General features: G+C 44.1%; 4 protein-coding genes across 8 annotated transcripts; 1 reads left to right on the top strand and 3 right to left on the bottom strand.

Annotated features, from left to right (window-relative positions):
- Positions 1-3046: 3046 nt before the first annotated feature.
- On the bottom strand, positions 3047-5535 carry LOC134216839 (pancreatic triacylglycerol lipase-like). The gene is made up of 4 exons (XM_062695634.1): positions 5157-5535; positions 4452-4723; positions 3572-4391; positions 3047-3507 (listed from the first exon to the last, which is right to left on the bottom strand). Exons 1-4 carry the CDS (start codon positions 5278-5280, stop codon positions 3086-3088), a joined length of 1638 nt encoding a protein of 545 aa, XP_062551618.1. The 5' UTR covers positions 5281-5535; the 3' UTR covers positions 3047-3085.
- A 32679-nt stretch (positions 5536-38214) lies between these two features.
- Positions 38215-53473, bottom strand: LOC134207834 (pancreatic lipase-related protein 2-like). The gene is made up of 4 exons (XM_062683784.1): positions 52868-53473; positions 39597-40024; positions 38753-39531; positions 38215-38685 (listed from the first exon to the last, which is right to left on the bottom strand). The coding sequence occupies exons 1-4, from the start codon at positions 52980-52982 to the stop codon at positions 38388-38390; spliced, it is 1620 nt and encodes a 539-aa protein (XP_062539768.1). The 5' UTR covers positions 52983-53473; the 3' UTR covers positions 38215-38387.
- A 24387-nt stretch (positions 53474-77860) lies between these two features.
- LOC134207832 (glutamate receptor-interacting protein 2) lies at positions 77861-246964 on the bottom strand. 5 transcript variants are annotated; one of them, XM_062683779.1, is made up of 10 exons: positions 246726-246964; positions 219822-220662; positions 128682-128807; positions 127775-127972; positions 115125-115315; positions 114765-115063; positions 114536-114702; positions 81196-82012; positions 78443-79430; positions 77861-78384 (listed from the first exon to the last, which is right to left on the bottom strand). In XM_062683779.1, the coding sequence occupies exons 2-10, from the start codon at positions 220129-220131 to the stop codon at positions 78274-78276; spliced, it is 3207 nt and encodes a 1068-aa protein (XP_062539763.1). In that variant the 5' UTR covers positions 220132-220662; positions 246726-246964; the 3' UTR covers positions 77861-78273. The 5 variants fall into 5 exon arrangements, with proteins under 5 accessions (XP_062539763.1, XP_062539766.1, XP_062539764.1 ...); XM_062683782.1 differs by having other exon boundaries at positions 219822-220278; XM_062683780.1 differs by having other exon boundaries at positions 246767-246964.
- Positions 142880-161652, top strand: LOC134219274 (uncharacterized protein K02A2.6-like). The gene is given in 4 exon segments (XM_062697998.1): positions 142880-143072; positions 159849-160823; positions 160885-161093; positions 161095-161652. Coding segments are annotated over 4 exon segments (1935 nt in total).
- Positions 246965-288358: the final 41394 nt, after the last annotated feature.

Genomic DNA, 288358 nt, shown 5'->3' with positions numbered 1-288358 from the left:
GAAATTTTGAAATGATTTCTGGTTCAAATTCAAAAAACATGAACCATGAGAATTCTAAAGATTTATTCTTTGAAAATCCAAAGAATTTTTTGAAGATAACCCATAGAGTCTCCCGTGGAAATTCTAAATAATGCCTCGAATAAAAAAATACTTGGAAAATTAAAAAAAAAAATTAATAGAATTCACAAACAGCGTTAAAAGTATTCCGAAAAATTTTCATTTCCAAATTCCAAAATTGAAAAAAAAATTCAACGTAAATATCGAAGTGTTTCATGTGGCATTGGTTCCATATTCCAACTGGAAGTTGATCTGCTTTTCAACTTAGTATATTCTATTAGCATTTCCTCAGTTATAAATTGAAAGATTTTATATGCCAGTCATTGCACGATTATATATTTTGTGTAGCAAGTACGATGGATACACTATACCTAGGGTGTCGAGAATGTTTCCACCGAAAACATCCTAGACAGGAATGAGAATCGAACTCGTCATCTCCGGATTGGCAATCCTCGCAAGGCTGACTGGAGACTGAACATGTGCACTCCTTAAATTGTTCGAAAAACTTGTTTTGTAAATGAAGAAGAGTTTCTGGTGAAGATTCGGAAGATCTTGTCGAAGAAATTCATTAGAATGTTTGTCCACCGAAAATTATATGTATTTCCCACGGGACTGTTTTTAATTTTTAGACAGAATTCACATGGATTTTTTTTCGGAGTTTTAAGGAATTTTTTTTCGGAATTTACACTAGAGATGTTTTGTTTTTTTTTCATTATCAATTTGTAGCAAAATTTCCAAGCAAAATTTTTCAGAGAGAATTGTTCAAAAAAAAAATTCTGAATGCCAGCACTTTATCAGGATTGTATGAAGTAATGTCAAAGTTTTTACAGGAAGTTTCTTTACTTGATTTTTCCTGAATATCCACAAGAAATTCTTTTGAATTTTTCTTCTTGAGATTTTTTCTTGGATTATTGTAAAAACATGAACATTTTTCAAAATCGGAGCTGCAATCCGCTGATGCAAAAGTGTCGGCGGCGTGATGCCAAAAACCATCTGCGGCGGAATTTTTTAAAAATATTTTTCCATTTTTCCTTTCCAATTTTTTTTTGTGGAAATTGAAACTGAATGGCAACTTGCTTTTTTGTTTATTTTTGTATGGATATAGGATCTTAGGCTGAGATGGTCAAATAATGCAGATATGCATCGGCGTTGCGACCGACGCTGCGTTATCGATATTTCTCGATGCACACCTACGTCTTTTTAACGCTGAGTTGAAAAGACGCTACGTGGGCATCGGCCCTTAGATGCGCTTTGCGTTTAATAATCATTGAATTTTAATGATTTGTATTTTTTACACCGCTATTGTTATTCACCAAAAGTTTTTCGTGTAAAAAAAACCACGTGGTTCGAGAGCAACACACCCCTCCCCATGTGGCTTACCGTGGTCATTTTCCAAACCCCCCCCCCTCCCCCCATATATGACCACGTGGTTTCTGGACGGCCCCTAAACACTTCCACAGTTATTAACTACGAGGTTTCTAAGCCATGTTACCATTTTTGCATTCGTATATCATGAGGCTGGGGGGTCTCCAGTAGCCTTGCGAGCAAAGGCGTAGGATCGCCAATCCGGAGATGGCGAGTTCGATTGTCGGTCCGGTCTAGGATGTTTTCGGATTGGAAACTTTCTCGACACCCTGGGCATAGTGTATCCATTGTACTTGTCACACAAGATACATATTCATGCAATGGCTGGCATAGAAAAGCTTTCAATTAATAACTGAGGAAATGCATACACATGCAGAATACTAAGTTGAAAAGCAGGCCAAGTTCCAGTTGGAATGTAGAACCACAGAAGAATAAGAAGAAGAAGAAAAAGACGTGGCTAACACGTTGATACTTTTATGCCTAGGGAAGTCGAGACAATTTCCAATCCGATTTCCAATCATGATAGGAATTTTACAGCATCGTTTATTGTTTCCGGTTTCAGCTAAAAAAAATGTATGTTTATAGTTATTATATAGGTAGCTAACGTTCCTTTTCGATTAAAAAGACACTTAAATATAGTTTAAAAAAATCCTTTTCGTTCCTTTTAACATCCTCATCACGGCCCGTAGTTAATGGAAAATGTTGGGAATGCATCAAATGTGAGCATTTTCAACAGCGTTGTTGCGCAACAGCGATAGATGAGTGCAACATTTTAATAATCTACGAAGGCAGTGCCACCTAGTGACGAATAGCGCAACACAATGTAATGCTTGAAACAAAGAATAACGCACAGTCGAGTCCTTGTGACAATTTTCCCAGCTTGCAACACGCACGATGTTGCATGCTATGGGTCCAACCGACAAAATTAGGTTACATAAAATATACATACACCATTGAAGTGCCAGGATCTGGATATATATAAGGGGTGCAATATTCTTATCTTTCAAAGCTTTTGCCTAAATAATAAATTAGGATTTCGACACAGCGAAATATTTTCCAACAATAGAACTAATCATGCGACGGCTACGTTTTGATTCGATCTTTTGAAAATAAAAATGCTTCTGATATCGTTTTCTTACAATGATCACGAAAATCTCTAGTACTGTCTCTGATTGGCAAGTAGGGTGTTTATTCAATGGTAATAAAGTAATAATATTGATTTTTATACATACTATAAAACCACTAATTAAGTGCAGGAAATAGTCTATTTACATTATACTTGATTTCTCATCATTACTTTAATCTCCAACTACTTGTTTTTTCATACATTTACTGCCTGTGATCGCATAGCTGTCCCATATGAATAGGAAACCCAGCACCGATGGGACAGCTATGCAGCTTCAGGCAGTTAAGTTGATTCCACGAACTCGAGCTAAAAGATTTAACAAAATAGTGACACGTGATTATAAAACAAAGCCACAAATCGAAATTCTTGAAAACCAAACGCTTTTCAGTTTCAGAATACTATTGAAGATTTTATATTAGTTTTTTTAGGGAACGAAATTGATTGGCTTCTTCGTACCCCAAAAGACCCAGGCCCTGGAGATGATAGTAAAACATGCGATCAGATGTCATCTTTTTATTCTAAAATACTTGACTATTTCTAATTTGCAGATGATTTACTGCAATATTCCTCTCGGAATTCATTTTCCTGATCTGCTTTCACCGGCAGCTCATTCAGCGGGCAAAACTTCTGCCGCGACCTGTGTTCCAGCGTTTGAACTACGATGTACGCCACGTAGACACGAGGCGTATTCATCACTCGCCAGGTAAAGGGATTCATCGGATTGGTCTTGTATTCCCAGCTGAGGAAAGCCTTCTTCGGCAACCCGACATCCTTTCCGGCTGCCACAGCAGAGAAGTTCTTGCCCGGTTCAAAGTAAACCGGATCCTGGGACAGGTCCATTCGGCCAGAACGTTCCCTTTTATTCCCCACAATCTCCACTGCCATCTTTCCGATTTCACCTCCGTGGACAAGACTCTCCTCGCTATCCGACACCAACATTGTTACCTTGTAGTGCGTTCCTGTAAGGATAATGAAAAAACAATTTTAAACTCGTTCGAATTGAAAACAAATTATAAGACTTACGACAGTATGGAGAGTTATCCCCCGTGATCATGTAAGCCCGGATAGTGCTTGGTTCGACCATCACACCATTTTCAATCAACCTCTGGTAGGTTTTCCACGCATTAGGTCCGAAATCGATACAGTAATGTCCGTCTTCATCACACTCGAAACAGTCGCCGGCCATAAATTTCTCGAACGACTCACATCCGATGGCCATGAATGGGCACCGTTGCGGAATGGAATCGGTATATAACTGGTGGCACCGCAGATGGTTGCAACCGAAAAACTCCTGAAAGCCCCAGAAGAACGAATCGTTCTGTTTGTTGATGAACTTCTGTATCGAGTCATCACAACCGGCCTGATTGTTACCCCCGTTCGGATAGAAATCGACGTGACCTATCGCTTGGTACAACCCGAGTCCACCCGGGCGTGGCCATCGTTGAATCCACGGAGTGGCGTCCGTGTGGATGATGTCCACGAACTTGGCATCTGAGGCGTCGAGCCGTACTATCGGATCAGTATCGGAAAACATTGGTTCGGCCGGATCCATTCCGGTGATGCGTCCCAGTTTCAGACCAAAGTCCCTCTGAAGGTAGTAGCCCACGTAGCCGCACACGTGGGCTCCCAAAGAGTGACCTAGGATGTGAACCTTATCGAGGTTTCGCATTCCCAGCTCCTGGTAGATCATATGGATCACGTGGGCGGTTATGGCGCCGACTAGACGAATGTCCGCCACGCACTGCGTGTACGGAGGAATCGAAGCTTTGCGCCAATCGATGACCATCACGGAGGCCGTTCCATCGGGGTCATTATTCAAAAAGGTTTGCATAAAATCCTGAATCTACTGGGTGAGAGAACGTTGTTATTGGAATCCTATCTGAATCGAAGCGGGGTAACTTACCCAAGGTCGATCGCCCGATTCGATGTAGCCGTGGGTGACGACATACAGCCATCCCTTGGGATTGATGCCCAGGTGCCGGACATCATCCGGATCGTTGATGTCTATGAACTTGGGATGCTCGCGAATCGGTTTGTTGAAGATCGGAAATCGAACGTCCACCTGAGCGGGCGGTCTCGGATGGTAGGCGATGGGACGCTTCTCATCGACCCATGGATATTCCAACGGGAAGCACCCGTAAACGCCGTAACAACGGGTAAGATTGTCGTTGTAGGCTAAAATGAAGAATAGAAGAATAACAGTTACAGTAATGGGTCAATCGAGCAAACATATCTTGAGACCATAGATATCAGACATCAAACTCGAATATGAGCACACACCGTCGACTATACAAATACACAATGAAAATGTTTCTACATTCACCGCTAAGTATCACAACATTTGATTTCATCGTACATTGATGCATTCAAAAGTGAATTTGTGCAAGCTTGGGTGTTTGTTATCTTCGAGTCTCTGTAGATACACAACACATATAGATCATAGTAACTTGCCAAAGCCGTCCAATGTGGCAATATATTTTTATTGTAAGATTGGTTCTACTGTTTTGTACACTTTCATCTTTCTGCTCTTACAAAACAAACTTCTTATTGCTTATAGTTCATGGCCATTCATTACTAACCGCACCGCACAAACAACCGACTTACTTACGCAATGTGTTATTGCTCGCGGACGACACGTTATGGATCGTATTGTACAGGCTGTTGTTCCACTGATGATTCGACATATACAGCATGGTCTGCAGCAGAAATCCTGTGTGGTTTGTAACTTCCATGACGTCGCTTCTTTGTTGAACCCCGGTCGAGCTTATCAGTTCAGTAACGTCATCAGATGGCGATTCTCACGTTTCAATCGCTCTCACTCACTTTAATTCACCAATTGACAACCCGGAATTCGACGCTTGACCTCTCTAGAGTAGTTCCGTCTTAATTACTTAATCCAATCCGGCACAGGGTATACCGCACTCGTGGAATCTCATCGAAAGACTGCGAAACCGCGACTGATCGAGCCGCTCGCAGTCTTCGACAAACTCTTCATTATCAATTAAAAATGCCTTGTGGGGCAAAAACTGGGATTGAATCAAAACATAGCAATTATGATTCGTTTTGCTGTAACCGAAGAGTTCCATTTGGCATCTCGTCATTGGTGTTGTAGCGATAGAGAATTTTTGCTGTGCAAAGTCTAATGATAGTGTTCGAATCGAATTCTTCTTCTTCAATAACTCTACATTCCAACTGGAACTTGGCCTGCCTTTCAAATGAGTATTCTATTGGCATTCCTCAGATATTAATTGAAAGCTTTTCTATGCCCGTCTTTGCATGACTATGTATCTTGTGTGGCAAGTACAATGGATACACTATGCCCAGGGGAACGAGAATGTTTCCTACCCGAAAACATCCTAGACCGAACCGAGAATCGAACTCGCCATCTTCGGATTGGCAATCCTACGCCTTTGCTCGCAAGGTTACTGGAGACCTCGAATCGAATTATTGAAGCGAATTCCTGTTCCAAAATTATTTATGGGGAACTGACAACATCCTTTCAGCCGATGGATAAGGAAATACCCAGCTGGTAAAATCCGGTACCAGTAGGATTTCAGTTGCAATCATTGAAAATATATTGGAACACATTGAAACACTGGCATCTTTCCTGTTGTGAAGAAAGTCATGCTAGTGTGATGCGTACCTTACTTTACATAGAGTTGCATCATCTCTTCTTTTCATTATCATGTTAGTATTTATTCTGTATCGGACTAAATAAAAATACGTCCAAGTTGACTGACGGAAAATACAGAATGATTCTTTATTTCTAATCAACAATTAATGTAACTATGAAGTTGCTATACAACAATAGTTCTTGACCTACTACGGTAACCACGGTTGTGGAACACGCGACATCACATCTTCCCCGCAAGCTATTGCCGGTTTGGAATGCGCACCATTCTATTGCTTCTAGTGACATATGTTCCATCCTCACGATAGTGGCCTCGTTGTGGTAGAGCTGGAACTGAATCTTCGAAATTATCATTCTCTGCCGACACATATTCATCATCAGGAACAACTACTTGATCTTGATCTCTATCGACAATTTCGCGTCTATCAAAATCATCGGCTTCATAATCGTCATAGCTATATTGCAGCAGCTGATGAGTCCTCCGTATGAACGTACCCAGTTCTATTGCATAGCATTCATATCTATTCACACCTTTTCTTCGAACAATCTTCGCTTTAATCCAACGTTGTATGTAGGGCCGGATTTATGGAGGAGGGCGGAGGGGCCGTAGCCCCGGGCACCCACAAATCTTATGTACCAAAACCAACCTTTTTTTGTACATTTTGGGGCCCCCACATACCGTCGGCAGCAGGGCAGCAGGGACCATGCCCAAGGGCTTGACGACCCCTCCCCAGCTGTCTGCGAGTCAGGGAGAACTGCCTAGGGCGTGGTGGGATTTAGCAGTGGGCTCTGCTAAAATCCCTCCCAAAAAACCACAAGTGCCCGTAAGCAGACTCTATCAAAGCGACTGTGTGCCGCTTCAAAAGCACAAGCCCAGGGAGTGCTACTGGCACATCAGGGTTGATACCAGTAAGACCCTGATTATGGCATACTGGTTGCGTGTTATTGGACTTTGTATTTGGATATTGAAATATTGTGAACGCGAGGGCTGGTAGTCTGGTTATTCTATTCTCTTAGTAAGGCCGGGTGACACCGACCTGAAACGGCGAATGGGCTAATGGCCAGGCTGTCTTCCGTCCCCTAAAACCGTGGCGGGCCTTGTAGCACGCGGTACAATCCTGTGGCTCAGCTGGTAGCTGAGTGGGAGTAGGCTCAGATGCTCCTTCCTGACTAGCGCTGATCTGGCTCTGAACACGAAAGTGTCAACCCTCGCATGGCCTCCCTGCATGCCGCATGCCATGGGATCGCGAAGGCGACTACACCAGCAGGATTCGACAGTAGCCGCAAGGGGACCCAACAGCAATGATCGTATCAAAATCAAAAATCTTGAAGGAGGGAGGTGAGGCGAATGGCGACAAGGAGAACCCTTTCGCCAGGCGCAGTGGCCTTGATCGGTCACCCCAAAGGTCGCCGGGGGGAGGCGATGGTGGAGCCCGTGGTGGGTCAGACGAGGTGCTGGTCGACGTCAAGATGGACGGCCCCACTCTGACCAAAGTCATCAACTCGGTGATGACCAACCATGGGGATGATGGAGTCCAGACCATGGAAGTGATTACGGACGTATCGGACGTAATCATGTCCTTCCTGGACAATCGGGTGAATTACGGTAAGGACTTGAAGCAGGCCGTACTGACCCTCTGCGCTCTAGTCGTGGAGGCAAAGTCGGAATGGAAGTCCTTGCTGGAAGCCAGTAAGGAGGCGGAGCACAAGATACGCCATTTTACTGAAGAGAAGGAGTTGGCGGTTAGCCAAGCAGTGAAGGCCTCGAAGGAGGCTGAATATAAGATTCGGCTCCTTACAGAGGGGAGGCAGCTGGCGGAGAGCCAGACTGCAGAGCTTCAACGGCGTATGGCAATTAGCGGAGCAACTCCTAAGCTAAGTAAGGTCACGCAGGAGGCGGACCCGAAAGTAGCTAATAAAGCCTCGGCACGGACCGTCGAGAAGGTCCGAGTGGATAAGACCGAGAGGAAAATGGTACCTCCACCAAGGAAGATACCAGAGGATCGCCGGGAGGAAGACCTGCCATGGACGGAGGTCGTGAATCCAAGAAAGGCGAAACGAAGTCGTCAGCAGGTCGCAACGAGTGCGACCAAAGGTGCGGAGCAGGTCACTGCTCAGAAAGGTAGAGCCATTGGCGTAAATAAAGGGGGGCTAGGGGGGGCTTAGCCCTCCCTAGAAAAAAATTAGCCCCCCTAGGATTTCAAAAGTTTGTTAGGAGTGATATCAATTTATAGTAAATCATTACTGAAAAAGTTTAAAAAGTTTGAAGACAAATGAGTTATCTCCCATATTCATCCTATCGTAATGAAATGAGTGGAAGACAAATTAACTTATTTCTCATATCTGAGAAAGATTCATGTGTGTGGCAGGGAAATTGCACTTGGTGTTAATTATGAAAAGGCAATATATAATTGATTTGAAAATTTCAAAGTAAGCTTGATATGAACAACAACGGAGAGCTACCAAAACATCAATCAAAGCAATCGTGGTACTCAGCAGTCAGCAGTCAAAGACATGTGGTCAACCATCACGGACTGGAGTGACAGTTATCCAACAGATTTCCGCTTGCCTAGCAGCATGATAATCTCCACAATTCCCATCAGCATCCGAGAAGGATTCTCATCCGAATCCGTGAGAAATTCCCATCAGAATCCGAGAAGAATTCTAATTGGAATCTCTAAAGAATTCCTTTCAGAATTATCGAAGTATTCATTTTGGAATCCAGAAGAATTCACTTTGGATTCCTTTTTTTTAGGGATACCCTTGGGAATCTGTGGAGGATATACCCTTTATAACTCTTGAAGGATTTGCTTCAGAATCTTTGTTAATTTGCTTCGGAATTCCTCCGGAGTCATTCGAATATTAGTTTAGGAGTCGTTTGAAGATTCGGAATCGTTCGGAGATTTGCTTTGAATTTGTTGACGATTTGTTTCAGAATACTTCGACAATAAGCTTCAGAATCTCTAGAATATTTAATTCGGAGTCTCTCGACGTTTTGCCTCGGAATCCCTCAATGATTTGCTTCAGAATCCCTTGACGATCGGAAATCCATCTGACGATTTGCTTCGAAATCCCTCGACGGAATCATTCGTCGACTCGCTTACGAATTCCTCGAAGATTTAGTTAGATTTACTTTGGAATCATTTGACGAATTGCTTCGATAATTTGCTTTAACAACGAGTTGCTTCAACATTGCTGGAGGATTCCCTCCGGAATCGCTGGAGGATTCTTTACGGAATCCCTGGAGAATTAATACGAAGTCTTTCGACGATTTGCTTCGGGATCCATCGAGAGATTGCTTTGGAATGCTTCGACGATTTGCTTCTACATCCCTGGAACATTCACGTCTGAGTTCTTGGAATATTCCCGTCGGAGTTCCTGGAGGATGCTATTCGGATTCTTTAGAAGATTTTCATTGGAATCTCTGGAACATTCCCGTTGGAATCCCTGGAGGATTCCCGTAGACATCCCGGGAAGATTTGATGCCTAGAACATTCTCTTCGGACTCCCCGGTAGATTGCCTTCAGAATTCCTGGAGGAGGTTTCCGTCGAAATATCTGGGGATTCCCGTCGGAATCCCTGGAACATTTCCTTTGGAATCACCAAAGGATTCTCATCGAAATCCTTGGAGGATTCCCATCGGAATCCATACAGGAATGTTGCATTTTTTATTTGAGATTTTATGAAATTTATGAAATACTAGTCGACCCGGCAGACGTTGTCCTGCATAGTAGGCGAAAATACGCGTTGTGGACTGCCCATGCGAAATTTCCACACGGTCCTTAATTTTAGTTTTTAACGATTTACTCAACCTCATTCGTGATTTTGGCATAAAGAAATATTATATAAACCCGTCGGAAACGATTACGAACATATTTACTGAAGAAATGAAGAAAATCCATCCAGCCGTTTTCGAGTTATGCGGATACGAACACAGACCATTTCATTTTTATTATATAGATAGATGTATGCAAAAAATTCCCTGCCTACCGGTGGAAACCTGACGGCGATCACATATTGTCCTTCCAATGTGCGAGACAAACCCGAACGCTACTACACTTAGACGCAATAGCCATGCACTATCAATTTGAGTCGTTGTTTGTAGCAATCATCGGATGGTAAACAAACACACTGCGATACAACAGAAAGCACGTGATGATGGTAAAATAATCGAGAAATGTTGAAAAAAAGCTCAAAATAAAGAAAATAGATGAAGGGGCTATAGCCCCCTCTAAGAATTGGGGCTAGTTACGCCAATGGGTAGAGCCCGTGTGAAAAAGGGTGCGCCTTCCAATGGCAGCGACAAGCGGAAGGACAGAGGCGAAGCGATTATTGTCAAGACTGACGATAAAAGCTATGCCGAAGTCCTAAAGACTATGAGAGGCACCGAGAAGCTCTCTAGTCTAGGAGGGGATGTCAACTGCATTCGAAAAACGCACGAAGGTGAGATGATTCTCGTCTTGAAGCGGGATGCTACTCGGAAAAGTTCCGAGTATAAAAAAGTTGACGGAGGAGGTCCTGGGTGACGGGGTTCAGGTTAGAGCCCTGTGCCCAGTCCTGAACATCCAGTGCAAGGGCATGGATGAAATAACTGAAGCCGGAGACCTGGTTGACGCACTGAAGGAGCAGTGCAATGTCGAGATCCAGGAATGGTTACGCAAAGGCTTTGCGGGAATGCAGGTTGCCTCATTCCAAGTACATATGGCCGAGGCCAAGAAGGTACTGGATAAGGTAAAACTGAAGGTGGGGTGGTCGGTGTGCTCGTTGAGCACAAGCCAACCCAGTCAGGCCTGTTACAGGTGCCTTGGACACGGTCATAAGTCTGACCGTAGTAAGCTGTGCCGTAGGTGCGGAGCCGAAAACCACCAGGCTCGCACCTGCCAGGCTGCACCGAGATGTCTGATCTGTCCTCCAGACAACAGGCATCTCACCGGTGCTCAGGCCTGTCCGGCCTCTAGAAGGGTCCAGACATGCAGGTAACACAGCTAAACTTGAACCACTGCGAGGCGGCCCAACTGCTGCTACAACATCGGTTATCGAGTGTAAAGCTGATGTTGCCTTGCTGTCCGACCCACACCACATCCTTGCTGGAAACGGCAGTTGGATTGCGGACAAGTCCGGTATGGTGGGAATTTGGACTTATTGATTGATTTTCATTGATTTTCAGCGGTATTGAACGTAGTTCTGCTGAACGAAGGTCAAGTGGACGTTTAGAGGACCGAGCGGTTATTCATGTATCGACCCCACCTTCTGCAGCGCAGGATGGATTGAAGAACCAGGATGGATGGTCCACGAGGGTCATACTTCTAGCGACCATCAGGAGGTACGTTTTATGGTCGAGTATACCCGGAAAACTACGACGAGAAGGGGTGGTGCAACTGATCCCGGATGGCGCACCTTACAGTTCAATCAAGAACTGTTGGAGGAGACGCTGCGCTGGGAAAGTAGGACTACAGGACTGAGCGGTAACGAACTGACAGAGGTACTAACACGTGCCTGTGATATAGCGATGCCAAGGAAGACCCAGCCCCCAGGAAATCGACAACCAGTGTACTGGTGGTCTGACACGATTGCAGATCTTCGTAGAACCTGTCTTAGAGCTAAAAGAAGGTTGCGACGTGCTAGAACGGACGCTGAGCGATTCGATAGACGTGGGGTATTCCAGACAGCGAGCAGAGCTCTGAACCACGAGATTAAATGTAGCAAGCGAGCCTGCTTTGAACAGCTGTGCAGGATGGCGAATGACACCCCATGGGGAAATGCATACAGGATAGTGATGGCTAGGACCAATAGCACACCTCCTGAAAGATCCCCAGAGAAGTTAGCCGGAATAGTAGAAGTATTGTTTGAACATGAACCATCAGACTGGCCCGCTACCCCGTACGAGTCAGTTGACGTGGTATCGCTAGTGACTAACGAAGAACTTATCGTAGCCGCAAGAAAACTTAAGCTCAATAAGGCGCCAGGCCCGGATGGTATTCCAAGCCTGGCCCTTAAACACGCCATTCTTGCCAATCCAGATATGTTCAGGAGCTGCCTCCAGAGATGCATGGACAAAGGAAACTTCCCAGATCAACGGAAACGGCAGAAATTGGTGCTATTACCGAAGCCTGGCAAACAGCCAGGGATTCTTCGGCATACAGACCAATTTGGCTACTCGACACAGCTGGGAAGCTGCTAGAGAGGGTCATTCTAAATAGATTGTCGGCTTATACAGAGTGTGCTGGTGGCTTATCCAACAATCAGTATGGCTTCCGTAAGGGCCGTTCTACCATCGAAGCAATTCGAGCGGTAACGGATACGGCCAAGATAGCGAGAGGTCTAAACAGAAGAGGTATTAGGTAATGCTAGAGGTAACAGGAGACACTCTCGACGAAGTCAGACTGAAGGCTTCATACGCGATTGGCAGAGTGGAGGAATGGCTCAACTCGAGACGGTTGTCCCTTGCACACCACAAGACGGAAGTCGTGGTGGTGCATAACCGCCACGGGTTGCAGCAAGCGAGGATAAGAGTAGGGACCTGCACAGTTAACTCCGTGAGGTCTCTCAAGCATCTGGGCGTGATGATCGACGATAAGCTCAATTTTACGAGCCACGTCGATTATGCATGTCAGCGGGCTTCATTGGCGATAAAATCTTTATCACGAATGATGTCCAACAGATCGGCGGTGCATAGTCAAGTGCGTAGGCTGATAGCTGGCGTAGCATTGTCTATCATCCGTTATGGCGTGCCGTCATGGCGTGCCGTCATGGGCCGTAGCACTAAAAGCCGAGTACAATGTAAAGAAATTGATCAGAGTACACCGGCTGATGTGCCTACGTGTCGCGAGCGCATATCGCACCACATCATATGAGGCGGTGTGCGTTATAGCTGGGATGATGCCGATTGACATACTCCTAGAGCAAGATATGGAGTGCTACAACGAAAGGGACTCTGTGCAAGTGCGACGTGTCAAAAGAGCAGCTTCGTTGCTTAAATGGCAAAGAGCATGGGACACCGCAGTCAAAGGTCGTTGGACCCACAGACTAATTCCGGATGTGTCCAACTGGGTTGATAGGAAGCATGGTCAAGTCAACTTCCACCTAACACAGGTGTTGTCTGAACATGGCTGCTTTAGAAAATTCCTACACAGGTTTGGCTTCGCAGATTCTGCGGAGTGTCCTGAATGTGTAGGTGAGGTAGAATCGGCAGAGCATGTGATGTTCGCATGCCCGCGATTCGAGGTAGAACGCAATGTCATGCTGCTTATTAGTGGTATGGATACAACCCCGGACAACCTCGTCGAGAGGATGTGCCGGGAGGAAGCTATATGGAATGCGGTGAACACAGCATCTCAACAGATTATGTCGAAACTGCAGCGGTGGTGGCGTCTTGAACAAAACCAACGAGTGCAGTAAGGGCACCTGTGATGCAGTGAACACTTTGCTCACCCCGACAACCAACATGTCGCGGGTGGGCTGCGGGGACCTCCGTATGTAGATATAGAGGTCATTGCGGTTCATGCGCGGTGGTTGTTGTCGGGGTGCTCGTCTCCAACGTGAGTTTATGATACGGACCGCTAGGTTACTATCATAGCTTGCGATCGACGGGTGGTGAGGTAGCCACCCTTGAAGTCGATGTTGTGTGTATTAACGTCAAGTGCGTTAGCATAGGCGTGAGCGTTCTCAATAGTCCCCCCCTGATGTATTGCTTAATTGCGGGCCGGGGATACGGACTGGCGAAAGGGTTTTGGTTTTAGTGGGTCGGGTAAGAGTTACATGACATACCCATCCCCACACTACCTGAGTACCTCCTCAGGTGTCTGGTTGCAGATTTCCGTTTACCCTTGCCCCAGAAAAAAAATATACCGTCGGCTCCACACAACCGCACCACCATCAATAGGCTCTCATGAAGGACCACGGCACTTCCTGTGCCGACACACACAATTGCTGCAAATGCCACACCAGACGAAATGTGGAATGAATTCGTCAGGAGCAATTCCGAAAGCCAAAATGGCTTCAGAAAATTATATTAATTCTTTTTTTGGCATCCGCTACAGCGATCCACCGCCAACACCGTACACAAATGCCGGTGCCGACCGCACACGTCACAACTCGCCCCACTCCGACAATGCTCACTTCTTCTTCTTCTTCATGTTTTTATAGAGGTATTAACTACTATGGTTGCAGTCATTCACCTCTGTTTCTCGTCTTCAATCACTGTTTCCATTTGTATATTTTTAGCACTGTTCCCATCCCGTCATTTATTATCACTTTCCCTTTTTCTTAACACTGTTCCCATCCTTTTTTTTTTCACTTCTCCCATCCCTCATTCCTTTTGATAACACACAACTTGGCAGGTGTCCATCTGTAACTGTCTCCTGATGTTTTCGTATATGTTTAGCACTGTTCCCATCCCATCATTTATTATCACTTTCCCTTTTTATAACACTGTTCCCATTTTTTTATTTTTTATTTTTTTTTTCGCTGTTCCCCTCCCTTCATATTATTTTATTCAGATTCGGTTCCATAGGTTTGTCAATTTCAAAAATTTTAGCACTTTTTCTTCTCTTTCCTTCTCGTAGCACAGAACTTGGCAGGTGTTACCCTCCATCTGTACCTGTCTCCTGATGTTCTCGTATTCCTGACATTCAATGAGCATATGCTCCACAGATAATGCTGTTCCACAAAATTGACATTTGGGACTCTCTCCTTTCTCTAGTATCCACTCATGGGTGGCCTTAGTGTGGCCTATTCGCAAACGTGTTAAGAGCACTTGCTCTAGTCTGGATTTCCGGTCTGGCCATGCAGCTGTCGAGGGTTTAACCCTCCTCAGACGTACATCACGCTCTTTGTACCAGCTATTCTCCCAAACGTCCTCCAAAACTTTCCTGCTCCATGAGATGCGATCTACTGCAGGAAGTTCAATCTCCGTCGTTTCAACCATTCTTCCCATATTAGCCAATGTGTCCGCCTTTTCATTGCCAGGTATACCCGAGTGTCCCGGAATCCAACAGATCCCGACTTGCTTTTTCTCAATTTCCATTTGTGTTGCTCTAATCCATGGGTGTTTAGTGAGTTTAGATTCTATGGCTGATATGCAACTGGCGGAGTCCGAGAAGATTACCGCTTTTTCTCCAGTGTTGATGGCTTGAAGTGCGATATACAATGCTTTAGCTTCGGCAGAAAAAATGGTGCAACCCTTTGGCAAATTATAGCTTTTCCCGCAATTTCCGTCCCAGATACCATATCCGACTTGCTCCTTTACATCCATTGAGCCATCCGTAAATAAATATTTGAAACCCGCATATTTCCTTTGCTCCAGTTCTCTGTACAGCGCTTTGGCTTTGCTACTTCCTTCTCCAACTTTGAAGTTATTTTTAACCGTCCAATCAATTGGGAGCTCTTTTGATGCCCAACCGCTCCTCAGCGGAAGGGGGAATTCTGCTACCGGTGGAAGTTTCTCCCCGGTATTCTCCTCAAACCTTCTCTTCGATCGTTCGGTAATCGGCCATTCACCTCCATAATTTGACAATACTTTCTTCTCCTCTAGTTTGGAAGCCTTTGCCACCAGTTTTTGACATGCCAAATGTCCGAATGGTAGCTCTCCAGATTCAGCGTATAAAGCCACTACGGGACTGGTTTTGAATGCTCCGGAACAAATTCGGATCATGTCGTTATATATTGGTTCAAGTATTTTTTCAACCCGGTTTTTTCCTCTACTGACCAGGCCCCATCCATGGAATATCTTGGGTATCACGGTAGCTTTTGCTATGTGCATAATCGTCTTTCTAGATCCGCCCACCATTCGACGACCGATGATGCGAAGTAAATTGATTCGATTTGTACAGGCCTTCTTGACATTTCTGGCATGTTGTTTGAAGTCGAAGTTATGGTCGATTGTAACACCTAAAACTACGAGGCTGTTTACCGTTGGGATGAAGTCTCCATTTAGAATCAATTCTGGTAAGGTTGGGTGTTTGCGTTTCTTACATATATGCAGAAGCTTGGATTTCTCGGCGGCTATAGATAATCCTCTGTCTCTCGCCCAGTTTGAAATCATCGTGATGGCTTCTTGTAGCATTTTCCTTATTTTTTGGTTCCGTCCAGATACCAGCAGAACGATATTATCGGCGTATATAAAGATTTTTACTATGCGAGGTTCAGACCTTTCTGGTAACCGGCTAAACACTGAGTTCATACCAATTAGGAACAGAGTTACGGCCAGTACCGAACCCTGCGGTACACCGTTTGTTTGTTCCTTTCTTGTAGAAAAGGTTCCTCCAATTGCTACCCGAAATGATCTCTGTCAGTGTGATCTTTTTTTCCCATCGCCTCGTCAATGAATGCTTCGAGGTCAGCCAAGTACATGTCTAATCCTCTGCCTTGTCTGAAAGCGTATTGTCTTGAATCCAAAAATTCATTCGATTTGATGGCCTCGACCAGCCTCCTTTTGACAATCCTTTCCATAGTCTTGCTTGCACAACTCGTAAGAGCGATTGGACGATAATTACCTAGCGCTTTAGTATATTTTCCTGGTTTAAGGATATGGATAACGGTATCTTCCTTCCAACTCTCCGGAATTTTACCAGACTTCCAGATCTCGTTGATCAGTTTTAGGAAAACTGCTTTTGTCTTGAACGGAAAATGCTGTTGCATAGGGTAACCCAAGGAATCCGGTCCAGCGGATTGACCCTTTCCGTGACTGATAGCCCACATTAGCTGGTCCTTAGTGATATCTTGGTTGATCTGACCATCTATCTTAATTTCTTCAGCGGAAGGTTCGGTCATTGGCAAGTCTGAAGGTTCGTAGACATTTTCAAAATGACCCGCTATTGCTTCAGCGATCTCTTTGGGATCCTCCACTATTTTCCCTTGAAGTCGAAGGGTAGGTGTTACGGCTTTCTTTTTTCCGCTTAAACTATGTACATTCTGCCAGATTAGGGTCATCGGTGTGTCCGGATTGAAGGATTGAACGAACTCTTCCCAACTTTCTTTCTTCGATTTCCTAATAACTCTTCTACAGTTGTTTCTTGCTAGCTGAAATTGCTTCACTGCCTCTTTCTTGTTAGGGTGGTCTTCGGATAATTTCTTAACTCTTCGTAACATTTTCCTCCTGTATTTCACATTCGCCTTCACTTCCTCGGACCACCAACGAACCGAATTTTTTCCAACCTTCGCACTTGTTCGCGGTATGAACTTCTGAGCACTTGTTTTAACTATTTTTGTGAATTCTGCTACACTAGTGATGTTATCACTACTCCGATCGATGAAGTCCTCGAAGCCCTTCCAATCTGCTCTTTTGTAACACCATTGTCTTCGTTTCGTTTGTTCCGGAGCTCCCATCCCAATTAAGGATATTATGGTTGGGAAATGATCACTACCCCTATTATCCTCATCTACCGCCCAGCTCAAATTATACGCAAGTTCCGATGAAACTATCGTTAGATCAATTGCCCCTAAGGACCCATTGAAGGGATCGATTCGCGTTGCTTCCCCAGAGTTGATCACTATCAGCCCATTGTCTACTACAACTTCAAGCACCGTCTTTCCTCTCCCATCATTTTTCCTGGAGCCCCACGCTTCGTGGTGGGCATTCAAATCTCCCATTATCACCAAAGGGTATTTGCTGGCTAATACAATCGCTTTTAATATTTCTTCCACCGTTTGGTTGGGGATATAAGTTGGGCTGATATACAGCGAGACCAGAGAGGCTTCAAAAGGGTCACAAATTGTAGCTGCTACAGCAGGCAAGTTTGGGTCTAAGACTATTGGTTGTGGGTCAAAATCACTGCGGATGGCAAGAGCTACTCCGCGCATACTACTATTTTCAGGATCAACACGATTAAACCATGTATATTTTTCCCGAAAGAAGTTTCCCAGGAAAGAATTATCACTATTTCTAGTTTCTTGCAAAGCAATTGCTATTGGAAAATTTTCTTTGAATAAGACTAAAAGTTCGTCTAGTCGTCTTCTCAAACTGTTAATGTTCCATTGTATTGCAAATGTTTTATTGGGTTGGTTATTGCTTATCGTGTTTGGGGGGCTGAGACAATAATGTGTTCTATTTGGTTTGTTTCTAACTATTGTTTGGTTTTGGGTGTGATTATCCATTTACTTTTTCTTAGGGGGAATGAACTTTTTAAACTCACCGCTGGCGGCTCCCGTTGACTCGTAATTGCTGCTAGACATCATCTCCGCGTCGTTTCCGTTCACACTTTTCTTGTAAGGGGGTGAAATGTCTCCAGATCCGCCTTGTTGTTTCCGTTTTGCATTCTTGTCATTTTCATCGCCGTCCATATCCGAATCGGTTTCCTTGGGGATCGCCATTTGCCGTTCTTTCTTGCTTCGCTTGTGTTGTTTCTTAGAAGATAGCTCTTCGACCATCTTTCTCAGCTTTGCCAGTTCATTGTCAACACCCTTCATTCGTTCCAGTTCAGCTCTCAAAAGTTGGATTTCCCGGTCCTTCTCATCTTGCTTTAAGCGGTTTTGTGCACCAGAAACTCCTGCGTATGATTTCTCACCATGAGCTCGTTCATATTCCTTCTTTGCCTCCGCAAACGACATGCCGGAGTTGACTTTGATGCGAATGATGTCCTCCTCCTTCTTGAAAACCTTGCAAGCTTTGCTCGTTGATGGATGTGACTCGTTGCAGTGAATGCACTTGGGGGGCTCCAAACATCTTACCTCTGGGTCGATCTTGTGGATTCCAGAGCAATTTCGGCACCGTTCCTGCTGTTGGCATCGATTCTTCGTGTGTCCGTACGAAAAACACCTGTAGCACATCATAGGGGTCGGGTAGTACATTCGTGTTGTCACTCGTAGCGAACCAAACCATATGTGCTTCGGAATAACTGTTCCCTTGATGGTCAGGATCAATGTTGGCGTGTTAATCCGTGACCGACCTTCCAGTCGTGTTATCCGATAAGCTTCTGTCACACCCTGGCTTTCGAGTTCCGATTCCAGTAGTTCCTTGTCCATATTGATCGCTTCCGGGCAGCTCACAACGCATTTCACGAAATTCATCGTTGGGTGCAATTGTACTTCCACTAGCGTTCCGTCCATCAGCTTTGTCAGTGCCAATAACTTTTGAGCTTTTTCTTCACTACGCACCTTCAACACGTACCTTGTCCCTTTGTTTTCGGTGTACGACTCGTCCAGCTTCCCACCCACGGCTTGTTCAAGCGATCGTCCCACGATGAACGGATTATCTGGGAACTTTCCTCCTTGCATCGGTATCATTGACAACACCACTAATGCTCCGTGATTTCCTTTTGGATCCATCCATTCCGGTAGGGTTCTTCCATTACCGTCCTTCCCCCAAGGGGGTGCGGCGTGACCTGCCGCTGCCATGGCCCACCGGCCGAAGGTTTGTTTTTCTTCACACCACTAAAATTTGTTCGCTCTACACGCGCCCGGAATATGGATTCCGATTTTATCACTTTCACTACTAACGCCGCGATACACACGATAATTACTCCGATAATTTAATTCTTCTCCGAAAATTGATTGCCTTCACTTGATAGCGATGTAGCGATAGCTTGAAGCCTCTGATAGCATAGCTGATAACCACAATGCTCACTCCGCTCCGCGATGTTCGAGACTACTCGCGGCGGTTTGCAACGGCTTCCGACATATGCGTGCCAAGACCACGCCCCTTCAGGTTTTGCTGCTGAATGTTGGTGTTCATATATCGTCCGAGAAAGCGTTCATCGCGTACAAAGACAAGAAGTCACTTCTCAAGTGTTTTGCATGTGGTCAAGCGTGGAGGACTGGGCCAGTTAAACCTTGTAATTGGAAGCGCTCAAATGAAGCTTCGATGACTATTAGTTTATAAATTAAAGCTAAGACTAAAATTTGAAGTTTTTCTTCAAATAGGATGATCGTATTGTTCCATCTTTTTTTTAATACTTTATTTTCGTGATTTTTTTATATTAGAATTATAAGTTCATCACGTATTATCGTTCCATCGTTCACACCGCGAAAATCGGAAGACTGTGGTGGACCGAGCACGTAGCCAGAATGTTGGACAGGAATCCGGTGAAAATGGTTCTCGACAACGATCCGACAAGAAGGCAAGGTGCACAGCGAGCAAGGATACGATTACAGGGCTGGTCTAGGTCGGTTATGTAATGTTAATGATTCAAAATGCATTTCGTTGAGAAACAAGGAAAAGTTGATTTAAGACGAACTTTCTTCATAGAATAAAGCATAATCGTTTGGTTTCGGTAGCAAAAGCATGGCGACAGTGTCGGTCCGAGCATCAGCTGTCGGCGGGTGTTTGATGCAGAAGTTTGTTCACTAATGTGGCATCTGCAGCGATTCGGATGTCGTCGGCGCAAAGGGAATTTTTTTTAGCGGGACTCTAACTTTGGTTTTGTTTCTGTTGATGATTGAAAAAGAAATCGGTCCCGAGATGAACTTTTTTCAAGGTGCAGAACATAATCGCTTGGCAACGGCAAAAAGTTATCGAAGGTAGTAGAATCCCAAGCACGTGTCGGAAGGAGATATGCAATAAATTTATTCGCATTTTAACTGAAGAAAATGGGGAAACCCATTCGGCCGAATGCCACTAGGCCGAACAAACCATTAGGCCGAAAACCATCTGGCCAAAACTCATTTGGCCGAAAGGGTAATTTAGCCGAAAGGGTATTTTGGCCGAACAGGTCATTTGGTCGAAAGGGTCATTCGGCCGAAAGGATCATTAGGCTGAAAGGGTCATTTGGTCGAAAGGGTCATTTGGCCGAAAAAGTCATTCGGCCGAAAGGCTCGTTTAGCCGAAAGGGTCTTTTGGCCGAATAGGTCATTTGAAAATTGAGAAATTTAGAATGAGAAGAGAGATGTCTCACTTGCCTTCATTTTTCTCTTCTCATTGTAAAAAGTGAGAAGCGCGAAATGAGTAGTGAGACATGAGACAGCGAAATGTCATATTCGGAAAAATTAAACTTTGATAAATGACCCTTTGCCAAATGACCCTTTCGGCCAAATTTCCAATACGACCCTTTCGGCCAAATGACATCTTCGGCCAAATTACCTTTTCGGCCAAATGACCCTTTCGGCCAAATGACCTTTTCGGCCACATGGCCCTTTCGGCCAAACAACTTTCGGCCTAGTGGCATTCGGTCAAATAGATTTCGGCCGAATGGGTTTCGACCAAACGACCCTTCCCCTCTTTAGGTCAAGCAGGGTTGAAACATTAGTTGGACGGCTAACAAAATTGTAAGAAAATTTTAATTTTCGATAACAAAAGTTAAATCGATGAAGACGCCAATAAATGTCTGCATGAACCGCAGGCGACGGCCTCCGCCATTACTTAGAACCTTAGAACTTGGTGGAAAAATTTCACTTCCCATGAATTTGCTACAGTCACAGTATGTACAGCCTTTTACTTTCTTCCGAATATAACAGCGGTCCTGACAAGAACCAATTTATTATCAAAAATATCTCCAGTCACTATCAGTGATCACTCAATAGTTTGAATCCAGCGAGATTAATCTGAATCTGATTTGAGAGCTGTATTCCGACCCTCTTAGTTCTGCACCGATGCAAACAGTTTCACGAGTGTTGCTACCGGCCCGACCACCAATGATCCGTCACTGATTCCGCTACCCACGCCATCGTCACGCCGAGTTTTCTATAGCAATCGACGACCACCGTCCAATAAATTTCACACTGCCGCTGCCATCGCCACATCGATGGAACCGCTCTCCGCGAAATCTTGTACAAAATGACGCGAGCGTAGTTGTAGTAAAATTCTTCTTTATTTAAACATTTTTTGTTCCACAATATTTTTTTTTTACTTGTACACTACTATGTAGGCTTGGCCTTCCAATTTCGATTTTGAATTTTTTTTTAATGTTTGGGAGGCACTAGTTTTAAAATTTGATAACCTTACTAATAAAATAATTTGATAACCTAGATTGAAACTAGCGCCCTAATCGCTTCCTGGTCCGAGTGCAGGCAACGGACCCTAAACCTATCTTTACACTCACCAAAGCGCTCGTGCAGTGTTTTTATCCCGGCCAGACGATGGACCTCAGATGTTCTTGTCCTGGGTGGGGTGTTCATGATCATCCGCAGGAATTTATTTTGCACCCGTTGCAGTTTGAGATGGTGGGTTTTGGCGCAACTCTCCCAGACCGGCATGGCGGAGGATGATTTGCTTGTAGACAGCAAGCTTATTTTTCAGGGACAATGACGATCGGTTGATCAAAGGGTACAGTAGTTTCAACAAAACGTTACACTTCGTCACCGTCTTGTCAACCTATACGGAAAATAAGCTTGCACCGTCTTGCCAATTTCCAGAACGGCTTAACACAGTTTGGGAGATCTTGGTCCTTATTGGATAAATCACTATTCCTGAGGTCCACCATTCTGGCCTGGATAATTTTTGTTGGGCGATTGCAACGTGTCTTAAGGACAGGCAGACGTGTTTGTAACTTACTGGGGCCAGGGCCGTGTTACTCCCAGCACTGGTGAGACCCCCTTTAACAAGCCTCAGGGTCGGCTCTACGCTCGTGACACTCCGCTATAGGAAAACACTCGAAGTCGTCTCGTGCCAAACTTCCACTTTTATTTTCGATTCATTTCATTTATTTAGTCTACATCTAAACAGATAACAACTAAACAACTAAACAGATCAACAATTTGACGCCACAATACACGGTTCGAGGCGGCATCTCTTCATCCTCGGATACGCCCCACGCTCGCCAAGTCGTTCTGCACCCATCTCGCTCGCTGCCCATCTCGCTCGCTGCGTTCCACGTCGTCTCGTACCTGCCGGATCGGAAGCGAACACCATCTTTGCAGGGTTGCTGTCCGGCATTCTTGCAACATGTCCTGCCCATCGTACCCGTCCGGCTTTAGCTACCTTCTGGATACTGGGTTCGCCGTAGAGTTGGGCGAGCTCACGGTTCATTCTTCGCCGCCACACACCGTCTTCTTGCACACCGCCAAAGATGGTCCTAAGCACCCGTCTCTCGAATACTCCGAGTGCTTGCAAGTCCTCCTCGAGCATTGTCCATGTTTCATGTCCGTAGAGGACAACCGGTCTTACAAGCGTCTTGTACATGACACATTTGGCGCGGTAGCGAATCTTTTTCGACCGCAGTTTCTTCTGGAGCCCGTAGTAGGCCCGACTTCCACAGATGATGCGCCTTCGTATTTCACGACTAACGTTGTTGTCAGCCGTTACCAAGGATCCGAGGTAGAAGAATTCCTCGACCACCTCGAAGGTATCCCCGTCTATCGTAACACTGCTTCCCAGGCGGGCCCTGTCGCGCTCTGTTCCGCCCACAAGCATGTACTTTGTCTTTGACGCATTCACCACCAGTCCAACTTTTGTTGCTTCACGTTTCAGGCGGGTGTACAGTTCTGCCACCTTTGCAAATGTTCGGCCGACAATGTCCATGTCATCCGCGAAGCAAATAAATTAACTGGATCTGTTGAAAATCGTACCCCGGCTGTTACACCCGGCTCTCCGCATGACACCTTCTAGCGCAATGTTGAACAACAGGCACGAAAGTCCATCACCTTGTCTTAGTCCCCGGCGCGATTCGAACGAACTGGAGTGTTCGCCCGAAATCTTCACACAGTTTTGCACACCATCCACCGTTGCTTTGATCAGTCTGGTAAGCTTCCCAGGGAAGCTGTTCTCGTCCATAATTTTCCATAGCTCTACGCGATCTATACTGTCGTATGCCGCCTTGAAATCAACGAACAGATGGTGCGTTGGGACCTGGTATTCACGGCATTTTTGAAGGATTTGCCTTACAGTAAAGATCTGGTCCATTGTCGAGCGGCCGTCAACGAAGCCGGCTTGATAACTTCCCACGAACTCATTCACTAATAGTGACAGACGACGGAAGATGATCTGGGATATCACTTTGTAGGCGGCATTAATGATGGTGATCGCTCGAAAGTTCGCACACTCCAGTTTGTCGCCTTTCTTGTAGATAGGGCATATAACCCCTTCCTTCCACTCCTCCGGTAGCTGTTCGGTTTCCCAGATTCTGACAATCAGTTTGTGCAGGCAAGTGGCCAGCTTTTCCGGGTCCATCTTGATAAGCTCAGCTCCAATGTTATCTTTATCAGCTGCTTTATTGGTCTATAGCTGTTGAATGGCATCCTTAACTTCCCTCAAGGTGGGGGCTGGTTGGCTTCCATCGTCCGCTGAACTGACGTAGTCATCTCCTCCGCTGCCTTGACTTTCACTGCCTGTACTCTCAGCGCCATTCAGATGTTCCTCGTAGTGCTGCTTCCACCTTTCGATCACCACACGTTCGTCCGTCAAGATGCTCCCATCCATATCCCGGCACATTTCGGCTCGCGGCACAAAGCCTTTGCGGGATGCGTTGAGCTTCTGGTAGAACTTGCGTGTTTCTTGAAAACGACACAGCCGTTCCATATCCTTGCACTCCGCGTCACTCCAGGCGGTGCTCTGCTGCTTCTCCTGAAAAGGCGGGTTTGCTGTCTCCGCTTCCGTCTGTAACGTTCCACGTTCTGCCGGGTACCTTGCTGCAGCGCGACCGCCCGCGCTGCGTCCTTCTCCTCCAGAATCTGTCTGTACTCTTCGTCGAACCAATCGTTCCGTCGACTTCGACCCATATACCCGACGTTGTTCTCCGCTGCGTCGTTAACGGCTGCTTTGACTGTATTCCAGCAGTCCTTAAGAGGGGCCCCATCGAGCTCACCCTCTTCCGGCAACACTGCCTCGAGATGCTGCGCGTATGCAGTGGCGACATCAGGTTGCTTCAGTCGCTCTAGGTCGTACCGCGGCGGTCGTCGGTACCGAACATTGTTGATGACGGATAGTTTTGGGCGCAGTTTAACCATCACCAGATAGTGGTCAGAGTCGATGTTAGCGCCACGATATGTCCTGACGTCGATAATGTCGGAGAAGTGCCATCCATCAATCAGAACGATTTGTGGTCGATGGTCGATTTGTGATTCTGTCTGCAGTGGTGATCTCCAGGTGTACCGATACGGGAGGCTGTGTTGGAAGTAGGTGCTGCGAATGGCCATATTCTTGGAGGCGGCGAAATCAATTAGTCGTAGGCCGTTTTCGTTCGTCAGCCGGTGAGCGCTGAACTTTCCAACAGTCGGCCTAAACTCCTCCTCTTGGCCAACCTGAGCGTTCAAATCTCCTATGATGATTTTGACGTCGTGGCTTGGGCAGCTGTCGTACTCACGTTCCAGCTGCGCGTAGAATGCGTCCTTATCATCATCAGTGCTTCCGGAGTGTGGGCTATGGACGTTGATTATGCTGAAGTTGAAGAACCGGCCTTTGATCCTCAACCTGCACATTCTTTCATTGATCGGCCACCACCCGATCACGCGCCTTTGCATATCGCCCATCACTATGAAAGCTGTTCCCAGCTCGTGTGTGTTGCCGCAGCTCTGGTAGATGGTATGATTACCTCTAAACGTTCGCACCATTGATCCCTTCCAACAAACCTCCTGCAGCGCTACGATGCCGAATCCACGGTCCTTGAGCACATCGGCGAGTATGCGTGTGCTCCCGATGAAGTTGAGAGATTTGCAGTTCCACGAACCGAGTTTCCAATCGCTAGTCCCTTTTCGTCGCAATGGTCTTCGCCGATGGTTCCGGTCCGTACTCTCTTGTTGATTGTTCGTTGCGTGAGTTTTTTTTTGGCTGGCTTGCAGGGCCTGACACCAAACCCCCTAAATTTCCGGTGGACCATGGTGCACAGTTTCACTTAGAGTCCCTCGCTGGCACTCGGACGATGATCAGCCGCCCCTAACATGGAGAACAGACGCTGTTGTGAGCCGATCCTGACATGGAGAACAGACGCTCAATAAGATTTGCACCTCCGGAGAGGAGCAAACCCCCCCTTCCCTGTCAGCATACGACCATAGTTCCCACCGGGGTTGGTTACCCGATCTTCCCTAAGGTTGCTCGTATCCCGGCCAGCACCGCGGGGAGGTAGGGATAGGAGTTGCTGGGTAAGAGGCTAAGGACCGCGAGATGGGGTCTATTTTATTCCTTCAGGTACGCGAAGTGCCAATGGTACGCCTTACCCAGCATTTGCCGTGCCACCTAGCCCCACCTAGTCCCAACTAGGATCCAATTAGCCCTCTAGAATTTTTGCTACTTTGTATAAGTATTGCACATATCTAGCTGTCTGAGCTTAACTACGCAAATAATGAATTTTATTCATCTTCTTTCTTTTCACATCTGTTGAATCTGTTTATCAGGTTTTTGAATTTCGAATAATTCAGGACCACTTTGCGATTTGCAAATTCCCGCTAAAACCATTCTTTTTTGCGAAAACCACAGGGTTTGAATCCAAAGGAGAATGACGAAATCTTTCACTTATAATGTCTGTATACTCTCTAGATACCTAGGTAGCATACCATAAGAGACGTTTTCGGAATCTGTTACGATAATGAACTGATTCGGGGGCTATTACTCATGATAAAGGCCATGATATCAACATATGTTATTATGTTATACTAAATTTCTTCAACAAAATTTGTTAGAAATTTGATGCAGGATGTTGTTAAAAAATCTAAATTTATATAAAAAATAACACTACTTTAAACAAAAAGTTTTCAAATTATATTACAATTTAGTCTCAAAGATAACATATTCTGGAAGAAATTTATAACAGAATCAGATACATAATATATTGTTTACTGTGTAGTTGAAAATTTTCACAGGTCGTAATAGGTCGTAATAGAGCATGAAAATAAGCCTTTGCCAATTTGGCAACCTTTTCAAATTATATCAACGTATGATGATCTATTTGGCTTGGAGACTCCAGCATGCTCAGCTGACCGAAGAATTTCAAACAAATCCTGATTTTGTCAATAAAATTTCTCAGCAAATGAGCAATATTTTAAAATTTTCAAATTTTTTTTAAAGTTTTGTGGAAAACAATTATGATCTCATGTTTTCTAATATAGAACTATAAGGCGCAGGATCAAATATGTGATACAACGTTTCATATGCATGTTGGGCGTAGCCAGGATTTCGAGAAGGGGGGCGCCAACTTATTTATTCTTCTAAATCGTAGTTTTATAAAAACACATGAAACCAAATCGAAACAATAATGATTAAAACAATAATGGATTTAAAAATGCGTGATTTATTGCTCATCAGATATTTTTAAATAAAGTGAGAAAAATTTTAACGAACATAGTATTCAGATATAATAGATATATAACAATTATTATAAAAATCCTACATTCTTCCATAAGTTTAAGAAATCTAGAACCATACATCTGAATTTCGAAACAAATCCTCTCTGAAATAATATTTATTATAAAATAGGCAGAAAAATCAATATGCAAGCTTTCTCTAGGAATTCCTTCGACAATTTCTCCTGGCATTCTATGCGAAATTCTATCAGGGATTCTTTAGGAATGCTTTAGGAAAGTGTCTTCAGGAATTCCACCATTAATTTTGCCGGGAATTGATCCGAAAATTCCACCATTATTTACTCCAAGAAAATCTTCACGAACTTCTTTATAAGTTCTGCAGAATTCCCTGCAATAATTCAAATAATCTCGTGCTGTTTCCCATAATTTTTAAGAATAAGAATATTCCGTGGAAATTCCGCAGAATTGCCAGTAAACATTCCTGAGAATTTCACGAAAAATCTTCGAATTTCTTTTGTAAATTCCATAAAATTTTCCGTGAATTCTTCTTCTTCTTCTTCTTATTGGCATTACATCCCTACCCTGGGACAGAGCCGCCTCGCAGCTTAGTGTTCATTAAGCACTTCCACAGTTATTAACTGCGAGGTTTCTAAGCCAAGTTACCATTTTTGCATTCGTATATCATGAGGCTAACACGATGATACTTTTATGCCCAGGGAAGTCGAGACAATTTCCAATCCGAAAATTGCCTAGACCGGCACCGGGAATCGAGCCCAGCCACCCTCAGCATAGTCTTGCTTTGTAGCCGCGCGTCTTACCGCACGGCTAAGGAGGGCCCCGTGAATTGTTTCGAATAATTTCTTGAGAAAATTTAAAAGAATTTCTCCAGGAACTCCACCGAAAACTTATACAGAAATTATACCGAAAATGAAATCAACAATGGAATTTTCGGAGGAATTCCTAGATAAATTCGCAATGAAATCCTGAAAGAATTCCGGTGGAAACTTCAAGATTTCCACTGGGAGATCCTCCAAGAGTTTCTCAGAAAATTCTCCAGGAGTTCCACCGGCGTTTCCACCAAGAATTTCTCTAGGATTTCCTTCGAGAATTATTCCGGTAGTTCTATCGGCAGTTCATCTGAAAATTCTTCCGGGAATTTCGACAGAATTGGGATTTATTTAGGCTTATTCAGGAATTTATAAAGATTTTCCACAAAAAGCTCCTGCGAGAATTTCTCTGCGAGCTCCTCAGGGAATTCTCCGGGAGGTCCTCTGATGATGATGATGAACCAATCAATATGCGCGGAACGAAAACAGCTTCAGAGACAATGAAAACGGTTGCACCACAAGAGGAGCTACTATGGATTTATTTATCGGCTTTTCACCCCAGCACATCAGATGACGAGATCGCCAACTTTGTTCGTGAATGTTTGGTACTAGACTCGGAAGCGCTACCCAAGGTAGTGAGATTGGTTCCAAAAGACAGGGACCCGTCTACACTGTCGTTTGTCACCTTCAAAGTCGGTGTAAGTAGGACCAACAAAGAGAAAGCTTTGTCTACGGACACTTGGCCGGAAAATGTCTATTTTCGTGAATTTGAGAATTACTCAAAAAACAATCGACGTGTCGTCAGAATCACTGCCAGGAGAAGCCCGTTTGTGAACAGCGATCAATAATGTGGGGCTACCCATCACTTGACTCATCGTCTGTTGGAGATGTCATCCCAGAACGCACTGCCTGTAGCTCAATGGAAGCCCCTAGTCCTCCCGACCCAGTCGTGCTTGCAGCTCGTTGCCGTCATCAAAGTCGTTCTGGCCCTGCGGTCGAGGAAGGTGTCGGGATCTTCCACACTCCTAATACAGGCAAGTACTCTGCTTTCAATGAACTTCCGGTGCTGCATCATTTTTCGACTTCCAGTGCACTACATGCCGAGCACCCAATCGTTAGTTTCGGTCGAACCACTGACTATCATCTTTTAACTACGCAACCCGCTGACATCATCACAGAAGTTGCCGATATCGCCGTCTCTTCTTATGCAGAGAATTTTGAAAATCCAAGAACGAATTTGGATTCACCAGGACGCAATGTAAACAGTGTTTTGGAAGCCCTGGACCCACCCGACCCAGTCGTGCCTGATATTGCATCCTGCCTTCTGAGCCGTCCTGGTCCTGCGGTCGAGGATGGTGAAAGGTCTTCCAACCTGTGTTGTCAGGCAAGTACGCTTCAAGTCGTGATGTTTCTTCCCTTGATGCTTCCTCAAATTGCAGCTCGCCTGCGCCTCCTGCTGCTGCTGATCCCGCTGATTCGGATGCTTCTTCAACACCTACTGAAGCACTCCAGTATCCCAGTACACTGAATTCATGCATCGACTCCGCAACGAAAACGGTGGTTTGCGCATTTATTATCAAAATGTTCGCGGACTTCGTACCAAAATCGATGACTTCTTTTTGGCGGTAAGCGAAGGAGATTACGATGTCGTTGTATTAACCGAAACTTGGTTCGACGACGCTATACACTCAGCACAGCTTTTTGGGTGTCACTACACTGTGTTTAGAACCGATCGCAATCCCTTTAATAGCCGCAAAACCCGTGGTGGCGGTGTACTCATCGCAGTTTTGTCGAAGTTTAATTGTGTCCGTGAACCTGCTGTCGTCAGTGATACCCTCGAACAGTTGTGGGTTCGAGTCATTATGCCTGGATACATTATCAGCATTGGGGTCGTATACTTGCCACCTGATCGCATGAATAATCTTGATGATATTCAACGCCATCTAGAGTCAATCGAAACGGTTACTTCTACTCTTGGAGCTAACGACAAGGCCCTGCTGCTCGGTGACTATAACCAATCTGCGATTCGATGGTTTTTGGCCGATAACTCTTATCCGTCTGTTGACATGATCCGTTCTCGACTATCTGGTGCCAGTTGTGCATTTTGGATGGACTCAATTTCTACGGGTTGACTCGGATCAACTCTATTACTAACTCAAATGGTCGTGTACTTGATTTCGTACTGGTAAACGATGCAGTGCTGCCAAACTGCGCAATATACGATGCTGCTGAACCGCTGACACCTGTTGATGTCAACCACCCCCGTCTACCTTAGAGTTGTTGTATGTGCCCCCAATAACCTTTGAGTCTGGACATGATTCGAGCAGTTATGATTTTCGAAAAGCAGATTACTCCGCGCTGAATGAAATGCTACTTGCAGTTGATTGGGGTCGCATCAGTTCATGTAATTGCGTTGACGATGCCGTGAATGTTTTCACCGATACTATTCATCGTGCATTTGCTATTCATGTTCCGATTGTTGGACCAGTACGAAAGCCCGCATGGTCCAACAACAGATTACGAACACTTAAACGCTATCGTTCCTCTGCACTTCGTAGATACTGCAATTATCGTTCCACGTACAACAAGCAGCAGTTCAATATTGCTAGCAGTGCTTACAGAAGTTATAATCAGCTTTTGTATTCCCGATACATATGTCGCACACAACGAAATCTACGACGGAATCCCAAGCAATTCTGGTCGTTTGTTAGGTCCAAACGGAACGAAAATGGTCTTCCTACGTCGATGCAGTTGGATGGTATTTCAGCTAATACACCAGCTGACAAATGCAAATTATTTGCTACACAGTTCAAGACATCCTTCAACGACTTCACAGCTCCACTCCATCGTGCCATTGAAGCTTCTCGTGACACCCCTTGTGATGTTCTAGATTTAGACATTTTTCCCATCAGTGATGAGGATGTGTGCCGAGCGATTCTGAAACTAAAGTTTTCATTTTGTGCTGGACCGGACGGTATACCCGCTGCTTTGCTGCGCCGGTGTTCAACTGCTCTAATTGAACCGTTAGCAAAAATCTTCAATCTCTCTTTTCGAACCAGAACGTTTCCTCTATGCTGGAAATCGTCATACCTTTTCCCGGTACATAAGAAAGGGAACAAATGCGACGTGAACAACTATCGTGGAATAACCACTCTCTCTGCTTGTTCGAAAGTTTTCGAAATCATAGTGAATGAAAGGCTCTTTGCCTGCTGTAGGCAGTACATCTCTACGGACCAGCATGGATTCTTTCCCAAGAGATCGGTCGCAACAAACTTGGCTGAGTTCACATCGACTTGTATTGAAGCTCTTGACGCTGGGAGGCAAGTGGATGCTGTATACTTAGATCTCAAGGCTGCTTTCGACCGAGTGGATCATCGAATTCTACTTACTAAACTTGAGAAGCTGGGCGTTTCCACCGCATGCGTTGATTGGTTCAGATCATACCTGACGGATAGAACATTGCATGTGAAGGTCGGATCATCTCTTTCGGATCCTTTCGTTACTTCATCTGGAGTACCACAAGGCAGTAATCTTGGACCACTATTGTTCTCGATATTCGTCAACGACGTGACACAGGTGTTACCGCCTGGAGTAAGGCTTTTGTATGCTGATGATGCAAAGATCTACGTTGTTGTTAACAGCCTTGATGACTGCATTAAACTACAAATGCTTCTAACCCGTTTTGAGGAGTGGTGTATGCGAAACTGCCTGTCACTCAGTATCCACAAATGCCAAACAATAACGTTCAGCAGAAAACGAAAACCTATTATCTTCAATTACACGCTGTCTGGAATAGTTCTTGAGCGTGTGCAGCGTATCAGAGATTTGGGAGTTATACTTGATGACACACTTACTTTCCGGTTCCATTAAGATAACGTAATTTGTAAGGCAAACCGACAACTGGGCTTTATAATGAAAATTGCCAATGGATTTCGTGACCCACACTGCCTGCGATCACTGTACTGTGCCCTTGTACGGTCAATACTGGAGTTTGCTGTCATTGTCTGGTGCCCTTATCAGACCACTTGGATCTCGAGGATTGAATCTGTGCAGAAGAAGTTCGTGCGCTTTGCCTTGCGCAATCTTCCTTGGCGTGATGGTCAACATCTCACTCCTTATGAAAACCGCTGTCGGCTACTTGGGCTGGATACTTTAGATGTTAGACGTCGTGTGGCACAGGCTATGTTCGTAGCGAAAATCCTCAATGGTGCTGTCGACTCTCCAGTAATGCTCAACAAGATAAATGTTTATGCTCCTATGCGCCCGCTGAGGAGGAGAAATTTCATACAGCTCGGTGCTCGAAACAGTCGTTATGGTCAGCATGATCCGGTTCGATATATGTCGTCCAACTTCAACATAGTGTTCCATCTTTCTGGTTTTCATCTATCGCCAGCTGCGCTTCAACGAGCTTTCGCAGCGCACTTCCGTGATACCACTTGACATAAAAACCGTAGATTGTAAAATGCTATTTTACTGTTTTGTTGTATTTCTTGTACATTTTATCCATGTTTGCCTTATTCTTAGCGTCATTGAGACACCAGGTGTCAGATGACGAATACAATTAAATAAATAAATAAATAAATAAATAAATGATGGTCCAGCTACAAACCCCAACAAAGGTTTCAGCTAGACGAGATTTGTCTATAAGATGAATTCTCTTGTTTCCGAGAATGCTTCTGGTAGTTTCCCCGGGGTTCCTTTGAAAATTCTCCCGGGAGTTTCTTCAGAAATTCTTCCAGAAAATTCCTTCGAGAGTTCCTCCTGGAATTCCACCAGCAATTCATCCGCAAGTTTCTCCGGAAATTCCTCCGGGAGTTCCACCAGAAGCTATTCCAGGAAATTATTCAGGCTTTTTTCAGGAAATCAATTAGGCTTTCTTCAGAAATTAAGCTGGAAATTCCTCCCGAAGTTCTTCCGATAGTTTCTCTGAGAGCTCATCCGGGAGGTCCTCTAGGAATTCTTCTAGGAGTTCCTCCTAAAATTCCTCCGGGAGTTCATACGGAAGATCTTACGGGAGCTCCTCCGGCAGTTCTTTCCGGAATTCCTCCGGGAGATCCACCAGCAGTTTCTACGAGAATCCCTCCGGGAGTTTCACCGGCAGTTTCTCCGGGTGTTTCTCTGAAAAAGAACTCCCGGAGGAACTCCCAGAGTAATTTCCGGAGGAACTCCCGGGGGATTTTCTATAGGAATTACCGGAGAAATTATCAGAGGAATTCTCGAAGGAACTGCCGGTGGAACTTCTGGAGGAATTTATTGAAGAATTACAGGAAGAATTTCCGGAGGAAATCCTGGAGGAACTCTCGTAAGAATTCTAAGATGAACTCCCAAAGGAACTTCCGTAAGAATTCCAGGAGGAACTTTAACCTCCCGGAGGAATTCCCGTAAGAACTCCCAGAGAAATTCTCCGAGGAACTTCTGGAGGAATTTGTAAATAAATGCCTAAAGAAATGCTAAATGAATTCCTGGAAGAAAGCCTGATTGAATTCCCGAAGGAACTACTGGTGGAACTTCAGAGGAACACCCGGTGGAATACCCTAGAAGAAGTGAAAAAATATTTCTGAAGGAACTTCCGAGATCCCATTTCCCGTGAAATTCCTGCCAAATATCGTCCAGGAATTCCCTGTGAAGTTCCTGGAGGTATTACCGGAGAATTTCTTGGAAAAACTCCTGAAAGAATTCCCGGAGGAACTGCCACAAGCAATTTCGGAGGAATTCCCACATGGGAGTCCTGAAATAATTCTTAGAGAAGTTCCTAAAGGAATTCCCGAAAAAATACCAGGAGGAAATAATGCAGAAATTCTCAGATGAAATCCTGAAAGTATTCCCTGATGTTTTGCTGAAGAAAATCCCTGCAGATTGTTCCGAAGAAATTCATAATCATAAATTTTTGAAGAAACTTCTGGTAGAATTTTGGGAAGAAATTCCGTATGTATTCTTGACGGAACTCTCGAATGCATTCGCCCCCCTGCCCCCCTCTGGCTACGCCCTTAGCATGTACTGAATTCAGGCATTTCCGATTTGTCTGGTAAAATGTTTTGGGGATTTCGTAATGCTACTATTTTTTGAAAATTTTAAATTTTCAGTAAACAAACTAGGCTTCTTTATTTTCGACAAAGTTTTGGCAATTCCCTCAGATTTTAAAGAGAGGTAATTGAAATTTAAAAAGAAAAAGCTTGGAATACTGTTGTATGGATTATAAAAATCCACAGACTCAATTTGCTTTGCTAAAGCTCATGCCATTTCTATTTTTTATAGGCTTAGCGTCGTGGCCCATAATTTATAATGTTCAAGTCGTCAATGGATGTGTTGTATGTTAATATGTCAATGTTTGTTTGGTCGGCCAACTTGCGAACAATATATATTAGTTGTTTTGAGCATTGAGCGAAAACTAAGTTATCGTTGTTTTGAGTGAAAAAGTAGAAAAATTAAAAAAAAAGTTAGCCCCCCTAGAATTTTCCATTAGTTACGCCAATGAAGAGAACTGCACTTGCTGGCAGAAGTATCAGTCAATAGACCGCCATAGGGTAAAGAAAACTCTAGTATTGTGTTCTTTGTGAGGGAGTTCCCCTGCGTTCAATGCAAATAACTATTGTAAGCATACACACTATTAGTAAGGCAGAAGTAAAAAAAGATTGTTTGTCCCGGGTATCCCGGGATTTCAAAAATAATATTCCGTGAATCGGGAAATCCCGAATTTTCCTAAATCCCGGGGTGTCCCGGGATGGAAACTCTTCAGTGAAGCCTTCCAAATACCACGAAAAGTGGAGATAGAAGAAAAAGAGAACGTTATTTTTGGCAACCGACCCGGCAACGAAATAAGGAATATGATTGGAAAATCGGTACCTGGAATGTCAGGACCCTAAATGAACCTGGACGAGTGAGCCTTCTGGCTCGCGAACTGCAGAAGGTTGGAGTGAACGTGGCCGCTATTCAAGAAGTCCGATGGCCCAGATCCGGAGAACGTGAATTCCGAGCCGTGGACCCCACGACCAACACTGCATTCAAGTATAATATCTACCGTGCAAACTCAAACTTCGGACGCTTAAGCACTTTCTGATATACAATCATCCAGTTAACTTGCATTTTAAATCACACCGTTTAAATCACCATTGCAATCACTGAGTACAGTATTTATCTTTGAACTACGTATTTAATACGTGCAGAATATTGCAAAGAATGTTTGCAATTTATGAAAATGTCCGGCTTCTGTTTGATTCAAATCTCGGACACCGGCGGGGTTGGATTCATATTTCGGACACAAAGATTCAAACTTCGGACACCTGATTACACAGTACCGGGAAGAATAATTGAAAACAATTATTACTGCACAGCTCAGACTTTTTTTTAATCATTTCGTCGCATTGTTTTAACATGTCTTATTAAAATGTGACTATACTAAATCAAGCGAAAACTATTAGTCCTTCTGTTCCAGCTTGACGAAACATTTCGACGAAATATTTCAGAAAATTTCCCATACGAATTGAAGCGTCCGAAATTTGAATGTGTTCGAATTTTGATTATCACCGGTATCACAGCGGCGGCGGAAAAGCAGAGCATGGAGTTGGTTTCGTAGTGATGGGCAAGCAGATGAAGCGAGTGATGCGGGAGAAACCCATTAGCGAACGAATCTGTGTGTTGAGGATACGGGGCAAATTCTTCAATTACAGCCTAAAGAACTTGGACTTTTCGAAAGGAAAATGCTGCGTACCATCTATGGTGGGGTGCAGATGGCGGACGGTACGTGGAGGAGGCGAATGAACCACGAGTTGCATCAGCTGTTGGGAGCACGTAGCCAGAATGTCGGACAGTAACCCGGTGAAAATGGTTCTCGACAACGATCCGACGGGCACAAGAAGGTGAGGTGCGCAGCGGGCAAGGTGGATCGATCAGGTGGAAGATGACTTGCGGACCCTCCGTAGACTGCGTGGTTGGCGACGTGTAGCCATGAACCGAGCCGAATGGTGAAGACTCTTATATACCGCACAGGCCACTTCGGCCTTAGTCTGAATAAATAAATGAATGAATGTATACAGGGCTGGATATTATTAAGCTTATACAACACGGCAGACTACGGTGGGCTGGTCACGTTGTTCGTATGCCGGAAGAACGTCAAGCGAAGATAATACTTAGTAGAGAACCCGGAAGAGGCCGCAGGCTTCGTGGAAGGCCGCGTACACGATGGCTTTTGGCAGTTGAAGAAGACCTGAGGGCGCTCAATGTTCAGGGCGACTGGAAGCGATTGGCCCAGGATCGAGTCCAGTTGAGAAGGATACTCCATTCGGCGTAGGTTCATCGAAGAGCTGTAGCCCATCAAGTAAGTAAGTATGTTGGGAGAATAACCACCATTCAAAAATCGAGCAAGGACCTTCGTAGAGTGCGTGATGACGCACAGCGGCGGGCCCCCATACAAATGCCGAACAAAACCTAATATGCTTCTCGAATTCTTCAACAAAGAGTAATTTTGGAACGCTAAATTCATTTTAAGGTAAGAATTGCTATCTAACATATACTATGCAACTGAGTACTTCTGGAGGCGCAAGCCTTAAGGTCTTGAGCATTACGAGCGTCCTCATTCGAGTATTAAAACAGTCAATTTCTAGCTTTGGAGGAGCAAATCACCACACCACCGGAAAGTAGACAAAACTTGGTTTTAATATGATGCCAGAACGTTCCGAATCTTTTCCGAAAAAAATTTAGTCAAATTTACTTCTGCCTTACAAATTTATTCGGTAGATGCTCAACAGCAATGACTTCAACAAGCCACCAAAAATGTACAAGCTACAATCATCAAATTTCCTGAATCAGTTCGTTTAATATATGTGTGAAATTGAAAAAAATACGAGCTTCGCGAAACGAACGAAAAAAACCAGATTAATCCACCTAGCGTTGGTGGTGCCTTTCTCGCATTTAGTTAAGACACCAACCTTATATGGGGTTTAAATGGTCCGATGTACCATTTTCTTCATAACTTTTAAACGCAATGACCGATCGTTGTAAAATTCAATAGTGATCAACAAGGCTTTGTCCCCTGTCGAATGAAACTTGTTGCGAGAAAATCAGTAAAGGATTACTATACGAAAAGTTGTCTAATGTTTTTTATAGCTTTTGTGCACACACATACACACGGACAGACATACATGTGCTCAGCTCGTCGAGCTGAGTCGATTGGTATATAATACTATGGGTCTCAGAGGCTTCTATAAAAAGTTCGTATGTGGAGTGAAATGATAGCCTTTCGGTACAACTTAGTTATACGAGAAAGGCAAACATGTGAGGTTTTGTACAGGTTTCAGCCATTGTGTGACGTGCAGTGAAGAGCAGAGCATGACAACTTACCCTTTTATTAATCGAAGTGGCAGTACATGACAGTTATCGTTGGCCTTAGCCTGATTATAAAATAAAATAAAAATAAAATGTCCATAATCAGTAAACTCTGCCAAGGACATCTTGATTGGCCCCTCAAAAAAGACCACTCTGAGAGCTATGAACTTTTGTTCATAGGTACCTATGTACTTATGCATAAGGGTATCCGCGAACATAGTTCACTAAGGGCCAATTTCTTCACCTCCGCTTAATTCTTAAGCGGTGCTTACCCATACGTTTAAACTTGGTTTAAGCAGTAAGCGGAGTTGAAGAATTCGGCCCTAAAATTCGCAAAATTTAAATTTGAATTGAAATCAACAGTAGGAAAAACCTATCACTGTTAATAAATGATAGCAATGTTTGGGTTACTGTCCCAATTGGCAAATCCTTGAAGAAGGTCACTGCTGAAATGAGGAGGTACAAACCAGATTCATCTGCCCGGACCTGGAGGTGTGCGGTCACCGTGTCATTGCGATCCAAGTGGCTATACTTGGCCAGTCGCATGGACGCAAAAAAAAACAATAATTTACGTAGCTGACCCCAGATAAGGGAACGCTTATCAGTGTGCCTTCGTACTTTCTTCTATAACTCCAGACCAAGTCCGGTTTTGCAATCAGTACTGTCGAGAACTTTAAGAACAGCAATTACGAAAGGGACTTTGATACGGAGGTAAGAGCAATCTTATGTGCGATAGAGATAATGTCGAGGGTTTTCGTTCTTCCTATTTGCGTCGAAATTTTGAGTAGAGTTACATACAATTGTTACTTGTATAAAATTAATACATGGTTGCTTGTACAGTTATGGATTATCCTAAGGAGTATTCGATCTAATTAACGTAAATCTAAGATTACTGGTGAAGTTGCATTGATGCGGTGTGCAGATCATCTAATACCTGCAAAAGTTTAACGGGGCTCGTTCAACTGATCACTGTTTCCAATGGAACAGGGTAGTGGCGGCAGTTTTCCTGCGTAAACAAACTGTCCACGTTTTCCGTCACTGGTTTGTTGTAGTGTGGGCAGAGACGGATCTTACTTCTATATTCCAGGGACTGCAGAATGATGTACTCGATATAAACCCGTGGAGAGTTCAGAATTCGCCACGTCAAAGGGTTCAGAAAGCTTGTATTGTATTCCCAACTTAGAGTTATTTTTCGGGGCTTGCCAACACTGGTTCCAGCCAACACTCGAGTGTAGTTCCGACCGGGTTCGTACAACCTGTAAATATGAAAAAAAAAAAAAGCTTTAATAAAAAAGTTGACATTTTCAAAAGGATAGAACTTACTCTGCATCTTTAGTGAACGCCATCTTATCAGAGTGTTCGCCCTTGCTACCATAAATATTCAAATGGAATATACCAATCTCGCCACCATGAATAACACTTTCCTCCGTATCGGAAATCTTGATCAGCACTTTGTAATGCGTCCTACAATACGGCTCCCCAGGACCGGTTATAAAGAAAGCCTGAATCTCCCGATTTCCAATTAATTGATTTGCTTCCTTCAAGCTCCGGTAGGTGTTGTAGCTATTGAACCCAAACCGGAAGCACATATGTCCATCCCGATCACAGTCGAAACAATCTCCTGCCAAAAACTGCTCGTAGCTTTCGCACGTGATCGCAGTGAACGGGCATTTGTCGCGAATACTCTCGATGTAGAACTCTATCGAACGGCCATGGCTGCAGCTGAAGAACTGAAACATGTTCGAGATCCACAACCCATCTTTCCGTTTCCTCAGTGACTGATCGCAACCGGGTTGGTTGAATCCTCCATTTGGATAAAAGTCCAAATGACCAATAGGTTCGTACAAACCTAGTCCGATCTTCGGAACGAATGGGGTCGCATCGCTGTGAACGATGTCCACGAATTTGGCATCCGTCACATCCAACCGAACGATCGGATTCGTCTCGGTGAAGGCCAATTCGGCAGGATCCATTCCGGTGATGCGACCGAGTTTTAGATTGAAGTCCTTCTGCAGGTAGTACCCGGTGTAGCCGGAAAGATGTGCCCCCAGAGAGTGGCCGATCATGTGAACGTTGTCCAAGTTTTTGAAGCGGAATTCTTCCTGTAACAAAATTGTAACGTTAGACATAAGGATGCTTGGATTAGGGTTAATCAAACCAAACTTACAGCAATTAAGTGAATCATGTGGGCAGCGATCGCTCCAACCAGTCGGACGTTGGCGCTGGCCTGGTTGTACGGTGGGCTCGAACCGCCTCCCCAGTCGATGACAATGCAGGTCGCCGTACCATCGACGTCCTGATCCAGCAGCAGATTGACCATCCGTTCGATCCATTTAGCTTTGCCCGATTCCAAGAATCCGTGAGTAAGGATGTAGATCCGGCCGGATGGGTTGATTCCCACCTCGTGCAGATAGTCCGGATCGTCAAGGTTTATGAATTTTGGGTAAGCTCGGGTTCGCTGATTGAACACCGGGAAACGGACGTTTACTTTGGCCGGTGACTCTGGGTAGAGAGCTATGGGACGGCGTTCGTCCGTCCAGGGTGGAGTAATTGGGAAGCATCCGTAGACTCCGTAGCAGGCAGGGTTATTTGGGTCTGTGATGGAAAACAGAGGAACACACTGTTATCATAAGGTTTCTACAGAACCCAATCGAGCTTATTTTGTAACGGGACGGGAAGGGGGAAATGGAAAGAACGAAACAACCTTCACTTAAGCGCTAGGCAGGTGCGAACCTGCCGCGAAGAAGCGTGTATTTCTCAAATCCCGTACCCGGCTAAAGCACTGAAGTCTTTTACTTAATAAAACCTTCAATCCGAAACCGAACAGAAAAACTCGAAACCGACGACAACTAACTCACAAAATGTACTACAACTCTAAGGTGGATTGGTGTCTTTTGAAGGTTTTCCAGATCCAAAGCATATACTTTTTCGAACCCGATAGTTAGCCACAGTTAGACCTTTTCCAAAGAAAAAATGCTATAGAATACTAAGTTGAAAAACAGGTAAGGTTCTAGTTGGAATATAGGGAGTTATTAGAAGAAGAAAGAAAGTAAGTGATTTATTTCAATATCAAAAATTTTCATTACAAAAGTTCTTTGTTCCAGATCGACAGTTATTTGGTTCCCTCGTACCCTAGACCTCACGCGGTTAAGTATGTTAAATGAAATATCTCTATATATAAAAATGGGTTTGCTATTCCTTTGAGGCATTATAGCTCACGAACGGATGAACCGATTTCCAAAATTTCCCCTCTGATAGGTTCGTCTGAGGATCAGCTGTGTTTCTATAAGCTAAGAGTTGATCAATTTTACGGGGATAGTTGAAAAATTGTAAAAATGCAACGATTCCATGAGTTCTGAAGCAATCATCAAACACGAACTGAAATCGATCTGGAGTGCGACGCTGCAATTAACTAAATGATTGACAGATCGAAAATAAAACCCAAGCAAGATCGGGCAGCTTCGACTATTTTAATATGAATTTAAATGAAATCCTGAATGAAATACCTATTGTAGAAAAAAAATTAGAAGGGTTGGGTACAAGACACTACCGCAAGGTAGACGTCACACAAAGTATAAGGGTCTGTTTACAAATTACGTAACGCTTTTGGGGGGAGGGGGAGGTCAAACTTGCGTTATACTTTGTTACACTAAAAGGTGGGGGAGGGGGTGGGTACATAATGTTACGCATAACGCGAATAAAAGTTAATCTTGAAGGTTTTTTTTAATCACTGATTGAAGTAATTGCTATGTCTTAATCACGACGATGAATACGTACTAACCTTTCCTCTTCACTACTATACTACGCATAATTGTCCCATGCTAGTCTTTGTAGTTTTTTACTTGTGAAGGCTATTTTGATGTTTTTGGGGAATCTTAAAAGACAGCGAGTTTTGTTCGAATAATTGTTGCTAAATTTCGAGGCATTTTCATTCTAAGCAATTGCACTTCAGCTCAACCACATATTAAGTTAAATTTAAAAATGATTTGTCTATCGTTATCGTTTTAGTCATTACCGAAATCAAGCACATAGCGGGACCGTTATGCGTAAAAGAACAAAGCGAATATTGTATTTCTCGAAAGAACAGTCCCGCTAAACTAAAATTTGAATGGCCATGGTCGCTAATTCTATTTTAGTTTTTACTTTACTAGCATAGCCTTGGTTTTAATCATGTTCCGTTCCTGTTCTAACAGTTTTCAATAAATACCAAAACCCACATGCTTCAGAGAAAGAAAATTGATTTAAAATTTTCTCAGTTACGCGTTATATGGGGGAGGGAGGGGGTGCGAAAAATGTTACTTTTTGTTACAAGGGGGGGGGAGGGGGTCAAAAACTCGGATTTTTGCGTTACGTAATTTGTGAACAGACCCTGGGTCTGTTCAAATATTACGTAACGCAATAGGGGGTGGGGGGCTGTTTTATTTTTGTTACGATTTGTTACGCAAAATATAGGGGGTGGGGGTCCTTCGAGAAATTGTTACGCGTAACAATTGAGAAAAAATATTTAAATTTTTCAAAGAATATTTATTGTTTTCAAAATAGCATGAAATACACAAAAAATAATGATTTATTGTATCGTGGTTCAAATTCTACCAAAAACAAGATTTTTCCAAAAAAAAATGTATTTGTTACGCGTTACGCATAGGGGTGGGGGTAGTTCTTAATTTTGTTACAGATTGTTACGAGGGGGTGGGGGGTTCTTAAAAACAACGTTTTTCGCGTTACGTAATATTTGAACAGACCCTAATGGACGCAGTGGTTCATCCCGAACAAAAACAAAATTCAAGTGTGATCATCATAATACCTGATGATATTGATGCGGGAGAAATCTTTAAAGTACCTTTAAGAGGGTCCTTGATTTCCATCGCCGAAGCAATTCGGAACATTTTTGGTAACATGTATCCTTGTTCCTTTTCAGAAATGAAAAGATACATAAATCCCCCGATTTTTTTAAAAGCCCTATTCACCATTCATTTTATCGTGGAACACCAATATTCTCATTTATTGTCAAAATTCCATTATATTCAATGGTAAAAACTTTGTTTTAAATGGTGCTGGAACAATAATATTTTAATGATATTTTTTATCCGGGTGACTTGCGATTACAATCTTCATAAATTAGCAAAGTAACCGCAAGTCTGTCACATTGCCATGACGATTTCCATTCTGTTATCGACATCCATTTGACCTGAGTGACAGTATTTTGCATTTCGTTAAATCAATTACAAATTGTCGGTATTGGAATATCTTGCCCTGTATCAGAAGGAAGTTTTTTCAATGAAGAAATTTCTCTGGTTTCACCAGCTCAGAAGTTATTCTACTACGATCGAAAATAAGTTGTATTAGACTGCTCCACCACTTAAATAAATGCTTTGAAAAGGTAGTACCTTCAAACTATTAGATAGATTGTTTAATAAATATAATATGAATTAAAAATTTGGAGGTTTTTGTGAACTTTTTTCTAAATTTAATGTATTTCATCGACTGGGACTAACGTGCAACGATTATTATATATTATAATATTTTAATATTATTATTGTATAATATTTCATGATCACAATTTGACTTGGTCTTCTTCTTCTCCATGGCTCTACATTCCAACTAGAACTTGGCCTGCTTTTCAACTTAGTATTCTATTAGCACTTCCTCAGTTATTAATAAATTGAAAGCTTTTCTGTGCCCGCCATTGCATTGCATGAGTATGTATCTTGTATGGAAAGTACATTGGTACACTATGCCCAGGGAGTCGAGAATGTTTCTTACCCGAAAACACCCTAGACCGGACCGAGAATCGAACTCGCCATCTCCGGATTAGCAATCCTACGCCTTTCCTCACAAGGCTAACTGAAGACCCAATTTGACTTGTTTTTTTTGGTTCAATCAAAGGTAATTGCCTTATTTCCGGGGATTAAACCACCCGACTTGGACGTTAATTTACAATGTTATGAAAACTCATATGAGGAAGATATTGATTTGGAATGTATTGATTCTTTCGATATTTTCAGACTTGACGTTATTGTTCGAGATTCAATTCCACACATTTCGCCAATATTTACATGTACACGTCCACATTACTCACGCTCCTCTAATGTGGACGTGTACAATACACATGTGGAAGTATTGGCTTGAGAAATGGATTGCGAGTGATTTGACTATGCGTCCAATTTGGGAATCTCGAGCTCGTTCAGTAGCCGCTAGGTTGCGAAGGCCGACGGAGGTCCTTCGTAGCTTAGTTGGTTAAAGCACCAGTCTAGCGTACTGTAGGGTCATGGGTTCGAGTCCCATCGAAGGGAAAGTGGTTAACTCCAATACATTTTCCAAATCAATATCTTCCACATAACGTTGTTATTTTTATTTAATTCTAAAAAAATTGTTTCAGATCAATTCCTCATTTCCCCTATTTATTACATGTTTTTACCCCACCCATATTTCGGAACGTGGACGTTCCCGTAAATATAATCAGGGAGCGAGACCATTTGGGCAGCACAACGTTAATAACTCGACCGCGTTCCAACCAAATGGTTTGATTGTTTGTACGTCACTAGATACCGACAGAAACTAACCATGTACTAAAAAACAAGTAATTCGGTTGTAATGCGCTCGAGTAATGAACGTTGCTGACGGGAATAGGGGGTGCTGCAACTGAATTATAAAGCTCTCATGAGCGAGCAAACTAGTTCGCGATCTTAAAGGTAAGCATTGCCTTTTAATTTTCAATACAAAATCGCATTGCTCTACTGAAACTGCATATATGTTCCATTTGAAAGGACAAGCTTCCACGTGAATAACATTTGGAGAAATGCTGATCGCGGTTTATTCTAATCATCATTTAATTGGTAAATGGTAACAACTACATTGGCATAAATATGCCAAAGCCCTGTAGCAACTAAATTTGAAATCCAACTGTAATATCTGTATGGATAATAATAATCAGTGCATGCGCTTAACTGCTGCGGCCAAATAATTATCACAATTATCCTAAACCAAACCTAAGCATATTTAATAGATCATTTTGAATATGTTTTCGATATGCATTCTAAGCACTAGTATTGAACTAATGGAATAAATGGAAATTGCACAGAAACAACAATGTGTATGATATTTTGCGAAGGGAGTATAGTTTTACTCGATGTGACTGACTTGCGGTTACTTTTCCGTATGGGACAATTTGACTTGATATTTTTTTTCACTTTTCTAGAACAAACTACTCGTAAAGAATAGCATAACATATAGTACATGTGAAAATAAAGTGAAATATGGTAATAACTGAAAATTGCCAAAAAGTCAGATGTGCTCGACTTGCGGTTAGCGGCAGTATTGCTCTGTTAGTTGTCGCTAACCGCAAGTCAGTCCCATCTGTATATGGATTCCATATACAGATTGGTCCTTGGAAAGGATTGACTTGTAGTTAGCGGCAATACAGCTGCTGCAATACAGGGTCGCTTTTTACTCGGATGGAATTCACCTCAATTTCCATAACTTTTCAAGGTGTTTATACAACAAAGCCACAAATCGGCCATCTTAAAAACCGCACGTAATTTTTTCATTGATTTTTCAAGAACAAGAGGTGAGAGAACCTGAGAGAACCATAACACTCATATGAGTGTAACATTGGTAGATCGTTTGTTTACTTATGTTAAACAATCGACTTGAATTTCAGCACTGTATGAAAAAATGATGATAACGCCAGATTTGGATTGGGAGTGGGAAGATCCACTAATTACGTAACGCAAAAAAATGCCATTTTTAGACCCCCCTCCCCCCTATGTCACGCTTTTTGTATGAAGCACTTGAAATTTTTGTATGGATTGTCACACTTCGAGCAACCATGACCCGTAATGCTGGGTAGACACCTTAACGTGGTGTGTTACGGGGTAAGATCTACCACGGTTACATTGCCAGCTACAGGTAAATCCTGACCCAACGATTACCTTTCTTTTTATCCAACTCCGTGGTACTTATGAGGGTGTCGCTAAGTCGGTGGTATCTCGTTAAGTAAGTACTACATCAACACTTCCTTCCTCTCCCTAGTTACGGTGAAGATGGGCGTGACCAGGAGTAGTAATCCTCATGCTTTTGTTATTTTTGTTCAAGACTAGAATTAAGGACCCCTCCCCTTCTTGATTTCTGATCTGATCTAGATAAGGATCTCAAAAGTTAAACATGAGTATCACTAGTGTCCAATCTACGAATTACACCGTAACAATGCTAATGCTAATGCTATTGTCACACTTCGAGCAACCACCCCTTCACTCCTACAAGCGTTACGTAATTTATGGATGCTCCCGTACACCAAGGTTTTTTTTACGTCGCTCCGTGTACCGCGTGAAAAAACCGCGCTATTTAAAAAAAACGACGTTAAAAAACCGCCGTTTTTTTATAAAAACTACGTAAAAAAAACCTACTGGAGGCCTAAGAAAATTTTATATGTTCGTGTCTACTGGGGACTTACAAAATTCTAAATTGGACGGGGCTTCTACCTATTTGTTCGCTAGGGGCTGTTCGTAGCTCATAGTACGCTAGTATGGATCGTGATACGGTACATGATCTTTGTGATATGAAACCAGGAATGTGTTCCGATCCCATTTTCCCCAATTTCATGAAATAAGGCCTTGAGATCTATACTGCCGCTAACCGCAAGTCGAGCACATCTGTATATGGGCCTCCATATACAGATGTGCTCGACTTGCGGTTTGCGGCAGTATACTCCTAACAAAAAGATCTATCTACCTGTTTCAAATATGGTACATGCTCTGTGTGACTCATAGAAGATATTATAATCAAAGCATAAGTTCTTGGTCATCCAAGAGATCCCTGAAGTAAGGCCTTTAGATCTACTTGTGTAACCAAAGCTCTATCAGGCTGTTTCAAATATGGTACATACACAGAAAAGATTGAGTTCAGAGCATAAGTGCTTGCTCATCCAAGAAATTCCCGAAGTAAGACCTTTAGATCCACACGCGTAACAAAAGATCTATCTGACGGTTTCAAATATGATACAAAAATGTGGTAATATGAAATTCACCACAAGCTTGATTGAATAACCACTTTTAATATAGTCTGATTTTTTATTTTTTATTGTGGGGTTGACTAAATGTTTCATTGAATCCAATGTCTAGAAACAAGCAAACTCGAACCGCGTACAAAAGCAACCCCAGTGTAGTGTGATTGTCTACATATGAATCGAATGCAACAACAGTGTAGGTACTTCGAATTGTAGATGTGTCAAAACATTGTGGAACAGAAAATTGTAGTGAATTAGGTGGAAATTGATGTATTGATAAATGGTTCGTAAATAAATGAATGAGGTGGATGACTTACATCACTTAAATTTAAAACAAAATGTATTCTATTTTATTTTATAAATAATGAAATTTAAATAGTAATAGGGTAATAGATGGACGGGTTCGAATACGGTGAGCCAGAATACATTATAGATCAAATAGTCGAGAAATGTAGGTAAGAAAAGTTCAATAAGGAGGTGTATCAAAAGATATACCGTCGAGCGACCGCAGAATGGGTAGCAGAATCCTAGAACGATCAGTCAAAATAAGAAGACGACGCACTAGAAGTGGGACTTGAGAAATATACTTTTGATGTAGAATTCGACAACGACCGAAAGTACGAAGATCGTTTACGTAAAACGGAAAGTACGGAGGTCGCATACCAGGTTAGCCGGCATTGATCAACGATTGAAGCATTTTAGAAGAACTTAGGCCGTAATACCATTTTGAAGCATTTGATTTTTTTTTTTCGAAGAAGAAGTAGAGATCATTGGAATGTCCCGTGTAAGTAATTATTTTTAATGAAATAATAATTTCTTGTAGTTGAAAATATCAGTGCAGTTTTTCTAAGGGTTCATTCGACAGCAAGATTCTATAGCTGATTGAATATCAGAACGGTCCGTCCGTTTGATTCTCTGACGATATGGTCTATTAGCTATCAGAATCCACACGTTTGATTTTTTTTTGTTTTTAGTCGAGGCGATCTGTTCGCTTGACTGTCCTAGATGGGACTCCGGTCCATCTATAATCAGAACGATCCGTTCGTTTGGTTCAAAAAGATGGAGCTTGAAAGTTCATCGTTTTGCAGAGCGGAGGAGGCTTCCGAGCCTCTTGAAAGGAGGCTTCCGAGCCTCTTAAAAGGAGGCTTCCGAGCCTCTTGAAAGGAGGCTTCCGAACCACTTGAAAGGAGGCTTCCGAGCATCTTGAAAGGAGGCTTCCGAGCCTCTTGAAAGGAGGCTTCCGAGCCTCTTGAAAGGAGGCTTCCGAGCCTCTTGAAAGGAGGCTTCCGAGCCTCTGGAAAGGAGGCTTCCAAGCCTCTGGAAAGGAGGCTTCCGAGCCTCTTGAAAGGAGGCTTCTGAGCCTCTTAAAAGGAGGCTTACGAGCCTCTTGAAAGGAGGATTTCGAGTCTCTCGAAAGGAGGCTTCTGAGCCTCTTAAAAGAGGCTTCCGAGCCTCTTAAAAGAGGCTTTGAGGCCTCTTGAAAGGAGGCTTCTGAGCCTCTTGAAAGGAGGCTTGAGGCCTCTTGAAAGGAGGCTTGAGCCTCTTGAAAGGAGGCTTCTGAGCCTCTTGAAAGGAGGCTTCTGAGGCCTCTTGAAAGGAGGCTTCTGAGCCTCTTGAAAGGAGGCTTCTGAGCCTCTTGAAAGGAGGCTCCTGAGCCTCTTGAAAGGGAGGCTTCTGAGCCTCTTGAAAGGAGGCTTTGAGCCTCTTGAAAGGAGGCTCTGAGCCTCTTGAAAGGAGGCTTCTGAGCCTCTTGAAAGGAGGCCTGAGCCTCTTGAAAGGAGGCTTCTGAGCCTCTTGAAAGGAGGCTTGAGCCTCTTGAAAGGAGGCTTCTGAGCCTCTTGAAAGGAGGCTTCTGAGCCTCTTGAAAGGAGGCCTGAGCCTCTTGAAAGGAGGCCTGAGCCTCTTGAAAGGAGGCTTCTGAGCCTCTTGAAAGGAGGCTTCTGAGCCTCTTGAAAGGAGGCTTCTGAGCCTCTTGAAAGGAGGCCTGAGCCTCTTGAAAGGAGGCTTCTGAGCCTCTTGAAAGGAGGCTTCTGAGCCTCTTGAAAGGAGGCCTGAGCCTCTTGAAAGGAGGCTTCCTGAGCCTCTTGAAAGGAGGCTTCCAAGTCTCTTGAAAGGAGGCTGAGCCTCTTGAAAGGAGGCTTCTGAGCCTCTTGAAAGGAGGCTCTGAGCCTCTTGAAAGGAGGCTCTGAGCCTCTTGAAAGGAGGCCTGAGTCTCTTGAAAGGAGGCTTGAGCCTCTTGAAAGGAGGCTTCTGAGCCTCTTGAAAGGAGGCTCTGAGCCTCTTGAAAGGAGGCTTCTGAGCCTCTTGAAAGGAGGCTCTGAGCCTCTTGAAAGGAGGCTTCTGAGCCTCTTGAAAGGAGGCTTCTGAGCCTCTTGAAAGGAGGCTTCTGAGCCTCTTGAAAGGAGGCTTCTGAGCCTCTTGAAAGGAGGCCTGAGCCTCTTGAAAGGAGGCTTCTGAGCCTCTTGAAAGGAGGCCTGAGCCTCTTGAAAGGAGGCTTGAGCCTCTTGAAAGGAGGCCTGAGCCTCTTGAAAGGAGGCCTGAGCCTCTTGAAAGGAGGCTCTGAGCCTCTTGAAAGGAGGCTTCTGAGCCTCTTGAAAGGAGGCTTCTGAGCCTCTTGAAAGGAGGCCTGAGCCTCTTGAAAGGAGGCTCTGAGCCTCTTGAAAGGAGGCTTCTGAGCCTCTTGAAAGGAGGCTTCTGAGCCTCTTGAAAGGAGGCCTGAGCCTCTTGAAAGGAGGCTCTGAGCCTCTTGAAAGGAGGCTCTGAGCCTCTTGAAAGGAGGCCTGAGCCTCTTGAAAGGAGGCTCTGAGCCTCTTGAAAGGAGGCTTCTGAGCCTCTTAAAAGAGGCTCTGAGCCTCTTGAAAGGAGCCTGAGCCTCTTGAAAGGAGGCTTCTGAGCCTCTTGAAAGGAGGCTTCTGAGGCCTCTTGAAAGGAGGCTTCTGAGCCTCTTGAAAGGAGGCCTGAGCCTCTTGAAAGGAGGCTCTGAGCCTCTTGAAAGGAGGCTTCTGAGCCTCTTGAAAGGAGGCTCTGAGCCTCTTGAAAGGAGGCTCTGAGCCTCTTGAAAGGAGGCTTCTGAGCCTCTTGAAAGGAGGCTTCTGAGCCTCTTGAAAGGAGGCCTGAGCCTCTTGAAAGGAGGCTTCTGAGCCTCTTGAAAGGAGGCTTCTGAGCCTCTTGAAAGGAGGCTCTGAGCCTCTTGAAAGGAGGCTTCTGAGCCTCTTGAAAGGAGGCTTCTGAGCCTCTTGAAAGGAGGCTTCTGAGCCTCTTGAAAGGAGGCTTCTGAGCCTCTTGAAAGGAGGCCTGAGCCTCTTGAAAGGAGGCTCTGAGCCTCTTGAAAGGAGGCTTCTGAGCCTCTTGAAAGGAGGCTTCTGAGCCTCTTGAAAGGAGGCTTCTGAGCCTCTTGAAAGGAGGCTCTGAGCCTCTTGAAAGGAGGCTTCTGAGCCTCTTGAAAGGAGGCTTCTGAGCCTCTTGAAAGGAGGCTTCTGAGCCTCTTGAAAGGAGGCTTCTGAGCCTCTTGAAAGGAGGCTTGAGCCTCTTGAAAGGAGGCCTGAGCCTCTTGAAAGGAAGCCTGAGCCTCTTGAAAGGAGGCTTCTGAGCCTCTTGAAAGGAGGCTCTGAGCCTCTTGAAAGGAGGCTTCTGAGCCTCTTGAAAGGAGGCTCTGAGCTCTTGAAAGGAGGCTCTGAGCCTCTTGAAAGGAGGCCTGAGCCTCTTGAAAGGAGGCTTCTGAGCCTCTTGAAAGGAGGCTTCTGAGCCTCTTGAAAGGAGGCCTGAGCCTCTTGAAAGGAGGCTTCTGAGCCTCTTGAAAGGAGGCTTCCTGAGCCTCTTGAAAGGAGGCCTGAGCCTCTTGAAAGGAGGCTTCCGAGCCTCTTGAAAGCAGGCTTCCGAGCCTCTTGAAAGGAGGCTTCCGAGCCTCTTGAAAGGAGGCTTCCGAGCCTCTTGAAAGGAGGCTTCCGAGCCTCTTGAAAGGAGGCTTCCACGCTTCTTAGGAAAATTATTCCTAAGAATTCTTGAAACGAGGGTTCCGATCCCCTTGAAAGGAGGCTTCCGAAACTCTTGGCAGAAGGCTTCTGAAGCTCTTGAAAGGATGTTTATGAGCTGCTTCGGAAGAAGCCTCTTGAAAGGAGACCTCCAAGCTTCTTGCAACGAAGCTACTAAGCTTTTCGAAAAAAAAGGCCTTAATGTCTCTCAAATGAAGGCTTCCGAACCTTAAGATTCTAGATTTTAGTTTAGCTGCATATTATTTTGTCTCGATCAAGTAGATTATATTGACGATTCTTAAATTTGATCATCAATCTTTTTTTCTCTTCATACATTGCACTGCTTGGGATTGACTCGATCTAAAAGTGTATGATTTACTTATTGCCATGCATATTATGTACAATACAAAGTTTTAGAATAAAAAAAATATTGTAACCGTTTGGTTACAAATTGTGGTTCAATCAAAGGTAATTGCCTATTTCCGGGGATTAAACCACCCGACTTGGACGTTAATTTACAATGTTATGAAAACTCATATGTGAATATGTACGTTATGTGGAATATATTGATTTGGAAAATGTATTGGAGGTAACCACTTTCCCTTCGATGGGACTCGAACCAAATTGTGGATTTTTGTTTTGTCATTATGTTGTTGTTTCGGAACCTTCACGTTTCTTGTGCAATAACAGTAGATGCTACCACAGAAACGTTAGGGATTGTACCGCTGTAATTACATGAGGAAGCTACCAAAATCCAACATGGCATCATGATGTGCAAATGTCATGTTGGGTGAAACAGAAATGAAAATAGCGGGAAAATATGGAGGGAATTTCTTTTAAAAGAGGAGCCATTGCCCAAATTCGGCCTCTTTAATATCAGGCGTCCGTGTGCTGAAGAAGTGTTTTTTAAAAAGTACAGTTGATACAGTGTGTGAGAATCCCCCCCCCCTTCCTAGCAGGAGCTAGATTTTATTATTGGGAAAACCTGTTCAGGTAATTCGACACTGTGCACTGGAAAACCCGGTTTTAATCTCTTTTGTTTCTTCCTCTACCTTTTGTGGTAGATTCCGCTCAGCACACGGCTCGGCCCGCGAAGCCAATCGGCTTCCGCGCCTAACCGTAAAAGATCGTGGATCCTCAAAGGAGGACCTTTATCTCGGGCCGTAGGCCCTAACTGAAAAGGAGATTTCCCCTCTCAGCCGTCCAAGGTGGCGTCCCCTCTCAGCCGTCCACGGCCGGCCGATCGCGCCTACGAGGGAAGACGCCTGCCCACCATTGTCCAGCAACGCCCGCTGGTCCCGTCGGACGACGATCGTCCGCATAGCCGCTCGCCTCGCTATTCCGGCGAGATTTCTGGCCGCACAGCTGGACAGGAGTCGCTGTGCCGGCTATTTCGGCCCCGTCATCATCAGCAGCAGCGGTATGTACCGGTACGATCGATTAAATTAGGATACACTTAACAAATTAACACACAATTTGATTACACAGAACAACACACACACGCCACAATTAGGAACCAATAAATTATACAAGAAAAGTGAAAGTTCCTGTGTTGTTAGTTTTGTTTACCGCGAAAAACCCTTGATTACCCAGTAGTTAGCCGACCCTGGGATTGCCGGAGAGTCTCTTGTGTCCTGGTCTGGCCTGGCTATTGCTAGTTGTCGATTAGTAAAAGGGGGATTTTCAATATCAAAATTTTGTTTAAAAGTTTTTATTGGAATTGTAATACATTCGACATTACGCATTTTTGTTCCAGTTACCCCGATTAGTACATGTACCCCAGGTTGAGAACCGCTGACCTATGCCATCAGGTAACTGGCAAAAAAAATAGCAATGAATTTTACCGAAGTGACAAATGGTTTACATCTGCTAGTAGTCGTTGATAAAGGTATCCAGAAATATAAATAAGTCATTCACAACTGCTAGTAATACTTTTTTCAAACTAAGACACTAAGAACCACGTGGTTTTAAGAAGAAAAGTGACAAGACTAAAGCTAGTGTCAAAAAGTACAGTGACCGTTTTCAGAATACCCAACAGAAATTGTGTAGAATAATCATTGGAAAATCTTTGTAATTCCCATGATATATTCTTTGGAACTTCCACTCCCAAGTTCTTTGAAATTTTGTGAAGGAAATTCATTGGAATTTTCATGGGAAAGTCTTTGTAATTTTTATGAAAGTTCATTGGAAACTCCATTTTAAAGTTTTTCGGATTTCTTCCTTTCTGAGAAGAGGTTTCTAAACCAAGTAACCATTTTTGCATTCGTATATCGTGATGCTAACATGATGATACTCCTATGCCTAGATAAGTTGGGACCCGAAAACTTCCTAGATCGGATCGGGAATTGAACCCAGCCACCTTTAGCATGGCATATCCTACCGCACGGCTCCAAAAATATTTAAAATCTATTCGAGTTCAAATTGCAGTCTACTGTTATGATGAAAAGTAAAATAAAGACTTACCCGCACGGTACTCTTCGTTCATATCCGGATATCGAGTTACCAAACTCTCTTCCTTATAATTCGACAGCAACATAAACGTAGGTAGCAACAGTCCCGTTCCGTTCACCAAATGCATCTTGCCAGCTGTTCTTCTGCATCAATTATATCACTCTTTGAGGATTATTCTTCTTGAACTGTAATCTCTTCCACTTGCGTGCTCCAATATGTTCTAAACTGTCCCTGTATTCACTTAATAACTCAGTAGATCAAGTTCAGGCTGGCGCGGCGATTAGAACCTCAATGAGTCGGCCCCGTCAATCAGTGTCAGCAACTCGGAAAATCACCTCGCGAAAAACGCAGAATACTACTTCGGTACCGACGTCAAAATACAAACGATTAAATTTCGGTCAAGAGTTCACAGACGAGCGCGGTGCACGCAAAGTTTCTTCATCGGTACCGCAACGTGCTGATAAGGAGCGTCTGGTCTGGAGCGATACGGGAAGAAAGTTGATACTTTCCACACTTCCTCGTTCTGTATGATGTTCGATGCCTCTTGAAGGAGTTATGCACGACTTGGTATTTACTGACCAACGAGGCAGAGTATGTTAGCGCGTCCAGTTTTGTTCAATGACTGATTGCGACCGATGCAAAAGTGGCAGTATTTAACGACGACCGGGTCGGAATACTCTTCGGGAATCTCTGAGACGCGATCCATGAGAGCAAAACTCACGTGGCCATGACAACGGCGCAAGGCGTCCCATCGAACATATTTTGTAAGTGGCTCTAACTTACTCATATAAAACGAATATAAGTCGTGTTCAAGTGAAAAGTTTTGAGAACAAGAGAGCGAATTCATCGCGATCAGTATAGAGACAGAGAAAGGGAGAAATCAATTGATCTGCGATGAATCTATTTTGGAGTTTGTTTGGACACGTGTTCCAGTTGTAACCGAAAACGATTGACCGGTTACTTAACCTTCCCAAGGCATTAAAAAAAAGTTACACATTGTGCATTAGCGGGTCAAAAATGACCCCAAAATGAAATCGCTCCCAAAAAGTCATTTTCAAACCGATTCTCAATCTTTTGGAACCAAATTGAAGGTATGGATTCCACGGATGTCATTACGGACAGATTTTTGCACTTTGGCCATTCTGGTTCCCAGGAATCGATGTTGAAGGAGCATAGATTCTTAGGCCAATTTTTGGCGTGATTTCTTGCCTATCGAAGGGTGATTTTTGAAATGCTCATTAATTTGCGTAGCAATAATCCTAATAGAATGTAGCCATTGTCCATTTCCATGGATCAACACAATTCCTGATTATTTCACGGTCCAGTGTCCATCCGGAAGACCCGGAACATCCGTAGAAGTAATCAATTCATTGAACTCATCCTAGAAGAGTGCAGTTTTCACAAAGCTTTTGATTATCGTATTCTGAGTAACAAATGATTGTGGTGGCCCATTTTGATGGACCTGAGTGGCCACCGGAGGTCGTCCGGAAGATCCGGAACACCCGTAAAAATGGTCATTTCATAAAACTTATCATAGAAGAGCGCGGTTTTTTCCAAAGCATTTCCTTATAGTACTTTGAGAAACAAATGATTGTGGTGACCCATTTTGGTGGACCTGGGTGGCCACCGGAGGTCCTCAGGAAGATCCGGAACGTCCGTAAAAATGGTCAATTCATGAAACTTATCATAAAGGAGCGCGGTTTTTTTATAAAGCTTTTCATTATCGATCTTTGAGTAACAAATGATTGTGGTGACCTAATTTGATGGATCTAAGTGGCCACCGGAGGTCTTCCAGTAGATCCGGAACGTCCGTAAAAGTCAATTATCAAACACATCATAGAAGAACACGGTTTTTTCCAGAGCTTTTCTTTATAGTACTTTGAGTAACAAATGATTGTGGTGACCCATTTTGGAGGAACTGGGTGGCCACCGGAGGTCCTCCGGAAGATCCGGAACATCCGTAAAAATGGTCATTTCATAAAACTTATCATAGAAGAGCGCGGTTTTTTCCAAATCATTTCCTTATAGTACTTTGAGTAACAAATGATTGTGGTGACCCATTTTGGAGGAACTGGGTGGCCACCGGAGGTCCTCCGGAAGATCCGGAACATCCGTAAAAATGGTCATTTCATAAAACTTATCATAGAAGAGCGCGGTTTTTTCCAAAGCATTTCCTTATAGTACTTTGAGTAACAAATGATTGTGGTGACCTATTTTGGTGGACTTGGGTGGCCACCGGAGGTCCTCAGGAAGATCCGGAACGTCCGTAAAAATGGTCAATTCTTGAAACTTATCATAAAGGAGCGCGGTTTTTTTTCTAAAGCTTTTTATCATCGATCTTTGAGTAACAAAGGATTGTGGTGACCTAATTTAATGGATCTAAGTGGCCATCGGAGGTCTTCCAGTAGATCCGGAACGTCCGTAAAAGTCAATTATCAAACACATCATAGAAGAGCGCGGTTTTTTCCAAAGCTTTTCATTATCGAACTTTGAGTAACAAATGATTGTGGTGACCCATTCTGAACGACCTGTGTGGCCACCGAAGGTCCTTCAGAAGATCCGGAACGTCCGTAAAAGTGGTCAATTTATGAAACTTATCATAGAAGGGCGCGGATTTTGACCTATTTTGGTGGAACTGGGTGGCCACCGGAGGTGCTCCAGAAGATCCGGAACGTCCGTAGAAGTGGTTAATTCATGAAACTCATGCTAGAAAATTGCGTTTTTTTATTGTCGAACGCTGGTCATTTTGATAGACCTGAACGGCCACCGAAGTTCCTTCAGAAGATCCGGAGCGTCCGTAAAAATTGTCAATTACGAAACTTATCATATAAGAGCGCGGTTTTTTACAAAGCTTTTCATCATCGAAAGTTGAATAACAAATTATTGCGGTGACTCATTTTGATGGATCTGAGTGGCTACCGGAGCTCCCCCAGAAGATCAGGAACGTCTGTAAAAGTGGTCAATTCATCAAACTTATCATAGAAGAGTGCGTTTTTTTCGAATCTTTTCATTTTCAAACGCTGAGTAACAAATGATTGATTAATTGCATATTATTCGGCAACTCGGTCGTACGAAAACCATTTTTTTGTTAAATATCTTGGCTGTGCATATGCACATCACATGTTTCGAAATGGACAAATTGATATGAAATTTGCGTAAAAGAATCCACGTGTCTTGGAGGGACTCGAACCCTCATCCTCCTACTCTCTAGATAGGCGTGATAACCCCTACACAACAAGACCACTTAAAGGTCACGTTTGCGTAATATCCATCAGAATCTGAGTACCAACCTCCACCGTGGTTAGCTCTTTTTTTGCAAATTGAATATCTTTCGGATGCTTGATTTGTCCAATATCCACATGTGCTTTACTGTTGTATATCCACAGTCAAGCGAGTGCAAGTTGTTTATTAAACGAGAGGATCGCACTATAGCCCCCAACAACGGGCTGGGCGGATTGTATAGAGTGCGAATCAATCACACAAATGGTTATGGTGACCCCGTGTGATAGACCTGAGCGGCCACCGGAGGTCCTCCAGTATATCCGTAAAAGAGGTCCGTAAAAGAGGTCAATTCATGAAACTCATCATAAAAGAGCACAGTTCCTTCCTAGCTCTTCATTGTCGTACTCTGAATAATAAAATATCCCATAAAGTGGTCAATTTTTGAACAGTCAGCGGGGTCTTCCAGAAGATTCGGAGCATCCACAAAAGTTATCAATTTAAAGAAATTCATCCCAGAAAAGAATTTGTAAAAAATATTTCTGTTATCGAACTCTGAGCAAGACACGAAGGAATGTCGTGACCCGTTCTTATTTACCAAAGTGACTATCGGAGGTCTTACGGAAGATACGGAACATCGGTTAAAGTGGTTAATTGATGTAATACATACTAGAAGAGCCTAGACTCTGAACATGAAATTATTGCCGTAAACTTTTCTCACGGATGTGAGTAGCAACCAAAGGCCCTCCGGAAGATCCGTATCACACGTAAAAGTGATCAATTCATAAAACCCACCTTAGAAAAACACGCCATATAAGAGATGATGAAGCACACGATTCTTCTAAACCTTTTTATTTTCCTAATTTTAGAAACAAATGATCGTAACCAATTCGCATGGATTGCCCATTGTATGTCTTCAAGTACATTCAGATCACTTGTCATAGTTTTCCTATTTTCGTATCCTAAGTAATGAATGATCGTTGTAACCCATTCTCAGGAACGTTTGTAGTCACCAATGAAACTCCGCAAGACCAAAAAATCTGTAATTATAGTCAATTTATAAAAATTATGGTGAAACAAATTTTTTTTTTTGGAAGGACGATCACATTAACCCAGAAAATATTTTCAAGTATGGTTAAATTTGATTCCATGAATCGATATTTAGTCATAAATCATCGACTCATGAAAGTTTGACTTAAAATAAAAATTTACTTTGGTTGAATCTTTTGACTACTTTTGGTCAAAAATTTCTTGCAAGATGATGGATCATTAAAAACCTATCTTATAATTTTAAATTTTTATTAACAGGGAGTCTATAATGGCAGCAAAAAGGTTCAACTATGATAAAAAGAGCACCTGAAATTTTCATAAATTTTTAGGGTGACAATATCAGGTCAAAAATATGATAAAATCGTGCCGAAAACGAGAGAAAATCGAGGGTAGACAAAATCGCGAAGTGACAAAACTGGGTCGATACTGTATTATTAGACTAACATGTTGAAACTTTTGTGCCCAGGGAAGTCGAGAAAATTTCTAACTTAAAAATTTGCTAGACCGGACCAGGAATCGAACCCCGCCACCCTCAGCATGATCTTGCTTTGTAGTCACGAATCTTACCGCACGGGAAAGGGGCCCCCCGCAGAAAGCATCACAACAACCTTCATGAGATGATCAATAAGTAGAATAACAAACACTTTCAAAAAATCGTGTTCTAGTAGGATAAGTTTCAAGTGTTGACCAATCCGTAGGAACTTTAGGAGGACATCCAGTGATCACTTAAGTCATGTATATGGATCACGAGAGGGCCATCACTGACCATTCAAGTCCATAACTGAAGGTCACGACAAAAATGTCTTACTCAGATTGCGATAATAGATTTTTTGTAAAACCATGCTCCTATGATTCGAGATTCGTTAGTTTGCAGCTTTTAGGAATATTGTCGGCATTATTCATAAAGCAGTGACCGCTCAGGTCCATAAGAATGGGTAACGATAATTTTCTATAACTCAGAGAATGTTAATGAAAAGCTTTGGAAAAGCCTTCTATGGTGGGTTGCATAGAATGAACATTTCTACGGATGTTCCGGATCTTAGAAAGGACCTCTGGTGGCCACTCAAGTACATTTAAATGTGTCACCACGTTCTTTTGTTACTCAGAGTAGCTTTGTAAAAAATGCACTCTTCCATGATGAGTTACCCAGGGCCTTCAAAAAGGGTCATCATAATCATGTATTACTCAGCGTTCGGTGATTCAGCTATTCTATGGTGAGTTTTATGAATTGATCACTTTTACGGATGTTCCGGATCTACTGGAGGAACTCCGGTGGCCACTCAGGTCCATCACAATGGGTCACCATAATCATTTGTTACTCGTAGTTCGATAATAAAAAGCTTTGAAAAAAACCGCGCTCTTCTATGATAAGTTTCATAAATTGACCATTTTTACGGACGTTCCGGATCTTCTGGAGGACCTCCGGTGGCCACCCAGGTCCACCAAAATAGGTCCCCACAATCATTTGTTACTCAAGGTACTATAAGGAAAAGCTTTGGAAAAAACCGCACTCTTCTATGATGTGTTTCATAAATTGACCACTTTTACGGACGTTCCGGATCTTCTGGAGGACCTTCGGTGACCACACAGGTCCATCAAAATGGGTCACCACAATCATTTGTTATTCAAAGTACGATAATGAAAAGCTTTGTGAAAACCCACGCGCACTTCTAGGATAAGTTCCATGAAATGACCATTTTACGGATGTTCCGGATCTTCTGAGGAACTCCGGTGGCCACTCAGGTCCATCACAATGGGTCACCATAATCATTTTGTTACTCTTAGTTCGATAATAAAAAGCTTTGGAAAAAAACCGCGCTCTTCTATGATAAGTTTCATAAATTGATTATTTTTACGGATGTTCCGGATCTTCCGGAGGACCTCCGGTGGCCACCCAGGTCCACCAAAATGGGTGACTATAATCATTTGTTACTCAGCGTTCGATAATGAAAAGCTTTGGAGAAAACCGCGCTCTTCTAGGATGAGTTCAATGAATTTACCACTTCTACGGATGTTCCGGGTCTCCCGGAGGGACACTGGACCGTGAAATAATCAGGAACTGTATTGATCCATGGAAATGGACAATGGCTACATTCTATTGGGATTATTGCTACGCAAATTTATGAGCATTTCAAAAATCACCCTTCGAGAGGCAAGAGATCACGCCAAAAATTGGCCTAAGAATCTATATGTTCCTTTAAAATGAATTCCTGGGAACCAGAATGTCCAAATTGCGAAAATCTGTCCGTAATGACATCCGCGGATTCCATACCTTCAATTTGGTTCCAAAAGATTGAGAATCAGTTCGAAAATGAATTTTTGGGAGCGAATTTAATTTGGGGTCATTTTTGACCCGCTAATGCACAATGTGTCACTTTTTTTGTTGTGGCGTTCCTAGAGGTCGCTGAAAGCTGGTTATCACACCAAAATTTTCATTTCCAAAAGTTAGGAAAAGTCAGAAAATTTCAACGTCCTATCTCATTTGATTACAAAGCTACAACGTTTTTAAATCATCTCTGGGCCAAAATAGACCCCAATGCACTAGGAAGGTTAAAATAGAAACGATCCTTGTCCTTCCTTATCAAAGTCTTCCATCAAAACAACAGGATGTGAAAATAAGTTGTTAATTATAGTTGTAATATAAACATTTTAATGACGCTTCTTAACTTACATTTAGCAACTACTCCGTGGTACTAGCTGTTGTGAAAAATAAAAGAATGTCAACAGAAAACTATGTTGTTGTTGTTAATAATACAACATGGTTTTGAATCTTTGTTTACAAAAGCAGATAAGTCGTTTTGAAAATTGGATATTGATTAGTCCCATTGCATAGTTTCTACGCATTTATGCCTAGCAGTGAATAAATTCATCTTTATTTCAAATTCTGTTGTATTATATATAGAGCAACGCTTGTTGAAATAGATTTTTTTTGGTGAGTTGTGTCAAACTACCACTCCCAGTGTAGGGGCAAATCGAAGAGTTTTCATTCCAAGTTATTGGACTTTGGTCTAACCACTTGAATAATCATATAAGGTTACGGGTATATGGAGACTAGGTGGCTCAAAAACACTTTTTCAGTTTTTTTATGGGTCACCCTTTTATTCGATTCTATTTGATGCCCTGATGTTCTGGACAAAGTTTCAGCCAAATCGGTCAACGTTTGGGCGGTGCTAAACTCGTTAAAAGTTTATATGGAAAAATATATGCAGAAACATCCAAAAACAGTGGTTTGCAGTTGGACGGCACAATTTACGATGAAGAAGCATGATACTCATTCAGTTCTAGTAGAATTAAATACATATTGTTATGCTGAAAACCGCGAGAAGATTAGAGCTCATTAGGCAAAGATATTAGCATTTTACTTTACTTTTTACTTTACATTTTACTTTATTTCTTTTCAAAGGTAAAAGAAACGAAATTTGCTCAAACCCCGCTTCAGAGAAATGCTAATAACTGGACAAACTCTAAACTTCTCGCGTTTTTCTGCATAACATTCTGTATTAAATTCTTCAAGATCTGAATGAGTATCATAGTTCTTCATCGTAAATTGTGCCGTCCAACTGCAATTCACTGTTTTTGGATGTTTCTACATACATTTTTGCATATAAACTTCCAACGAGTTTAGCACCGCCCAAACGATGACCGATTTAGCTGAAATTTTGTCCAGAGCATCAAGGCATCAAATAGAACCGAATAAGAGGGCGGCCCATCAAAAAAATTGAAAAAAGTTTTTCCCATACTAATTTGAGCCTCCCTAATGGAGACGCATGGTACATTTGTGCAACGACTTCTTATTACTAAACTTGATGGTAAAATTCCAACAGATCTGTGAATCAAATAATTGTAGAAGTATGCTAGCTAACATTTGTATGACAACTTGTATTAAGCAACACGAATCTAATAACATATTGTTTTGAGACGGGTAGCCCAAGCTAGTAACCGATGGCAAATGCCCCAATAAGGCAATACCAATTGTAACTTTTCACTTTTCAACGCAATTTATGCAAACTTTGTGTTATTTGGTAGTCCAAAAAGTCACTAATGCATTGTCTGTGAATAGTTATGTAAAAAATATTAAAGAGAACACATAAAAAAGCTTTTTTGAAAAGTCGTTATTATAGGTATTGCCTTTACCAAAGACGTTTCATAGCCCTTCATTAGTTTTTATCTATCCCATAATAAAAAGCTTACAAACCCCTATGTACTGGACATTGTAAAACCAGCGTAAGTCGATTTAAGCAGGTTTGAATTACATTTCGATAGTTTCCATATCGTTTGGAAGGAACTGCTGGCTAGTGTCCAGTTGGTAAGGGCATATCATCATGGCTACACTGGATCGTTTTAACCAGTGAATCTTTTTTTAGAAAAACGTTACATTACATTTTTGAAGATGGAAACAATTTAGGGAGACTGCTCCTGGATTTCATCTCATGGCTCCGATATTCATCCCATCAAAAACAAAGCAATAAAAAGGTAATTTAGTGATTTTTTTTTTCAGCAGTCAGCACACATGGTGCCGTATTTCTGTGTTTCGCGATGAGATGAATATATGTTCAGTGAGATGGAGATCGGAGCAGTTCCCCTATATCATAAGTACTGAGCGGACCGGCCCGATCTCGTTTGTGGTTTTTTTTTAACTGCAAATCGTTTGTTTGATTGCAGCGTGGCACTCTAGATCGATTTCAATCCGAACCAGTAGGGGAACTAAATTTAAAATGCGCCAGTCAGCTAATACGAGCCATTGCAATTTTTTAAGTTACAAAACCGATGGCAGCAGACGCCTAAACATGTTTTTAGATCAACAAATTAAAAATAATAGTCAAGACATCTATAATAAAAAATTTTAAAATAAATTTGTTTTTTTTTCCGCATTTTGATAAAATATAAGCTCCGTTCCCTTAAGGATTTTCCACTAGATAAAAACATTTTTTCAATAATCTTTGCACATGTCTGGAAAAACAAATTAGTAAAGATTGTGCCATGTTACTAAAAAGTTAACTTCACTACATTTTTCATAGAAAAACACACCTCTGCGTGTAGGATAAAACGCGCCCATCTGATGTGCTTGACTATGGATGTCATAGTTTGAGAAGGGCGTGTGCCAAAAATAATTTATTTAAAAAAAAATATCGATGAAAAAGTAAAAAAGTAAGAATTGTGACAAAATAAAAGTGAAAAGGGATGAGTGAGAAGTTATGAGTGATGAAAAGTAAGGAGTGAGAAACAACAAGTGAGAAGAAGGAATTGAGAATTCCACTAAAAAGCCCTCAATAGTTTTATAATCCTTAGCCGGAAGCCCTCCTTAGCCGTGAGGTAAGACGCGCGGCTACAGAGCAAAACCATGCTGAGGGCGGCTGGGTTTGATTCCCGGTGCCGGTCTAGGCAATAATCGGATTGGAAATTGTCTCGACTTCCCTGGGCATGTTAGCCTCATGATATACGAATGCAAAAATGGTAACTTGGCTTAGAAACCTCGCAGTTAATAACTGTGGAAGTGCTTAATGAACACTAAGCTGCGAGACGGCTCTGTCCCAGTGTGGGGATGTAATGCCAAGAAGAAGAAGAAATTTTATAATCAATCGTGAATTGTAAGCTGAGATTTGGAATATGAGAACTGAGGAGTGAGATGGGAGAAGCGAGAAAATGTAAGAAGTGCGAAATAAGATGTGATCAGTGAAAAGCGAGAAGCAAGTAGTGAGGTGAGAAGTAATAAGCGAGATACTTTGTGTGAGAAATGAGCAGCAAAAAAGCATGAAGAGGAATATGACAATTGATAAATGGGATGTGAATAGTGAGAAACGAGACGTGAGAGGTGCAAGGTACAAGGAGTGAAATGGCAGAATAGAGAAAAAAAAAAGCGAGAAAAGAGGCGAAATGAAAGTAATAAATAGTATGGACACTATTCAGAATAGAGATTTTTTTAGCCAAGATTTTTGGGCATCCAAGAAATCCATGGAGTAAGGGCTAAAGGTCTACAAGCGTAGCTGAAGATCAATCGGACTGTTTCAGTTATGGCACATGTCCTTCTGGATGTGTAGAATAGAATGAGCCAACGTAAGAGATTCTGGGTCATTCAAGAAATCCCTAGAGTTGGGCCTTAAGATCTACACGCGTTACTAAAGATGTATCGGACTGTTTTAAATGTGGTAAATGCCCTTTTGTATGTGTAGAATAGAATAAGTCAGCGATAGAGGTTCTTGGTGATCCAAGAAATCCCTGGAGTTAGATCCTCAGATCTACACGCGAAACTAAAGATCAATCGTACTGTTTTAAATGTGGTGCATGCATTTTTGGATGTGAAGAATAGAATAAGTCAACGGCAGAGGTTTTCGGTAATCCAAGAAATCCCTGGAGTTAGGTCCTCAGATCTACACGCGTAATCAAAGATCAATCGGACTGTTTCAATTATGGCACATGTCCTTCTGGATGTGTAGAATAGAATAAGCCAACATAAGATATTCTGGGTCATTCAAGAAATCCTTGGAGTTGATCCTTCAGATCTACACGCGACACAAAAGATGTATCGGACTGTTTCAAATATGGTATCTGCCCTTTTGGATGTGTAGAATAGAATAAGTCAACGGCAGAGGTTCTCGGTCATCCAAGAAATCCCTGGAGTTAGGTCCTCAGATCTACACGCGTAACTAAAGTTCAGTGGGACTGTTTAAATTATGGCACATGTCCTTTTGGATGATTAGAATAGAATGAGCCATCGTAAGAGATTCTGGGTCATTCAAGAAATTCCTGGGCCTTAAGATCTACAAACGACACTAAAGATGTATCAGACTGTTTTAAATGTGGGACATGCTCTTTTGGATGTGAAGATTAGAATAAGTCAGTGGCAGAGGTTCTTGATCATCCAAGAAATCCCTTGAGATTAGCACACAGGTCTGCACGAGTAACCGAAGATAAATCGATCGATTTTAAATGTGGTATGGGCCCATTTTAAATTATAGAATATGATGCATCTACGGCATATGTTGTCGGTTATCAAAGACATACCTAGAGCAAGGCCTTAAGATCTACTACAAAACGAAAGATAATTGCCCTTTGTGGTGCATAGGCACAGGGCATGTATCATGTTTGAAATAATCCAATTGCTCTATGGTTACCTATGTAGATCTAAAAGCCTTATTCCAGGGATTTTTGTCCAACCAAGAATTCATACTTTGGACAAATTGTATTCTATGCATCACAAATGGCATGCTCCATATTTGAAACAATCCAAGTAACCTTTGGTTACGCATGTAGATTAAAGCCCATATTCCAGAGATTTCTTGGTCGACCAAAAACCTATTCTGGGAATGCGTTCTATTCTATGTATCATAGAGGGCATGTGCCAGTTTTGGAACAATCTATTTGATCTATAGTTACGCATGTAGATTTAAGAGCGACAAAGAATCTATGCTTGGAACGCGGTCTTTTCTATGCATCACAAAAGGCATGTAGCATATTTGAATCAATCCAATTGATCTATGGTTACACATGTAGATCAAAAGGCCTGATTCCGCGGATTTCTTGGATGGCCAAGAACGCATACTGTGAGCACATTATATTCTATGCATCACAAAGGGCAGGTGCCATATTCGAAACAATCCAAGTAACCTTTGGTTCCGCCTGTAGACCTACACGTTAAAAAATTTAATGTTGTTTATTATTAATATTTCTAATACTTTTTTGCCAAAGCAGGCGCTTAATGACATGTATAAGAAAAAAAACTCATACATCGCATTAGTCACATACATTCGGAAACTTATACTTTTCATTAACTTCTTCTTCTTCTTCTTCTTATTGGCATTACATCCCCACACTGGGACAGAGCCGCCTCGCAGCTTAGTGTTCATTAAGCGCTTCCACAGTTATTAACTGCGAGGTTTCTAAGCCAGGTTACCATTTTTTCATTCGTATATCATGAGGCGATGATACTTTTATGCCCAGGGAAGTCGAGACAATTTCCAATCCGAATATTGCCTAGACCGGCACCGGGAATTGAACCCAGCCACCCTCAGCATGGTCTTGCTTTGTAGCCGCGAATCTTACCGCACGGCTAAGGAGGGCCCCTTTTTTCATTAACTTATGAATGTTATTAACTTTTTGATATGGGATCATTCATTAGGTGGCAAAATGAAGAGTATAAGTATTTTCGAATGGTTTTTTGCCATAACATATAAGGTTATTTTTTTACGTGTAAAGGCCTATTCCAGGGATTTCTTGGATGACCAAGAACTCATACTGTGATCACATTATATTCTTTGCATCACAAAGGGCAAGACCCATATTTGAAACAATCTAAGAAATCTTTAGTTCCGCGTGTAGACCCAAAGGCCTATTTCATGGATTTCTTGGACAACCTAGAACATATGCTGGGTACGCATTCTATTCTTAAAAGACAGAATCACCGTCTTCGACCAGAGGTCACACAGACTGAACACTTAACATCTAGCATGAGACAACGGACAGGACATTCACATAACACCCAGTGGACCAGTGGAGAACTTTTCACTTTACGAAAAGTTTTCTCCTTACCGGCACTGGCGGAGCCAGCTATTTCTATATGGTGGGGCACCGCTTGGTGCAAGAACAATAGCCGTTGAGAACAATGGTGTGATTGAATCGTGTGGTGCCCCTCCTCTGTCTCCGCCAGTGCTTACCGGGGCGGGAATCGAACCCACACTCCACAGCACATGCGTCTAGACTATTGACGTCGCTAACCGCACGGCCACGAAGCCCACTAAATTCTATGTGTCATAAAGGGCATGTACCATATTTAAAACAGTCTGATCGATTTGTTGATGCTCCTATAGACCTTATGGCCTTGATCCAGAGATCAAGACACTATGATGTGAACACATTCTACTCCACGTATTACAAATATCACATTCGATGCAGTCCGATAGATCGTTGGTTACTCATTTAGACCTTGAGACCTAACTCCAGGAATTTCCTGGAAGCGTGATACAAGTACCGTGAACAGGAAATCGTGATTTGTCTCCGTAATGCACAAGGTTACATTATTATTATTATTTATTCAGACTAAGGCCGAAGTAGCCTGTGCGGTATATAAGAGTCTTCTCCATTCGGCTCGGTCCATGGCTACACGTCGCCAATCACGCAGTGTACGGAGGGTCCGCAAGTCATCTTCCACCTGATCGATCCACCTTGCCCGCTGCGCACCTCGCCTTCTTGTGCCCGTCGGATCGTTGTCGAGAACCATTTTCACCGGGTTACTGTCCGACATTCTGGCTACGTGCCCGGCCCACCGCAGTCGTCCGATTTTCGCAGTGTGAACGATGGATGGTTCTCCCAGCAGCTCATGCAACTCGTGGTTCATTCGCCTTCTCCACGTACCGTCCGTCATCTGCACCCCACCATAGATGGTACGCAGCACTTTCCTTTCGAAAACTCCAAGTGCGCGTTGGTCCTCCACGAGCATCGTCCAGGTCTCGTGTCCGTAGAGGACTACCGGTCTAATGAGCGTTTTGTAGATCGTTAGTTTGGTGTGGCGGCGAACTCTATTCGAATTTCTCTGCAGATATTTCGGCACAAGTACACAAATTCTTCTACCACCTCGATTTCGTCACCACCGATGCAAACTCAGGGTGGGTGGCTCACATCGTCTTCTCTTGAACCTCTTCCTATCATGTACTTCGTCTTCGACGTGTTGATGACTAGTCCGATCCGCTTAGCTTCCCTCTTCAGTCTGATATAGGTTTCCTCCATCTTCTCAAAGTTACGTGCCATAATATCTATGTCGTCGGCGAAGCCAAATAGCTGGACGCATTAATTGAAAATTGTACCACTCGTGTTAATCCCTGCTCTTCGTATACCCCTTCCAAAGCGATGTTGAATAGCAGACATGAAAGACCAACACCTTGCCGTAACCCTCTGCGGGTTTCGAACACCCCCCTGAAATGAGATGTAGTTCTTGAAGCCGTCTACCGATTGGGTGGCGCTAGTGTTGCCTTTCCTATTTTAAGCTCCGTTCATACCGCCGCGAGAGAATTGGCGATTGGCGCTTTCATGTTGCATGAAGAAGAAGAAGCAGAAAGATGATAATTAAAAATATTTGCACGGGAAAACATACGAAGAAATTTTTGAAACTCTTCTTTAAAATTCTAGAAGCAATTTAATTAAAAATGGTAAGCAGTACAGGGTTAAACTTGTTTTCTACTGCACAATAAACACAATATTTCAATTTCAATTTTTACTCTGTGATATCATACTTAATACACAGTATAAGAAAAGTCCAACCCCGTACTGTTTACCGTTTTTAATTAGATTGCCTCTAGAATTTCAGAGTATCTTCGTATGTTTTCCCGTGCGAATTTTTTTAAATATCATCTTTTTGTTTCTTCTTCTTCATGCAACATCAAAGCGCCAATTAATCACGTCGAGAATCACGCAACAATGCAATACATCTCGTTGAATATAATTTAACAATACAACACATGCCGCTTACGCATCCGACTTCGACATTCTGACTTCGTGTGTTTATTGCTTAACCGGCAATGTTTACATCCAGCACCATGTTGCAGCACCATGTTTTCGGCTTCAGGCGAGTTGTTCGTGAATGACAGCCGTTTCATGGGGGTGGTTTCGAAGGGACTCGAGATTGCCCCTGAAACTCTAACTACGCACATCACCCGATCCATCGTCGCATTGATCAACCGTGTCAGTTTATCCGGAAATCCGTGTTCGTGCATTAGCTGCCATAGCTGATCCCGATCGATTGTAACATATGCGGTTTTGTAGTCGATGAATAGATGATGTGTGGGCACGTTGTATTCGCGGCATTTCTGCAGTACTTGGCGACTGGCGAACACCTGGTCCGTGGTAGAGCGTTGACCCATAAATCCCACCTGTTACTGCCCCACAAACTCCCTTGCAATTGGTGCTAGTCGACGGCATAAAATTTGGGAGAGTACCTTGTAGGCGGCGTTCAGCAATGTGATTGCGCGGTATTTGCTACAATCCAGCTAATCGCCCTATTTGTAGATGGGACACACGACACCTTCCATCCACTCCTGCGGCAAAACTTCCTCCTCCCAAATCTTGGTAATGACCCAGTGCAGCGCTCTAGCCGGTGCCTCACCACCGTGTTTAAATAGCTCCCCTGGTAGTTGGTCAACCTACGGGGCTTTGTTGTTCTTCAGCTGGCCAATCTCCTCCTGGATTTCCTGGAGATCCGGAACCGGTAGAATTATGTCCTGCGCGCGTTCCCCCAGTTATATCACCATACCGCCATCTTCGTCTGCCACATCGCCATTCAGGTGTTCTTCGTAGTGCTGCTGCCACCTTTGGATCACCTCACGCTCGTTTGTAAGAAGGTTCCCGTTTATGTCCTTACACATATCAGGCTGTGGCCCTTACGTGTACGGTGCAACTTCTCATAGAACTTTCGTGCGTTATTAGCGCGGTACAGTTGCTCCATCTCTTCACGGTCTCGATCTTCCTGCTGGCGCTTTGTCCTCCGGAAAATCGAGTTTTTTTTCTGTTCCGCGCCCGTTTATATCGTGCCTCGTTCGCCCTCGTGCGGTGTTGCAGCAATCTCGCCCATGCTGCATTTTTCTCTTCCACTAACTGCTCGCCGTCATACAAGTCGTTTCTCTGATCCGGGGGCACCGTGCCAAGTGCAGCGATTGCGATGCTATCAATGACGGATCGAATATCTCTACAGCCATCTTCAAGAGCCGCTGCGCCTAGCTGCTCTTCCATTGGGAGTGCCACTTCCAGCTGCTGCGCGAATTCTTGGGCTAGTCTACCGTCTTGTAGCCGCCCAATGTAAAGCCGCGGCGTCCGACTTCGACGCGTGTTGTACACCGCATCGCAGGCATACTGCAACGAGGTAGTGGTCGGATTCAATATTCGCACTGCGGTAAGTGCAGACGTTCGTGATGTCGGAGAAGAATTTACCGTCGATTAGAACGTGGTCGATTCGGTTTTACGTTTCTTGGTTAGGTGATCTCCATGCGGCCATATGTGGGGAAAGAAGGTGCTTCGGACTATTCCTCGGGAGGCTACGAAGTTTATGCATCGTTGGCCGTTATCATTCGATACGGTGTGCAGACTATCCGGTCCGATGACCGGTCTATACATTTCCTCCTTTGCTACCTGCACGTTCATGTCGCCGATGACGATTTTGACGTCCCGCAGTGGGCAACGAAGTTGCGAGGGATAAGGGTGGAAGTATCTTGACGGACGAACATGTGGTGATCGAAAGGTTGATCCAGCACTACGAGGAACATTTGAATGGTGATGAGAGTACAGGTAGTGAAAGTCAAGGCAGCGGAAGAGATGACTACACATAAGATCCAACAGCTAAAGGCCTATAAAAGCAGCCAGTAAGGATGGTAAAGGAGCTGAGTTCATCAAGATGGGCCCGAAAAAGCAGGCCACCTGCCTGCACAAATTGATAGTCAGAATCTGGGAAACTGAAACGCTACCGGAGGAGTGGAAGGAAGGGGTTATATGCCCCATCTACAAGAAAGGCGACAATTTGGAGTGTGAGAACTAACGAGCGATCACCAGCCTTAATGCCGCTTACAAAGTGATATCCCAGAGCATCTTCCGACATCTGTCACCATTGGTGAATGAGTTCGTAGGAAGTTATCAAGCCGGCTTCGTTGACGGCCACTCGACAACGGACCACATCTTCACTGTACGGTAAATTCTTCAAAAATGCCATGAATACCAGATCCCGACGCACCATCTGTTCGTTGATTTCAAGGCGGCATACGACCGTATAGACCGCGTAGAGCTATGGAAAATTATGGACGAGAACTTCCCTGGGAAGCTTACCAGACTGATCAAAGCAACGGTGCGGTGGATGGTGTACAAAACTGTATGAAGATTTCGGGCGAATACTCCAGTTCGTTCGAATCGCGCCGGAGACTAAGGCAAGGTGATGGACTTTCGTTCCTGTTGTTCAGCATTGCGCTAGAAGGTGTCATGCGGAGAGCCGGGTGTAACAGCCGGGGTACGATTTCCAACAGTCAATTTATTTGTTTCGCGGATGACATGGACATTGTCGGCCGAACATTTGCAAAGGTGGCAGAATTGTACACCCACCTGAAACGTGAAGCAACAAAAGTTGGACTGGTGGTGAATGCGTCAAAAACAAAGTACATGCTTGTAGGCGGAGCCGAGCGCGACAGGGCCCGCCTGGGAAGCAGTGTTACGATAGACGGGGATACCTTCGAGGTGGTCGAGGAATTCTTCTACCTCGGATCCTTGCTAACGGCTGATAACAATGTTAGTTGTAAAATACGAAGGAGGATCATCTGTGGAAGTCGAACCTACTATGGGCTCCAGAAGAAACTGCGGTCAAAAAAGATTCACCACCGCACCAAATGTGTCATGTACAAGACGCTTATAAGACCGGTTGTCCTTTACGGACATGAAACATGGACAATGCTCGAGGAGGACTTGCAAGCACACAGACAGATGCTTATGACCATCTTTGGCTGTGTGCAAAAAGACGGTGTGAGGCGGCGAAGGATGAACCACGAGCTCGCCCAACTCTACGGCGAACCCAATATCCAGAAGGTAGATAAAGCCGGAAGGGTACGATGGGCAGGACATGTTGCAAGAATGCCGGACAGCAACCCTAGAATAATATGTGACAACTCAATTGAGACTGCCTTGTTGTTTTTTAGTCGGTTGCTCTGACGAGGTGGTCCCCAGTGCAACCAAAGAAATTTGGTACAAAATCTTACAAATATCATGTATCAAAACTTGATGTTTTTCTTCCCGTTCCATCCCTTATTTATTTATTTATTTATTTCCTTATTTATTTATTTATTTCATCTTTGGTCTAAAACCACACAGACTAGAGTATCTTAATCTTATTTTTGAAGACGAGTTTACTAACATTATAATCAAAAATATCACATACATCGTTAAACAATCTACAACATCTGTCAAAAGTTTTGTTGTAACCGTAAGCAGTGCGGTGTACCGGGGTCCAAAGCAATCGGGGATTGCGTAATCGGCGGCTAGGTGCGTGAAAGTTGATTTCCCGGAGCACGCTACTGCAGTCAATGTTGTCACGGATCATTTATGTAAGAGAAGCGAAAGACTAACAGAGAGAAGTTTTGGCTACTGAAAAAATTACTTTGAGATCGAAAATGACGGAAAGCTGAATGATAATGTTCATTGGCGTAACTACAGGGGGGCTTGCGGGGGCTTTCGCCCCCCCCCCAGAAAATTTGTAAGATCAGAAAATAAATTGTATTCAATATCCCTCTCTTCGAAACACTACAGCAAGATTTGCCACCAAAGTCTTTGCAACGTGTTTTAAAAAATCCTGAATAATTCAAATAAAAATGACATGGCAATTAACATGAGTTAAACATTTAGGATGAGTGCAAAATTGAGAAAATGTAAATCGTGCAAAAACAGAATCCAGTGTATTTTGCGATAAGAAAACTACACACGAAGGATATTGCATCAATGTCATAAAACATTTTTGAGATTTTGCTTCATCAGCAACGGCGCTTAATGAAGTAGGGTTGTGTGAGGAGCAAGTGTGTAGGAGCCGGACAATACTAAATACTCATCCTACTTGGTTGGCATGTGTACAAAAATACATATGAGAGAGTTAGTTCTAAAAATGTATTGCGAGAGATCGGCTGGTACCTGGTGCTGGGAATTTGGTTTCATCAGTACCCGCTAAGCTGCGGTGGACGACGGAGGTCCTTCGTAGCTTAGTAGGGAAAGTACCTGTCCAGCGAACTGGGGTCGTGGGATCAAAGCCCACCCTCCAATACCTTTTCCGAACTAAATCTATCACATGTTGTACATATGCATAATCAAGTTTCAGACATAGTAATTAATTTCCACTCCGGGTGGCTTAATACCCGGCATATAGGCAATTAACTTTGAATGTACTGATTTAATTGATGTTTATTGAAAGTATATTATAGAATGTTTGAAGATTACGTAACTTTGAAAGGGGGAGGGGTCCTAGAAATATGAACTTTCATACTAAAAAACTTTGTTTTTTATTATATACAAAAAAAAAAAAACTACAAAGGTTAAAATATACGAGGTTTCCCGTAGCTTGAAGAAAGGAATTTTCTTTAAAGAAAGATCACTAATTACGTAACGGAAAATAACCATTTCATCACCCCTCCCCGCTATCTTACACTTTTTGTATGAATCCTCTAATAATTCTATGAATCGTTATACATCTCGCAACCCTCCCAGCTCAGCGTTGCGTGATTTATGGATGTTTCTTCTGATTAAATGATTATCATTTAGATGAAATTGTGTTTTCGGACTATGTTGAGGTGTAAAACAATACCAAATACAATTTTATTATTTCGTATCAGTGCTTTGTTCGCTAAGTCCTTTCTGTCGTGTCCTTAGGAGACAGCTGCATCCGAATCAGCCGTCTCCAGCTGCTGCTCGATCCGCAGCAGCTCCGAAGCACAACTGCTTCCCGCGAAATACATCACAAAACTGAATGCTCACTTCGTTGAACTGTCACCTCTCGCATCTAGTGCTCATGACTATATGCCCTCTTATTTAGTCAATATATTTACTGATACCCCTCTCAATCCCTACATCTTCCTCCTACTCTACTCTTTTACAATTTTATTATTATTATTATTTTGATCTGCTTTATAATGCCCAAGAACATCAATCCTACACCAAATACAGAAGAAAAAAATCAACGATATTCAACTCAAGTCAACCGCTGATTTCGGCGATTTCAAAATGCAGTCATGGATAGAGTTTACCAGGCTCTAGAACATCAATCTTGCATCAAAATCAGAAATAAATCATCAACAATATTCTACGTAACTCATTGCTTACATGTTTCTCTCTTTGTTTACATTTTCTAACACTGAACTCAAGTCAACCACTGATCTTGGAATGCAGTCATGGATAGAACTTACCAGGCTCTAGAACATCAATCTTGCATCAAAATCAGAAACAAATCATTAACAATATTCTACGTCAGTCTTTGCTTACATGTTCTTACTCTTTGTTTACATTTTCTAACACTTAACTCAATCAACCACTGATCTCGGAATGCAGTGACGGATAGAATCTACTAGGATCTAGAACATCAATCTTGCATCTAAATCAAAAACAAATCATCAACAATATTCTACGCAACTATTTGCTTACATATTCATACATTGGTACCCTCTCGGGGGAATGATTGTTTACCCTCTCGGGGGAATTATTGTGTACCCTCTCAGGGGAATGATTGTTTACCCTATCAGGGATACCCTCTCGGGGGAATGATTGTTTACCCTATCAGGGATTACCTTTCGGAAAATTATTGTCTAGTTCACACTACTAATAATCCACACTTTGAAAACTATATATATTTAACCCACTTTGTTTATCAGCGCACACATAAATATTTTCCATGCGATATACAAATAATATATAATCAAAAAAAAATTCTGGTTGTTTCGAATGAGAAATTTAACTTTTTTAAGAAAAATATTTTTTATGGTGTCACACATTCTATTTTTGCAAACACATTTTTTTCCAGTGTCATAATTGTCACAAACGAAATTTCATTTTTATTGCGTTACCGTGTACTTTTTTTCCAAACAAAACAAGCACTCGCGATTCCGATTTTTTCTGCACTTGCGACCGAGCGTATAATTTCGGGAGCGCCACTGATCATAACGTACCGACTTGGCCATTGTCGTGTCCTTAGGAGACAGCTGCATCCGAATCAGCCGTCTCCAGCTGCTGCTCGATCCGCAGCAGCTCCGAAGCACAACTGCTTCCCGCGAAATACATCACAAAACTGAATGCTCACTTCGTTGAACTGTCACCTCTCGCATCTAGTGCTCATGACTATATGCCCTCTTAATTAATCAATATGTTTACTCATACCCCTCTCAATCCCTACACTTTCTAACACCAAATTACTTATCTTTAAAGGGAGAATTTGTGATAATTTTCGATTTCTGTCCTTTTTTTCTTTGTTGTTGACCTTTACGCTGAGGAACTAGTCTTATTTCTGCCTGCGATACGAGTTTGACAACAGTACTTAAAGGTTCACATGCGTACTCTTGCCCCACCCGTTACTGCGTACTTTTACCCCAAGCTCCAAAATTTATTCAGTGAATGTTTTTGATTTCTTGGAAAACCAACCGAATTAATGTTCTGCACCACAAAGTACTCTATACAATAGGTTATCGAAATGGTACAATGTTCACCTGATTGAATGTATAGATGGTATTGGAATACTAGTTGCGAAAACACAATTATTTTTAGCAAAATTACCAGAAAATTAACTATGTTCATATCTTCCTTGTTGTTTATTCAAATCGTTTACAATTAGATGTGACAATAGTTGGTCAGAATACCTATCAAACTGATGCAGTGCTGCTAGTTTATCTTTTTTTATAACTTTGAAAAATTGAAAACGTACCCTTACCCCACGCGCACTCTTTCCCCACTCTACTCTACTGAATTCGTTTTATTTATTTCATTCTTTGTACGAGTAATGATTTCGGCATCAACTACAGATTTTTAGCGCATAGTTGTCAGTAAAGGTATACAGGGTGTTCAATAAGTTCGAATACAAATGTTTGATCATTGTGTTTGTAAGCCCAATGTACATATTCTGTATTAGTATTGGTGTCAGTGTTAGCGGTATATATACGCTATAGGATGTGTGTGATGTTGACCTTCTGTCACTTGTTGTTTGTTTATTACGTGCGTTGAAAATGGATTGGGCATCATAAATAGCCATTTTTGAATTTCAAAATCATTGCGGCGTACTACAAAACTGAGGTTTTGGGGACGATTGATGCCCCCTGTGGCCCGGTGCTTAGACGGAGATGAGCCCTACGTGTTCCAATAGGACGATAACCCTTTATATACGGAAATTGATATTCTAGCCTAATATGGGGACAATTTCATCGACTTATTGGGCAAAACTTTGGTCCTTTATTATGTTAAAGCTGTACGAATACAAAGTCAGTAACTTGGGCCAGTTCAAGACGTAATTCTCAAAATCCGGAACGAAAATGCCCATGCAGACCGTGCGTGCCGCTTGCGATGGGTTTTAGAAACATTTTTTGAAAGTATATTCGAACTTATTGAACACCCTGTAGTTGATCCATAGTTTGTACCAATAATAGATCCCTTGTGGAACCAGTTCGTAACCTGAAATTAATGAATAGGATTTCTTATTATCTGTAGACTGTAAAACCGTGAATTGCATTTCTGTAGATTGTAAACTGAACTGAAGATCCCCTAATTCATGATCGGCCTCAGAACTGAAGACCATGAAACACTGAAAATGTAAGTTAGGATTAGTATTTCTGTTTTTCCACTGAACTGATTCCGGAATAGAAAATTTCAGCTTGTAGCTGCTAAGTATGCAACTTTTAAGATGGGTTTTTTTTCTGACTTTCGGGAACAATTGGGATATTGAATAGTATAATACCCCGCAGAAAAATCCTCAAATCATCGTTTATAGCTGATTCATATTACGCCATTTATAATAATAAATATCGTGTTAAAGTGGATTACCTCTGTTGCAGCGAGCAACTACTGTGTCCACTAATTGAAATTTTATGGTCAGCGTTCTATACTCCATAATCAAGCCTGTTCATAGTCGTTAAGCCTGTCAGAATCATAATTGGGACCTAATTGGTGTTAGACTTAAAGCACTTATTAACTACGGTAGGAACGGTAATTTATTTAACCGTTGGACAATCCCTTCCAATTAACGCAATAAAAACTGATGCATTACTTAAGAAAGATGTAAAAGAACATAAAATAGAATAAGTGTCCAAAGCGATAAGCAACTAGAATCAACTTGAAGTAACTTGCGCCAGTGTTGTGTTGGTAAGATAGAACCAATTCTATCAAGTTTAAGCTGCATCGTTTAACAACTCAGATGTTAATCAAAACTCAACAACTCAGTCCAATTAAAAACGACACCGAACTCGTCCTGAACATGCCTTGCCTGTGATAGTGAAGCATATCCCCATCGCCCATTTACCACATAGGAGTAGGGTGACCATATGGTATCCTAAAGGAGGACATGTCCTCCTTTTTCATTAAAAATCAGATGTCCTCCTTTTGCGCTAAAATGTCCTCCTTTTTGGATATTTAAAGAAAAAAATAACTTTCTTCTGTAGTAATTCTAGTTACTGCAACAGAGATCCATTATCAAATTAATCGTTGCACATATGGTGTTTTGCTTTCTAATATGAAATATTTTCCTTTAAGTTTTTGAATAAAATCAATGTTAATATCGAAAATCAAGTGCTTGAGTTAACACAGATGTCGAAGAAAACAGAAGAATAAGTATTGGATTGGATTGGAAAATGGATTAGGAAAAATGCAAATGCTTCTCAAAATTTTCTACGAGTAAACACCCATTGAATTGCCTTTGGAACGCATCGCACGGTACGTTTCTTGAATATGTGCGGCAAAGAGCAGTCCCTATGCCAATAATAATATGAATGGAATAGAAATCTGAACTAATCTGAACAGTTAAGTTTCTTTAGTCTAAATCTGAACAGTTTTAAATTTCTTCAGTTAAGAACTTGGTGATACATTTAACAATATCATTATCATTTACATGCCTTAAAATGTGATTTTTAATGGCATTCAAGAAACAAATTTCATTGGTCCCCTAAGCAGCTTGTGTTCCGTTCTTATAGAACCTAATGTTTAGTCAGTTATCTATTTACAAATATTCAGAATTGTAAGCGATGAGCTGTTTTTGTTAAAATCTGTTCACTGTTTATTTCAAAATTAGTTAAAGCGAAAATCTTACAATTACAAAGAAGGTGCTGGAAGTTTATAACTGGAAAGTTATATAGACTATAATGTGCTATAATGATACTTGGGAATATTTAATGTGATCAGCAAGCGTCCTGCGAAACGCTTACAAAAACTTCTTCCAATAAACATTAGTGTGCAAAACTCTAACAAATATAATATTTTTAATCATGTCAAAAAACAAAAATCGATCGATGTTTTTGATGTCCTCCTTTTTAACCAAATGTCCTCCTTTTTCGCTACGATTTAGGTGAATTGTCCTCCTTTGGAAAAAAATCATATGGTCACCCTACATAGGAGGGCCCCGATGCAGCGAACAATGCCACTTGAACAAGATCCGCCTTTGGAATAACGCTTCGGCCAAAGTTCACTCGTCCCGCGTAGATCTCTTCTCGGAGACGAGTGGATCTGGACTTTCTACTCGCAATGTTTGTTTACTTTCATTCATGTGTTGTTTACCCTTGAATACTCGTGCTCGATTGGAAAGTATCGATTCTGGCGATGCACGCGGTGTGTAGTTTCCATACTGCGCCGCCATCAGTGAATGCTAACAAAAAAGATGGACGCCACGATTAGAGCATGGTGATTGATGAGCGGACTAAGGCGTCTCAGGATGAATTAATTTAACTGGCAAAGGTGTGACCTATCCGGAAGGGGCATTTAGCGAACACACCTCCAGCGAAAGCATTTACGTCAATGCGGTTCGCTTTGTGCGGAGAGATTATAATATTTACTAAACAGAACTGAAGCCGGATTGAAAACAACTAAGCAAACATGCTTGATATATTTCGCAAAAAGAAACAACTTCTATGACCGCAACAAGACAAAAATATTATTTTCTGAAGGAATTCGTGAATTCCAGATCTTCTTCTTTGCAAATTGTACAAAGTTATGTATTTGAGCACCTCCGGGTCGCTGTCGTGATTTCTCTATAAACTCTTAAAATCGTTGGACAAATTTCAGTTGTAAAAATTGACTTGTATTTCAATAACCCTAATAGAACTTGTCGGTTGAAAAACTCTAATGAACTCGAAAAATCTGCGAGAAAAACCTGGCACTAACTTTGGTTTATTGTCCTAACGAGTATTGTGTAAAAGTTTTGCGTTATCTAACTTTAAGACAGTTCTAACTGCAAGTGATTGTATAGATAATAAATACGATAAGGGCGTGCGGTGAATAATGAATGGAAGGGAAGTAGGAAACAGGGAGAAAACCTTCGAGTAAGAATGATTTCAAATGCTTATGTGTAAACTACTCTTTGGGATTCGATTTCGAATTGGCACCTTTGCTTTTGCTTTGCGTGTTTCGTTCTGGAAATGGCACTTGTTTGATTAGGATTTACCGAAGGGCAAACGCCTCCACCACGGAGGTTATTCCACCGTCAGCGGCCGCTGTATTACCAAATCGATCTTGTCACCGGCGGCTGCGATCAGAGGTACGGTCAGACAACAGTCAAAGTCCTGCGTTTTGGTTCCATTCACCTACAAAAGTATCGAAATGATATCGAATGTCGCAATTGAATCACACCTGCCCTCATACCTGCACAATCCTGTCGAAAGGCCTCAGCATCCCAACCAGATCGGCTGGCCCACCACTACGAATCCTGTTAATGTAAACACCCCGCTCGTACAGACCATCCGAAACGGAGAAACCATAGTCGTCGTAGACCCGATCCTTGAACAGCGTCACGTGCAACGTCCGGCAGTTGCTGGCTGAGCTGGAGTTTGAGTTCGTCGACACTGCATCCGTAATCGAGGGACTTCGTGGTCTGCGCTGAACTTTGGCATAGACGGCCTGTGGTTGCGGCTCTCCGAGGCCCAAACCGTGATTCCGCGATCCTCCAACGCACTCCGTTCGCGATATCTGCAAGTCAACAACGTTCTCGAACTTGTGCAGCAGCTTGGTCGCCGTGGTCAGCGGAACTCCGCAAATACTTTCGCCATTGATGGCCAACAAACAATCGCCCACCTTCAACTGACCGGTGTTGAATGCAATGCCGCCCTCCGTCAATGCACTGATCTTGATCGGTTTCTGTAGATCATCGCTGCCGGCTAGCGTGATTCCCAGCGGTCCCCCATTCGGTTCCAGCCGCACATTGAAGATAATCTGATGGATCTGGTCGTTGGACCCTCCAGTGATCCCGCCACCGGCTATTCCCGCTCCTCCACCGGCAGCCGAGACATAGTTTGTGCTGTTGATGTTCATCGACGCCATCTTGTAATGGACGATGTCGTCGTAGCGATCCTCACAAAGGTCTCCATCGGAGGCCAGCAGCTGGTTGGACGAATGAGGAAGATTTTCTGCGCTCGACGATTGCGGATGCTGTTGTTGCTGAGCTGAATGATGTATTGCCTTCAACGTTCCTGTGCTCTGGGTCATGGGATTGCTGGACGCAGGAAGGATGTCATACGTGGTTGGGCGGTTCCACATGGGTCGCCGCAGCTGCTGCTGTTGATACTGCGGGTTATCTTCGGTTTGATAGTAGTCCACGTTGTTGTTTGATTTGAGTGAAGGTGATTCGTTGTACCTACAAGATGGATAATTAGTCAGCCTTCGTGAACATTTAAATGGATTTGGATTGGATGTGATATAAAAAATGCAATGCAATGGTTTTGCTTTGGATTGACATTGGATTGGCTTTGGATTGGCTTTGAATTGGCTTTAAATTGGCTTTGGATGAGCTTTGGATTGGCTTTAGATTTACTTCAGAATGAATTTCGATAAGCTATGGATTGGATTTGGATTGGATTTGGATTGGATTTGGATTGGATTTGGATTGGATTTGGATTGGATTTGGATTGGATTTGGATTGGATTTGGATTGGATTTGGATTGGATTTGGATTGGTTTGGATTGGTTTGGATTGATTTGGATTGGTTGGATTGGTTTGGATTGGTTTGGATTGGTTTGGATTGGTTTGGTTGGTTTGGATTGGTTTGGATTGGTTTGGATTGGTTTGGATTGGTTTGGATTGGTTTGGATTGGTTTGGATTGGTTTGGATTGGTTTGGATTGGTTTGGATTGGTTTGGATTGGTTTGGATTGGTTTGGATTGGTTTGGATTGGTTTGGTTGGTTTGGATTGGTTTGGATTGGTTTGGATTGGTTTGGTTGGTTTGGATTGGTTTGGATTGGTTTGGATTGGTTTGGATTGGTTTGGATTGGTTTGGATTGGTTTGGATTGGTTTGGATTGGTTTGGATTGGTTTGGATTGGTTTGGATTGGTTTGGATTGTATTTGGATTGGGTTTGGATTGATTCGGATTGAATTTGGATTGGTTTGGATTGGTTTGGATTGGTTTGGATTGGTTTGGATTAGATTTGGATTGGTTTGGTTGGATTTGGTTTGGATTGGTTGGATTGGTTTGGATTAGATTTGGATTGGTTTGGATTGGTTTGGATTGGTTTGGATTGGTTTGGATTGGTTTGGATTAGATTTGGATTGGTTTGGATTGGTTTGGATTGGTTTGGATTGGATTGGGTTTGGATTGGATTCGGTTTGGATTCGGTTGGATTCGGATTGGTTTGGATTGGTTTGGATTAGATTTGGATTGGTTTGGATTGGTTTGGATTGGTTTGGATTGGTTTGGATTGTATTTGGATTGGGTTTGGATTGGTTCGGATTGAATTTGGATTGGTTTGGATTGGTTTGGATTGGTTTGGATTGGTTTGGATTGGTTTGGTTGGTTTGGATTGGTTTGGATTGGTTTGGATTGGTTTGGATTGGTTTGGATTGGTTTGGATTGGTTTGGATTGGTTTGATTGGATTTGGATTGGTTTGGATTGGTTTGGATTGGTTTGATTGGTTTGGATTGGTTTGGATTGGTTTGGATTGGTTTGATTGGTTTGGATTGGATTTGGATTGGTTTGGATTGGTTTGGATTGGTTTGATTGGTTTGGATTGGTTTGGATTGGTTTGGATTGGTTTGGATTGGTTTGGATTGGTTTGGATTGGTTTGGATTGGTTTGGATTGGTTTGGATTGGTTTGAATTGGTTTGGATTGGATTGGTTTGGATTGGTTTGGATTGGTTTGGATTGGATTCGGTTTGGATTGGTTTGGATTGGGTTGGGTTTGGATTGGATTGGATTCGGATTTGGATTGGATTTGGATTGGATTTGGATTGGATTTGGATTGGATTTGGATTGGATTTGGATTGGCTTTGGATTGGCTTTGGATTGGCTTTGGATTGGCTTTGGATTGGCTTTGGATAGGCTTTGGATTGGCTTTGGATTGAATTTGGATTGTATTTGGATTTGGATTGGATTTGGTTTTGAATTGAATTTCTTCAACGAACCTGTTTCCGTATATGTAGGCATTATCTTCCGTACTGCCGTACAGAAGATTGGTTTTCTGCTGGGCATCAAATAGGAAATCCGGCAATGAGTTTCGCTTCACGGTCAACGTGATGTACTCGTTTTTGCTCTCCTTCAACAGCAAATCCAAATTGTAGTGCTGTACGGGATGATTGTCCACTGCCAACAGAACATCTCCGGCTCTTAGCGATCCCGTCCTGTGTGCAGCGCTACCCGGTTTTACCTCCGATATTACAAACGATCCGTGACTATTCCCATTAACAGTAATCCCCAACCCGCATTTGTTTTGTCTGATCAGCTTAATGTTGAACACCCCGCTCGATGGAATCACTGCGTCCGCCACGTCAAACTCCAACTCCAGCTCCACCCAGTTGGTTGTCTGCGGCTGGTTGTGATAATGGTTGGCCGCCGTCTTCGGCCCAAAATCCCCCAGCACCTGCCGGATTGTGTTCGCATCCAGATTGTACATCTTGTTGACGGCCAGGATGCGATCACCCTTCTGCAGGCACCCGGAACGTTCTGCCACAGAGTCGGGCACGATCTGTGCAATGATGTAGCCCCTGCCGCATGGCGTCTTCGGTCCCAAACAGATGCCGGAACCCTGTGAGCAGTCCAGCACTAGCTGGACCGATTCAGCCTTGCAGAGGCCCACGTTCGGGTGCAGGGTACCGGCACCGTTTTCTGTCGGTTGCGGAAGGGAACTCTTGCGTACTAATCGACGGCTTTTGGCAGCAGCTGACAGGTTTTTGCGGGAGTCCACAGTGTTGAAGCCGTACTTAGGGCTAGAGCAGGCGATGCCTAAAATGTAGAGAAGAATGAAAATTGAATTACTGTTTAAGCGTTTTATTAAGTTGCGATATTTCGGTAGTTAAATCCCATTATATATTCATTAGCAGAAGAATAGAGTGGGGCAAGTTTGCACACTTAGCTCTTTGTCTCAGCATAACTGTTAGTAGGAATGCTTTAAAAGTTTGACCTAGTAACTTCGAAACTTCCTAATATTATAAATTTCTTCTTCTTCTTCTTTTTCTTCTTCAATATCTCTACATTCCAACTGGAAGTTGGCCTGCTTTTCAGCTTAGTATTCTATTAGCATTTCCTTAGTTATTGATTGAAAGCTTTTCTATGCCCGCATGAGTATGTATCTTGTATGGCAAGTACAATGGATACATTAAGCCCAGGGTGTCGAGAAAGATTCCAACCCGAAAACATCTTAGACCGGACCGAGAATCGAACTCGCCATCTCCGGATTGGCAATCCTACGCCTTTGCTCGGAAGGCTACTGGAAGCCCCAAACTGGAGAATCAAATCTGTATCCAATCTAAATCTTATCAAAATCCTATCAAAATCTAATCGATATATCAAATCCAAATAAAATCGTGGTAAAAACCAATACCCTTAGAAAATCCTCAAGAAATTTCTCCTATAAATCAGCCGGGGATTCCTTCATGAGATCTTCCTGAAATTCCTTCATCCGGCTCGCATTCCTCCAGAAGTCTTCGAATTTCTGCAGGTATTCGTTCTGAAACTCCTTCAAAAGCTCTTGGTGAAAAGCCTACAGATGTTCCTCCTGGAATTTGTACAGGAATTCGTTCTGGAATTCTCCCACGAATTCCTTTCTGAAACTCCTAAAATTTCTTCCCAAAATTCCTCCACTGAATCTTCCTGAAATTCCTCCACGAGTTCCTCTCGAAAATCATCCAGTTCCTTTTGTAATTCCTCCAATAATTCTCCCAAATGTTCCACCTAGATTCTTCCAGAAATTCTCCCTCGAATTCCTCGAGGGGTTTTTGCTGGAAATCATCCAGAAGATCCTCCTGTAATTCATTCAGAAATTCCCTTTAGCTTTCAGCCAGTAAGTCCTCCTGGAATTTATTCAGCAATTCCTTCAGGAGTTGATCCTAAAATTTCTCCAAGAGTTACTCCTGGAATTCCTCCAGGAGTTCTGGCTGGAATTCCTCCAGAAGAGTCGCCTAGATTCCTCCTGCAATTCCTTTAAGAGTTCCTCCTGGAATTCACCCAGGAATTCATTCAGGATACACCTTCTGGAATTCAGGAATTCCTCCAGTAGTTCTTCCGGAAGTTACTCTGGGAGTTCCTCCGAAAGTTCCTCCGAAAGTTCCTCCGGGAGTTCCTCCGGGAGTTCCTCCGGAAGCTCCTCTGGGAGCTCCTCTGGAAGTTCCTCCGAAAGTTCCTCTGTAAGTTTCTCCGGAAGTTCCTCTGTAAGTTCCGCTGCAAGTTCCTCTGGAAGTTCCTCCGGAAGTTCCTCTGGAAGTTCATCCGGAAGTTCCTCTGGAAGTTCCTCCGGGAGTTCCTCTGGAAGTTCCTCTGGAAGTTTCTCCGAAAGTTCCTCCGGAAGTTCATCCAGGAGTACCTCCGGAAGTTTATCCAGCAGTACCTCCGGAAGTTTATCCAGGAGTACCTCCGGAAGCTCCTCCTCCAGGATTTTCTTCGGGAGTTCTTCCAGTAGTTCTTCCACGAGTTCCTCAAGGAGTTCATCCGGAAGTTCCTCTAGGAATTCTTTCGAAATTTGTTTTAGGAGTTTTACGGAAGTTTCTTTTGGAGTTCCCTCAGAATTTCCTTCAGGAGTTCCTCCGGAAGTTCCTTTTGGAGCTCCTCCGGATGTTCTTTTAGGAGTTCCTCCGGAAGTTTCTTCAGAAGATCCTCCAGATGTTCCTCTGGATTTTCTCCAGGAGCTCGTCCGGAAGTTCCAACAGGAGTTCCTTCGGAATTTCCTTTGGAGTCCTTTGTTCCAGGAGTTTCTTTAGTAGTTCCTCCAGGAGTTCCTCTGGGAGTTCTTTCGGAATTTCCTTCAGAAGTTCCTCCGAAAGTTCCCTTTGGAGCTCCTCCGGAAGTATATCCAGGAGTATACCTCCAGAAGGTCCTCCAGGAATTCCTCCGGAAGTTCCTCCAGGAGTTCCTCTAGAAGTTCCTCCAGGTGTTCCTCCGGAAGTTCTTCCAGGAAATCTTCCGGAAGTTCCTTCAGGAGCTCCCCCTTGAAGTCCTTCAAAAGTTATTACTGGAATTCTTCGTGCATTTCCACTCCATAAGGACCTGCTAGAAGATTTCAAGGAAAAGCATCAGAAGGTGCTCTAGAAGGAACTGTTGAAGAAACACCTGGAGAAATTTGTAGAATTCCTAGAAGATTTCCAGGATGAAGTCGTGGAGGAATTCTAGGAAGAACTCCTAGGGAAAATCCATAAGATATCCCTGAATGTACTTCAGATGAAATGCGTGGAGGAATTTCTGGAAGGATTCCAGGAGAAATTCTTGGATGAACTTCTAGAAAAATCCAGAATGAACTATTGTGAAGAAGAGGAACTCCTGGAGGAGAAATTTCTTTAAGAAGAACTCGAAGCGGAATTCTAGGAAAAACTGATGGAGGATATCCAGGTCGGACTTCTGAGACAACTCCAAGACGAACTCTTGGAGGAATTATAAGAGGAACTACAGGAGAAATTCCAGAAAGAACTCTTGGAGGTATTCCAGGAGGAACTCCAGAAGGAATTCCAGGAAGAATTTCTGGAAGAAATATTGTAGATAGGAACTCTGGAAGACACTCCTCGAGGATCTCCTGAAGTTCTTCCAGGATTTCCAATTGCAGTTTTCCCAGCAGTTTCTTTTGAAGGTTATCTATCAATTCTTTTTGGAGGTTCTTATTTAGATCCTTTGGTAATTTGTCGAGAAGTTCCTCCTGGGGGAGCTTCTGGAGGAATAACAGGAGGAACTTTTGATAGCATTTCAGGAGGATCTTTTAGAAGGGAGCTTCAGGAGGTGCTACAGATGGAATTTCTAGAGGAACTGCAGGAGGATTCGCTGGGAAACAGTTCGAGAGGAATTCCTGTAGAAACTGCAGCATAAATTCCTTGAGGAATTCCAAAATGAATTCTTGGAGAAAATCCTAGAGATATCCCAGGATGCATTCCTGCAAGAACTCCAAGGTGAATTCCAGAAATTTCAGGAGAAACATGTTGAGGAGCTTCAGATAAAAATCCTGTAGAAATTTTGGAAAGAATTCCATGTTGAATTCCTGGAGAAACTTCAGCTTGAATTCTTCGTTTATAGAATGGATTTCGGAAGGAACTCCAAAATGAATTCCTGAAGAAACAGCAGAATGAATTTCTAAGGAACTGCCGAACGGATAAACCTCTGAATAAATTCCTGGTAGAACTTTACGATGAATTCGAAATTTACAAACCGAATTCTGCACAAATTTCTCCAAAGAAATTTCCCATACAGAATTCATTAGGACTTCTCCAGAGATTCGCGAATGAATTCTTAAAGAATAGCCGAAATTATTCGCCAGGAACTCTAAAAATAATACTCTGAAATTTGACAACGGAAATTACTCGAAATTCTCCAGGAATACTCAAAGGAATGCTCAAGGAATGTCCAAAGGAATTCTCCCGGAGTTCCTGCCGAAGTTGACCAAGAATTTCAAAAAGAATAATTCCCGAGATAATTCTTCACTTACTTTTGAAATAATTTTCCAGCAATTTTCGATGGAATAATGTAGGAATATCCAAAGAAATTCATCAGGAATTGTTGAAGGAGTTCGCCAGAAATTTCTGAAAAAAAACACTATAGAAATCCCCGAACGAGTTTTCCGGGAATTTCCGCAGGAATCCTCCAAGAAGTCCCAAAGAAACTATCCAGCTCCAAGAATTCCAAGAAATTCTCCGGCAATTCTCCAGGGATTCTCGTAGAACTCTGCAAAATCTCTTCAGGAACTTGCGAAAAAAAGTCCTAAAAGTCCCGAAGAAATTCTCCAGAAGTTTTTTCAAGAACTACCGAAGGAATTATTTAGAAATTGCTGGAAAATTCTCCAGAAATCCTCAGATTAAAAGTTCAGAATTCTCGAACGATTTTTTTAGGAACTTCAAAAGTAAATTCCATAATTCCCTCAGCAATTCTTATAACGTTCAAGGAATCATAAGATTTCCATTGGTATTTGTATAACGAGAAGCTTAATGTATGGGTCTCCGGTTAGCCTTGCGAGCAAAGCCGTAGGATTGCCAATTCGAGTTCGTTTCAAGGTCCGGTCTACGATGTTTTCGGGTAAGAAACATTGCCGACACCCGACACATCAAGAACTTTCGAACAAATTTTAGAGAACGAGAATATTCAACCTGGGAATTCCTGAAATTCCGGAAACTTTCCAACATTATTGGCTTGTTGCCTGTTATAACATGTAACATTGAACCGTGTTCATGTCCCATTAAAATTAAATAATAATAAAATTGTGTTTGCTTGCATGATAGGAGGTAGACAATTAGTTTGTAAAAATTATTACTTTTTCATCCGCCCTTTTGCACACCGTCCGCTACCATGTCCGCTGGTAGTATAGCTACCATGGCTGAATATCGGTTGGTACGCTTGATCGAACGGAAACCTCGTCTACGAACGGAGAGCGAAAGAGGATGGGAACTTTAGGGCTTGGTTGGAGCTTCGACTCGTTTGTCCGTGGTTGTTAATCTCGAGCCGGTGAACGAGACAGTCACGAGAAAGCCAGATTTGCCGCTTCGGCTTTTGTGTGTGGTGCTAGTGCTATATTTTGTGGCACCAAGTGGTTCTAATTTTCCTGGCGAAGATTAAATGCCGGCGATCAGAGGACAGACCTCCCCGGAGTAAAGTGCGAACCGAAATCGCGGGTGAAACGGTTAAATCTTGGGCACGCGGTGCGCGATGTGCGATTGTGAATCGTAGTGAGGTTATCCACTCGGTAGTGTCAACTTGAAGGCAACTTGAAGAGCCCTGGTATCAGTGACGAGTCTCTACTTGCGACATTCCGGTATTTAGACCGACGACTATCCGAAGTTCTAAGCGGAAGTCCGAAAAATGTCCTCCCCCCCTATATCATATCTCGCGTTAGTGTATATCAGGCTTCGTATACCTCGACAAACAGCGGTGAGAGTCCAGACGCCGCGTCCTAACGCCCTTACACCGGCGACCCATATCGACGGCGTCGACCACGTCGCGAGAAGAGCGACGGTGCGGGCCATCCTAGCGACCAACCCTCGAATAGCAGAGTAGGCAGCCCCTGAGGGAAGAAAGGTAAGTTGCATGCCACCTTTTTATGTTATAAACATGATTGTAGTTCTAAACTTGATTTAAAAATCTTGCATTTTACTATTAAAAACACTACATGAAGTTTAGTTTTAGATAATTATAATTCCGATTTATATTATTTTTATGATTAAGTTATACGGCGAGAAATGGAACATATTTCTGGATTATCTACCGGATACTCAGTACCGCATCACGCATCTGCTTACTACAGGTAATCATTGTTCTTCCGGAACTCGATCTATCCTTCAACAATGCCCATCATCCGTCTACTATTCTCCCTTGGGACCATCCAGAAACCACGTGGTCATATTTTTGAAGATTTTCAACCCCTCCCCCCCCCATGTGGCTTATCGTGGTCATTTGGCAGACTTCCCTCCCCCCCCCCGACCACGTGGTTTTATTCAAGTACAAAAATTCAAAAAAAAACCTTATGTAACTAAAACATATGGTTAATCCGATCAATTTTGAAGATGGATAATTTCAACTGATTCAAAATCAAATCAAACCCAGCATGGAAATTATAAATTTTCATGAATTCGAAAGTTTTGATGATGTTATAATGTTGTAATGTGTATCGGGTATTAGGATATCTAGAACTCGCACACCTTCGATGCATTAGGAGGATACAAAAAAATGTGGGCTCGCTAATATGTTATAAAAATTTCGAGAAAAATTTGTAATGGTTTAGAAATTTTCCAAAATATGCCTATATTTTTAAATTTTACAGTTAGAGCATCATTATCGGTCGCGAGCATTTTAATCACCCGCGCAGCGCTTTCATTTTAGTGTCGTCACTCACTTTCGTATCGGTCACTATTTTCGGCTCTCAATTTGGTTGCTGTATTCCGTACCGGTGACGTTTGACAGTTGACAGTTCATCAAATAGCAGCGCTCTTATCGCGCTACCAAATTTGGTCACCTGTCAGTCGCGCTACTGTTATAGCTGCGCGTTTAGTAGCGACCGGTAAAGTGTCAAGTAATGATACTGCGCTGCCAAACGGCTTAAACTCACCACCGGTAATCTTGCTCTTAGTGATTTTTTTTAAAATAAATTTTAGTTCATTACTGAATATCGTTATAGATTCGTAAATATTAAGGGTTTTCCACTCGATCCTGCCAAACGAGTATAGAAAGAACTGAAAAGTCGTTTTTTTCGGGTGTCATAAGCCAAACTGCTCTGAAGTACATATTCTCGAAAGTATCATAAATCATGTCAAGAAACAAAATATCCTAAGCTGAGAATATATCTACAAATCTCTATGTAATCATAAGACATGATATTACGGAGTTTTGAAACGACATGATCAACCAAATCCTGAACGATGTATCCGTGTATCGCTAAACATCCAAGCACCATTGAGCCGATGCGATTTCATTTATTACTTTCACAAGCTACAATAGACCTTCCATGAGTCGATGTTCTAAGATACAATATCGACTGAAATAAAAACTCAGCCTATTTTTTTTTTTTAATTTTCCATAACAATTAAGAAATTTCCAGTCAAGAAATTATGGTATGAGCAATAAAAAAATATTAAATTTTCTACAAATAATGCAAACATAAACAATAAAGAATTTTCCACAAAACAAGAATAAATTAACATCTTTAAAACCTAAAATTGCAAATATAAAAGTAGAATTTTTCGTAAAGAAATCAAAACTTTCCACGGAAAAAATACAAACATTCCATAAATAAATCAATATTAGAAATAAATAATTACAAAATTTTCCACGAAATAAAAATTTTGTAATTGTTTATTATATTTATTCACGAAAATTTTGTATTTTTCTCGTGCAACATTTTGATTTCTTTATGGAAAATTCTTATTTCATAATTGCAAATTTTGCTTTTACAAGTGCTAATTTATTATTGTTTTGTGGACATTTTTCAACTGTTTATGGACATTTTGCATTATTTGTAATAATTCTATATTTATTTAATACTCATACCCCGATTTCTTTATTGGTAATTTCCTATTTTATTATGGAAAATTTCTATTTTTTCTCTATTAAAGGGATTTTCAATCCAGAGCTGGCTCATCTCTCGAAATTTCTAATTCTTCATTGAAATTTTATTTTTATATCGACTCGTGGAAGCCAATGATATCAAACTAAAAATATTTTCTCGGTCACTCAGATGGTTCTTTCGAATAATTTTCCAAGGAACTTCTATTCCACATCTCGAATATGCTTCAGTCAATGGTCCATTTATAAGCGACTCATAGAGGAATGAATGTATTATAGACCAATTATTATTTTGGAGTTTGGATCATTTGATTTATCCAACATATTAGTGATGTATGATATAATATCCCAGTAGGTCCATTGGGTTGATATGACTTCAATTATTATTTATATAAGCTACCACAGACTTTTTAGGTTATACAAAACGTCCTGGAAGTCGAAATGTTTGAACTACTTGATCATTCAAGTTCGTGAACCCAGTGCTTCTCAGGGCCCTACAAAAAAAGTTTGCGAACAATCCTCATTGTCATTGTGCAACTTGCTGTTGACTCAAGATAATTTTGGATACCTTGTCTCTTGGATCTCATGTTAATGGAAATTAGGATCATATGCTTATTTTATCGGATTGGGTATATACCGATGATGAGGACATTGCAAATGTCTTGATTGATCTGGTAGATATCGTGGGCTGAACTTGAGAGCATTTTTGAGTACCTTGAGCATCTCGTATCCTTGAATATTAATCATTGGCTTAACGTTCAGGATGACCCATCTTATCTGAGTGTTCAGAATGATTCAAACATTTCAACTTCATTTGTATGCTCTTAGAATCGAAATCGTCCCAAGGTTTCGGATATCTGAGTTTTCAGGGTCAGTCAAATTTGAGCTCCCATATTTTTTTCTATAAAGCCAATATTTAGATGAACAAATTTACTGAAGAAAATGGTGGCCTAGCTCTCTTTTGTGATTTTATAGACAATCTAAAACGCTGGTCATATATGACCCATCCGTCCTGAAAGGGTTGAGATTTGTTTTGGAATTCAATTTCAATCGTTATTATAACACATTTTTTTAACCTAGATTGTTTTAGGAATTGGAGTGTTTTTTTCTGGAACACTGCCACTTTTTTCATATCGCAGGAATCTCCTTAGTTCTAAGACCCTTTTATGAATTTAAAAAGCATTTTATTTAGAATTTCATGTTGATTTTTTAAATGCAAGCTTCTCTATGTCATAACCTTTTTCATACGCACTACTAGAATTTTGTGCATTTAGAACATTTAGGTGCATTATTAAATTTTTCGATCAATTATCCTAATTATTCAATATCATAAAAACTAGACTTCTTAAGCTTAAATTATTGCCTACATTTATTGCTTGGATTAATTTTTTCTCAATTTTCAAGAATAATTATTCTGGAGTTGCAAGGGAAACCCTTCGGAATATTGACAAGGAATTCTTCGGAGTCTCCACGGAAAAATCTTTAGAATTTCAACAACATTCTTTTCCGAAATTCTGTGGAAGAATTCCGAAAAATATTCGGTAGATATTTTGAAGAACTAGGGGGAATGACGGCTTTGGCAGGTTTTGTTCTATTATTGTCAGTGGGGGGTGTTATCAAAGAATATAGTGGCCAAATTTCATAAAATTCGGTCGACAAAAACCCCGCTGCCAATAATAGAACAAAACCTGCCAAAGCCGTCTTTTACCCTATAAGAATCCGTGGAAGAATCCGAAATGCATATTTACGATGAAAATTCCAAACAACATCAAATTCCGAAGAATTTCCAGTATAAATTATTAAAACAAATCCAGCTCCCTTTTTTTACGGAATCTCTAAAGATTTTTTTCAAAATCCTGGGCAACTTTAATGAACCTTCAAAGGAAATTATTCTAAATTTCCAATGGATTTTTTTCGTTTTCCAAAAGAAATTCTTAGACATTTCCAGCAGTTTTTTTTTTAATTTCCAAAAGAAGTTATTCGGAATATTCCAAAATATTTCCGATGAAAATTCCTAAGATTTTCCAGTAGAGAATCGAAAAAGTTCATCTGAAACACCAATAATGAATTTCCCGAGGAAATTCCGATGTTTTTACAAGTGGAAATAACGAAAAAATTGCACTTTTGTGGTACTTGTAAAGGTTGTACGTTTGAAGAATTTCCAGTAGGAATTCCTTAAAAAATTAAATCAAAATTTTAAAGATTTTCTGATGTGAAAATTCTTTAAAATTTCTAAATCATTTCCTGCGCATATTTGCATGGTAAAGATTTGAAGCAATGTTTAGCTGAACCTACAAAGAAATCAAAATGACTTCCCGACGAAGAAGAATGAATTCCCGATGAAATTTTGGAAGAATTTCTGGTGCAAATTAAAAAAACATGAGCCTTGAGAATTCTGAAGATTTATTCTTTGAAAATCCAAAGAATTTTTTTACGATAATCCACTCTTCCGTGAAAATTCTAAATATGCCTCGAATAAAAAAATATTTGGAATATTTTTAAAAATGTGATAGAATTCACAAAGAGCGTAAAAAAGTATTCCGAAAAATTTTCATTTCAAAATTCCAAATTTGAAAAAAAAATTCAAAAACAAAAAATTAACGGAAATATCAAAGTATTTCATGTGGCATTGGCTGTTTCATATCTTTCGGAAATTCATAAGATTTTTGACGTAGGACTTACGACTCTCTTTACTATACCGGGTGTCATTTCAAAATATTCAAATCGATCGCGTTACGCTGTGTTGAAAGATTTTACACGTTAATAGTGTTCGTCTCAGTGGACGAATTTCTGCCGTAAGCCCCTCAATCGACAGATTTCAAGTATGCCTTTTATGTCCATGCTTGATAAGACCCGAGAAACTTGTTTCAATAGGCATGAAACTGTTTTCAATGAAAAACATTGAGATCAAGGGAACCTATAAATATGGGCACCGCATAATTCTTGCATCCTTCCAGTACCACGTTCTGATTGGTGCAGACACCAGCGAATGAGCAGCCGCTGGGTCTGCCGAGAAGCCATAAAATAGCGCAACGCGATTTTTTCCTTTCATTCTGACCGGGACAAGCGAAGCAACCGCATCATCGATTGAACAGCACTCACACCTTTTAGCAGGGAATGAAGTCATCGAAGCCACCATCATCAGCCGAAACCTAGCCAGTACAGCAGCAGTCCACCCTACAGACCCGACAAAGCAGCAATGCTGAGCAGATACCGGCAGCAGCAGCAGAGTCGAGCCGAGACCGGCCGGCATCGGTGATGAGCCGAGACAGGCTGAAGAAAAGCCACATGATGCAGCATGTATGTCCAAAAAACAAACGGTTCTTCAGAGAGCCAAAAATAGAGATCAATATCAAAGCTTTCAATACCCTTCGGGATAGAAATTGTACTTGGGTGACAAATCCAATATTCTAGTGATAAAATTTAATGCGTGATTTTCATAAATAGCGTCAAAACTAACAGTGGATAATTTTTCTGATTTAACCGCGAAGTGGACGAAGGACTTCGCTTGACCATGCCTAAAAAAAACATAAGATGTCCAAATCTCTCACATAATATTTGGATATTTGGATTAAAAAAAACACCGATAACAGCTCAAACATTAATAAACTATCAATCGATTTTTCATCAAATGTTGGATTTTTTGGCATTGATCAAGAAATATCTAGATAAACATTGTTTGATACTGACCGCACACAAAGCGAATGTGACTGAATGATCGTCCCATGTTACCAATTCTAAATCATATCACCCGAAATCCCATGTCCGGGTGTTTCCTTCCATCTACTACTAACAATTTTGTCTCAGAAAAGAACACGTACTTCTCACCTGACCTGCAATTCTAACCCGCTTGCCCGGCTTATTGGCCTGTATCAAGCGAAAAGTCCCGTTAGGAAATAGACGCCAGCAGCGAGCACCAAGCTTAAAAAAGAAGAAGCCCATCTCGAACGCGCTGATGATGATGACGCTTTGGCTGACAAAGAAGCGGGATACAAGACACTGGCTGATTGGCCCACCAATTGGGAGATTCAAAATAAGGTATAAAAGAAAAGTGCATTCGCTCGCAGAGCATTCAGTTTTTTTTATACCACCTCTAGAAATTCGCGGTTATTTGAAAAGATCGTTTTCTTACTTTTTGGACTTAGTCGAAGCAAACAGCCTTTTTCAAGGCTCTAAGAGTTAAAAATAATGTTCTCCTTCAGTCCCTATCGCACGGATTAGAAAGCCCTACATCCCATGCTGGGCCAACTTGTGGCTTATTTCAGGCAGTCCTTCAGTGGGAAGGTTGCCACTGTCGAGGCTAATATTCCGTGACCGGAATTGTTTTTGATGATTCTTGTTCAAGGTAGATTTGATTTCTGTGTCCGTTTGATGAAAAAGATTTTACCAAGGAATGGTATGCAACGCCGATTATTTATCCAAAATAGTTGATGTGAGAAATTTGGACATATTATGTATCTAAAAGGCACGGTCAAGTCAAGTCCTACGTCCACTTAGCGGTTATGTCACAGACATTACCCGCACTGTTCGTTTTTCTTGAAAAATTTAGAAGTCTTCTTCTTCTTCTATGGCTCCATATTCCAACTGGAAGTTGGTCTGCTTTTCAACAAAGTATATTCTATTAGCATTTCCTCAGTTATAAATTGAAAGCTTTTATATCCCAGCCATTGCATGATTATATCTTGTGTAGCAAGTACGATGGACACATCACAGATAACAGATATTTAAGCTAGAACAAATTTTATTGAAAATCCTGTGTAAACTTTTGAATTGATATACGTTGGCCCACTAGTGCCATCTACTCAACTGATTGCGGCAGTACATACTGACGCAGCTGATTAACAACCGTCGAACGCAGCCAATGGATTTGACAGTCGCATTCGGGCTGCGTTTTCAATAACAATGATCCTTGCGCCATCTCCAATCGATTGCTAAACGCGGTCCCAATTTAAAATACATTTGAATTAACGGTTGCCGATGTTTACACACGTTTCGGATGCCAGCCTCAATATCTGTTATCTGTGGACACACTATACCTAGGTTGTCGAGAATGTTTCTCACCCGAACACATTCTAGACAGGAACGAGAATCGAACTCGTCATCTCCGAATTGGCAACCCTACGCCTTTGCTCGCAAAGCTAACTGGAGTGTTGCCTGAAGTGCACTCCTTAAAATGTTCGAAAAACTTCTTTTGGAAATGAAGAAAAATTTCTGGTGAAGATTCGAAAGAACTTGTCGAAGAAATTCATTAGAATGTTAAAAAAAATATGAAAATATGAACATTTTTTCCACCGAAAATTATATGTATTTCCCACGGGACTGTTCTGAATTTTCAGACAGAATTCACATGGAATTTTTTTCGGAGCTTTAAGGAAAATTTTTCGGAATTTACACTTGAGATGTTTTGTTTTTTTTTCATCAACAATTTGTAGCAACATTTTCAAGCAAAATTTTTCAGAGAGAATTGTTCAAAAATCATTCTGAATGCCAGCATTTTATCAGGATTGTATGAAGTAATGTCAAAGTTTTTACAGGAAATTTATTTACTGGATTTTTCCTGAATATCCACAAGAAATTCTTTTGAAGTTTTTTTCTTGGATTATTGTAAAAACATAAACATTTTTCAAAATTGTAGCTGCAGTACGCTAATGCAGAAGTGTCGGCGGCGTGATGCGGATTTTTTTCTAAATATTTTTCCATTTTTTTTTTGGTGGAAATTGAGACTGAATCGCAACCTGTTTTTTCGTCTATTTTTTATGGAAAAAGGATCTAAGGCTAAGATGGTCAAATAACGCAAATATGCATCGGCGTTACGACGACACCTACGTCTTTTCAACGCTGAGTTGAAAAGAGGCTACGTGGGCATCGGCCCTAAGATGCGCTTTGCGTTTAATGATTAAATCATTAAATTTTAATGATTTGAATTTAATACACCGCTATTGTTATTCGCCAAAAGTTTTTCGTGTAAAAAAACCACGTGGTTCAAGAGCAACACCCCCCCCCCTTGGGGCTTATCGTGGTAATTTTCCAACCCCCTCCTCCCACCATATATGGCCACGTGGTTTCTGGACGCCCCCCTTGGATATTTAAAGCTCTATCTGGAATAAGGGCGAATGTCGCAAGAGAGGATTCTTTTCGTCGACTTCCCCTCTTTTAAATAAAAGTGACAAGTAGCTGATTTCTTTGCGGTTCATCACCTCAGAACGATAGAAAACAATGCGAACTTGCATTCTGAGGTGCTAAAATGCTAACAAATCCTCTGCTTGTCACTTTTATTCAAAAGAGAGGAAGCCGACGAAGAGAATTCTCTCTTGCGACATTCGCCCTTTTACCAGATAGAGCTTGATTTTTATATCAACATGCCATTGCATTGGTGAGAGTCCTCTGGTAATTAAATCAAGCTCTATCTTGAATAAGGACGAATGTCAAAAGATATTTTAGTTACTAGATAAAGATTGTCGCTGTCGTCGCTGTCCGAAACATCTTTTGCTGGCGAGGATAGGGGAGCTAAATGTCAAAGAAGGAAAATCCATACGATTTGACAGGTATGTACCACACATGTTTCGGACAGCAGAACAAAGGGAACCGAAGCGACAATCTTTATCTAGTAACTAAAATATCTTTTCGAATGTCGCATTCTCTTGGATTCTCTTGGTCGACTTCCCCTCTTTTTAATAAAAGTGACAAGCAGCGGATTTCTTTGTGGTTTATCACCTCAGGATGATAAAAAACAATGCGAACTTGCATTCTGAGGTGATAAACTGCAAAGAAATCCTCTGCTTGTCACTTTTATTTAAAAGAAGGGAAGTCGACGAAGAGAATTCTCTCTTGCGACATTCGCCCTTTTACCAGATAGAGCTTGAAATGTTCATAGTGAGCATTCATCTGCATGTAAAATCAGAAAACATGCCTTCTTGTGGGAACATCTTTTTATAACTGACGGCAGTATCAGGCTGTGCCTTAGAAAAGCTTGTGAACATCAGTTCAGATGATCCAGGATCCTGACGAACATACTCCCAGAAGGTAGGGGATAAGATGGACAAGAACTTCGGCGAAACTGTTCCGATCGTTCCGACGGTTGTTTTTTTTCTGTTTGACGTTTCTTTTGTGTGCTTTTGTGTGTGGTGTGTGTGTGTGTGTGTTTTTTTTTCTTCCTAAACAATGGAGGGGAAATCTGCTCAACAGACATCCTGGGTTGACCAGGAAGTGCTGGGTTAGGGGCCACCTCCAATGAGGGAGGCAGGACTGCATCCCCGACCAGCTAAACCGTTTCCATTGCCGCCAAGCCCATCGTCCCTTCGGTACAACCAGAAAGTAATGCTTCAAAAGGGGGCCAGTGCATAACGCACCCTCGAGGTTAGCTGCGTGTCCTTGCAGCATCGAACATCGTGACTCGCTTTTTAGAAGAACACCATGGTGTCGTGCCAGCGCATTGCCGGCTTTCCAGGTGGCCTTACCACGCCCTATGTCCTCGGAAGGTGGGCAGGGTCGACTTCGCGCCTGCTTCCCTCTGCACGACTGGTATCAAGAATGATGATGCCGCGTGCACCCCAAATTGACCTTTCTGCGATAGGGCCTATTCGCCAGCACACAGAGGGACTTGCCGACGCGGTGCCTACGCCTGCCCCAGCCTTGACGAGGACCCCTTTCCGTCCTCGGGCTCGGAACCCGCCCGGTTGACCGACGCCGCGAAAGCGACGATACCTTGTTGTTCTTCACGCGGCCACTTGTTCGATAAAAGGATCGAGTTCGACCACAGGGCACCGGTATGACCCATGAAGCCGACTCCGAACCCTTGGACCACCTCTTATTTGCGCCTGAACTAGCCATTCCTCGAGTCCACGCGCCACCTTCTGTGTAGCTCCGAGATGATTTGGACGATAGCCGATAAAACGGCGTTCCAGCCAACTTCATCTTTACACATCCTCCGGACTAGGTTGTCCGGGGTAGTGTCCAGATCACATGTGGCAAGCATGTGGTCACGCATTGTGCGAAAACGCGGGCACACGAACAACACGTGTTCCGCCGTTTCCTCTAAACCTGCGCACACCGGACACTCGAGCGAGGCCGAGTGTCCGAACCGGTGTAGGTACTGTCTGAAGCAACCATGGCCTGTAAGGACCTGGGTCAGGTGGAAAGTGATTTCCCCATGGCGCCTCTTGACCCACGTACCTATCTCCGGTATCAACCTATGTGTCCATCTACCCTTAGTGGAACTGTCCCACGCACGCTGCCATTTGACCATTGAGGCCAACCTGACAGTCCTACGCGCATTTCGAAGCACTCTATGTCTTCACCGATAACTATGTCGATAGGCATCATACCGGTGATGACGCAAAGTGCATCGTGCGACACGGTACGGTACGCGCTCGCAACTCTTAGGCACATGAGCCTATACGTACTTTCTAACTTCGTTCTGTAGCAGTTAATACGCAGGGCCGTGCCCCAAGCTGGCCCCCATACCTCAGTATGGACAGAGCAACGCTAGCCAGAAGCTTGCGCTTGCTGGCATAAACCGCAGAGCTATTGGACATCATCCGGGACAATGCCGCTATAGCTGTGGAGGCACGCTTGCAGGCGTAATTGACGTGGCTACCAAAGGTGAGCTTATCGTCGATCATTACCCCAAGAGTTTGATGGAGCGTTCAGAGGTGACCGTGCAGTTGCCTGCCCTTATCACCGCTTGTTGCTCCGACTTTCGGTTGTTAACAACAACCACCTCAGTTTGGGGTGAGCCAGTTCTAACTTCCTGGAACTCATCCACTCCTCCACAATTGCTATCGAGTGGGCTGCAGTCAATTCCACCTCTTCGATCGATTCGCCGTAGACCTCCAGCGTAATATCGTCAGCAAAGCCGACGATTGCCACGCCCACCGGGAACTTCAACCTCAAGACACCGTCGTACATGACGTTCCATAACACCGGACCCAGTATGGAACCTTGCGGAACCCCTGAGGTTATGTCAACGCACTTCCGACCCGCCTCCGTGTCGTATACCAGTACTCGATTCTGGAAGTAGCTTCCGAGAATCTTGTACAGGTACTCGGGAATTCAAGACGCAGGAGCGCATCTGCAATAGCTGCCCAACTGGCACTATTGAAAGCATTCCTCACGTCAAGAGTCACTACTGCACAATAGCGAACTTCCCTCCTCTTACGCTGGATAGCTATCTCCGCGGATTTGGTAACCGACAAGATAGCGTCTACGGTCGACTTACCCTTTCGGAAGCCAAACTGGTTACTCGATAGACCATCCGCACCCTCCGTGCGTATCAACAACCTGTTGAGGATGATCTTCTCGAGCACCTTCCCGCCGTATCAAACAGGCATATTGGTATATATGCCGACGGATCCCCAGTGGTTTTCCCGCCTTTGGCCAAGCTCTGCCTTTTCCATGCTTCAAGGAAGACTCCCTCGTCCAGGCATCTCTGCATAACAGATCTGAACATCTCGGGAGCCTCGGCAATGGCCGCTTTGATGGCCAGGTTCGGAATACCATCCGGTCCTGGCGCCTTACCTACACTAAGGGACTGTGCAATCCCCGCAAGTTCCGCCACCGTTACTCTTCCCTCGTCGGCCACCCTGGCCCGTGGCAGCTCCACAAAGGGAGGCCAGGGACTTGGGTCGTGACGTGGGAAGAGCCCCACGATGATCCTCTCCAGCATCTCTGGAGACCGCTCTGTAGGGGCCATCGCCCCACGTGTCTTGGCCATTACGACCCTATAGGCGTCACCCCATGGATTCGCGTTGGCACCTTGACACAGGCCCTCGAAGCAGGCTTTTTTGCTTGATCTAATCTCAGTCTTCAGAGCGGCTCTAGCAGCCACGAACGCCACCCGTCGTTCAACACGCTCCTCTTCTGTGCGTGCTCGCTGCATCCGCCGTAGGCAGGCGCGGCGCAGGTTCGCAATTGCTTGAGTCCACCAGTAAGCCGGTGGTCTCCCATTCCTAGGGTGGACTTTCCTAGGCATGGTGGCATCGCATGCACGCATGCACTGTGTGTGTGTGTGTGTGTGTGTGTGTGTGTTTTTTTTTTTTTTTTTTTTTTTATAGAGGGATGAAGGCAAATCTGCTTACAGACACCTGAAATTAACACTCAGGGAGTGGGGTTGGCGCGGAAAGCAGAAGGCCAGCCCGCCGAACCCACTAAACCCACCCAAGCAACAGAAGGTTACTTGAGTTACCCTCTCTTCTAATGCCCTGGTCCCTCCGGGACTTACTGGATGTCAATACTTCGGAGAGGGGCTGTGCTCATGCACTTCACTTGTCCAGCCTCTAGCAAGCATTGCTAGTTCGCTGCATTCTCCTCATCATTACTGATGCAAGTATGACTGCGTATCTCCACTACGATACGTTTTGCATTTGGCGCTCGTACAATTGCTCTCACTTCTTAATTACGGCACGGTTACATCGATCATTGGGCGTACCGATTGAGTGCCGAGGTCGGTCCAGTGATTCCGGTTGAAGGATGGCTTCCGGTTCACTGGCACCCCGACGACTCCGAACCGGTCGTTTTCCCACGATCGGCTACTACTCATCTCCTTCGCTCACTGTCCAGTGCTCTCTGGTCTTCACGCCATTTTCGCTGCAACGACAGCATGATCTGCGTTACTGCTATGTTCACCATATTCCACGTATTTTCATTTTCGCACATTTCCTGAACGATGTTGTCGGGATTTATGCTTCGAGTGCTGACCGTTGAGATCCAAATCCGTTCTGCCCTGAATCGTGGACAGTCGAATATCACGTGCTCCGGTGTTTCTTCACAGTTCGGACAGGCCGAACAAAGTGGAGACTCTGCGTGTCCGAATCTATGCAAATACTTCCTGAAGCATCCATGGCCTGACAGGAACTGCGTCAGAAAGAAGTTGACTTCTCCGTGTTTTCTGTCCTCCCACGACTGCAGGTTCGGAATGAGCCGATAGGTCCACCTTCCTTTCGAACTACTGTCCCAATCCTGCTGCCACTTTCGCATCGAATCGACTCTCGCAATCTTGCGTGCTCCCATTGTTCCACGTGGTCCATAGCAGGCACAATCTTCCTCCAATAAAATTTTGTTGAAAGTCGTGCCTACTATGACGCAGACCGTATCCATCGATATGGTCCGGTACGCACTTGCCACCCGCATAGCCATTAACCTGTATGTGCTGTTGAGCCGTGTCAGGTTCCTTTTCGTGATTCCTCCTGCCGCCCAGACGGGAGCACCGTATCTGAGTACAGAAGTAGAAACGCTGGCTAGGAGTCTCCTCTTTCTGCTACTAATCGCAGAGCTATTCGCCATTACTCTGGTTAATGCTGTGGTGGCTTTGCTGCTTTATCGCAAGCGTAATCGACGTGGCTGTTGTAGTTGAGCTGGTCATCGATCATCACCCCCAGATGCTTCACTTCTCGCTTCGACTCGATGGTGACCTCCCCGACCGTGATTGTAGTCTGCTGAACTGCTTTTCGATTGCTGATTATCATCACTTCGGTTTTATGGTGGGCTAATGCCAGCTTTTTTCCGCACATCCAGTTCTCCACTATTCCTATGGCCTCCATAGCACGTACTTCCACCTCATCTACTGTTTCTCCGATTACCAGGAGTACCACGTCGTCCGCAAACCCAACTATCTTCACGCCTCTTGGTAGTCTAAGCTGCAATAACCCGTCATACATAGCATTCCACAACGTCGGTCCCAGGATAGAACCTTGTGGAACACCAGCAGTTATTCGTACTCTCTTTAGTCCCTCATGTGTTTCGTAAACTAGTGTCCGATTCTCGAAATAGCTCTTTAGAATTCTGCAAAGGTATCCCGGAACTCTCATCCTGTGTAGAGAGTTAGCTATTGCTTCCCAACTCGCACTATTGAACGCCTTTTCACGTCTAAGGTAACCACAGCGCGGTAGCGATTACCTCTCCTCTTTTGGTTCTTGGCTGCTTCAGCTGCATCTACGACTTCCCTGATAGCGTCAACTGTGGATCAACTCTTTCGGAACCCAAACTGCTTGCACGATAATCCGTTGTCGCCTTCTTTGTAGATAGCTAATATGTTGAGGATGACCTTCTCCAGGAGTTTTCCGACCGTGTCTAGCAGACAAATAGGTCTGTAGGACGATGGGTGACTTACCCGGCTTCGGCAGCAATACGCTTCCAGCAATCGGGAAAGTTTCCTTCATCGATGCACTTCTGCAACGTGCTACAGAACATATCCGGATTCGCCTGGATCGCTGCTTTCAATACCAGGTTGGGGATACCATCTACCCTAGTAGCACAGTTCAGATCTATTTGGTTGCAGCAACTCCAATGTGACTGGATTTGGTCGCATATTAGTCAAAGTGACTGATATGTGACAAGTGTGCTACTCGGGTAGTCCAGGAGCTTTGTTTGCTTTTAGGCTTTTCGCAGCAGTGATGAGTTCCTGATTCGTAAGCAGGGCTTCATTCGTACTGGTGTTATTTTCGCCATACGGTGTGGGTGGCCAGACCGTTGGCTCGTGGTGTGGAAACAGACCTTCGATAATTGTCCTAAGCTTTTCTGGGCACCTCTCTGGCGGTATCGATGGACCTCTTATCTTTGCCATAGCGACCCTGTATGCATCCCCCCATGGGTTAGCATCTGCGTTACGACAGAGCTCTTGCATGCAGGCTGCCTTGCTGAGCCTAATTTCCTTTTTGAAAGCAGCTCTTGCTGCGCTGAACACGCGTCTACGCTCTTCCCTTTCGACATTGTTGCGGGCTCTCTGCATTCTCCTCCTTGCTCTAAGACAGTTGCAACGGAGTTCGGCGATCGTTCCATTCCACCAGTAGACTGGACGGCGGACATGTCGTGGCTGTACTTTTCTCGGCATAGTTGCATCGCAGGCTCGAGTCAATGCTGCAACCAGCTCGTCTGGACTCAGGTTTACCAGGTTGCGCTCGAATCTAATTGCCTCTGCTAGCACCTCCTTGTTAAAGGTTTCTGTCTTCCACCTAAGCTCTTTGGTACCACACTCACGTGCTTGTATCGCTACTTTCTCTCCGACGCAGTATCGGACCGCCTGATGATCGCTATGTGTATAGCCTTCGCAGACTCTCCAGTTTATGTTCCTCGTTAATGCAGGACTGCAAAAGGTAACATCAATTATGGACTCTCTGCCATCTCTCCGGTAGGTACTCGTCGATCCTTCGTTAACCAGATCTACATTTAGCCTAGCAAGTGCTTCCAGCAGACTCCAACCTCTTTGGTTAGTAAGACGGCTGCCCCACTCTAACGCCCAGGCATTAAAGTCACCAGCGATGACGACTGGCCTCCTGTCGGTAAGCTCCGCTACTAACGTATCCAGCATCTGATTAAACTGATCACTTGTCCAACGTGGGGGTGCGTAGCAGCTACATATATAGACTCCGTTAACTTTGGCGATCACGAAGCCTTCAGCTGCACGGTACACGATGTCTTGGAAAGGATATCTCCCTACTGTACATATTGCGGCGGTTCCAGCGTCATCTGCTACCCAATTCCCGTCTCCTGATGGAATACGGTATGGATCCGAAATGATCGCAATGTCGCACCTCGATTCTCTTGCGGATTGCCACAGCAGTTGCTGTGCGGTATCACAGTGGTTGAGATTAATTTGTATTACCTCCACTGTGATTTACCAGACATCGCCTGTTTATACGCTGGACATTTCTGACCGCCAGTAACGTGGTCTCTACATCCATCATTCCTACAGATTAGGCATTTTGGTGTGTGTGTGTGTGTGTGTGTGTGTGTGTGTGTGTGTGTGTGTGTGTGTGTGTGTGTGTGTGTGTGTGTGTGTGTGTGTGTGTGTGTGTGTGTGTGTGTGTGTGTGTGTGTGTGTGTGTGTGTGTGTGTGTGTGTGTGTGTGTGTTTTTTTTTCCTAAACAATGGAGGGGAAATCTGCTCAACAGACATCCTGGGTTGACCAGGAAGTGCCGGGGTCGGGGCCACCTCCAATGAGGGAGGCAGGACTGCATCCCGACCAGCTAAACCGTTTCCATTGCCGCCAAGCCCATCGTCCCTTCGGTACAACCAGAAAGTAATGCTTCAAAGGGGGGCCAGTGCATAACGCACCCTCGAGGTTAGCTGCGTGTCCTTGCAGCATCGAACATCGTGACTCGCTCTTTTAGAAGAACACCATGGTGTCGTGCCAGCGCATTGCCGGCTTTCCAGGTGGCCTTACCACGCCCTATGTCCTCGGAAGGTGGGCAGGGTCGACTTCGCGCCTGCTTCCCTCTGCACGACTGGTATCAAGAATGATGATGCCGCGTGCACCCCAAATTGACCTTTCTGCGATAGGGCCTATTCGCCAGCACACAGAGGGACTTGCCGACGCGGTGCCTACGCCTGCCCCAGCCTTGACGAGGACCCCTTTCCGTCCTCGGGCTCGGAACCCGCCTGGTTGACCGACGCCGCGAAAGCGACGATACCATGTTGTTTTTCACGCGGCCACTTGTTCGATAAAAGGATCGAGTTCGACCACAGGGCCACAGAGCACATTCCCCGCCATATTAAGCAGGCATATTGGTCTATATGCCGACGGATCCCCCGGTGGTTTTCCCGCCTTTGGCAATAGGACCAAGCTCTGACTTTTCCATGCTTCAGGAAGACTCCCTCGTCCAGGCATCTCTGCATGACAGATCTGAACATCTCGGGAGCCTCGGCAATGGCCGCTTTAATGGCCAGGTTCGGAATACCATCCGGTCCTGGCGCCTTACCTACACTAAGGGACTGTGCAATCCCCGCAAGTTCCGCCACAGTTACTCTTCCCTCGTCGGCCACCCTGGCTCCTGGCAGCTCCACGAAGGGAGGCCAGGGGCTTGGGTCGTGACGTTGGAAAAGCCCCGCGATGATCCTCTCCAGCATCTCTGGAGACCGTTCTGTGGGGGCCATCGCCCCACGTGTCTTGGCCATTACGACCCGATAGGCGTCATCCCACGGATTCGCGTTGGCACTTTGACACAGGCCCTCGAAGCAGGCTTTTTCGCTTGATCTAATCTCAGGCTTCAGAGCAGCTCTAGCAGCCACGAACGCCACCCGTCGTTCAACACGCTCCTCTTCTGTGCGTGCTCGCTCGCTAGGCAGGCACGGCGCAGGTTCGCAATCGCTTGAATCCACCAGTAAGCCGGTGGCCTCCCATTTCTAGGGTGGACTTTCCTAGGCATGGTGGCATCGCATGCACGCGAGAGTACTGTTACCAGCTGCTCGCCACTCAGACCGAGAGTATTGTGCTCGCGGCGGAGCGCTTCCTTAAACACCTCGTCGTCGAAGTATGATGTCTTCCACATACGAGGACTAGGCCTCGCCCCTTCCGTCCGCTGAATGCTGGTCGTATAGTCGATACTGTAGCGAACCGCCAGGTGGTCGCTGTGAGTGTAGCCATCATCTATCCTCCAGTTTGAACAACTCGTTTGGCCAGGGCTCCAGAACGTAACGTCGATAATCGAATCGGCCCCGTTCCAGCTGTAGATACTTTTGGTACGACATTAGCCAAGTCCACATCCAACATGGCCAGCGATTCCAGCAGGATCTGCCAGCGTTGATTCGTGGATCGGCTTCCCCATTCCACGGCCCAAGCGTTGAAGTCCCCCGCTATCACCACCGGCCTACGCCCCATCAAGTTAGCCGTCAAACAATCTAGCATTCGACCGAACTGCTCGATCGACCATCGAGGAGGCGCATAGCAGCTGCAGAAGAAGACCCCGTTGATTTTGGCAATGACGAAGCCCTCGTGTGTCGAAGACACCAACTCTTGAACTGGGTATTTCCCCGTTGTCCATATCGCTGCCATTTGAGACCCATCGGTGACCCAATTACCGTTCCTGGCGGGTACCCGGTAAGGATCTGCTATGATGGCGATATCCGTCCCCCATTCAGCAACTGTCTGACACAGTGGTTCAGGTTTAGCTGCGTTACCTGCACTGTGATTTTGCAACACGCTTAAACGCCGGGCACTTCAAACCCCCCATGGGGTGCTTGCTGTTCGCAGCTTTGCTGGAACAGATCAAACAGTTGGGAGGGTTCGTGCAGCATTGTGCCTTATGTCCCTCCAATCCGCAGCGTCGACAGAGCTTGCTTCTGTCAGGGCCTTTGCAGTCCCATTGCTTGTGCCCCGGTTCCAGGCACTTGAAGCAAACTTCGGGTTGCTCGTATATGCCCACAGGGCATACCGACCACCCCACCTTGACGCTCCCTAACTTGACTACCTTGGAGGCGTCAGCTGCAGGTAGCCGAACCAATGCTACCTGTGTCCCTGCTGAACCTTTCCGTAGCCGAACGGCTGCGGTGGACGCCTCCACTTCACACTGTCGCCGCAGTGCCGTGACGAGCTCTTCGACTTCGGTGATCTCGTCCAGGTCTTTAACCCTTAGATTCACCTCCGCCGTGAGTGCCCTCACCTTGACCGTCTCGCCTAGGACTTCCTCCGCCAACTTCTTGTAGGCGGCGCCCTTTTGCGAGACGCCCCGCTTTAGCTCGAGGATCATCTCGCCCGTCCGGGTACGTCTTATTCGACGTACGTCGGCGCCGAGTTCACCGAGCTTGACGTCACTCCTCATCGCCTTCAAGACGTCCGAGTACTTAGCCTCGTCCGTTTTGATGACTAGGGCATCGCCCCTGGAGCGATTGGCGCCTACCCTAGATTTTCTGCTACCCTCATTCTCCTGGGCCTTCATTTCGGCCCTTGACGTCTTCGGTTTCCTCTTATTCTTGACCAGGGTCCGGGAGGCGTCATCCCCCTCTATTTCCCTGGTCTGGGGCGGCTGAGAGCTCTCAGCCTGCCGTAACCCCTTACCACCGTCTTTCCTGGGTGGACGGACCTTTCCAGGTCCTTCCTCCCCCGGTTTTGGAGGTACCTGGCCGGGGTTCGGCTTCCCAGCCCCACTACCCTTGTTCGGGGTAGTAACCCTCCGCGTTTTGGGGTGGCCCCCAGGGAGCTCATCCCCTGGAGACTGTCTCCCCCGTTTTTGTGTCTGCTCCGTTGGAGCAGCCACCCCCGACATGCCCGCGAATACTTGAGCCTCGGTCTGGGCAGACTTTGGCACCACCGTCTTCGCTGGCACGTCCTCGGTCGATTCGACCTTGCCCAAATCCGCGAATTCTTGGGCCTCAGTCTGGGTAGACCTTGACTCCATGGATTTCACGGGTTCGCACTTGGCCTGACCGCCTTTTCCAGCTTGGCGTCCAACATCGACTTTCGAAGTTTCTGCAAGCTCCTCTTGAGGTCCTTACTGATATTATGCTTCGATGACGCAAAGTCGATGATGGCGTCCAGCTGTTCCGTCGCCACCTCGAAGGCCGAAAGCCCATCGCGTTTGCGGTTCATCGCCTCCACAAGCCATGGGCCGTCAATAACCTCTACCGGCGTTTTTTAGCCGAGAGGAAGGTTAAGTGACCCACGCTGGCGCTGCGCACTGAGCTGCCGACTATTGCCTCTGGCCTCCTAGGCGGAGACCTGAACAACCCACCTCTTGCGAAGGGGTTGTCGCCTACACTACTACCACTAGTTGAAGAATTGCCTTGGTTTTCCATTTTGGTCCCACGAGTTGCTCGGGAAAAGAGGTTCACCACGCCAGAGCCCAGCATGACGCGGTAAGGGACAATTACTGTGGGGGGTGCCCAGGTACCCCACAGGCTCCGTTAAAGGCCTAGCTTATTATTTCACCCCCCTGGCCATGCATCCCCTCGGCACGGGTCGCTTGACGCCTTGGGATTAGGGGTTAGGGACAATGGTCCCGGTCTGACTCGCAGTGGCCAGGGGAGGGGTCGTCAAGCCCTTGGACAAAGTCCCTGCTGCCCCTGTGTGTGTGTGTGTGTGTGTGTGTGTGTGTGTGTGTGTGTGTGTGTGTGTGTGTGTGTGTGTGTGTGTGTGTGTGTGTGTGTGTGTGTGTGTGTGTGTGTGTGTGTGTGTGTGTGTGTGTGTTTTTTTTTTTTTTGCAAGGGTTAAAGGCCATCAAAAATCTGCGCGACAGACACCTCGAGCATCCACACTATGCTCGAAGGCGAACAGGGATGGGCTTCTCCCGACCTGCTAAAAATGTGCCTCCCTGATAAACCGGGTCCCTTATCCTCCTTGCCTCGATCCCCCCGGGACCGCGGGATGCTGCGACTACTTCGGGGGTGTGCTCATGCACTTCTTCTAATATTCCGCCCCTAACTTAGGCTAGTTCGCCGACTGGCTTGCTGAGATCCACTGCTACGTCTCGATCCCTCGGCGGTTGTGCCGCAAACTTCCTCACTCGAATCCTCCTGACTTCCCCCGGCGTCGAGGGTGGTCCACCAGTTCCGGTGAAGGAAACTTCCGCACTGATGGTGCCCCGACTACCGGCGGCTATCGCAGGGGACGCTTTCGCGCATTGCGCCGACTTCGTCTTCGGGTTGCAGAGGTGGTCCGACAGTTCCGGTGGTGGATAACGTCCGCACTGGCGGTGCCCTACATACCCGAAGCACTTCCTTCTTCTTTCTTCTTTCTTCAGCAGGTTGACGGTTCGAGTGCCGAGGTCGTTCCGACGATTCCGGTTGGCAGAAGACTTCCGGTTCGCTGGCGCCCCGACGACTCGAGACCCAACACTGCTCACTGTGCTGGATTTTGCTCCAAACCGACGCTTACTTGCTGGTCCCTTCTCCATCGACGCTGCAGCTCTGACATTATTTGTGTCACGACTCTGGTTACCGCATGCCACGTACCTTCATCGCGACACATTCGCTCTGCGATGTTGTCCGCCCTTATTGCAGGCATTCTCCTACGTGCCTCCGCAAACCTCGGGCAGTCGAATATCACGTGCTCTGGAGTCTCCTCTACGTCGATACACGCCGGGCAGAATGGCGATGACGCATGGCCACACCGGTGCAAATATTGGCGGAAACAACCGTGTCCGGACAGGAACTGTGTGAGGTAAAAGTTCACCTCACCATGTTCCCTGTTCACCCACGTCGACACATTGGGGATGAGCCGATGGGTCCACCTTCCATTATCCGCATTGTCCCACTCCTGCTGCCACTTCACCATAGAGTCCAGTCTCACCGCCTTCCTCACATTTCTGGTATCCCTCCGTTGGTAGCACTCGATGTCCTCTGCTAGGGTTATGCAGACTGGAATCATCCCTGCGATAACGCAAACTGCCTCCGACGAAATAGTTCGGTACGCACTCGCGACTCGAATGGCCATTAGACGAAACACGCTATTCAGCTTCCTCCGGTTACGTTTCGTCTTGAGCGCAGCTCCCCAGGCTGGAACTCCGTACCTTAGTATCGAGGATGATACTGACGCAAGAAGACGCCTACTGCTGCCTTTCGGACCGCCGACGTTCGGCATGATCCTTGCTAACGCACTGATCATTTGAGCCGCCTTTTCACAGGAATAGTCCACGTGGGTGTTGAAGTTCAACCGGTCATCAATCATCACACCTAGATGTCTCAGAGTCCGCACCGACGGGATGTCGTGCCCTCCAATGGTAATCTGCATCCGCTGGATTACTTTGCAGTTGCTGACCAGCATCACTTCCGTTTTGTGATGAGCCAGCTGCAGCTTGACTCCATTCATCCAGGTTTCTACTGCGTCGGTCGCTTCCGCCACCAGCATTTCCACCTCCTCCAGTGACTCACCAGTTATCGTTAGGACGACATCATCCGCGAATCCGTAAATCTTTACACCTTTGGGCAACTTCAGCATCAGCACCCCGTTGTACATCACATTCCATAACGTCGGGCCTAGTATGGACCCTTGTGGAACTCCCGCCGTAACCCTGATCGACTTCTGCCCCGAGTTCGTGTCGTAAACCAGAATCCGGTTCAGGAAGTAGCTCCTAAGGATCTTACACAGGAAGTCGGGGATTCGCATTCCATGCAGCGCTGCGGCGATGGCCTCCCAGCTGGCACTATTGAACGCGTTTTTGACGTCAATCGTCACTACCGCGCAGAACCGATTGCCGCTCCTCTTCTTCTTGGACGCCCTCTCTGCATCTTCAATGACTGTCCTGATTGCATCCACAGTCGATCTGCCTTTGCGGAATCCGAACTGTTTTTCCGATAAGCCAGTCTCACCCTCCGTGAACTGTGTAAGCCTATTAAGGATAACCCTTTCCAGAAGCTTCCCCAGTGTATCCAGCAGACATATGGGCCTATACGATGCTGGATTCCCGGCGGTTTTCCTGGTTTCGGCAGCAGCACCAGTTTCTGGATCTTCCACGTGTCCGGAAAATTACCGTCTACTAAACACTTCTGCAGCACCATCCTGAACAGATCCGGGAACGCCAAAATCGCGGATTTTAGAGCCACATTTGGAATTCCATCCGGACCCGGAGCTTTTTTCAACTTCAAGCCTTTCGCCACTGATAATAGCTCGTCATTGGTGACTTGCATACCTGCAGCGGTTACTCGGTCTTCATCTTCGTACGGCGTACGCGGCCACGTCGTAGAACCATGCTGCGGGAAAAGACCGTCCACGATGATCTTCAGCTTGTCTGGACACATTTCGGCTGGCGTCGCTGGACCCCTGATCTTCTTTGTCACAACTCGATAAGCGTTACCCCAAGGATCAGCGTCAGCTTCCTGGCACAACTCCTTGAAGCAGTTAGATTTGCTGATTTGGATCGCCCGTTTGAATGCCGCTCTAGCTTCACGGAAAACTATCTTTCGCTCCTCTCTGACCATTTCAGACCGTGCCCTCTGAACGTGTCTCCTAGCTCTGAGACAGGCAGCGCGAAGGTTAGCAAGATTTTCGTTCCACCAGTAACTTGGCCGTCGGCTATTCGTTGGCTCCAATTTCCTCGGCATCGTCGCATCGCAAGCCCTCGCTAGCGTTTCCGTCAGTTGGTCTGCGTCAAGGTTTGTAGCGTCGCTGTTCACTCGAAGTGCTTCGATAAAAGATCCTTATCGCAGTCCTTCGTCTACCATCTACGCCAGCTAGACCTTGTCTCCCGTCGTACCGTCGGCGTTCGCGTTCCACCACTACATCGGATCGCCTGGTGATCGCTATGGGTATAGTCTTCACAAACTCTCCAGTTCATGTTCCTCGCCATCGACGGACTGCAGAACGTGACATCGATGATGGACTCCCTGCCATCTCTGCGAAATATACTAACGGTACCTTCGTTGCCCAATCTTACTTGCAGCTTAGCCAGCGCCTCCAGCAAACTGTAACCTCTGGCGTTAGTCAGTCTGCTTCCCCAATCCACTGCCCAATCATTGAAATCTCCTCTGATGATTATCGGTTTTCGGCCGATCAGCTTCTCCGTGAGTGAGTTCAGCATTCGGTTATACTGCTGCATAGTCCACCTTGGGGTGGGTTATAGCTACACACAAAGATCCCGTTAATTTTGGCGATTACGAAACCCTCGCTCGAACTGTCTACCACCTCTTTGATAGGGAATCTGCCCATTACTTGGATAGCCGCAATCCCCGTAGCATCCGCCACCCAGTTGCCGTTGTCAGAAGGGATCCGGAATGGCTCAGCAATAATTGCCACGTCGCACATTGCTTCTGTTGTCGACTGCCACAACAGCTGCTGTGCGGTGTCGCAATGATTGAGATTTAACTGGATGATCTCCATTTCGCCTTCTTGAAGGCAGGGCATTGCAAGCCAACCATCATGTTTCCGCCCTCCGGTTTGTATGTAGAGCAGGCATCTTGTTTGCTTCGTGCAGTCCCCAGCAACGTGTCCTTCTTCACCACATTTCCTACATAGACCGAATCTGTCCGGGCCACTGCAGTTTCGCGCTTGGTGTCCAAACGCCATACATTTGAAGCATCGCTCCATCTGTTTGGTGATTAAAGGGGAGAATCTCAACGGACACATAGACCATCCGACCTTCACCTTGGCCACCTCCACCATTTTGTTGGCGGCATCTACCGGTAGTCGTATCGCTGCTATTTGTGTACCACCGTACGCTTTCCTCAACCGAATGGTCATCTGAACTTCGCCCAGCATGCATTGTGAGATCAGTGCATCCCTCAGTTCGTCTATCGTGGTGATCTCGTCCAGGTCTCTGCATTCGACCACGGCCTCCTGCGTTAAAGCCCTTACGTTTCCTTCACTACCTAAGGAATTGGCAATGAGCTCCCGGAAGGCCGAGCTCTTGACCGTGGGATCCTTCTTCAGCTCGAACAGCAATTCCCATTATGAGTATGCCTGGTCCTCACCACTTTTTCACCCAAGTCCTTGAGCACCGGGTCTTCTCTCACCTTCCGTAATATCGCTGCGTATGTCGTCTTGTCGCTCACTTCGACTATCAAGGCGTCCCCTTGACCCGCTCACGAGAAGAGCGATGTTTTTCTTTCTTCTTCTGCTCCTTCTTCTTTCCACGTACTCCTTCTGCTTCTTTCTCTTCTCTCGCTGACTTTCCACGGTTTGCCAATCACCGTTCTTGACGCCTTCCTTCAGTACGCTAGCACTATCTTGCACGTTCCGCTGCTTCTTCGCGATTTCCTGCTCTCCTGGAGAGTCCCTGCTTCGCTTCTCCGTGCGAGTATTTCGGGAGCTCATTGGTGTTTGCAGTGCCTCGACTGTTGTATGCTCCGCTGCATCTTTCAGTGCTTTTTCAGCTGCTTCCGCTCTTCTTTTGAGCGCGTTCTGTTCGTGCTCAGCAGATTTAACGGCGGACTTGATGCTCGTCACTAGAAGCTTGATCTTCGTGTGAACATTGTGCTTGTCCTTCACGAAGTCATAGAGCTCGTTGACTCGCTTCCGCACCTCCATCAGGTTGGACCTCCCAAATTGTAGATCCTCCTGAATAGCACTACTTTCCGATTTTGGGGTGGACACCCTATTTCCGGATCCTAGCTCCTGTTGGCCTGCCTGGTTCTCAGCAGCCTTGGCCATACTGCTGGTACTTGCTACTGCTGCCTGCGCCATCACTGGAGATCGCTGCAGCCTCCCACTCTTTGCGAAAACATTCGCACCGCCTGCTCCTTCGTTGATTGTAGAATTTGTTTCCATGTTATGGGTCCCCTCCGGGCCGTTATCTCTTCCTGTTGTAGATAGTCGCCTCTTGTGATCCCATGGGTGCCTTTGTAACAGTGAGGTCCATGCAAGGGTTGACTCCGGTGCCTTATAACACCGTGTTCAGAGCCGGATCGGCGTAAATCAGGAATGGTGCATCTGAACCTACTACCCACCGGTATAGGTGACAAGTGTTGAGCGTTACCGGAGGCCTGCCAGGTTGTTTACCGGGACGGAGGCAGACGAACCATTAGCCTGCTTGCCATTTCAAAAAGATGTCACTCTTTTTACTCAGGAAACAGAATAGCTCGACTGTCAGCCCATATACGCCTAATCCTATCCAAAACCGAGAATCGTCCAATGTCGTTTGCCGTGACCAGTATACCATAATCAGGATCTTACTGGCATCAATCCTGATGTGCCGGTTGGCACACCTGTTGGGCTTGTGTGCTTTGAGCGGCGCACGGTCGCTGTGATAGGGCCTGCTTGCAAACACATGCAGCTTTTTATAGAGGTTCAACAGAGCCCACTGTCAAACCCCACCACGTTCTAGACAGGCCCCTAACTCGCAGTGGCCATGGGGAGGGGTCGTCAAGCCCTTTGGACATAGTCCCTGCTACCCTGTGTGTGTGTGTGTGTGTGTGTATGTGTGTGTGTGTGTGTGTGTGTGTGTGTGTTTTTGTGTGTGTGTGTGTGTGTGTGTGTTTTGTGTGTGTGTGTGTGTGTGTGTGTGTGTGTGTGTGTGTGTGTGTGTGTGTGTGTGTGTGTGTGTGTGTGTGTGCACACGCAGCCAAAATAAGTAAATCTCGGATTATCTTTAATACGTCGAAATCGGCGTATTAAAGTTAATACCGGTATTAAAATGAAGGATAATACCGCTTGATGCTTATGTAAATCGAGGATAATACGTTAACGGCGAATTATCCTCGTTGGTGCTTACCGCCATAAATCGCTAAATAGCTTTTTTTAACTGTGGCGAGCAACGATTACGTATTTTCAAACAGGTGATAAACCCATTAGAATATTACATGGCCTACAACTTTCAGGTGAAGCCGGTAAATCTGATTCCTGTGTGAAATATCGATCAAAAATGCAGCTCTACGCATGTTATTCCGAAAATTGGGTAAGAAACCCTATATATGTAGAAGATTTAAAATGCCATACTAAACTCTTGTTAAATACCTAGATTCAAAATAAATTTATATAATTATCTTGGTAACTTTTAGAAAAATTTCTTTCTAATCAAAGCTAAAACAATCTGTGAAAAAAAATATGACCTCTGGCAACATTACTCTTATATAAATATCTGCCAAGCAAAAAAAAAACAAGATTCTAAATATGCATGAAAAAAACTCCCCATCCAACAAACGCAGTAGGCAGAAAAAAAAACAATCTCCAAGCCAAAACACACATCTCCGGAAAGCGGATGACGCATTTTAGAATTAATTAGCTTGGACGCGTGCTGGAAAAGTCCCTCCCAATAACCTTGCTGCAGAATGCAGCTTGACATGCGTAGATATACTGACGTTTTATTGCATTTTAAAATATGGTGATGCCCCAACGGCGTGTACTTCGCGGGATCCCGAGATCGGGACCAATGATGGAATGACTAATGTCACCACAAATATTTATACTGGCGAAGCTGCTATACGACAGCGAATTATTGACGAAACTGACTCTCACCGCGCCAGAGTGCGACGAAAGGAGAGTAGTAACCGCAGAAGACGAATTGTCGTCGCTTCGCAACTGCAAAATTGAAGAACAGTGAGCGCTGACTAGTGCGAAACCAGCCGCATTGATTTACGTCATTGAACGTCATTTGTTAATATGTTTTAAAACGTGCCAAACTCTATCCCACAGTAACATCATATCTACCTGTTTCGACTAAAATAAAAATTAAAAATATAAACAAATTATCGAGGTTGACCTGTATCAGAAAAACTAAGCCATAATGTTACATCAAGCGTGATTTAAGTAGATTTTTTGCCCTCCTAATGAAAACAACTTTGCAAGTGGAACGTTTTCCTTCGTTGAAAACCAGTAAAAACAGGAAGTCACGCTGGCGGGGAAACGAATGAGTTTGAGAATAGGCAAGAAAAAGAACCATTAGACCAAACTGCTACAGTCGAAAAGAAAATGAGCATCGTGCCAAACCGTATGATGAATCACACCGACACTAACGACGCCGATGGCGTCGAGCTAGACTCAAAAAGTCACGCTGCCTACTTTGCGCGTCGGAGTGTTTATTTTGGACGATGTCATAAAACCGCGATTAATTAGGCTCACCTCGATCCCACTCACTTTGCACCACGCCTACTGTTACTACTACCATTAATACTCGCTATGCTGCCGAATATAATGTACTAAGTACTGACCTCTTCTTCGAACCAAAGTGTGCGCTGGCAGTATTTGTAGCTGGGTGTAACCTTTGGTGCAGTTGGCGTCTAGCAGCGAGGACACTTCTTCTGGCGAAAAGGCACTGTTCTCCACGATCGTTTCGTCCACCGAAAGAAGCTGATCACCGACGGAAAGGGCTCCACATCTGTGAACATCAAAACAAGGATTAAACAGGATTACACATCTCAAAGCAATGGATTTCCCTACCGATCGGCAATGCTGGCAGGCAGGATACTGGCAATGTAGATCCCGGCCGGTTGCACCTCGTCCAGCTTACCGCTGTGATAGATGTCGCTCTGATTAACGGCACTCGAGTAATTGCTCAGAATTAGACCCAACTTTTCGTTCAGCGGTCGTTCGATCTCCAGCAGCAAGGGACCCATACTGAACTCGACGCTCTGCATCACCGAAACATCGTATTCGATTGTTAGATTCGTGTAGCCGGATAGGTGACCATTCTTGAGGATGTGTTGCGCCTCTGAGAGAGTTTTGTTAACCAGTGAAGACTGTTGAAATCAGACCTAATTAAATTATACTGAATCAAATCTAATAAACGATTCAACCTACATTATCGACCCTTAGGACTCGATCGCCGGGCTTGATCTGGCCGGTCTTGAACACCGGTCCGTGCATTCGGACGTTCGTCACGATCAGTGGGTACTCGCCGCCGCCACGCAACGTCAACCCCAGGCAGCCATTTTCACGCTCCACCGTAATCTGAGCCAGTTTGGTTGTCACACACAGGCTGTTTTGTGAAACTGGAAATGTAGAATGCACAGGGGAAATGAAAATGGAGTACCTACGTACGATCAAAGAGTGGACGGTCGACAAAGATCGTCATTCGTCTTGGCACGAGGGTGCGTCGGTAGGCCCACGCATCGTGCAGTCGTTTTAGAAATGACAACTGTTACTGTCATAAATTAACGCTGAATGGAGATAAACTGCCGTAGGCGGTGTGAAAGAACGAATCTATTTTGACAAAGGGATTTAGTTTTAGGAATCCTCATTCCATGAAAGTAAACAAACGGGTTACCTTTTTCTGAAAGATTTATTGAATATCACAACACATGACACAATGCATTTAGTAGAAAAGTTATATTAAAAAAATCTCTTCCTTATTCTTACATAATATCCTCCAAAATACTTTTTTTCGGAAGTTATTTCAAAGTTCCTTCTAAATTTCTCCGATAAGCTCTTCGCCTGTTCCTTGGAAAATCGTTTTAAATTTCCTGCGGAATATTCTTCGGAAATTATACGGCTATGTGTTCGGAACTTTCACGGGAAGTTCTTTGTAATTTCCACAGCATATTAACCGGAATTCCAAGGGGAATTCTTTGGATTTTTCTCGGGGAATTTTACTCAATTTGTCTGGAAAATCGTTCATAAGAATTTTAGCTATATCAGATAGAAAAATCATAGACCACGTGTCAATATGAACAACGCACGTCATACAGGCACAACATTGCCATCTTTCTACTGGAAAAGTATAAGTATTTGGGAGAGAACCTGTTCAACAGGGGAGTCAGCTCCCCATCGGAGATTAGAATCTATTGGCATGAAGCGAGGCACTGGCACTCCTCGATAAAGACTGTGCCAGAAAGTATGGACGCACCTAGTTTTCAACGAAAATAAGGCAGACTTCAATACATATAGACAGACCAGGAAAAGACAGGAAAAGTGATTTTAAGATTGAGTTTGTACAACAACTGCAACGTCGGCCAAGTAAATAATCATCGTCCTGATTCTTCAGACTGAGAAAGCCAACTTCTCAGTAAAACTACTGGACTTTAAATGAAATTCAACTTTGGAGAGAATTGGTAGAAGGTAGGAATAGCGAAAGGACCAAGTCGTATCAAGAAAAAAAACCAACTCCGGACCTATTCGGACCAAGATATTGGCATTGGTTGACTTGGTTATGCCAATAAATTTCAACTTTGAAGTTGATTCGTTTGCCATCATTACTGAAATCCTTCGATGCAGATTTTCGTATTCAGCATGTCTTTAGATAAGTGCCTCGTTTAAAGTGTTACCAGATATATAGACCCAAAAAAAATCAAATCACTGGATCAAATGCGATCGTTATGGTCAGAGTTCATCTCAAATTAAAACAAACTCCCTAAACTAGGGCTCCTAAACTAGGGTCCTCAACTAGGGCTTCTTCCCCTGAAAATTGTTCCATTCTTCTTTTCATTTCCTGTTCCTTTCTATTAGAATCCAACTGGAATCCAACTGCGTAAAAAAACCTTAATGAGATTTGTCATCATTTCCCACAGTTCAATTCCGGATTTTGAGCTAAGGGGGGCTAAGGCCTGGCGCCCTTTTAAAAGAAGGCTTCTGAGCATCTTTAAAGGAGGCTTCCAAGTCACTTGAAGGGAGACACCCAAGCCTCTTCTTAAACAAAGCCTCATGAAAGTAGGCTTCTGAGCCGCTTGAAAGGAGGACTCCGAGCATATTGAAAGGAGACTTTGAAGCCTTTTCAAAGAAAAATTCTGAGCCTCTTGAAAGGAGGCTTCCGAGCCTCTTGAAAGGAGGCTTCCGAGCCTCTTGAAAGGAGGCTTCCGAGCCTCTTGAAAGGAGGCTTCTCCGAGCCTCTTGAAAGGAGGCTTCTCCGAGCCTCTTGAAAGGAGGCTTCTCCGAGCCTCTTGAAAGGAGGCTTCCGAGCCTCTTGAAAGGAGGCTTCCCGAGCCTCTTGAAAGGAGGCTTCCGAGCCTCTTGAAAGGAGGCTTCCCGAGCCTCTTGAAAGGAGGCTTCCCGAGCCTCTTGAAAGGAGGCTTCCCGAGCCTCTTGAAAGGAGGCTTCCCGAGCCTCTTGAAAGGAGGCTTCTCGAGCCTCTTGAAAGGAGGCTTCTCGAGCCTCTTGAAAGGAGGCTTCTCGAGCCTCTTGAAAGGAGGCTTCTCGAGCCTCTTGAAAGGAGGCTTCTCGAGCCTCTTGAAAGGAGGCTTCTCGAGCCTCTTGAAAGGAGGCTTCTCGAGCCTCTTGAAAGGAGGCTTCTCGAGCCTCTTGAAAGGAGGCTTCTCGAGCCTCTTGAAAGGAGGCTTCCGAGCCTCTTGAAAGGAGGCTTCCGAGCCTCTTGAAAGGAGGCTTCTCCGAGCCTCTTGAAAGGAGGCTTCTCCGAGCCTCTTGAAAGGAGGCGTCCGCGCCTCTTGAAAGAAGGGTTGTCCGCGCCTCTTGAAAGGAGGCTTCTCGAGCCTCTTGAAAGGAGGCTTCTCCGAGCCTCTTGAAAGGAGGCTTCTCCGAGCCTCTTGAAAGGAGGCTTCTCCGAGCCTCTTGAAAGGAGGCTTTTCCGAGCCTCTTGAAAGGAGGCTTTTCCGAGCCTCTTGAAAGGAGGCTTCTCCGAGCCTCTTGAAAGGAGGCTTTTCCGAGCCTCTTGAAAGGAGGCTTCCGAGCCTCTTGAAAGGAGGCTTCCGAGCCTCTTGAAAGGAGGCTTCCGAGCCTCTTGAAAGGAGGCTTCCGAGTCTCTTGAAAGGAATGCCATCGAATGCCAATCGATGGTTTACCGCTACAGACGCTGTCGATTGCCAGATCCGCCAACGATCACCTCCGATGCTGATTGGTACACGGACGTGCTGCGATAGCCGCTGGGATCGTTTCTGGATGCCCTGGTTCTCTCTCCGTAAGATCCTGAATGAACATGACACGCGCACGCGAAACACGGGTCTTTTTATACACAGGGGAAACGAAACAGTGGGCCAAAATGCCCGTACCTTACATCAATCTGATGTCCGTGTTGGAGATGCATGAACGGGATTGATTAATTCTGGTTTTTTACCGGATTTGGAAAGAAGTTACATTTTTAATAGTTTAATGTTGACAGGGTTGTGTTGAATCATTCTCACATGATAATGATTGGAGTTATCATTTGATAACATCTCAGGTGTGAAAAGTAGGCGAGTTTTCCTTGGCGATAACTTTTCAAATTTTGGAATCAATTGATAATAAACACAAAATTATCAATTAAATTTAAACCTTTCCAATACAAATTTAATGTCAACAATGAAGGTCATTCTGATGCTTGGCATTGTGTTTTATTGTTAGGTAGAGAAATAAGTTCAAAAAGTAACGGTAAGTGCTTAAATCGAGATACAATTGTCGAACGATTCTCACTCGCTAGCGAGTTTTTATCAATTGATAATTTGGATTAGTGATCGCATGAGAGTGTTGCTCATCCTCGATTATTTGAAAATTTGATTTTTCCCATGCCTGAATGTTGATAACTAATAGTTACGATGGAATTGTAAAATTTCTGGAGAGTTTCCGAATCTATTGATATAAAAAACTTGAAACTCCATCGAGAGATAAAGACGCTATTAGCGTTTGAAATCTCTCCTAATTTTGTGACGGTCTCGAATTTAGAAATATCCCACCCTGTATCCGAGTCTTTCTCACAGACGTACACTGAACCCAAAGCTCATCCTCACTTTGACTGATTTATAATTCCAGCTGTCTATTAACTATCTCCTCCCATTATCATATGAGAGAGTAGAACGAACGCCGCATGCATTATTATTCGTATGAAAATCATCTGAAAGAAAGCAGATTTTCAGTCAAACATTGAAAGACCAACCAGTCGAATTTCGGTCTACGCTCTGATACTGTAGCATCACACGATTAGCGAATGATATTTGTTTTGGTCTCGCCCTATAACAAAGGTTATACGGTTTTCGAATGTTTTCTTTTATTGCTGTTGACTGATTTGGTGAATGGTTGCCATTTTTGCAGAAATAAGTTTGTCTCAGAAGATCGCAGTTTATTGTGAAGTGGCCATGTCGCGTGTACGCGAGCAACAAGATATAGCTGTTTGTACCAAAAAATGGAAAAAGTTGTATTCTAGTTTCTCAGTTACTTTTAGAGGGTAGATAAAATATATTAACGTATTTCATTTCTGTTTATTCAGGAATTTATTATTGCCACATAATTCGCAGCTATCCGCATTTACCCATTGTCTATGTTGACGATCTACGAGATTCCGTGAAACTATTTGGTTACCGATTCCAGAACCCGTGCGAGGATGCTGCAGAACCGAATAAGTGGATACTGGTCGCAAACCCTGTAGTCGGCGCTGGCCGATGCTCTAGAAAATCGTGCGGCTTAAGCGCCACTCCATTCGGAGACCGCACGACGCGTCTAAATTGCCCGGTTGAGACTGCCTCAGGGCGAGTCCATTTGAAAAACTCCGAAGAGGAGATCGAGCCAGCCCGCCTACTAACTACGCAGAAACTCGGGAAACTACCCTACCACACCTCAGCATAAATCTCAAAACTTCCAAACTATTTCTCCAAAGTGCGGTATGAGATCACGCATACCCTCCAACGTTGCAACCAGCAATGCTACGTTGCACGTTCTCTTTTCATCACTGGTAACTTCAACTAAAGTCCACCAGAGGCGCAACCAACGCGGAAGAGCATGCGCAAACAGTCAAATTCCGCCACGCGGAAGACATTCAAAAACAACATAAACGAACCGAAGCAACGGGAAAACACTTTCTCTCTTTAACACTATACGCAGAACATTTAACAATAATATAATATTTCCATAGTATAATCCGCTTTTATTGAAACGCAAAGGTAAGTTTACTATTCATTATCTTAGAAGCATGCTGCATGTTGTATATTTGTCAATCGAGTTTCATTTATTGCGCTACATCTGTCCTGTCTGTGTGTGCGTTTTTTCTATCTAATCTATCTATCTACTTGTGCTCATGCATTGTGTTCTACTCCATACTATTCCCATTCAGTCATCCCTCGACGATGTGACGAACGACGAAAAGCTTCACACCCGGGTGTCTGACAATAGAGGTTGGATGGGACGTTCACGAATTACGTTACGTGCGCACGTTCTGTAAGTTCCACATCCAACCTCAAAATATTATGGACGTGTCCAAATTCCTGACTCAGTCAGTCATCGACCTACGGTCGGCACAAAAAAATCCTCCGAGGCGTCCTCACCGGACGCCCCACTCGACAAAAAAGAGATCGCTTGACTCACCGACTGTTGTTCGCCTACCGGTACTGCTGCGCTCCTGGTAGACGGCGGAAAGCGATCGATGTTCGCAGCGATGAATGGCCGTTGGTGACGTAGCCAATCCCCAGGGGGGGGGGGGGGTGTCGGCGGCTCAGTACTCGCTGACCCCTCTTAGCGACGATGCGTGGCAATTGGCGACCACGATTGGAATTGGGACCAATCTTTTGACGGGTTGGCCCCCTCCGGCGACGGATGCCGGGAATCTTTTGTCTCAACGATGGCGGTGTGACGCGGTTGCCTGCGACAAACATAGCGGTCGGCTACATAAAGGACTATTAATCATACCACAATGCACGGGAAACAACGAGCACGCGGAGCACATTACCTGGACAATTTCTTCGAGAAACGCACAAAACTGATCCTAACGCACACACTACGTTTGTTAAGCAAACTTGATACTACTTAACAAAAAGAAATAGAATTAAAAAAAGAAAATCTAACACGTTGCTTAACTTACATTTCAACAAGAAACGAATCACGGACAAAAAAGGCGCGACACTTCTGCTTCAGTTGGCGGTTTGGGAGAAATTGAATTTGAAGCCGTTACCCTCAGATTAAGGATGGTGACCTCGGCCGAACAGGAATTCGGCATTTCCCGCGAACTTCATTGAAATAGTTCGGAAGTCTGGAAGCTTACGCTGAGGCGTTCGCTAATGTTTCGGGTTCAGCCGCGACCTTTTCTCTCTCAACATCTTCGGCGGATTTCAAATAAACTTGACCTTCGGAGCTGTTGGCTGAGTACTTAAATGACACAGGCGCTTAATGACATTGCATTTTGAACGTATCTTGCTAGTCTAGATTTTGGCGTGATTCTATTTAAAGTCTTAAATGATTAGCAATTAATGCTTTATAATCTAAGCCATGGAGCGAAGGCTACAACTCTCAGAGGGTTACCCTCTTAAAACGGTTGCCTCGCTGGTGGCTACACAAAGTTTCTGCGTGCCTCCGTGTGCTGTAACATGTAATAAAATGATAAAATGAATAAAAAACTTATTGTTGATAATTATTATTTCTATGCCTTTTATGTTTATAATTTCTCTGGAAAAAAATTGAAACTAATGAATTCATTACCTCGCCTATTACATTCAAACATCAAATAAAAATCATTCTGTTCCTGAATTAAAATCAACGGAAACTCATGTATTCATCAGTCACCATTTATCTGCATATCATCTGGCAACCATTCTCTGTATGTAATGGAAATGGGATGACCGTCATTCGCAGTGCTTTGCCAGCAGGAGGGGAAATCGAATGATTATCATCCAGAAATCGAATTATTTTCGTTAAGGGGCGGGAGCAAATCAACTGTCAGTCGATATGAGGAGGAGGTATTGGTTCAGTGTAGTTTAATTAAAAAATCATACTGTGTATCAAGTGTAATAGCACAAAATGAAATTTGAAATGAAAATAAAGTGTTTATTATGCAGTAGAAGAAAAGTCCAACCCTGTACTGCGCACAGTTTTTTTTTATTAAATTGCTTCTAGAATTTTTGAGGGGAGTTTCAAAATTTTCTTCGTATGTTTTCCTGTGCGAATATTTTTAACCTTCCTAATGCATTAAAAAAAAGTTACACATTGTGCATTAGCGGGTCAAAAATGACCCCAAATTGAATTCGCTCCCAAAAGTTCATTTTCGAACCGATTCTCAATCTTTTGGAATCAAATTGAAGGTATGGATTCCACGGATGTCGTTACGGACAGATTTTTGCACTTTGGCCATTCTGGTTCCCAGGAATCGATGTTGAAGGAACATAGATTCTTAGGTCAATTTTTGGCGTGATTTCTTGCCTCTCGAAGGGTGATTTTGGAAATGCTCATTAATTTGCGTAGCAATAATTCTATTAGAATGTAGCCATTGTCCATTTCCATGGATCAACACAATTCCTGGTTATTTCACGGTCCGGTGTCCCTCCGGAAGATCCGGAACATTCGTAGAAGTGGTCAATTCATTAAACTCATCCTAGAAGAGCGCGGGTTTTTCCAAAGCTTTTAATTATCGAACGCTGAGTAACAAATGATTGTGGTGACCCATTTTGATGGACCTGCGTGGCCACCGGAGGTCCTCCAGAGGATCCGGAACATTCGATGAAGTGGTCAATTCATGGAACTCATCCTAGAAGAATGCAGTTTTCACAAAACTTTTGATTATCGTAATTTGAGTAACAAATGATTGTGGTTACTCATTTTGGTGGAACTGGGTGGCCACCGGAGTTTTCCGGAAGATCCGGAACATCCGTAAAAATGGTCAATTAATGAAACTTATATAATAGCGCGGTTTTTTCCAAAGCTTTTCATTATCGAACTACAAGTAACAAATGATTGTGGTGACCCATTTGGATGGACCTGTATGGCCGAAGGTCCTTCAGAAGATCCGGAACGTCCGTAAAAGTGGTCAATTCATGAAATACATCATAGAAGAGCGCGGTTTTTTCCAAAGCTTTTCCTCATAGTACTTTAAGTAGCAAATGATTGTGGTGACCTATTTTGGTGGATCTGGGTGGCCACCGGAAGTGCTCCAGAAGATCCAGAACGCCCGTAAAAATGGTCAATTCATGAAACTTATCATAAAAGAGCACGGTTTTTTCTAAAGCTTTTCATTATCGAACTTTTAAAAAAATCTTTCTATTATCGAGCTCTGAGCTAGATACGAAGGAATGTCGTGACCCGTTCTTATTTACCAAAGTGACTACCGGAGGTCTTACGGAAGATACGGAACATCGGTTAAAGTGGTTAATTTATGTAATACATACTAGAATAGGCTATTTTTTTTTCAAATTTCCTTGTCGTACTCTGAACATGAAATTATTGCCGTGACCTTTTCTCACGGATGTGAGTAGCAACTAAAGGCCCTTCGGAATGTCCGTATCACACGTAAAAGAGATCATCAATTCATAAAACCCACCTTAGAAATGACGTGTTTTCCATAGAAGAAGAAGATGAAGCACACTATTCTTCTAAACCTTTTTATTTTTCTAATTTTAGAAACCAATGATCGTAACCAATTCGCATGGATTGCCCACTGTATGTCTTCAGGTACATTCAGATCATCCGTAAAATCGGTCAATTCATGAAACTTGTCATAGTTTTCCTATTTTCATATCCTGAGTAATGGATGATCGTTGTAACCCATTCTCAGGAACGTGTGTAGTCACGAATGAAAATCTGTAATTATAGTCAATTCATAAAAATTAAGATGACACTATTTTTTTGAAAGGACAATCACATTAACCCAGAAAATATTTTCAAGTATGGCATAATTTGCTTCCATGATCGATATTCACCATTCACCACGAATTGACCACTTTAACGGACGTTCCAAATCTTCCGGAAGACCTCGGTAGCCACCCAGGTCCATCAAAAAGGGTCATCATAATCATTTATTACTCAGCTATTCCATGGTGAGTTTTATGAATTGACCATTTCTACGGATGTTCCAGATCTTCTGGAGGAACTCCGGTGGCCACTCAGGTCCATCACACTGGGTCACCATAATCATTTGTTACTCAGTTTTCGATAATGAAAAGCTTTGGAAAAATCCGCACCCTTTTATGATAAGTTTTATGAATTGACCATTTTTACGGACAATCCGGATCTACTGGAGGACCTCCGGTGGCCACCCAGGTTCACCAAATTGGGTCACCACAATCATTTGTTACTCAAAGTACGATAATGAAAAGCTTTGGAAAAAAACGCGCACTTCTAGGATGAATTCCATGAATCTATACCATTTCGTCGAAAGACATTTCGTCGAATGACATTTAGTCGAATGACATTTGGTCGAAAGGACATTACGTCGAATGGACGTTTGATCGAAGGGACATTTAGTCGAAAATGATTTTTTAATCCACTAGAGACGTAGGACATTTGATCGAATGACGTTTGGTCGAAAGGACACTACGTCGAATTGACATTTAGTCGAAATCAGTTTTCTGAAAGAATCTTCGGTTATATGACGTTTGGTCGAAAGTGGATTTTCGAATTGATAATCTTGGTACATTCAGTCTAATGACGTTCCGTCGAATGGATATTTGAAAAAAAAAAGAACTTAAGCCAATAACAATTAAAAAATAAATGATTTATTGCGGTATTCCTAAAAGTCATATAATTATTTTTCCAATATTGTCCAAAGAATGATGGGCTGATAAAAAGAATAAATAATACGAAAACGGTGAATATTGCGATATTATTCTTGACTGGATATTGACTTCCGCGAACCCCTCTAACCGACTACATTGAATCTATACCACCTGGTCAAAAGAAATGTAGTCGAATGATGTTTCGTCATTACACATGACGCCGAATAGACATTACTACCGTTACACGCATAACTGTCCCATGTACATCGGAAATTCCAGCAAATATTGGACGAATATGCGTGCGATGGCAGATTAGGTCATATGACCATTTGGTCGAAATTAAGTGTTCGGCCAATAACTAACGAATTATGGTTCAAACACCATTTTATACTGAACTAATTATTGTATACATATTGAGTGGGAGAAAGAGTATCAATGAAAAGAATAAAAAACCATTTCCATTCGACCAAATGTCAATCAACGAAATGTTCCAAAGCCGACTGCGATGAAGTATTAGCAAAATAACATTGATATCATTGGTTTTAGACCATGTGCCGAAAATAGAATAGAGGGTATACTGCCGCTAACCGCAAGTCGAGCACATCTGTGCATGGAGCCCCATATACAGATGTGCTCGACTTGCGGTTAGCGGCAGTATATATTTTGCTACTTCTGAAGGTTTTCAATTTTTCAATAATCCACCAGGTCTCCAGAAGTTTCTGTTAGCTCAGATGAAAAATCCTCATTGGCTTCCTTATTCGTTTCTTCAGCTGCTTATTGAAATTCCTCATGTCCACTGAATTCCTCCAACCAGTTTATTCATGTATCTTATGGATTATTTAACCAGAAATGTCTAAATCTCCTTTCGACTAAATGTCCATTCGACTAAATGTCCTTTCGTTCAAATGTCCATTCGACTGAATGTTCCTTCGACCAAATGTCCTTTCGACAAAATGTCGAACTAAACGTCATTCGACGAATTGTCCCAAAGCCGAATTCCATGAATTGACATTTTTTACGGACGTTCCGGATCTTCTGGAGCACCTCCGGTGGCCACCCTTCTTCTTCTTCTTCTTATTGGCATTACATCCCCACACTGGGACAGAGCCGCCTCGCAGCTTAGTGTTCATTCTGCACTTCCACAGTTATTAACTGCGAGGTTTCTAAGCCAGGTTACCATTTTTGCATTCGTATATCATTAGGCTAACACGATGATACTTTTATGCCCAGGAAAGTCGAGACAATTTCCAATCCGAAAATTGCCTAGACCGACACCGGGAATCGAACCCAGCCACCCTCAGCATGGTCTTGCTTTGTAGCCGCGCGTCTTACCGCATGGCTAAGGAGGGCCCCTAGGTCCACCAAAATAGGTCCCCATAATCATTTGTTACTCAAAGTACTATAAGGAAAAGCTTTGGAAAAAACCGCACCCTTTTATGATGAGTTTCATGAATTGGCCATTTTTACGGACGTTCCGGATCTACTGGAGAACCTCCGGTGGCCACCCAGGTCCACCAAAATGGGTCACCACAATCATTTGTTACTCAAAGTACGATAATGAAAAGCTTTGAAAAAAAATCGCGCACTTCTAGGATGAGTTCAATGAATTGACCACTTCTACGGATGTTCCGGATCTTCCGGAGGGACACCGGACCGTGAAATAACCAGGAATTGTGTTGATCCATGGAAATGGACAATGGCTACATTCTAATAGAATTATTGCTACGCAAATTAATGAGCATTTCCAAAATCACCCTTCGAGAGGCAAGAAATCACGCCAAAAATTGACCTAAGAATCTATGTTCCTTCAACATCGATTCCTGGGAACCAGAATGGCCAAAGTGCAAAAATCTGTCCGTAGCGACATCCGTGGATTTCATACCTTCAATTTGGTTCCAAAAGATTGAGAATCGGTTCGAAAATGAACTTTTGGGAGCGAATCCAATTTGGGTCATTGTTGACCCGCTAATGCAGAATGTGTCACTTTTTTTGTTGTGGCGTTCCTAGAGGTCGCTGATAGCTGGTTATCACCCCAAAATTTTCATTTCCAAAAGTTAGGAAAAGTCAGAAAATTTCAACGCCCTATCTCATTTGATTACAAAACTACAACGTTTTTAAATCATCTCTGGGCCAAAATAGACCCCAATGCACTAGGAAGGTTAAATATTATTTTTCTGCTTCTTCTTCTTCATGCAACATCAAAGCGCCAATTAGAGGATGCTATCGAAGGGTAATAAAATTGGATTTGATTACTTTTATTTGTAAGCCCTTGTAAGCTCCATTAATTACGTAACGCAAAAATTGGCCATTTTCAACCCCCCCTCCCTTCGCCATATGTCACATTTTTTGTATGAAGCATCTGAAAATTTTGTATGCATCGTCGCACTTCAGGCAACATCTCCTCTCCCCTCTAAGCGTTACGTAATTTATGGATGCTCCCTTGTCTATTGTTCAGCGTGATATCAGTTAAACATTCAGGCGTAAACCTATAACGCAGTGGCGCAGTATCAAAATTGTAACAGCGCGTTTGCTGTTAAAACAGTTGTTCCAATCGAGCACAAGGTTCTTAAAGGTCGGAGTATTGCACTGCCCTTCTACGCATAATTGTCCCATGTTACCATTGATGAAAAAATCCAAACTCGAGTCGATTTGTCCCACTGAAAAAAATAAGTAGTCGTTTGATGATAATGGAGACTGCAAAACGTTAAATAAGTAGCCATTCGTTTTGTGTTCTGGAAATGAGTATTCTACCCTCCCTATTTTTCAATAATATTTATAAATTTTTCAGAACCAATCGATTCTGAAATTAGTGGGACAAATTGACGCTAGTTTGATTTTTATTTCAAAGGTAACATGGGACAGTTATGCGTAGAACGGCAGTGCACCACTTGTATAATGCAGGCACTGAGGCACAGGCAAATGAGATTATGCAAATAAACATTTTCAAGTGAAGCCACTGCAGAAACAGCCAGCATCCGACTAAAAATCGATTAACATTTTGTTTATAATCTATATGGTAGTGGACTGTACACTAATTACGTAAGCAACTATGGGGGACGTTGATCTGTCATTTCTAACAATCCATATAAATGAAATTTCAACACTAAATAATGTACTTACTATATTCTGGAAACGAATACTCGATTTCAATAACGGCCGGTCCATCTCCGTGCGCCAGTATGCTGAACAAATGCTGATTGGTAAGCCCGATCGTTGAAATTCCGTCGATTTGATGAATTCGGTCGCCCGGTGCCAAAATATCCGCTGCTGGTCCATTGATGGACTCCACTACCGGTGGATACGACAGATCCGAACGTTCTAAACAAATAAAAATGAAATAAATTAGTAAAACAAACCATAAAACTGGCAACACTTGATTATTGTGATGTCTTCATTGCTCTATTATCGCTTGTTTCTTTTTTTTATGGAATTCTAAAGTCAAGAATCTAGAATCTAGACTCAGTAATGACGCAACTATTAAAAACAACTCTTCAACCGCTCAGTTTATGCACTTTTTATAACCAGAACATCATTCATCTGTTCACAAAAGAAAAACCCTTTCCTCGTTGACAGCTGTGGTGCTACTGTTGCCTAACACATTTCGCCCGCAAAATTCGCCCATTACTTCATTTAATGGCATATTTGGTGACCATCATCCTCTCTTGCGGAATGCATTCTCTCGTTCAGAGCCATTTTAATTGGATTAAACCAATCCGTCTTTTATTGGTGGCGGCCCACTCTCGGGTGGGTGGCGCTGCCGTTGCCGCGATTCTAACTCAAATTAATGACATCGTTAAACTAAATAAAATACGAAATCAAGCGGGGAGATATATTCCCATCCAAATCGCATCAGTCGTCGGTCGCTGAAGCCACGGCACCAGGGAGATCATTCATCAGCTCGTCCCAAGCGATACAGCGAGCGTGCGGAGGTGTTTCACACTCCGCTATTTGGAAACACGCCGCCCGCAACCTGACAACGCTGCTTGCACTGCAGTACTAGAATCAACCACGGGTTACGCATGCTCACCTGCCAGTATGATCCCCAGGGATACCCCTTGCTCGCGTGGAATCGAGATCGTCGCGTAGGTTGTTCCCCGATCGGCTGCCAGGCCAGAATCCTCGGACTGCGCCGGACTCATCGCTCTGTCGATTGCTGCAAAGAGTAAACAAAGCGAAAGTTTGATTAATCAACCGCGTGCGATAGTACTAGATTGGTTCGATAAACAAACAGGTCCAGTCGAGTCGTCGATGCGATGGGGAGCACGTGTTGGAATTTCAATTCGAACGTGTTAATTAAGCGGACGGCAGAACTACTGTTTGTTTTCATTTCCGATCCTAAATAATTGGGAATGAGCTCTACTGTTATTTACTCGTGAAAAAATGACAAACATCCCCATTTAGCTGGTTGGAAAAATCAATATCGCCCAGTTGCCATAGCGGTCGTTTTCACCGCGAAACAGAGAACGCCATATGCCGATCGCCGAGGCCGCGGGCGTCTGTTTGCAACAATTTATTTACGAGGGGCTCGTATTTTCTGACAAGCAGCACGCGCGTGAGTGTGCTCGCCATGACCACGGTCGAAAACGGCTGTTCAACTCTGGATCGGACCGGGAACGAACGGAATTCGTGCGTGCGTGCGTGCAACAAAGTTGACCGAAAGTTGGACACAGCAGCGCATGGATGGAAGGAAGAAATCGGGAAAGCAATGCAGCGCGTCCCGTCAGCGACGCGGCGATGTATTGTAGAGCATAATGTTTGTCGTGAACGTAGAATAAAACAACACACTTTAGATGCGTAGTAGCTTCTTCGCTGGGGAAGAACGGCTTGGTGAAGGTAAAGCAGCGCAGCAATTCGCCGCTCGTCGTTGTCAGAGTCAATTTGTTTTTGAATGTTTTCCGCCGTTCTCGCTGGCCAGCTCCTTCCTTGGAGCCCCTTCCGATTGAGAGTGAACTTAAAGCTAAGGTTAGATGTTTTTCGCCAAGCATCCAAAATCCCGTCGCACATGGCACGGATGTTGTGTTCACTTTGTTTTACTTTCCAAATCTTTTCGCTTTTCTAGTGTCGGCGAGGAAATCAATCGAAGTAGGCGCTAATTTAGTGGTGATTTTTAGGAAGGCCAAGGTAGCTGTTATGTGACAAAAATACCAAATAAATACGGATTGAGATGCCAAGAAGACGTTGCGGAAACGAATGATTAATATTTAATATAGTACAGCATACGACGGCTAATTTGGAATCTTTTATGAATGAATAATGAATCGCCCACTTTGAGCGTGCTCACAGCGGCACACTAGGAGTTAACTTTCGGAAACCAGTATGGTGAAAGGCATCTAAAGTTTAATATCTCGAAAATAAGAACCTTAATCGAAAAAATATTCGGTGGGCGTAGTAGCGGACATCTTCATACATAACTAATACCAAATAGTTTTTCGTGAAAAGTTCCTATTTTTTAGTTTTTACTTCTTGCTTTATTTGTTAGGCACTCAGTGTTACTTAACCGCTACTGTGCCGAGATCTGCTGTGGTATTCTGCTGTACAGAACCCACACAAAATATATTTTTAGATTTCCATTCATCATTATTGTTCTGGTTGACAGTCCATCTAATCGTGAGTCAATTATGACCGTTTGTCCATGTCGTGTATCCAATGATCGTTGCATTGTTCGGTTACCATTTATGAGGAATCCGGTTAGGATTCCCTCCGGAATCCGGTCAGGATTCCCTCCGGAATCCGGTCAGGATTCCCTCCGGAATCCGGTCAGGATTCCCTCCGGAATCCGGTAAGGATTCCCTCCGGAATCCGGTAAGGATTCCCTCCGGAATCCGGTAAGGATTCCCTCCGGAATCCGGTAAGGATTCCCTCCGGAATCCGGTCAGGATTCCCTCCGAAATCCGGTCAGGATTCCCTCCGAAATCCGGTTAGGATTCCCTCCGGAATCCGGTAAGGATTCCCTCCGGAATCCGGTAAGGATTCCCTCCGGAATCCGGTAAGGATTCCCTCCGGAATCCGGTAAGGATTCCCTAATAAGGAATCCGGTAAGGATTCTCTCCGGAATCCGGTAAGGATTCCTCCGGAATCCGGTAAGGATTCCTCCGGAATCCGGTAAGGATTCCTCCGGAATCCGGTAAGGATTCCTCCGGAATCCGGTAAGGATTCCCTCCGGAATCCGGTAAGGATTCCTCCGGAATCAGTAAGGATTCCTCCGGAATCCGGTAAGGATTCCTCCGGAATCCGGTAAGGATTCCTCCGGAATCCGGTAAGGATTCCTCCGGAATCCGGTAAGGATTCCTCCGGAATCCGGTAAGGATTCCTCCGGAATCCGGTAAGGATTCCTCCGGAATCCGGTAAGGATTCCCTCCGGAATCCGGTAAGGATTCCTCCGGAATCCGGTAAGGATTCCTCCGGAATCCGGTAAGGATTCCTCCGGAATCCGGTAAGGATTCCTCCGGAATCCGGTAAGGATTCCTCCGGAATCCGGTAAGGATTCCTCCGGAATCCGGTAAGGATTCCTCCGGAATCCGGTAAGGATTCCCTCCGGAATCCGGTAAGGATTCCTCCGGAATCCGGTAAGGATTCCTCCGGAATCCGGTAAGGATTCCTCCGGAATCCGGTAAGGATTCCTCCGGAATCCGGTAAGGATTCCCTCCGGAATCCGGTAAGGATTCCTCCGGAATCCGGTAAGGATTCCCTCCGGAATCCGGTAAGGATTCCCTCCGGAATCCGGTAAGGATTCCCTCCGGAATCCGGTAAGGATTCCCTCCGGAATCCGGTAAGGATTCCCTCCGGAATCCGGTAAGGATTCCCTCCGGAATCCGGTAGGGATTCCCTCCGGAATCTGGTAAGGATTCCCTCCGGAATCCAGTAAGGATTCTCTCCGGAATCCGGTAAGGATTCTCTCCGGAATCCGGTAAGGATTCCCTCCGGAATCCGGTAAGGAATCCGGTTAGGATTCCCTCCGGAATCCGGTTAGGATTCCCTCCGGAATCCGGTTAGGATTCCCTCCGGAATCCGGTTAGGATTCCCTCCGGAATCCGGTTAGGATTCCCTCCGGAATCCGGTTAGGATTCCTCCGGAATCCGGTAAGGATTCCTCCGGAATCCGGTAAGGATTCCTCCGGAATCCGGTAAGGATTCCTCCGGAATCCGGTAAGGATTCCCTCCGGAATCCGGTAAGGATTCCTCCGGAATCCGGTAAGTTCCTCCGGAATCCGGTAAGGATTCCTCCGGAATCCGGTAAGGATTCCTCCGGAATCCGGTAAGGATTCCTCCGGAATCCGGTAAGGATTCCTCCGGAATCCGGTAAGGATTCCTCCGGAATCCGGTAAGGATTCCTCCGGAATCCGGTAAGGATTCCCTCCGGAATCCGGTAAGGATTCCTCCGGAATCCGGTAAGGATTCCTCCGGAATCCGGTAAGGATTCCTCCGGAATCCGGTAAGGATTCCTCCGGAATCCGGTAAGGATTCCTCCGGAATCCGGTAAGGATTCCTCCGGAATCCGGTAAGGATTCCTCCGGAATCCGGTAAGGATTCCTCCGGAATCCGGTAAGGATTCCTCCGGAATCCGGTAAGGATTCCTCCGGAATCCGGTAAGGATTCCTCCGGAATCCGGTAAGGATTCCTCCGGAATCCGGTAAGGATTCCCTCCGGAATCCGGTAAGGATTCCTCCGGAATCCGGTAAGGATTCCTCCGGAATCCGGTAAGGATTCCTCCGGAATCCGGTAAGGATTCCTCCGGAATCCGGTAAGGATTCCTCCGGAATCCGGTAAGGATTCCTCCGGAATCCGGTAAGGATTCCTCCGGAATCCGGTAAGGATTCCTCCGGAATCCGGTAAGGATTCCTCCGGAATCCGGTAAGGATTCCTCCGGAATCCGGTAAGGATTCCTCCGGAATCCGGTAAGGATTCCTCCGGAATCCGGTAAGGATTCCTCCGGAATCCGGTAAGGATTCCTCCGGAATCCGGTAAGGATTCCTCCGGAATCCGGTAAGGATTCCTCCGGAATCCGGTAAGGATTCCTCCGGAATCCGGTAAGGATTCCTCCGGAATCCGGTAAGGATTCCTCCGGAATCCGGTAAGGATTCCTCCGGAATCCGGTAAGGATTCCTCCGGAATCCGGTAAGGATTCCTCCGGAATCCGGTAAGGATTCCTCCGGAATCCGGTAAGGATTCCTCCGGAATCCGGTAAGGATTCCTCCGGAATCCGGTAAGGATTCCTCCGGAATCCGGTAAGGATTCCTCCGGAATCCGGTAAGGATTCCTCCGGAATCCGGTAAGGATTCCTCCGGAATCCGGTAAGGATTCCTCCGGAATCCGGTAAGGATTCCTCCGGAATCCGGTAAGGATTCCTCCGGAATCCGGTAAGGATTCCTCCGGAATCCGGTAAGGATTCCTCCGGAATCCGGTAAGGATTCCTCCGGAATCCGGTAAGGATTCCTCCGGAATCCGGTAAGGATTCCTCCGGAATCCGGTAAGGATTCCTCCGGAATCCGGTAAGGATTCCTCCGGAATCCGGTAAGGATTCCTCCGGAATCCGGTAAGGATTCCTCCGGAATCCGGTAAGGATTCCTCCGGAATCCGGTAAGGATTCCTCCGGGATCCGGTGAGGATTCCTTTCCGGAATCCGGTGAAGATTCCCTTCCGGAATCCGGTGAGGATTACAATCCGGAATCCGGTAAGGATTCCCTCCGGAATCCGGTAAGGATTCCCTCCGGAATCCGGTAAGGATTCCCTCCGGAATCCGGTAAGGATTCCCTCCGGAATCCGGTAAGGATTCCCTCCGGAATCCGGTAAGGATTCCCTCCGGAATCCGGTAAGGATTCCCTCCGGAATCCGGTAAGGATTCCCTCCGGAATCCGGTAAGGATTCCCTCCGGAATCCGGTAAGGATTCCCTCCGGAATCCGGTAAGGATTCCCTCCGGAATCCGGTAAGGATTCCCTCCGGAATCCGGTAAGGATTCCCTCCGGAATCCGGTAAGGATTCCCTCCGGAATCCGGTAAGGATTCCCTCCGGAATCCGGTAAGGATTCCCTCCGGAATCCGGTAAGGATTCCCTCCGGAATCCGGTAAGGATTCCCTCCGGAATCCGGTAAGGATTCCTCCGGAATCCGGTAAGGATTCCTCCGGAATCCGGTAAGGATTCCTCCGGAATCCGGTAAGGATTCCTCCGGAATCCGGTAAGGATTCCTCCGGAATCCGGTAAGGATTCCTCCGGAATCCGGTAAGGATTCCTCCGGAATCCGGTAAGGATTCCTCCGGAATCCGGTAAGGATTCCTCCGGAATCGGTAAGGATTCCTCCGGAATCCGGTAAGGATTCCTCCGGAATCCGGTAAGGATTCCTCCGGAATCCGGTAAGGATTCCTCCGGAATCCGGTAAGGATTCCTCCGGAATCCGGTAAGGATTCCCTCCGGAATCCGGTAAGGATTCCTCCGGAATCCGGTAAGGATTCCTCCGGAATCCGGTAAGGATTCCTCCGGAATCCGGTAAGGATTCCTCCGGAATCCGGTAAGGATTCCTCCGGAATCCGGTAAGGATTCCTCCGGAATCCGGTAAGATTCCTCCGGAATCCGGTAAGGATTCCTCCGGAATCCGGTAAGGATTCCTCGGAATCCGGTAAAGTTCCTCCGGAATCTGATGATTCCTCCGGAATCCGGTAAGGATTCCTCCGGAATCAGGTAAGGAGTTCCTCCGGAATCGGTAAAGGATTCCTCCGGAATCCGGTAAGGATTCCTCCGGAATCCGGTAAGGATTCCTCCGGAATCCGGTAAGGATTCCTCCGAATCCGGTAAGGATTCCTCCGGAATCCGGTAAGGATTCCCTCCGGAATCCGGTAAGGATTCCTCCGGAATCCGGTAAGGATTCCTCCGGAATCCGGTAAGGATTCCTCCGGAATCCGGTAAGGATTCCTCCGGAATCCGGTAAGGATTCCTCCGGAATCCGGTAAGGATTCCCTCCGGAATCCCGTAAGGCTTCCCTCCGGAAACCCGTAAGGATTCCTCCGGAATCCGGTAAGGATTCCCTCCGGAATCCGGTTGGATTCCTCCGGAATCCGGTAAGGATTCCTCCGGAATCCGGTAAGGATTCCTCCGGAATCCGGTTAGGATTCCTCCGGAATCCGGTAAGGATTCCCTCCGGAATCCGGTAAGGAGTCCCTCCGGAATCCGGTAAGGATTCCCTCCGGAATCCGGTAAGGATTCCCTCCGGAATCCGGTAAGGATTCCCTCCGGAATCCGGTAAGGAATCCCTCCGGAATCCGGTAAGGATTCCCTCCGGAATCCGGTAAGGATTCCCTCCGGAATCCGGCTAGGATTCCCTCCGGAATCCGGCTAGGATTCCCTCCGGAATCCGGCTAGGATTCCCTCCGGAATCCTGTTAGGATTCCCTCCGGAATCCTGTTAGGATTCCCTCCGGAATCCGGTTAGGATTCCCTCCGGAATCCGGTTAGGATTCCCTCCGGAATCCGGTTAGGATTCCCTCCGGAATCCGGTTAGGATTCCCTCCGGAATCCGGTGAGGATTCCCTCCGGAATCCGTTCAAGATTCCTCCGGAATCCGGTCAGGATTCCTCCGGAATCGGTCAGGATTCCTCCGGAATCCGGTCAGGATTCCTCCGGAATCCGGTCAGGATTCCTCCGGAATCCGGTCAGGATTCCTCCGGAATCCGGTCAGGATTCCTCCGGAATCCGGTCAGGATTCCTCCGGAATCGGTCAGGATTCCTCCGGAATCCGGTCAGGATTCCTCCGGTATCCGGTCAGGATTCCTCCGGAATCCGGTTAGGATTCCCTCCGGAATCCGGTCAGGATTCCCTCCGGAATCCGGTCAGGATTCCCTCCGGAATCCGGTCAGGATTCCCTCCGGAATCCGGTCAGGATTCCCTCCGGAATCCGGTCAGGATTCCCTCCGGAATTCGGTCAGGATTCCCTCCGGAATCCGGTCAGGATTCCCTCCGGAATCCGGTCAGGATTCCTCCGGAATCCGGTCAGGATTCCTCCGGAATCGGTCAGGATTCCTCCGGAATCCGGTCAGGATTCCTCCGGAATCGGTCAGGATTCCTCCGGAATCCGGTCAGGATTCCTCCGGAATCCGGTCAGGATTCCCTCCGGAATCCGGTCAGGATTCTTTCCGGAATCTGGTCAGGATTCCTTCCGGAATCCGGTCAGGATTCCTCCGGAATCCGGTCAGGATTCCTCCGGAATCGGTTAGGATTCCTCCGGAATCGGTTAGGATTCCTCCGGAATCCGGTTAGGATTCCTCCGGAATCCGGTTAGGATTCCTCCGGAATCCGGTTAGGATTCCTCCGGAATCCGGTTAGGATTCCTCCGGAATCCGGTTAGGATTCCTCCGGAATCCGGTTAGGATTCCTCCGGAATCCGGTTAGGATTCCTCCGGAATCCGGTTAGGATTCCTCCGGAATCGGTTAGGATTCCTTCCGGAATCCGGTTAGGATTCCTCCGGAATCGGTTAGGATTCCTCCGGAATCCGGTTAGGATTCCTCCGGAATCCGGTTAGGATTCCTCCGGAATCCGGTTAGGATTCCCTCCGGAATCCGGTTAGGATTCCTCCGGAATCCGGTTAGGATTCCTCCGGAATCCGGTTAGGATTCCTCCGGAATCCGGTTAGGATTCCTCCGGAATCCGGTTAGGATTCCCTCCGGAATCGGTTAGGATTCCTCCGGAATCCGGTTAGGATTCCTCCGGAATCCGGTTAGGATTCCTCCGGAATCCGGTTAGGATTCCTCCGGAATCGGTTAGGATTCCTCCGGAATCCGGTTAGGATTCCTCCGGAATCCGGTTAGGATTCCCTCCGGAATCGGTTAGGATTCCTCCGGAATCCGGTTAGGATTCCTCCGGAATCCGGTTAGGATTCCTCCGGAATCCGGTTAGGATTCCTCCGGAATCCGGTTAGGATTCCTCCGGAATCGGTTAGGATTCCTCCGGAATCCGGTCAGGATTCCTCCGGAATCGGTCAGGATTCCTCCGGAATCCGGTCAGGATTCCCTCCGGAATCCGGTCAGGATTCCCTCCGGAATCCGGTCAGGATTCCCTCCGGAATCCGGTCAGGATTCCCTCCGGAATCCGGTTAGGATTCCCTCCGGAATCCGGTTAGGATTCCCTCCGGAATCCGGTTAGGATTCCCTCCGGAATCCGGCTAGGATTCCCTCCGGAATCCGGTTAGGATTCCCTCCGAAATCCGGTTAGGATTCCCTCCGGAATCCGGTTAGGATTCCCTCCGGAATCCGGTTAGGATTCCCTCCGGAATCCGGTTAGGATTCCCTCCGGAATCCGGTTAGGATTCCCTCCGGAAAACCCGGAACATAGGCAATTAACTTTGATTGAACAGAATTTTTCTTATTTTTTAAGAGAGTAGGAGGGGAATGTGATGGTAAGATATATTTTGGAAAATGAACCATTTATCGGGAATTTGTGTTCAGTTGATAGATAACAAACGTATAACAAACGATGATGTTTGATCAGTCAACAGCAAGCCTCGACTCGACCTCTTTCCTCATTGGACAACCAATAGAGCTATCCACGGTCAAACGAGGCCGCAAATCGTATACCGTCCTATTTGACATACATAGAAATTAAAATCCGTTTAAGGCTATCTACAGTAACCACCACTTTGGATTTGAAGCTGCTGCTTGATATTGACATTTTGTAGATGTAGTTTGATTATTTTTTTATATCTCATTGGCAAAGAAGTTCTGTGAACGATTGATTTTATTAAAGGAAATTATGGGAACCACTTGAAATATAGTTTACTTGTCCAAGCATGATCCACCCTATAGTTTATTCAAAACGCTCTCCTCATAAGCAAGTTGCGCCCATGGAAATTTGCCAAATATGGAAAACATAATCGTTCATAAATGTTCGTTTCCGTTCTCGATCACTTCCACAGTTCCATTGCCAATCTATCAACAAGTCTGGTCCGACAATGACAATAAAAGTATCATCATCAAGTGCCATCGAAGAAGAAATGCTGGCACACAACACTCTTTTATTGTTCAAGACAATTTAATTGCAACCATTTTTATTTTCTATTAAAATCAGATGTTGTTTCTTGGGGTCTACCGAGCCGCAAACAACTCTTGAGAGTTTATCTCGTATGTTATAAATTATAGGAAAACAAACTGAAAAACTTTTGACAGCAAACATTGTCGCTGACTTTCCACGTTGCGGCCAACTCTAGGTATGTGTGTAGTGCGCGTGAGTATGATTTACGACGAACATTTCCTGGCCTCTAACATGCCTCTGGGGGAAAATCCGAACGAACGAATAAGCCGTACCACGAGAAGGGTTGAACTGTAATTACACTTAAAATGTTCTAAATTGAATCGAAACATAAAAATGTCACTTGGCATTACCATTTGTTTGTTTTGAAGAAATTTTTGTCATTGCTTTTTCTTCCGAATTTGTTCTGCGCCTTCCTAAGTTCCTGAATGTCATTAACCTCGTGCAGCGTGAAAATCGAATTGAAAATACGTTGCGTCGTCACACGTTTAATGTCACTTTTCCGAATCCCATTTAATCCCGAACAATCATCATCATCATCATTATTCGTGGTGGCTATCGTGCTCGTCTCCTGTTCAGTCCTCCGATTCACGCATCCCGCAAAGAGTGACGGTACCACGCAGCGATGCCAGATCTACGGAAATTTCCGTAGATTTACGGAATTGAATGCTTTATACGGATCTACGTATCCGTAGATAAAAACTACGGAATATTGAAAATTTCTGCGGAAATCTACGAATTTTTCACTAGCACATTATTACTTTCAATTGGTGAGGCTTCAAATTTAGTTCAAGTTGAGTGAACAATATGCAAGTTCCTGATATATGGGTTTCTATTTAGAGGACAAGACCGATGCAATAAGATTTACCGCATTTTACAAAGATGTGGAAATACTAATATATACCATCTTCCAAACTCAGATGTACATTTTCATGATAGAATCAGAGGCAATAGTATAGAATCGATAGTTCCATTGAGACACGCCAGAAATTTAAAAAAAATATATATATATAGAAGTGAATTTTAAAAAGCGAGCCGTGAGCAATTTTCGTCACGATTTGAATCGAGCGAACTTTTGTTGAGTTACCATTTGAAAAGAAAGGGAAAAGTATCAGCGTTGAAGAGAGATCAATTTCCATACTGATACTCTTCCCTCCCTCCCCTTTCCATTATGAAAGCAATCTTGATTTTTTTCTGGTCGATCATTGACCAAAATTAACACTGCCTAAAGTCCAGTAAAGAATCACATTGAAAATAACTCTTGTGTATGATCCTGAAGCTAAGTTTGAACAGCCTTATGGTCCTTCGAACCGTATAGTTTCCCAATAATCCGGCTCAAACGACCATTATATTGAATTACCGGACCCTCTTCAACATAGAGAGATAATTAGAGTGTGCTACCATAAACGTAATTAAATACAAGGCTCAAGCTAACCCAGTCGTCTGGATTCTTGACTGCACAATTCATAACACAGCTCAAACATTTATTAAACATTTTATTACATATTCATCATTGGTTAAAAAATTTACTGGCGGAGTTCAACTGTGACACAATGGTGCACGCAACCCACTAAACCGAATACTTTCTTTGTTTATTTACCCCAAAATTGTTCGCCAATGGGTTTTCGCCAATTTTTATAAATCCTGGAGGAAATCCCGAAAAAAATCCTTGAGAAATCTAGGCATTTTTTCAGGAAATTCCATTTGACATTTCAATGTAAATTCGAGAAACCCTTCAGGGATACATCCGAAAGTTTAAGCAATTATTTTAGAAACTCCTCCGGAACTTCCTTTAGCAATTCTCTCAGAAATTCCTTTAGGATTACGTTTTTAAAATCCACTTAAGTTCTGCTTCGGAAAATCCTGTAATAATTCATTTGTAAATTCCTCCAAAAATTCTTTCGGGGCTCCTCCAGGAGGTAAATTTCAAAAAATCCGCCGGTAGTTCCATTGCCCATTCTTCCATGAATACCTTCGGAAAAGTTCTTGTAAATTTCTCCAGAAGTTTCTTCGAAAGTTTCTACGGGAAATCCCCTGAAAATTCTCTTAAGACTTTTGAATATCGAACATTCTCTTACAAAACTTTGGAAATTTCTTTTGTAATTCGTTCGGATATTCTCGCAGCTTCGTCCTAGAATTTTCTAGAAGAAATTCTAAATAAACTAGTAGTTAAATTATTTCTGAATGAATGGAATTTTTCGTATAGCGATTTCCATAAAAAATAATAAATAATTTCTGGATTAATTCTTGTAGAAATTTATGAAAATTTTCTAAAGGAATTTTTGGAGGAATTTCCCTAATAAACCTTAGAAGAATTTCTGATCAAATTTCCGGAAGAATTCTTTAAGGAACTTACTAAGGTAGTCCTATAGAAATTTCCGAAGGAATTTGTGGGAAGTTAGTAAAATTCGAAAGCAACTCCTTTAGGAGGTTTCGAAAAAGTTTCTGAATTCATGTGCAAAGGATTTTCCAAAGGAAGTCCTGTTGGAATTTTAAAATGATATCCTGGAATAGTTTTGGATGGAATATCTAGAGGATTTCTGAAGGAATTCCAAAAAATAAGGTATGCTTGAAAAATATTTTGGATGACTTACCGAATTAGTTCCTGGGGGTTTTTCCCATAGAATTATTTAAAGTATTTTCAGAAAAATGTCTAGAAGACTTTCCGAGCAATTTCTGGATAAATTTATGAAATAACACAAGGATGATTATTTCAAGATTTTTTTTTCAATGAATTTCTGGACGAACTCCTGGATTAAATAGAAGTTTGGTAATGGATGGATGGATTGTAATCTTGATATTTTGACGATTTCTTCGTTTGGTTTTGTTCTACTTCTGTACTGGATTAATTCTGACCTTATAGTTGTTTTACTGCTGACGCCAAATTATGAATGAACTATTTTTTTGACGGTTAGTGGTCTTGTTGTTATCTAATATCTATGCATTGGAAAAAGTTAGAGATCAGTCGTGTAATGTTCTGTATACCAGGATTGTAGAGGAGCGCCGAAATAGCGCCAGCCTAAATTTTTGAGGGAATCTACGGAATTGATGTTAAAGCCATCTGGCATCGCTGGTACCACGGCCGCTGCTGATGGCCATAACGTATGGATGACATACGCGATGACGTACGTTTCAATCACCGGAGCATGAATTTTCATTCCATAATTAGAATTCTCCCCTATATCTGAGGGGAACTCCCCCCTTGCAGCGTCTCAGAATCATATGCGACGTCTTGCGACCGGATCAGAAAATTGTTGCGCGAGGAAAGTCGCGGATGAGAGGGAGCCAAAAATAAGCGAATAACAAACACTAACTTCTGGCGCAAAGACTCACTAGAAAACGACAGTCGGGAAAAAGAACGACACGACTCTGGAGGAGGAGAAACATTTGTCTCCCATTAAATCACTTAACAGTGGAGCATAATAAAAGTGGAAAATATTACTCATTCGCCGTATGGATGAGGGACTGCTTGTGGAGTAGGGAGATTGGGCCGCGCCACGCCATCATCCACCGGGAAGGCAGTCAGTCAGATTTGACAAAGGAGCAGCATGGTAAACAACAGACAGCACGCGGCTTTCCGCAATGGAATCGCTCTCTATTTCTAACCGCGGCAGGGCCGAGTGGAAAGAAATTGAACCGATCATAAGAACAATAAACGCAGACTGCGCTATTGAATTGATATCGTTTATGGCATTCTTCGACACATAAAACGCCATATGCCAACAGTTAGCCACTTTCTGTAAAGGAGTCATGACCTAAGTATGCTACAAATTTAGGTCTTGCCAAAAATGACGTAAACAAAGAAGTACAAAGGATTTGTCTTCATAGCTATGGAACGATACATACCAGAAAGTGAAAATACAACACGAATTTAAATTCCTGCTGTATGCATCTTTGATGTATTATTCTACTCGGGTTGTCAGCTTCTTAAGAACGCATATGGAAGAATAGCCGACTGTGTCTACGTGTTTTTGTTCGGGAAAGGAAATAATAACAGTAGCTAAATACTAAAAACAATACAACGATGCTAACGCCATCAGGGAATCATCCTGTTTTATGTTTTATGGCAGAGACACGCAATCCCTTGCGTTTCATAGTGCAGGACCTGTGAAAAAAACTGAGACTTTTTTAACTTTGTTATAATTATTATGGATGGGGATAGAGAGTTGCGCAACACCACTACCGACCTCTCACCACCCTCCCTTACCAATAGGGAAAACACAGCGAAGTTGACCACCGACTCGGAAGATACCTAGGGTAACCGTACCCTTAGTGGAGGTAGCACCAATAGTGGAGGTAGTGTGGTTTTAATGAGATTTATTATATTAATACACGTTACGATGACGGGCTTGGTGGTCATATGGCTACCGCTTCTGCCTCATACGCAGGAGGGTGGGTTCAATCCCAGGCCCGTTCCGTTCATCCTACTTTGTATCTTTTCATATATTTCTCATGTTCTAGCAATCGCTAGAACTGGAAATGGGCTATCCTACCGTTTCCATTTTCTATCCCTATACCTACAACATGATTAGTTCTAGCAGGTAACTGTTAGAATTCGAAATGAGCGAAAAAGTTCGTTTCGGCATCCAATTAGAATAACTACCCCTTTATAACTATCACGTTGGCAACCCGTTAACCAAGACGAACCTCTGCCAAAAAAAACTTTACCCCAAGATTCCAATAAAATTCCACAGGAACTCGTGGCGAGTGCAGAGGTGTTCTCGGCTTGCAGTGGGCGAGTGACTGCATCATCAATTCCTTCCCATCCCCGATGACCGTGAGGACGTGGCCAGCACCGTTATCGACTATCCAAAAATACTAGAGCTCTCGGACTGTGCACATTGAGGTTGGAGAGCAAATCCCATGCTTCCATCCATTGGTTCCCTGTGCAATTGCGATTGTTCTGGTCGATCACGGAGTAGCAATTACGAAATGCATGGTCATCATGCTCATGCTCATGCTTTATCATATGAATACACGTTACGATGGTTTCAGTTGATGCGTCGTGCTTTAAATATCCTGTTAAATGCATCTTATCTTAAGATTTCGCTTGGAAAACTATTGAAAACAATGATTTTTCTTAACAAAATTGACTCTCTTGCGCCACTTGCATCCAGAGTTGAACAGCGAGGCAAAGTTAAAGTTCCCCCAAACACACGCCACGCGATTCTATGGCTTGGCGACTGCGATTCTGTCGCCTGTGGTATGGTAGCGTAAATGGAACATTGCCTGCAGCGACGCAACGATAGAAACGCGGCGAATAGTTGGCTCCGTCCCGGCGATGTAATCGCTTACGTCTGGAAATCATTTATTCTGGAATACTTTGCGTTGAGCGAATCTGACCGGACACTGTTGGAAATATCAACAGGGGTTGCACAACCTGATGAACGTGGAATGCAGTTGTTGGGATGTGCGTTGAATTGAAAGCTTCATATCAATGTAACCAGGGCCGGATTTATGGGGGGCCGGGGGGGGGGGTGGCCCCGGGCCCCCACAAATCTTATGTACCAAAACCAACCTTTTTTGTACATTTTGGGGCCCCCAGGGGGAAGGGGAAATATGTTTAAGAGATACTGATTTTTTGAAAATAAGCATTTCGGATAGAGACATCGTGATTCCCATTCGAACATTACACGGAAAGAGTAATGCAAATATAGAACTTGAAGCACGGATTGGACAGCAAACGCGACTCTCCGCTGGTCGAGATCTTCAGGGTTCAAGTTTTTTGGCCGGTCTATTACAGGACTAACTAATCCCAACGGTTCTGTTACCATTCGTAACAATGAGATGGCTAATTCATGCTTTTATTGTTATTCGAACCTTACTTCAAATAAAATTCGAAATATTTAAATGCCATCAAGGGAAGGGTCGTTTGGCCGAAATTCATTCGAGCAAAAGCGATTTAGACGAATGCCTCTTAACCGAGAGTCATCTACCCGAATTCGGCTGAAACGGTTTGGCCGAAAATGTCATTTGAACAAAAATGACATACGGCCGAACTGTTCATTTGTCCGAAAATGCCGTATGGCCGAAATGGTCGTTTGGATGAAATGACCATTTGATTGGTTGATCTTACGTAACGTATTCAACGGGACAGTACCATTTTTCAGGCCTTATTATGTTGTCCCGTCGTAATCTTATAAATCCTATCAATTTTCCCGTTTTTCGTCGATGCTTCAAAATATTCTGAAAATTGTATTCAACGAATTCATAATTTCAACCAGAATACAGAAAAAATTGCAATCAAAGTAAATGAAACCCAGTTAAAATGAATGTGGTAGTTGTTGCCGTCACACTTCGAGACTTTGTTGAATAGTGGAAGTGACGGTGCATCGGTTAGCAGAATAAATATTAGCGACGATGGACAAGCTGTGGAGTCGCCTACACTATGTTAAAAAAGCTGTTAAAGAGCTGAAAACAATAAGGCTGCGAGGAAGGACCAGCTCCCTGCTGAACTTCTCAAACATGGCAGTGAGCAGCTTTATGAAGTTCTGCACCATATTATGACGAAAATATGGGAAGACGAGGAAATGCTTGCTAGCTGGTTGGACGGCCTCATTTGCCCTCTCTTTAAGAAAGGGCACAGACTGGAGTGCGCCAATAACCGAGGAATAGCCCTCCTTAATTCGGCGTACAAAATTATGTCCCGTATTTTGTTCAACAGATTGAGAACGCTTGAAGAGTCCTTCGTCGGCGAATATCAAGCAGGTTTTCGTGAGGACCGATCAACGACGGATCAAATGTTTACCCTGAGACAAATCCTTGATAAATTCCGGGAGTACAACTTGCAGACACATCATCTGTTTATTGATTTCAAGGCGGCGTACGATTCAGTGAAACGGAATGAATTATGGCAAATTATGCTTGAACATGGTTTTCCGGCGAAACTGATACGGCTGATTCGTATAACGTTGGACGGATCGAAATCAAGTGTAAGAGTTGCGGATGAAATATCGACGTCATTTGTTACCTTAGATGGATTAAAGCAGGGTGATGCACTCTCGAATCTACTGTTCAATATAGCGCTCGAGGGAGCGATAAGGAGAGCTGGTGTGCAAAGAAGCGGTACCATTATCACAAGATCGCATATGCTCCTGGGATTTGCGGACGATTTCGATATTATCGGGATTGATCGCCGTGTCGTCGAAAAGGCTTTTGTGCCTTTTAAGAGGGAAACAGCGAGGATTGGACTCACGATCAATACCAGCAAAACGAAGTATATGGTCGCTGGCAAACAACGTGGGTACATTAGTGGCGGTGGTAGCGAAATGGTGATGGATGGTGAAAAGTTTGAAGTGGTAGAAGAATTTGTGTATCTTGGAACATTAGTGACGTGCGATAATGATGTTACCCGCGAGGTGAAAAGGCGTATCACGCTATGTTTAAAGGCAACTATTATGCAAAGTGAATGCACCTCGGATGTTAAGCCGTTAGATCATAGTTTTTGACCTCTAGTTTAAGGATCTGTGTCGATTAAAATATTTGATCGGTGAAATTTTGATATTTTTTTACTATTTAAGGTAATATTTTTAACCTAAAAATCTTTTCTGATTTTTTAAAAAAATTTAAAACAAGTTATATAAAATCCAATCACTAAATGTTTTTGCTCATGCTTTGAGAAACATTTTCATATAAAAACAATTTTTATATGATGAAAGCAGTGACGGGAAATGTCATATCGATGTCATGGGACTAATTTGTTAATAACTTTTTTCACAAGTAATTTACAATCGTATGTTTTATATAAACATAAAGCACTCAAAGGATACTAAAACTTTTTCTAATAGGTCATTGCTCTAAAACTGAAATTGGCGGCGTGAGAGCCGAATTAGTGTCAAATGACATTAATGTCATGACATTCCGTGACATTTTTTTAAATTCGTTATCATGCCTCACACTGTATATTTAGAACAATGACCTGTTTGGCAAAGTTGTAGGATCCTTTAAGCATTACATGTTAATAAAAAAATCCGAGTTGTAAAAGACTTTTGAAAAAAGTTATTAGCAAATTAGTAATAGCAACCCCATGACATTTTTTTGACATTTTCCATCACTGGATGAAAGTAGCAGAAATTATACTAGAAATACTGTTGACACCGAACAAATATTTCATTTTTCGATAGCGAATTCTTGTGTAACTGCATATCTCATACGTGTCTATTAAAAAACCAGCAACCCTGCACCGTCCACTTGTTACCATAGAAACAGAGTTTAACGCTGGACAGGTCAAGAAAGATGCTCAATTATATTTCAATAGTGATCATAATCATCTTCTGAAAGGAGGAGACTATGACACAATTTTAGACAAAACCCCTCCTCCAACGCTACATTCGCTGGTGGGATTGGTCTACCAAATTTTCGGCCCTGTAGCAAAAAAAAAAACATAAAGACAAATCTGAAGTCTGGACATCAGAGGTCAACGCAACCCATCAGGCTCAACTTGGTTTCACTGGGCGTTACTGTCGAAGTCTTTTAGTAAATGGGGTGTTTTGAAAGTAAAATAATGCAATGGTTATCACAAGGTATTGGATAGTCTACCTCTGGTAGTTGATTGCTGTTTAGTGTTTGTCTATTCAGACGCCATACGAGATTTTTGTGACAGTTAGATAGCAGCCGGGCTACCAATCACCGAAAAAAAATCTTATTTTGAAATTCCATGTTCTTGAATTTTGTGAGCGCATCAAAGAGAGGTCTTACAAAGTATAAGGAGCAAACAACGGATCCAGCCATCCACAGAAATTTCTATACTATCTAGCAAAACTACAAAATGCCAGATAAACATGAACAGTATGCAAGTAAACTGTTATCCACGGTGGTAGCATATAACAGTGGTCACATAATGTAGACGTCCATTGAAGTTCAAATCAAGTTTGAAATAATGAACATAAATACTACTTTGAACTAGTTCGTAGTTTTAATTTTTTGTTGATTTGAAATGTTAAAAAGTGATATTATGTTCTTGAATTTAATAATACTTTTTCTTAATGGCATTACATCAACCACTCTACCGCTTTGGAGCTTAGTGTTCATTTAGCACTTCCACAGCTATTAATTTCGAGGTTTCTAGTCCAAGTTACCATTTCCACATTCGTATATCACGAGGCTACTATGATACTTTATGCACAGGGAAGGCGAGAAAATTTCCTAGACCAGAGCGGGAGTCGAACCGAACCGAACCACTTTCAGCATGGTCTTGCAGTGTAGCAGTGCATCTTGCCGTTCGTCTAAGGAATGCTCCAGATCTATTCATAATAAACCCTAAGAACATTGAAAACTGGCAGTAATTTTAATATAACTTCTACTACTTTCATCATATGAAAAATGCTTTTATATGAAAATATTTCTTAAAGCCACAGGAAAAAAAATAGTGGTTGGATTTTATATAACACGTTTCAAAAAAAAAATAAAAAATCAGGAAAGGTTTTTAGGGTCAAAAAAGTACCTCAAATAGTAAAAATCAGGCTATAGACATCCCTATCTAACTCCCTTAGCCTAAAAATAGCCACCATGTCCCGGGCACAGTGTGCAGATAGACCGCTGTCAGTTGCATGAGATGTCAACAATCGTCAACAACACCAATGATTGTAGCTTGATAATTAAAAATATCCAAAACAATAAAGGAGCAGGGTTTATTTTTAAATTCTGCTCAAGCTTTTCACGGTGAAATAAAAGACAAATTGTTGATCTCCATGTAAGTAAAATCAAAATTGATCATGTAGAATAAGTTTTGAATAAATTAAACTCATTAGTCATATTTAATGAAATTCCCGATTAAAGTTGCATATTGAAGAAAGCTGAATTTGGATGTTTTATGATGATAGGATTTTTTAGATTTGACGTACGTTGCTCGGCGTTGGTGTTGGTGTTGGCTACGCTAAACATGGGCTCTTAGCATAGGCCTGGTAAAAATAGTTAAAAAGTCAAAATTTCACCGATGAAATATTTTAATCGATACAGATCCTTAAACTAGAGGCCAAAATCTATGATCTAACGGCTTAACATCCGAGGTGCATTCACTTTGCATAATAGTTGCCTTTAAACATAGCGTGCGTATTGCAGCTAGAGATGGGCGAACGCTCACGAGCCGTTCGTTTGAACCGATTCGTTAGAAAAAGCGTTCAAACCACGTCCAAACTCAAATGAACCACGGCTCATATAAAAACAATGTCTGTTGGGAACAAAATCCAATCACAGCAACCAAAGGCCGATAAGTTGCTAGGCTACTGGGCAGTATGAGAAAATTTGAACTTTAAGCGGAAAACATCTAAGCAATAATAGGAACTAAGTAGGTTGCTAGACAACGGGGTAGGAGAAATACCTATATGTTTAGCTTTTTGGAATACGTGTTAATAAATTAAAAATAAATTAATCCGTCGAAACCATTGATTAATTCAGCGAAAAGTAACGTTTATCCGAATCGCTAGCGTGGTAACAGTGGTATATCGGACACATTGGTCTATTTCTCCCCCGGCAGGTGATGATGATGATGATTCTAGCCAATAAACGAGCTGGTGGCGCAGCCCCGCCGGTATTTCTGGATCCTGGAACAATTGTTTATATTTTCCTTTACCTCTTCAACGTATATGTTTCCTCCTCGCTTTTCAATTTCATCACTCACTCTCACCATCATATCAGGCAGGGTTGCCAGAACACTAGTCATACAGTCATTTGGTTGAACAGACCGGCCGTATAACCGACAATGTCATTTGGCCGAAAAGGTAATTTGGCCGAATAAGCCATTAAGCCGGAATGGTCGTTTCACAGAAAGGGGGATTTGGCCGAAAATGTCGTTTCGCTGAAAATATGATCAGAAATGCCATTTGGCCGAACGGATCATACAACCATTAATGTCGTTTTCTTAGTGAATCTAAAACCCAGAGCCGTAGTGAACACTCCTGGCGCCCTTGACGAAACCTTTATTGATTTTCGTGTAGATATTCGAAACAAACAGCGTGATAAAAGCAAGGAGATTTAAAATCAACTTATTTGCGTGGTTTACCTAATAGGATTACTAAAAGTCATACAATCTGTAGAAATCCATAGAAAAGTTGAAAATTTTTTGAATTTAATAAACCTACGCAAATAAAAAAAAATGACGACCTTTCTTGTTGTGAATTCATGCACTACTAGCTCGACCAGCGGCTCTCAACCTGGGGAACACCTTTGCCGACTCCAGGAGGTTCCTCGACTCAAAATGCGTAATGGCGGATTACAATTCCAATAAAAACTTATTGATATAACAAACAAAACACAAACAAGAACAAAAGATCAAAAGGATAAAAAGTTGAGTGACTAAAATCTAGAATCTTGAAAGCCTTCTTCCTGAAATTCTAAGCTTACTTTTTTGTCTTTATTAGAGAGGTTTTCAGCCCTAGGCTGGCTCACCTCTAGATCGTAAGCTTCCTTCAAGAGGCACTGCAGCCTCCTTTCAAGAGTCTTGACAGCAGCCACATTTCACGAGGCTCGACAGCCTCCTTAAAGCTATGTCCATTTAGAATCCGGAATAATAAAATCATCTGTATCTCGGTAACGGATTGACGTACAAATAAGGTTAATACATCAAAACAAAGGTAATTTACTGTACTTTAAGGAAAAAAATATGATACAAATAATTTCTTTTCGTTTCTAGTGAAAACTTGCCCCTTCTTCTTTATTCCTCTCATCAAAAGTTGCACATCTCCGAAGTCAACTTCCTTGGCACATTTGTTCCACATTTTGGTCATCTGTGTCGCGTCCCGAGTTGTTTTCCATTTTTCTCAAGCTTTCGCTTCATTACTGCCCAAAATGTCTCGATGGGCCGGAGCTGTGGGCAGTTGCGTGGATTTATTTGTGGGCAGTTGCGTGGATATATTGTATCGATGAAATCTTCGTTATTATCGCGGTACCACTGGATGACTTCCCGGCTGTAGTGGCAACTCGCCAAATCTGGCCCAAACTTCACGGGACCTTTATGGGCCCTATGGAAGGTAGACCGCGGTTTTTGAGACATTCCTCCTTGTACAGCTTCGAGTCCATCGTCTTATTCGTCACAAACACTTAGGTCTTTGCTCTACAGCTGCATATCCCTTGCCAAAATCATCTGTTTTTTTGCAAGTTTGTCCAAAAAGCAAACTTAAACTTCGCAGAAACTACTCCTCGTGCCGTCGCCATGTAGAATTTTTGGCTAGGAAGCTGTCCGAAATCCATTTTGACGTAGGTTCGATCGTCGATGAGCAGGATTATCAACGTGAGTGTGCAGATTTTTTTCTCTCCTTTCGGCTTCCATCTGGAATAATTTTTGACTCGCTGCACGAAACATCGTGAAATTTATACCACACCAAGTGGCGCCTAGGTAGACAAACTGCTGTAAAATAATTCTTGCAGCGGTCATCTTCCGTGCCGCTGCAATACAATAAATGATTCCGGATTCTAAATGGACATAGCTTTACAAGAGTCTTGGCAGCCTTCTTTCAAGAGGCTGTGAAGCCTCCTTTCAAAAGGCTGGAAGTCTCCTTTCAAGAGGCTGGGAGGCCTTCTTTCAAATAGCTGGGAAGCCCCCTTCAAGAAGAAAGCCTCTTTTTAAGAGGCTCGACAGCCTCCTTCAAGAGGCTCTTGAAAGCCTTACTAAGCCTCTTGAAAGAAGGCTACCAAGCCTTTTGAAAGAAGACTAGCAAGCCTCTTGAAAGGAGGCTACTAAGCCTCTTGAATAGAGGTTACCAAGCCTCTCGAAAGAAGGCTACCAAGCCTCTTGAATAGAGGTTACCAAGCCTCTTGAAAGGAGGTTACCAAGCCTTCTGAAAGTAGGCTACCGAGCCTCTTGAAAGGAGGCCACCGAGCCTCTTGAAAGGAGGCCACCGACCCTCTTGAAAGGAGGCTACCGAGCCTCTTAAAAGGAGGCTACCGAGCCTCTTGAAAGAAGGCTATCAAGCCTTTTGAAAGAAGACTAGCAAGCCTCTTGAAAGGAGGCTACTAAGCCTCTTGAATAGAGGTTACCAAGCCTCTTGAAAGGAGGTTACCAAGTCTTCTGAAAGTAGGCTACCGAGCCTCTTGAAAGGAGGCCACCGACCCTCTTGAAAGGAGGCTACCGAGCCTCTTGAAAGGAGGCTACCGAGCCTCTTGAAAGGAGGCTACCGAGCCTCTTGAAAGGAGGCTACCGAGCCTCTTGAAAGAAGGCTACCGAGCCTCTTGAAAGGAGGCTACCGAGCCTCTTGAAAGGAGGCTACCGAGCCTCTTGAAAGGAGGCTACCGAGCCTCTTGAAAGGAGGCTAGCGAGCCTCTTGAAAGGAGGCTAGCGAGCCTCTTGAAAGGAGACTTCTAAGCCTCTTGAATAGAGGTTACCAAGCCTCTTGAAAGGAGGCTACCAAGCCTTCTGAAAGTAGGCTACCGAGCCTCTTGAAAGAAGGCCACCGAGCCTCTTGAAAGGAGGCTACTGAGCCTCTTGAAAGGAGGCTTCTGCGCTTCTTGAAATGAGGCTACCGAGCCTCTTGAAAGGGGGCTACCGAGCCCCTTGAAAGGGGGCTACCGAGCCCCTTGAAAGGGGGCTAGCGAGCCTCTTGAAAGGGGGCTAGCGAGCCTCTTGAAAGGGGGCTACCGAGCCCCTTGAAAGGAGGCTACCGAGCCCCTTGAAAGGAGGCTACCGAGCCCCTTGAAAGGGGGCTACCGAGCCCCTCGAAAGGGGGCTACTGAGCCTCTTGAAAGGAGGCTACCGAGGCCTCTTGAAAGGAGGCTACCGGGCCTCTTGAAAGGAGGCTACCGGGCCTCTTGAAAGGAGGCTACCGAGCCTCTTGAAAGGAGGCTACCGAGCCTCTTGAAAGGAGGCTACCGAGCCTCTTGAAAGGAGGCTACCGAGCCTCTTGAAAGGAGGCTACCGAGCCTCTTGAAAGGAGGCTACCGAGCCTCTTGAAAGGAGACTTCCAGGCCTATTGAAACGAGGCTTTCAGGCCTCTTGAAAGGAAGCTTCCGGGCATCTTAAAAGCAGACCTCCGGGCCTCTTGGAATTAGGCTTCCGAGCCTCTTAAGTTCCCTTCAAGAGGCTCGGAAGCCTCATTCCAAGAGGCCCCCAAGCCTCTTAATAGTACCTTCCAATACCCTTGAAAGAAGGCTTCCATGCCTCTTGAAAGGAGGCTTCCGAGCCTCTTAAAATGAAACTTCCGACCCTCTTGAAAGGAGCTTTCTGAACCTCTAAAATTGAGGCTTCAGGGGGTTTAAAACGAGGCTTATCAAAACTTTGGAAAACTGTTGGTTGAACAGAATCTTAAATGCATTTCTCTAAGTAACTCTAAGCAACTAATGGCCTCTCGGGGTAATAGATTTAGAGGTAGCGTCCCCGGGGTGGGGGCCGATCGAACCCATCTTTCTCCCGGCAAAACTGCTTCGTGTACAAATTCTAGGATCTTTTTTTTTTCAAATAGGCGTAACTGTATTTGACCTTGACATTTGAAACGACTTCTACTCTCTCTATTCAGCATATTACGCGTTACTCGTATCCAGGCTCTAATAAAACCTATAAAAAATATCATAATAGTTTAACTTGAAAGAAATTTCAAGTAGTAAGAATACTTACTCGTTTTTCCAGACCATTCCCATACATACTTTTCAATCTAAAATGGTACGTCCACTAAAGTGGCTTCATGGGATAGCAAACAGCCACCATATTGGTGCACAAACAACTCAACTACTGCGATGCGTGTGCAGCCTTTTTGTGGTGAAGTTCATTTGATCGTTTGTTTACTAAACTTTGTTTACGCTCCATCGAAGTGCATAGAATCAGATAGAATCACACTTGTTGAAGCTCACCGCGATCGCGATTGTTTATTTTAACTTATGATGTTATAACGCATCACTTGTCGTCATATCTGAAGGGTGTGAAACGTGCGTCAATCTAGTACTGCCCACTACACGTGCTGCTGCGGTTGCCTGGCGGCGCCATCAACGCTCATCTCGCCATCTTTGTTTTCCTCATTTGAGATTTGTACCAACTTTTTCTTAGCACCCATTTTGGTACGCTGACTGCAAAAATTCAAGCAATTTCACTTACAAATCACTTATCATCAATCTGATCCGACCGCTGCTAGTTGTGCTACTCGGGCGAGCAGCGTCCCCGACAGCTCACCGTTGTTCTACCAACAACCAACGCGCGGTAATGGCTAATGGCGCTTTCAGATTTTCCGAGACGTAATGCGTCGGATCGGTATGTTGTCTGTTTCTACATTTGTTTTGGCTTTTTTGTGTGATCCCATTAGTGTTGTTGTTTTTCCCCCGCTTTGCTTGCCGATTTGAGAGTTGAGGTAGAGGGTGCCATTAGTAGTGAGTAGCGCATGACTAGTCACTAGTCAGGCCTCTCCTCCAGCTTTCTGAATCAAATTGATTGTTCTTTTTTTATGGACGTGTATACTCATCGCGAAATTGACACGTGCTTGTTCACTTTACTGACATGAAAGTTCGCAGGCTTGTTGGCAGCGTTGGAATTCCAATTAGCAGGCGAAGATGACGATTTTATGTACATCGATAAAACGACCGAGTAATCCTGGTGAGTGACCATCTGAGATTACAGCGCGGTTGGCATCGCTGACGCACGACGTCAATGGAGCTTGAATACGATGTAGAAATCATTCAAGCACATGCATAGCTTGTTAGCAATTTGTCACGTCTGATGTTTCATATATAAATGTACTAATCATAGATCATGGACAAATCCCATGTTTAATATGACAAGCTTTTACACAATACTTTGCACAAAGATTAAACAAGAAATAAAGCCTAATTATATCTATCCAGTATGTTCATGCTGTTCCTCACTATACATACGTGAAATAAATTGCAATTCATCGAAATCTTAGCAGCAGAACTGTTCAGTACATAATTTTGAAGGTTTTCGGTGATTTCACCGAACATTTCTGCTGTTGAGATTTCGGTGAATTGAAGCAGAAAGAAAATTGAGGTAATTACTATTGGAGTACAAAGCCAACCAAATAACTTCGAAATATTTAATTTGCATATGTAATTATTGTCATAGTAAGTTTGTAGAAAAAAAATCAACAATTCGGAACACATTTGTTGCGCGACGCGAACGTGATGATTGCTACTGGTTTTTCCTCTTTTTCAACTATAAATAGCCACGTATATCAAATTTCTCCCGCTACACACTTGACGGCTGTCAGAAGCCTAACATAATTTATAACCCATCACCAGATTTTTTCCTTTTGGTTTTATCTCCGCCCTTCCCTTTGTTTTGGCTTTTGAAAATGATCTTGCTAAGCGGTAGCACGAGTCTTGCTCATTATGTTGAAGGGAAGAATTTCAAACACTTTTTGTCGCATTTTTTTTTGTTTGCTTATAACCTTTCAAGCGACTTTTGATATGTGACATATTTGTTCTCACTTTAAATAGCAGAGTGACTCCTCATATCTCCACAAACGGACGCAATTCTATACCCACACCACGGTGCTCCCCTGAGCGTTATTAACAAAAAAAAATCTCCATCAAAACTAATACCCGGAGCTGAATTCTGGGGCTATACTGCATCTCTGGACAAAATTTGAAAAAAATCGTAGGGCCCGTTTTGGAGTTACGCCCTTTTCAAGACGTAACTGTAAGATATCGAAGAAAATCAATATAATATCTCGTCTTATGCATATTACTCAACTTCCATTGAGTCATCAGCAATAAAAGTACACCCGATTATTTTTCTACACGGAGGATGCGTTCCGCGTAAAAAAGTTTTCAGTTAAAAATTTCAAAATCCATGTAAAAAAGTTTTATGATTTCTCGACGAATCATGCAAAATGGAGCAACTTTGCAAAAAACTAGTATGGGATTTTTTTACACGGCCGTGTAAAAACAGAATCGGGTGTAGTTTGCTGATATACCAGTTGCATTTTACAATGATGTACCAGCTTTGATTCAATGTATTAAAACCAGTAGACATATCCTTGACGAAAATGTGTTTATTGAAAATGGTATCGATTTCAATAATTCCAGATCAAACAAAAATTTCAAAACCTTGCGACAATCGGCTACAAGTGCTGTCTTTGTATCCAAACTTATTACCTGAAAAATTCGAACCGTATTTATATGGAACAGTTTGTCAAATTGAACCATTTCGAGTACATTATTGCAGGTGACCTTAAGATTATAAACCTGATAATAGGAATAATGACTATTTGCGAAGCCGAGAAAAACTTGAGAGCGACGTTTCCAGGACTATTGTAAATATTCAGCTATTAATAAAAATTAAAAAGTCGGGCATGCTGCGAAAAATACATCTAATTTCCGACAAGGACAGTGATTCTATATTGATGAGGTGTCCTCCTCTTTCAATCCACGTGAACACTCTTTGTTCGTTAACGTTACATAAAAGCAGTGTTAAAACGAACTGGGCAGATTTATGGGTTTAAGGTGTAGGGTTATGTCTGATACCTCAAAGGTATCTTAAGCATAAAAACGGCTTCACTGAGCATACCACTATCTTCTCAATGTTGCGTACATTTTGTAAAATAATGCTGATTTGAGAAAGATTGTTGACGTATGTATGGATGAAGCTTTAGTAAAGAACAGATGGGTTACTGCTCCTTGAATGCATATACCCATACCAATATCAATCAAAAACATAGAATTGAAGTGCAAATTGCGTTGCTCTCATTTTTGTTTTTTTTCAGCTGTAAGCATGTACGAGAGCATTAGAAATGATACGTATCAAGTTGAAATCAATAACTTTTATATAGAATAACTATTGTCACATGTTATGTACAATTGTGTTTTTATATAAACAAGTAGCCCTTAATGGACCTTAAAACTTAAAACTTTTCTAATATGTCATTTCTCTAAATCTAAAATTGTTGGCGTTATCGGAGCTTGTTAATAATGGTACAATTACCCTATGTGAATGACATCTGTGGTTTTTGTTTAAAGGTTTTGAAGCATTTTCAAAATGTTTGCAACTCCTTATATGAACCTTCACCTGGATTCTATGTCGCAATTGAAAAGTTCGTTGTGTCCTGGGAAAGTTAGGATCTTCCGAAGATCTCCAAATATCATATCCCAAAGTTTCATATAAAAGATTTTTTAATACATTCGGTCATGGGCAGGGATGGCACAAAGAGTATATATCGACATAAACGCCGAAGTTGTATAAAACCCATCTCTTGCGAGCTGAAATTTATTGCGAACAGAAGATATGTGCGCATTTGATATTGTCCATTTAATTTAAACATAAAAAAGGGTTAATCATACGTAGTTGGCTAGAATTGAATGTAGACTTAAGATGAAGCTAATCTTATTTTTAAATGTTCTTAGACAAATCTCATATTACTTATTGTCATAGTCAACAATTTTGTATATAATTATAATGGCTATAACAAAAATAAATCTTTTTTTATCGTTGACGAAGCCTTGGAATTTGAGAAATATGTATTTGATGAGATGATATGCATAGAATTCTGTTTTTGACACAATTTTGTTTCGGCCGAATTTTTGATCGTGTGGCTTTAATTTATGACCAAAATCCATGCAACATGTTCCTAAAACCACTAATAATCCAGAAAAGAGTCAGATAATTATTTATATACGATAATCATTTTAGATGGGAATACAACTTAGAAAATTTAGATCGTGTTGAAACAGAATCCTGTGAATTTCTTCGATATATATCAGTTACGTCTTAAAAAGGGCGTAACTCCAAAACGGGCCCTACGATTTTTTTCAAATTTCGTCCAGAGATGCAGTATAGCCCCAGAATTCAGCTCCGGGTATTAGTTTTGATGGAGAATTTTTTTTGTTAATAACGGTCAGGGGAGCACCGTGCACACGGTTCTCGTTGATCGCTCCCTCAACGAGAGCCAGCGGAACATGGGTTTTAGCGTAGCCTACTTTGTTTTTATTTCACGCTTCGTTCTGCAAACAGCTGACGCTTCCAATCTCAGTTCTGATGCCACCCCAACAGGACCCGCAAGCTGTGAAGCGTCGCTTTAATTAAGTGCACGTGGTGGTGATCATCGTTGGTCGCGACGCATTGCACTTTTCAGCTGCAGCGGGTCCGAAACATCGATCATTGCACGGATTTCGAGTCCTTTCGGGTGAATTTTATCCAATCCCGCGAACCCGGTTGGTTTGATGTTTGGCCTTCGGGGCGGCTGTTGCCGCAGTTGTTTCCACACTAATTTAGACTAAACCGTGCTTCTGACCGCGACGACCGCCACCGTTCGTAGCATCAGCCGTGCGTCGTCGTCATTCCTCCTGTGTAGGACGAAGATCGTGTACCACGCGCGGCGTTTGGCGGCGAACGTGCATCAACAAGTCACGCTCGTTACGTTTAGTGAGCGTGTAATTTAAGGCGAAAGACTACTGAAATCTCATAATGCCGATCTGCCACCACCGCATGCCGTGACTGCTGTTGCCATGCATCGCTTTTGCAAGTATGAGTGTGACAAATCGGTTACTACGCTATTGAGTTAAAAAGCCGATTCTGGCCAAGCATTACAATATTGTAGGGTACTTGTCTACCGTCTGGTTGCCAATTTCATAATATTCATGAAGTAGTTGTTTGCACTTAAAATGAACGAGACTAATCGATGATGTGCCAGAGGATGATCATGATTTTCTAGACAGATTTGAGGCAGTAGAATTCGATTCGCTAATGTTGTTTGTGCACGGTTGTATAATATACGACATCTACAAAATCATAAGATGATAAGATATGCATGTTTTTAGCATTTCCTCAAACAATCACATACTTACTTAAGTGATTCTACGCACTTTATGTTAATTTTTGGCCAACTTCCATTATTCATTTGTGTAGGTTATGGCCCAGTGTCTTCGATGTCCTGCTGGCTTAGGGTGACCATATTGTACCCTAAAAGAGGACATGTCTGTCGTATCCCAGCCGAAATGGTTGGACAAATCCGCCATTGAATAGCGGTGCGACATTCCGTCTCTAAAATAGTCAACAAACTGAAGGTAAAACTTCTGTCGAACAAGCAATCAACGTCGCATGCTACGATGTAACTCATACTCAAGACGATATTTTAGGGAACATTGGGGCTTACAAAACATATAATTTATAATAAATTAGTTTGTATCTAGGGGGCAGCAGGGACTATGTCCAAGGGCTTGACGATCCCTCCCCAGGCCATCTGCGAGTTGTGGCGCCTGCCTAGGATGTGGTGGGGTTTGACAGTGGGCCCTGTTAAACCTCTATAAAAAGCTGCATGAATCCGCAAGTAGGCTCCGCCAAAGCGACCGTGTGCCGCTTAAAGTGCACAAGCCCATGTCCTGGTGTTAGGTGGGACGCTAAACAGCCCTGACACGACGGCCCTCCGACGAGACAGGAGGTTTGCGCAGGCCCAATAAGCCGCCTTTAAAAACAACTATTACGAACGACATAGAAGATAATACGACTCGATACAATCGGCAACGACCTAGGCGACGAATAAAGGATCACGATTGGAAGCTTGGAACATGGAACTGCAAGTCGCTAGGCTTCGCAGGTTGCGACAGGATAATCTACGATGAATTACATCCCTGCAACTTCGATGTCGTAGCGCTGCAGGAAATCTGCTGGCAGGACAGCAAGTGTGGAAAAGCGGGCATCGAGCGGCTACCTTCTACCAAAGCTGTGGCACCACCAACTAGCTGGGAACCGGCTTCATAGTGCTGGGAAAGATGCGCCAATGCGTGATTTTGTGGCAGCCAATCAACGCAAGGATGTGCAAGCTGAGGATAAAAGGCCGTTTCTTCAACTATAGCATCATCAACGTGCACTGCCCACAAGGAAGGGAGATCCGACGACGAGAAAGAAGCGTTCTAGGCGCAGCTGGAGCAGACATACGATGGATGCCCACTGCGGGACGTCAAAATTGTCATCGGTGACATGAACGCTCAGGTAGGAAGGGAGGAAATATATAGACCGGTCATCGGGCCGGATAGTCTGCATACCATATCGAACGACAACGGCCAACGATGCATAAACTTTGCAGCCTCCCGCGGAATGGTAGTCCGAAGCAATTTCTTCCCCCGCAAGAATATCCACAAGGTCACATGGAAATCACCTAATCAAGAAACGAAAAACCATATTGACCACGTTCTAATCGACGGTAAATTCTTCTCCGACATCACGAACGTACGCACTTACCACAGTGCGAATATTGAATCCGACCACTACCTCGTTGCAGTATGTCTGCGCTCAAAACTCTCGACGATGATTAACACGCGTCGGAGGCGTCCGCCGCGGCTGAACATTGGGCGGCTACAAGACGGTAGACTAGCCCAAAACTACGGGCAGCAGCTGGAAGTGGCACTCCCAACGGAAGAGCAGCTAGGCGCAGCATCTCTTGAAGATGGCTGGAGAGATATTCGATCCGCCATTGGAAGCACCGCAACCGCTGCACTAGGTACGGTGGCTCCGGATCAGAGAAACGACTGGTACGACGGCGAATGTGAGCAGTTAGTTGAGGAGAAGAATGCAGCATGGGCGAGATTGCTGCAACACCGCACGAGGGCAAACGAGGCTCGATACAAACGGACGCGGAACAGACAAAACTCGATTTTCCGGAGGAAAAAGCGCCAGCAGGAAGATCGAGACCGTGAAGAGACGGAGGAACTGTACCGCGCTAATAACGCACGAAAGTTCTATGAGAAGTTGAACCGTTCACGTAAGGACCACGTGCCACAGCCCGATATGTGTAAGGACATAAACGGGAACCTTCTTACAAACGAGCGTGAGGTGATCCAAAGGTGGCGGCAGCACTACGAAGAGCACCTGAATGGCGATATGGCAAACAACGGTATGGTAATGAACCTATGAGCACGCGCGCAGGACATGCGACTTCCGGCTCCGAATCTCCAGGAAATCCAGGAGGAGATCGGCCGGCTGAAAAACAACAAAGCCCCTGGAGTTGACCAACTACCAGAAGAGCTGTTTAAACACGGTGGTGAGGCACTGGCTAGAGCGCTGGACTGAGTCATTACCAAGGTTTGGGAGGATGAGGTTCTGCCGCAGGAGTGGATGGAAGGTGTCGTGTCGTGTGTCTCATCTACCAAAAGGGCGATAATCTAATAGATTTCGCCGCCTGTTAGCCACGAACATAGTAGTCAATGATTACCACCAGTCGCGACCCTAGCGACTAGTTCAGCCATAGAAACTTGATAATCAACAAATGTGAAAATTTATGACTTAGTACCCAACGATCCTAGAATAAAGTCGTATTTAAAGCACAACATTTTGGCGACGAGGAATTTTTTCAAGAATTCAACGCTTTGGAAGAGCTGCAGTTCTCAAGATGCCTGAATGCCTCCGATGCCAGCAAGCGGTACCAGTGCTTCCAGCTAACGAAGCACGACGCGGACGACTTTCTAACGTACGCTGGGACGGTCAACCGATGCTGTGAAGACTTCGAGCTCAGCAAGATCACGGCGGACCAATTCAAGAGCCTGATTTTCACCTGTGGCCTCCGGTCGTCGAAGGACGCAGACATCCGAACGAGACTCCTATCCAAGCTTGAGGCTAACGCGGCGGATGAATGCACTCTGGAATCACTCATCACGGAGTGCCAACGTCTGCAAAACCTCAAGCACGACACGGCCATGGTGGAACACAAGAAATCGGTGAGTACAATCTGCGCAGTCAAGCAGAACAAGCCTCCACCGATGACACCGAGTTCCAAAGAGAAGAAGAAGATGAAGTCCGAAGGTCCAAAAACACCCTGCTGGCAGTGTGGCGGAATGCACTACGTCCGGGACTGCACCTACACGAAGCACGTTTGTCGGGAATGCAAGCAAACCGGCCACAAAGAAGGGTATTGTGGCAGCTACACATCGAAGGCGGCACTCAAGAAGAAGAAGCACGTGAACGGAATTTTCTCCATCAACCAGGTCAGCTGCACTTCTAGACGGAAGTTCCTAACGGTGGATATCAACGGGTCTCAAGTCACTCTGCAGTTGGACACCGCGTCCGACATCACCATCGTTTCGAAGAAGCAGTGGAAGAAGAACCTGGGCTCGCCAACGCTGACTCCCACAACACAGACTGCCCGGGCTGCGTCGGGTGACGCTTTTCATCTACTTGGTGAACTCCGATACCCAATCAAACTCGGAGGTGTCAACAAAACCGCAACTTTCTACGTGACCAACAACAGCATCAACCTGATTCAAGCTGTGGGACACCCCGCTATCTGCAATCTGCAACCAGGTCCACGTTGCCGATGGTCAAGTCAATCAAATCCAAGTGTACAAAGCTGCGTATCCCGAAGTGTTCAAGAACGGCCTCGGACACTGCAAGATGATGAAGGTCCGACTCTATCTCAAGCCCGATGCCAAACCCGTTTTCAGGCCGAAGCGCCCAGTTCCTTTCACGTTCATGGAGAAGATCGATGCGGAGCTGAACCGACTTCAATCGCTGGGCATCATCACGCCTGTCGATTTCTCGCAGTGGTCGGCTCCGATCGTCGTAGTGAAGAAGCCCGCCCGGAAAAGTACGAATCTGTGCCGATTACTCAACTGGACTGAACGCTGCCCTGGAGCCCAACCATTACCCGCTACCGGTTCCTGATGACATCTTTACCAAGCTCAATGGGTGCCGGTATTTCAACGTCATCGACCTGAGTGACGCCTATCTTCAAGTGGAAGTTGACGACGACTCGAAGCAGCTGCTCACAATCAACACGCATCGAGGTCTCTTCCGCTTCAACCGGCTCGCACCAGGAGTAAAATCCGCTCCCGGGGCCTTCCAGCAGTTGATGAACAGCATGGTTGCCGATCTCGAAGGAGTGGACACTTTTCTGGACGACATCTTCGTGGCCAGCAAAACCGAAGAGGAGCACCACAAGATGCTCAACGCACTGTTTCAACGCCTTCAAGCCTACGGTTTCGTTCTGAGGGAAGAAAAGTGCAACATTCTGCAGTCGGAGGTAAAGTATTTGGCGCACATCGTAGACGAGAACGGTCTCTGTGCAGACCCATTCAAGGTGGAAGCCATTGTCAAGATGTCACAACTCTACGCTCGTTCCTTGGTGCGGTGAATTTCTACGCGAAGTTTGTCCCGGAGATGCACCAACTGCGGCGGCCACTCGACGCGCTGCTGAAGAAGTTTGCCAAATTCGTTTGGAACAGCGAGTGCCAGAAATCGTTCAGGCGCTTCAAGGAAGTACTCCAGTCGGATTTGCTTCTGACACACTACGATCCATCACTAGACATCATAGTTGCTGCCGACGCCTCGCAGTCCGGAATCGGTGCCTGCCTTCTACACAGGTTCCCCGATGGCTCACTCAAAGCTGGTGCACACGTTTCCCGCTCACTCACCCCCGCGGAGGCAAATTACGGACAGATCGAGAAGGAAGGTCTTGCACTGGTGTTTGCCGTAACGAAATTCCATCAGATGCTGCTCGGACGCAAGCTTCAGTGCTACAACTTCGACATCGAGTACGTGTCCACCACGCAGTTTGGATATGCCGACGTACTGTCCGCCTCATCAACGGTTACGTCAAATCAGAGGAGGACTCATCATCGCATCGGTTCAACTGGAAGACGACATCGAGATTCCACTCCAGGAAGCCATCAGTTCGCTGCGTTCAAATCGGTGCGCGGCGCTACTCTCTAGTGCCCGGTTCTCCAACAAGTGATCCAGTACAACCAGCGTGGATGGCCCTCCAAAATCGATGACATCGCTAACCCTGAAGTTCGCCCTTTCTTCGCTCATCGAGACGCTCTATCGGTAGTGAAGGGGTGCGTCATGATGTCCAACCGTTTGGTGATTCGGCAGCGGATTCTCAAGCAACTCCACCGATTTTTCCACTGATTTTGTGAAGAGATGTGAAAGCTGTGTCACACATTCGAAGACACCGTCTAAGGTTCCGCTACAGTCGTGGCCACTCGCTCAATCTCCCTGGGAGCGTATCCACATCGACTTCGCCGGCCCAATCAACGGTCTGCACTTCCTCATAGTGGTGGACGCCTTTACCAAGTGGCCGGAAATTCGCATCGTTCGATCCCCGACAACATCAGCAGTGACCGAGTTCCTCGACGAGCTGTTTGCCCGTTTTGGCGTTCCCAACGTCATAGTCTCCGACAATGGAACGCAGTTCACGTCAGAACAGTTCGCGGTTTTGTGCAGGAAGAACGGCATTCAACATTTCCGGACATCGCCGTATCACCCACAGTCCAATGGCCAGGCGGAGAGATTTGTGGACACCTTCAAGAGGTCGTTGCGCAAAATCAACGAGGGGGAAAGTATCTCGGAATCGCTCCAGACGTTCCTCCAGGTCTGCCGAACCATTCCCAGTCGTGTTATGAATGGCAGAACTCCTTCGCAGCTGATGCTTGGTCGAAACATCAAGACGGTTCTCGATCTCCTGCATCACCACCAACCGAAGCCAGTGGTTCTCAATCAATGCTTCAGTTCAACCGGAAGCATGGCGCAGCTCCTCGTGGCTTCCGAAAAGGTGACATGGTCTACGCCAAGGTCTACCGCAGCAACACCAAGTGGCAGTGGGCATCCGGCGTAATCATCGAGGTCATCGGACGGGTCAACCACAACGTGCTACTGGATGATTGGCATGGACGGAAGAAGCTCATCAGATCGCACTCCAACCAGCTCAAGCATCGTTCCAGTAAAGCAACAACCGGCGCAGCAGATTCCACACCACTGGGTATCCTGGTGGACATGTTTGGAATTCAATCTCCTGGACCAGCAGTACAGCCCGCTCAACAAGGTCAAGCCGAGCAGGAACCACTTCCTGTTCCATCAACCTCCAACGTCCAATCCCAGGTCCAGCCACGAACCGAGGTGCAAGTAGTGCCAGCGGTTACCAACCAAGAAGTCGAAGCAGGTTCCAGTCAACTCGATGATGTTCCCGAACGCGGTCGCATCCAGACCGACCAACCAGAACCAGAGCATGAAGAAGATAACCAGCCACCTATAGATCCCGTTCCAGAACCACCATCGGTCCGGCCACAGAGAGTGATCCGGATGCCGTCCAGATTCGAGCCGTACCTGTTCTGGAAATAAGAAGGGAGGAATGTTAGCCACGAACATAGTAGTCAATGATTACCACCAGTCACGACCCTTGCGACTAGTTCAGCCATAAAAACTTGATAATCAACAAATGTGAAAATTTATGACTTTGTAGCCAACGATCCTAGAATAAAGTCGTATTTAAAGCACAACACCGCCGTACCAAACTGACTATCTACAAAACGATTATTAGACCGGTAGTCCTCTACGGACACGAGACCTGGACGATGCTCGTGGAGGACCAACGCGCACTGGGAGTTTTCGAAAGGAAAGTGCTGATGGCGGACGGTACGTGGCGGAGGCGAATGAACCACGAGTTGCATCAGCTGTTGGGAGAACCATCCATCGTTCACACCGCGAAAATCGGATGACTGCGGTGGGCCGGGCACGTAGCCAGAATATCGGACAATAACCCGGTGAAAATGGTTCTCGACAACGATCCGACGGGTACAAGAAGGCGAGGTGCGCAGCGGGCAAGGTGGATCGATCAGGTGGAAGATGACTTGCGGACCCTCCGTAGACTGCGTGGTTGGCGACGTGTAGCCATGAACCGAGCCGAATGGAGAAGACTCTTATATACCCCACAGGCCACTTCGGCCTTAGTCTGAATAAATAATAATATTCAAAAAATCCAGAATAAATCGAAGAAAAATCGCATGATAATGATTATGCGTTAAACATTTAGGATGAGTGAAAAATTGAGAAAATGTAAATCGTGTAAAAACAAAATCCAGTGTATACACAAACTTTTGTTTAATGGCATCACTATTCGACAAGAGGCTACGAAATGGTGTGTTGACATCCGGGAAGGAGCGCCTCAATGAACTATTATCAGTGGTAGGTTCATGAGGTTCATCCTATCTCCCGCAGCAAGCGGATGAACCTTTGTTTATATACAAACCACCGATACCGTCTGTCAAATATGGAAGAAATTCACCAGGGCGCAGCCGTGGCTACATACGTGTGACGTCACACTGTGAAATCATATTGTTGTCGTTGCTAGTCCATCTCATCGTGAGTCCATTGCGTCTATTTTTTCGTCCATATGATGAATCCAATGATCATTGCTTTGTCCGGTATCCAGGTATGTTGGAGGAATGCCTCCGAGAACAACAGTTTTGTCATCGATCAGTTTTTCGTCATCAGACTCCGTGTCGGTAAGGCGTGTTCCCTAAAATGCCACCGTAGGAACTGCGCTTCTAGCGATTGGCAAGGGTATGGTTGAGGGGCTGGGAATCGAACCCATGACCATTCGCTTATGAGGCGAACGTGTAGCCAACTACGCTACGGGACCCCCCCCTGAGTTTGCATTTAAATACCAAGTATTGGAAATGTTTCTACCGGAGATTCCAACTGGATAAAGTGTTTGAGTATTGTTTGGAAAATCATTGAGATTTGCATACTTATGCATATCACAAACTTCATCGTTCCATTTTTCCCATGCCTACTTTTGTCGATTGTTACAAATATGCGATCATAGGCAGCGCATAAGGTTTTACATCAAATAAACATAACCTCAAAAACTCAATCGAATGAACTCAATTTGACATTTATCGGTGGTAGGTTCATGTGGTTCATTCTATCTCCCACAGCAAGCAGATGAACCTTTGTTTATATACAAACCACCGATACCTGTCAAATATGGAAGGAATTCATCAGAACGCAGCCGTGGCCTCATACGCGTGACGTCACACTGTGAAACCAAATTGGTTAAGCGCAAGATAAATAGACCACTAGGTGTTCCAATCTGTCAGGTTCACGATTCAGCCATCTTCGATTTTATTATGGGAGTGAGTTTGTTTACGTTTTTCACTGAAATTGGAGCGTCTAGGAGGGGAAGGAGGGGCAATATGCCCTAGCTAAGCAAAAACTGCTTTAATGCCTTAGCTGTAACGATTTTCAAAAAGTGGTGATATTTCGCTGCCGGAAAACTCATGAGGCAAAACGCTTTCTAGCTGGCAGCTATTAGAGAACAACGCACCACGCGTCGGCGAATCAGCATTCTAGTATGGACAGTGCGTGGAGACGCGTAGTACATTGTAGGTTAGTTGCCATAGGGCGTTTTGCCTCGCCGAAATATTAGATGTTTCATCAAAATGTGAAAAATTTCACTTTCGTTATTTTGACACTTTTTTTGCCTAACCTACATAATTTTAGGTCTAGTTTTGTTACGGCCATGCCAAACACGGTAAATATGAGAAAATACCCAAAAGGCGTTTTGCCTCAGGGGGGAGTTTGGGGCCTCTTCCCCTAGTGTATTGTATTAATATTTGTTAAGCGTTTGTTCGTGAATGGCAAAAAATGAACACTAGATGAAGGAATGTCATTAATTCAACTTAACAATTAAATCGATCAGGCCTGCGATTTCTAACTACTCGGCTAATCCAATGCGAGATCAGTCCAACCTCCAACATCCAAGTCTTCCGTGAATTTACAACAGTGGTGTCAACAGCTACGACTGCAAGTATACTGTTAATAATGTGATCCCGTATGAAGAGGTGCAAGATGTTGATATGTTTCACGCGTTTACATTCGACACTTTTGGACATAGTTATGCATCCGCTGCTATTTTCAAAGTAAACAAACCTTCAAGACATAGTCCTTCGGAAGTCACAGCGCTCAAATCAATTTAAGCATCCTCGTTTTTAACGTTTAATGTTTATTTTTTTTCTATGTTTTGCCTTTCTCGTATACTAAGTATACGTAAAGACTATATATTCGCTTCAAAACCAAACTTTTTATAGGAGGCCCGGAGACCCATAGTGTTATGTACCACTCGACTCAGTTCGACGAATTGAGATGATGTCTGTGTGTGTGTATGTGTGTATGTATGTATGTGCGCAAAAAGTCTCCCCCATTTTTCAGGCACTTACCCTTAACAAGTTGCATTCGACTCAAAATTCTGTCCCATTGTTTCCTATTGTAAATTTGAACGATCGGGATCAGAAGCTATGGCGAAAATACTTTTTATTACACCAGAAACGAGTAAAAAAGTCTCACCCATTTTTCAAGCACTTGATCTCAACTGTTTGCTCGCAACATGTTGCAATCGACGCCTAATCCTGTTCCAATGTTTCGTATTGAAAATGGGCAAGATCGGACTATGGGACTAGAAGTTATGGCCAAAATACTTTTTTTACACCAGAAACGAGTAAAAAAGTCTCGCCCATTTTCTAGGCACTTACCCTTAACCGATTCGCAACAAGTTGCATTCGACGCAGAACCCTGTCCCATTGTTTCCTATTGAAAATCAGCCGGATCGGACTATGGGCTCAGAAGCTATAGTCAAAATACATTTTCTTTAGACAAAAATGAGTTTAAAAATTTATTCAGGCACTTATCTTTAATCGATTCACTTGCAAAATTTTGCATTCGACGGGAAATCCTGCTATTGAAAATTGGTCAAGTCAGAATACTCGTATAACAAGTTGCATGCGACGGAGAATCTTATCACTTTGGCTCCTGATGAAAATTTACCAGAGCTGGCTATAGTCTATAGATAAGCAAAATGCATATCAAAAACACACATACGTATCCTTATTGGATTTACTCGCAACAAATTGCCTTTGACGGGGAGTCCCATTTCATTGTTTCTTATTGAAAATAGAACATATCGAAAAATGTCCTTTTCTTTATTAGCGATTTACTCTTAGCAAGTTATAGTCGATGGGGAATAATTTTTCTTTGTTTTCGCAAATTGAGCCAGATCAGGTTATGAGCTCAGAGTTACGGCCAGAATAATTTGTATGAAAAATACGCCTCAATAGCTTACTTATTTTACGGGCATTTATCCTTAACCGATTTATTGCAACAAGTTGCATTCGATGGTAGGACAACGATCTAGATCAGACCACAATCTTAAAAATTATAGCCTAAATATTATTTTTCAAACTCAGACTGCGTTTAGAAAACTAACTCATTTTTCGAATACGATCAAATAGAGGTCTGAATCGCCAGTAAATTTCTAAGGAAATGTAAATAATGTGAATTCGCAACTACCGTTTCGGCACAAATCCCGATCATGGCTCATATTCCAGTTACTTCCGGTTAATGTAAGCTGTTCATGTTCAAGTATATTTGCTCAAAATACGACGAATTTATCAATTAAGTCCATTTGGAGAAGGTTTTACTCACCAGAAAAATGTGTAGTTGGCAATAAATGCCTAATATGTGTAAATTAATTATCTTAGTAAAGATTTATCTAGATGTCGAAAGTTGACTGTGTGTCACACCAAGACCGAAATAATAATAAACACAAAATCAAAGAGCAAGTGAGACATAAATCTGTTAACGCTGCGATCTAATTAAAACTATTATTCCGCTCCCTTCCTACATCGCCACTGATGGTAGATCCCCCGAGAGGCGACATCCGATTGACGGCCTTCTTCACTGGTGCACTGTTACTGTTACTGTCTCTGATCTAATGCAGTCAGCCGGTGACTGACTGATGCAGGGTTTCGAATTAGATCTTTTACGCGCGCCGGTCGCCCAATTAATGAAATCGTTTTTATAGTCCATAGTCGCTACGCAAAAGAGTCTTCTGCTGTACGACATCCAATTTCCTAGAGGTCTAATTTGGGTCGTACGGATCAAATCAAGAGAGTCGGGAGATTTTTTCTAATGCGCTTTTTTTGCAGCGTTTCCTGTGATCTATGCCGCCCTCTGTTGTTTGAAATTGGAACCCGCTTGAAAGGGCTTCGGCTTTCGACGGGCGACGACGATACGCCGCAACGATCAGTCACATCGTCTTCGTCTCGTTTGTGAGGTTGCTATATGACAAACGACGTTTTTGCATGATGCAACGGTCGTCTTCGTCGTCGTCGCGCGTACTTCCTCTGTGAGAAGATTGAACAAAATGTTCCTAATTTATTCCTTCTTGATACGTCAGAGATCAAGCGTCCCCATGAAGACGCTCATATTTGAACTAACTTTTATGCAAAATAAATATTTGCTTGGAGAATCAACAACGTCTGCAAAAATAACATAAGACAATTATTCGTAGAACAGCATTGCACTTCTTGCCGTGTGTTGTTTATCTGCAAGAAGCCGACGACGACCACAACGACGGCGATGCGGAGCTCGGAAAATGAGATTGCACTCATCCAATATGGGACCGGCGGCGTGTGACACTACCACGACCAAGTAGGAGTAGATATGCTCTGCTAGGTAGAGCGACTCCGATGGCGAAACACAATTTAATGGAAATGGTTGAACGACTGCAAATGGGCTGTGCTCCAAGAAGCGGGAGGACTTTAGACGATGATGATCGTTCGTTGCCGAGAGGATGTTCCAAAGACCTCACACAGGTCAGCCGCTCATGTGCATCTGAATTTGTCAGCAGATATAGGATTCCAAAAATGTGAAACTTTTAAAATGAGTTTAAACCAATTTCTTGAACATTTAGCCGTGTGGGTTTGATGGAAACTAAAATGTGCGCGGATTTTTGCTTACATAAAATCAAGGTTTTGGGCGTATTGATCAGTGAAATTTATCAAACCATCTCAAAAGTACAATGATAATAATTTACAATTTATTTGAAAACTCATCAAGAACTTCATCGTTACCTCCCGAGCAGCACAAATCAGACAAGAATGGTTTCCGCAACTTAATTGTGACTGAATGCGGTCACTTAAGAGTTTCAGCAACCGGGTCTGGGTCATTTGGCATAAAGTCATTTGGCATTACGCCATTTGGCATAAGGTCATTTGGCATAAAGGCCATTTGGCATAATGGCCATTAGGTATAACGGACATTTGGCATAATTTTGAAGTGCAAGAAAAGAGTGGGTCATTTGGCATAACGGACATTTGGCATAATTTCGAACTGTGAAAGCGAAAGGGATATTTCATGTAATGTTCAGCGTAGATAGAGTAAGTCGAGGCTAAGGTGTTTTCTGATAAATCTAGACTGATGGTAGACATTTTCCGGATAAACGAAATAACAAAACGATAGAATTACTTCCGAGAGATAGATCACATCCACCATTGACTTATTTCGGCCACATGGCTACTTTTAAAGTAGGGATTACATCCACCATTACTTAAATCCGGGCATGCGCCTTAAGACCGGATCAAATCCACCATTGCCTTAATCCGGGCAAGCGCCTAACTTTAAAAACTCAAGCAACACACTTTTCGTAGACGAGTTACTAAAACCAATCAAGTCACATATGAGTTATTGCAACCAAATCAATCTGAATTGTGCTTTTCGGGGAAGAGATCACATCTACCATTGATTTATTCCCGACAAGCGCCTACTTATAAAGAAGAAGTCACATCTACCATTACCATAACCCGGGCAGGGCCTACTTTTAAAGAAGGGATCACATCCACCATTGCATTGCCATAATTCAGGCCACACACCTACTTTTAAAGAAGGGATTACATTCACCATTGCTTCAATCCGGACAAGCGCCTACTTTTAAAGAACAAATCAAATCCTCCATTGTCATAATCCGTAAAAGCGTCTATTTTTAAAGAAGGGATCACATCCACCATTGCCTCAATCCAGGAAAGCACCTTCTTTTGAAGAAGAAATCAAAACCACCATTGTCATAATCCGGGCTAGCGCCTACTTTAAAAGAAGGGATCACATCCACCATTGCCTCATTCCGGGCAAGCGCCTTCTTTTAAAGAAGGAATCACATCCACCATTGTCATAATTCGGGCAAGCGCCTACTTTTAAAGAAGGGATCGCATCCACCATGGCCTTAATCTGGGCATGCGCCTACTTTTAAAGGAGGGATCACTTCCACCATTGCCTCAATCCGGGTAAGCACCTCCTTTTAAAGAAGGAATCACATCCACCATTACCATAATCCGGGCAAGCGCCTACTTTTAAAGAAGAGATCATATCATCCATTGCCATAATCCGGGCAAGCACCTACTTTTAAAGGAGGGATCACATCCTTCATTGCCCTAATACGGCCACACGCCTACTTTTAAAGAGGGGATTACATCCACCACTGCTCTAATCCGGGCATGCACCTACTTTTGCATTGCAAATGCATTCTGTCCACGAGAGGATCATGTCTTTTTAATATTGTTATCGACGGGTGTTATATTCACTATTCCCTTTTGACGTTGGTTATAATTAGCAACCTATATGGAACATGTGTGCTGCTAGGGCTTGATGGGAAATTTTGATAGGAAATGGGAGTCTGATCGAGCTTCATAACACCATGTTATGCATAGACAATCATTTCCTTTTTAAATCTTCCATCAAATCAATGAAGGCTGAAATCTTAAGAAAAGTAGATTAATATGATCAACGAGAAGAAATTATTTTCTCACATTTGTCGCACATTTGAACAGCAGAAGCTGACGCGAGTCAAAGGAATTATTAAAGCAGAGGAAAGGAAAAAAACAGAACAGGAAACATGGAACATGATCATGGAAAAGTGTTAATAATGGAAAACAAAGCCGAAGGAAAACCGAAATAGGAATTCAAAATATTTCCGATCTGACTCGAAACCTCGAGTTTGAGTTAGGGTTGCAACATGGACTTGACTGTTCGCACCTTGAAATGGCAGAAATGTTTTGTGAATCTATTGATCGTTGGCTTGAGATACATGTTCCTCGTATTAGGCCACCTGCTATTATTGTTTCTTCATACTAAGTCCGTAGTGGCTTCTGAAGCACTACAATTTGTCTCTATTTAACTCGTTCCATGACTGTACGTAGCCAACCAAGCAGTCTGCGAATTGTTGAAGATCCAGACTTTCGAAAGATTTCGTAACATGACTAACTTGCCCAAAGACCACAATATCATCGACAATATCAAAGACAATAAGCATCATCGTAATGGCCGTTTTCCTTGGAGGATCAGGATTCCATAACATTTCATGACTTGTCCAACTTGTTCAAAACCCCAAAATGGGCTCGATCCTTCGGACGATTATTTATTTCGATAACTCTTTGGTCTTTAAAAAAGACCGATTGATTTAACAAGCCGAAAGAGAAGAAAAAACACGAATATATTCCGCGATGTTTATTGTACAAAAGTGTGGACTGTAATGTCAATTCTTGCTTAGGGCATCTATTTTTATAGCTGAATGCCTTCTCTTCCGGTTTACATTCAACATTATACCATAATGATAATGGTATTGAATTATAACCACGCAGTAGTGTGATAACGTTTTTAAACTACGTTTTTCGTAGACCGGACTGTACTGTACAAGTAACGGGTTGTTAAGATTGTTTACCGTAAGAAAGAAGGATTTTTTAAATACATTTTTGGAAGAAGGATTTTATTAATATTATATTGATTATGTTGCGAAGACCGTAAACCTCATTGGTTTAGATTAATGCAAGAGTTTTACCATAAATTTGTATTGTTTGAAGAACTTAGTGTTAATAGGTAACGATATCAATCATATCCACGTTCTATTTGTAGCTGTACGAAGAACGGTGAATAATTATGCTGGAAGGCTCGATTCACTCATGGTAAATCCGGGACAGTAGATTCATAATAGTTGTACCTTAATCAAAAATGGTTCCGGAACTGCACTGTAGTTCGGAAATGTTTTGATCGTAGTGCCCTAGTAGCACAACTCACGCTGATTTGGTTGCAGCAAATTAAATCTGACCAAATTTGATTGCATTTGAGTTACTGTTACTACTCTAAAACATGTGTGTTACTTGGGTGACTACGGTTTTAATAGACCGCACTGTACGAGCAACGGTTCGTTAAAAATGTTCTCCGTTTGAAAAAATAATTTTGACATATATTTTATAGGAAGAATTCTATCAATATAAGATTGATTGTGGTACGTAGACCGTTAATAATGAAGGTTCGTAATGCTCACTCAATCTCAGGAGCACATGATGCTCCCTCACGAAAATTTTCCGGGAGAAATCACTTTTCGGGAAAGAAAAACAGACTGGAGAGTGATAACCATTTTTCGGTCTGTTCGATTGCCGCCAAACGTTGGTTTGCTCTTTTTCTTTCATATTCGAGTCTTTTCATCATCATTGCAAATGGTAATACACCCGGTTCTTTTTTACACGGGGAATGCGTTCCGTGTAAAAAAAAGTTTTCAGTTCAAAATTTGAAAATCCGTGTAAAAAAATTGTATGATTTCTCGACGAATCATGCAAAATGGAGCAACTTCTAAAAAATTTTGTATGGGATTAACGTGTAAAAACAGAATCGGGTGTAGCGTGGTGATGTGGCTAGAGTAAGCGCATATCTACGGCTATTATTGTTACAATTCTGGCTTCGAGTCCCTTGCGGCCATACATGGTACAATGGTAGTGAGAGGAACACACGGAAGTTCTTCTTACTGAACAAATTCTCTTGCTGGAAATGGTCTTGTAGACAGAGCTAAATCCCGGGTTTTAAGAGTTTTACAGGTGATATTCTAGAAGCAAGACAAGATGTGGCTAGGGCTCCGATGCATGGCCAAAACAGCATTACTGTTCTGTTTTCTCAAGACAGGATTGATTTCTTATTGATAAGGGGCGCGCCTTCAATGAGATTGCTCTCTGTGAAGGGTCTAAATAGCGGGACCTTGCCATGGTGCTCTTGAGAAAACAAAACAACAACTGTATCGAAACCGATACTGCATTGCTTATCAATAGTAATGGAGTAATTCGACATGCACTTAAACACTAAGGATACGGGTAACGCTACAATAGATCTAATAACTGGCAGGGCAAATGCTGGGTAAAGCGTACCATTGGTACTTTGCGTACCTGAAGGAATAAAATAGACCCCATCTCGCGGTCCTTAGCCTCTTACCCAGCAACTCCTATCCCTACCTCCCCGCGGTGCTGGCCGGGATACGAGCAACCTTAGGGAAGATCGGGTAACCAACCCCAGTGGGAACTATGGTCGTATGCTGACAGGGAAGGGGGGGTTTGCTCCTCTCCGGAGGTGCAAATCTTATTGAGCGTCTGTTCTCCATGTCAGGATCGGCTCACAACAGCGTCTGTTCTCCATGTTAGGGGCGGCTGATCATCGTCCGAGTGCCAGCGAGGGACTCTAAGTGAAACTGTGCACCATGGTCCACCGGAAATAAGGAGGAATGGTCCTCCGGAAATTTAGGGGTTTGGTGTCAGGCCCTGCAAGCCAGCCTTTAAAAAATAAGCAACGAACAATCAACAAGAGAGTACGGACCGGAACCATCGGCGAGGACCTCCGCGACGAGAAAGGACTAGCGATTGGAAACTCGGTTCGTGGAACTGCAAATCTCTCAACTTCATCAGGAGCACACGCATACTCGCCGATGTGCTCAAGGACCGTGGATTCGGCATCGTAGCGCTGCAGGAGGTTTGTTGGAAGGGACCAATGGTGCGAACGTTTAGAGGTAATCATACCATCTACCAGAACACACGAGCTGGGAACAGCTTTCATAGTGATGGGCGATATGCAAAGGCGCGTGATCGGGTGGTGGCCGATCAATGAAAGAATGTGCAGGTTGAGGATCAAAGGCCGGTTCTTCAACTTCAGCATAATCAACGTCCATAGCCCACACTCCGGAAGCACTGATGATGATAAGGACGCATTCTACGCGCAGCTGGAACGTGAGTACGACAGCTGCCCAAGACACGACGTCAAAATCATCATAGGAGATTTGAACGCTCAGGTTGGCCAAGAGGAGGAGTTTAGACCGACCATTGGAAAGTTCAGCGCTCACCGGCTGACGAACGAAAACGGCCTACGACTAATTGATTTCGCCGCCTCCAAGAATATGGCCATTCGTAGCACCTACTTCCAACACAGCCTCCCGTATCGGTACACCTGGAGATCACCACTGCAGACAGAATCACAAATCGACCACGTTCTGATTGATGGACGGCACTTCTCCGACATTATCGACGTCAGGACATATCGTGGCGCTAACATCGACTCTGACCACTATCTGGTGATGGTTAAACTGCGCCCAAAACTATCCGTCATCAACAATGTTCGGTACCGACGACCGCCGCGGTACGACCTAGAGCGACTGAAGCAACCTGATGTCGCCACTGCATACGCGCAGCATCTCGAGGCAGCGTTGCCGGAAGAGGGTGAGCTCGATGGGGCCCCTCTTGAGGACTGCTGGAGTACAGTTAAAGCAGCCATTAACGACGCAGCGGAGAACAACGTCGGGTATATGGGTCGAAGTCGACGGAACGATTGGTTCGACGAAGAGTGCAGACAGATTCTGGAGGAGAAGGACGCAGCGCGGGCGGTTGCGCTGCAGCAAGGTACCCGGCAGAACGTGGAACGTTATAGACGGAAGCGGAGACAGCAGACCCGCCTTTTTCAGGAGAAGAAACGCCGCCTGGAAGAAGCGGAGTGCGAGGAGATGGAACAGCTGTGCCGTTCTCAAGATACACGCAAGTTCTCTCAGAAGCTCAACGCATCCCGCAAAGGCTTCGTGCCGCGAGCCGAAATGTGCCGGGATAAGGATGGGAGCATCTTGACGGACGAACGTGTGGTGATCGAAAGGTGGAAGCAGCACTACGAGGAACATCTGAATGGCGCTGAGAGTACAGGCAGTGAAAGTCAAGGCAGCGGAGGAGATGACTACGTCAGTTCAGCGGACGATGGAAGCCAACCAGCCCCCACCTTGAGGGAAGTTAAGGATGCCATTCAACAGCTAAAGACCAATAAAGCAGCTGGTAAGGATGGTATCATCAAGATGGGCCCGGAAAAGCTGGCCACTTGCCTGCACAAACTGATAGTCAGAATCTGGGAAACCGAACAGCTACCGGAGGAGTGGAAGGAAGGGGTTATATGCCCCATCTACAAGAAAGGCGACAAACTGGAGTGTGAGAACTTTCGAGCGATCACCATCCTTAATGCCGCCTACAAAGTGACATCCCAGATCATCTTCCGTCGTCTGTCACCATTAGTGAACGAGTTCGTGGGAAGTTATCAAGCCGGCTTCGTTGACGGCCGCTCGACAACGGACCAGATCTTTACTGTACGGCAAATCCTTCAAAAATGCCGTGAATACCAGGTCCCAACGCACCATCTGTTCGTTGATTTCAAGGCGGCATACGACAGTATAGACCGCGTAGAGCTATGGAAAATTATGGACGAGAACAGCTTCCCTGGGAAGCTTACCAGACTGATCAGAGCAACGGTGGATGGTGTGCAAAACTGTGTAAAGATTTCGGGCGAACACTCCAGTTCGTTCGAATCGCGCCGGGGACTAAGACAAGGTGATGGACTTTCGTGCCTGTTGTTCAACATTGCGCTAGAAGGTGTCATGCGGAGAGCCGGGTGTAACAGCCGGGGTACGATTTTCAACAGATCCAGTATTTGCTTCGCGGATGACATGGACATTGTCGGCCGAACATTTGCAAAGGTGGCAGAACTGTACACCCGCCTGAAACGTGAAGCAACAAAAGTTGGACTGGTGGTGAATGCGTCAAAGACAAAGTACATGCTTGTGGGCGGAACCGAGCGCGACAGGGCCCGCCTGGGAAGCAGTGTTACGATAGACGGGGATACCTTCGAGGTGGTCGAGGAATTCGTCTACCTCGGATCCTTGCTAACGGCTGACAACAACGTTAGTCGTGAAATACGAAGGCGCATCATCTGTGGAAGTCGGGCCTACTACGGGCTCCAGAAGAAACTGCGGTCGAAAAAGATTCGCCACCGCACCAAATGTGTCATGTACAAGACGTTAATAAGACCGGTAGTCCTCTACGGACATGAAACATGGACAATGCTCGAGGAGGACTTGCAAGCACTCGGAGTATTCGAGAGACGGGTGCTTAGGACCATCTTTGGCGGTGTGCAAGAAGACGGTGTGTGGCGGCGAAGAATGAACCATGAGCTCGCCCAACTCTACGGCGAACCCAGTATCCAGAAGGTAGCTAAAGCCGGAAGGGTACGATGGGCAGGACATGTTGCAAGAATGCCGGACGGCAACCCTGCAAAGATGGTGTTCGCTTCCGATCCGGCAGGTACGAGACGGCGTGGAGCGCAGCGAGCGAGATGGGCAGACCAGGTGCAGAACGACTTGGCGAGCGTGGGGCGTATCCGAGGATGGAGAGATGCGGCCTCGAACCGTGCATTGTGGCGTCAAATTGTTGATTCAGTGTTATCTGTTTAGATGTTAACTAAATAAATGAATGAACTGGTCGCAGTGGCACACCCGAACAGGAAAAAAAAACCCTCCTAAATTTTTAGCTAATTTGGATGTAACTAGACTGAGCACGCGCAGTTTGAAGTTTGTATGGAAATTACTATAGGAATTGCCACATAAGTGAAAAACTGTTCCGTGTTGCGACCCATTAACTATTCAAATGTAATCGACACGATGCTTTCATAGAATACTTCCTAAGCGAGAGGCCAGTTGTTGTTGCGAAGCGATTTGACTTTTGTAAGCAAAGTTATTAATGAAACAAAAATGCTCATTATTGATATTGATGTTATTCTTTTACGTGTTAAATTGAATTTAGCACGATTCAGTATTCTCTAATAACTTATCTTGCAAGCATAGAATCGTTTCGCAACAAAGACGATCAGTTTCATTGCAAAATTTTCTATATTGGCAACATATTTATATGTTTTTAGAGCCTAATGAGCAACGTTGCGGAACGGTTTTCCACAAAAGTGACTGTTTTCATAGTATTTTTCATACAAACTTGAAACTGCGCGTGCTCAGTCTAGTTACATCCAAATTAGCTAAAAATTTAGGAGGATTAATAAAACATCAAATGTCATCGTTTAAGCATAGGGGAGCGAAAAAGTTAAAATTTGAATCACTCTAGCCCACACCGAAGCAAGATGTGCCGTCGCTGTGGCGAGGAGAGACACAAGGCGCAGGAATGCGACAAGGCACCTAGGTGCCTCATCTGCGCCAGTAAGAAGCAGGCCCGAAACCATGCTATGGGCGGGCCAGCGTCTCCCTTCGGAGAGGCCAATAGGAAAAAGCCGTGCAAGTAACACAGCTGAACCTGAACCACTGTACACCTGCCCAGCAACTGCTGTGGCAGTCGGTCTCGGAGTCGAGGACCGATGTCGCCCTCCTGTCCGACCCGTACAACGTCCCTGCCGACAATGGCAACTGGGTGGCGGACTGGTCTAGGTCAGAAGCATTCTGCACAACGGGAAGGAACTCGGTTCAAGAGGTTCTACACTCCTCAGAGGAGGGTATCGCGATAGCCAATGGTCAATGGTGTGTTCTATTGTAGCTGCTACGCCCCACCAAGGTGGTCAATGGAACAATTCAACCAGATGATCGACCGGCTATCGTCCGACCTAGTGCTTGTCAATGACGGAGCCAGTAGCACATTCCGTAGGAATGGGGCCGAGTCATGGATAGATGTAACGTTGTCAGCTCCGGTCTGGTCTCTGACCTGGACGGGAGGGTAGACGAGGGCTACACCCATAGTGATCACTTAGCAATTCGCTTCAAGATCAACTATGGTGTGCAGCATCCGAGGGTGGGTGATCCCTGTCAGGTCCGTGGGTGGAAGTCCAATCACTTCGACAGCGAAGTTTTCACCGCGACCCTGGGACTGGAGGCCAACACAGACAGTCTAAGCGGGGATGCGCTGGTAGCTGTCCTATCACGCGCGTGCGACGCTACTATGCCCTGCAAAGAAATGGCAGACGTCCGGCATACTGGTGGAGTGTCGAAATTGCAGCCCTACGATCAGCCTGCCTCAAGGCTAGACGTAGGACGCAACGAGCCTGCACCGAGGAGGAAAGAACGGACCGCCATGAAGTGTTTCGTGCTGCGAAATCGTCCCTCAAAAAAAGCTATTAAGAGCAGCAAGAATGCGTGTTTCGACAACCAGTGCGAGGGAGCCAACGCAAATCCGTGGGGTGACGCCTATAGGATCGTGATGGCCAAGACCAAAGGGGGCTCTTCACCCCCCGAACGGTCACCGGACCGGTTGGCGAAGATTATCGAAATACTCTTCGCGTCCCGAGCCACAAGTCCCTGGCCTCCTCCTGCGCTGCAAGGCGCTAGGAGTGTGGCCAAAATGGTGGCTCCGGTGACGAACGAAGAGTTACTCGCAGTGGCTAATACCCTTGCGATGAACAAAGCTCCAGGCCCCGATGGAGTTCCAAACAGTGCACTCAAGGCAGCGATCATAGCGAACCCGAACATGTTTGGGCTAGCTATGCAGAGATGCCTGGATGAGTGTCGTTTCCCTGAAAAATGGAAAAGGCAGAAGTTGGTACTGCTGCCGAAGGCCGGGAAGCCTCCGGGCGACCCATCGGCGTACATACCAATTTGCCTGATCGACACGACGGGTAAACTGCTCGAGAGGATCATCCTCAACAGGCTCAACCCGTACGCAGAGGTTACGGTAACCGGTTTTCGGAAGGGTAAGTCCACGGTGGACGCTATCAACTCAGTGCTGAAGACTGCAGAGGTAGCGATCCAACGGAAAAGGCGAGGAATTCGATACTGTGCGTTGGTGACACTGGACGTGAAGAACGCATTCAATAGCGCAAGCTGGGATGCCATCGCGCTCTCGTTACACCGGCTCAGCCTGCCGGTGGGACTGTACCGGATCTTGGAACGCTACTTCCAGAACCGTGTGCTGCTATACGAGACCGATGCCGGTCAGAAAACTGTTCGGGCCCGGTACTATGGAACCTGATGTATGACGGGGTTCTGAAGCTAAAGTTCCCTCCTGGTGTGAAGATCGTCGGCTTTGCTGACGATGTAACCCTAGAGGTCTACGGGGAGTCGATCCCCGAAGTAGAACTAACCGCAGAAAACACGATCAGCACTGTGGCGGACTGGATGAGTGCGAGAGGCCTTGAGCTCGCTCAATATAAGACGAAGGTGGTTATCGTCAGTAACCGTAAGTCGGCACAACATGCAGTTGTTCACATGGGAGACGTCGCGATCACTTCAAAGCGGAGTCTGAAGATTTTAAGGGTCATCATAGACGACAAGCATACCTTCGGTAGCCATGTCGAATATGCGTGCAAGAAGGCTTCGACTGCTGTGGCGGCATTATCGAGGATGATGTCCAACAGCTCCAAGGTGTGCGCCAGTAGACGTAGGCTACTAGCAGGCGTTGCCACATCTATCCTTAGGTACGGCAGCCCGTCCTGGGCAAAAGCACTGGGTGTAACCATTTACCTGCAGAAACTGGAGAGCACCTACCGCTTGATGTGTCTCAGGGTGATATCGGCCAACCGCACGGTATCGCACGACGCATCCTGCGTGGTGCCAGTCGGGCTGGTCATCCGGGAAGACGAGGAGTGTTTCGAGCTACGTGGCACCAGAGGAGCCCGCGAGCGTACCAGGGTGACTTCGGTTGCCAGATGGCAGCGCGAGTGGGATAACTCCTCGAAAGGTAGGTGGACCCACCGGCTGATTCCTAACATATCAAGCTTGGTGGGGAGACCCCATGGGGAGGTTCACTTCTATCTGACACAATTCCTGTCAGGCCATGGCTGTTTCCGACAGTACCACCACAGGTTTGGGCACGCGGAGGTCCCCGTCTGCCCTGACTGCCCAGGTGTTGACGAAACTGCAGAGCACATACTGTTCGTATGTCCTCGTTTCGACTTCGAAAGAAGAGCAATGCTAGACGTTTGCGGCCGGGACACAACTCCGGATAACCTTATCCAGAGGATGTGTCAAGCGGTGGAGAAGTGGAACGCAGTCTCGACTGCAACCACTCAGATTGCCTGCAGCTTGCAGAGAATCTGGCGCGCCGAGCAGCAATCGACAAGCAGTACTAACTTGTGATTGGTTAGTTAGAGCGAAAAGTGCCGAACGCGGAGAAGTGTGTGAATGGTCTGCCCATGCAGAGGTAATGGCGCAGCGGGTGGCAACCGAGATCGTCACCTCGAAGCATGGCAGAAGTGTGAATGAATAGGTGTATGTATGGACTGCACACGCCGCGCTGGGAGTAGCGCAGGAATGTTGGTTCCTACGACTACTGATACCCCGCGGCGTGGCAGAGGAGTGTGGGTGAGCATCCAAGTTAGTCTCACATGGTACGAAAGGAATGAGTTGAGTCGTGTTGAGCTAGTCTCATATGGCATGAACGAGGTGAGTCAGACTCACAAGGTATGTCAGAAGTGGGAACCTAAGCGAAGAGTCCCACAAGGGATGCCAGAGGGAGTGTTAGGTCGAATGACTCGAGTAGTATGTGTCAGCGCGAACTGAATGAAAGAGGTGAGCAGTCTCACATGGTACGATAAAGGTGGGCATAGAATTAGTCCCACACGGCATGAGAAGGGTGGGCACAAAAGTTAGACCCACATGGCATGAGAAGGGTGGGCACACAAGTTAGACCCGCACGGCATGACAGAGGTGCAACAGAGTATGTAGGGTGTGTTTGAGGGTGCGATAGAGCGAGCACCCAAGTCAGTCTCGCACGGGACGGGTGCCTGTGTGAGCGAGAACGAGCGAGTACGTTTAGTACTGCCATCCCCCAGAAGTAGTACTGGGAGGTAGTTCCTGGGGGAAACGATGGTGGAGCCCAAGGGAGTTTAGTCGGTATTACCGGTATGGTCGAGTCCGACACTCCAGTACACTTCCGTGTGGTAGTTTGGAAACTACAATGCACGTGTACTGGGTTAGTGTGTAAATGCATTCTCCCTTGTAAAAAAAAAAAAAAAAAAAAAAAAAAAAGGTGGGATGGTCGGTATGCCCTGTGGGCATATATGAGCAACCCGAAGTTTGCTTCAAGTGCCTGGAACCGGGGCACAAGCAATGGGACTGCAAATGCCCTGACAGAAGCAATCTCTGCCGACGCTGCGGATTGGAGGGACATAAGGCACAATGCTGCACGAACCCTCCCAATTGTTTGATTTGTTCCAGCAAAGCTGTGAGCAAGCACCCCATGGGGGGTTCGATGTGCCCGGCGTTTAAGCGTGCTGCAAAATCACAGTGCAGGTAACGCAGCTGGCTTGCTCGGCCTCGCCCGAGTGTTTGGTGTGCGCAGGTTTAGAGGAAACGGCGGAACACGTGTTGTTCGTGTGCTCACGTTTTCGCGCAATGCGTGACCACATGCTTGCCACATGTGGTCTGGACACTACCCCGGACAACCTAGTTCGGAGGATGTGTAAAGATGAAGTTGGCTGGAACGCCGTTTTATCGGCTATCGCCCAAATCGTCTCGTAGCTACACAGAAGGTGGCGCGTGGACTCAAGGATGGCTAGTTCAGGCGCAAATAAGAGGTGGTCCAAGGGATCGGAGGCGGCTTCATGGGTCATACCGGAGCTCACGCCCTGTGGTCGAACTCGATCCTTTTATCGAACAAGTGGCCGCGCGAAGAACAACATGGTATCGTCGCTTTCGCGGCGTCGGTTAACCGGGCGGATCCGAGCCCGAGGACGGAAAGGGGTCCTCGTCAAGGGTGGGGCGTAGGCACCGCGTCGGCAAGTCCCTCTGTGTGTTGGCGAATAGGTCCTATCGCAGAAAGGTCAATTTGGGGAGCACGCGACATCATCATTCTTGATACCAGTCGTGCAGAGGGAAGCAGGCGCGAAGTCGACCCTTCCCACCTTCCGAGGACATAGGGCGTGGTAAGGCCACCTGGAAAGCCGGCAACGCGCTGGCACGATACCATGGTGTTCTTCTAAAAAAGCGAGTTACGATGTTCGGTGCTGCAAGGACACGCAGCTAACCTCGAGGGTGCGTTGTGCACTGGCCCCCCTTTGAAGCATTACTTTCTGGTTGTACCGAAGGGACTATGGGCTTGGCAGCAATGGAAACGGTTTAGCGGGTCGGGGATGTAGTCCTGCCTCCCTCGGTGATCCCTAACCCCGCACTTCCTGGTCAACCCAGGATGTCTGTTGAGCAGATTCCCCCTCCATTGCTTAGGAAGAAAAAAAACACAAGTCAGACCCACATGGCATGATAGAGGTGACTCACCTCACCTCACTCACCTCAGGTGAGCATACAAGTCAGACTCACAGGGTGCGACAGAGCATATAGGGTGTGTTAGAGAGTGCGATAGAGCGAGCACCCAAGTAAGACTCGCATGGGACGGGTAGCCAGAATGAGCGAGTACGTTTAGTACTGCCATCCCCCAGAAGTAGTACTGGGAGGTAGTTCCTGGGGGAAACGATGGCGGAGCCCAAGGGAGTTTAGTCGGTATTACCGGTACGGTCGAGTCCGACACTCCAGCACACTTCCGTGTGGTAGTTTGGCAGCTACAATGCACGTGTGCTGGGTTAAAAAAAAAGACGACATGTCTAAGTAAAAGTCTAAAAAATCACAAATCTCATTTAATGCACCTCTAAATCTTCATGGAATTGGCTAAAAATTGTCCGGGATATTTCTTTCAAGCTGCCCATTGAAGTGGAGGGGTGACACTTTGAATCTGGAATACTTGAAAATAGTAAACAGGTCCACTAATTTTTAACCGATTGAAGAACGGTTAACGATTGTGCGGGTACTACCCCGTTTTCTGACAGCCACCAGGTACCTAGTTTTGACAGAGTTTATTATCAGTCCTATTATTTCAGTCTCCCGTTTAAAAGGCACGAAAGTCACTTCCACTGCTCTGCTATGTTAGAAGTTTAAGACGTCGTCAGTAAAGTTTCTGGCTCGATTACAAACTGTCCATTTATCCGCGACTGCCGATTACGTCATCGATATTTCCGGAACCATAACCATTTCCACGGTTGTCAACTGTATCGAACGAAAGATAACAGCGAACGATGCGTTACAATAACCAGCGATTGTCGACGGAAGGAGTATCGGCTGAGTACCGCCAGAAGCTCGACGAACGGATAATTGCAATCAACGTTAGCGACAACATCAACGATCTATGGGAGTCGATCCATGGAGCGATGAGCACAACAGCACGAGAAGTGGTAGGCACTGCACAGAGGCGACCCAGGACGGGTTGGTTCGATGTGGAGTGTCAGAGAGTGACAGACGAGAAGAACGTTGCCAGAAGCCGAATGTTGGTGTCGGGTACCCGACCGAATAGAGATCGGTACAAGGAAGCAAGAGCAGCCGAAAAACGAACCCACCGCAGGAAGAAGAAAGAGTACAAAGAACAAGTTATTAGTGAGGCGCAGGAAAAAATGGAGCAGAACAATATGTGGAGGTTTTATGAGTCTGTCAATGGCGTGCGGAGAAAGACAGCGCCATCTCCCGTCATGTGCAACGACCAACAAGGGAATTTGCTGATAGATAAAACCGAAGTGGCTGCCAGGTGGAAGCAACACTTCGAGACTTTGTTGAATAGTGGAAGTGACGGTGCATCGGTGAACAGAATAAATATTAGCGACGATGGACAAGCTGTGGAGTCACCTACACTAGATAAGGTTAAAAAAGCTGAAAAACAATAAGGCTGCGGGGAAGGACCAGCTCCCGGCTGAACTTCTCAAACATGGCAGTGAGCAGCTTTATGAAGTTGTGCACCATATTATGTCAAAAATATGGGTAGACGAGGAAATGCCTGCTAGCTGATTACCCTCCTTAATTCGACGTACAAAATCATGTCCGCATTCTGTTCAACAGATTGAGACCGCTTGAAGAGTCCTTCGTCGGCGAATACCAAGCAAGTTTTCGTGAGGGCCGATCAACGATGGATCAAATGTTTACCCTGAGACAAATCCTTGATAAATTCCGGAAATACAACTTGCAGACACATTATCTGTTTATTGATTTCAAGGCGTCGTACGATTCAGTGAAACGGAATGAATTATGGCAAATTAAGCTTGAGCATGGTTTTCCGGCGAAACTGATACTAATTCGTATTCGTATAACGTTGGACGGATCGAAATCAAGTGTAATGGTTGCGGATGAAATATCGACGTCATTTGTTACCTTAGATGGATTAAAGCAGGGTGATGCACTCTCGAATCTACTGTTCAATATTGCGCTCGAGGGAGCGATTAGGAGAGCTGGCGTGCAAAGAAGCGGTGCCATTTATCACAAGATCGCATATGCTCCTGGGCAAGGATGTTAACGATCATTCAGTAATTTGCGTTCGATCATTTAGTAGTTTGTCAATAATAACATATTCCAGAAGCTGAATTTCAATATAGAGTTTAGTGCGTGTTGGCTCTTGTTTCGGACTGCCGAACGATCGCGCGATTTGCCGAAATTTTGTGATTTGCATTGCGCGGCCGGTAATAAAGTTAATTAGTTCAGTGCGTGTTGGCTCTTGTTTCGGACGGCCGTACGATCGCGCGATTGGCCGAAATTTTTAGATTTGCATTGCGCGGCCGGTAGTAAAGTTAATTAGTTCAGTGCATGTTGGCTCTTGTTTCGGACGGCCGTACGATCGCGCGATTTGCCGAAATTTTGAGATTTGCATTGCGCGGCCGGTAGTAAAGTTAATTAGTTCAGTGCGTGTTGGCTCTTGTTTCGGACGGCCGTACGATCGCGCGATTTGCCGAAATTTTGTGATTTGCATTGCGCGGCCGGTAGTAAAGTTAATTAGTTCAGTGCGTGTTGGCTCTTGTTTCGGACTGCCGAACGATCGCGCGATTTGCCGAAATTTTGTGATTTGCATTGCGCGGCCGGTAATAAAGTTAATTAGTTCAGTGCGTGTTGGCTCTTGTTTCGGACGGCCGTACGATCGCGCGATTTGCCGAAATTTTTAGATTTGCATTGCGCGGCCGGTAGTAAAGTTAATTAGTTCAGTGCGTGTTGGCTCTTGTTTCTGACGGCCGTACGATCGCGCGATTGGCCGAAATTTTTAGATTTGCATTGCGCGGCCGGTAGTAAAGTTAATTAGTTCAGTGCGTGTTGGCTCTTGTTTCGGACGGCCGTACGATCGCGCGATTTGCCGAAATTTTTAGATTTGCATTGCGCGGCCGGTAGTAAAGTTAATTAGTTCAGTGCGTGTTGGCTCTTGTTTCGGACGGCCGTACGATCGCGCGATTTGCCGAAATTTTTAGATTTGCATTGCGCGGCCGGTAGTAAAGTTAATTAGTTCAGTGCGTGTTGGCTCTTGTTTCGGACGGCCGTACGATCGCGCGATTTGCCGAAATTTTTAGATTTGCATTGCGCGGCCGGTAGTAAAGTTAATTAGTTCAGTGCGTGTTGGCTCTTGTTTCGGACTGCCGAACGATCGCGCGATTTGCCGAAATTTTGTGATTTGCATTGCGCGGCCGGTAGTAAAGTTAATTAGTTCAGTGCGTGTTGGCTCTTGTTTCGGACGGCCGTACGATCGCGCGATTTGCCGAAATTTTTAGATTTGCATTGCGCGGCCGGTAGTAAAGTTAATTAGTTCAGTGCGTGTTGGCTCTTGTTTCGGACTGCCGAACGATCGCGCGATTTGCCGAAATTTTGAGATTTGCATTGCGCGGCCGGTAGTAAAGTTAATTAGTTCAGTGCGTGTTGGCTCTTGTTTCGGACGGCCGTACGATCGCGCGATTTGCCGAAATTTTTAGATTTGCATTGCGCGGCCGGTAGTAAAGTTAATTAGTTCAGTGCGTGTTGGCTCTTGTTTCGGGCGGCCGTGTAGATCCCCGTTTTCCCCAAATCATTAAATTTGCATTGCGCGGCCGGTAGTAAAGTTAATTAGTTCAGTGCGTGTTGGCTCTTGTTTCGGACGGCCGTACAATCGCGCGATTTGCCGAAATTGTGTGTTTTGCATTGCGCGGCCGGTAGTAAAGTTAATTAGTTCAGTGCGTGTTGGCTCTTGTTTCGAGTCAGCGGATCGACCGGTCGTCAAAGTTTAGTTTTGCTTTGTGTGGGTGAGTAAATAAATCAGAAAGTGAAAGTTTGTTTCTTATCCGGTCGTGTTTCTCCAGTCAGCGGATCGGCCGGTCGTCGAAGTTTAGTTTTGCTTTGTGCGGAAGGCAAAACGATCGGCCGGTCGCCGTAATTTTGCTCTGATTTGCGCGGGTGAGTAAATGAATCAAAAAGTGAAAGTTTGTTTCTTGTCCGGTCGTGTTTCTCTTGTCAGCGGATCGACCGGTCGCCAAAGTTTAGTTTTGCTTTGTGCGGGTGAGTAAATAAATCAGAAAGTGAAAGTTTGTTTCTTATCCGGTCGTGTTTCTCCAGTAAGCGGATCGGCCGGTCGTCGAAGTTTAGTTTTGCTTTGTGCGGAAGGCAAAACGATCGGCCGGTCGTCGTAATTTTGTTCTGGTTTGCGCGGGTGAGTGAATAAATCAGAAAGTGAAAGTTTCAGACAGCGAGAGTGTTATTTCCCATCCCATAGATCGCATCACTTACCGAAGTGAATCCAGATAAATTATCCTTTGTGACTAAAACGATATCCTATCCCAAGACAATCGTGGAGATGCAGAGGTGTTCTCGGTCTCTAGTAGCAACGAGAGTCGGACTAACAATCCTCCCCTTCCTATATGACCGTAAGGACGTGGCCGGCGCCGTTATTGACTTTAGATATTTGAGCTCCCGAAACGTGTACATTGAGAATGGGTAGCTAGTCCCAAGCCCCATTTATTGTGTTCTCTGTACAATTTCGCAAGTTCTAGTCAATCACGGAGTAGCAACTACGAATTGTGCGGTCATAATGCTCATAATGCTCATGCTCAATAACATATTCCAGAAGCTGAATTTCAATATATGTTGTATGGTGGACTTCTAGTGCGAAAGTTTTTCTACAACTTTGCCTAGTGGTTCGTTATGAGAATTCAACTAATAACGGAGTTAGAGCGCTAGTTGCAGTAACTTAAACTAAATGATTGGAATTTTGTTATCATTTAGTCTAAGTTACTGAAACTATAGCTATAACTCCGTTACTAGTGGAATTCAAACAACGAACCATTAAGAAGAGTTGTATAAAAACCTTCGCACTAGAAGTCCACCATACAACATATTTTGAAATTCAGCTTCTGGAATGTGTTATTGACAAACTACTAAATGATCGAACGCAAATTACTGAATGATCGTTAACATCCTTGCTCCTGGGTTTTGCGGACGACATCGAATATTATCGGAATTGATCGTCGGGCCGTGGAAGAGGCTTTTGCGCCTTTTAAGAGGGAAACAGCGAGGATTGGACTCACCATCAATAGCAGCAAAACGAAGTACATGGTCACTGGCAATCAACGTGGGTTCAGTAGTGGTGGTGGTAGTGAAACGGTGCTGGATGTTGAAAATTTTGAAGTGGTGGAAGAATTTGTGTATCTTGGAACATTAGTGACGTGCGATAATGATGTTACCCGCGAGGTGAAAAGGCGTATTGCAGCTGCAAATTTAAGGAATTAAGGACAATATTAAGGACTTCGTAACCAGCTTAAGTCCCGTAGTCTGCAAACGAAGACAAAATTCGCGCTGTATACTACTCTGATTCTTCCGGTGGCTTTATACGGTCATGAAACATGGACGTTAAAGGAGGCTGATCGGAGAGCTTTCGGAGTGTTTGAGCGTAAGGTGCTGCGGACAATACTTGGCGGTAAACAAGAGAACGGTATCTGGCGGCGTCGCATGAATCACGAATTGTACCAGGCAGTGTTGTGAAATGTCATTTGCATTCGGTTGTATAATTTTCCCAGAACTTTTTTCTGAAGGTAGCCATTATTCCTGAGGTATGACGAACTTATTGAACTTAAATGTGCCTACAACTTTGTCTAACAAGACATTGCTGTAAATATGTGATCTGAGGCGTGGGAGGCAAAATGTAATTCGAATGACATTATGTCAAATGACACGTGGTATTTTGGAGAGCTTTCACTATCCAGCCTCATATATAATATTTAGAGCAATGTACCTTTGGACAAACATATAGCCCTACTCAAGCGTTATGAGTACATCTTAAATTATGGAATAAATTTGGCTTCTTAAGAAAGTTATGAACAAATTAGTCAAATGACATGCAGATGACATTTTACAAGCCTGGTACCAGGTATATAAAGGGCTGGATATTATTAAGCTTATACAACATGGCAGACTACGGTGGGCTGGTCACGTTGTTCGTATGCCGGAAGAACGTCAAGCGAAAATAATATTTAGTAGAGAACCAGGAAGAGGCCGCAGGCTTCGTGGAAGGCCGCGTACACGATGGCTTTTTGCAGTTGAAGGCGCTTAATGTTCAGGGCGACTGGAAGCGATTGGCCCAGGATCGAGTCCAGTGGAGAGGATACTCCATTCGGCGTCGGTTCATCGAAGAGCTGTAGCCCATCAAGTATCAAGTATGAACCATTTCTAGAACTACGACAAATGCCCCAAAACTATAATATAACATTTTTATCGGCTACAGAAGACAAAACCAAATGTCGATACAAGACCGCTGAGGACCTTCAATTTAAAAAGTCAGTTTTTCAAAAGAATTGGAAGCCAGGCACGTAAGTGTTTTGATGCATTAGCACTAATGTAATTTGATGGAAAAATAGAAAATGAGTGAGCTTTTTTTATTAGCTCATCATGTATGCGGAACTCTTCAAATCACTATTGATAGATGCAGCCCAATACAATGTCAATCAAATCACATAAACTAAATAATTTAGAAACAGTTGACTATCAGACATGTTTTCAATTATGCATTCTCGAATTCGATTCTTGATAAGCTTTTACGATTGCCACAAAGTGTGAAATATATCCCCCTCATTCACAGCTGCTTCAATCCACACCAAACGCGGACGGTCTCCGCCGGTTGCATCGGAAATGCACAAGGCCTAATTCGATTAAAATTTATCGCCCATTTTCCATCTCGCCACTCACTCGTTTCAATTCAGCTTCTCAGAAGACCACTTTACTAGCGAAAGACTGATCGAGATCATCAATAATAGCGCTGATAAAATTACTCCCCAGCCGCCTGGTGGCACTCACTTTTTATTGGAACAGCTAACTCTTGCGCTCGCAGACGTCCATGTGGTGGCGGCTGCTGCTGGTTTGACCTTTTGCGCGATCCCTGCGATTTCGATAGCGCACCAAATGAAGACGTTTACAAATCATCGCACAGAGATCCGCTCGATCGGACCGCAGATAGAGGGAGGTGTGTGCCCAACCGGTGCTCGGCGCATAATTCACACCCGAAAGTGACGTTAATTAGCGAATTAAAATGACAAATTGTAGCCGCACAATGCTTTCGGCCAATTTGTCGGGAATAGCGCGCGCGACCGCAGCCACCCCATTCTCGGCGGCACCAGGTTTCGCGTTATTTTTCGGCTAATGAGTACATTTTTCCACCGAATGGCATTCACCGGGTTTGAAGTTTTGCCGAATCTAGTGAGTAAATTAAAATTCTGTTTCTTTAGTAATTATGTATGGAAAGGCCGAGTAGAGATAGAGACCGCTTAAGGATCAGATTTGCTTCGTACATTTATTAACATATCATCAAGTTACATTTTAGCTCACTACAATGAACGCATTGCTTGGCATGAACTATCGAAGAGTAACAGACGACCGACGACAATTTTTGGTATCTTTCCAACTTTTCCTTAGAAATTTTATGAGATCGATCAAAATCCAAATACAATATTGGAAAGACAGATGACACACTTAAACAAAACGTTGCGCATATCTTCCGGGCATTCCGTTCCCGTACCCACACACGATCGTATGGTGCGCCATCGATCGCTCAGCTCACTTAAGCGTGGAAAATCGAACCGTCCCCCACCGATATTCCTCAAGCCAGAGGCAATTGTTTTCCCTTTTGGTGCATCATTTGAAACTATTCAGCCGCTCTGGAGAATATTTGTTTGCTGTGTACTGATGGTGAGTCAATTCATTCATACTCCCTTTGCTTTTTTGTACTGCACTTTGTATGTAGGCATAGGCACACTACTCCCATTCAGCGTTGTGGCGAGCATGTGGAAATGAGAATATCTCATAAAAACGGAACGAGTGCAGTGTACTTATAACTACAAGCCGTAACCGATTGAGACACAAGTGAGGGAAGCGATTCTGTTCTGCCGGACCCCTTCTCCTCGGCTTGTCTTAATTCAATTATTTATTTGTATACCCACTACTCATGCTCGATGACGCTGGAACTCGAACGGCTTCTGTTTGTAATGTGGTTTGTTTGGTAACAGTAATTCATTTATCACCACACAATTTTTTATCTTTAATGGGCATCTCTATCTCAAAGCGCGCGCGGTCGATGTGCGCTGGCTTCCTGGTACTTGATCGACCATCCGCAGCTGCATTTATCATCGGAGGAGTGCCAGATCATCTGCCTCCGTTGACTGTCGCTTTTATTCTTCAGAACCTGCAACGTTCCTCCTTCGATGAGATTGGCCTTTTCTTACGTTGCAATTAATCACCAGAATGGAAGATTTATTCAGATACTCCAGAATTCTCTCCAGAAGATTAAGTAAATGATCAACCAAGATTCTGAAATTTTCTGCATTATAACAGGATTCTTTTTATAATTTTAATTTTATTAAATATTCCTGGGTTCACGTTTTTGTTTCAATTGGGGTTTTTAAGGTGTAGGGTTCGCAAATCGTCTTCCACCTGATCGATCCACCTTGCTCGTTGCGCACCTTACCTCCTTGTTCTCGTCGGATCGTGCCCGGCCCACCGCAGTCGTCCGATTTTCGCGGTGTGAACGATGGATGGTTCTCCCGACATATGTTGCAACTCGTAGTTCATTCGCCTCTTCCTTGTACCGTCTTACATCTGCACTCCACCATAGATAGTACGCAACACTTTCCTTTCGAAAACTCCAAGTGCACGTCGATCCTCCACGAGCGAAGTCCGAAAAATGTACGATTTCCTGCCATGATGCGTCACCGAATTTGTTTGTTGGTATCGTTATCGGAGACAGACAGACTTCCCGAAAATCGTACCACTCGTGTCAATCCCTACCCTTTGCATTATTCCCTCCAAAGCGATTTTGAATAGGAGGCACGAAAGACCATCACCTTGCCGTAACTCTCTGCGCGTTTCGAAGGGACCCGAGAATGCCCCTGAAACTCGAACAACGCACATCACTCGATCCATCGCCACCTTGATCAACCAACCTTTTCGTGCATTAGTTGCCATAGCTGGGCCCGATCGATTGTATCAGATGCGGTTTTAAAGTCGATGAATAGGTACGTGAGCACGTTATATTCGCGACATTTCTGCAGTACCTGGGGGATAGCGAACACCAACACCCGTGGTAGAGCGTTCGCTCATGAATCTCTCCTGGTACTGTCCCACGAACTCTTTCGCAATTGGTGTTAGTCGACGGTTTAAAATTTGTGGAGTACCTTAATAGGTGGCGTTCAGCAATGTGATTGCGAGGAAGTTGCTGCAATTCAGCTTATCGCCCTTTTTGTAGGTGGGACACAGGACACCTTCCATCCACTCCTGCGATAGAACCTCATCCTTCCGAACCTTGGTAATTACCCAGTGCAACACTCTTGCCAGTGTAAACAGCTCTCCTGGTAGTGGTCAAACCCAGGGGCTTGTTTGGGTTTCTACCGGCCAGGTGCGTGCTCGCTCCCAAGTTGACATCCGGGAAGAGGCGCCTAACATAGCTCTGGTCCTCACAAGATCCAATACTCACGCTTCCACGGGTCTACCGATGGCAATTGACCGCCAGCTAAGGGTTGCGTACTTAGCTGGTAGTGCAGCCTGGGCACTGTTGTCCTTCTGACATCAGCTAGAGTAAGAGGGTGCGTCCTGTGGGGTCTGCCTAGGATGTGGTGGGGTTCGACAGTGGGCTCTGTTGAACTTCTATAAAAAGCTGCATGTGTCCCCAAGCAGGCCCTATCAAAGCGACCGTGTGCCGCTCAAAGCGCACTAGCCTAGTCCTGGTGTTGGGTGGGACTTTAAACAAATTTGACCCGACTGATCGAGCGTCTGTTCACCAAGGAGGTGCGGCTCCAACAGCGTCTGTTCTGGCATCCAGCGGCTGAGAAAGAAATGCTGTATCGCGTCAGTTATACCTAAGGTGGCAGCCCCATCCCGGTGGATAGGGAACCTTGGGCCTACAACCTACTGTTTCCGAAACAACAATTTGTTCGAGAATACGATAATTAAAGAATACGGACTGATTTTACGGCGACTACTCTTAGCGCGAAACAACGGACACGAATAGGACCATGGAACGTTTTAATCCTAGCCCAGCAGGGTAACTTGGCACAACTTGCCAATGAGGAACGCCGCATGAAGTGAGTAAAGTCCGTTGGCCAAACTTTGGAGAACACAGAACGCCGTCGGGACAAGTTCTGATATACTCTGGTTTACGAGGTGCACACTCTCCCCGGCCTCGCGGAGTTGGCTTCCTACTAAGCGCTCAGGCACACTCTGCGCTTATGAAGTGGGAACCTATAAGTGAAAGGATAATCGTTGCCAGATTTAGAACACGGGTCCGAAACCGTATACTATAATCCAATGTTATGCGCCAACCGATGCTGCCGATCTGCAAGACAAAGAGAACTTCCCAAGAAACAATTGTTGTTTGAAGAAATGTCTCTTACAGCTACGCTATTCAGCTGTATGTTTAATTATGATTGACTTATTGCATTTGATACTACTATACCAACCTTGTTCGCCCAAAAATGGAGAATCTATTCAACAACAGTAGATCTATAAGCTGAAATAAATGTTTAAGCTATCACCTTGCCTCGATTGTTCAACTGCAAAAACCATAAAAGAGCTACAACAACATTAATTCAACGCTTGTTACTACAAAGCTTTATACACGAACTAATAAAGCGTTGGTTCAATGTTTTACAAATAAGGCTGTTTGGTATACTGTTGTTTGTGTAATACAGAAGATTGGAGGAAACTATTATTCAACATTAGTTTGAGAAATAACAATGGTTTTGGTGGCTATAATACATCTCAATTGTTGTAAGGAATATCTCAAATAAAGCTTATTACAAGTTTTAATTTTTATATTGATATTATTTTATGGCTTTCATGAACTATCGATTTTTTAACTAATTAATTTATAGAACTGTGACTTATTTTTTACATCATCAGCCATTACTACAGTTATCACAATCTCGAAATATGTGAGGCTCGAACCCAGGACCCTTCGATTGACATCCGCCTGCTCTTCCGCTGCTCCATGCAAGGTCATATAAATCGACCATGTTAAATGTAGTTATAAATTATTTAATACCAAATTGAACAATTTTTGCACAAACATTGCATAAACAACATTTGAACATGTTTATTAAATAGAACACAGAAAAAAATAATGAAAAATAAACTGCGCGTAAAACTAGACATGCGGAAATTTACACTATTTTACGCTGGAGATTGCTTACAACTTGTATGCAATATTGACGTTTCACGTCAAATATTGTATACCTTTAGGCTACATCTCGTGTGAATGTACGCTAATAATGACGTTCCATTTATGTGCATGATTTTTAGCGTAAATTTCAGTGGATTTTTCTATCTGTGAATGTGTATGACAACAATATTGTTGAAAACGTTTGCACAGCAACGTTTATACAAATTCAGATAAGCATCGAATGTAGTTGCCCCGATTGCAGTTTAAGAAGCGTTGAATAATGAATTCTGAAACAACCTGCTTCCAATAGTCAATCCGTGCGCGCATCTATTGCCCATCACTTTGCTTTAATTTTCGGTGATATGTACCACTCTGTTTGAACTTTTTGAAAGATTTATCCATTTTCACAAAAATTCAATGCACAGTGACATCCGCACAGCCACATACGACATAATTGATTTTGTCAATAATGATGAATCAATAGAAATTATGTTGTGTTGAAGAAACATTTGAAAGAACATCACTACACATAAATAAGTAAGTTATTTTAACAGTTATCATACAATAAACTTATTTCACAGTTAATCATCATGTTTGGTTCAAAGGCTTACAATCTAATATAAGACACATTACTTCATTGAATTGTACAACTTCGGCTGCGCTGTTGAATAACAAATTCTAACAAATGTTATTAAGCATCACATAAACATGTTATTCAATATCAACTTGATTACACAAAATAGGATTTATTTTGGTGGAATAAAGTATATTTACAATGAACTGTACTTCACCCTGCCAGATAAATTTTAGGGAAACATATGTTAAACTTTTATTCGATGCTTTATTCAAATAACAACAAAACAGGGAACTAATGCGGTGATTTCAATCAGTATAACATTTATTAAACAACTTCTTAAACATGCTTCATTGTTCAACTACCATCGCTTCTATACAACAATTGTTCAACAAGCTTGTTGATTCATGACTCTGAATTGTTACTTGGGTTCTACAGTCAACTCAATGCCGTCGTAGATAGAATTCCGAAGGGTGATATCAAGATCTGTTTGCGCGACTTCAATGCGAAGATCGGATCCGACAACTCGAACCATTTGCGCATTATGGGACGCCATGGTCTCGGAGAAATGAGCGAAAACGGAGAGCTGTTCGCAGAATCTTGTGGTAATAACGACATGGTGATCGGGGGATCGCTCTTCCCTCATCGATCGGTTCACAAGGTCACGTGGGTCTCCCGTGACGGCTTTACAGAAAATCAGATCGACCACATCTGCATCAGCCGAAAATGGAAACGGAGCCTTCTTGATGTACGGAATAAACGTAGTGCCGATATCGCGTCTGATCACCTCCTCATCGGCGAAATACGCCTGCGCATTGCGCGGATTCGTCGGCAGGAGGAAAGAGTTGGACGACGATTCAACACACGCCGACTGGAAGATGCCACGGTAAAAGGGTCCTTCGTTGAAGAACTGGAGACGCGTGCTGCAGATATTCCGGAAGGTGGCAGCGTGGAAGACCAATGGACCGCCATCAAGAATGGACCTTCATCACCACCAGCGAGAATAATCTGGGCGAACTTCGCACCCAGAGAAAACAATGGATCACCGATGAGACCTGGAGAAAGATAGAGGAGCGAAGAGAAGCCAAAGCCGCGATAGAGCGATCGAAAACCAAAGGAGCCAAAGTCTTAGCCCGTCAACGATACGCGGCTCTTGAGAAGGAAGTAGAACGCTCATGTCGACGGGACAAGCGAGCGTGGGCAGATTCTCTGGCCGACGAAGGAGAGAGAGCCGCCGCAACCGGGGACATTCGCCTCCTCTACGATTACGATATCTCACGACGCTTAAGCGGGGCGAAGATGAATGCAACGATGCCTGTGAAAGACGCGAATGATCAGTTATTGACCGATCCAACTGACCAGCTGAAACGCTGGTTCGAGCACTTCGAACAACTTTTTCAAGTGCCAGCCAGGCCATCACCACCTCGGCATGATCTGCCTAGGATCCGACGTATAACACGCGTCAATACCGAAGCTCCATCACTGCTAGAGATTCAAACAGCCATCCAAAGCATGAAATTGAATAAAGCCCCAGGGGTCGATCGCATATCAGCCGAGATGCTCAAAGCTGACCCAATGACATCCACTCAACTACTGCATCGTTTATTTCGTAATATCTGGGACACCGCAACTTTCCCGGTCGACTGGATGCAAGGTATCTTAGTAAAGGTGCCCAAAAAGAGTGACCTGACTGTATGCGATAACTGGCGAGGCATTATGTTGCTGTGTACCGTTCTCAAAGTTCTGTGCAAAATTATCCTAGCAAGGATTCAGGAGAAGATCGATGCGACTCTCCGGCGGCAGCAAGCCGGATTCCGTGCCGGAAGATCCTGTGTGGACCATATTGTCACGCTCCGCATCATTCTGGAGCAGGTCAACGAATTCCAAAAGTCCCTTTACTTGGTATTCATTGACTACGAAAAAGCTTTCGACCGTCTCAATCACGAGAACATGTGGGGAGCCCTGAGACGCAAGGGAGTTCCTGAGAAAATCATCGGCCTCATCGAGGCACAGTACGAGGCCTTCTCGTGTAGAGTGCTGCACAATGGGGTCTTGTCCGACCCTATCCAGGTCGAAGCTGGTGTGAGACAAGGATGCATTCTATCACCGTTACTGTTTCTCATCGTAATCGATGAGATTCTGGTAGATGCGATTGACCGTGGAGCAAACCGCGCGCTGTTATGGCAGCCTATAACTATTGAGCACCTAAACGTCCAAGGGCTTGCCAATCCCTCCCCAGGCCATCTGCGAGTTGTGGCGCCTGCCTAGGATGTGGTGGGGTTTAACAGTGGGCCCTGTTAAACCTCTATAAAAAGCTGCATGTATCCGCAAGTAGGCTCCGCCAAAGCGACCGTTTGCCCCTCAAAGCGCACAAGCCCAAGTCCTGGTGTTAGGTGGGACGTTAAACAGCCCTGACACGACGGCCCTTCGACGAGACAGGAGGTTTGCGCAGGCCCAATTAGCCGCCTTTAAAAACAACTATTACGAACGACATAGAAGATAATACGACTCGATACAATCGGCAACGACCTAGGCGACGAATAAAGGATCACGATTGGAAACTTGGAACATGAAACTGCAAGTCGCTAGGCTTCGCAGGTTGCGACAGGATCATCTACGATGAATTACATCCCCGCAACTTCGATGTCGTAGCGCTGCAGGAAATCTGCTGGACAGGACAGAAAGTGTGGAAAAGCGGGCATCGAGCGGCTACCTTCTACCAAAGCTGTGGCACCACCAACGAGCTGGGAACCGGCTTCATAGTGCTGGGAAAGATGCGCCAACGCGTGATTGGGTGGCAGCCAATCAACGCAAGGATGTGCAAGCTGAGGATAAAAGGCCGTTTCTTCAACTATAGCATCATCAACGTGTACTGCCCACACGAAGGGAGATCCGACGATGAGAAAGAAGCGTTCTATGCGCAGCTGGAGCAGACATACGATGGATGCCCACTGCGGGACGTCAAAATCGTCATCGGTGACATGAACGCTCAGGTAGGTAGGGAGGAAATGTATAAACCGGTCATCGGACCGGATAGTCTGCATACCGTATCGAACGACAACGGCCAACGATGCATAAACTTTGCAGCCTCCCGCGGAATGGTAGTCCGAAGCACTTTTTTCCCCGCAAGAATATCCACAAGGCCACATGGAAATCACCTAATCAAGTAACGGAAAACCAAATCGACCACGTTCTAATCGACGGTAAATTCTTCTCCGACATCACGAACGTACGCACTTACCGCAGTGCGAATATTGAATCCGACCACTACCTCGTTGCAGTATGTCTGCGCTCAAAACTCTCGACGGTGATCAACACGCGTCGGAGTCGTCCGCCGCGGCTAAACATTGGGCGGCTACAAGACGGTAGACTAGCCCAAGACTACGCGCAGCAGCTGGAAGTGGCACTCCCAACGGAAGAGCAGCTAGGCGCAGCATCTCTTGAAGATGGCTGGAGAGATATTCGATCCGCCATTGGAAGCACCACAACCGCTGCACTAGTCACGGTGGCTCCGGATCAGAAAAACGACTGGTATGATGGCGAATGTGAGCAGTTAGTTGAGGAGAAGAATGCAGCATGAGCGAGATTGCTGCAACACCGCACGTTGGCGAACGAAGCACGATACAAACGGGCGCGGAACAGACAAAACTCGGAGGAAAAAGCGCCAGCAGGAAGATCGAGACCATGAAGAAACGGAGCAACTGTACCGCGCTAAAAACGCACGAAAGTTCTATGAGAAGTTAAACTTTTCACGTAAGGGCCACGTGCCACAGCCTGATATGTGTTAGGACATAAACGGGAACCTTCTTACGAACGAGCCGGAGGTGATCCAAAGGTGGCGGCAGCACTACGAAGAACACCTGAATGGCAATGTAGTAGACGAAGATGGCGGTATGGTAATGGACCTGGGAGAACGCGCGCAAGACATAATCTTACCGGCTCCGAATCTCCAGGAAATTCAGGAGGAGATCGGCCGGCTGAAGAACAACAAAGCCCCTGGGGTTGACCAACTACCAGGAGAGCTATTTAAACACGGTGGTGAGGCACTGGCTAGAGCGCTGCACTGGGTCATAACCAAGATTTGGGAGGAGGAAGTTTTGCCGCAGGAGTGGATGGAAGGTGTCGTGTGTGCCATCTACAAAAAGGGCGATAAGCTGGATTGTAGCAACTACCAAGTACTGCAGAAATGCCGCGAATACAACGTGCCCACACATCATCTATTCATCGACTTCAAAGCCGCATATGATACAATCGATCGGGACTAGCTATGGCAGCTAATGCACGAACACGGTTTTCCGGATAAACTGACACGGTTGATCAAAGCGACGATGGATCGGGTGATGTGCGTAGTTCGAGTTGCAGGGGCATTCTCGAGTCCCTTCGAAACCCGCAGAGGGTTACGGCAAGGTGATGGTCTTTCGTGTCTGCTATTCAACATCGCTTTGGAAGGGGTAATATGAAAAGCAGGGATTAACACGAGTGGTACAATTTTCAATAAGTCCATCCAGCTATTTGGCTTCGCCGACGACATAGATATTATGGCACGTAACTTTGAGAAGATGGAGGAAACCTACATCAGACTGAAGAGGGAAGCTAAGCGGATCGGACTAGTCATCAACACATCGAAGACGAAGTACATGATAGGAAAAGGTTCAAGAGAAGACAATGTGAGCCACCCACCGCGAGTTTGCATCGGTGGTGACGAAATCGAGGTGGAAGAAGAATTTGTGTACTTGGGCTCACTGGTGACTGCCGAAAATGACACCAGCAGAGAAATTCGGAGACGCATAGTGGCTGGAAATCGTACGTACTTTGGACTCCGCAAGACGCTCCGATCGAATAGAGTTCGCCGCCGTACCAAACTAACAATCTACAAAACGCTTATTAGACTGGTAGTCCTCTACGGACACGAGACCTGGACGATGCTCGTGGAGAACCAACGCGCACTTGGAGTTTTCGAAAGGAAAGTGCTGCGTACCATCTATGGTGGGGTGCAGATGTCGGACGGTACGTGGAGGAGGCGAATGAACCACGAGTTGCATCAGCTATTGGGAGAACCATCCATCGTTCACACCGCGAAAATCGGACGACTGCGGTGGGCCGGGCACGTAGCCAGAATGTCGGACAGTAACCCGGTGAAAATGGTTCTCGACAACGATCCGACGGGCACAAGAAGGCGAGGTGCGCAGCGGGCAAGGTGGATCGATCAGGTGGAAGATGACTTGCGGACCCTCCGTAGACTGCGTGGTTGGCGACGTGTAGCCATGGACCGAACCGAATGGCGAAAACTCTTATATACCGTACAGGCCACTTCGGCCTTAGTCTGAATAAATAATAATAGGTCTGCTTTCAAGGTCTATATAATATCATCAAATATTGAGCAGTTTAACTTATTAGTTTAAATGAATTATTAGAAACTTATGGAAGAACCTGGAAGGACTAAGAAATCACAAATATCCTCAAGTCTCCATAAAATCTGTTCTGCGACAGGTCCTGTACTCCCCGAAAGATTATTTGACGATCATACGATTTCCTGGTAGTGGATAAGCGACGATCCATATAAATTACTAAAAATCTACCTCTGACATTGAGGGACAAAAGATTAAATGAACAAAACATAGAAATCTTCAATTTCATATACATGATGACTGAGACAATATTACCAACAGTAACTTATAATTACCCAGAGTTTCCACTTCATTATTCTATTTAATTTATAAAGTGTTCAGCAGCCTTCGGATGAAAAAAAAAAATTCCCAAATTATGTGAAGATTATGTCTGGAGGTTCAGATTTTTTATTTGTACAATTTTTTATACGTAATATGTGCAATGTGCATCGATTTCTCAGCACCAGAACTGTTGCGCAAACTGACATTTTTCCTATTTGTCCTACCCACGACTTGGAACGTGGATGTGCCTCTGATTCATACAAACTTGATTCAGCTTCTCTCCGTACTTGGGAGGAGAAGACCAGCCAGGATGATGATGTTCAATACAATGATTTTTTTGTTAAATATCTTGGCTGTGCATATGCACAGCATATGTTTCGAAATGGACAAATTGATATGAAATTTGTGAAAAAGAATCCACGTGTCTTGGAGGGACTCGAACCCTCAACCTCCTACTGAACAATGATTTTGTTGAGTTTTTGTACCAACGTGTGCGCATCCTGAAGTCCGTAGCATCCGATATGTCCAATCGTTCCCGCGCTCAGTCAAGCAAAAGTGGCCGGCAATATGTTGCCTCCAAAAGAGCAGCTTTCGTTCGCCGACAGTGCGGTATCATTCGATACCAAATCAAACGTTCCGTGTTATTTCGCTTGCTCCGAACTACACTTTCTATCCCAGTGCCAAACATTTACCAAGATGCCCGTCAGTCAAAGAAGAGAGCTGATATCCCAAAGGAAGCTTTGCCGGAATTGTTCCGAACCGGACATTTTACTGCCGAACGTGTCGCGATCGCCACCATAAGTTGCTACATGATTCCACCCAGACTGTGAAGTCTTCTGCTGCTTCTGTAGCTGTGATGACAAAACCCCATGACGTGGTGTTCAATTCAGCCCCGCTGGCCAATCCGGGACCATCTTACTACTCCCGACAAGTTAGCATGTCGGTTCAATCCCAAGCCAGCACGCTTCTCCTACAGACGGTCGCGCTCAAAGTTGTAAACGATCACGGGAAGCTTTTCGAAGCAAAAGCATTGTTGGATTTCGGTTCAATGTCGAACTTCATGTCATCAGAGCTTGCCATTCTCCTTGCCATCTTTCAATCCAAAGTCGATATATCTGTTGAAGGAATTGACTAATCCCATCCCAAGTTGAATGGCGCCTTCGCCGCAACACTCCGTTCCATAGTAGGAATTTTCTCACGAAACTTCATGTCTTCGTCATCGACCATTTGCCTACCATCGTAATCAAGCTATCGCTTGTCATAAGACGAGTTTGTACAATCCCATTTAATTCCACCATTTAATTGTACATTGACAGATACTCGACTCAAGTCGAGCCAAGTACGAGACACTGAAGACGACCTTACTATTGAGGTCGAAATACGTATCTGTCAAGGTACATTAAATGGAATTGTACAAACTCGTCTTATGACAAGTGAAGACATTCCACTAAAAAGCTCAAAATAATTTCCACTAAAAAGCTCAAAATAATTTTCTTAATCAAGCTATCCTCCTGCAAACTCCCCAAGGTCAAATTAGCCGATCCGTTGTTCCATGTCCCGAACATAATCGACCTCGTCATTCACGGCGAAGTATATTAGGATCTTCACACGGGCAAGAAACTTTCCCTGGGTCCTGGCTTGCCCTACCTCATAGAAACCCATTTCGGTTGGACCTTATGTGGTGTGACATCACCAGAATCTGTCGGGCCAGTAGCGTGTCAGCTATCCAGTTCTGACGCCCAACTAGATGCCACTCTCCAAAGGTTTTGAGAGATCGAGACCATTCTCAAACAATCCGTATACTCCGCTACCGAAAAGATTAGTGAAGCATTCTACGCTACAACCATGTCCAGTGATCCAAGTGGGCGATACATCGTTCCGAATGACATTTGGAGAAGCTGATTCGGCGGCAGCACGGCATACAAAAAACAAGGCAGGATCAGCAGTTTAAATGACACATGTTTCGTCACTACTATCTTCGTACGATGCTGGGTCATTAGGCCGAAGGCCGTTTGGCCGAATGTCATTAGGCCGAAGGTCATTAGGACGAAGGTCATTAGGCCCAATGATCATTGGGTCGAATGGTCATTGGGCCGAATGGCCTTTAGGCCGAATGAGAACTGGGGAGTGAGAAGTGAGTAGTGCGAAGTGAGGAAGAAGTAGAACGGAAGAAGAAGAAAGGAAAAAGGAGGAAGAAGGATGGAGGAAGAAGGAACAAAAAAGAAGGGTTGAGGAATAAGAAGTGAGAAGTAAAAAGGTAGAAGGAAGAAGAAAGAAGGAAGGAGGAAGAAGGAAGAAGGAAGAAGGAGGAAGTAAGAAGGAAGAAGCAAGAAGGAAGAAGCAAGAAGGAAGAAGCAAGAATCAAGAAGGAAGAAGCAAGAAAGAAGAATGAAGAAGGAAGAAGGAAGATGGAAAATGAAAGAAGGAAGAAGGAAGATGGAAGAAGGAAGAAGAAAGAAAGAAGATGAAAGAAGGAAGAAAACAGAAGAAAGAAGAAGAAAGAAGGTATAAGGAGGAGGGAAGAAGAAAAAAAGGTAGAAGGATGAGGGAAGAAGAAAGAAAGAAGAAAGAAGAAGGAAGAAGAAAGAAGGAAGAAGAAAATAGAAGAAAGAAGAAGGAAGAAAGAAGAAGAAAGGAGGAAGAAAACTGAAGAAAGAAGAGGAAAGAAGGTAGAATGAAGAGGGAAGAAGTAAGAAGAAAGAAAGAAGAAGGAAAAAGGGAAAAGGAAGAAGGTAGAAGGGAGAAAAAGGCAAAGAAGGAAAAATGAAGAAAAAAGAAGAGGGAAAAAAGAAGGAATAATTGAGAAGGAAGAAGAAACAAGAAGAAAGAAAGCAACAGTGAAAAAGCAACAAGAAAGAAAGAAAAAGAAAGAAGGACAAAAGAAGAAGGAAGAAAGAAGAAGGGAAAAAGAAGAAAGTAGAAAGAAGAAGAGTGGGGAAAAGAAGAAAAAAGAAAGAAGGAACAAGGAAGAAGAAAGAAGAAAGAGGTAGAAGAAAGAAGGAAGAACAAAGATAGAAGAAGAATGAAGGAAAAAGAAGGAAGAAGAATGCAGAAAGTAACAAAGAAGAAGGACGAGCGAGAAAGAAAAAAGGAAGAAGGAAAAATAAGACAGATAGAAGAATGAAGATGCAAGAAGGAAGAAGGAAGAAGGGGTAAGGTAAAGAAAAAACTTCTCATTTTCACTTTTTGCTTCTTTTCACTAATTCGGCCTAATGGCCATTCGGCCCAATGACCATTCGGCCTAATGACCATTCGGCCTAATGACCATTCGGCCTAATGACTTTCGGCCTAATGGCCTGACACCCTTCGTACAAACTGAACCGAGACGATGCTCTACGGTCTCAACATGCTTACTTTCTTATTCCTATTCCACACTCCAGTACACTTATTCTAACATGTGGCGATAAAATATGCGTCACTCTTGAAGTGTCATTTTTCTTACGAGCCTACCTTGTTGTCTGTATACCGTGGGCGGCAGGGTAGTAGTGGGTTGAATCCACACACCCGCAGTAAGGCACATGTGGTGCACGCAGAGTGCCCCTACTTCGGTAGGGTAGCGCGTAGTCTGCTTCGGCAGAAGAGTGAGTGGTCGGCATGTAGTGAGAAAGGAGTGTCGTAGCGGGTAACCGCTAAGGTCACCCCGTGGCATGGCTGAAGTTTGTACATAGACTACACATGCTGAGGGAAGAGTGACTAAGCGTAGTATCTGTAGGCCCAGTCAGTTACCGCTATTGACTCTTCGAGGCACGGTAGTGAAGTGTTAGAATGAGTATCCAAGTAAGCCTCAAATAGTGTGAAGGCCTATGCGAATGAGTACATTAAGTACAGCCTATCCTCCAGAAGTAACGCTGGAAAGATGTCCCGGGGGAAATTAGGGTTGGAGCCCAAGGAGGGTTAAGTGGGTGAGTCCCACACAGTGATTTAAATTGTACGCACGTCATTTGAAGTTTGTATGGAAATTACTGTGAAAAAACGACCCCTATGTGAAATACCGTTTCGTGAGGTGGCCCATGAATTATTCATATATAATCAGCACATTGACTAGATAGAACACTTCTTAGGCTGAAAGGCAGTTGTTGTTGCAAAACGATTTGTTGTTTGAAAGCAAAGTTATGAAGAAAACAAAAATGCGCATTATTGATATTGATGTTATTCTTTTACGTTTTAAATTGAATTTCTCACGATTCAGTATTCCCTTAAAAACTTTTCTTGCAGCCATCAAATCCTTTCGCAACAAAGACGACTTGTTTCCTGTTAAATTTTCTATGATGCCGATGTATTCATATGCTTTTATAGTTTGATGGGAAGCGTTGGGAAACGGTTTTGCATAAAAGTTACTGTTTTCATAGTAATTTTCATACAAACTTTAAACTGCACGTGCTCCCTCAAATTAGATCCAAATTAGCTCAATAATTAGGAGGATTATTAAAATGGCAAATGCAATCGTTTAAGCATCGGGGGGCAAAAAAGTCAAAATTTGAATCACTCTAGTCCCACACTCCAGTACACTGCCGTGTGGTAGCTTGGCAACTACTACGCGTGTGATGGGTCAGTGCATAATGCATTACTCCTTGTTAAAAAATGGCGTTGTAACCCATCCGACCCAATAACAACAGACCAGCTACAGACCGTAACCTACGCTACCTACAGAATCCGCCCCCTATCTCGCCACGAAAATTCTCCAGCAACTGTCAATCGATTCCGGCAAACAATTTCCATCCGCCGCTGATCCTGTGGCTAATGATTTTTACGTCGATGACTTTCTTTACGGAGCCGACGATGTCGTAGCCGCTCCTCCTTACAACGTAGCGGAATCCTCCTTACAACTGCCAACAGTAATGGCTATACCTTACATGCACAGGGTGTGCAAGAGCTTTCATAGACTGATTCATACCACACACCTTCCCTCTTCTCTCATATTCAGTGCATAGAACTAAATCGCTCGCAAACATCTAACAACAAAAACGTAAGAAACGGTCAAACCGGAATGTGATAAGCAATTCCACTCTATTAGTAGAGACATATAAAAAACCCAGATTAAACCACCTAGCGGTGATGGTGCCTTTCTCGACCTTCGTAAAATGTGTGTGCTTGAAAATAGATGAGCTAGTAGCTAGGAGTAAAAAAGACAAATTTCTTTGTCCGTTCTATGAAAATCAGATTATTTATGGCAAAGATATTGAAGATCCAGTTGAAAACCGAAAATCATATTTTGTCCCATTCCCGGATGTCGCAACTGCATCGCGAGTAGGGCCCGACTATGGCACAGTTGCGCACTACTCGCGCTGCAGTTGCAGCATCCGGAAATGCGAGAAAATGCGATTGTCGCGAGACCTCGGTTCGGTTTTCAGCTTGATCTACAATATGCTAATAAGAATTTCGACATTTTTGTTTCCTTTTCCAATCTTTTTGACGTACATACCCCTGTTTTATTTTACCCAGTCATATATTTTAAAGATATCACTTTTTGAGGTCACAGTAGGAGGTTGAGGGTTCGAGTCCCTCCAAGACACGTGGATTCTTTTTCGCAAATTTCATATCAATTTGTCCATTTCGAAACATATGCTGTGCATATGCACAGCCAAGATATTTAACAAAAAAATGGTTTTCGTACGGCCGAGTTGCCGAATAATATGCAATTAATTGCACTTTTGGATGTTAGTTGAACTGAAGCTCCGACTACACAAAAAGAAAACGAAAATGTCATTCCCATCAAGCGAGCGGAGGGCAATATTTGTTATGATATAAATCTCATAACCGTCTTTCTGCCAAACTCGCATATGAAGAGGGAGGGAAGTGTATCAGTGTGGAAGCATCCGATAGTTCGTTTTCGGAAAGAAATTATAGCCTTTCGGTACAACTTTGTTGCACAAGAAAGGCAAAAAGTATTTTGGCCATAAGTTCTAATGTAATAGTCCATCTGGCCAACTTTCAATAGAAAATAATAGAACAGGATTCCGCGTCTAATGCAATTTGTTGTGAGTAAATCGATTGAGGGTAAGTCCATTAAAAGTCAGCTAGACTTTTTTACTCGCTTTTTTATAACACATAGTATATTTTGGCCATAATTTCTGTGACCCATGGTCCGATCGTCCAAATTTTCAATAGAAAACAATACGACAGGATTCCGCGTCGAAAGAAACTTGTTGGAACTTGTTGGAATTAAATTAGTTGAGGATAAGTTCTAAAAAAGTGAGCTAAACTTTTCGCATTTTTGGTGCGCGCACACACACACAGAGACATCATCTCAGTTCGTCGAGCTGAGTCGATTGGTATATAACACTCCAGGCCTTCTGGGTCTCCAGGCCTTCTGTAAAAGTTTGGTTTTGGAGCGAACATACAGCCTTTTCGTATAAAAAGGCAAAAATGGTGTTTCAGCCATAACTTCCGATCCCATAGTCATCCCATTTTTTACGCGATTTTTACGTATAAATTTGTATTTTGGCCATAACTTCCGATCCCATAGTCCGACCTGGTCAACTTTTTATAGGAAACAATGGGAAAATATTCTACGTCGAATGCAATTTGTTGCAAGCAAATCTGTTGAGGATAAGTGCCCGAAAAATGAGTGACATTTTTTACGCGATTTTTACGTATAAATTTGTATTTTGGCCATAATTTCCGATCCCATAGTCCGATCTGGCCAATTTTCAATAGGAAACAATGGGAAAGGATTCTGCGTCGATTGCAATTTGTTGCGAGCAAATCGGTTGAAGATAAGTGCCCGAAAAATGAGTGACATTTTTTGCGTCGTTTTGTGCGCACACACACACACACACACACACACACACACACACACACACACACACACACACACACACACACACACACACACACAGACATCACCTCAATTCGTCGAACTGAGTCGATTGGTATATAACACTATGGGTCTCCGGGCCTTCTATAAAAAGTTTGTTTTTGGAGCGATCATATAACCTTTACCGTATACTTAGTATACGAGAAAGGCAAAAATTAAATCATGTCAACTGGCTTGTAAACTTACTCATTCGGTAATTTTTCAATTCCAACTATTATGCATTTCGGGAGAAACATGAAACCATTCACAATCGAACTTATTACTCTCAATAGAAAATATGGACACGACAATACAGTAGATTTTATCGAGGCTTGCTACCAAACTTTTTCTCATCACCCAGAGAAAACTATGCATCAACGATGAGACTTGAAGAAAGATCGAGTAATGAAGAGAAGCCAAAACCGCGATAGGACGAACAAAAATTTTGAAAAAAATCAAAGGAGACGGAATTTTAGCCCATCAACGACACTCGGCTCTGGAAAATAAAGTAAAGCACTCATGTCGACGGGACAAGCGAGAGTGGGCGGAATCTCATGCCAACGAAGATGAGAGAGCCACGGCAACCGGGACGAAGATGAAAGCAACGATTCCTGTGAAAGATTGGTCAGCTATTGACCGACTCAATTGGCCTGCTGAAAAGGAGGTTCAAGTTATTCCAACTACTTTTCCAAGTGTCAGCCGGGCCACCACCACCATGATCTGCCTATGATTCGACGTATACCACGCGTTAGTACCGAAGCTTAATCACTGCTAGCGATCCAAATAACCATCCAATGCATGAAATTGCACAAAGTCCCAAGGGCGAGACGCCGATTCCATGACATTCGCTCAACTGTTGCATCGTCTACTCCGCAATAACTAGAACATAACAAGTTTCCCGGACGACCGGATTCATGGTATCTCAGTGAAGGCCCCCAGAAGTGAGACCAACTGTATGCGGCAACTGGCGAGGCATCATGCTGCTGTATAATGCTTGTCTCCAAGGTTTCATGCAAAGTGATCCCAGAACGAATCCAGGAGAAGATCGATGCGACTCTCCGACGGCAGCAGGTCGGGTTGTATGTGGGAGATCGTATGTACCTTATCATTCTGAAGTCGGTAAATTCCAATTTGATTCCCATTGACTTCGAAAAATCTTTTGTCCGACTTAATCACAAGGAGAAGCAAAACGGTTTGTGAGAAAATCATCGACCTAATCGAGGCAAAGCAAGAGGCCCTCTCATACAGAGTGATGCACAACGGGAACCTATTCGATGTCAACCGGGTCGTAGCTGGTGAGGCAAGGATATATCCTGTCATCACCATGCTGCTCACAGTAAACGATGGTATGATTGTTCGTGATCCAAACCACGAACCACCAGACAGCCTATGACCATTAAGCACTTGAACGACTTCGATTTGGCTGAAAACGTTACATGTCTAGCTCAACGGCGGTCTGATATGCAGATTAAGCTCGACGAACTCCCTTACATTCCTAATCGACAGGCTTAGTCATCAACGTTAACAAAACCAAACCGCTCCCAACTTTATAGTGACCGAAAAATTAGTGAAAAATGTTGAAAGCTTTCTTGGAGCCAAATGGCGTCAGACGGTGGATCCAAGATCGACATAGGCGCAAGATAAGGATGGCAAGGGCTGTTTTGTAAGTGATATGCTACTATACGCTAGTGAAACATGATGTGCATCAGGGGACAGTCAGCGGCTTTAGGTATTCATCAACGGTGCTGGTAGCCACAATAGGCTCTCAAACACCGAGCTCCATCGTCCTTGTTACTAGAGGCCAGTAGCCTCCATACTGAAATAAAAGAAGTCGAACGAAATTGGTACATATTAAGGCGATAGCTGGGAGTCGTCCAGGATGCAGATCTTCCAAGTCGGTGCTTTGCATCAATTATTGTGCACATGACCCACAAGTAACTTAGTAAGTTAAATGTAAATTGAATTATCTGACCAAATTTCAAAAATTGAAATCAGATCACTGCTTGGTTCTTACAGCAGCACACCGCAAAAATCGAGACCTCGTCTATCCACATACTCTGCATTGCTCCAGCTCTAGTTAACCCACATTGAGAGCGACCAGCAACTCCAACTACGAGGCTCTTCACGACCACATTCACAATCATTTTTATTTGTTCTCAACATTTCATTGCGTGGCCATCGCAAGTTACTCCCTACGCATTGACATCGTGGTCTTCCAGATGTCCCTCTAATACCTCACCGCGCATTTCATTGCACGGTCACCAGGATCCGTTTCTAACTTTTCATTGCGCGGTCATACCAATCTGCTTCCTAAAATTAATTACACGGTCATTCCGATCCGCTGCCTATATTACATTGCGCGGTCCTCTAGATCCACTTCCCAAATATCATTGTGTGGTCATTCCGATCCGCTTCCTACATTTCATTGCGCGATCATCCATCACCCGATCCTCCCGATCCGTTTCCTAAATTTATTTGCGCGGTCATTTGGATCCGCTTCCTAAATTTCATTGCACGGTCATCCCGATCCGCTTCCTACATTCCATTGCGCAGGCATCCCGATCCGCTTCCTAAATTTCATTGCACGGTCATCCCGATCCGCTTGTTACATTGCATTGTGCGGTCGTCCCGATCCGCTTCCTAAATTTCATTGCGCGTTCATCCCGATCCGATCCCTACATTCCATTGTGCGGTCGTCCCGATCCGCTTCCTAAATTTCATTGCGCGGTCATCCCGAATCGCTCCCTACATTCCATTGCGCGGTCATCCCGATCCGCTTCCTGAATTTCATTGCGCGGTCATCCCGATCCACTTGCTACATTTCATTGCGCGGTCGTCCCGATCCGCTTCCTAAATTTCATTCCGCAGTCATCTCGATCCGCTGCCTACATTCAATTGCGCGGTCGTCTCGATCCGCTTCCTAAATTTTATTACGCGGTCATCCCGATCCGCTTCTTACATTCTATTGCGCGGTCATCCCGATCCGCTTTCGTCACTTCATTGCGCAGTCATTTTGATCCGCTTCCAATAAATCCACATCGATTCTTTACTAGTCACAAAGTTGCATGCAGTAACTTTAACCATTCACAACCCTATAGCAATCCAAATCAGCAAAAATATTCAGCAGCTAAACTGTGCTTTTCCATATAAAATAAACCTCACAACAAAAACACTACACTTGTCTATTTGACAGGTTCAGTTGCAAACTCTCAACTCCTCAACCCACATGAAATCTCCATTATAAAAACAAACAAACAATAACATCTGTTTGGAAAGGCCGTTCCTACACACTTAGCTCATTTTACAGTATTCGGTAAATTTTACCGAAATCTCAACCGCTGAACTGTTCGGTAAATTAATTTACAGATTTTTTGCGCGCTCGAATAAGAAGTAGGAAAATCCCTTTTACACCATCACCGCGAGCTTGTGCTGGGTGATTCTCCATTTTTGCTGCAGTACTTAAACAGAAATAAACTCTTGGCAGGATCGCCAAATATGTAGCTTAGACTCCAACGGAGAATCACCCAATACAGGTCGATGTCCTTGCACTTTTGAATCCTCCTTACAACTGCCAGCAGTAATGGCTATACCTTACATGCACAGGGTGTGCAAGAGCTTTCATAGACTGATTCATACCACACACAAACAAGACGTGAAGTATCAGCATATAAAAAAATAGTATTGCGCTTTTTGCACTGTATAAGAGTATCGCGAGATTTTTTTTCCACAGTCATCTTTTTCTCACACTCAATACACTCAAAAAAGTTTGATTTTCCGTGTATAAGAGCATCATTATCGGTCGCGAGCATTTTAATCCCCCGCGCAGCGCTTTCATTCTAGTTTCGTCACTCGTTTCCGTATCGGTCACTATTTTCGGCTCTCAATTTGGTTGCTGTATTCCGTACCGAAGACGTTTGACAGTTGACAGTTCATCAAATAGCAGCGCTTTTATCGCGTTACCGAATTTGGTCACCTGTCAGTCGCGCTACTGTTATAGCAGCGCGTTTAGTCGCGACCGGTAAAGTGTCAAGTAATGATACTGCGCTGCCAAACGGCTTAAACTCATAACCGGTAATCTTGCTCTAATATTTGTGTGTGAGTGCTCAATCTGAAAACAAATAGACGTCAAATCATGGCGGGAATCGATTTAGTGTACACGCTTACCTATGACTAACGAGTAATGGGTTATAATTGGGTAAATTTCAGTAACAAAAATCGATCAACCCGAAATGAGAGTGAGTGTGAGAAAAATAAGCGGGCAAATCACAATCTACACATAACTCTTCAAATTGGTGAAATCGGCAATATTTTGCCCATAACTTTCGAGCCCATAATGCGACCTGGTCAATTTTCAATAGAAAACAATGCAATAGGGTTCCCCGTCGAATGCAACTTGAAGGTGAAGGATAAGTGCCTAAAAAATGATTGAGTGAGACATCATCTCAGTTCTTCGAGCTGAGTCGAATGATATTTAATACTTACGTGCCTGACCCCCAATTATGGAAAACAAAATTTACAAAATGATGGTTCTCAGCAGTATTGCATCTGAATTTGGTTTCGTTTCCTGCAATCGATCACAAAATTCCTATATTTTTTTTTTGAGCATTTGTCATTTTTTTGCAAATGGACATGCTTCCGGATATATTGATGGGAATACTGGAGTAATCATAGGTGTATCGACGCTGTAGCCAACCAGGTATCCCGGTAGGTACTGGGGAAACCTTCCGTCCCGGAAAAATGGCCACTGCCTGATCGAGCCGGAAACACGACTTCCGACATGTCAAACTTCATGATTTTGCAAAACAAGTTCATGGGGATTGTTATTATATTATTCCTTTCTTTATATGGTAGGCACTCTGTGTTACTTAAACGCTACTGTGTCGAGATCTACTATTCTGCAGCCAGAATCCACACAGAGTCTATTTTTATGATTAATTATTTTAGAGCGTCTTAGGGGAAAAGCTACAAGGCTATTATTCTTCCATTTACTTCCACTATTAACTTTTTTATGTATCAACAAGCAGATACGTATTTCGTTTCATACTTGGAAACTTCTTCAGTGTTTGTTATCGACTCGATTTTAACCGTCTATTTTTAGATTCATTGTTGTTGGTGTTGCTAGTCCATCTCACCGTGAATCCATTGTGTCCATCTGTCCGTGTCGTGAATCCAATGATCGTTGCATTTTTCGGTTACCATTTTTTCCGGGTACGTTGGAGGAATGCCTCCGAGAAGAACAATTTGTCAGTTGTCATCAGGCAGTCTTAACGGTAAGGGCGCTCCCCAATACGCCACCGCATAGGCTGCGCATCCGGCGACTGACGAGGGTTTGGTGGAGGGGCTGGGAATCGAACCCATGACCATTCGCTTGTAACGCTTGACATCCAGAGCAGTGCCGACCAGAAAATTTCTCAAAAAGGTTTTTCTAAATTGCGTTCATTGAAGCAATGTTTATATTTCATTTCTGAAAATGATTATGAATTTTGTTTCTGTTCGATTTACAGTTATTCGACTACAATGGTCCAGATTTTTTTCAAAATTCTAATTTTCACGAATATTTAGAACAGAATTATCCCAACCGATATAGCCGATATAGTGCTGGTGATCATTGCTGTTTTAGCATTTGAAGCATTCTTCAAATGGATCATTTGAAAGAATCTCCTTCTATTCTGGAGTATGTGTATTTTTTTCTATTCGATGTATATGTTGAACTATTTATTTGAAAAACTGAAGCTGTCTATTTTTTCCAAGAAATCAGGAAAAACTGTTTTAAATTAGACTTTCACTTTAGAGATCCATATTTCCGATAGACCTGTGCGCCGCCGCGCCGCGCCGCCGCCGCCGGTGGTTTTACTCACGCCGCCGCCGCCGACGATTTTGGGTCGGCGCGCCGCCGATCATAATTTTGCCACGCCGATGACTAATCGCAATAAAAAAATCAATTAACTTAAGTCGAGTCGAGTAAAGTACAAGACACTGAAGATGGCCTTACAGTTGAAGACGAAATACATATCTGTAAAGCAATACAACGTGGTGGAATTAATTGGAATAGTACTAAACTCGTCTTATGATAGTTCATAAATGGTGAAAAGGTGGAAATCGTCAGAATTCAATTTCAAATCTACATTACGAGATGGTGTCTCTAAGTCAGTGTGGTGAAATACATTGTCTGCTGGATCATGAAATATGTTGGTTGATTAGTTTATGAGTTTGCATGCGGCTTTATCTTGTTGATTTCGTCTACCTAGCAGAATAACACATAAAATGTTCAACTGATCTTTAGAATTTGTCTAAGCCAGGCCTTGGATTTGGCATTCAGTCGGGCACATAAACCTGTAGGTGACTCGCAAATTATGTTTGATGCGGCTTTTGTGATGGCTTAGATACATGCCCAACACGCCCCCATTCTTATAGAATCTGGCATTTGTGCAGTTAATTTATTACAGTTCAGGAATTTCAAGGTAGGTTAGCACATTAATTATCTTGCCAATATTTTTTTTAATTAAAATCAACTTATTTAATCAGTTTTCTTTCTTTTTTTGATTTGTGTTATGAGCACAGTTAACTTATTTGAGGAACCAATTCAGCAAAATAATTAAATCCCTACTGTGAATGATTTTCTAGCTTTTTGTCCAATATAACTATTTATTTTGAAATCAATGTTTGAATATTATTGACAAAACCGTTTGGTATATTTTACTCCAAAGTTTTCTAAAAAACCTAAGAAAATTACTTTAGGAATTCTTTTTTCTCCGAAAATTCCTTCAGAATTTCCATTACGATTTTTTCAGAACATCTTTTACGAATTTCTTTTGGAAATTCCCTATGGAATGTATACGAAAAAAATGTTTCAAGAATTCCTACGAAAAAAGAATTCCTCTGGAAATTCTATAAAGAATTTCTTCGTAAAATATTTATCAACACTTTTTTTAAGCAATTCCTTCGGAAATTTCTTTAAGAATTGCTTCGGAAATTCCTCCTTATGATTTTTTTTCAGCAATTATTCCATGAATTTATTAAATCAGAAATTTTCTCAAGGAACTTCTTCCAGCAATTCCTTTAAAACATTCTTCGGGAATCCTTCCAGAACTTCCTGCAGGAATTCCTCCGAAAATGCTTTCAAGAGTTAATTCCGAGATTCTTTCAGTAATACCTTGGTAACTTTTTAGTGCTTGTTGTTTATTTTTGCCTTTCTCGTATACTAAGTATACGTAAAGGCTATAATTTCACTCCAAAACCAAACTTTTGATAGAAGGCTCGGAGGCCCATAGTGTTATATACCAATCGACTCAGCTCGACGAATTGAGGTGATGTCTGTTTGTGTGTATGTATGTATGTGTGTGTGTGTGTATGTGTGTATGTGTACAAATTTTGTAGACACACTTTTTGGAAGTTAGCATTACCCGATTTACTCGCAACAAGTCGCATTCGACGGGGAATGCGGTCCCATTGTTTGCTATTGAAAATTGGCCTGATCGGACATTGCATTTCGGAATTATTGAAAAATCATTGTTTTTTCCCAAGGGTCCCCCCTTGGAAAAAAAAATCCAGAATCGAAAAAAAAAATTTTTTTCGAGGATGGTGGGAATGCATACTAATTAATGCAAAAACATGCGAAATGATAGAAAATATGCGATCTATTCCCCTAAAGTGCTTTTTTGACCTTTCTTATGTGATTTTTTCAGTACATGCACGAGAAAGGCATCATCGCCGCTAGGTGGATTAATCTGGGTTTTTTGTTTTACTCTTTCGAAAATTCAATTAGTAACTCCATCGAAAACTATTTCATTCTCTAATTATTTTTCAAAGGATTTCCGGAAAGAAATTCCGAAAGAATTTTTGAAGAAATCTACGAGGGAATCTTGGAGGCTTTTCGAAGAAACTTTTAAAGAAATCTATGGAGAAATATCAAAAGGAATTCTTGGCGGATTTTTTTTAGAAAAAAAAATTAGATTTAGAAAAAAAATCGTGAGGAGTTCTCAAATGAATTTTTGGAGGAGTTTTTGAATAAATTCCTGGAGGGTGTACGAGTTTCCAAATGAATTTTCGAAGGCATTTTTAAAAGAGAGCCTGAATCGATTTTCAAAAATAATTCCCGTTGGAACTGCTAAAAAAGGTTTTGAAGATATTTCTAAAAGACTTCCCCAAAGAATTCCTAAAGGAATTTACAGAGAAATCCATAAAGAAATGTCTGAAGGTGTTTTTGAAGGAATTTATGAATATATTCCTAACAGAATTTTAGAGGAAATGCCTACTGGTATGTCTGAAATAATTTCTAGATAAATCCAGGAATTCCTTTGGATTTTTTTTAGAAATCGATTTGCAGTTTCCCTGGGAATTTGCATCAGGGAGTCCTACAAAAACTCTTCCGGAAAAGAATTCCAGAAAGTCTTTCGGATTCTTTCGGATATTCCTTGGAATTTCCCTCAGAAATTAGTTCGGAAATTCATCCACGCATTCTTTCAGAAATTTGTTAAGGAAAACCTTGGGGAAATCGTATTCATATCGTATTCGATATTCATCCGAAAATTTCGAATTTCTTCTAAGAACTCCTTTGGTATACCTTGCAAAGTTCTAGGACAAAATTTACTTAAGAATTCTTGATCAAGTTCCAGAAAAAATATCCAAGAAACTCCTGAAGGATTTTTCAAAGTAGCTCCTGAAGTAACTTCTGAAAGTCTTAGATTTCTCCGCAAATTTCTTTGGACATTTCGTCAAGTTTTCGTTCAGAAACACGGATACACCTTCTGAAAATCCTTCACAAATTCTTTTTGAAATCTCTACGGAAAATGTTTGAGGAGTTCCTTAGGAAATTGTTTCAGAATTCCTCCAAAAACTTTCTAAAAACTCCTACAGAAATTCAATTACGGATTACTTTGGAAATTTCATCAAGTTTTGAAAATTTGCTCAGGAATTTATTTGAAAATTAATTGGGAAATTCCAGCGAAAGATACTTTTTGGATTTTTTTTAAATTTCTCTAGGTGTTCCTGAGCAAGCTCCTTGTCATTTTTTCCTGAAATTTCTAGAGCAATTTCTAGAGATTTTTTTCCGGATAATCCTTTGAAAATTCTTCCAGTAAATTCTTTGGTTACTTTAGGAAGCTACGCTACCTACAGACACTGACAAAACTACCTCTGTAAGGGGAAGGGTCGTTTGGCCGAATTCCACTTGGCCGAACAAACCATTAGGCCGAAACCAATCTGGCTGAACGGGTCATTTGGCTGAACGGGTCATTTGGCCGAACGGGTCATGTGGCCGAAAGAGTAATTTGGCCGAAAGGGTCGTTTGGTCGAAAGAGTCATTTGGCTGAAAGGGTCATTCGGCCGAAAGGGTCATATGGCCGGAACGGTCGTTTGGCCGAAAGGGTCATTTGGCCGAATAGGACATTTGGCCGTGAGACGTGAGACGTCTCACTTCTCACTTTTCACTGTGAAAACTTAGTAGCGCAAAGTGGGTAGAGAGACGTCTCACTACTCACCTCATGCTTCTCACTTTTTACAGTGAGAAGTAAGAAATGAGGAATGAGAATTGAGACGTCTCTCTTCTCATTCCTTATTTCTCATTTTTCAAATAACCTATTCGGCAAAATGACCTATTAGGCCAAATGTCTTATTCGGCCAAATGTCCTATTCGGCCAATGTCCTATTCGGACAAATGTCCTATTCGGCCAAATGTCCTATTCAGCCAAATTACTCCTTCGGCCAAACGACCTTTTCGGCCAAATGACCCTTTCGGCCAAATGACCCTTTCGGCTGAACGACCCTTTCGGTGAAACAACCTTTTCGGCCAAATGACCCTTTCGGCCAAACGACCCTTTCGGCCAAACGACCCTTTCGTCTGTTCGGCAAAATGGTTCGGCCAAATGACATTGGTAAAAAGATGCAAACTACCGTCATCGGGGGTGACAATGGGTCTGGGGGTGAGAATGGGTCATCGCTCTCACCGGCAGCCTGGAGGTCGTAGAGCAAAATCGTTCAAAAAGGTTTCTTATATTTTATGACAATGACCCATTCTCACCCCCATTTGACCCATTAACACCCCCACGACGGTATCGAATTCTCGAAGTATTTGAGCAGAAAATACTGCGCGGTGGAGAATAGTAAATGGCGCATACGAACGAATGAATCACGATTGTACCATGTTTATAAAAATGCAGACCAAGGCAGGCTAATAAAATATGGCAGATTACAATGGGCTGAACATGTACTGTGTATGCTGGAAGAGAGACCAGCAAAAAACCTTCCGAGAGCGTGGAAGGGGGCGTTGCCTCCGGGATAGACCCCGCACTCGGTGGCAGTTCGCAATCGAGGAAGATGCTCGTGTAGCTGGTGTGCAGGGAGACTGGCGACTGGCGGCCTGGAATAGGAAATTAAATACGGTTTTCCTCCGGATAACACGGAATGTACCAGAATAGATATAGGTAAATTTAGAATGAAATTTTTGGACATTTTCCTCAGGAATTCCCTCACGACATTCTCCATTTCTTTTGTTTTTTTAGGGTCCCTTCAGATATTCATTCAAAGCTCTATAACAAATTTATTCGGAAATTTATTTGAAATTCTGTTAGGAATTACTTTGAAAATGTCTGTGAGGATTTTTTCGAAATTTTCCTGAAGGGTTCCTACTGATTTTTCTTTGGGAATTCATCCAGTTCCCAAAGTTTTTTTCGGAAATTTCTTCAAAAATCTTGCCGGATTGCCTTCATAAACTTGTTCCGACATTACTTCAGGAAATCCTTTGGAAAACTATTTTAGGAATTCCATCAGAAATTAGTTCATCTATATACATAAAAATGAATTTCTGTCTGTCTGAACCTTATAGACTCTGAAACTACTAAACCGATCGGCGTGCAAATTTGTATGTAGAGGTTTTTGGTGCCGGGGAAGGTTCTTAGAAGGTTCCCATTCAAATGAAACAGAAATTTCTGCATAACTTGAGAACTAAGCAGAGAATAAATCAATTTGAGGCGAAACGAAGTTCGTCGGGTCTGCTAGTTGTTGAATAAATTTCCGAATGAATTCCTGCATGATGAGCTCTACTAAAGGAATAACCAAATTTCTGTAGGAATTCTCATAGAATTTTACGAAGGAATTCCTTATGAACTTTAATAAGAAATGTCTGTAGAAAATGTCTGTAGTTTCCTCCAGAAATTCCTTCAGGGACTACACCAAGAACTTTTTTGGCATATTTAACCAAATTTCAGGAAAAATATTGAATTTGGTTGGTCATCCCCAGTCTTACTCAGCTAGTATTTATTTTTATTTATGTTGATCATAACATTTTAACATAAATAACATTTTAAAATCAGGTATTGATTAGTGTCGCCGACAATTGACTATTTTGAATGTGCTGCTTGATGATCGGCAAAAGTAAAATATTGCAATTTTAATCCACTGAAGTCGATTTGTATACGGGCGATTCCTACCGTGTGAATCAAAACTGCATGGCTCCAAAAACCCGCATTAATATTGATTTTTCCAATCATTGATTTTTTCATCCACGCCAGTTCACGCCGCCGCCGATAAAAGTCAATGGCGCGCCGCCGTGACGCCGCCGCCGCCGGGGCAAAAGTGACCACTACGCCGCCGCCGCCGATTATATGACCGGCGCACAGGTCTAATTTCCGAATGTAATCCGAATTTGCGAGTCAAGTACAAGAAACTGAAATCGAGCATACTTTTAACCCTTAAAGGCGCAAGGCGACAAAGCAAGACCATGCTGAGGGTGGCTGGGTTCGATTCCCGGTGCCGGTCTAGGCAATTTTCGGATTGGAAATTGTCTCGACTTTCCTGGGCATAAAAGTATCATCGTGCTAGCCTCATGATATACGAATGCAAAAATGGTAACCTGGCTTAGAAACCTCGCAGTTAATAACTGTGGAAGTGCTTAATGAACACTAAGCTGCGAGGCGGCTCTGTCCCAGTGTGGGGATGTAATGCCAATAAGAAGAAGAAGAAGAACCATTGAAATCATTAACATTAAACGTATTTTCGGTTTGTTTTTTTTAAAACAACATTGCGCATTTAAGGGTTAAGGTGAAGTATGCTTGGCTTTAGTTTCTCGTACTTAACTCGCTAAATCGTATTACAATCCACTAAAAAAATGCTGCTCATTTATTTTATTTCTGCTGTTTTTAAATTACACTTGAATAACATTTTCAACATTAAATAATTCGACAAAAACTAATTGGATCGGCATTTTCTGGACAACAATTTAGGTTATGTAAAATTTCATTATCATGACCTGCCATGGCCGAAAATCTTATATTAAAAGATCAGAACCAACAGATGAATGCATGAATATTTGGAACTTTTGGCTTTCTTGGGATGTTGTGAGTATTATCCGCCACTCCGGCACCAGTCACGCCTGTACGCTTACGTGATTGAAAGGCCTTACTCGTTAGTCGCTTGAATTTTGTGTAAGATAGAATTATATATTTATCATATGTTCTACTTAGCGGCGAAGCCATTGCCTCCCCCCTTCATCCAGAGTGAAACTTTTTTAGACAAGTAGATTAAACGTTATTGAGATCTAGATATTAAAATTGACAGAAGAATTGTGGAATCTAATCGAAAACCATTTGTACAATTTAACGAATTAAGAGTGAACCCCAATTAATAATTCAACGAAAGTTTAATGACATGACAATGTATCCAAAATTAACTCAATTAGTTCAATGCTCACATGGCCATCGAAATAGCTAACGGAAGTACAATTCACGTTAAGCAATATATAAGCAATAAATTCCAAATTTCATGCCTCAATGAGTAAGTACATTCGCATCCACACGCTGTTCAGAAATTATGCTTTAAGTACACCGACGGCGCAATCCAACCGGAACAATGAGACTGACTGACGCCCCACGGCCGGTATGACCTAAGAACAATGCTACCCAGTAATGACTGAACAATGACAGCCCGAAATGTGCGTTTCATTGCTTCTACATAGATTGGAGCTACAGTCAGCTGTCGTCATCGCAGCCTTCGTCATTGCTGATTGCAGTACAAGTCAACGGAAGCTACCAACACGGTTTCCAAAAATATGCTCCCCATCGCAAACGATTACAACAGCGGCTCCTTTCCGACTGCTTGCCACAGCAGCCCTGCACTAAACAAAACAAAAAAAAAATGCCAAAAATAATGCCAACTCACCCGACAGCATGCTCCCGGTGGTGCCTCCTCCCGCTCCAGTTCCAACGCCGGCCGACTGCATCAGACCAGCCGACGGCGTCCCAGCGGTGGTTATTGCTGCCGACGTCGATGTTGCCACTCCACTGCCCGCCGGGTTGATGAACGACGTCTCGACGCTATTATCCTCGAAGCTGTTGTTGCTGCTGTTGTTGCCGCTGTGGCCGTTGAAATTGCAGCTCTTCGATAGTGTTCCCTTGCCACTTCCGCCTCCGACACAACTGCTACTGCTGCCGGGGCTGGAGGAAGTTTTCTTGGATTTCCACAGTTTCATGGTTTTCACTGGGATGTTTTTTGGCACTCACCAACTCTTTCACTGCGGTGTTTTTTTTTTATTCGTCGAGATTTATCCTTGCGGTGGGAAATATTGCTTTTCACTGTTATTCCCTTCCCGATTTATTTTCTTCGCCGAACGCAAATGCTTCCAAGAATTGTACGACAATCACTTACAAAACTAAATTGCACACTGAGGTCACCCGAATTACCGACGCCAGTGGAATAATCAATCCGTTAGCAGATTTGCGATCACTTTTTTATGGCACAGTTGCCACTTTTATTCGCGATGGCATATAAAATCCCGTCATAAAAGCGACATTCCCGCGTGATGGCCGCGACGACAAATCACTACACACTGTTTGTTTTGAATATTCACGCCTTCTAACGGTGTTTTCCTACGTGGCTGTCATAACCTCCGCTGCCGCCATGTTGTCAACACCGCTGACCATCCGCCATTGTTCCCTAATCTTCCACCACCGATCTAGTACTACAATGTCTGCGTGAAACACTGAATGAATCTTCGACCCGTCTGTAAATAGAAAAATAAGTTTTCTTCTAAATGGAAACTCAGCACAAATCCTATTCAGATGCGATCGTGATCGTGGTCTGTCCTCTAATGCGTGCGGTTTCGACAACCATCTTTCAATCTGCCTGTGCGATCACCTTGTTGTCATAATTTTCCCCCAATGCGCCAAACGTCTATTTTTAAGACCCTTCTCGGAAAAATCGCTTCCCGCAAACGAGAGAGTGGTCGAAGATTTCATAACCGCGCAGAGTGTCCCCAAGACGCAACGCGTCGTACCGCTTGCTTCGCTTTCCTTCCATCTTCTTTTTTTCTCTGACCCAAACATTTGGTTCGAACATTAATTAACTCGACCCGCAATTGACCACTTTTGCGCTACGACTATGGGGGACGCCAAATGACGCCTGTCTCTATACCACCCACACACGTACGGACCGCAAACTCCGCGTACGCCACTGAGCACGATGCAAAAGGAGTCTGCGTCGTCGTGTCACAAGTTTTTCATTCAGAAATTGATTGTGACAGGTCGGTCAATCCTATATAGTGGACAAGAAGAATGAACGAGAAGAAAAGTTTTGGTTTTGCTGAGAGGAAAAACAAGAACATGATCGCGGTCCTCACGTTGTTGGTTGGGATTCGATCTTGACCAAACCCAAATGTTTTGCTTGCGTTGGTTTTTTTTCGGTACTGTCAGAAGCGCAGACCCATTTATTCTCTCTGGTCAGACGAGTTCGTGTTGTTTGTGAAAAATGGGATGTTTTAAAATTCACTTGCACGAATAAAAGTCTCTTAATTATCAGATTTGTTATGTTTCGATTTGAAAACTCAACTCGTAATCAAGAACCATTCCACAAATTACGCAACTCTAAAATAGCATTTGCAATCAACATTACGTTGCATCCCAAGTTGCATCCTATAAAAGACACCTGGGCCAAAATGATGGACTTCTGATCTGATTGATTGACAGCTCTGCTAAGACATCGCAACGTCGCACTTGCTTCTTGGCTTATGCAGGCCCAACTCCACTTTGCTTCCAGATTTTGGACGCTATCGACCATTAGTGGCGTAGATCATGGAGCAGTGGGGTCCCCAAGCACCAGTTGTGTGCAGTAATGTCGAAAAGTCAAATCGACCACGTTTTAAGGGACGGTAAGTGCTTCATCATGAACGTCCGTACTTCCCGCACTGAAACTGTTGAAATCATTTGTTTTTAACGGAGAAAGGACGTTTGGCAAAAAGCCATTCGGTTGAAAGCCATTTGGCGGAAAGTAAGGCCGTTGTTTGGGCAAATATGTCGTTTTACCAAACGAACCATTATATCGAACATTATCTGACTGAAAATGACATTCAGCCGAACGCTTAGCTTTAGCTTAGCTTTAGCTTAGCTTTAGCTTAGCTTTAGCTTAGCTTTAGCTTAGCTTTAGTTTTAGCTTAGTTAGCTTTTAGCTTAGCTTTTAGTTAGCTTTTAAGTTAGCTTTAGCTTAGCTTTTAGCTTAGCTTTTTTAGTTTAGCTAGTTTAGCTTAGTTTAGCTAGCTTAGAAGCTTTTAGCTTAGTTAGTTTTAGTTTAGTTTTTAGTTTAGCTTTAAGCTTAGTTTTTAGTTTAGTTTTAGCTTTAGCTTAGTTTTTAGCGAAGTTTTAGTTAGTTTTAGTTTAGTTTTAGCTTAGCTTTTAGTTTTTAGCTTAGAAGTTTAGTTTTAGTTAGCTTAGTTTAGTTTAGTTTTAGTTAGCTGAAGTTTAGCTTAGTTAGCTTTTTAGTTCAGCCCCCCCAGTTCCCACCCCAGCTCCACCCCACCCCTGTTCCAGCCCCAGCCCTGCTCAGCCCACCAGCCCCACCCCAGCTCCCCACCAGCCCTGTTCAGCCCTGTTCCACCCCACCCCACCCACCCCACCCCTGTTCCACCCCACCTGTTCCCACCCCCCCACCCAGCCCCACCCCACCCCTGTTCCCACCTGTTCACCTGTTCCCACCCCACCACCTGTTCTGTTCCCTGTTCCTGTTCCTGTGTCTGTTCCTGTTCCCACCCACCCCTGTTCCCACCCCAGCTCCCACCCCAGCCCCCTGTTCCACCCCATCTGTTCCCAGCTCCCAGCTCCTGTTCCACCCCACCCCACCCCAGCTCCCACTCCCAGCCCACCTCCCAGCCCCACCTGTTCTCCCCACTCCAGCTCCCAGCCCACCCCTGCTCCAGCTCCCAGCCCCCCCCACCTCACCCCAGCCCCAGCCTCAGCCTCCCACTCCCAGCCTCCCCACCTCCCAGCCCAGCCCACTCCCCAGCTCTCACCAGCTGTTCACCTCAGCCCCACCCGCCCCAGCCCCACCCTGTTCCCACCACCCCCCACCCCACCCCAGCCCCACCCTGTTCCACCTGTTCCACCCCAGCCCCTGTTCCCACCAGCCACCACCCCTGTCTGTTCCAGCCCCACCCCTGTCTCCAGCCCCACCCTGTTCCTGTTCACCCACCCCACCCACCCCAGCCCACCCCACCTGTTCCCACTGTTCCACCAGTTCCCTGTTCCACCCCAGCCTCCCTGTTCCCACCACCACCCCACCTGTTCCACCTGTCTCCCTGTTCCTGTCTCCACCCCCACCCACCCCTGTTCCCTGTTCCTGTTCCCACCCTGTTCCCAGCCCCCACCAGCCCCACCTGTTCCAGCCCCCAGCCCACCACCCCACTCCAGCCCCACCTGCTCCCACCCACCCCAGTTCCCACCACCTGTTCTCCCTGTTCACCTCAGCCTGTTCCCACCCAGCCCACCACCTCACCCCAGCCTCAGCCCCACTCCAGCCCCAGCCTCAGCCCCACTCCACCCCTCCAGCCACCTCCAGCCTCACCCCCACCCAGTTCCAGCCTCACTCCCAGCCCCACTCCTCCTGTTCCACCCCAGCCTCCCCACCCACCTCCCAGCCCCAGCTCACCCCAGCTCCCCACCCCTCCCCACCTCAGCCCTGTTCCAGCCCCACTCCAGCCCCACCCCACCTGTTCCACCCCTGTTCCCACCCCACCTGTTCTCCACCCCAGCCCCACCCCAGCCCCACCCCTGTCTGTTCCTGTTCCCCCTGTTCCCACCCCTCTCCACCTGTTCCACCCAGCCCACCCCACCTGTTCCCACCCCTGTTCCACTCCCACCTGTTCCACCCCACCCCACCCCACCCTGTCTGTTCCCACCCCTGTTCCTGTTCCCACCCCACCCCCACCCACCTGTTCCCACCCCACCCCCACCCCTGTTCCCCCCAGCCCCACCCCACTCCCACCTGTTCCCCACCTCACTCCTGTTCCACCAGCCTGTTCCACTCACCCAGCTCCACCCCCCCACCCCCACCTGTTCCCCAGCTCCCAGCCCTGTTCTCCCCCAGCCCACTCAGCCTCAGCTCCCACCACCCCACCTCAGCTCCCAGCTAGCCCAGCTCCTGTTCAGCCAGCTGTTAGCAGCTAGCTTAGCTTAGCTTTAGCAGCTTAGCTTTTAGCCAGCCCCAGCTCAGCCCCAGCTGCTAGCTTTTAGCTTAGCTTTAGCTTAGCTTTAGCTTAGCTTTAGCTTAGCTTTAGCTTAGCTTTAGCTTAGCTTTAGCTTAGCTTTAGCTTAGCTTTAGCCGGAAGCCTTCTTTTCTCCTTCGTTCAAAAGCCTTGGTAGCCTGTTTTCAAGAGGCACGGAAGCCTTCTTTCCCAAGGCCCGGAAGCCTTCTTCCAAGATGCCCGGAAGCCTCCTTTCAAGAGGTCTAGAAGCCTCCTTCTAAGAGGCACGGAAGCCGTCTTTCAAGTTGCTCGGAAGCCTCCTTCCAAATTGCCCGGAAGCCTCCTTTCAAGAGGCCCTGAAGCCTCCTTTCAAAAAGCCCGAAAGCCTCCTTTCGAGAGGCCCGGAAAGCTCCTTTCGGAGGCCCGGAAGCCTCATTTCAAGAGGCCCGGAAGCATCCTTTCAACAGGCCTGGAAGCCTCACCTCAATAAGCCCAATAGGCCAATTATTTTCCCCTTTCACCAAAAGCCTCTGAAGCCGTCTTTCAAGAGGCCCAGAAGCCGTTTTTCAATAGGCCTGGAAGACTTATTTCAATAAGCCCGGAAGCCACCTTTCAAAAGGTCCAGAAGCCTCCTTTCAAGAGGCCCGTAAGCACACAACGCGCGAAAAATTTTAAGCTCAAAGCGACGCTTAATTGTGCATCATAGCATGCGTTACTTGGAGAGGCGTAATCAACAATCTAATGTCATTTGTGTTTATTTGATGTTATTGGTTAGGGGAAGTGCACCGGTTTTGGCCAACTTAGTGCCTAATTTGGCCAACCCTGGAAAATACATATTTTTCCAAAATAATCAATCAGTTGAAAGCAGCGTTGAGCCGTGAGGGATATATCTTTTGTAGGAACTAATAAAACCCTCGCGAATTGCTTTATTTTCGGAGTTATTCGCAAAATTGGCCAAATTAGGAACATGGCCAAAACCGGTACAGTTCCCCTAGCTGGTTGCCTCACATTCTGGAAAACTTGTCTACGGGTTTTGTTCTCGTGTGAGTTTAAAAGTATAGGATTTACGGAATTTGAACACGGAAAGTCCCAAATCCCACGACATTTAAAATACATGGGTATGAAGTTCGGGAGATTTTTTTCTCAAGCTATGGTGCTACCAATTGCTGATTGCTGCCAAAAGATATTAGATTAGGTTGGATTCACCCCAGACCCAATCCAACCTCAACGAAAACTGGAAGTCAATAAACGGAATTGGATTTTCTCACATTTTATAAGTTGGTGAAAGGCGTTTTTCTTATTTGGCGAAACAAATTACTTGCGGTATCCTGTTTAGCATACAGATTCGGAATAAAATCCACTTTTGTTGGTTTACTCTATGCTGTTCAACTATTACCTGTAACATCCTAAGATGCAAGTCTAACTTTTAAAATAAATTCTCTTTTTAGGGAAGAAAGGATAACACGTCTGACTCTTGGGATCTCAGGAACAAAACTCCTTTATTGAGTACAATTACATATCTAGAGCAACATTTAAAAAAGACGTAACAGCCAAAATTGATTCCTTTTGATTCTTTATCCACATATATAGCTATACTAACATATATGTGGACAAAGAATCAGAAAGAATAAATTTTGGCTGTTACGCCCTTTTCAAATGTTGGTCTAGATATACTTATATTAACCTAATATTAACTGCCTACAGTGGTGTGGTTCGCTCTATCGAGAGGAGCTCTTGGTGAGATTTTACCGCACGATGGGCATTGCCCATCTTGCCACTACATTACCATTATCTATTATCAACGCTAATCCATATGCATATAATTTATTTTTCTCTTACTACTGAGATTTTCACAAATCTCAACATTCCGATGGCTGTTATGATATATGTAAACACCAACGGAATATCACCATAGTAACTGATTAGCAATGCTCAAAGCTTTGCATGTGCGCGTTGCGTCGCTTTAGAAGTAAACGATTAAGGCGTTGATTTTAGAAGCGGGACGTCAAACGCCATTGATTCGAGTAGATTGCGCAACAGATGGCGCTAGTATTTTCGATGACGAGAAAATTTCAACTGGTTTTCACTAAGGGTTACGTCTGTTTGTCTGTGGATAGGCTCTATTCAACGCACCGAAACACTTTCTAGTACTGATTGGAATTTTAGGATAAAGCATCTTTTTTTTTTTTTTTTTTTTTAATTTTATTTACGTGGCTTTACTCACTAATCTCTCTTCATTTCCAATTCCTAATACTTCTCCTATAGTCAAATTTTCAAAAATCAAATCTCTTTCGTGTTGGTATTTCTGGCAATCCATCAGCATATGTCGAACCGTGAGGTCGTCCCCGCAGCATTGTGGCCTTTCATCTTTGTCCAGTATATAACTATGGGTCAGCTTCGTATGTCCTATCCGAATCCTGGTGATTGCTACTTGTTCCGAAGTGTTGTTAACATCCTTCCAAGGCATTGTGGTTGCTTTAAAACTGCGGGTAAACTTATCACATTTTATTGGTGAAACATAGTAACCTGCGATTCCATACATGCTTAGTAACGTAATTTGTTTGAATAAATTTTCACTTCTTATCTAACACTCAAGCAAAACAGACGTTCTTTTATTAACCTGCGATTACAAAAGGTTATGGGCCCAAGATTGGCCATAGTTTGAGCAGAACTTTGAACATGAACCGTGAATTATCTACTGGTAGCGGCGACGTTGGTGGAGACGGTGAAGTAGGAATTCCAGGATCAGTAGCTGCTAGAGGCACTCGGATCAGTGGAATTGGCTTACCTGTTATTGAAAGGCTCCGCGGTCGTGAGAATTATACTACCTGGGCGTTTGCCATGAAAATGACATTAATTCGTGAAGGTTCGTGGGGAGCTGTGATGCCAGAAGCAAATGAAAATGTAGATAGAGAAGTTAGCATGCGAGCGTTGGCAACTATATGCTTAAGCTTGGAAACTACAAACTACAGCTTAGTTTTGGATGCAAAAACTGCCAAAGAAGCTTGGGAGAAGTTGCAAAATGCTTTTCAAGATAATGGCTTAACGCGTAAAATTGGTTTGCTGAGGAAGTTGACATCGATACGATTGGAGGATTGTCGAAGTGTGGAAGCTTACGTGGATGAGCTCATGTCGACGGCGCATAAGTTAGCAGGCATCGGATTTCAGGTTGACGATTCTTGGTTGGCGGCGTTGTTATTAATGGGACTTCCTGATCATTACGAGCCTATGATAATGGGTTTGGAAGCCTCTGGTACGGCCCTGACATCAGACGCAGTGAAAGCCAAAATTCTTCAAGATGTCAAAATTCAGGCTACTCCGAAAAGCGGCAAAAACGATGGAATACTTTATTCGGAGCAGAAACAGACGTAGAAGTAATAATGGGCCAACGAAGAAAGATAGTTCGTGTTATAATTGCAAGAAGCAAGGCCATTATGCAGCAAAATGTCCGATGAAACAGCAGCAACACCCGAAGACAAGCAAGGCACTATGCGGAGTATTTGCAATGGGTGATGTTGATGAACGAGAATGGTACTTTGACTCAGGAGCCACCTGTCATATGTCCCGATGTGCCGAAGGTTTTGTGAAACAGCAGCAAATGTCACATCCCGTTGGAACTGCCAACAATGGTTGTATGATGTCCGTAGCAAAGGGTGTGATGAACCTACAACTAGAAGAAGGTCCAATCGAAGTTAAAACGTACTGCAGATTCCAGAACTGGCAACGAACCTTCTTTCTGTCAGCAAGATATGTGAAAAGGGTTTATCTGTAGTCTTCTGCTGACCAATGCGAGGTACGTGAAAACAACGGCAACGTTATTGCTTCTGGAACGCAAATTGGTGGTCTGTATAGATTGAACCGGAAAGCTGAACATTCGATGTTAACATTTAGCTCCGAAGTTTGGCATAAACGCATGGGGCACCTGAACTATCAAAGTCTAAGAAAACTTGCAACGATAGTGGATGGAATCGAGTTGAAGAATGATGTTGTTCCAGAATGTATCGCATGCATTGAAGGCAAGCATTCGCGCAATCCGTTTCCATCAAGTTCATCAAGAGCCGATGCTGCATTGGATTTAGTTCATTCAGATCTGGTTGGCCCAATAGAAGTCCCGTCAATAGGTGGCAGTCGTTTTGTGATGACATTTATAGATGATGCAACAAGGAAGGTGTTTCTGTATTTTTGGAGAAGAAGAGCCAAGCCTTTGAAGCATACACAAAGTTCAAGTCAATGGCAGAGCGCCAAACTGAACGAAAATTGAAGATATTAAGAACGGACAATGGTACTGAATATGTGAACAAACTTTTCAAGAGCAGTTTAGAGAAGGACGGAGTTCGTCATCAAAGAACTTGTCCATACACTCCAGAGCAGAATGGAGTAGCAGAGAGGATGAATCGGACACTCGTGGAGAAAGCCCGAAGCATGCTCAACGATGCAAAATTACCAAAGAAGTTTTGGGCAGAGGCAGTTTCGACGGCAGCATATTTGATAAACCGAAGTCCTACGAGATCATTAGATGCAATAACACCAGAAGAAGCATGGTCCGGAAGAAAGCCAGATTTACGTCATCTCAAGATGTTCGGATCAACAGCACTGGTGCATATCCCAAAGCTCAAAAGGAGAAAGTTCGACATGAAGTCACATAAAGCTATTCTGATCGGATATGCGGAAGACGTCAAAGGCTACAGATTGTATAATCCCACCAATCAAGAAGTTTTTATTAGCAGAGACGTTATTGTGGTTAATGAAGGCAAACCTCAAAACTTCAACTTGCAAATAGACAACTGTCCAGCTGTTCAATTTATGGAACTATACACAATCGAAGAACCAAAAGAACGCGATGCAGGTGATGCTGGAATTCCGGTCGAGATAGAAGATCCAATCCATGCATCAGAAAGCGATGAGAGCGATTTCGAATCCCTAGATGAAGACGATGATCTTGCGCTCCCTTCGCAATTTAACAGGCCAGTTGAGCAGCAACATGGGCTGAGGCGCAGCGATAGGGAGCGCAGAACTCCAGGCAAGTATCAAGATTACGTCAGTTTTAATTCGTTTACTGGCACTGTTGTTTCCCCACAGTGTTCCCCGATGTCAAATGATGTTATCGGAATGTTATCTGACGACCCACAATCTTACGATGATGCGCTGCGTCGACCAGATCGTGATCGATGGATTACTGCAATGAATGAAGAGATGCAAGCTCTCATGGATAATCGCATCGTGGGATTTGACGAATCTACCCCATAATAGGAAACCGATTCGTAACAAATGGGTGTTCAAGACGAAGCGTGCGGCAGATGGAACTATCGAACGATACAAAGCACGCCTGGTGGTGAAGGGATGTTCTCAACGACCGGGAATTGATTATGATGAAGTTTATGCGCCGGTTGTACGTTATGCTACCATCCGATATTTATTGGCCGTGGCAGTGAAATACAATTTGGATATTGACCAAATGGACGCAGTCACAGCTTTTCTACAAGGTAAATTGGAAGATGAAGAAATATATATGGACCAACCAGAAGGGTTCGCCAAGGATGGAACACGTGTTTGTCGGTTACGAAGAGCACTTTACGGACTAAAGCAGTCGAGTAGAGTCTGGAATAATCAACTGGATGCTGCATTGAAAGATTTTGGTCTGTCCCGTTCGAAGGTTGACCCTTGCCTTTACTATCGTCGAAATGGTGATAAGATGCTTTTTGTTACCATATATGTGGACGACTTTCTGATTTTTACGAATGACAACAAACAGAAGAGGAAGTTGAAGCAGTTCCTGCATAGTCTCTTTATGACGAAAGATTTAGGTGAGGCGAATGGTTGTCTTGGATTGCGGAACGTGATCGAAAAAAGGTACATTATCTATTGATCAAGAACAATATGTAAGAAGTATATTACGTCGGTTCCAAATGGAAAACTGTAATCCAGTCCTAACTCCAACAGAAGCTAGTATCAAGCTAAACCAGTCAATGTGTCCTAGCACGCCAGAAGAAATAAATGAAATGAAGCAAATTCCATACCAAGAAGCTGTTGGTTGTTTAACGTATTTAGCTCAAGCAACGAGATTGGATATCAGTTACGCTGTAAATCAAGTCAGTCAATTTTGCAACAACCCTGGACGTGAACATTGGAATGCAGTGAAGCGAATCATAAGATATCTGCGTGGAACTAGCGGACACAAAATAACCTACAGTCTGGAGCGTGAATCTGTACTAACGGGCTACACAGATGCGGATTGGGGAGGAGATCCTGACTCGAGAAAATCAACTTCTGGATATGTGTTTACGTTTATGGGAGGAGCAGTATCTTGGAATGTGAAACGTCAAACAACAGTGGCTCTTTCGTCGTGTGAAGCTGAATACTTCGCACTTTCCCGAACTGTTCAAGAGGCATTTTGGTGGAGGCATTTTCAGTCGCAAATATTTGAAGAAAACATAATCCCTATTCGTTGCGATAATCAATCCGCCATATGTGTTGCGAAAAACCAAGGGTATAAGCCAAGAACAAAACATCTGGATATTCGCTATCATTTTGTGAAGGATGCATTAATCCAAGGAGCAATTGAAGTAAGTTACATCAATACCAATGAACAGCCAGCAGATGGATTGACAAAAGCGTTGATGAAACAAAAGCTTCGAGCATTCAAACAATTTGTAGGAATCGAAGATTAGGGAGGAGTATTGGTGAAACATAGTAACCTGCGATTCCATACATGCTTAGTAACGTAATTTGTTTGAATAAATTTTCACTTCTTATCTAACACTCAAGCAAAACAGACGTTCTTTTATTAACCTGCGATTACAAAACATTTCCACCATTCCGCTTCCCAAGCTTGGCGCAGCAGAGATTTGGAAAATTTTACAAAGTCCCTCGCCGGTACAGGTACGTCGGTACATTCTTTCATCCGTCCGTTGCCAGCTAGAGCGTCAGCATTTTCATTTCCTGTTATACCTGAATGGCTAGGTACCCAGCAAAATGTGATTTGTTTGTCCATCGAAGCTTCTTCAATCGCTTGGATCCAAGCATGGCGGGATTTTCCATGATCCAGCGCTTGCAGGCAGCTTGCCGAGTCGCTAAACACTACAGTATGGGAAGTATCTGGTGCCTGCTCAGTGGCGATCAGAAGCGCCAAAGACTCCGCGGAAAAAATGGTACAACAGTCGGGAATCCTTAATGAAACGTTTATAGTCGCGCTATGTACTCCAAGTCCAACACTTTCTTCGCTCAACGATCCATCGGTGAAAATCTTTGTTGATGTTGCGTATTTTTCTTCTTGTACTCGATTAAATATGGCTTGCGATTTAGACGGTGCCTCGTGGGCACGTAATTGATGTTTTATGCACCAGTCAATAATAGGTTCCGGTTTATTCCATGCACGGTCATTTACTCTTTTAAGAGTGCTAATTGAAGGTATCCGCTGGTCAGTCAGTCGATTCAACCATTCTGATGCTCTTTTGACCATTGGACAAACGCAATTTTCTTCAACAGGATATTTCTCCAGCCAACTGCATGCTTTACTAACCAAACATCCGGTTATGAGATGGAGCAACGGTAGTTGTCCACTTTCCGCAAGTAGTGAAAGTATTGGGCTCGTTCTCACTCCTCGGGATACAGTTCGTATTGCTGTGTGGTAGGTAGGCTGAAGTCGTTTCACCACTTTCTCTCCGCCACGGCTGTAAAAGCCCAGTCCGTGATAGATTTTTGACATCAGTAGGCTATGACAGATTTTAAAAATCGTTTCTCGGTTACCGCCAGCATACCTCCTGCTAATTGCTTTTAGAAGTCGCAGTCGGCTTTGACATTCTTTGACAAGCTCATTTGTGTGTTTCGAAAAAGTCAGCTTCGAGTCGATGTGCACCCCGAGAACTTTGGCACTCCTTACCTTCTTGACGGTCCCATCAGCTGTAACGAGATCAGGCAGTTTTTTGTGTCTTCCACCTTGGCAGATATGGAGGAAGTTCGATTTTGCAGTGGAAAAGTGTAGTCCGTGCTTCTCAGCCCAAGCAACCACTCCGTTGAGCGCAGTCTGAGCTTCCGATCTGGCTTTTTTGGGGAATTTGTTAAATGCGATGAGTATCAAATCGTCAGCATACAGGATGACTTCGACGTCTTGAGGAACGGCTTTGCAAATTGCGTTAATCGCAATGTTGAACAACGTGGGCGCGATAACGGACCCTTGTGGAATTCCATTTTCAAGCAATCGGCGATTAGAAAAGGCTCCATCAACGAACACTCGGAAGTTTCTTTCTTCGAGAAAATTGCCCACGTACCTTTGCATTCTGCTACCAAGTTGCCATTCGCTAACGGTGGTGATAATTGGATGTCTCCATGTTCGATCGAAAGCCTTCGATAAATCAAGCAGAACAACTTCCGCGTGCATACCGTTATTAAGTGAGCCCTCCAGTATGGTTTCAAGATGCGCAAAGTGACGGTCAACTCCCATACCAGGACGAAAAGCAAACTGTTTATTTCCGAGTCGATTTTGGGATTCGATTTCTTGTGATAAACGTCGATTAACCATTCGTTTCAATATTTTCCCGACGCAGCTGGTCAGAAATATGGGTTTGTATTCATCCGCTTCGTTTCATTTTTTCCAGGCTTTTTGAGTGATATAATCACAGTTTCTTTCCATTCAACAGGAATGTTCCCACTGCTCCAAACACTATTGTATAAATTTAGCAGCAGTAGTTTCGCCTGGATAGGCAAGTGTTTGAGTAGCGGATATCCAATTCTGTCAGGTCCCTCCGAAAGTCCAGCAGCTTTTTTCAATGCCCAACACAGCTCACTGAAGCTGAAGTTTGCATCAAGCGGTGATTGATCCACGTTAGGGTTGGGTACTCTTCTCTCTTCCTGTGCTTTCTGCTCTTGGAACGTTCTGGAATAACCATCAGTAGCCGATACCGCAGCAAAATGATCCGCAAGCGATTCAGCCATGTGAGCTGGCACATTTGTTACCGTACCATCAATCCGAATATATTTTTTGTTGCTTCTTCTTTTTCCACTCAGCGCATTTATTTTGTCCCACAGTTGTTTCGATGTTGCGTTGGGGTTGATTCCACCTACAAATTTTTCCCAACTGGCTTTCTTTGCTTCTGCTATTACATTACCTGCTTCTCTTCTTGCCTTCTGAAAATCCTCCAGCGCTTGCTTCCTCCTTGGATCATTCACATCCATCCGTCGCAGTGCTCGTAAAGTCTTTCTTCTCCGCTTGATCGCTTTCTTCACTGTTTCACTCCACCAGGGAACCGATTTTGGTCCCGGATATCCACTAGTACGTAGTACTAGTACCCAAGAGGAGGAGTTTAGACCGACTATTGGAAAGTTCAGCGCTCACCGGCTGACGAACGAAAACGGCCTACGACTAATTGATTTCGCCGCCTCCAAGAATATGGCCATTCGCAGCACCTACTTCCAACACAGCCTCCCGTATCGGTACACCTGGAGATCACCACTGCAGACAGAATCACAAATCGACCACGTTCTGATTGATGCACGGCACTTCTCCGACATTATCGACGTCAGGACATATCGTGGCGCTAACATCGACTCTGACCACTATCTGGTGATGGTTAAACTGCGCCCAAAACTATCCGTCATCAACAATGTTCGGTACCGACGACCGCCGCGGTACGACCTAGAGCGACTGAAGCAACCTGATGTCGCCACTGCATACGCGCAGCATCTCGAGGCAGCGTTGCCGGAAGAGGGTGAGCTCGATGGGGCCCCTCTTGAGGACTGCTGGAATACAGTCAAAGCAGCCAGTAACGACGCAGCGGAGAACAACGTCGGGTATATGGGTCGAAGTCGACGGAACGATTGGTTCGACGAAGAGTGCAGACAGATTCTGGAGGAGAAGGACGCAGCGCGGGCGGTCGCGCTGCAGCAAGGTACCCGGCAGAACGTGGAACGTTATAGACGGAAGCGGAGACAGCAGACCCGCCTTTTTCAGGAGAAGAAACGCCGCCTGGAAGAAGCGGAGTGCGAGGAGATGGAACAGCTGTGCCGTTCTCAAGATACACGCAAGTTCTATCAGAAGCTCAACGCATCCCGCAAAGGCTTCGTGCCGCGAGCCGAAATGTGCCGGGATAAGGATGTGAGCATCTTGACGGACGAACGTGTGGTGATCGAAAGGTGGAAGCAGCACTACGAGGAACATCTGAATGGCGCTGAGAGTACAGGCAATGAAAGTCAAGGCAGCGGAGGAGATGACTACGTCAGTTCAGCGGACGATGGAAGCCAACCAGCCCCCACCTTGAGGGAAGTTAAGGATGCCATTCAACAGCTAAAGACCAATAAAGCAGCTGGTAAGGATGGTATCGGAGCTGAGCTCATCAAGATGGGCCCGGAAAAGCTGGCCACTTGCCTGCACAAACTGATAGTCAGAATCTGGGAAAACGAACAGCTACCGGAGGAGTGGAAGGAAGGGTTATATGCCCCATCTACAAGAAAGGTGACAAACTGGAGTGTGAGAACTTTCGAGCGATCACCATCCTTAATGCCGCCTACAAAGTGATATCCCAGATTATCTTCCGTCGTCTGTCACCATTAGTGAACGAGTTTGTGGGAAGTTATCAAGCCGGCTTCGTTGACGGCCGCTCGACAACGGACCAGATCTTTACTGTACGGCAAATCCTTCAAAAATGCCGTGAATACCAGGTCCCAACGCACCATCTGTTCGTTGATTTCAAGGCGGCATACGACAGTATAGACCGCGTAGAGCTATGGAAAATTATGGACGAGAACAGCTTCCTGGAAAGCTTACCAGACTGATCAAAGCAACGGTGGATGGTGTGCAAAACTGTGTGAAGATCTCGGGCGAACACTCCAGTTCGTTCGAATCGCGCCGGGGACTAAGACAAGGTGATGGACTTTCGTGCCTGTTGTTCAACATTGCGCTAGAAGGTGTCATGCGGAGAGCCGGGTGTAACAGCCGGGGAACGATTTTCAACAGATCCAGTCAATTTATTTGCTTCGCGGATGACATGGACATTGTCGGCCGAACATTTGCAAAGGTGGCAGAACTGTACACCCGCCTGAAACGTGAAGCAACAAAAGTTGGACTGGTGGTGAATGCGTCAAAGACAAAGTACATGCTTGTGGGTGGAACCGAGCGCGACAGGGCCCGCCTGGGAAGCAGTGTTACGATAGACGGGGATACCTTCGAGGTGGTCGAGGAATTCGTCTACCTCGGATCCTTGCTAACGGCTGATAACAACGTTAGTCGTGAAATACGAAGGCGCATCATCTGTGGAAGTCGGGCCTACTACGGGCTCCAGAAGAAACTGCGGTCGAAAAAGATTCGCCACCGCACCAAATGTGTCATGTACAAGACGTTAATAAAACCGGTAGTCCTCTACGGACATGAAACATGGACAATGCTCGAGGAGGACTTGCAAGCACTCGGAGTATTCGAGAGACGGGTGCTTAGGACCATCTTTGGCGGTGTACAAGAAGACGGCGTGTGGCGGCGAAGAATGAACCATGAGCTCGCCCAGCTCTACGGCGAACCCAGTATCCAGAAGGTAGCTAAAGCCGGAAGGGTACGATGGGCAGGGCATGTTGCAAGAATGCCGGACAGCAACCCTGCAAAGATGGTGTTCGCTTCCGATCCGGCAGGTACGAGACGACGTGGAGCGCAGCGAGCGAGATGGGCAGACCAGGTGCAGAACGACTTGGCGAGCGTGGGGCGTATTCGAGGATGGAGAGATGCGGCCTCGAACCGTGTATTGTGGCGTCAAATTGTTGATTCAGTGTTATCTGTATAGATGTAGACTGAATAAATGAATCAATGATATCCACTAGTACGAGGAATCGATTGCTTGGCAGCGTCAAACACTAGTTGGTTGAACTCGTTAATCGTGTAGTCCTTCTTGAGATCCATCCTTCCATTTATTTCCTTCTCGTATTTTTCCCAATTCGCTTCATTGTAACGCCACCTTGGTCTGGAACAGACTGTTGGTACAGAACGACTAGTAACCAGTCTGATTGGGAAATGGTCACTGCCATTGCTGTCTTCTTCGACGTACCAGTTGAACTGCGATGTTATTTGCCACGATACCAGCGATAGGTCAATTGCAGACGTGGATTCATCAGCGAAATGGATTCGGGTATGCGTACCATCGTTGAGAACAGCTAGTCCATTGTCACAACAGAATCTATCAATCATGCCGCCTCGTGAGTTGGTTGATAGTGACCCCCATTCGGTGTTAGCTGCATTAAAGTCACCCATAATCACAACTGGTTCCGGTAGTTGACGGATCAAATCTTTAAGTAGCTTCTCAATTTCATTCAGGGATGGCTTGTTCGGGGGAAGGTAAATGCTGACTATTGTGGCTTTGAATCCTGTATCAACTTCAACGGCCAATGCTTGTAACTCTGTCTGGATTTGTAATCGTCGATGAGGAATTCCCTTCCGCACTCCAAGGGAGACCCCGTGCGTGGCTTTGTTGTGCGAACCTTCAAGGAGATACATTTCGTAGTCCGTGATGTTGGGAGCACAGTCTAAAGGTGTCTTTGTTTCTTGGATTGCCAGTATACTAGGAGAGTATTTATTAATTAGTAGCTGTAGTTCGGGTAGTCTGTAGCGTAGTCCAGCGATGTTCCATTGAATAGCATAAGTGTTGTCAACAAGCTTGGGAGATTTATTATTCCGTTGTGGTTTACTGGTTGTGGAGGTCATTTTTGTTTCGATGATGCTTCTTCCTGTGTTTTCGGTTGATGTAAATCGTGTCGCCTTCCGAATCAATCTCCGTTGCAGTCAATGTTCCACCTTCTTCCGTTGGTGTATCCACATTGTTGTTTTGCTTGGGCTCATCGTACTCAGCGTTCGCAGCAACCACCTTTTTCATGGGTGGAGGACGAAACTCAGCTCCAGATGTTGCTTCCGGAGACACTTCTTTCGCTCGTTTGCTTCGTTGATCCTTCTTGCATTCCTTGCTTCCACCTTCCGATTCCATTCTGCACTGGCAATTTGGATGATTCTTCAGCTCACCAATCACTGAGGACAGTTGACTACGGAGAGCGGCCAATTGTTCTTTCAAGTTGGCGATTTCTTTGTCCTTAGCATCTTGATTTCCTTCATCCCGTTTTTTGCTGATACTTGCATAGGATTTCGAGTTGAAACGACTATCGTAGCATTTCTTAGCTTCAGGATAAGTGAGCCCTTGTTCCACCTTGATCCTCACAATCTCGTTCTCCATCTTGTACATGGAGCAGTTCCGGTCGATTGGTTTATGCTCTTGTTTGCAATGGAAGCAATTGGCTTTGTCTGTGCAGTCTTCGGATTTGTGATCTGGAGATGAACAGTTCTGGCATCGGGAAGGATTCTGGCAGCGAATTCTGGTGTGTCCATATTCAAGGCAACCATAACACAGCATCGGAGCGGGAAAATAGATCCGCGTTGGCACTCTCAGCGCACCAAAATAGATGAACTGAGGCCAGGTTGTTCCAGTCAAGGTCAAAACCAAGGTTGGGGTGTTAACTCTCATTTTATCGATCGTTTTCGTCAGACGTCGCACCGATGTTACCCCTTGAGGTGCCAGTTCAGCCTGCAGCTCCTCTTGCGTCATTTCCAAAACTTCAGGACAGCTAACAATACATCTGCTGTAGTTGAGTGTAGGATGAACTGTTATTTCAACTGGCGTACCGTCAAACAAACTTTGCATACCAAACAACTTGTTGGCATGCGCTTGATTTCGTACTTTGACGATGTATTTCGTTCCTCTTGCTTCCGTGACTGCAGTGTAGGCATCACCAATCAAAGATTGGATCGACTTTCCAACTATGAAGGGATGATTCTTCGGAAGAACATTGTCATTTCCTGCTTTGAGAGAGAGTACAATAACTTTTCCGTGCTTCCCTCCGGATCCATCCATCTTGGACATCCGGCTCCATAATCATCCGGCGGCCGAGGCAGCCCGTAGCTCGATGAAGAGGCCATCTGGCCTCGCAAAGCAGAAAATAATGGCCAACCAGATGTTGCTGATTGTTTTCGTTCCGATTCAGAAAAAGAAATCGAAACACAAACTAAACCCGACAACGACGACTTGACGCACAAGCGATACCACCGTGCTGAAAACCGGGCGACGGAGGTTTTCCCGGTCTATGCCGGTTGTCACTCTCGCGGATAACCCGATTCGAAACCGAAAATACTACTTCGACCGACTGTCCGACCGTTTTAATATCGCTTTACCAAATAAAAAGAGGATAAAGCTTCCAATAATTACCAGGTGGTATAATAAATTGATGTCTGTGCTAGGAAAGTGTATCGTGGGGTTAGTGCTTCTTCATAGTTACTCGATTGCGTACCCAGCACGTAATGGGCACAATACCAGCTGTCAGATGCAAATTTTATACCATTTTTGATCGATCAGTCATCGATGGAATCGTAAAGCCGAATAGCAGCTTCCAGTTGGATGGACTTTAAGTCTCCAACCATGAAAAAAGGATTAATAATATTCATCAGCCACATCGCTGCATCGGTGGGTCGAAACCGAACGCAAATATATTTATTTGTAGCGGTGGAGGCATACGTGTATCGTTTTCTATGGCACCGGTGGAAAAGTGATAGGAAGTTGAAGAATTGATTACAAAAAGTCCTTTCCAGGACTAAAACTATTTATTCAGGAAGAAGTATTGAACGTTGGGAAAAATCTTCACTCAGTCAAACTCGAATAGCCTCGGCTTCAGTTTTCGAATTTTCTCCGTTTAAACGACAGTGACGGTTCATTATTTTCAATAATGCGCCTTTTCGAGCACTAACAGCAGCTAAACAAAATTTTCCAAGGTGGCGGCTTCAACGACTTGGCTGTTTCTGGCAAGATTCTTTGGTTTTGTTTCTGTTAAAGATTGGAAATTAAATCGATTTTTTCCGGGCCATGCAAAGGAGTTTGATCCGAGATGAATTTTCTTCAAAGTGCAAAACTTTATCGTTTGGCGACGACTGAAAGTTGCCCTTCGGTAGCAGAATCACAAGCGCGAGTCGGATGGAGATGATGCAATAAATTTGTTTGAATGGTACGGCTACGCCGATGGCACCGAAACGGTCCCTTTTTGCGATCAACTCTTTCTTTCTAGGAAATGCTGGTCCTGAGAAGAACCATTTTCCCCCAATTGCGCCTTTTCCAATAACTAACTGCATCCAAACGCTTGTCGGAACCTTGCGTTGAAATTGTCCGACAGCCACTCGATGATTTTTCACTAAGACGCCACCATTTGGAATAAATTTTCAGCATTGCCACTGGTGTCACTGGTGCTGCTGTGTCCGCTCCGCTGCGTCTACTGTGCGTGGAATCTTGTGAGACCGACCTTAGCGGAGTTCCGATCAAAGTGGGTCGGGCGCGTGCCAGAAAACAGTTTTTTGTATTTGAACAATTAAGCCCGTTAGCCCCGCCCGTTAGGGGCCCTCCTTAGCCGTGCGGTAAGACTGTTGGTAAACCAAGTTGGCTAAGCTATTTCTGCTTTGTCTTTCTGACTGAAAGGCATCATCTTAGGCAAAAAGGAGCGTAGAAAAATACAAAAAGAAAGAATCACACTCAGCAGGCATTGTTGACAAATTGCACCACTGGTTGCTGTTAACAATTTTCACTAAGGTGGCGTCTTCATCGATTTGACTGTCGTTGGCGGAAAGTGAACTTTCTGGCAAGAATCTTTAGTATTGTTTCTATTAGTCATTGTAAATGAAATAGATTTATTTCGGTCCACCATTTTATACAAAACAAAGTTGATCCGACATGAACTTTCTTCAAAGTGCAAAACTTAATTATTTGGCGACGACTAACAAGGCGCACAAGCCCAAGTCCTGGTGTTAGGTGGGACGCTAAACAGCCCTGACACGACGGCCCTCCGGCGAGACAGGAGGTTTGCGCAGGCCCAATAAGCCGCCTGGAAAACCAATCATTACGAACAATATAAGAGATAATGCGACTCGATATAATCGGCAAAGACCTAGGCGACGAATACAGGATCACGATTGGAAGCTTGGAACATGGAACTGCAAGTCGCTAGGTTTCGCAGATTGCAACAGGATGATCTACGATGAATTACATCTCCGCAACTTAGACATCGTGGCGCTGCAGGAGATTTGCTGGACAGGACAGAAAGTGTGGAAAAGCGGGCATCGAGCGGCTACCTTCTACCAAAGCTGTGGCACCACCAACGAGCTGGGAATTGGCTTTATAGTGCTGGCTAAGATGCGCCATCGTGTGATTGGGTGACAGCCAATCAACGCAAGGATGTGCAAGCTGAGGATTAAAGGCCGTTTCTTCAACTATGACATCATCAACGTGCACTGTCCACACGAAGGGAGACCCGACGACGAAAAAGAAGCGTTCTACGCACGGACATATGATGGATGCCCACTGCGGGACGTCAAAATCGTCATCGGTGACATGAACGCGCAGGCAGAAATATCCACAAGGCCACATGGAGATCACCTAACCAAGAAACGGAAAACCAAATCGACCACGTTCTAATCGACGGTAAGTTCTTCTCCGACATCACGAACGTCCGCACTTACCGCAGTGCGAATATTAATAAAGCGCCAGCAGGAAGATCAAGACCGTGAAGAGACGGAGCAACTGTTCCGCGCTAATAACACACGAAAATTCTATGAGAAGTTAAACCGTTCACGTAAGGGTCACGTGCCACAGCCTGATATGTGTAAGGATATAAACGGGAATCTTCTTACGAAGCGTGAGGTGATCCAAAGGTGGCGGCAACACTACGAAGTACACCTGAATGGTATGGTGATGGCCCTTGGAGAACGCGCGCAGGACATAATTTTACCGGCTCCGGATCTCCAGGAAGTCCAGGAGGAGATTGGCCGGCTGAAGAACAACAAAGCCCCTGGGGCTGACCAACTACCAGGAGAGCTATTTAAACACGGTGGTGAGGCACTGGCTAGAGCGCTACACTGGGTCCTTACCAAGATTTGGGAGGAGGAAGATATGCCGCAGGAGTGGATGGAAGGTGTCGTGTGTCCCATCTACAAAAAGGGCAATAAGCTGGATTGTAGCAACTACCGCACAATCACATTGCTGAACGCCGCATAAAAGGTACTCTCCCAAATTTATGCCGTCGACTAGCACCAATTGTAAGGGAGTTCGTGGGGCAGTAACAGGCGGGTTTTATGGGCGAACGCTCCACCACGGACAAGGTGTTCGCCATTCGCCAAGTACTGCAGAAATGCCGCGAATACAACGTGCCCACACATCATCGACTTCAAAGCCGCATATGATTAAATCGTTCGGGACCAGCTATGGCAGCTAATGCACGGATTTCCGGATAAACTGATACGGTTGATCAAGGCGATGATGGATCGGGTGATGTGCGTTGTTCGAGTTTCAAGGGCATTCTCGAGTCCCTTCGAAACACGCAGACGCTTATGGCAAGGTGATGGTTTTTTTGTGTCTGCTATTCAACATCGCTTTGGAGGAAGTAATACGAAGGGCAGGGATTGACACGAGTGGTACGATTTTCACGAAGTCCGTCCAGTTATTTGGTTTCGTCGACGACATTGATATTATGGCACGTAACTTTGAGAGGATGGAGGAAGCCTTCATCAGACTGAAAAGCGAAGCTAAACAGATTGGACTAGTCATCAACGCGTCGAAGGCGAAGTACGTGATAGGTAGAGGCTCAAAAGAGGACAACGCACGCCATCCACCACGAGTTTGTAATAGTGGTGACAAAATCGAGGAGGTTAAAGAATTCGTGTACTTTGGCTCACAGGTGACCACAGATAACGGTTCCAGTAGAGAAATTCGGAGACGCATCATGACAGGAAATCGTACGTACTTTGGGCTCCGCAAAACGCTCCGCTCGAATAGAGTTCGCCGCCGTACCAAACTGACTATCTACAAAACGCTTATTAGACCGGTAGTTCTCTACGGACACGAGACCTGGACGATGCTCGTGGAGGACCAACGCGCACTGGGAGTTTTCGAAAGGAAAGTGCTGCGTACCATCTATGGTCGGGTGCAGATGGCGGACGGTACGTGGAGGAGGCGAATGAACCACGAGTTGCATCAACTGTTGGGAGAACCATCCATCGTTCACACCGCGAAAATCGGAAGACTGCGGTGGGCCGGGCTCGTAGCCAGAATGTCGGACAGTAATCCGGTGCAAATGGTTTTCGACAATGATCCGACGGGAACAAGAAGGCGAGGTGTACAGCGGGCAAGGTGGATCGATCAGGTGGAGGACGATTTGCGGACCCTCCGCAGACTGCGTGGTTGGCGAAGTGCAGCCATGGACAGACCTGAATGGAAAAGACTTTTATGTGCAGCACAGGCCACTCCGGCCTTAGTCTGATAATAAATAAATAAGCAACTGATAGCAGCGTAGTTTGTGCTTTGTACTGGCTCATATAGCAAAGCTCTTGGCCGAAGTGTTCGAGAAGGCGCGTAAAGTTGAATCCTGGGGCCTCATTGCGCATCTCCTTTCGACAGCTCTTTCGTATGACAGTTTGCATGGTTTGCTCATTTTAAGTCGAGGTGCGCAATGCCACCCCTGGCTAGTGAATCGGACTGCTTGTGTCATATGTATTTCTACGTTTACTAAGGATATTCAGTCCCAGCAGACGACAGCGATCAGCGTAGGACGGCAAATTAAGAAGGTCCCTCCAAGAGAGATGGCGCAGTGTGTTGCGGACGAACTTATGCTGAACAGCTTCCAAACGAGCTGTCCAAACGGCCTGATAAGGATTCCAAACAACAGAAGCAAATTCCAAATGAGAGCACACCAACAACGAGCAGTAAAGTCCTTTGAAGCACAAAGAATTCCAGAATTCACTTGAAATTTTGAAAATGAATCCAAGTTGACGATTCGCTTTATGGTTGGTTGACATGGTTGATGGGCTACAGCTCTTCGATGAACCTACGCCGAATGGAGTATCCTTCTCCACTGGACTCGATCCTGGGCCAATCGCTCCCAGTCGCCCTGAACATTGAGCGCCCTCAGGTCCTTTTCAACTGCAAAAAGCCATCGTGTACGCGGCCTTCCACGAAACTTACGGCCTCTTTCGGGTTCTCTACTAAATATTATCTTCGCTTGACGTTCTTCCGGCATACGAACAATGGCCCAGCGTAGTCTGCCGTGTTGTATAAGCTTAATAATTCGTGGTACAATTCGTGATTCATGCGACGCCGCCAGATACCTTTTTCTCCTGTTTACCGCCGAGTATTGTCCGCAGCATCTTATGCTCAAACACTCCGAGAGCTCTCCGATCAGCCTCCTTTAACGTCCATGTTTCATGGCCGTATAAAGCCACCGGAAGAATCAGAGTAGTATACAGCGCGAGTTTTGTTTTCGTTTGCAGACTACTGGACTTGAGCTGATTACGAAGTCAATAATAAGCCTTATTTGCAGCTGCAATACGCCTTTTCATCTCGCGGGTAACATCATTATCGCACATCACTAATGTTCCAAGATACACAAATTCTTCCACCACATCGAATTTTTCACCATCCATCACCATTTCACTACCACCACCACTAATGAACCCACGTTGATTGCAAGCGACCATGTACTTCGTTTTGCTGGTATTGATCGTGAGTCCAATCCTCGCTGTCTCCCTCTTAAAAGGCACAAAAGTCTCTTCCACGGCACGGCGATCGATTCCGATAATATCGATATCGTCCGCAAATCCCAAGAGCATATGCGATTTTGTGATAATGGTTCCGCTTCTTTGCACACCAGCTCTCCTAATCGCTCCCTCGAGCGCAATATTGAACAGTAGATTCGAGAGTGCATCACCCTGCTTTAATCCATCTAAGGTAACAAATGACGTCGATATTTCATCCGCAACCCTCACACTTGATTTCGATCCGTCCAACGTTATACGAATCAGCCGTATCAGTTTCACCGGAAAACCATGTTCAAGCTTAATTTGCCATAATTCATTCCGTTTCACTGAATCGTACGCCGCCTTGAAATCAATAAACAGATGATGTGTCTGCAAGTTGTACTCCCGAAATTTATCAAGGATTTGTCTCAGGGTAAACATTTGATCCGTCGTTGATCGGCCCTCACGAAAACCTGCTTGGTATTCGCCGACGAAGGACTCTTCAAGCGGTCTCAATCTGTTGAACAGAATGCGGGACATAATTTTGTACGCTGAATTAAGGAGGGTATTCCTCGGTAATTGGCGCACTCCAGTCTGTGACCTTTCTTAAAGAGAGGGCAAATGAGGCCGTCCAACCAGCTAGCAGGCATTTCCTCGTCTACCCATATTTTCGACATAATATGGACTTCATAAAGCTGTTCACTGCCATGTTTGAGAAGTTCAGCCGGGAGCTGGTCCTTCCCCGCAGCCTTATTGTTTTCAGCTCTTGAACAGCTTTTTTAACCTCATCTAGTGTAGGTGACTCCACAGCTTGTCCATCGTCGCTAATATGTATTCTGTTCACCGATGCACCGTCACTTCCACTATTCAACAAAGTCTCGAAGTGTTGCTTCCACCTGGAAGCCACTTCGGTTTTATCTGTCAGCAAATTCCCTTGTTGGTCGTTGCACATGACGGGAGATGGCGCTGTCTTTCTCCGCACGCCATTGACAGATTCATAAAACCTCCGCATATCGTTCTGCTCCATTTTTTCCTGCGCCTCACTAATAACTTGTTCTTCGTACTCTTTCTTCTTCCTGCGGTGGGTTCGTTTTTCGGCTGTTCTTGCCTCCGTGTACAGATCTCTATTCGATCGGGTACCCGACACCAACATTCGGCTTCTGGCAACGTTCTTCTCGTCTGTCACTCTCTGACACTCCACATCGAACCAACCCGTCCTGGGTCGCCTCTGTGCAGTGCCTACCACTTCTCGTGCTGTTGTGCTCACCGCTCCATGGATCGACTCCCATAGATCGTTGATGTTGTCGCTAACGTTGATTGCACTTATCCGTTCGTCGAGCTTCTGGCGGTACTCAGCCGATACACCTTCCACCGACAATCGCTGGATATTGTAACGTATCGTTCGCTGTGATCTTAGTAGCATTTAGTAGCATTTAGGAATGGCAAGAACCATCATATTTCGATCGCACCTATCATTGAAGTCGTCCAAGTGTTTCTGCAATTCTAGGCTTCGAACAACGAGGTAGATTTTGAGATCATCCGCAAATAGCAGCAGTCCTCCACGTTGCACGTCATTCACAAAGAGCGAAAACAGCAATGGACCCAACGTGCTTCCTTGGGGAACTCCGGAGCCGTTTGAGAAGCAACGAGATAAGTGTTTTCCTTTATTTCTGGTTACTTGGCATTGCACTAGGTAGGAACGGAGCCAGTTGCAGAACCTTGAATAGCATCCAATTTTTTTTTTTTTTTCAATTTAGCAAGCAGTACGTCGTGATTGGCTTTGTCAGAGGCTGATTTGCGATCTGTATAGGTACACGGCATCGACTTGAAACTTTTTGGACGTGTTGTCCATACAAAACGAGGTAAAGCTCACGAGATTCGTTTGAATCGTTGAAAGAAACCATGTTTGGACGGTTTGGACGATCCGAATAACCAGAAGGAAAAAGCGAACCTGGGCAGTCTAGACTCTAGAGAGTCTACTCAATTTGAAGAAATAAGGTTTGTCAACCAAAGTTATGTTCATTCGTTAGATTGTAGATAACGCAGACTGCCATTCAAACACAAACACAGTGATAAGTGGCCACTCATCACGACTGTACAGAATCAAAAATATCTGAAGATATTCTGAAAATTTTGAGTCATTACAATGATCTGAATCGGAAGGATCTGATTAATCCTAAATATAAAAAAAAATTATCAACCATTTGAACACGTGCATTGCGATTTCGACAAATCCCGTTTTTCGCATTTTGATATTTTTTAAAGTATTTGTTCCTATGATATCGAACAATTGTTTCTATGATACAAGAAATTCTATAACATTTTCAAAATATATAATGCATAAGGTGTCCCGGATTGGTTCATGAAAAGTCTAGTCACATAAAACGTGATTCATGTTAAGAGGGTAATAAACGTTGCCCTTGAATTAAGTATTGTTATACACTATACAAAAAAGTGATCAATTTGCCACGGATTACGGTCATGGTCGGCTATTGTTATTTTGATGTTCTAAAAATGTAAACTTTAATGCTAATATAAACATCTAGAGTTTAGAACTCGTCAATAAACACGAAATTCATTGTGTTCAGACACGAAAGACTATAATCCTATCACTTACAAAACGACTGAAAATGTTATTCAAGTTTCAACCGTTTTTTAATCGAGGTTTTATCTATTCCTTGGTCGATTGTTGAAAATTGAAAATATTTTGCTTTCAAAAATACACCCTTTGTCGAATTTCGTCAAAACACCTCCTAATCCACATCACTGTTCACGAAACCGCACAGAGACACGTTCTCTCCCGATCACAACCACAGGAAAAACTGATCTCCCAAAAGCGATCAGCGCTTTGCACATCTTCACGCTGTCTATCGCTTCTACACGGCGAGGTAGGTAAAAACCCCTCAGTTGTGACACACCGTGTCACGAACGATCTTTCTGCACAAACACAAACACGTTCTTCGTCACAAATTTCCTTGATGGGTTTCGATCTGTATCATTGCTTCGCAACATTTTCGCAATTTTATGTTCTTTTGTAATCCAATGCCACACTCACCACCATCGAATCACTTCCGCGAACGAGATAAATGGAATTACCCAAATTCCGTAGGAAGGAAAAATCTCCTCTAATTGATCACGTTGAACGGGGGAAAAAAAAGTGTGCACTTCAGCTATTTAAGTGCACTCACACAAACGCCACCAACGGGATCGTACCGCGCGCGACTTGGCGAAATTTTCCTTTCTGTTGGCTACCGCGCCGATCGACTGCCGAAATTTGTCTGACTGCAGACTGAGAAGTCAAAATCCTCCCGAGACTGCGACGCGCGTTCAGCCGCCGGATTCGACTGTGCGTTTTCCTCTCGTGGAAACAAGCAACACCATCAGCCGGGAGAGACATCATCATCATCCATACGGAGTAGTGGTGGGCCATCACGGTCGAGCGTCGTCTCCGCCGCCGCCGCCGCCAGACCCAAGTTGAGTGGAAATCATCATCACCGTCATCGACGGCTGTACGCAGACATGGCGTACCGTTCGTTGGGCGATGGATGGAAAAGCGTGGAAAACTCATCATCGTGAGAGCAGCTGCGATGAGATGCGAGAGAACGCCGTTGGCTGTCGGTCGCAGCGTAGCAGCAGGCTGTTACCTACATGGAATGGATGCAGTGATTTTTTGGCAAACATTTCTTCACGTTTAGACGTTTATGCCTACTGTGACCAGGCGAACGAATGCTGAATAGAATTGGGAGCGATAGTGGAAAACACTATTCTCAGTAGTCGAATAGTGAGGCATGGTAGAATGGGGGAAAATTAAGTTTTCCATTTTTATTCGTCTCAACGTGAACGTCGCGTAGAGACAGTAGGGAAGTAAAAGTAATAAACGATTTGGAAAAGGGGAAGCAACGGGCGAGTTGATACGTAGATTTTGGATGGATTCTGAGCAATTGGAAGCGGATCGTTCAATGGAAATTGGTGTTCATTCTAAGATAAATATAAATATAATTGTGAAAAACAAGACAAGTACCAAGACAAGTACTCAATAAAAAGTAAGTCAAGACACTGCAAAAAGACCTTAATGTTTCAGTCGAAATATGAAATACTGTAGTGCATGGGTGCCCAAAGTGTAGGTCGGGACCCCCAGGGTCGTGGGCTGATCAATGGTCGCGATAGACAAATCTTGATTCAAGCTTTTGTCACTATTTTGTCCCACAAATTTATACCAACTTTTAGATTAGAATCTAAGTAATGATTGGATGATAAGAGAATATGATGAGATGATGATGGTCCCATCACATACCCCTAGTCCCCTACAGGTTTGAGCTGGACGAGCTATCTTTATCCTTTCCGTTACCAACCCCCTTTTTGAAAACGAAAATAAAAATCTTTTTGGCTGTAACTTTTTTGTCTTTTAACATTTTTTTATCGCAACTCGCACCAAAAAGGGCGGAATTTAAGTTTTAGGAGTTTTATGAGTTTCCAGGATTGGTCACTTGGTTCCGGAGTTATTCCGGATTGAAAATGGGTGTTAGCTTTTGGCCAGTTCTCAGAACGCATACTTCGGAAATAATTATTTTAGATATTTTGGTTGGAAACGGCGCATAAACTATAGTAAATATGAATGTGGCCTATATTCCGGATTCCGGACGTTCCACCGGAACCTGTTTACAAGGTCACTTCACGGAAATACGTGAATTCCATCGCATGATGGAATGACTTGACCATCTTGACCATGGAATGAATGACCATCGCATGATGGAATGATCATGACTTCATGATTTCATAAGTTTAAGTTATCAGGAACTTTCTTCAGTGGAGGAAAACAAATAACTAAGTCTTCGGTTAGTTCTGAGTAAACGACGCATCAGCTGTTTATTGGCTACTCTTTTATAGGAGGTGGTTATAAAAGATTACATTGTAATATTCACTTGAAGAAAATCACTTGAAGACGCATTGAGAGTATTGAGAGCGTGGACTGGACGGGCGCATCGAAAATGAAGGAATCTGATGCAAAACCGTAAAAATCCTCCTCATCGGTTTCGATTTGTTGCTGGTTGGTGGTGTTTGCTGAGTCAACTGTAGAATGTTCCGGCGATTTTTGATCGAAATAAACATTCGCGTTGGAGCGTTTCTTCAACTAGGCGCAACTATTGTCTATGGGCTGAAAGTAGACGGCCGCCTCGCGAAATCTGGAAAACATTGGGAGACAATCTTTTAATAAACTTTAGTTCTCAACCATCGTCTAATGTCTGTCTAACTTCGTCATGATGTTTAGGAGTTGCTTTCTATAGGAACGTTTAGGGTTAATAAGATCCAAATTGGTTTTGGGTTTGAATGTAAATACTCTCTCCGAAGGGAATTGGCCATCTTCTAAGAGCACTTCCACGGGAGTCCACATATGGGGCCCTATCGCTATTTCCGGACCCTTTACAGGGACCCACTTTTACACCGAACGTTTCTAAACGGGAATGTAAAATAAGAACGCAACTCAAAATTAGCTGTGGGTTTCCAAATTTAGCGCCCCATATTGGGTTGCTAAATTTCCATACAGGGTTGCTATTTTGTGAAACGTCACTTTGTTTTTGATAAAAAAAAATGCAGAAAATCTGTTTTTCTTTTTCTGAACAATTTCGATGAAATTAAATAGCAAGGGAAATTTGTTTTTATCTAGTGCCCCAGTTCAACTCCGCGAAGTAGTAATTGTAGTTCTAATAGATCAGCTATAATGAGGAGCGATGCGCACCGGCGCCCGCTAGTGCCCGAAATATTCATGGATTTTTCGCAAAAGAAAATTCTACTGTTTTTGTTTTGCAGGTTTTTCCAAGGAGACCTTCCAGGAATCCCTCAGAATGTTCCTTTAGTAATTATTCAGTATGTTTTTCAACTAGTTCCTCCAGAAAATCTCCCGCAAGTTTCTCTTTTCTGTCGTTTATTTTAACATTTCTTGTTTCGGAAATATATGTATAGGATCCCTAGGATCCCTGGCAGATTTATCCGGGAGTTCCTCAGCAATCTTTGTGTTCTTTTAAGAATCTTTAGCAGTTCACCCAGAATAGTTTTAGGATTTTTTCCAGAATCTTTCGCATTTTTTTTATTGGAATTGCCCAATAATATCTTTGGTGGTTTCAATTGAAAATCTATTTTTTTTCAAGAGAATTGTTTAGATTCTTTCGGATGTTGTTACAATTTTTTTCTCCGCGACACCCTTCAGAGAAAAAAAAAACTGTGGAAGCATTCCTGCAGGATTTTGTCAAGAGTTTCCTGTAGGAAAGCTGGTGGGAATTTCAGGAGGATTTTTTTCGACTTCCAGGAGGAAGGAAGTGTAGAAGGAATAACGGTGAAAAAATTTACTACGACGGATCTCCAGCTACCCCTGCGAGCAAAAGCGTAGAATTGCCTTCCAGAGATGGCGAGTTCTGTTCACGATTCGGTCAAGGATGTTTTCGAGCGGGCTCCTTGGGCATAGTTGTCACACAAAATACATACTCATGCAATGGCAGGCACAGGAGAGCTTTCAATTAATAACTTAGAAAATGCTAATAGAATACTAAGTTGAGCAACTAGCCAAGTTCCAGTTGAAATGTAGAGCCATTTAAGAAAAAAAAAATACTACTTTTAGCAACGCGCGGTGGAAACTCAATATGTTTACCAAGTCGCTATACCTAAAACAGAAACCACCGGTGGGGAGATGGGGCGCTATCCTAAAATAGCACTCGGAAGGGAGCGCTATGATAAGAATAGCGATGAGGACTCCCGTGGAGGTGCTCTAAGCATATGTTCCTATAATAGATTAAGCAGTTATACATTCTTTCCTCTGTGTACAATGATTGCATCTGCGGGTCAAGTAAGTATTTTTTTTTTTTTTCGAACACCTCCTTTATCAGTCTTACTATCCGTTCCGCTTGTCCATTACTCTCAGGATTGTATGGAGGATTCTTCATCACTTTGATTCCTTGATACTCAAGAAATTTTATGAATAGGAATGAGTTGAATTGGGGGCCTCCATCTGTGACAACTACGTCCGACAACCCAAATCTGGCAAAAATGGCTGTAAACTTCTTTATTACTTTTCTACTGTCCGTTGCTTTTGACAAAAACTCTAATTCCAAACATTTGGAATTGCTGTCAACCACTAGCAAAAAAAAACCTTCTGTTGGAAATTAAAAAAAGCGGCATGTAACCGACTAAAAGGCCGGGTTGTTGGAATCCAAGAACTGGTCGACGGCTTTTGTTCGATATACATTTCATTGCATGTGCGACATGATTTTATAAAGTTTTCAATATCTTTGTTTAGTCCAAACCAGTAAGCACACCTACGAGCTAACTGTTTCATTTTCGGGACTCCTGTGTGATTCTTATGTAGCATCTTTAGTATGTGGTCCTATAGCGTAAGGGGAATAATAACCCTATCTTGGAACAAAATGCAGCCTTCCACTACTTCAAGATCCTGGTAGTGTGTGTGTGTGAACATCCTTAAACTCAGTTTTTGGTTTGTCTGGCCAACCATGTTCTATATACATTGCGACTTGTTGGAGAAATTTATCCTTGGCTGTTTCACTTGCTGTATGCTGATAATCTATAGGTAATTCAGATGAAAAATTCAAATTTTTTATATATTCTCGCTATAAGGACTTGGGCACCTCCTCTGGTAAAGGGAATCGGGAGTAAAAATCGGCGTTTCCCATTTTAGAAGATGGCCGATACACTATGTCGAAATCATATATTGAGAGCTCCATCACATATCGTTGTAGTCTAGTAACATACATTGAATTCCTCCCTTCTTTTCCGAAAATACCAATAAGGGGCTTATGGTCGGTAAATATGGTAAATTTATGTCCGTATAAAAATTTATGGAACTTTTTTACCGTGCTCACGACCGCTAAAGCTTCCAAATGTAGTATCGGATACTTTTGTTGAGCATTATTCAAAGAAAAAGACGTAAAAGAAATTGGCTTCTCTATTCCATCAATTTCGTGAGCAATTACTCCACCGATATCGTAACTGGAAGCGTCAGAAATTACCACCAAAGGCTTTTTCGGATCGTAGATTTCTAAAAGATTTCCTTTCAAGAGATAAGCCTTACATTCATGAAATGTCCTTTGACAAACATCTGTCCAAGCGAAACGAACATTATTTTTAAGTAATTTGTAAAGACTACTCAACCGAGAAGACAAATGAGGAACGAATTTTCCATAAAAGTTTAAAAGACCGAGAAATGATTTCAACTCCGTTACATTCCGAGGCGGTTGCGCTGCACGGATCGTTTCTACCTTATTTAAACAAGGCATTAAGCCTTTGTCTGTAATAAATATGTCCTAGATATGGCAAGGTATTTACAAAAAAATTGCATTTAGTAAGGTTAACTTTTATATTTGCCTTGGAAAGTCGATCTAGAACTGTCAAAAGATTCTTTTTGCAATCCTCAAAGTCTACTACTACAAAGTCTACTTAAAACATCATCTAAATAACAAATTATAAACGGCAGACCTTTTAAAACTTGATCCATCACCTTCTAAAAAATTGAGGCGCTTGATGAGGCCCCTTGAGGTAGCCTTTTATAGGTATATAGTCCTTTGAGCGTATTGATAACCATGAAGTTTTGAGACCTTTTGGATAATTCCAATTGCATGTAAGCTCCTGCAAGATCTAAAGAGCAAAAAACATTAGCACCAGCCAAAGATGCAAACAAATCCTGCGCATTTGGCAAAGGGTAAGTACTAGGAACTATTAACTGGTTTATTGAAGCCTTGCAGTCTATAACCAAACGAATATCTTGGTTCTTTTTAACCACCACTACAACTGGGGAAGCCCATTCACTTGCTTCTACTGGTGTAGAAACTCCATCCTTCTCCAATGCATCTATGTGATCAATCACTTTTTGTCTAATCCCTAAAGGAACTTCATAGGCTTTTCTGAAAATCGGTTTATCCTCCTTCAGAATCAAATCACCCTTAAACCCAACAATAGGATCAATAAAACTCTTGTTGAAAATGTGACTGAACTTACGCTTCGCTTTGTCCACCGTGGTTTCGATTGTCCTATCCGAAACATGACCAACCAACTCGCTTGAAAATGTTCTACGCCATGCCGGGAAAAACACATCTAGCTATTTCCTTCCAAAAAGCGGGACAATCCTACGTGAGCGCTTAATATTCTTCAGGATCACCAGCTCTAGACCTCGCTCACGCATTCCGTTCACCGTTACAGAAACTCTCACACATCCCAACACTTCCATATTAGCGCCATCTACTACTATTAGTCTGTTGTTGTATGGTTCCAAGGTCAAATAATCGAACTTGTCTCTGTAATCCTGCTCATCTATCACGCTTACACCCGAACCAAAATCGACTTCCATCTTCAAATTTGCACGTTCAACTATCGGGTGCAAAAAACAAGGCTGATTTAAACGCTTTACTGAGAAGATTTTCATGCAACCCTCTTCTGACTCGGAATCACTTCTGCTAAGATCTTGTTTGAGACGTTTGAAATAGTCAGTGTTACTCGTAGCAAGAGGTTGTGGAGAATCAACAAATTTTACATGAAGCTTCTTTTTCTTTTTTAATACACTCATTTCTCTTTTTACGTCACTTATTGGGGGGACGTAAACCGAATGTGACGTAAAAAGAATTTTTGCTAAAATTTTTAGAATTTCACTTAATTTATTGATCGTGAGGATACTTTCAAATACATTCACTTGCGTCTTGCATGGGGTATTGTAAGATCTCTCCAAATTCAGGCATATGAGATGTTATAAGATCTCCAAATTGTCCTGGAGTTTGAATCAAATGGTCTACCGAATCAACCAAAGCCTTCATGATGTCTTAAGCCGTGGTATCAACTCAATTATGTCCTCCGAGGATTTGTCTTTCACTTGTGTTTCAAAACAAGACATATGAGGTGTTGTAAGATCTCCAAATTGTCCTGAAGTTTGAATCAAATGGTCTACCGAATCAACCAAGGCTTCCATGTTGTCCCCAGTCTCGGTATCAACCCAATTTTGTCCTCCGATTATTTGTCTTTCACTTACGTCTCAAATCCAGGCATATGAGATGTTTTAAGATCTCCAAATTGTTTTGGAGTTTGAATCAAATGGTCTACCGAATCTACTGAGGCTTGCACGATATCCTCAGCTGTGCTATCATCCCAATCATGCCCTCTGAGTATTTGTCTTTCACTTGAGTCTCAAGTCCATGTATATGAGATGTTTTAAGATCTGCAAATTGTCCTGGAGTTTGAATCAAATGGTCTACAGAATCAACCAAGGCTTCCACGATGTCCCCAGCCTCGGTGTCAACTAAATTTTGTCTTCTGAGTATTGGTCTTCTACTATCGTCTCAAATCCAGGCATATGAGATGTTTTAAGATCTCCAAATTGTTTTGGAGTTTGAATCAAATGGTCTACCGAATCTACTCAGGCTTGCACGATGTCCTCAGCCGCGGTATAATCCCAATCATGCCCTTCGAGTATTTGTCTTTCACTTGCGTCTCAAGTCCATGTATATGAGATGTTTTAAGATCTCCAAATTGTCCTGGAGTTTGAATAAAATGGTCTACAGAATCAACCACGGCTTCCACGATGTCCCCAGCCTCGGTGTCAATCCAATTTTGTCTTCTGAGTATTGGTCCTTTACTAACGTCTCAAACACAGGCATATTCGATTTTGTAAGATCTCCAAATTGTCCTGGAGTTCAAATCAAATGGTCTATCGAATCAACCAAAGCCTTCGTGATGTCCTAAGCCGTGGTACCAACTCAATTATGTTCTCTGAGTACAGTAGCCGTTCGATAACTGCAAAATGTTTACTTTTCAGTTAAAGAATGTCGTTCGATAACTGCAACGCATTCTAGACGTCAAACGGTTGTCAATCGACGTCATATCCAATAAAAGTGCATCTAAATGTGCAGCGCAATGGAGCTGTCATTGAGTCTGACCTCAGTTTGAAGCTTAGCGGTCCAATAACTGCAAAACTGTTGCAACTATCGAATTGCAGTTGAAAAGCATTGCAGTTAAATGAATTGCAGTTATCGAACGTCTACTGTATTTATCTTTTACTTGCGTCTCAAAGCAAGACATTCATTCATTTTCATTTATTTAGTCTACATCTATACAGATAACACTGAATCAACAATTTGACGCCACAATACACGGTTCGAGGCCGCATCTCTCCATCCTCGAATACGCCCCACGCTCGCCAAGTCGTTCTGCACCTGGTCTGCCCATCTCGCTCGCTGCGCTCCACGTCGTCTCGTACCTGCCGGATCGGAAGCGAACACCATCTTTGCAGGGTTGCTGTCCGGCATTCTTGCAACATGCCCTGCCCATCGTACCCTTCCGGCTTTAGCTACCTTCTGGATACTGGGTTCGCCGTAGAGCTGGGCGAGCTCATGGTTCATTCTTCGCCGCCACACACCGTCTTCTTGTACACCGCCAAAGATGGTCCTAAGCACCCGTCTCTCGAATACTCCGAGTGCTTGCAAGTCCTCCTCGAGTATTGTCCATGTTTCATGTCCGTAGAGGACTACCGGTCTTATTAACGTCTTGTACATGACACATTTGGTGCGGTGGCGAATCTTTTTCGACCGCAGTTTCTTCTGGAGCCCGTAGTAGGCCCGACTTCCACAGATGATGCGCCTTCGTATTTCACGACTAACGTTGTTGTCAGCCGTTAGCAAGGATCCGAGGTAGACGAATTCCTCGACCACCTCGAAGGTATCCCCGTCTATCGTAACACTGCTTCCCAGGCGGACCCTGTCGCGCTCGGTTCCACCCACAAGCATGTACTTTGTCTTTGACGCATTCACCACCAATCCAACTTTTGTTGCTTCACGTTTCAGGCGGGTGTACAGTTCTGCCACCTTTGCAAATGTTCGGCCGACAATGTCCATGTCATCCGCGAAGCAAATAAATTGACTGGATCTGTTGACAATCGTTCCCCGGCTGTTACACCCGGCTCTCCGCATGACACCTTCTAGCGCAATGTTGAACAACAGGCACGAAAGTCCATCACCTTGTCTTAGTCCCCGGCGCGATTCGAACGAACTGGAGTGTTCGCCCGAAATCTTCACACAGTTTTGCACACCATCCACCGTTGCTTTGATCAGTCTGGTAAGCTTCCCAGGGAAGCTGTTCTCGTCCATAATTTTCCATAGCTCTACGCGGTCTATACTGTCGTATGCCGCCTTGAAATCAACGAACAGATGGTGCGTTGGGACCTGGTATTCACGGCATTTTTGAAGGATTTGCCGTACAGTAAAGATCTGGTCCGTTGTCGAGCGGCCGTCAACGAAGCCGGCTTGATAACTTCCCACGAACTCGTTCACTAATGGTGACAGACGACGGAAGATGATCTGGGATATCACTTTGTAGGCGGCATTAAGGATGGTGATCGCTCGAAAGTTCTCACACTCCAGTTTGTCACCTTTCTTGTAGATGGGGCACCCCTTCCTTCCACTCCTCCGGTAGCTGTTCGTTTTCCCAGATTCTGACTATCAGTTTGTGCAGGCAAGTGGCCAGCTTTTCCGGGCCCATCTTGATGAGCTCAGCTCCGATACCATCCTTACCAGCTGCTTTATTGGTCTTTAGCTGTTGAATGGCATCCTTAACTTCCCTCAAGGTGGGGGCTGGTTGGCTTCCATCGTCCGCTGAACTGACGTAGTCATCTCCTCCGCTGCCTTGACTTTCATTGCCTGTACTCTCAGCGCCATTCAGATGTTCCTCGTAGTGCTGCTTCCACCTTTCGATCACCACACGTTCGTCCGTCAAGATGCTCCCATCCTTATCCCGGCACATTTCGGCTCGCGGCACGAAGCCTTTGCGGGATGCGTTGAGCTTCTGATAGAACTTGCGTGTATCTTGAGAACGGCACAGCTGTTCCATCTCCTCGCACTCCGCTTCTTCCAGGCGGCGTTTCTTCTCCTGAAAAAGGCGGGTCTGCTGTCTCCGCTTCCGTCTTTAACGTTCCACGTTCTGCCGGGTACCTTGCTGCAGCGCGACCGCCCGCGCTGCGTCCTTCTCCTCCAGAATCTGTCTGCACTCTTCGTCGAACCAATCGTTCCGTCGACTTCGACCCATATACCCGACGTTGTTCTCCGCTGCGTCGTTAATGGCTGCTTTGACTGTATTCCAGCAGTCCTCAAGAGGGGCCCCATCGAGCTCACCCTCTTCCGGCAACGCTGCCTCGAGATGCTGCGCGTATGCAGTGGCGACATCGGGTTGCTTCAGTCGCTCTAGGTCGTACCGCGGCGGTCGTCGGTACCGAACATTGTTGATGACGGATAGTTTTGGGCGCAGTTTAACCATCACCAGATAGTGGTCAGAGTCGATGTTAGCGCCACGATAAGTCCTGACGTCGATAATGTCGGAGAAGTGCCGTCCATCAATCAGAACGTGGTCGATTTGTGATTCTGTCTGCAGTGGCGATCTCCAGGTGTACCGATACGGGAGGCTGTGTTGGAAGTAGGTGCTGCGAATGGCCATATTCTTGGAGGCGGCGAAATCAATTAGTCGTAGGCCGTTTTCGTTCGTCAGCCGGTGAGCGCTGAACTTTCCAATAGTCGGTCTAAACTCCTCCTCTTGGCCAACCTGAGCGTTCAAATCTCCTATGATGATTTTGACGTCGTGGCTTGGGCAGCTGTCGTACTCACGTTCCAGCTGCGCGTAGAATGCGTCCTTATCATCATCAGTGCTTCCGGAGTGTGGGCTATGGACGTTGATTATGCTGAAGTTGAAGAACCGGCCTTTGATCCTCAACCTGCACATTCTCTCGTTGATCGGCCACCACCCGATCACGCGCCTTTGCATGTCGCCCATCACTATGAAAGCTGTTCCCAGCTCGTGTGTGCTGCCGCAGCTCTGGTAGATGGTATGATTACCTCTAAACGTTCGCACCATTGATCCCTTCCAACAAACCTCCTGCAGCGCTACGATGCCGAATCCACGGTCCTTGAGCACATCGGCGAGTATGCGTGTGCTCCCGATGAAGTTGAGAGATTTGCAGTTCCGCGAACCGAGTTTCCAATCGCTAGTCCCTTTTCGTCGCAGTGGTCTTCGCCGATGGTTCCGGTCCGTACTCTCTTGTTGATTGTTCGTTGCTTATGATTTTTAAAGGCTAGCTTGCAGGGCCTGACACTGAAGCCTTAAAATTTCCGGAGGACCATTCCTCCTTATTTCCGGTGGACCATGGTGCACAGTTTCATAGAGTCCCTCGCTGGCACTCGGACGATGATCAGCCGCCCTAACATGGAGAACAGACGCTGTTGTGAGCCGATCCTGACATGGAGAACAGACGCTCAATAAGATTTGCACCTCCGAGAGGAGCAAACCCCCCTTCCCTGTCAGCATACGACCATAGTTCCCACCGGGGTTGGTTACCCGATCTTCCCTAAGGTTGCTCGTATCCCGGCCAGCACCGCGGGGAGGTAGGGATAGGAGTTGCTGGGTAAGAGGCTAAGGACCGCGAGATGGGGTCTATTTTATTCCTTCAGGTACGCGAAGTACCAATGGTACGCTTTACCCAGCATTTGCCGTGCCCAAAACAAGACATATGAGGTGTTGTAAGCTCTCCAAATTGTCCTGGAGTTTGAATCAAATGGTGTAATGCATCAACCAAGGCTTCCATGAAGCCCCAGTCGCGGTATCAACCCAATCATGTCCTCCGATTATTTGTCTTTCACTTACGTATCAAATCCAGACATATGATATGTTTTAAAATCTCCAAATTGTTCTGGAGTTTTAATCAAATGTTCTGCCGAATCAAACAAGGCTTTCACGATGTCCCCAGCCGTGATGTCAACCCAATTTTGTCTTCTGAGTATTCGTCTTTCACTTGATTCACAAATTTTAGCATGTAAGATGTTGTAAGATCTTTAAATTGTCCTGGAGTTTGAATCAAGTGGTCTACCAAATCAACCAAGGCTTCCATGATTTCTTCACTCGCGATATCAACTCAATTATATTCCCCGAGTGTTTGTCTTTCACTCGTCTCAAATCAAGGCATATGAGGTGTTGTAAGATCTCAAATTTGTCCTGGAATTTGGATAGTTTGCGAATTGCGTCTCAAATTCTGACATGTAACATGTTGTAAGATCTCCCAATTGTTCTAGAGATTGAATCAAATGGTCTACCGAATAAATCAAGGCTTCCATTATGTCCCCAGCCACGAAGTCTAGACTTCAGAGATTTCTTCGATGACCTGGAATGGAATAATTGTTGAATGCGTATCTAATATGGATCTATGTATTAAAATGGGATGAACCATTTAAAAATAATAATCCTGTAGACCTAAAGACCTGTACTCCATGATTTTCTTAAACAATAGTAGAGGTATCCATTTAGTCCTATGGATCAAAACTGACCGAATTAAGTCACAATCAAATTGCTACAACCATCCCTACAAACATTTTAGTTTTAGGCTGATTTTACTGAAGTCATGTAGAGTAAATAATGGTTTTCATGACCGTTATAAAACTAAAAAATATCCTTAAGATGTTTGTCTGACTTGTGCTGCTCGGGTTGTTACCACGGCTGGGGACATCATTAAGGCCTTGGTTGATTCGGCAGACCATTTGATTCAAGCTCTAGGACAATTTGTAGATCTTAAAACAACTCATATGCCTGGAATTGAAACGCAAATGGAAGACAAATACCCTGGAAATATAATTGAGCTGATACCACGGCATGGGTCATCATGGAAGCCTTGCTTGATCCGGTAGATCATTTGATTCAAACTCCTGGACAATTTGGAGATTTTACAACATCTCATATGTCTGGATTTGAGATGCAAGTGAAAGAGAAATACTTGGATGACATAATTGGGTTGATACCGCGACTTGAGACATCACGGAAGCCATTGTTGATTCGGTAGACCATTTGATTCAAACTCCAGAACAATTTGGAGACCTTAGAAAACCTCATATGCCTCCATTTGAGACGCAAGCGAAAGACAAATACTCGGAGCACATAAGTGGGTTATTACCACGGCTGGGGACATCATGGAAGCCATTGTGGATTCGGTAGATCATTTGATTCAAACTCCAGAACAATTTGGAGATCTTACAACATCTCATATGCCTGGATTTGAGACGCAAGTGAAAGAAAAATACTCGAAGGACAAAATTGGATTGATACCGCGGCTGAGGACATGCCTTGGTTGATTCGGCAGACCATTTGATTCAAACTCCAGAACAATTTGGAGATCTTAGAACAACTCATATGCCTACAATTGAGACGCCAGCGAACGACAAACACTCGGAGGACATAATTGGGTTATTACTGCGGCTGGGGATATCATGGAGGCCTTGGTCTCATTTGATTCAAACTCCAGGACGATTTACTACATCTCATGTGTGTGGATTTGAGACGCAAATGAAAGAAAAATACTCGGAGGACATAATTGGGTTGATGCCGCAGCTATGGACATCATGGAAGCCTTGGCTGATTCGGCAGACCATTTGATTCAAACTCCAGGACGATTTGGAGTTCTTACTACATCTCATATGTCTGGATTTGAGACGCAAGTGAAAGGAAAATACTCGGAGGACATAATTGGGTTTGATACCGCGGCTTGGGACATCATGATAGCTTTGGTTGATTCGGCAGAACATTTGATTCAAACTCCAGGACGATTTGGAGATTTGGAGAACAACTCATATGCCTGGATTCAAGACGCGAGCAAAAGACAAATACTTGGAGGACATAAATGGGTGGTTAACGTGGCTGGAAACATCATGGAAGCCTTGGTTGATTCGGTAGACCATTTGATTCAAACTCAAGGGCAATGTGGAGATCTTAGAACATCGAATATGCCTGGATTTGAGACGCAAATGAAAGACAAATATTCGGAGGACATATTTGGGATAAGTCCGCGGCTGAGGAGTCTAGGGAATTCTTGAATGACCAGGAAAGGAATGGCTGCTTAAGTCTTATTGAGTTAGGTTTCATAGATCATATGCAGCATGAACCATTTTAAAAAGAGATAACAGCCCATCGGTTACGCGGGTAGACCTCAAGACCTATATTCCAGGGAATTCTCGTATGACCAGGAACGGAATTTGGTTTGATTTATCAAATAGGGAATAAACCATTTTTTACAAGAGATAACAGCTCTCTCGCTACGCTTGTAGGCCGTAGGTCCTTGGTTACGCGTGTTATCTCTAGGAAATTCTTGGATGACCTGGAACGGAACAATTGTTAAAGGCAAATGATGAATATACAAAGCATCTACTTTGTTCTCTGGGTTTCTAAGAGTGCCTTCTTATAGGCTTACTTTTGGATGTCAATAATGTTCCAAATTCTTTTTACGTCACGTGCCGTAAAAAGGAGGCCGTAAAACGAAGTGACGTATAAAAAACTGCCGTAAAAAGAGGGTTGAGTGTAGCAGTACTTTTTAGTATGCCCTTTTTTAGTGCAAAAACTACACAAATATGGCTTCCTAGGCGTCGGAGAAGATCTACTGCTACTTCTACTAAGGCTTCTACTTCTACTTCTATTGCGCCTATGATAGCTTTTATTCCAGTGTTCCTTAGTTCTCGGATGGTGCGCTGAATAGATCTCTCTTCTATTATCATCTACCTTTGCTACCACCGTATAAGATTATTGCTATTCATCATTCTTGTTCGCGCACCTGCGCATTCACAATTCACGATAATTTTTTCTACCTTCGCCAAAGTCAAATCTTCCTCTTCTTGCAGCCTTTGTTGTACTTGTTTATCAGAAACTCCCATCACCAATTTATCCCTAATTGCAGTTTCCTTAAAAGCGCCAAATTCGCAACTTTACGCTTGAAGTTTGACTTTGAAAATAAAATCCTCAGCAGCTTCTGATTCGCCTTGCACCATGTTGTAGAACTTATAGCGTTGGAACATATCTGTATCAACCTTGTCAAATCTGCGCTTCAAAGAGTCCACTATTGTCTCATAAGTCTTTGTTGAAAGATAAACACCAGGGTGCAAAAGCTTAAGTTCACTGTAAGTCTCTCGACCACATAAACCCAGAAAATAAGCGAGTTTTTCATCTTCTTCAATTTTATTAATTTTAAAAATCCATTCTATTTGTTCCACATACTGGGCAAAACTAGTGGAGCCCGGGACATAAGCTTCAATGGAACCGATTAAAGGCATTTTTATCTAATGCAGAAAAAAGGATGAATCCCAGAAAAAAAACAAAATCTGACTATAGACCTACTGTTCTATTCAAAGATCAATTGTAAAAACAAACAAAACAATAAAAAACCACATACCTTTGTGTACCATCTTTAACCCTTATGCGGCCAACAAAAAAAAACACACGTGGTTGGCCGACAGGTGATATTCTCATAACTTCAACAATTTTCAACCAATTTGGATAATTTTGACAGTTTTGGAAACAGAAACTCATATACTTTTTGCCCATTGTCAAGGTTTACAGCTTATGCCCATGGTTATACAAGAAATCTTTGAAGTAAGGCTTAAGAGTCTACACACGTAACCAAAGGCCTTTCAACCAGTTTCAAATATGCTACAAGCTCTTTGCGCTTCTTAGAATTGAAGGTGTTCACAGTATATGCTTCGGGTAATGCAAAAATCCCTGAAATGAGGTCTTAGTCATCCGAGAAATCTCTGGAGTAAAGCCTAAAGATCTACTCGCGTAACCAAAGGCCTATTATACAAATTCAAATACGATACATGCTCTTTGTGGTACTTAGCATAGAATGCGTTCACAGTATATGTTCCGAGTCATTCAAGAAATCTCTGGAGTAAGGCCTTAAGGTCTACACTCGTAACCATGGGTCTATGGACTTGTCTCAAAAGTGGTATATGCTCTTTGTGATTTTTAAAATCAAATGTGATCACTACATATGTTCTGCGCTTCATTGCATATGTTTATGGTCATCCAAGAAAACCCTGGAAAAGGCCTGCAGGTCTACACGCGTAACCAGAGACCTTTTAGATTGTTTCAAAACTGGTACATGCCCTTTGTGGCACATAGAATAGAACGCCTTTATTGCATATATTCATGGTCATCCAAGAACTCTGGAAAAGGCCTTAAGATCTACACGCGTAACCAAAGATCTTTCAGATTTTTTCAAAAGTGTTACATGCCCTTTGTGGTACATAGAGATAGAATAGATTGCGTCCATTGCATAGGTTCATGGTCATCCAAGAAAACCCTGGAATAGGCCTTTAAATCTGCATGGGTACCCAGAGATCTTTTGGCTTGTTTCAAAAGTGGTACATGCCCTTTGTGGTACATAGAATAGAATACGTCCATTGCATATGTTTATGGTCTTCCAAGAAAATGCTAGAATATGCCTCAGGATCTTCACACGTAACCAGATACCTTTCGGATTGTTTCAAAAGTGGCATATGCCCTTTGTGGTACATAGAATATACCGCTTTCATTGCATATGTTCATGGGTATCCAAGAAAACACTTGAACAATCCTCAAGAACTTCACGCGTAACCAGAGTTCTTTCGGCCTATTTGAATAGTTATAAATGCCTTTTATGGTACGTAGAATAGAATGCACCCATTTCATATGTTCATGGTCATCCAAGAAAACCCTGGAGTAAGGCATTAGGATCTACACCAGAGATATATCAGCCTGTTTTAAATTTGGTTCATGCCTTTGGGGCCCATGAATAAAATGCGTTCATGGCGTATGCTAATGGTCATCCTAGAAGTTTATGGAGTAAGACTTCTAGGCTTACACGAATATATAGAGGGTCTTTAAGGTCACTACTTACGGAATCCAAGTTTCAAAGTGCTCGCGTTTTCGGGGGCACACCTCTCGTTACGGAAACAACGCATAACTGTCATTTTTATTATTTCACGCATGCTGCGATGCAGCAAAGCTAAATCAACAAAAATGACAGTTATGCGCCGCCTCCGTATCGATTGGTGTGCCCCCGAAAACGCGAGCACTTTGAAACTTGGATTCCGTGAGGAGTGTCCTTAATCTAATTTTAACATGGTAGGGACACGGCAGGTATTTTCGTCTGTTCGTCATAGTCTCGAAAACCCCCTTAGCCCCTATGACGATGGACGGAAATACCTGCCGTGTCCCTACATGATCTTTGCGATATTAGCCCGTTTTTCCCTCACGTTCTCGGCGTGAAGTTGTATCGTTCCAATTTACTTACATTTTGCATTTCCAAAGAATAGACAACTTCATATTAGCGATAGGAATGAAGTTTGTTTACTACCTGGAACCAACAACAACAAGACAACAATAACTACCTGGAATGCTAATATATCAAGATGAGGTTTCACATCTTGTTTATTCTTCAATAACTGCCCAGAGCTAATGACAACAACTTGATCTACTTGAAATGCAAACATATACCAATAGCCTTCCGTTCGTGGGTTGATCTGCAGATCATTTCTATATGGAGTTCATAGACTACCTAGTACCATGGCAAAAACAAAAACTACAGAAGACGTTCGATAATTGCAAGCCATTTAACTGCAATGCTTTTAACTGCAATTCGATAGTTGCAACAGTTTTATAGTTAACGGACCGCTAAACTTCAAACCGATGTCAGACTCAATGACAGCTGCATTGCGCTGCACATTTAGATGCACTTTTATTACATCTGACGTCGATTGACAACCGTTTGACGTCTAGAGTGCGTTGCAGTTATCGAACGGCTACTGTACTAGGAATGCGTACATTCACTATGGAGGACTGATCCATCGACCTTGACTCTATTACATAGACTACCTGGAGCTCAATACAACAACAAGAACTACTTGGAATACAAACATATACCAATAGATGGTAACGCTACTTGTTTATTCTTCGATAACTGCCTCCATTACGGAGATTGATCCGAAGATCTTGACTGTATGGAGTTCGTAGACTACCTGGAGCCCACGACAACAACAAGAACTACTTAGAATACAAACATATACCAAGAAGGGGTCACGCAACTTGTTTATTCTTCGTTAACTGCCTCCATTACGGAGATTGATCTGAAGACCTTGACTGCATGGAGTTCGTAGACTACCTGGAATCAATGATAGCAACAAGAACTACTTGGAATGCAAACATGTTTTGAGAAAAGATCATTGCATGACCAGGAACATATACTGTGAAAGCATTATATGCTAAACACCATGAAGAGCTTGTACCTTTTTTGAATTTGCACGATAGACCTTTGGTTACGTTAGCAGACCATAAGATCTTATTCCAGGGGTTTTTTTTTTGGATGACTGAAGCCTTACTCCATGGGTTTTTGGAGACCCAGAACATATACTGTGAACACCGACTATTCTAAGAAGCGCAATGAGCATGTAATATATTTGAAATTGGTTGATAGTCCTTCGGTTACGTGTGTAGAGTCTTAAGCCTTACTTCAAAGATTTCTTGTATAACCATGGACAAAAGCTGTAAACCTTGACAATGGGCAAAAAGTATATGAGTTTCTGTTTCCAAAACTGTCAAAATTATCTAAATCGGTTGAAAATTGTTGAAGTTATGAAAATATCAATTTATGGGAACACGGGTACCCTGTCGGCCATCCACATAGTAAAAAAAATCAGATGCCCCTCCCCACGTCCCTCCTCACTGTATCAACGTGATTTTCTCACAGATGCTACATTTTATGGAGTTCTTAGATGTCACCGAGTTTCAGCTTTCAGCTATAAAAATTCATTGAAATATCACCACTTGAATTTGAAAAAGGAACACGGGTACCCCGTCGGCCGCATAAGGGTTAAGATGGTCCAATCACAAAATGGCTCGAATTAACTCGATCCTCCAGCCTCCAGCCAACCACAGCAGCAGCAACCAACGACCAACCACAGCAACAGCAACGAAAACGTCCTTCAGCCTTTCCGAAATACCACCAATTTTTGTTCCTTACACCCTCTTGCACCTAGTGATACTTTCACTTCGGGGGAACTAAAGCACAGCGCCTAAGCAAAGATCATAAAAACGGCGATTAAATACACACCACACGATCTGCCAGACATAAGCGTTAAACAAAAAAAAAACTATGGTGACAAAAACTGCTCACCGTTATTATTCTATTACGCGATGGCCTCCTCAATAATAGCAACACCCATAATAGCACAGAGGAACAAAAGTACAAATTCCAGCAGCAGGCTGTTACTATTTACCAATGGCTATCTAATGCACACAGTATGGCAAAAAATGGGGCTATTTATCACTTTCACCAGAAGTTTTTGACGTAGGACTTACGTCTCTCTTTACTATACCGGGTGTCATTTCAAAATATTCAAATCGACCGCGTTACGCTGTGTTGAAAGATTTTAAACGTTAATAGCGTTCGTCTCAGTGGACGAATTTCTGCGGTAAGCACCTCAATCGACAGATTTCAAGTATGCCTTTCATGTCCATGCTTGATAAGACCCGAAAAACTTGTTTCAATAGGCATGAAACTGTTTTCAATGAAAAACATTGAGATCAAGGGAACCTATAAATATGGGTACCGCATAATTCTTGCATCATTCCATTACCACGTTCTGATTGGTGCAGACACCAGCGAATGAGCAGCCGCTGGGTCTGCCGAGAAGCCATAAAATAGCGCAACGCGATTTTTTCCTTTCATTCTGACCGGGACAAGCGAAGCAACCGCATCATCGATTGAACAGCACTCACACCTTTTAGCAGCGAATGAAGTCATCGAAGCCACCATCATCAGCCGAAACCTAGCCAGTACAGCAGCAGTCCACCCTACAGACTCGACAAAGCAGCAATGCTGAGCAGATACCGGCAGCAGCAGCAGAGTCGAGCCGAGATCGGCCGGCATCGGTGATGAGCCGAGACAGGCCGAAGAAAAGCCTTCAGAGTTCGGTTCTTTAGAGAGCCAATGATAGAGATCAATATCAAAGCTTTCAATTCCCTTCGGGATAGAAATTGCAGGGTTATTACGGAGATCCTGAAATATGTTCCGCGCCAAGTCCGCGCCGACTAAAATCTAATCCACGCCATTTCCGCGTAACATGAAAATCCATTCTGCGCCAAATCCGCGCGACCCAAAACTAAATTCTAAGCAAATACACGTTAAATATCAATGTTAAATATTACGCTGAACATTACAACAATTTAGTGAACGTCTTTTTTCGAGTTCGTTTTTATAATATTACTGATTTTGATTATATGTTTTAACTTCAACGTTACACATGTTTGTACAAAATTGAAAATAGGATTAAGGAAAAAGCAGTTGATATAACAACTCATCTAGATGGTCCTTCTTGGAGTTTCTGAAGACGTCGCTCCAAAATTGTCTGCGGGTGTTTCTCCGAGAACATCTGTGGAAATTTCTCCGTTCTTGCAAAAGGTTCCCCGGAAATTTATGCGGAATTTCATTTTTTCATAAATTTGTTTGAATTCCTCATAAACAACATGCAGGAAATTTTCGGAAACTGTATGTGGACACCCCTAATTAATTCCAACAGAAATCGCTTGGGAAATTCTAACAGAAATTGGTTGGTGACTTCCTGCTGAAAATCTTCCGTCCTATGTTATGAATTCTGAATCTTATCACCCGAAATCCCATGTCTGGGTGTTTCCTTCCTTCTACTACTAACAATGTTGTCTCAGAAAAGAACACGTACTTCCAACCTGAACTGTAATTCTAAGCTCGCTTGTTCGGCTTATTGGCCTGTATCAAGCGAAAAGTCCCGTTAAGAAATATACGCCAGCAGCTGTTGCTCGCCGTAAAAAAGAAGAAGCCCTTCTCGAACGCGTTGATGATGATGACGCTTTGGCTGACAAAGAAGCGGGATACAAGACACTAGCTGATTGGCCCACCAAATGGGAAGCAGAGAAGATTCAAAATAAGATATAAAAGAAAAGTGCAATCGCTCGCAGAGCATTCAGTCTTTTTTATACCATCACTAGAAATTCGCGGTTATTTGAAAAGATCGTTTTCTTACTTTTTGCACTTAGCCGATGCAAACAGCCTTTTTCAAGGCTCTAAGAGTTAAAAATAATGTTCTCCTTCAATCGCTATCGCACGGATTAGAAGGGTCTTCAGTGGAAGGACTGATATACAGTCTACATCCCCTGCTGAGCCAACTTGTGGTTTATTTCAGGCAGTCCTTCAGTGGGAAGGTTGCCACTGTCGAGGCTAATATTTCGTGATCGGACAGATACTTCCTGAATTTTTTTTGATGATTCTTGTTCGAAGAAGATTTGATTTCTGTGTCGGTTTGATGAGAAGATTTTGCCAAGGAATGGTATGCAACGCCGATTATTTATCCAAAATAGTTGATGTGAGAAATTTGGACACATTATGTATCTTAAAGGCATGGTCAAGTCAAGTCCTACGTCCACTTAGCGGTTATGTCACAGACATTACCCAATGTTCGTTTTTTTTACTAGGTACACCATCACTTTCCGATCTTATCCTCGTCGCCACCCAAGTAACCGTAAGCCTTAAAACGTTGCTTTAATTCAGCGTTATAACTGCACGTAATGCTACCCATTTAATGCGTATCAACTTTCAGTGCAAATATAACGCTAATTCTTCTTCTTCTTCTTCTTCTTCTTATTGGCGTTACATCCCCACACTGGGACAGAGCCGCCTCGCAGCTTAGTGTTCATTATGCACTTCCACAGTTATTAACTGCGAGGTTTCTAAGCCAGGTTACCATTTTTGCATTCGTATATCATGAGGCTAGCACGATGATACTTTTATGCCCAGGGAAGTCGAGACAATTTCCAATCCGAAAATTGCCTAGACCGGCACCGGGAATCGAACCCAGCCACCCTCAGCATGGTCTTGCTTTGTAGCCACGCGTCTTACCGCACGGCTAAGGAGGGCCCCATATAACGCTAATATAAAAGGCGAAAAAGGCGAATTATCATGCTATTATTATGCAGAGATGAAGGCTCAGTAATTGCATTAGTGATGCCAATATGGGGCTCAGAGAGGAACGTCAGAAATTCACTTGTTATTTCGGGCGAACTTTTCGCACATTTTCACAGAGCTTTTTTGGGCAGCTGATCAGCTGCCGATAATGAACAAAGACGAATGCTACAACAATGTAGATAAACCAGACAAACCCAGATAAAAAATGAATCCACCATCATTTTTTGATTACCAAGGTTTGGGAGGATGAGGTTCTGCCGCAGGAGTGGATGGAAGGTGTCGTGTGTCCCATCTACAAAAAGGGCGATAAGCTGGATTGTAGCAACTACCGCGCAATCACATTGCTGAACGCCGCCTACAAGGTACTCTCCCAAATTTTATGCCGTCGACTAACACCAATTGCAAGAGAGTTCGTGGGGCAGTACCAGGCGGGATTTATGGGTGAACGCTCTACCACAGACCAGGTGTTCGCCATACGTCAGGTATTGCAGAAATGCCGCGAATACAACGTGCCCACACATCATCTATTTATCGACTTTAAAGCCGCATATGATACAATCGATCGGGACCAGCTATGGCAGCTAATGCACGAAAACGGATTTCCGGATAAACTTATACGGATGATCAAGGCGACGATGGATCGGGTGATGTGCGTAGTTCGAGTTTCAGGGGCATTCTCGAGTCCCTTCGAAACCCGTAGAGGGTTACGGCAAGGTGATGGTCTTTCGTGTCTGCTATTCAACATCGCTTTGGAAGGAGTAATACGAAGGGCAGGGATTGACACGAGTGGTACGATTTTCACGAAGTCCGTCCAGTTATTTGGTTTCGCCGACGACATTGATATCATGGCACGTAACTTTGAGAGGATGGAGGAAGCCTACATCAGACTGAAAAGCGAAGCTAAACGGATTGGACTAGTCACCAACACGTCGAAGACGAAGTACATGATAGGAAGAGGCTCAAGAGAGGTCAATGTGAGCCACCCACCACGAGTTTTTATCGGTGGTGACGAAATCGAGGTGGTTGAAGAATTCGTGTACTTGGGCTCACTGGTGACCGCCGATAACGATACCAGCAGAGAAATTCGGAGACGCATAGTGGCTGGAAACCGTACGTACTTTGGACTCCGCAAGACGCTTCGATCGAATAGAGTTCGCCGCCGTACCAAACTGACTATCTACAAAACGCTTATAAGACCGGTAGTTCTCTACGGACACGAGACCTGGACGATGCTCGTGGAGGACCAACGCGCACTGGGAGTTTTCGAAAGGAAAGTGTTGCGTACCATCTATGGTGGGTTGCAGATGGCGGACGGTACGTGGAGGAGGCGAATGAACCACGAGTTGCATCAGCTGCTGGGAGAACCATCCATCGTTCACACCGCGAAAATCGGACGACTGCGATGGGCCGGGCACGTAGCCAGAATGTCGGACAATAACCCGGTGAAAATGGTTCTCGACAACGATCCGACGGGTATAAGAAGGCGAGGTGCACAGCGGGCAAGGTGGATCGATCAGGTGGAGGACGACTTGCGGACCCTCCGCAGACTGCGTGGTTGGCGAAGTGCAGCCATGGACCGAGCTGAATGGAGAAGTCTTTTATGTGCAGCACAGGCCACTCCGGCCTTAGTCTGATTATAAATAAATAAATCATTTTTTGTGAATGAGTCAATTGCCTGTATTATCAAGAGAAGTTATCTTGTTATGTACACATTTTTTTGTTAATTGCTTTCGTCGTTCATGATAAGTATGTCCTCATACGGGTCTCGAACCTAGAAGCATGATATAGAAATCCCAAAGTTGTCCTCCTCTGCTCTCTCGACCACGGATGATGTGTGACGTTTTGCTGCCGAAAGGCATATTTAAATAATGGGTTCTATATTTGATGAAAGTTTCTTTAGTGGTTGTGAATAATTTATCCAGGATATGTTCTCACCACTACATAGAAAAAATAAACCTCATGTTTGAGTTGTCAAAATAGATGACAGCATTAAATATTGCTATTATTGCGCATATAACGCTAATGTAATGCTATTCAAATGTTTTTAGACACTTGACCATGCAGCATTAACGATGCAAATATAAGGCAGAATAAAAGTTTAAAAGCATTTGCGGTGTTATTATAAAATATTGAAGCCTCTTTAATGCTGTTTTAAGGCTTTAAACTAATGCATACGGTTACTTGGGTGTGGCACCACCAACTAGCTGGGATCCGGCTTCATAGTGCTAGGTAAGATGCGCCAACGTGTGATTTGGTGGCAGCCAATCAACGCAAGGATGTGCAAACTGAATATAAAATGCCGTTTCTTCAACTATAGCATCATCAACGTGCACTGCCCACGCGAAGGGGGACCCGACGACGAGAAAGAAGCGTTCTACGCACAGCTGGAGCAGACGTACGTTAAATGCCCACTGCAGGACGTCAAAATCGTCATCGGCGACATGGACGCACAGTTAGAAAGGGAGGAAATGTATAGACCGGTCATCGAACCGGATAGTCTGCATACCGTATCGAATGACACCGGACAACGACGCATAAACTTCGCAGCCTCCGACGGAATGGTAGTCCGAAGCATCTTCTTTCCCCGCAAAAATATCCGCAAGACCACATGGAGATCACCTAACCAAGAAACGGAAAACCAAATCGACCACGTTCTAATCGACGGTAAATTCTTCTCCGACATCACGAACGACCACTACCTAGTTGCAGTATGCCTGCGCTCAAAACTCTCGACGGTGTACAACACGCGTCGAAGTCGGACGCCGCGGCTCAACATTGGGCGGCTACAAGACGGTAGACTAGTCCAAGCATACACGCAGCAGCTGGAAGTGGCACTCCCAACGGAAGAACAACTAGGCGCAGCATCTCTTGAAGATGGCTGAAGAGATATTCGATCCGCCATTGGTAGCACCGAATGTGAGCAGTTAGTGGAAGAGAAGACTGCAGCATGGGCGAGATTGCTGCAACACCGCACGAGGGCGACCAAGGCACGATATAAACGGGCGCAGAACAGACAAAACTCGCTTTGTTCTCTCCGAGGCAGCCAAGTTGGTTGCGACGAGACGGATGCAATGAGAAAACAGAACTGTGCAATAAAAAATCCTATTCGACTAAATGCTGATGTCATATTAGAAATTTGGAGACAGTACACGTCGATAGCAAATCCTTCCGCACGCGATGGCATATGAGCAAGTCAAACCACCTTCCTTTTGCCAGTGGAGATATATCAGCTTCCACACTGATATTCTTCCCTCCCCCTTCATACGGGAGCTTGGCAGAAGGAAGGTCGTGTGATATGTGCCATCACAAATATTGCCCTCCGCTCGCTTTCAAATCGACTTCTATAAAAACATTCTTCATGCCTGCCGTATCCTAACGGAACTATCAATTCTATACTTTCGCCTTTAATTCTATCATGAACATGTACGACGTACGTCCAAGTTTGGAAGATGATATTAGCATTTCCATATCATTGCAAAACTCGATATTAAACGGGCGCGGAACAGAAAAAACTCGATTTTCCGAAGGAAAAAGCGCCAGCAGGAAGAAGAAACGGATCAACTGTACCGCGCTAATAACACATGAAAGTTCTATTAGAAGTTGAACCGATCACGTAAGGGCTACGTGCCACAGCCTGATATGTGTAAGGATATAAATGGGAACCTTTTTTCGAACGAGCGTGAGGTGATCCAAAGGTGGCGGCAGTACTACGAAGAACACCTGAATGGTGATGTGGTAAACGAAGATGGCGGTATGGCGATGAACCTGGTAGAACGCGCGCTGGTCATAATTTTACCTGGTCCGGATCTCCAGGAAATTCAGGAGGAGATTGGCCGGCTGAAGAACAACAAAGCCCCTGGGGTTGACCAACTACCAGGAAAGCTATTTAAACACGGTGGTGAGGCACTGGCTAGAGCGCTGCACTGGGTCATTACCAAGGTTTGGGAGGAGGAAGTTTTGCCGCAGGAGTGGATGGAAGGTGTCGTGTGTCCCATCTACAAAAAGGGCTATAAGCTGGATTGTAGCAACTACCGCACAATCACATTGCTGAACGCCGCCTACAAGGTACTCTCCCAAATTTTATGCCGTCGACTAGCACCAACTGCAAGGGAGTTCGTGGGGCAGTACCAGGCAGGTTTTATGGGCGAACGCTCCACCACGGACCAGGTGTTCGCCATTCGCCAAGTACTGCAGAAATGCCACGAATACAACGTGCTCGCACATCATCTATTCATCGACTTCAAAGCCGCATATGATAAAATCGATCGGGACCAGATTTGGCAGCTAATGCATGAACACGGATTTCCGGATAAACTGACACAGTTGATCAAAGCGACGATGGATTGGGTGATGTGCGTAGTTAGAGTTTCAGGGGCATTCTCGAGTCCTTTCGAAACGCGCAGAGGGTTACGGCAAGGTGATGGTCTTTCGTGTCTGCTATTCAACTTCGCTTTGGAAGGGGTAATACGAAGAGCAGAGATTAACACGAGTGCCTACATCAGACTGAAGAGGGAAGCTAAGCGGATCGGACTAGTCATCAACACGTCGAAGACGAAGTACATGATAGGAAGAGTTTCAAGGGAAGACAATGTGAGCCATCCACCGCGAGTTTGCATCGGTGGTGACGAAATCGAGGTGATTTGTGTACTTGGGCTCACTGGTAAATGCCGAAAATGATACCAGCAGAGAAATTCGGAGACGCATAGTGGCTGGAAATCGTACGTACTTTGGACGATCCGACGGGCACAAGAAGGCGAGGTGCGCCGCGGGCAAGGTGGATCGATCAGGTGGAAGATGACTTGCGGACCCTCCGTAGACTGCGTGGTTGGCGACGTGTAGCCATGGATCGAGCCGAATGGAGAAGACTCTTATATACCGGCAAGCTACTTCGGCCTTAGTCTGAATAAATAATAATAATGGCTTACCTTTAAATGTTCAGTAAGTTATTTCTTTTCTCTATAGATTTCCCATCGCGGTAATCGGTGGTGATAAAGTGACTCGCATTTAATTAGAAACAGTGCAGGAGGTGCCAATGCAGTGTGCGTTCCCACCCAACAACATCGGCAGGATGTAAACTTAACGCTCTCTTGGTGCATTTCGTCACGCTCGTTTGGTGGGGTTGTTCGTCACTTTGGTTTAGGCAAAGATTTATGTCGTGTCGAATGTTTGCGACCGTGTCACATTCTAATGACTGTATGCGCGCGCATCATGTAGCTGGAAATCAACCAGCAGCCCACGTTGGCGAGGAGGGGAGAATAGCTGCCTAATGTTCAGAAGACGGATGTGCGCCCTCCTTGCTTTGGATGCGGTTGGATTAGAATGCATTGCGCATATGTTCTTATAATGGAAATAGGATGCTAGCATAAAACTGTAATAAAGAGTGCTGCTCAAACCTACAAACTTGGTATGGGAGATATGATTTACTTGATTTGATTAATTATCAGTGGAATTGTACAGGTAGAAAATTTAATAGGACCACTGAGCGCTTTCGGATTTATCACACTCGTTTTCACCCGGAAAATAACATAAATGTGATTATTAACCCGAAAAGAATAGTTGAAAAATCTAGTTATACTAACTCAGGTATAGACCCCGCTATAAAGATTTGCACTAGGTGAATAAAAAACTGCCAACTGCAGCATCGTAAAATAATCTGAAGTAGTGAAGACAACCGAGACGCCCGGAAGAAACACAGGAAGGCAGACGTTAAAAAAGTTTCTCTTTAAAAGTGCTCCACATTTAGATAAGAACTAACGAGAGCAGACGACGACGATGTTACTGGCGCATACGAAGAAGGAAGTGATTTTTTTCTCCATGCATACGCTTGTCACTTCTTGTACTAGGTCATGCGTTGTATGTCTGCAAACAAAAGTCTGTCTATGGACCAATTTCGATTCCATCGCGACTATTGGTTGCAAACAGAATCTAGAATAAAACCATCATAGAACTTACTGCGGTTTTTTTGTCATCGCATTTCAATGATTTCAGGTTGTTACAATTTTTTATATGTACCGCATTTACATAATAACCCAGTCATAACAGCAATTTGTAGTCGAGTCCCCCTCCCTTTCCGAAATCCACATTAGCATAAGTTGTGTTCCGTTACTCCATCTACGAATTTGAGTCATCCTCGCTTGTGTCTCCTTGAACTGAGTGAGGAAGCTGGCGTCGTCGTGATTTCTCGTGACGCTTTTGCTGTTGCCTTTTTCGCCTTTCAGAACAGTGATACAGTGTGTGACTCAAGTGGAGAGAAGATGGATCAAAATGCTGCTAATATAATTATGAAAATTACAATCAGTAAGACATTACAAAATTATAATTACATATAACGGGTGGCCACTAAATATCGGGAATGGAAATAATGGCTCGGAAAGAAAACTACAAAGACGTACAGTTCAATCTGATATAGGGAAAGGGTTCGGCACTAGACCTGTGCGCCGCCGCCGCCGGTGGTTTTACTCAAGCCGCCGCCGCCGGCGATTTTGGATTTTGAAATTGGAATTTGCCAAAATTTGGAATTTTGCCACGCCGATGACTAATCGCAATAAAAAAATCAATTAACTTGAGTCGAGTCGAGTAAAATAAGAGACACTGAAGATGGCCTTACAGAGACGAAATACGTATTTGTAAGACAATACAACGTGGTGGAATTGATTGGAATAGTACTAAACTCGTGTTATGATTGTTGTTGTTAGTTAGTTGTTAGAATGTTGTTTAGGTGGAACTCGTCAGAATTCAATTTCAAATCTACCTCAAGTGATGGTGCCTCTAAGACAGTTTGGTGACAAACATTGGATAATGAATTGGTTGGTTGATTAGTTGTGAATTTGAATTAGGCTGAATCTAGTAGATTTAATCTACTAAGTAGAATAATACAAAAAATGTTGAAATGGTCTTTGGAATTCGTCTAAGCCAAAGCCTAATTCAGTCGGGCACCTAAATCTGTAGGCAGTGTTGTCCTACACTCTGTGCAAAAAAATCTGCTCTTTGATTTTACTCCATCCACACGATTTTACAATCCTTACTAAGTAGGTGCAACTAATAGAAGGCTATTTGAATATTTTAAATATCCATCGTTTAGATGGAATAAAATCAAAGAGCAGAATTTCTTGCACAGAGGGTAAGACAACACTGCCTGTAGGTGACTCGCAAACTCTGTTTGTTGTGGCACATAAGCTTTTGTGAATGCTTGAATACATCCCCGAAGCGTCCAAACCACTTGGTATATTTCCTAGTAAATTCCTCCAGATATTCCTCCGAAAAGTTTCAATAAAAACCTTGGAAAATTACTTTATGTGTTCTTCCGGAAATGTCTTACAAAATTTCTCCGAAAATTCCTTATGGAATGCATACAAAAAAAAATGTTTCAGTAATTTCTACGAAAATGTTGTTAAGAATTCCTTAGGAGAATCGTTAAGGAATTCCTTCGGAAGTTTCTTTAGCGATTCCTCCGGATATTTCTTAATAAATTTCTCAAGAAATTCCATTTGGAGTTTCTTCAAAAACTATTTAGCAACTCTTCAATTTTTTAAATAAATACCTCTTCATGAATTTCTTCGGCAATTATTCTATGAATTCTTCAAATAAATTCTTCCAGAGATTGCATAAGGGATTTCTTCCAAATTTTCCTAAGGAATTTCTTCAGAGCTTCTTTCAGCAATTCCTTTAAAACATTCTTCGAGAATTCTTCCAGAACTTCCTGCAGGAATTCCATCGAAAATGCCTTCATGGGTTCTTTACGAAATTCTTTCAGTAATACCTTCGGATTTTTTCAGTGTTAGTTGTTTAATTTATTTGTTTTATTTTTTCAAAAATTCAATTAGCAACTCTAACGAAAACTATTTCATTATCTAATTAATTTTTAATGAATTTCCTGGAAGAAAACTAAGAAGGAATCCGGGAGGCTTTTCGAAGAAACTTCTAAAGAAATCCCTGGTGAAATATCCAAAGGAATTCTTGGTGGAGTTTTTGACGTAAACTACGTCTAAGGGGAAGACTCAGATACAGGGTGTAAATCCGAAATTTCCAAATTCGAGACCGTCACGAAATTAGGATAGATTTCAAACGCTAATAGCGTCTTTATCTTTCGATGGATTTTCGACATTTGCTTATCAATCGATTCAGAAACTCTCCAGCAATTTGCCAATTCTATTGATACTATTGATTATCAACGGCAAACTATTGAAAATGTTGTTTCTTTGCAAACCGGGTGAAAAATTCAATTCCGTTTATAAATCCCCAACACGGACATCAGATTGCAGTAAGGTACGGGCCTTTTGCTCCACTGCTTCGTTTTCCCTGTGTATAAAAAGCCCCGTGTTTCGCGTGCGCGCGTCATTTTCATTCTGGATGTCACGGCGAGCGGACCAGGGCGTCCAGAAGCGGTCCCAGTGACAACGGCTGTCTCAGCGGTGTGGTGGTGCGGATGAATTTTTTTCGGTCGGTGGTGGTGGCGGTCGTGGAAAGAGCAGCACATCATTTTCATCCGTGTCCCATCTTCGGCGGATCTGGCAATCGACGGCGTCCGTTGAGCCGAATCATCGGATGGCGGTCGCGCAGCCCAGTGGCTGCTGATAAGACACATAAGTGGCAATTAATCGGTTCTTTTCAGGACCATCATTATATGTGGGAGGACGGTTAAGTTGAAATAATCTTCTTAAAGTGCAACCGTTAGGAACTGGAAAATTCTTCGGTGAAATTTTCTAGCGTAATTCGGAGTTGTATGATTTTAGTGATTGAGAATGTTAATATTAGATGAACTTTTTTCTTAGAACAAAGCATAATTGTTTGGCATCGGTAGCGGAATCATAGCATTAGTGCCGGTCCGAGCATAGGCTGTCATCGGAAGATTGCTACAGCAATTTATTCACTAATGTGGCGTTTGGATGTTGTCGACAACATGAAATTTTCCCTGAGACTAATTTTGTATTTTTCCTGTTGATTAAAAACAGAAATCGGTTCCGAGATGAACTTTATTCAAAGCGCAACGCTACCGTCGGTAGTTGAATCCCAAGCAAGTATCGGAAGGAGACCATATGCAAACAATTGATTCGCATTATGACTGAAAAAAATTGTATGGCGTCAGTATTGATATTTGCTACAGATTTTTTGACGTAAACTTCGTCTAAGGGGAAGACTCAGATACAGGGTTTAAAACGGAAATTTCCAAATTCGAGACTGTCACAAAAATTAGGATAGATTTCAAACGCTAGTAGCGTCTTTATCTTTCGATGGATTTTCGACATTTGCTTATCAATCGATTCGGAAACCCTTCAGCAATTTGCCAATTCTATTGATACTATTGATTATCATTGAATGCTTAACTTTTTTCTACAACAAATATGATTTTGAAAAAGTATCACCGGCGCGTGCTTACTCGCAATCTACATGCTGATACATTTACAGTTACATCAAACAACTGAAAACCGAAATACGCCACTCCAAATTACGAGGTGACAATGTTAGAAAGAGACAAAAGATAGGAAAAATAACACGGTGTGTAGTGCCTCCCCGAGTCACCTTAAGGGAAGATCCTTTAATTACGTAACGTAAAAATTGGGCATTTTTAACCCCCCGTCCCCCCTATGTCACACTTTTGGTATGAAGCATCTAAAAATTATGTATGGGTCGTCACACTTCGCCCAACCAACCCCCCCCCCCCCTCTAAGCGTTACGTAATTTGTGGACGTTAGTACTGTTAGTAGTACGTTAGTACTTCATATCAAATATCATATCATATCAAAGAATATTGTGGCCAAATTTCATAAAATTTGGTCAACAAAAACCCCCCCGACAATAATAGAACAAAACCTGCCAAAGCCGTCATTCATCCTACATCATACAAGAAAATTTAAACTGAGCGCTGCTAATATTAACCGCGCGACCCACACCATCGCCGGGAATAAAATTTCCGGTAGGAGCTCCGCCGATGCCGAAGGTGGTACCACGCGCGCGCGGAAGAGCTGCTTTCTTGTAATCAATAAAGTTGAACCTGTAGCCACGCCCCTTTGGGGGGTGTGTGACGGTTCACAATATTTGCAGTCATACCGGATAACAAAGAGGCGGGACTAATGAGCCATCTTTATTGATTATAAGAAAACTGCTCTCCCGCGCGCGCGTGGCCCATTCCAGTTCAAGACAGCAGCACGTACGGACGTGTTCTTTGTTCGCGCATTTTGACGTTAACTACGTCTAAGGGGAAGCCTCGGATACAGGGTGCAAAATGAAAATTTCCAAATTGGGGACCGTCACGAAATCATGTAAGATTTTAAACGGTAATGGCGACTTTATCTTTCGACGGATTTTCGAGATTTTGTTATTAATTGATTCGGAAACTTTCCACCAATTTGCTAATTGTATTAAAACTATTCATTATCAACGGCAAACTATTGAAAATGTTGAAACTATTGAAATGTCAATCCCGTTCATAAATCCCCAACACGGACATCAGATTGCAGTAAGGTACGGGCCTTTTGATCCACTGCTTCGTTTTTCCTGTGTATAAAAGCCCCGTGTTTCGCGTGCGCGCGTCATTTTCATTCTGGATTTCATGGAAAGCGGACCAAGGCGTTCAGATGCGGTCCTAGCGACAACGGCTGTGGTGGTGCGGATGAAATTTTTCGCTCGATAGTGGTGGTGGTCGTGGCAACAGCAGTACATCTTTACATCCGTGCTACAAGCAGCATTTTGGATCTGGCAATTAACGGCGTGCGTAGAGCCCAATCATCAGATGGCTGTCGCGCAGTCCAGTAGTTGTTGTTGGTGAGGCACATAATTGGGAATGAATCGGATCTTTTCAGAACCACCATTATGTTTGGGAGGAAGGTTAAGTTGAAATAATTTGTCTATAGTGCAACCGCTAGGAACTAGAAAATTTTTCAGTGAAATATTCTAGCATGATTCTGAGCTCAATTATATGATGTTTGTCTAGCACTAAATACTTTTCTTGCTGTGGATTTAATTTTGAACAATGATTCAGTGATTGATAAGTGATTGAGAAAGTTGATATAAGACGAACTTTTATCATAGAACAGCGGTTCTCAACCTGGGGTACATGTACCCCTGGGGGTACCTTCGCTGGCCCTAGGGGGTACCTCGGACAAAAATGCGTAATAGCGGACATATAACAATTTCAATCAAAATTCATTGATGAAGTTTTGATAATTGTGTATTTTCTATTTCAAAAATTTATATTGTACATAATATGTAATGCGATCAATAAATCCCAATTGAATCCTACCTTCCACAACCAGCACAATGTATGAAGGGCTGCGGAACAAAAGATCAAACGAACAAAACGTCGAATGAACAAAAAGATTTTTTTTTTTCACTAAAACTCGGTTGCTTCGTTGCAAGAGGATTAGAAGCATCCTTTTACGTTTCTCGGAAGCCTTCTCCCAAGCAGCTCGAAGGCTTCCTTTCAAGAGACTCGGAAGCCTCCTTTCAAGAGGTTTGGAAGCCTCCTTTCAAGAGGTTCGGAAGCCTCCTTTCAAGAGGTTCGGAAGCCTCCTTTCAAGAGGTTCGGAAGCCTCCTTTCAAGAGGTTCGGAAGCCTCCTTTCAAGAGGTTTGGAAGCCTCCTTTCAAGAGGTTTGGAAGCCTCCTCTCAAGAGGCTCGGAAGCCTCCTCTCAAGAGGCTCGGAAGCCTCCTCTCAAGAGGCTCGGAAGCCTCCTCTCAAGAGGCTCGGAAGCCTCCTCTCAAGAGGCTCGGAAGCCTCCTCTCAAGAGGCTCGGAAGCCTCCTCTCAAGAGGCTCGGAAGCCTCCTCTCAAGAGGCTCGAAAGCCTCCTCTCAAGAGGCTCGGAAGCCTCCTCTCAAGAGGCTCGGAAGCCTCCTCTCAAGAGGCTCGGAAGCCTCCTCTCAAGAGGCTCGGAAGCCTCCTCTCAAGAGGCTCGGAAGCCTCCTTTCAAGAGCCTTTCTAGAGACTCGAAAGCCTCTTTTCAAGAGGCTCAAAAGCCTCTTTCCAAGAGGCTTGGAAGGATCCTTTCAAGAGGCCCAAGAGGCTCGGGAGCCTCCTTTCAAGAAGCTCAAAAGCCTTATTTTCTAGAGGGTCAAAAGCTTCCTTTTCTAGAGATTCAAAAACCACCTTTCAAGATGCTCGGAAGCCTTCTTTCAAGAGGCTTGGAAGCCATCTTTCAAGAGGCTCTGCAGCCTTTTTCCAAGAGGATCGGAAGGCTTCCTTCGAGGGGCTCGGAAGCCTCCTTTGAAGAGGTTCGAAAGCCTCCTTTCAAGTGGTTAGGTTAGGTTGCCTTCTTTAGAGAGGCTCGTAAGCCTGCTTTCAAGAAGCTCGGAAGTCTACTTTCAAGTGGTTCGGAAGCCTTCTTTCAAGAGGCTCGGCAGCCTCCTTTCAAGAGGCTCGGAAGCCTCGCTTCAAGAAGCTCAGAATTCTTCTTTCAATAGGCTTGGAAGCATACTATCAAGAGGCTCAGAAGCGTTATTTCAAGATGCAACGGAAGCTTCCTTTTAAGTGGCTCGAAAACCGCCTTCAAGAGGCTCAGAAGCCTCTAATAAAAAGGCGCGGAAGCCTACTCTAAAGGGACTCAAAAGCTTAAAGGAGCTTCCCTTCAAAGGGCTCGGAATTATGTTTTCAAGAGGATTGGAAGCCTACTTTCGAGAGGGGGTACCTCAAATCATGCAAAAGTTCGAAGGGGTACCCCTCAAGAAAAAGGTTGAGAACCGCTGTCATAGAACAAAGCATAATTGTTTGGTATCGGTAGCGGAATCATAGCATTACTGCCGGTCCGAGCGCGCGTCGGAAGGAGAAGCTGCAAATATGTATTCGCATGGATGGAAATAAAACCTTAAACAAGTAGCAGGCTACCTACTAGAATTATAATCTTGATGGGAAATTTCACTTGACTGTTACTGCTATCCACGCGAATAATTATCGGCAGCGTCTTTTTATAACGCGCGCTTGTGATTCTGCTACCGATGGAAAACAATCTGCCATCACCAAGCAATTAAGTTTTACTTTGAACAAAATTCATCTCGCCTCAAGTTGTGACTTAAGAGCTACTTTCTCTGATGGTAGCCAATCATTAGTACTTCAGACAAGAAAATTTAATCTGAGCGCGAACGACCGCATGAACCACACCATCGATGAGAATGAAATTTCCGGTAGCAGCTCCGCCGAAGCCGATGGTGGGACTACGATCTGCTTTTCGCGACATCTCGAACGAAATGGCTCGCGCGCGCGGAAGAGCTGCTTTCTTGTAATCAATAAAGTTAAACCTGTAGCCACGCCCCTTTAGTAAGTGTGTGACGGGTACACAATATTTGCAGTCATACCGGACAACAAAGAGGCGGGACTAATGGGCCATCTTTATTGATTATAAGAAAACTGCTTTCCCTGCGCGTGTGGCATTTCATTTGAAATATCGCGGACAGCGGTCCCAGCATCGGTAGAGATGTCGCAAATTAATCGATTACTTCGATTAATTGGGTATTTGTTGTGATAATCGAGTAATTTTGAATCGATTACTTCCCAACGATTAATCGATTCAATAATCCACAAGAATCGAGAGTAATCGATTAGTTACTAATCGATTAATCGAGATTTTATGACATCGCAAATTTTATTCCAAATACATATGGAATATTGGAAAAAATCGGTTCTTCTCAGGGCCTCCATTCTATACAAAGGAAGATTAAGGCGAGACGAATTTTTTTCAAAGTGCAAATTAGCCGCTTGGAGACGCCATAAAGTTGCCTGGCGTCCGTAGCAGAATCACGAGCGCGCGTCGAAGGGAGATGCTACAAATATGTATTCGCATGGATGGCTTCAGTGGCAGTCAAGTTTAATTCTTTCAAGATTCTTATTTGGTTTTGTTATTCCAGCCTATGGCGTGGGTCGTGTGGTCGTGATTCGAAATATGCATTATTGGGAATTAATCGATTCTTCTCATGGACACCATTTTAAAAATAGGAAGATTGAGGCGAGACGAATTTGTTCAAAGTACGACGTCGTAGCAGAATTACGTTGCCGTTCGTAGCAGAATAACGAGCGCGTATTGTAGAGCTGCTGCAAATATGTATTCTTGCACTGGCACTAGATTCTTCATTTCACCAAACTGTTTTACGTAGTTTACGTCGGGCGGTCGTGTCTTGTACACAACCCTTATGATTTTTTAGATTATTCAAGGAAATTTTTTTGAGGAGTTCTCAAATTAATTTTTGGAGGAGTTTTTGAAGAAAATCCTGGAGGGTTTTGTGCAGGAATTTCTAAATATATGAGAGCCTGAATGGATTTTCGAAAATAATTCCCGTTTGAAATACTTTTTTGAGATTTTGAAAGTATTTCTAAACAACTTCCCACAAACCGCGTAGGCCGAATTTTCACATTTTCAAACCCACCCCCCTTTCTCCCCTAGTAGACTTTTCCAAAACCCCTCCACCATCCCCTTGAAGTCTACGTTGTCGGGGTTCAGCCAAATCACACCAAGCGCCAACGAAAAATTACCGATTTTTCTGCTCAAACTTTCGTTTAGCAGATTTAATTGATCGCAAATCGCATCGAATATCCCTCAACCTCATAACTGAGGATATACTACTGCAAATGTATGCTTAAATTAATATGAAACTATTTCCGTTGTCTTTGTACGAGCAAAATATTACAAGTCAGTCGAAAAGCCGCTTGGTGCGGTTTGGCTGAACCCCGACCACGTAGACTTTTTCAGATTTAACAAAATGTCATAAGTGATTGGAAAAAAATGGAAATCAACCACGTTTTCAGCAATTCAAATATACAAATCCATTTTCAAATCCATTGTGAACAATACAGCAAAATTCAAATTTTAAACCTAACAAAATCAAACTGAAAAAAATCCAACTCAACATCAACGAAATCAAATTCAACCATCTGTCCATAGCTCCTGAAACCAAATCTCGAAGCCAAATAATTTAATTTATGTTGGATTTGATTCCTCCTAGAGGTGTGTGCCACCGCCACCGGCACTTGCATAGTCGCGCCACTGCTTAAAATCTGTCATGCATCTGAATTATAATTCTTCATGCTGGTTCAAATTTGTAGAAAACCCAAGAATTTTCAGAATTTCGAGTTGAAATTCCGAGAACGTCAAGTCTACATTCCCAAAAAGTTTGTCGTAGAAATTCCGTACAAATTCCTGATTTATAACCTTCAAAGTTTCCTCTCCGTGTTAATTCCGATATTTTTCTTGAAAATTCCATTCCGTTGAAATCTCAAGATTTTTGACGTAGGACTTACGTCTCTCTTTACTATAACGGGTGTCATTTCAAAATATTCAAATCGACCGCGTTACGCTGTGTTGAAAGATTTTAAACATTAATAGCTTTCGTCTCAGTGGACGAATTTCTGCGGTAATCCCCTCAATCGACAGATTTCAAGTATGCCTTCCATGTCCATGCTTGATAAGACCCGAAAAACTTGTTTTAATAGGCATGAAACTGTTTTCAATGAAAAACATTGAGATCAAGGGAATCTATAAATATGGGTACCGCATAATTCTTGCATCATTCCATTACCACGTTCTGATTGGTGCAGACACCAGCGAATGAGCAGCCGCTGGGTCTGCCGAGAAGCCATAAAATAGCGTAACGCGATTTTTTCCTTTCATTCTGACCGGGACAAGGGAAGCAACCGCATCATCGATTGAACAGCACACTCACACCTTTTAGCAGGGAATGAAGTCTGCACCGACCGCTTTTTCGGCTCGACACCATAGAAGCGGGGGCCCTCCTTAGCCGTGCGGTAAGAAGCGCGGCTACAAAGCAAGACCATGCTGAGGGTGGCTGGGTTCGATTCCCGGTGCCGGTCTAGGCAATTTTCGGATTGGAAATTGTCTCGACTTCCCTGGGCATAAAAGTATCATCGTGTTAGCCTCATGATATACAAATGCAAAAATGGTAACCTGGCTTAGAAACCGCGCAGTTAATAACTGTGGAAGTGCTTAATGAACACTAAGCTGCGAGGCGGCTCTGTCCCAGTGTGGGGATGTAATGCCAATAAGAAGAAGAAGAAGAAGAAGAAGACCATCGAAGCGACCATCATCAGCCAAAACCTAGCCAGTACATCAGCAGTCCACCTTACGGACCCGACAAAGCAGCAATGCTGAGCAGATACCGGCAGCAGCAGCAGAGTCGAGCCGAGACCGGCCGGCATCGGTGCTGAGCCGAGACAGGCTGAAGAAAAGCCACATGATGCAGCATGCATGTCCAAAAAACAAACGGTTCTTCAGAGAGCCAATAATAGAGATCAATATCAATGCTTTCAATACCCTTCGGGATAGAAATTGTACTTGGGTGCCAAATCCAATATTCTAGAGATAACATTTTATGCGTGATTTTCATAAATAGCGTCAAAACTAACAGTGGATAATTTTTCTGATTTAACCGCGAAGTGGACGAAGGACTTCGCTTGACCATGCCTTTAAAGATTCATAAGATGGCCAAATCTCTCACATAATCTTATTTGGATAAAAAAAAACACCGATAACAGCTCAAACATTAATAAACTATCAATCGATTTTTCATCAAATGTTGGATTTTTTGGCATTGATAAAAAATATGTAGATAAACATTGTTTGATACTGACCGCACACAAAGCGAACGTGACTGAATGATCGTCCCATGTTACCAATTCTAAATCTTATCACCCGAAATCCCATGTACGGGTGTTTCCTTCCTTCTACTACTAACAATGTTGTCTCAGAAAAGAACACGTACTCCCCACCTGAACTGCAATTCTAAGCTCGCTTGCCCGGCTTATTGGCCTGTATCTAGCGAAAAGTCCCGTTAGGAAATAGACGCCAGCAGCGAGCAACAAGCGTAAAAAAGAAGAAGCCCTTCTCGAACGCGTTGATGATGATGACGCTTTGGCTGACAAAGAAGCGGGATACAAGACACTAGCTGATTGGCCCACCAATTGGGAAGCAGAGAAGATTCAAAATAAGGTATAAAAGAAAAGCGCATTCGCTCGCAGAGCATTCAGTCTTTTTTATACCATCACTAGAAATTCGCGGTTATTTAAAAAGATCGTTTTCTTACTTTTCGCACTTAGCAAACAGCCTTTTTCAAGGCTCTAAGAGTTAAAAATAATGTTCTCCTTCAGTCGCTATCGCACGGATTAGAAGGCTCTTCAGTGGAAGGGCTGAGATACAGTCTACATCCCCTGCTGAGCTAACTTGTGGTTTATTTCAGGCAGTCCTTCAGTGGGAAGGTTGCTACTCTCGAGGCTAATATTTCGTGACCGGACAGATACTTCCTGATTTTTTTTGATGATTCTTGTTCGAGGTAAATTAAAAAAACTTCCTGATTTTTTTTGATGATTCTTGTTCGAGGTAAATTAAATAAATTAAAATTTCTGTGTCGGTTCGATGAGAAGATTTTGCCAAGGAATGGTATGCAACGCCGATTATTTATCCAAAATAGCTGATGTGAGAAATTTGGACATATTATGTATCTTAAAGGCATGGTCAAGTCAAGTCCTACGTCCACTTAGCGGTTAAGTCACAGACATTACCCACTGTTCGTTTTTTCTAAATTCCAAAAGTTTTCCCGTTAAAATGTCGAGTAATTTTCCGTGAAAAATTTGAATTATTTCCCTTTGAAACCATGCCATATTACGATATTTTGACATTTCTCTTGCAAAGTAGCGATTTCCTGAAGAAATTAAAAAAAACATTTCCAAAGAGTTTTCCAAATAATTTTCGGTGGAAATTATGGAGGATTTCAGTTGAATTTGTAGTGAATTTATCGTAAAAAATAGAATAAATTTTCATGAAAATTACTAATGCTTTCTTACAAGAATTGCAATAATTTTTTTGTGAAAACTCAAAGAGTTTTTGGTGGTAAATTCAAATAATTTCTCGTGAAAGTTTTCAAAAATTTGTTTTTCCATAGATAATTCCAAAGAATTTTCATTAGAACTGCCGAAGAAATTGCCGTTAAATTTCGAAGAATTTCGTTTATATGTATGTCCAAAGAATTCCTCGCGAAAATTCCAAGAATTTCAGAAATTAAGAAAAATTTCCCGGGGACTTCCCAGAAAATCTTCAGTGGAAATTCTGAAGAATTTCTCCCTTACAAATTCGAAAGAATGTCTTCTGGAAATTCCAAAGACTTCTTCTTGGGTATTCCAATATGCTTCCTTTGTAAATTCTAAATAATTTTTCGTCGAAGTGTGATATAATTCCCCGTGGAAATTCTAAAAAAATCACTTGTAGTTTCTAAAGAAGTTCCTGCCGAAAATCAAAAGATATTTTAGTAGAATCTACAATGTAATCAATGTAATCCAAGTGGAAATTTTGAAATTTTTTCGAAATTTTTTATAGAATATTTTGGAGAATTTTCGTGCTCAACACAGAAGAATTTGCTGTTAAAATCATGATATTTTTAAGCCGTAGTTCAGACTATTACTTCAGTGAAATCCATAAGAGATTCGAGAGATTATTTCGGTAAAGTCTTGAAAAAAAAACGGAAAAATCGAAAAAAAAAAATCAAACAAGTGAACTTCGCACAAAGCTGCTGTATTAAATGATTTCCGAAAAAAAAAGAAAAAAAGTTCTACGTAGACTTTTTGTATACCCCCGCCCGCCTTAGTAGACTGACGAAGACTTTTTCGAATCCCCTCCCCCTCAAGAGTCTACGTGGTTTATGGACAACCCCTAAAGGATTTTTTTAAGGAATATTTGAAGGAATTTCCGGAGGAATTCTCAAAGGAATTTATGAAGAAATTTCTAATAGAATTTCAGAGGAAATGCCTACTGGTATTTCTGAAGTAATTCCTAGATTTCTTCAGGATTTTTTTGTAATTCTCCAAAACATCCTATGGAGATTCGTCCAGGAATCCAACCGCGTTAATCCAAAAATCCGTGGTAAAATTGATTTTTTCATCCACGCCGGTTCACGCCGCCGCCGACAAAAGTCAACGGCGCGCCGTCGTGACGCCGCCGCCGGGGCAAAAGTGACCACCACGCCGCCGCCGATGATATGACCGGCGCACAGGTCTATTCGGCACTTCATCTCACAGCTCCCATCCCAAGTAACATATTTGGTTTTATAACGGTCTTGAAAACCATTTTTTGCTCTACAACAGCGGTTCTCAACCTGGGGTACATGTACCCCTGGGGGTACCTTATCTGGTCTCTGGGGGTACCTGAGACAAAGATGCGTAATGGCGGATGTTAAATTATAATTGCAAAAAATCTAACTTTGTGATTGACATTGAAATTTAAAACGACTAGTACTCCTTTATTCAGTATATTTTGTTCATTTGACTACCAGAGAGAATGGAATCTTTTTATTCTATTGAGGAAATTTGTCGACCTGAATAACGACCACAATCCAATTGTTTAAGTTTCGGAGAGATTCTAGAATCGCTGTTCAAAAGCCTATGGTCAATATGTATTACGCCCATTGATATATGTATTGAAAATTTATTTTCAAACGTAATAAGCATTTTTACTAAATCATAATTGCTATTTCGTAATTGGCAAGAACTACTTTTGATCAGAAGAGTTTGAGACAGATTCTATAACACGCATTACGTCCTCATGACCAAAAGGAACTAGCTGCGGGACTGCTTGTGACAAACTAGGCGTAGATTTTAACATATTATTAGAGAGAATTGCAGTTCAAGTTTTCTTCAAAATTAAAACATCGTCACATTTGGCCACATGGATGACGGTTTTCAAAAAGTCCATAGTAGCCCAAGAGTTCTTCAGAGGCTGCACACTAATTACGAATTCTACACATCGGTTTGTCAAGGCAAAACAATAAGCAATCGATGTACAAGAAAAAGACAAAAAGGCTGATAATCCGATTTAGATGAAGCTGGAATATACGAACGCAGGAATTCCTCTAGTCCGAATATGGGCTCGAATATCAAAGCTCGTGGCTTTCCG

Source organism: Armigeres subalbatus, chromosome 1 (genome assembly GCF_024139115.2).
Source record: "Armigeres subalbatus isolate Guangzhou_Male chromosome 1, GZ_Asu_2, whole genome shotgun sequence".
NCBI lineage: Eukaryota > Metazoa > Arthropoda > Insecta > Diptera > Culicidae > Armigeres > Armigeres subalbatus.
Note: the sequence above shows the minus strand (reverse complement) of the source record. Positions and strands in the feature narration are given on the sequence as shown.

What these genes read in the sequence shown, in the direction of transcription:
- LOC134216839 (XM_062695634.1), bottom strand. Translation starts at nt 5,280, where the DNA reads ATGGAAGTTACAAACCACACAGGATTTCTGCTGCAGACCATGCTGTAT. An exon ending in CGCGAGCAATAACACATTGC is followed by an intron (nt 4,724 to 5,156) that starts GTAAGTAAGTCG and finishes TCTTCATTTTAG; the next exon opens with CCTACAACGACAATCTTACC. An exon ending in GGATAACTCTCCATACTGTC is followed by an intron (nt 3,508 to 3,571) that starts GTAAGTCTTATA and finishes TTATCCTTACAG; the next exon opens with GAACGCACTACAAGGTAACA.
- LOC134207834 (XM_062683784.1), bottom strand. Translation starts at nt 52,982, where the DNA reads ATGCATTTGGTGAACGGAACGGGACTGTTGCTACCTACGTTTATGTTG. An exon ending in GAACGAAGAGTACCGTGCGG is followed by an intron (nt 40,025 to 52,867) that starts GTAAGTCTTTAT and finishes TTTCCATCACAG; the next exon opens with ACCCAAATAACCCTGCCTGC. An exon ending in GCGTTCACTAAAGATGCAGA is followed by an intron (nt 38,686 to 38,752) that starts GTAAGTTCTATC and finishes TCATATTTACAG; the next exon opens with GTTGTACGAACCCGGTCGGA.
- LOC134207832 (XM_062683779.1), bottom strand. Translation starts at nt 220,131, where the DNA reads ATGAAACTGTGGAAATCCAAGAAAACTTCCTCCAGCCCCGGCAGCAGT. An exon ending in CACTTTGGTTCGAAGAAGAG is followed by an intron (nt 82,013 to 114,535) that starts GTCAGTACTTAG and finishes TCTACATTTTAG; the next exon opens with GCATCGCCTGCTCTAGCCCT. An exon ending in CTTTCGACAGGATTGTGCAG is followed by an intron (nt 78,385 to 78,442) that starts GTATGAGGGCAG and finishes ATACTTTTGTAG; the next exon opens with GTGAATGGAACCAAAACGCA.